The sequence below is a fragment of the Balaenoptera borealis genome, assembly GCF_965194805.1.
Source record: "Balaenoptera borealis genome assembly, chromosome: X".
NCBI classification, from domain to species: domain Eukaryota; kingdom Metazoa; phylum Chordata; class Mammalia; order Artiodactyla; family Balaenopteridae; genus Balaenoptera; species Balaenoptera borealis.
In genome coordinates, this window is record NC_138881.1 from 64,403,578 (window position 1) to 64,691,935 (window position 288,358).

At 38.2% G+C, this 288,358-nt stretch overlaps 6 protein-coding genes and 4 pseudogenes across 11 annotated transcripts in view; 7 read left to right on the forward strand and 3 right to left on the reverse strand.

Annotated features, from left to right (window-relative positions):
* Nucleotides 1–6,110: 6,110 nt before the first annotated feature.
* On the reverse strand, nt 6,111–55,745 carry MAGT1 (magnesium transporter 1). Its single transcript, XM_082377446.1, has 10 exons — nt 55,578–55,745; nt 39,169–39,338; nt 36,519–36,636; nt 22,188–22,328; nt 21,503–21,643; nt 20,901–20,990; nt 20,127–20,190; nt 11,876–11,950; nt 9,402–9,492; nt 6,111–8,122 (listed from the first exon to the last, which is right to left on the reverse strand). The coding sequence occupies exons 1-10, from the start codon at nt 55,677–55,679 to the stop codon at nt 8,107–8,109; spliced, it is 1,008 nt and encodes a 335-aa protein (XP_082233572.1). The 5' UTR covers nt 55,680–55,745; the 3' UTR covers nt 6,111–8,106.
* LOC309620708 (general transcription factor IIE subunit 2 pseudogene) lies at nt 31,434–36,510 on the forward strand (annotated as a pseudogene). Its single transcript has one exon. The product of its transcript is annotated as a general transcription factor IIE subunit 2 pseudogene (transcript).
* Nucleotides 55,746–60,741: 4,996 nt separating the features above from the next.
* Nucleotides 60,742–65,182, forward strand: COX7B (cytochrome c oxidase subunit 7B). Its single transcript, XM_082377579.1, has 3 exons — nt 60,742–61,126; nt 63,572–63,696; nt 64,992–65,182. Exons 1-3 carry the CDS (start codon nt 60,757–60,759, stop codon nt 65,067–65,069), a joined length of 573 nt encoding a protein of 190 aa, XP_082233705.1. The 5' UTR covers nt 60,742–60,756; the 3' UTR covers nt 65,070–65,182.
* A 7,205-nt stretch (nt 65,183–72,387) lies between these two features.
* ATP7A (ATPase copper transporting alpha) lies at nt 72,388–237,752 on the forward strand. Of its 2 annotated transcripts, XM_082377007.1 has the most exons (23): nt 72,389–72,636; nt 145,102–145,242; nt 167,435–167,924; nt 168,456–169,181; nt 174,745–174,951; nt 184,700–184,863; nt 189,614–189,775; nt 191,580–191,656; nt 191,852–192,077; nt 194,443–194,676; nt 195,827–195,918; nt 197,670–197,797; nt 203,308–203,462; nt 203,677–203,811; nt 206,161–206,355; nt 207,922–208,104; nt 209,800–210,016; nt 214,225–214,371; nt 215,588–215,730; nt 216,969–217,172; nt 217,682–217,799; nt 219,219–219,321; nt 219,681–237,752. In XM_082377007.1, the coding sequence occupies exons 2-23, from the start codon at nt 145,123–145,125 to the stop codon at nt 219,955–219,957; spliced, it is 4,503 nt and encodes a 1,500-aa protein (XP_082233133.1). In that variant the 5' UTR covers nt 72,389–72,636; nt 145,102–145,122; the 3' UTR covers nt 219,958–237,752. The 2 variants fall into 2 exon arrangements, with proteins under 2 accessions (XP_082233134.1, XP_082233133.1); XM_082377008.1 differs by lacking the exon at nt 145,102–145,242 and having other exon boundaries at nt 72,388–72,636.
* Nucleotides 75,490–75,978, forward strand: LOC309620769 (10 kDa heat shock protein, mitochondrial pseudogene; annotated as a pseudogene). Its single transcript has one exon. The product of its transcript is annotated as a 10 kDa heat shock protein, mitochondrial pseudogene (transcript).
* LOC309620662 (myb/SANT-like DNA-binding domain-containing protein 3 pseudogene) lies at nt 103,639–109,356 on the forward strand (annotated as a pseudogene). Its single transcript has one exon. The product of its transcript is annotated as a myb/SANT-like DNA-binding domain-containing protein 3 pseudogene (transcript).
* Nucleotides 237,753–238,777: 1,025 nt separating the features above from the next.
* Nucleotides 238,778–254,558, forward strand: LOC309620551 (toll-like receptor 13). The gene is given in 3 exon segments (XM_082377220.1): nt 238,778–246,453; nt 246,457–246,504; nt 246,508–254,558. Coding segments are annotated over 3 exon segments (1,977 nt in total). The 5' UTR covers nt 238,778–245,046; the 3' UTR covers nt 247,030–254,558.
* Nucleotides 254,559–254,699: 141 nt separating this feature from the next.
* On the reverse strand, nt 254,700–261,137 carry LOC309620716 (guided entry of tail-anchored proteins factor 1 pseudogene; annotated as a pseudogene). Its single transcript has one exon. The product of its transcript is annotated as a guided entry of tail-anchored proteins factor 1 pseudogene (transcript).
* A 4,819-nt stretch (nt 261,138–265,956) lies between these two features.
* On the forward strand, nt 265,957–286,177 carry PGK1 (phosphoglycerate kinase 1). The gene is made up of 11 exons (XM_082377344.1): nt 265,957–266,133; nt 271,979–272,029; nt 274,633–274,788; nt 274,903–275,047; nt 278,395–278,498; nt 279,141–279,260; nt 282,245–282,359; nt 282,612–282,791; nt 284,760–284,937; nt 285,216–285,314; nt 285,689–286,177. The coding sequence occupies exons 1-11, from the start codon at nt 266,069–266,071 to the stop codon at nt 285,727–285,729; spliced, it is 1,254 nt and encodes a 417-aa protein (XP_082233470.1). The 5' UTR covers nt 265,957–266,068; the 3' UTR covers nt 285,730–286,177.
* Nucleotides 286,178–286,342: 165 nt separating this feature from the next.
* The window catches only part of TAF9B (TATA-box binding protein associated factor 9b), a 16,248-nt gene continuing 14,232 nt past the window's right edge, over nt 286,343–288,358 (reverse strand). The window contains exon 8 of the mRNA XM_082377517.1: nt 286,343–288,358. This exon is cut by the window's right edge and continues 1,113 nt beyond it. The gene's annotated coding sequence lies outside the window, so the exon portion shown is untranslated.

A 288,358-nucleotide genomic window follows, 5' to 3' on the forward strand; every position in this document is an offset into this window, starting at 1 on the left:
TTTTTTTCCCTGCTTCTCCAATTGGATAATTGTAATCAACTCATCTTCATGCTCCCTATTCATTTCTTCTGTCTGCTCAAATATGTTTTTTGAAGCCCTCTAGTAAATTTTTTTCACTAATGTATCTTTCAGATCAAGAATTTCTATTTTTTTATATCTTTTTTCTCCCCATGAGTAATGTGTTTTACTTTTTTCCAGCTTTATTGAGATATAATTGACAGATAACATTGTGTAAGTTTAAGGTGCACAACATGATGATTTCATACACATATATATTGTGAAATGTTTACCACAATAGGGTTACTTAACACATCCTTTACCCACATAATTACCATTCTGTTGTTATTCTCTTTCTTTATTGATATCCTCTGTTTGGCGATACATAGTTTACCTCGTTTCCTTTATTTTTTGGATATGATTTCCTTTAGCTCTCTGAACATATATTAAATAGCTGATTTAAAATCTTTTTCTAGTAAGTCCAATGTCTGGGCTTCCTGAGGTATAGTTTCTGTTAATTTCTATTTTTCCACTGTGAATGGGTGATATTTTCTTATTCCTTCATGTGCTGCATCATTTTTTGTTGAAAACTGGACATTTTGAATATTATAATGTGGTAACTCTGGAAATCATATTCTCCTACTTTCCCATTAGTTGTTGTTTCTGCATGTTTTAGGTTATAGTTTTTGCTTAGTGAATTTCCTAAACTATTTGTGTAAAGACTGTGTTCTTTGTCATATGTCGACATTGAAGTCTCTGTTTCACTAGCTGAGTAGTCATCTAGTGATATGAGAGTGATTTCCTTAAACACCTGGAGGCAAAAAAACCAAAACAAAAACCCCTTTCGATCTTTGCAGATTGGCCCTGTCTTGGTACAGTCCTTCAACACTTAGCCAGTCTGTTTACAACTCTGCCTTAGCTTTCACTTCCTGCTTGCACTGAGCATAAAGATTAGTCAGAGGTAAAAGCTTAGAGTACTATTAAGTCTATTCTGAGCATGCATCCTGTTATGGGTATATAAAGCTTTTGTTTCCCAAAGTAAGTCTCTTCTCAGTTTTTGCTCCTAGACTTTTGACACATCTATTGATTGCCACAACAGCAATGTTTTGCCTCAGGCAGCAGTGGCTTTGTCTTTTAACATTTTTGAGGATAGCTGCTTTTCTGTCCTGAATGATTTCTGAGCTGGGCAAAACTAAGGCAAGCCTCTTGTGTCATTTCTTAGGGAACCCACAGACAGGTCAAAACAGACAAACACAATTTCTTGGAAACAAGGTCTGCTCTGCTCTCTTTGGGACCAGCTACCCAAACTGGGAACACAGAATGCCATCTTCAAAACTCTGCCACACCAACATGGGGGGACAGGGCGAGGCTAAAACACCACAAAGTTCTCCTACCATGCTTAAGTTTCCTTTTTCTTAAGGAAACTTTTTCTGATTTAGTATTCACTTGGTTGTTTCAAACCTTTGCCTATTTTCCAGAGTTACAACAGAGTTGATTCTGGCAGTCTTTACATATCTTTTTCAGTGTTTCTGTGGAGGGATGGGCTCTCTGAACTGTTTACTCTGTCATTTTTCTATCTTAGCTATTTTTTTGTTTGTTTTGTTTTGTTTTTTGATTGTTATGCAACATTTTATTTTTAATTAATTTTTAGTAGACTATAGTTGATTTACAGTGTTGTGTTAGTTTCTGCTGTACAGCAAAGTGAATCAGTTATACATATATCCACTCTTTTTTAGATTCTATTCCCATATAGGTCATTACAGAGTATTGAGTAGAGTTCCCTGTGCTATACAGTAGGTTCTTATTAGTTATCTATTTTATATATAGTAGTGTGTATATGTCAATCCCAATCTCCCAATTTATCCCTCCCCTCCCCCTTTTCCCCTTGGTAACTGTAAGTTTGTCTTCTACATCTGTGATTCTATTTCTGATTTGTAAATAGGTTCATTTGTACCTTTTATTTGATTCCACATATAAGTGATATCATGCGATATTAGTCTTTCTCTGACTTACTTCACTCAGTATGACAGTCTCTAGGTCCATCCATGTCACTGTAAATGCCATTATTTCGTCCTTTTTTATGACTGAGTAATATTTATCTTAGCTATTTTTGGCCCTTCGCATTTCCATATAAATTTCAACCTTCACACACACACAAAAATATGCTATAATTTTTATTGGAGTTGATATGAAAATTGAGAGCTTTACAACATTAAATTGTATTTTTATTTTTTTTTTGAGAAAGTTTAGCATATTTCATTTTTGATGTTACTTAGTGTTATAATTGTAAGAAGTAACTTGTAAAGGGTTATTATTGTTCAAAGTTCAGACACATTTCAACTGAAAGAATTCTTTTCCTTAAAAGTTTTAAAAAATTTTTTAAGAATTTTTATTGGAGTATAGCTGAACATTGAATTTTAAAATCTGTGAACAGGGTATATCCCTTATTTGTGTTCTTTATTCATTTATTTTAGCCATGCCACGTGGCATGTGGGATCTGGGTTCCCTGACCAGGGATCAAACATGTGCCCCCTGCAGTGGAAGTGCGGAGTCTTAACCACTGGACTGCCAGGGAGGTCCCTATTTGTGTTCTTTAATTTCTCTCAACAATGTTTTGTAGTTTCCAGTCAATAGGTCTTGCACATCTTTTATTACATTTATTCCTGATACTATCTTAATTTGAATTAACATTTGATAGAACTAGCTAGTCACTATCAGGGAATTCCATCTTCCTTTCTTCTGCTAAGCTGTTTGAACTTGAATCTGTCAATAATATGTATGATACTAGAGCAAAGTGGTTGTACTGATATTTTAGTATTTTGTATATTATCAAAATATTGGTATTTTATTAAAATCTGAGATAAAATTGTCATAGTCATCTACATGTCCTCAGATGTTGTTACACCTGTAAAAGGACCAGGAACTAGGATTAAGGATCCCTTGTATGTCTGGCTTGAGTCTTTCCAAATAGAATGAATAAGGAAGAAAATCTTGATTAAAAGAGGTGAGGAGGGGTCAGACTTGTGAGAATGAATTTGACCTTTGAGGGAAAGAAAGAGAGGTAAGAGGAGGAAATCTAACCATGGAGGAAGAGAAGTAGTTGGGTTTCAGGGGTCCTGGAAACCTGCCTCCATCTTTTTTCTTTTTCACCTCAAATTTCCCTACTATCTTCTCTCTTTTGCTTTCTTTCTTTCTTTCTTTTTTTAAAGTTTTTGGCTGTGTTGGGTCTTCGTTGCTGCACACAGGCTTTCTCTAGTTGCGGCCAGCTGGGGCTACTCTTTGTTGCGGTGTATGGGCTCGTCATTGCAGTGTCTTCTCTTTTGTGTAGCACAGGCTCTAGGCGCACGGGCTTCAGTAGTTGCAGCAAGCAGGCTCAGTAGTTCTGGTGCACGAGCTCTAGAGCGCAGGCTCAGTAGTTGTGGTGCACAGGCTTAGTTGCTCCGTGGCATGTGGGATCTTCCCGGGCCAGGGATTGAACCCGTGTCCCCTGCATTGGCAGGCGAATTCTTAACCACTGCGCCACAGGGAAGTCCCTATCTTCTCTTTCTGTTTCCATAAAGTTTCTCTACCTCAATTCTAAGAAGACTATGGAAGACCTTTGGAATTAGACGAAGGCCCAAATTGGTTCTAAGGGATATATAAATGACTAAGAAATAAGAGAAAAGATGTTCAGAGTTACTAATAACTTGAGAATTGGTCATTAAAATGAGATACCTTAGAAGACTTCGTAAAACAGGCAGAGGGATAAGAATGCTAAGAATATTTTTAAAGTAGTGCATTTTTGTTCATTTAGAAATTGTCACATACCATGTAACTCTTTGGGTATGATTTGGGATGTAAATGACTCTGACTTGAGATTCTTTTAAAAGTACTAAAATGATACTATACTGATCAGAGTAATTTGGCATTTCAGTACTTAAAAAATGTATCTTGTGAACTAATCAATCATCCTTTAAAATTTCAATTCCTATCACAGAAACCTCTCCCTTCCCCTCCCACCCAACCTCAAGAAAGTGATCAAACCCTTCTCTGTATCCATGATATAAAACATATTTTCCCACTAGGATTGCATTTGTTTACATGTTTGTTTCCACCACAAGACTGCAACTTGAGAGTAAAGACTTTTTTTCTTTATTCAGTGAAAATTTACTGAGTGTGTACTATGCATGCATTTTAGAAAAGGAGCATACAGAGATGAGTAAGACAATGTCTCTGTTCCCAAGGAATTTACAGTTTATGGGAGGGACAGGGCAATTACAAGATAGGATAACAGAGATGCACCGAAGAAGAGAGGAAGGGTATAAAACCCAAACTGGGAGGTCAGGAAAGCTTCCGGGAAGCTATAATGTTCGAGCTGTGTTTGGAGGGAGAGAAAATATTGCATTTATTTTATTTGAAGATCATAAAAAGAACTTCAGATCCAAAGTTCTCTAGGTACAACTGCTAGCCACAGAGCCACAGACAGGCATTATAAACTGGAAGGTTCAGACCAAATGCATCATTTCTGAGTCTGGGTATTTGGTGGAGCCAACACATCTTAGTTTGTTTGTTTTTTTTCAGCTGGAAGTCATTATTTATAAAGCACTTATAGGAATATACTCATCACTGATTCTGAAGGCAGGGTTTATCTGCATGTTCTTAAATTGTCACCCAAAGAGCCTGAAGACCATACTCCAACATTCCCACCATGAGTCATACTCTATTCAGCTATAATCTTTTCAGGACAATGATCAAATACAAAGTGGTGTCAGTAAGGATATGCTAATATGGGGTTGGTGCCAAGGCAATAGTTATTTGTCTTAATTTTGAGTTGTGGTAAAATATACATAAAATATACTTTCTTTACCATTTTTAAACGTATAGTTCAGTACTGTTAAGTTCATTCACACTGTTGTGCAACCAACCTCCAGAATTCTTTTCATCTTGCAAAACTGAAACTCTAATTATAAGCAACAACTCCTCATTCCCCCTTCCCTAAGTCCCTGCAATCTAGATATCAGGAAGCAATCAAGACAGACTAACTATGGTTTCCATTTCTCCAGGGAGTAATTTGTATCCTGAAGTGAAACCTAATCCATAGGAAATTTGCAGCTAAATAGGAAACCTGTAGGAATTTCCTTGGAATAACCTTCAGTAAATTGCTTCACCTCTCTAGGGCAGGTTTTCTTTAGCAGTCAAAACGAAGGGAGTGACTAAATGGTATCTAAGGTCCCTTTGGTTTTGACTTTCTATAATATTAGCATACTATTACAGTTGTTCATCTCATCCTTGCTCAAAATTGGGCAGAACCCACTTAAATCAAGATCTGATATTAACATAATTGTTTCAAGTGTATTCTTTCTAAAAAAATATTTCAATGCATATTACTAAACAATTTTCAGCTATAATGGCTTCCACAAGCATTTCGTAGCTTCTTCAGAAATCTGACTACAAAACACCCTGCATTTCAATTGATCTAATTCAACACCAAACCTGAATATCATAAATGATATCCATTCAAAATTGAAATACATCTTTAATATTTTACATCATAGAACAGTAGTGCTGAAAGGAACACTGAGGTGGTTTAATCCAATGCAATCACATTAGAATAAAGAAACAGGTCCAGAGAGGTTCACTGATTTGCCTATGGTCACATAGCTAGACAGAAACAAAGTAAGGACTAAAAGCTGTTTAAAAGCCAGATTTCTTTACTTCCTGTCCAGTGTTTCTACTCCATATTTGTAACTGTACTGCTGCCCAGTCTTATATAACTTGATAATCTGTCTGGGTAACTGTTTCAAATTAATTAGTGCCAAAAGGGAATTACCTAGTCACAGCATTCACTGACTAGGGCAAAATGTAATGAACCATTGAAAACAGTCATTCATTTACTTATCTTGGTTGTTTTGACTAATCTAATGGGTGACAGCATTAATGAAGGATAAATGTATGGAATCCTGGAAGAATGTGTCTCAGTCCAGAAATACCTAAGTAAATTGGCCTATCAAATTCACTGTCATTAGGACAATAAGAAATTTAACTATAATTTCAAAATGGTATGTCCTAATATTACAATTCTAGTTTAGTGTTTTAAATTCACCTCTCCTTAGTTGTTAACCAGAAACTCAGAATTTAGATTGTAAAAGTTTATTGATATGATCAAAAAGCAAACAGCCAGACATTTGGTTATCTTTGCCACTACAATGTGTCATTTTAAATAGTATTTTAAATGCATAACAAATAATATTTAAACCATTACTAGAAAAGTTGATTAAGAGTCTACTTAAGGCACTTCAGATGAAAGCTAATTTCAACATTTCCACAAAAGTAACACTATTCTAAGTGTAGTAAATCTGCTCTCTACAGATTTTAGCCAGAATGCAACTTCTCTCCTTAAAGAAGAAGAAGAATGTGCTCTTAAGAGACAAAACAAATACAGAAAAACTGTCATTCTTTCAATGTTCGTTGCAAATTATCTGGAGCTATACATTTTACATGGCAGTAATATTCCCCTGGTTAGTATGTACAAATCAGGGTATATTCACACAAGTCTCATAAGAATCACAGCATAAAGTTACTTGGCCTGAGAGAAGTACAAGAACAGCAGATAAGGAATCCAGAATCATACAATTTACAGTGGAGCAACAAAAACAGGCTCCACTAGAGAGTAAATATCCCCTCACCCACCAAATCTACTAACAAAAACAAAAACAAAACCCCCACATACAACATGTCTTCTTAGGCAATTATATCCATCTCTTTCTTCAAACCTCTATTATATAAGACTTCCAGACCACGTGGGAGAGATATTAGATGGTAAATAGTAGCAGGCAGTCACAGTATTATTTTAATGTAATAATACTTCTAAGATTTCTTAAAATTTTTTTTTCATTATCAGAATTCTCATATTTCCATTAATAGTGGCATTTCTGGATACTCTTTATAGCTATGGGGGAGGTTATAGCTAGATCTAATGATAACCATCAACTTTCATTCTTCACAGAAATTTGGTTAGCACATACAGTTATTTTCACTGACAGAAAAAAAGATAAAACTCAAAACTTCTTCAAACGATTACTTTGTTCTCCACTTAAAGTGAGAAAATGAAGGCTAAAATAATAGCAAAAAACAGAACAGCTTTCAAGAAACATTTACTTTCTATTCACAGGCAACAGCTTAATATTTCATGATTTTATTTTCCCAATCTAGGGGAGTCCTTTTCCTAAACACAAGGGTTAATGAAATATGTTGCAACTGTAATACAGATATCAACTTAACCAGATGAACCTAGCTTTTTCTCTTAGGTACAAATGAAATAAGTGATGAGCTCTAATTTGCAGAAACGTTTTAGACCATTTTAAATTTACACTGATTTTAGCACTAAGCTACATTTTTATTAGAAAGGGGCCCACCTTAAATAAAGGAAAACTAGGGAGACAGAATGAGCCTGAAATCTTTCCAAATACAGGTAGTTAATACCACACTCATGCAGAAATCATAATCCTGCATTTAGAGATACTTCTTAATGTCTACAGCTACCAAGAAGCATAGTTTGCACTGCATTTCAGGAGGAAAGATGGAGGAGGACTGGCTAGTCTTTTTTTCTAAAGTCTAGACATGTACTCTGAAGAATGGTGTTCCATTTTCAGAAGACACATAGCACATATGATTTCTCTGCCCAAAAGGAAAGATGTGCAAAGTATACACATCCATGCAAAGATGGAAAAGTTAAGAATGGATTCTTGATGTTGTTATCAGAACTGCCCCCCACACATTTGGATAAGATAATAAAAAATCAGATGGTCAAAAGTTAACTAAAGCAGTTTTGAACCTTGTTGTAACTAAAATGAAGTAGTAGTTTAAAATTTTTTTTAAAATATTTAATTCCACAAAGTTTACTGGGAAGGGAAGGTTAAGAGGAGAATCATATCCAAATACTTCATGATTTTGATGGAAAATTGCTTCTTAAGGCACTATACATCTTCTTTGGTTAAATGATTAACTATTTTAATCACTTGAAAAAAAGAGGTAATACAAAATACACAAATTGCATTCTTCTCTTCACACACACGTTTTTCATTTTTCAATTTCCATTACTCCAGTGTCTACATATCTCTGGAATCCTTTTCAACTCATCAGAAAGCTGAAACAAAAATATATACCAATCTATTAGTCTGTGAAAGAAAAGTAGTCTTTACTTCTAATAAATATCTTGATTTTTTCAGATCAAAGAACGTTTGGGTACATGTATAATAAACTTTGAGTATCAATCACAAAAAGTGAGAAACACTGAGATATTGAGGTAGTCTTAGGAGAAAAGGAAATAGAAATAACTTTGAGTTAAAATATCTCCTGGAGACACCAATTAATAACTGAATCAACCACGGTGATCAAATAAGTAACAGAAGTCCCAGCTTCTGGGGAGCAGAAGATTACCCTTGCATCCCAGCTAGTATTCTATAGGGGATAAATTATTTTAAAATATACATACACAGAAGAATAAAAGTATAAAGCTGGAGGATTATAAGTCCAGGATCAAAGTTCTAGTAGGTTTTGGTCTTAAAATTAAATAAGTTTGCAGAAAATGCAAAAGATTAAGTTGTTCACTAATCAAAATGCATTTAGGAATGTTACAATATAATGAACTGATCAGGGAGTGTTTCAAAATTACCTACTAAAAACTTGTGTTAAAAATACGAAGAATGAATGTGTCTCAAAAATATCACTTGATATATTTCACCTTTAGTGTTCATAGTCGGTTATACAACAGGACAATGTTGTATTAAAAGAATAGGAATTATAGTAAATGGCACTCAGACTATAAAACTAACTCACAACATTCCCCATTGTGTACTGGTACATTTATTTTGGCTAGTAACAGAATAAAACCAAGAACTTATAACCAGGAGAATAATGTCTTCCCTGAGCCTTAGAGATCTCTATGAACATTTCAAGCCAATTAGACCTTCTTAAACACTCTTTCTTATTATACACTCTACAAACTGGATTCTAATCAAATATTCTGTTTATGCCAGCTAAAGAGCCTGAAAAGTAGAGTGAGAAGTTTTAAAAAACATTAGAAAAATAATTCTGTCCTCAAAAACACGTAAAGTATGCAGACAAGGAACTGTATGAGTAGATAGGGTATAAAATGTTCTAATCATTATGTGTTTGATAGATTTCTAGGTTAAATTAGGTGAAGTCAGAATAACCCTGAATGATGTTCCTGAGAAATTACAGGCTATTGTTCATTATATCATAATTATTTTAATTTCTATAAGCAACATACCTAAATTAAAGCCTACCTCTTTGCTTTAGAAGCTAGAGTAATTTGGCGATACAGTCAAAAAAATTATAAAGCAACATCAACTCTAATGATTGTAAGTATAGATAATCACTATATAAATGAAAAATAATCATACCTATATGGATATCCATGATATTTAGATCTGAAAATAGAGAGCATCCAACTGAAGAATAATACAACGAGTCCAATACCAGCCACACACATTACTGCAGAAAAATAAAAGGAGAGTAAAATGAGCATGTTAAGCATAATAAAGAGCAAGAGCATAACTTGTAGGCTATACTTCCAAGAGTAAAAAGCAAGGGCTTTAATTTACTGGTAAATCTAAACTGTACAACAAATTTCATCCCCATTCTTATATCTTCAGCAGTCTGCCTTCTCCTTTAATTTGCTCCATTACAATATAATAGAATAGTTCCATTTACATACTTGTGTAATTTAATTGTATGAAATAATGAATTTCATTAAAGCCATCACAGTCAAGAATTTAGTGTTAAATACACTGTTTTATGACTGACAAGAAAATAACTCACTCACTTATTAAACTTCTTTTAAATCCTTAGTATGGCCTTATTTATTATTGAGAAATATTCACTTAAAGACATCTGGCAATATCATTGTGAAAGCCTTACTTGAAAGTATTTTATTCATTCACCAGTAACTACACTGCTTGTATGAGGAACTCCTTCAACATGGATTCCTCATTTGAATTATGAGGGGAAAAAACCCGCCCAGATTCCTAGCCCTAAATTCATAGCTCTCTCCATTAATCCCACATGCTCTGGTTTAGCATAGTAGTTACCAACCTTAACTCTAGATGCTGACCCTACAATGCTCAAGTATGATTCACATAACATGAGGCTCTTTGAGTCCCTGGACTAAGACTGGCTAAGAAGCATAGAGGGAGGGGTGTGGGAAAGCATGTGTGCTACAGCAATGGAAGCTCCAGGGAAACTGGAGCTCCATATTTATTGGCCGATACTAAAAACAACTTTTAGTTTTGTTATACTTAGAGAATAACTTTTTCCTTTAAAAATTTTCACACAATATGATTAGGGGCCAAAATGTAAATGTTAAACATATTTTTTCTGAGTATTAACACATGCTCTTTGGAGAAGTCTTTTTTTTTCCCTAATCAAATGCACACATACATGTATATATACAGTTTCACTCTGAATATATATTTGTATTCTACTTTTTTCACGTATCTAAGAGTGCTTCAGGTAGTTCTTGGTACATAATAGGTGCTAAAGAAATATTTATTATTACTATTTGTGACTATTTCATTAAGTTAGAATCTTAGAAGTAGATCAAATTGTGACTATTTTAATATATGTCACCAAAATGTTTTACAATTTAAATTCATGCCAGCAGTGTAGTACCCAGATGGCCTTTCCCCAATAATGAATACTGAAATAGGCAATTTTTCAAAAGTCAGGAATGAAAGGATGTATATTGACTGGATGAAAAATTGTTACATTAGTTCTATTTTTCTAATATGTAAAAATTCATTTCAATTCAGCAAAATACGTATCTCCCAAATTTAAAATCCAATGTCATCACCTTTTTTCTAGAAGTAAATAGATTTATTAACCTAGGTTAATTTTGATGACATTTAACTCTTTAACCATAAAAAGAAAACTCTTAGACTGATTTCATGTTAAGTAAAGTAAATTACATTGTTTACATTTCTTGGTAACAAATATCAGTGTGTGAATATTCTAATATATAAAAAGTCTATGCAAACCAGTAGGAAAAGGAATAAGACTCTAATACGTAAATGGTAAAAGACAAAAAGACATTTTACAGAAGGGAAAGCACAAACAGCTAATAAACATCTAAGAAAATATTCAACTATACTAATAACCAAAGAAGTACAAAATAATATATTTCCCCCTTATCTGATTAACAAATATACACATACACATTTTTAATGAGGTTATCTAATGTTGATAAAGTTACAGTGAAACAAGCATTCTGAAATACAACTGGTAGGAATCTAAATTATTAAAACATTTGGGGAAAGAATTTGGCATCATCAGCTTAAAACATCAAGATAATTGAAAATACTCATACATAGGACCACACAGTCATTCTACTTTAAGGAATTACTATGAAAGAGGATAAAGTTTAATATGCACCATAATAGTCACTAAATAAGTATTATAATGAAAGTTAGGAAAAAAGTAAACACTTAACAAAATCAGAATGGTTAAGTAAATTACAGTATAGACTATAAATTAAAAATTATGTATGGGAAAGTATTAGTGAAATATTTTAACTCTGGTTAAAAAGGGGTGGTATAAGATTCAAAGTATTATACATACAGTTGAAAAGATGTTTTTACAAATGGAAGGAACTTATATTACGTTAAAATTATTAGCTTTTCAATGGTGGAATAATGGGTAACTCTCCTCCGAAATGTTTCATTCTCCTATTTTCCCCCACATTTTCTACAATGAGCACATATTACTTTTATAATAGTAAATAAGTAAAATAATATAACTAAGAGGGGAAGTGATTAAAAGGACATTCTTTTTTCTGTATTAAAGGCAGAATTGCTACATTTTGGCATATGATATGACTTACTCTTTCGCTTTCCAATATCCATGTCAGATGTAGCAGCTTCACATAAAAGCACCATCCCCAAGGTAACCCCACCATCTTAGAAAAATTGTTTAAGGAGAAATTCACACAGACAAAAATGACATACAACTTTAATATTCCTAGAATAATATAGAATGAATAAATATATAAACCTTCTATTCTCAATTACAAAAAATTATAACTACGCAATCTGGTGTCTACATAGTATGACAATTATTTACTATGAAGATATAATAAAAAAATTAAGGTTAGAAAATTACTTTATTTGAACAAATAAAAACTGATATTTTAAACAAATGTCTGATATTTGTTTTTAAATACTGTCTGATATCAGTATTTAAAACTGATATTTAAACTCATAGGTGAAATATGAGTTTTCCTCTAAAACTGTACTTTGAAATAAACTTCTGGAACATTCTTCCAACTATTGTGCCAATCTCATACACATTTTAAAAAATTAAATAGCCATTTTGAATATTTCAACCACCCTCCAAAAAAGAACACACTTGAAATGTACACCATTTAAAGAATAGCAACTAATTTTTATTTGAAAAATAACTTACCAAAATTTTCCAGAATTTCAACAATTAACCTTTAAAGCACAAATTACTACTAAACTACCTAAATTGTCCTATTCTAATAAAAAGAGAAAATCCTGCGAGCCATAACCTCACTTTTATTCAGCTTAATATAGAAGCTATATAAATACAAAATAGACTTACTCGTGCAAAAGGTAACACATGGCATGGAAGAACAGTAAAATAAGAAAAATCACATTTTGAAACAAATAGAATGTGTTCTAGTAGAAAAGAGAGATTCACCCTGCAGTTTGGTGAATACAAACAGCAGTTTAAAATGCTCATATTAATTATGCATATACATATGCACATTGTATGCTACCTCATGTGGGTATAATTAAACAGAAAGGGACATAAACTCATTCATGTTTTTTGTTGCTTAGCCAAGTTGTCTTCTCCAGCGATTATTTTTTTTCTTACGAGGGTTCTTTGTATGCATGTAAGCATAAAGACTGATCATTTCTATAGGCTTTGGCTATAGGTACTCTGATTAATGGTTGAGACTTTTGTTTTTGGAATGGTTTGTTTCTGTATCATGGTCTATGAGCTTTCCATCTTACAGTATACCACCAAGGTCCAGCTATCAAGAGCTATGATGCACTTCCATATGTATTGTTTCATTTCATTTATAGACTCTTTAAACTTTTACTATTATACTTTTACTGCCTGTTATAGGGAGGCACTATTAGTTGGAGTCACAAAGTTAGAGGAAATACAGACCATTCCTTGGACAAGTTTACACTCTAGTGGGGGGATACAAACAATAAATAATAAATAATTACATAATCATGATGACATGTTACCCTGAGAGAACTAAATAGAAAATAGAGGAGGTGGTATTCCATAACATACAGGAACTAGGCTATTAAACGAGCTACTAGGGGGACTTCCCTGCTGGTGCAGTGGTTAAGAATCTGCCTGCCAATGCAGGGGACACAGGTTTGATCCCTGGTCTGGGAAGATCCCACATGCCGTGGAGCAACTAAGCCTGTGCTCCACAACTACTGAGCCTGCGCTCTAGAGCTCACGCACCACAACTACTGAAGCCCGTGCGCCCTAGAGCCCACGTGCCACAACTACTGAGCCTGTATGCTGCAACTAGTGAGCCCGTGTGCCGCAACTACTGAAACCCGCGCAATCTAGGGCCTGCGTGCCGCAACTACTGAGCCCATGTGCTGCAACTACTGAAGCCCACACACTTAGAGCCCATGCTCCGCAACCAGAGAAGCCACAACGAGAAGCCCCTGCACCGCAATGAAGAGTAGCCTCCGCTCGCCGCAACTAGAGAAAGCCTGCGTGCAGCAACAAAGACCCAACACAGCCAAAAATAAATTGAAAAAAATTAAATTAAAAAAATTAAATAAAAGAAATAAACGAGCTAGTAGGTTTGGGGTTCAAGATGGCGGAGTAGGAGGATGTGAGCTCACCTCCCCCAACAAACATATCAAAAATACATCTAAATGTGGAATAATTCTCATGGAAACATAACTGGACACTGGCAGAAGAAATCCTATACAAGCAAAACTGAAAGGAAGATCTCCATTTAACCGGGTAGGTCAGGAAAAAAAAGGCGTCGGGTCAGGACCTACCCCTCCTGGAGGGATCTGTAAGGAAGAGAAGGTCCACATGGGCGGATCCTCACCCTGGGGAGCGAGCAGGTCATGTCACAATCTGGGCATCCCAGTCTTTGCCTGCTAGGAAATCTGCTGGGACAGACAAAAGGGCTAGAGAAGCTTAGACTCTACTTGCAAGGAGCACACGAGTGATGGCTTGCTAACCATCAGGGCAGAGTGAGCCCTGCACTGATGTCTGTCACCACACCACAGTCCCAACCTGAAGGGGTGGACACCCTGGCTGTGCTCACTCCACCCTACAGCCTGGCGCGAGATCTGGGCAAAGACTTGGTCTATCTACGCAGAGACAGACCAGGTTGCCTAGGGTGGTACCACAAGAACATGCAGCAGCTAAGTGCTGAAATCTCAGGAAGACAGGCCCTGGGAGAGGACTCATCTAGCTATGCAAAGACTGCCTGGAGGGCCTGGGGTGTGGTCCAGCTGTACACAGTTGTTCCTATTGCAGTGGCACCTAGGCTCTGCCAACTCCACACCCTAGCTTAGCCCTAGATCTGGGGCAGACAGGTCCTGGGAGAAGACTGCCACAGAGGCAGCCCAGATCTCTCATGGCAGTGCAGCCACCTCAATTCCTGCAGCCACAATGCTCCAACCCCCACAGCCTTGAACTAGATCTGGGACAAACACAACAAAGGGACGCAATCTTGTACTGCTTCGGAGCGGAACTGTGGATAGCTACACAGGCAGCACATAAGTCCTCTGTGACTGCATAGGCCTCACTTGCTTCAGCAATCACCTTTGTTGGGGCAGGGCATGGATTCAAGGGCAATGGAGCCTGATTGAACCCGACCCTCAGGGCTTCTATTCCAAGAACTGGGGAGCAGACCCTGCCCCTAACAGGGTAGGGACAGCCATGGAGCAGAAAGGAAGCCCACCTCATATCCTGCACAGTCTCTAGATAGTCCAACACCAACCACAACCCCCATCAAGGGGATAATGACCAGCACACTCTGAGGAAAGATGTGGCTGGCATCCACACCAAAACCACCCTCGCAGCAAAAACGTTGGACACACACAGTCTATACCGGGATGCTCCCACTTAAAAACACCCCTTTAAGACCACAGTAGATAACTGTTTCTCCTGAAATCATAGAGACAGAGAATGTTAAGTAAAATGAAAAGGCAGAGGAACTACTCCCAATTAAAGAACAAGAGAAATCCCCAGAGAAAACAAATAATGAAACAGAGCTCACCAGTCTACTAGACCCCAAGTTCAAAAAGGTGGTAATAAAAATAACTGAATTAAGAAAGATTATCGATAGAAATGCAGATCATTATAACAAGGAACTAGATAAAGAAAGGATTCTAAAGGCAGCAAGAGAAAAACAGTCAGTTACAAGGGAACCCCCATAAGGCTATCAGCTGATTTCTCTGCAGAAACTTTTCAGGCCAGAAGGGAGTGGCATGATACACTCAAAGTCCTGTAAGGGAAAAACCTGAAATCAGGAGAGCCAGCAAGATTATCATTTAGAATAGAAGGAGAGAGAAAGAATTTCTCAGACAAGCAAAAACTAAAAGAATTCAGCAATACTAAACCTACCCTAAAAGAAATATTGAAGTGTCTTCTCTAAATAGAAAAGAAGCAAGGATCTATAGGAAAGGGAAAACCACAACAGTAAAGGCAAATACATAAAAGGGTTTAAGATCACTTAAATAAACCAGTACATAGATTTAAAAAACAATTTAAAAAATTTTAAAAGTGACTGTAACTACAGTAAACAGTAAAAGGTTAAGCATGAAGATGTAAAACAGGACATCAAAATCACAAAATGTGGGGGAGGGGAGTATATGCATATAATTGAATATATATATATATATAGCGTAGGCCGAAAGGTTCGTTTTTCCATAAGATGGCTCTAGTAGCACTTAGTTGTCTTTAACTTCATTTGAAACAATTTTGTTAGACTGTATGTGACAGCTGTCATATCAGCGTGCATTTAAAAAAAACTTATCAAAATTGGTGAATTTTTGTGTAACCATTTTAATATTGAAGATGGGGGGAAATAGCAACATTTTCAGCATATTATGCTTTATTATTTCAAGAAAGGTAAAAACGCAACTGAAATGCAAAAAACGGTTTGTGCAGTGTATGGAGAAGGTGCTGTGACTGATCGAACACGTCAAAAGTGGTTTGCGGGGCTTCCCTGGTGGCGCAGTGGTTAAGAATCCGCCTGCCAAAGCAGGGGACACAGGTTTGAGCCCTGGTCCAGGAAGATCCCACATGCCATGGAGCAACTAAGCCTGTGTACCACAACCACTGAGCCTGCACTCTACAGCCCACAAGCCACAACTACTGAGCCCGTGCGCCCTAGAGCCCGTGCTCTGCAACAAGAGAAGCCACCTCAATGAGAAGTACGCGCAGCGCAATGAAGAGGAGCCCTCACTCGCTGCAACTACAGAAAGCCCGCGTGCAGCAACGAACACCCAATGCAGCCAAAAATAAAATAAATAAATTTATAAAAACAAAAAAAGTGGTTTGCAAAGTTTCGTGCTGGAGATTTATCGCTGGATGATGTGCCACGGTCGGGTAGACCAGTTGAAGTTGATAGCAATCAAATCGAGACATTAAGTGAGAACAATCAACGTTATACCACGTGGGAGATAGCTGACATACTCAAAATATCCAAAACAAGTGCTGAAAATCATTTGCACCAGCTTGGTTATATGAATCGCTTTGATGTTCGGGTTCCACATAAGTTAAGCAAAAAAAAACCTTCTTGACCGTATTTCCACATGTGATCCTCTACTGAAAAGTAACGAAAATGTTCCGTCTTTAAAACATATTGTTACAGGCAATGAAAAGTGGATACTGTACAACAATGTGGAACAGAAGAGATCGTGGGTCAAGCGAAATGATCCACCACCAACCACACCAAAGACCAGTCTTCATCCAAAGAAGGTGATGTTGTGTATATGGTGGGATTGGAAGGGAGTCCTCTATTATGAGCTCCTTCCGGAAAACCAAACAATTAATTCCAACAAGTACTGCTCTCAATTAGACCAACTGAAAGCGGAACTTGATGAAAAGCGTCCAGAATTAGTCAACAGAAAACGCATAATCTTCCATCAGGATAACGCTAAACCGCATGTTTCTTTGATGACCAGGCAAAAACTGTTACAACTTGGCTGGGAAGTTCTGATTCATCCGCCCTATTCACCAGACGTTGCACCTTCGGATTTCCATTTATTTCGGTCTTTACAAAATTCTCTTAATGGAAAAAATTTCAATTCCCTGGAAGACTGTAAAAGGCACCTGGAACAGTTCTTTGCTCAAAAAGATAAAAAGTTTTGGGAGGATGGAATTATGAAGTTGCCTGAAAAATGGCAGAAAGTAGTGGAACAAAAGGGTGAAGACGTTGTTCAATAAAGTTCTTGGTGAAAATGAAAAATGTGTCCTTTATTTTTACTTAAAAACCGAAGGTACTTTTTGGCCAACCCAATATATATGAATCTATGTACGAAACAGAAACAGACTCATAGACATAGAAAACAAACTTATGATTATGAAAGGGGAGAGGGAGGGAGGGACAAATTAGGGTTATGGGATTAACAAACACAAACTACTATACATAAAATAGATAAGCGACAAGGATTTACTGTATAGCACAGGGAATTATATTCAATATCTTGTAATAACCTATAATGGAATATAATCTGAAAAAAAACTGAATCAGTATGTTGTACACCTGAAACTAACACAAATATTGTAAATCAACTATACTTCAATAAAAAAATAAAAGAGCCAGTAGAAGAAAGTACATTATATGTGATGAAGGCAAAGATATTTGTATAAAATGAACCATAAGTATAGAATTGTGGAAAAATGTTTGTTACTTTGATTATTATTGTCCAAGCTATACTTAAACAATTTCTTTGCCGACTGAATTAGCAGTTTAAAAAAATAATACATAACGATGGTTAGGACTTGCCAGGGAAAGCAGGGCACGTATATATTTCTGGCAGCAAACCTCCCTACCCACCCGCCTTTTTTTTTTGGCCGCACTGAGTGCTATGTGGGATCTTAGTTCCCTGACCAGGGATTGAACCCGCACCCCCTGCAGTGGACGCACAGAATCTTAATCACTGGACCGCCAGGGAAGTCCCTCCTACCCTTAAATTTAAGCAAAAGCCTTTTGGAAGACAATTTGGACAAAACACGAAGAGCAACAGACAGGTTTACACACTTTGTTTCATACTTCTGGAAATTCAGAGATATGCCAATTACTATTTTTTTTTTTTTTGGCTGTGCCACGTGTCTTGCAGGATCTTATTTCCCTGACCAGGGATCGAACCTGGGCCCCCAGCAGTGAAAGCCTGGAATCCTAACCACTGGACCACCAGGGAATGCTGTCAATTATTTTTATACCCAAGAAAACATTCTTTCCAATATTCACCAATAGGAGAATAATTGAATTATGATATATCCATTATAAAGACATTGATAATGATGACTATTTTTCCTTTTCCTTGCCAATATTTTCTTATTGCTCTGTAATTCTCATGCACTTTTATAACTTTGAAGGCCATATACAATTTATTAAATGCTTATAATACATTAAAAAACCAAACTGTGTGTGAAGTATGTCTGTAACTATAAAAAATGGAACTCCTCTTAGTCATCTAGATGATGGGATGACAAGGTAGGGCAAATGACATTACCATCAAGTCACTGCGCAGATTCTCTAACAGCCTGGGCTACAACTGATTCCAATATATCAATGTAAGGACCCCTTGGCTGAGAAGCACAACTCGAGGAACATTACATTTATTCACCTTGTTGATTTGCTCCGCAGAGTCACTGTTTATGCATTCAGGTGGGTAAACTATGATCAGTAATACTAAGAAATGCAGACTGCTACCTATCTGATATCACTGTTACCTATTCTTGCAGCTTACAGAGACATCAATTTTCAGATGTGAGAAAGTAAAAATCTGCCCTGCCATCCGAGAGGATGGACCAACACACATATAAAGTAGCTGCACAGTTTACAGGAAATAATATTTCTCCCTAGGACATGCTGCAGCTGTAAAATGTCAAAATAAACCCTGTCTTTGAGTAACTACAGCTTTCATACTCAACGAGGAACCTTGTTCTCTAAAATCGTAGACTGATTCAAATTATATCAGTAAGAAGGAAACATTCCATTCTTGACTGGAGGATCTAAGTTACTCAATTTACAAGTACAATTTCTAAGTAGCCTCAATTTACAACCAAAGTACAGAGCTTTAAAAAAGGAGTTTCTGGGTTTCCCTGGTGGTGCAGTGGTTAAGAATCCACCTGCCAATGCAGGGGACACGGGTTCGAGCCCTGGTCTGGGAAGATCCCACATGCTGCAGAGCAACTAAGACTGCAAGCCACAACTACTGAGCCCATGTGCCACAACTACTGAAGCCCACACGCCTAGAGCCTGTGCCCTGCAACAAGAGAAGCCACTGCAACGAGAAGCCCACACACTGCAACAAAGAGTAGCCCAGCTTGCCACAACTAGAGAAAGCCTGCATGCAGCAACGAAGGCCCAACGCAGACAAAAATAAATTAATTAATTTAATTTAAAAAAAAAGGAGTTTCTGAAGAGAAATTCCCAAATTTATCTGAACGGTGTAGTTTCCAGGAAACAGAACCCTGGGTCCACTTCACAGTCCAGACCTGATTCTGATCCCTTTACACTTAGCCTGGCTTTGCTTTGAGCTCATCAAAACATTGCTTCATTTACATTTCATCTAAGCTCCACCTTTCCTTAAATCCTATAACAACTCTATCTTTCCTTAGGTAAGATATCCCATGGTCCCTCTGATTTGTAGTCTCCTTCGTAGCAATGATCCAATAAACTTGGCTTTATCAGACTTGCAGGTTTGTCCCTGGTGGTCTTTAGCTGATCAGGCTAAGACAGATGACACAGTAATATGATTCCAAAGATATTATGACTTGCACTAATAAGAGAGCAGCCTCAACCAAATGCTGTAGAATGTGAGAAAACAGACAAATTAAAATGTGGCACCAAGAACTTATTGTAAAGAGGATACTAAACAGAAGAACAATGTGTGTTTCAGCTACAAACTGGGCTTGACTGCTTCCATGGATATAATTCTGGGGGAAAAAAGGACAAAATTTAATCTTTAAATATACATTAAATTTTGGTGATTTAATCCTAAAATTGACTACTTTCAAACACTATGAAATTAATAATTCACCTGATGTATATAAGCATTGGATCTGTGGATTAATAATTCACCTGATGTATGTAAGCATTGGATCTGTGAATTAATAATTCACCTGATGTATATAAGCATTCATCAGTAAAAAGTTTGATTAAAATGAAAGCTATTTCTGTGTTATTTATTATTTATTTGTACTTATTCACTGTACTTATACTATGTTTTCAACAACAGAATATATGAGAAAACTAGTTTTTCAGTGTAGAAGACCATGAGGTACAGTAAAATAAACTCCATGAAAACAGGGACTACGTTTTTCTTATCACTATACCTAGTAATACCTAGTACAGTGCCTAGAAAGGATAGATGCTCAAGTACTTGATCGTCTATTATTCTATTTAGTTGAAGGCTAACTTTCATTCTTAGCCAGCTTACTCAAAAGAACTACCAAATGGGATAAGGAACTTCCCACTTTTAAGAGTACTGCACAGCTTTTTAGCAATTGAACCTCATTAATACAAAGAGATTGAAAAGTCAAAACTAAATCTAGTTCCTTCATACACTGGCACTGATCTCACAGGATAATAATAACTAAGGTTAACTTTGGTATAAGATGAAAAGAAATCCTGGACTTTCCCTTACCACATGTCCTGTGTGGGGATTCTTATGAGCATATGGTGGTCCTCTTATATGGTTCCACATTTGACCAGATGTCATAGCAAGCACAAAACACTAGGAAACAAAAAGTAATGAAATACTCATATAACATGGTGTAGCTGTTCCCACCTTGATTAGACTCAAAGGTGTATGAAAAGTGCACCCTCTCAAGTAATATATGAAATAAATTTTTCAGATAAATGATAAAAGATAAAAGGCTTATATTTCATCACAAGGATCACAAGAATCAATAATATTTACTTTGAAAGGAAAACACTGTTTTAAAATTATAAATAAACTGATACAAGTTTAAAATTGAATATTGAAAAGCGTTTTAGAAGAATATTTTCAAAAGAATTGGGGATTTTCATAGGGGTGACAGTCTTTCAGGTTGAATAAAAACTGGCTACAATGAGTTCCTTCAAGCTCTGGCCATCCTAATGAGATAATGGAGGAAACAAACTGATTTTAAGGTATAAAATAAAAATATATAAAATCTTTTCCCACAGGTAAGAAATAAACAAAATGCCACCTAACAATGTAATATTAGTTTTATTCAAGCAATTTTTCTTCTAAAATTCACTTACCAGAGCCGCAAAAGCCCATCCAGTTTTATTAAAGAGAAATTCCATATTGCTTCTTCGAAGATACACAAGTCCACCAATAACAGCCAAAAGCAATCCCAACATAAGGGGACCAGCATAATTTGGGGGTCTAATTACTCTAATCTAATGGAAAGGAGAGAAAAACACTTTAAAGTATGAAATTTATCCATTAATTATACAGTTCAAAATACTTTGAAATGAAAGCAATCAAAATTAGTGTGGTCATTTTCAAGAAAAATTACACTTTTTCTTTTCATCCTAATGAAAACAGTCTACAGTGTACCCTAAAATGGGATGGATACAATATTCTCTTTAACCACAACATAACATCTTTTATTTATCTATTTATTTATTTTTGCTTTTTGAAAGACTTTTTCACAACATAACATCTTTTAGATTAAGAAGAATTCGCCAAGTACAACTAGATAGTCCATGGACTTAACAAGGACAAAAGAGTGGTTTCCATGCTGAACTGACTACGTAATAGAGGATGTTTTGTAATGTCAATCTTTCATCAGGATGATTCTGTTAAATGCTACTTATGAAGGAACTGACAAACTATCACTACCTCAGTGATATGGGGACAAAACCAATTAGGACCTCCCAGAAAGATTCAAAGTGGATAATGACAAAGTAACTTTCTACTGTACAAAGCAAGGAAACTTACATTGACATCAGTTCTGTCAGCAATCCACCGGGCAATCTGCTCAGCTGAAAATCCACGCACCTGCAACTCATATGTATCACCCCGTTTGGGTTTCCCTTTTGCAGGAAAGTTGATGAAAGTTGGAGCTGAATTCATGTTTAGCTGAATAAAAAGTATGGTATGAAAATATAAATTACCAAGAAAATAATCTTAACAGCAAATACTATCTTGAAATTTAGGCATTTTACAAAGATGAGGAAGCCCAGGTTTAGGTAGGTTAAGTGATTCGCCTAAGGAAAGTGATAAGTGATGGAGACAGGATTCAAACCGAAGGCTGCTTGTGACCTTAACTAGTACACTTTACTTACCAAATATAAATTCCTAGCTAAGAAACCAACATTTTACTCCTATAGAATGGAAAATTTCCCATACCACAATCACTTTAATCTGTTCAGAGATTATGCAAAACATAATACATTTATGAGAACTAAACTTGTCTCATGTAGCTTAGGTAAGCTCCAAATAGAGCACATTCTCTATTTTTTTTTGGCCGTGACATGTGGCACGTGGGGCCTGAGTTCCCTGACCAGGGATGAAACTTGCACCCCCTGCAGTGGAAGTGCAGTGTCTTAACCACTGGACCACCAGGGAAGTCCCCTAGAGCACATTCTCAATTTGGAGGAAACAAAATCAGGATAAGAGAGTGCTCTATTGTAGTGAAAACCAATAAGAAATGGTAACCAATATGAGAAATAGTCAATTCTAAAAGGTTCATAAATGTTTAGTGATAAGCATCACATTTCTCTGTTCTCTGTCATGAGACCATGGTACTCTTAAAAAGATAACACTGGAATTGCTAAGGTAAAGAACCTATGACCTACTCATCCGCATTATATCTTTCCTGACGTGATATAACTATACTTGTGAAAATAAAAAGTCTAAGTCCAGGGAAAAGATGTTGACCAACAGATGCAAGCATTCAGGTCCCCTCAGCAGGTAACCCTTTAATGGAGATTGGCTTGTATAAAACAATTATAACTTACGACATCAACCAATAAAATAACCCACTCCCTTGCTTTGATTCTATACTTATTACAGTAACCCTTCTAACAGTAATAGTTTTAGATATTCTCATAAGGGGAGAGGGTATACTGATAGTGGACATGATTATTTTGGTCTCCTTGGAAGTAAAATATGGTGAATTGGTGAATTAAAAGATTAGGTCTTTGGTTACCAATGTCCATGGATTTTTATGGTTTGGTGAGTATACACAAAGTCTGAAGAGCTAGATAAATTCTGGCTACACTGTTAAAAATTCAATTTGAGTCTGCAAAACTTAAGAACCACACCCTGGATAGTGTTCACGCCACCAAACTGCTGCCCAAACTTTAGGCCAAACTCTTCACTATTTGTTTAGCTATACAGCAGTTCCCACTTGTCTGCAGTTTCACTTTCCAGAGTTTCAGTTACCCATGGGCAACTGCAGTCTGAAAATACTAAATGGAAAATTCCAGAAATAAACAATTCAAAAATTTTTAATTGCAGACATTCTGAGCAGTGTGATGAAATCTCTCGCCATACCACCCAGGATGTGAATCATCCCTTTGTTCAGCATATCCCACCCATTAGTCACTTAGTGTTGGTTATCAGATCAACTGTCGTGGTACCACAATGTTTATGTTCAAGTAACCCTTATTTTACTTAATAATGGCCCCCATAGAGGGAACTTTCCGCAACATAATAAAGGCCATATATGACAAACCCACAGCCAACATCGTCCTCAATGGTGAAAAACTGAAACCATTGCCACTAAGATCAGGAACAAGACAAGGTTGCCCACTCTCACCACTATTATTCAACATAGTTTTGGAAGTTTTAGCCACAGCAATCAGAGAAGAAAAAGAAATAAAAGGAATCCAAATCGGAAAAGAAGAAGTAAAGCTGTCACTGTTTGCAGATGACATGATACTATACATAGAGAATCCTAAAGATGCTACCAGAAAACTACTAGAGCTAATCAATGAATTTGGTAAAGTAGCAGGATACAAAATTAATGCACAGAAATCTCTTGCATTCCTATACACTAATGATGAAAAATCTGAAAGTGAAATTAAGAAAACACTCCCGTTTACCATTGCAACAAAAAGAATAAAATACCAGAAATAAACCTACCTAAGGAGACAAAAGACCTGTATGCAGAAAATTATAAGACACTGATGAAAGAAATTAAAGATGATACAAATAGATGGAGAGATACACCATGTTCTTGGATTAGAAGAACCAACATTATGAAAATGACTCTACTACCCAAAGCAATCTACAGATTCAATGCAATCCCTATCAAACTACCACTGGCATTTTTCACAGAACTAGAGCAAAAAATTTCACAATTTGTATGGAAACACAAAAGACCCCGAATAGCCAAAGCAATCTTGAGAATGAAAAATGGAGCTGGAGGAATCAGGCTCCCTGACTTCAGACTATACTACAAAGCTACAGTAATCAAGACAGTATGGTACTGGCACAGAAACAGAAATATAGATCAATGGAACAGGATAGAAAGCCCAGAGATAAACCCACGCACATATGGTCACCTTATCTTTGATAAAGGAGGCAAGCATATACAGTGGAGAAAAGACAGTCTCTTCAATAAGTGGTGCTGGGAAAACTGGACAGCTACATGGAAAAGTACGAAATTAGAACACTCCCTAACACCATACACAAAAATAAACTCAAAATGGATTAAAGACCTAAATGTAAGGCCAGACACTATCAAACTCTTAGAGGAAAACATAGGCAGAACACTCTATGACATAAATCACAGCAAGATCCTTTTTGACCCAGCTCCTAGAGAAATGGAAATAAAAACAAAAATAAACAAATGGGACTTAATGAAACTTCAAAGCTTTTGCAAAGCAAAGGAAACCATAAACAAGACCAAAAGACAACCCGCAGAATGGGAGAAAATATTTGCAAATGAAGCAACTGACAAAGGATTAATCTCCAAAATTTACAAGCAGCTCATGCAGCTCAATAACAAAAAAACAAACAACCCAATCCAAAAATGGGCAGAAGACCTAAATAGACATTTCTCTAAAGAAGATATACAGATTGCCAACAAACACATGAAAGAATGGTCAACATCATTAATCATTAGAGAAATGCAAATCAAAACTACAATGAGATATCATCTCACACTGGTCAGAATGGCCATCATCAAAAAATCTAGAAACAATAAACGCTGGAGAGGGTGTGGAGAAAAGCGAACACTCTTGCACTGTTGGTGGGAATGTAAATTGATACAGCCACTATGGAGAACAGTATGGAGGTTCCTTAAAAAATTAAAAATAGAACTACCATACGACTCAGCAGTCCCACTACTGGGCATATACCCTGAGAAAACCATAATTCAAAAAGAGTCATGGAGCTTCCCTGGTGGCGCAGTGGTTGAGAATCTGCCTGCCAATGCAGGGGACATGGGTTCGAGCCCTGGTCTGGGAGGATCCCACATGCCACAGAGCAACTAAGCCCGTGCGCCACAACTACTGAGCCTGCGCGTCTGGAGCCTGTGCTCCGCAACAAGAGAGGCCGCGATAGTGAGAGGCCCACGCACCGCAATGAAGAGTGGCCCCCGCTTGCCACAACTAGAGAAAGCCCTCGCACAGAAATGAAGACCCAACACAGCCAAAAATAAATAAATTAATTAATTAATTAATTAAAAAAAAAAAAATTCATGTACCAAAATATTCATTGCAGCTCTATTTACAATAGCCAGGACATGGAAGCAACCTAAGTGTCCATCATCGGATGAATGGATAAAGAAGATGTGGCACATATATACAATGGAATATTACTCAGCCATAAAAAGAAATGAAATGGAGTTATCTGTAGTGAGGTGGATGGAATTAGAGTCTGTCATACAGAGTGAAGTAAGTCAGAAAGAGAAAAATAAATATGCTAACACATATATTTGGAATATAAGGAAAAAAAAAAAGGTCATGAAGAACCTAGGGGCAAGACGGGAATAAAGACACAGATCTACTAGAGAATGGACTTGAGGATATGGGGAGGGGGAAGGGTAAGCTGTGACAAAGTGAGAGAGTGGCATGGACATATATACACTACCAAACATAAAATAGCTAGCTAGTGGGAAGCAGCCGCATAGCACAGGGAGATCAGCTCTGAGCTTTGTGACCACCTAGAGGGGTGGGATAGGGAGGGTGGGAGGGAGGGAGACGCAAGAGGGAAGAGATATGGGAACATATGTATATGTATAACTGATTCACTTTGTTATAAAGCAGAAACTAACACACCATTGTAAAGCAACTATACTCCAATAAAGATGTTAAAAAAAAATAATAATGGCCCCGAAACACAAGAGTAGTGATGCTGGCAATTCAGATATCCCAAAGAGAAGCTGTAAAGTGCTTCATTGAAGTGAAAAGGTGAAAGTTCTCAACTTAATAAGGAAAGAAAAAAAATCATATGCTGAGGTTGCTAAGACCTATGGTAAGAGTGAATCTTCATGAAATTGTGAAGAAGGAAAATGAATTCATGCTGACTTTGCTGTTCCACCTCAACTGCAAAAATTACAGCCACAGTAAGTGATAAGCGCTTAATTAAGATAAAAAAGATAAATTTGTACAACAAAATATTTTGAGAGAGAGAGACCACATTCACATAAATTTATTACAGTATACTGTTTTAATTCTTCCATTTTATTATTATTGTTGCTAATCTCTAACTGTACTAATTTATAAATTAAACTTTATCATAGGTATGTATGTATGTATGCATGTATAAGAAAAAATACAGTTACATATAGGGTTTGGTACTGTCTGCAGTTTCAGTGTCTTAGAATGTATCCCCTGTGGATAGAGGGGACTACTGTACCTCCTTTGGATTTAAAATATACATATGCGTCTAAAAGAACTAGGTAATATATGAAATCCATTTCCCCTACGAAATTAAAAATAAAAAATTACAGGGTTATGAGGACCAACTCCAGTCCACTCTGGCAGCCACTATTACCATTTCTAGACCTTTCTGAATTTATTCATATACATGTGTATGTGCCAACAGAAAACATATAATATTGCTTTGTGTGTGCCTTATTTTAACACAAATGGTATCACATTAACTGTAATATTCTGCAATTTGCTTTTTATTATTCAACCATCTTTGACAGATCTATCCATGACAGTGTGTATATATATATATCGACCTCACTCTCACAGTTTATTAAGTAATTATGCTATTGTTGGTATTTTAGTTCTTTTTTTCCCTTTTTTCCCAATTAAAAATGATGTTGCAATGAACAGCCATGTACATATCTCCCTGTATACATCTAAGAGTGTTTCTCTAGAAATGGAATAATTAGTTCATAGGGCAGAAACATCTTAAATTAAAATGGATAGAGCCAACTCGCATTCAGAAGTGGCTGTACCAATTTACACTCCTACCCAGACACATAGGAAGGTATCTGTTTCCCCACATTCTTGCCAAAAGCTGATCTAATGGATGAACATTGTGTATCACCATTAATGTAATTTGTATTTCCATGATTACTAGTATAACATCTTTATACCAAATCAGCTCTGTAAAAATATCTTGCAGGCTACAGACACAATCAACAGAGTGAAAAAGCAATCAATGGAATGGGAGAAATATCTACAAATCATATGTCTGATAAGGGGCTAATATCCAGAATACATAAAGAACTCCTACAACTAAAAAACAAACAAACTGATTAAAAACTGGGCAAAGGATATGGATAGACATTTCTCAAAAAAGATATACAAATTGCCAACAAGCACATGAAAAGATGTTCTACATCACTAATCATTAAAGAATTACAAGTCAAAACCACAATGAGACACCATCTCACACTCATTAGGATAACTACTATCAAAAAATCAAAAATAATGCAAAATGGTACAGCCGCTAAGGAAAACAATATGGAAGCTACTAAAAAAAACAATAAATGGAACTACCATATGATCTAGGAATTCTACTTCTGGGTATAAATCTAAAACAACTGAAAGCAGGGTCTTGAAGAGATATTTGTATACCTATGTTGATAGCAGCATTATTCACAATAGCCAAAAGGTGGAAGCAACCCAAGTGTCCATCAACAGATGAATGGATAAATAAAATGTGGTATATGCATACAGTGCAACATTATTCAGCCTTAAGAAGCAAGGAAATTTTGATGCATGCTACAACATGGATAAACTTTGAGGACATTATCGTAAGTGAAATAAGCCAGTCACAAAAAGACAAATACTTTATGATTCCACTTATATGAGGTACCGACAGTAGTCAAATTCATAGAGACAAAGTAGAATGATAGTTGCCAGGGGCTGGAGGAAGAGGGAAAAGGAATTATTTAATGTGTAAAGAGTTTCAGTTTTACGAGGTGAAAAGAGTTCTGGAGGTTGGTTGTACAACAACCTGAATGTACTGAACACTACTGAACCACATTTAAGAATGGTTAAGATAGTACATTTCATGTTATGCCTATTTTCTCACAATTAAAAAATTTTTTAAAATCTTGTAGGCTTTGAAAATCCTTAGATGTTAAAGAGCCAAAACAAGATGTACTGTTTTTGGTAGGTACCACTTTTCATCTATGCTTAGCTTTTGTGTACTGTGGCATATGACATTGTTCTTTGGAGAAAGGTTTGAATTTCTTCCACAGATGGACACACTGCCATCCTTATACCACTAACTCTAAATATAGCTCTAAAATGGACATTGATATTAAAAGGTATTTGACGTAGAAGAAAATTGGTTTTGTATTTTTACAAATCACTAACAGAAATTCTTTATGTGTATCTTGTTAAAATAAATGGAATTACAACTTTTAATTTCCAAAACAGTCCTTGCTTTAATAGTAGAGAATGAGAAAGCAGTTTCTTAAACTCTAGAAATTGTTTCCTTTGGTCTAAAAAGGCCTAAATGCACTAATCTTTTAGGCTATAGCATGTTTTATGAATATACTGATTTTGATTTATGGAGCTGTGTGAGACTAGAATATGACCAGCATGATGACACACTGTAAAATGGAACATTAATCCATCCGTTTGACATTTACTGAACATCTATTATGTGCTTAGCACTAATAGCTACAGGATGTTGGCTCTGCCCATAAGTAAGTATATTCTAAGAGGGACTGTCAAACAACTCTAGGGTTAATTCTACTATAAGATAGACTCTGGATATATATATGTATAATAGAAATATAAGGAAAGTATTGTGACAATACAAGAAAAGGGTTGACTCACATTTGAGGATTTGAAAAGGCTTCAGGGGAATATCTGAAATGAGGCTTAAAGGGTAAACAGAACTTTGAAAGTGGAGAGAAAGGGAGCAAGGGAGAAAAGATACTTTATGTTGTAGGAAACGATCAACAATGTTGAAATAAAACAACAATGACATAACATAATTATGGGAAAGGTGGTTATGTGTTTGGAGTAAAGAGGGCATGAAGTGAGGAGGACTAAGGAATTTTGGCTTTAGTCTATATGCCACTATTTCCAAAAGTGTGTTCCATAGAATATAACTAAAATGCTCCATTAAGTGGTCCAATAATTGGGGAAATTCTGCATATTACAGCGCACTATTAGAATGGAAGGAATAACATATTTCAGCATGTTGAAGTCTATGAGAAGTCCTGTGTTGGAAAATAGTTTCTCATATTTATGCATGTCTTGTGAGCAGAGGCACTGACTGCCTTTGTTCTGGATGATCTTCTCAAGGATGTTTGTGCAGCCTTAGAAGATAGTAACAGAGTCTCCCTCCAAAGCAAAGGGCATGCATGCTTACTAGCCTTTATAGAAGATTTGGGTTCCCAAAGCTTCGAGTTCCTCTTCCATAATGCAACCCACTCGTTTTCCTTGCATTGTCCTATGGGAAGTGGGGCTTAGGGAACCAGTGCAATGAAGTGTTGATACTTTGGATTTTGTTGTTGTGAGTAATAAAGTCCTTTAACTCCAACCCAGGAGTGTCATGTCATCTGTGAGCATCTATGAAACTGTGGCAGGGTCACTTGTTAGCTTGCAAGTAGAATAAAACCTCAAGACCCTTCATAGTTCTTGATACCCTGAAGTAAAAAATAAAATTTAGGGCTTCCCTGGTGGCGCAGTGGTTGAGACTCTGCCTGCCAATGCAGGGGACACGGGCTCGAGCCCTGGTCTGGAAAGATCCCACATGCCGCGGAGCAACTAGGCCCGTGAGCCACAACTACTGAGCCTGCGCGTCTGGAGCCTGTGCTCCGCAACAAGAAGAGGCCGCGATAGTGAGAGGCCCGCACACCGCAATGAAGAGTGGCCCCCGCTTGCCGCAACTAGAGAAAGCCCTCGCACAGAAACGAAGACCCAACACAGCCATAAATAATAAAATAAATAAATAAATAAATAAATAGCATTCCCTTTAAACAAAAAAAAAATCTAGGTAATAAAATAAAGTCTAACCTAAAAAAAATAAAAAAATAAAATTTAATTTTGTTTAAACTAAGGTTTCTCAAATTTTTTTTTCCCCCAAGTATTCTTATTAATACCCTCTAGAAAAAAACCTCTAGGAACTGTTACAGCAGGCAATATGGAGAGAGTATTATATGGATGGTAAGTTCAAATGAAAGAAGATGAAGGCCTTGGAAGTAAAGGATGATGGATGTTGTAGAAAAAGAGGAATGACAAAGAAGTGTCACCAATGATACAGAACCCAAGAGGACCGGGTTTGAGTGGAAGTGGGAGAGACAGGAGTTTCATTTGGGACATAATGAATTTTTGGATTGGGAAGTCATTCATGTAAAGGTGTACAACAAGAAGTTATACCCAAATCTTTCATGTTTTATACAATTGTTGAGTAAAATATGTCCAAATATATGAGTTAGACAGATTTATAAACAGACAAAACTCAATCTATGTCCTTGAATCTACTGATTACATCTATGTCCCCTTATACGCAAAGGGGAAAGAACTAGTACAGGGCTTCCCTGGTGGCGCAGTGGTTAAGAATCTGCCTGCCAAGGCAGGGGACACGGGTTCGAGCCCTGGTCCGGGAAGATCCCACATGCCGCGGAGCAACTGGGCCCGTGAGCCACAACTACTGAGTCTGCGCGTCTGGAGCCTGTGCTCGGCAACAAGAGAGGCCATGATAGTGAGAGGCCCACGCACCGTGATGAAGAGTGGCCCCCACTCGCCGCAACTGGAGAAAGCCCTCGCACAGAAACGAAGACCCAACACGCCAAAAAAATTAAAAAAAAAAAAAAAAAAAAAGCTGAACAAACTGAAAAGCAGGCAACTCTTCTGGAATTCCCTAAGAGAAAGGAAGACACAGGGCAAACGACTGCCCCCAAGATTGGAGAGACAGACAGGCAAATACAGGGAGTCACGGCTTATCTGAGCAGAGACCAACAAGTGGAAACCGCCTCAGGAACACTGCCAGAGTAGGAAAACCTGATCTGTAACTGACAAATTACTGGAGGCTCAGTGTGGACAACTCTGAGAGTTAAAAACTCCAAAGGCACACAGTTATGGGGGAGGGGGGTAAAAATATTGTGAGATTTACCTCCAGGAGCTTGACTAGGTTCCCACAGTAAATACTGGAGGAAAATCCCCTCATGCTACTGTCAGGGTGAGGGGAAAAGAAAACATTTTGAAATATCCCAGAGAACTCTGCTCTTCTTAACAAGGTCTGTCCTCAGAGGAAACTAGTTAACCACAGCCTAACCTGCTGGGGTATTATCAGAGCCTAACTGACCTGGAAGAAGGGAAATACCGAACTCTAGTTCACTCCAGCCATCCTGTCCTCTAAGAGGGGAGGAAAAAAACTGAGAAACTCTTGTGGAGCTCACAGTCCAGAGGCATATGCTCATTAAAAGACTGAGATCTAATTATAGGACTATAAAACATCCCTCTCCCCTCACACCACATTACTAAAGGCCACTTTACAGCAGTTTCTTTCATCTAGTACATCTAGTGTCTGGCTATGAAGAAAAAAATTACAAGGGATACCAAAAGTGAAAAAAACACAATTTGAAGAAACAGAGCAAGTATCAGAACCAGACTTGGAAGGGATGTTGGAATTATCTTACCAGGAATTTTAAACAAAACTGACTAATATACTAATATCTCTAATGGATAAAGTAGACAACATGCAAAAACAGATGGTTAATGTAAGCAGAGAGATGGAAATCCTAAAAAGAACCAAAAAGAAATGTCGGAGATGAAAACCACTGTAACAGAAATGAAGAATGCCTTTGATGGACTTAGTACACTGGACATGTCTGAGGAATCTCTGAGCTAGAAGATCTATCAATAGAATCCTCAAAAACTGAAAAGCAAAGAGAACAAAGACAAAAAAAAAAGAAACTAAAACAGAACAGAATATCCAAGGACTGTGGGCCAATTACAAAAGGTGTAATATACACATAATGGGAATACCAGAAGAAAGAGAAAGGAATAGAATAAATATTTAATGACTGAGAATAACCCAAAGTAACGTCAGACTCCAAATCACAGATCCAGGAAGCTCTAAGAACATGAAGCAGGATAAATGCCAATAAAACTATGCCCAGGCATATAATTTAACTCAAAGAAACCAAAGATAAAAAAAACTCTGAAAGAAGTCAGAGGAATCTCTCTTCCTCTTACCCATAGAGGAAGAGAGATAAGAATTACACCCAACTTTTCTTCAGAAACCGTGCAAACAAGAAGAGAGCGGAGTGAAATATTTAAAGTGCTGAGGGGAAAAAACAACACCAACTTAGAGAATCCTGTACCCTGTGAAATTATTCTTCAAAAGTGAAGGAGAAATAAAGACTTTTTCAGACAAAGAAAAACTGAGGGAATCCCAGGCAGGACATGTTAAAAGAAGTTCTTTAGAGAGAAGGAAAATAAGGTAGGTTGGAAACTTGGATCTACATATATTAAGGGAGGGACTGAAGAGGGAATAAGTGAAGGTAAAATAAAAACTTTTGTTTTTCTTATTCTTAATTAATCTAACACATAACAGTTTGTTCAAAATAACACCAGCAATATATTCAATTGTGTGTGTGTATGTGCCTATATATAAGTGAAATGAATGACAGAAATGATACAAGGGATGGAAGGGGGGGATTAGGATTATTTTGTTATTATAAGGTATTCTCACTACCCATGAAGTGGTATAGTGTTATTTGAAAGTGGGCTTTGATTAGCTGTAAATGTATATTGCCAACTCTAGGGCAACAACTAAGAAAAGCAAAAAAAAAAAAAGTATAACTAATATACTAAAAAAGGAGAGAAAAATGGAATCATATAAAATGATCAATTAAAGCCACAAAAGGCAGAAAAAGATTGGAAGACAAAAATAGGAACAAAGGGCAAAAAACAGAAAACAGTAATGAATATGGCAGATGGTAATCCAACTATATCAATAATCAACTTGAATATCAATGGTCTAAATGCACCAATTAAAAGACAGAAATTGTTAGAGTGGTTCAAAAAACAAGACCCAAGTATATGTTGTCTTCAAGAAACCCACATTAAATAGACACACATATAGATTAAAAGTAAACAGATGGAGGAAATATACCATGCTGTATCTTCTGAGTCATCATCATCAAAGAATAAGAAAGCAAAGCTAGAACATGGAGGATCATCAAGCTCTAAACAAAATTCTGATCATAGCAATGGATCATTTAACTCGAAAGTTCTATCAGGACGCTCTGGATATAAGTTTGGCATTCTTGCTAAGATTGTGAATTACATGAAGACATGGCATCAGCAATGAGATACACATCCTCTTACTTTAGAAGAAATTTTGAATGAAACACAACATTTAGATATTGGACTCAAGCAGAAACAACGGCTAATGACTGAGGCAATAGTCAGTAATCCCAAAACTGAAGTAACAGATAGAAAGTATGCCTTCAAGCCCAAGTACAACTTGGAAGATAAGAAGGTCCTACTTAGGCTCTTAAATAAGCATGACCAGCGAGGCTTAGGAGGAATTATTTTAGAAGACATTGAGGAAGGACTGCCCAATTCCCAGAAAGCCGTTAAGGCTTTAGGGGACCAGATACCATTTGTAAACCTTCCTGATAAGAAGAAAATTCTTTTCTTCAATGATAAGAGCTGTCAGTTTTCTGTGGATGAAAAGTTTCAGAAACTGTGAAGGAGTGTCACCGTGGATTCAATGGAGGAGGAGAAAACTGAAGAGTATCTAAAGTGACAGGGTATTTCTTCCATGCAGGAATCTGGACCAAAGAAAGTGGCCCCTATTCAGAGAAGGAAAAAGCCTGCTTCACAGAAAAAGCGATGGTTTAAGACTCACAGTGAGCACTTGGCCTGGGTGCTGAAGGACTACTCTGACATCGCTCCTGGCAAGTAGTGAACAGTTTTGTCTGAGAGCAAAGAGTTACAAAGTCAAGATCTTCCTTGTTGATGCTGGGATCCGAAGACTGACTGTCTTCCCATTCTAGTTCTTAGGACTGAGGAGAGGAGCAGTTCAGTTTACAGAACTAGTGCAAATTACCAAACTCGAAGCTTATTTTCATTAATGTGCTAATGAGAAATGTGATGTCCCCTGTTAACCTCCTGTTACTTCTTGGGGGAAAGGCGGTCAGCATGGCATGCAGGTGTCTTTGCTGTTTATCTCTACTTCTAAGTGGTTCCTGGTTCCATTTTCCCTCTTTTATTACCTTAGAACAAGTTTGCTGATAGTCTTGAATGCAATATTTGTTTATTCCAAAAGAACATATTTATAATAAAGTCATTGTAGAAGGAAAAAAAAAGTAAATAGATGGAGGAAATATACGATGCTAACAGTAATCAAAAGAAAGCAAGAGTAGTTATATCCATTTCAGATAGAGCAGACTTCAAAACAAGGAAAGTTATTAGGGATAAAAAGGGCATTACATGATGATAAAGGGGTCAATTCTCCAAGAAGACATACAATCCTTAACATGTATGTGACTAACAACACAGTGTCAAACTATGTGAGGCAAAAACTAATAGAATTGCAAGAAGAAATAGATAAATCTACTATCATAGTTGGAGACTTCAACACCCAATGGACAGATCCAGCAGGCAAAAAATCAGTAAGGACATAGTTGAACTCAATAACACCATCTAAACAACTGGATATAATTGACATCTATAGACTACTACTTCATCCAAAACAACAGAATTTGCCAAGAAAGACCATATTCTGGGCCATAAAACACACCATAACAAATTTAAAGAACAGAAATCACACAATGTCTGCCCTCAGACCACAATGGAATTAAACTGGACACCAATAACAGAAAGATAACTGGAAAATTCCAAAATACATGGAAACTAAACAGCACAATTCTAATTAACACATGGGTCAAAGAAGAAATCTCAAGAAAAATTAAAAAGTATTTTGAAATAAATGAAAATGGAAACAGAACTTATCCAAATCTGTGGGATACAGCAAAAGCAATGGTTACAGGGAGATTTATAACACTGAATGCATATACGGGAAAAAAAGAAAGATCTAAACTCAATAATTTAAGTTTCCATCTTAGGAAACCAACAAAAGAGCAAATTAAATCCAAAGTTAAATGAAGAGAAATAATAAAAATTAGAGAAGAAAGTAATGAAACTGAAAGTAGAAAAGCAATAGAGAAAAATCAATGAAACCAAAAGCTTGCTCTTTGAAAAGATCAGTAAAATCAATAAGCCTCTAGGCCAAGCTAACTAAGAAAAAAGAGAGAAGACACAAATTACTAATATCAGAAATGAAAGAGGGGGGACTTCCCTGGTGGCACAGTGGCTAAGAATCTGCCTGCCAATGCAGGGGACACGGGTTCGAGCCCTGGTCCGGGAAGATCCCACATGCCACAGAGCAACTAAGCCCGTGCGCCACAACTACTCTAGAGCCCGTGAGCCACAACTACTGAAGCCCGTGTGCTTAGAGCCCATGCTCCGCAATAAAAGAAGCCATTGCAATGAGAAGCCCACGCACCGCAATGAAGAGTAGCCCCTGCTCGCCGCAGCTACAGAAAGCCCGCACGCAGCAACGAAGACCCAATGCAGCCAGAAATAAATAAATAAATAAATTTATTTTAAAAAAAAAGTGGTAATTTTTTATTATATTTTACCACAATAAAAAATACATAAAAGTTACTTGATTTCTACCCAATTTCCATATTCTAATAGGCTAGTATTGACCACTATATTTCACGTTTAGCTTAAGTTTAGCTTTTATCTCATTAACTACTCTAGATCTTAGGTAAGACAAATCTTATTTAACTTCTTGCAGCCATTGAAAAAAAGGTATTCCATATTATCCATATTTTATCTATTCCTATTTAATAGAATAAACCAAATAGCTTACCATCTGAAATACATCAGAGCCTTCATCAAAATCCACCATAGCAAAAAATATCCTGTTGGTAAATGCACTGGAATATCGCCAGGAGTTTGCCAGGATCTGGAATTCTTCATCAGCTTGCCTGGATGCAATCGGATTTGTGAAGATAACATATAAAACATTTTTTAAAGCAATCTAATGCAAGTCAGGCTCTGCTGACAGGGTTAGGACAAACCTTGGAAAACACTGCCACTGTTTTGGCATAAGAGAAGCCTTATACCAAGTGTTGGGGATTTCACCATGAAGTAGTGATTACCTGACTCTGCTTCATACTTTGTGCCTACTCCTTATCTCAAAGCTCCTGCAACATTCGCTGGAAAAAAGTCTAACTAGATTGTTTCTACACCAATTTTTAATACCCTAAATTACTTCTAAGAGTTCAAAGACTAGGTTGAAGTACTTCCCAGAGAAATTAGACTATAATATTAATCTATTTAAGAAATCTAAAGTACAAAGTGCTACTTAGTAAAAATACAGTCTGATGAATTATTACAGTGAAAGAGAAGAATCTAAGGAATTGAGATTAATTGAAACCTCAGGCCATATTTTACTTTTCCCTGATCTCCCATATGATTTCAGTTTCTAAGATCTGACAATTTTTCATTTCTGATTATCTTTTAACTCTATCCTTCCCCATTTATTTTCATTGTTATCATCTAAAGTCAGATCCTTAATATCTGACATAGAACATTAAAACCCTAACTCTACTTTCTCCTCCTCCAATCCTTCTTATATTGCAATATATATCAGTCTTCCTAAATGACTACTTTCTTGATATTCCTCCTCATATCAGAAACCATTGTTGCTTTTCTATTACCTTCAGAACAGTCTCCAAGCTCTTTCACTGGTTTTTCAAAGTTCTTTATCATCTATTTCCAAATAATGCATCTAGCTTTTACATAGCCTTACTACTACTCAACCTCAAACAGGATCTCTTAATTCCAGCACTTTACGCCTATCTCTGTACCCTTGCACACATGATTGCTTCTAATCAGAATATCCTACTGCTATGTAAATCTGATCCATCTGTCTAGCCCTAGTACAAATCCTATCTTCTCCATTAGGCCAACCCTAACCACTCCTCTTATATGTCCTTCCTGAAATTTTATAGCATTTATTATGCACACAATTCATTTGGTACTTAATCATAAATTGTCTTATATTGCCAGCTAAATTTTCATATGTGGAACTGATTTCCCTAGCCAGATGATAAGGATAGCACATCTTTCTTACACTTTTCATCCTGATAGCACCAAATATATAGTATTACACACATCGCTGTTGCTTAATTTTAATTATTTGAATGAGTTTAGGAAAATGTGCTAATTTACAATTTGGTCTTGTAAAAAGTAAGACACTATTAAAAACTTTAGTTATTAAGAACTCCATTAATTTGCATTTAATACAGAATTATGAAGGACTTTGTTCATTCCCTGACATTTTTGTATACTCATGATTGCTAGTGAGTAAACTGACTGAATTATAGAGTAATTCCAGAGTTTAAGTTTATTCACAGTTAATACCTACTATTCTTTTTCCTTCTTCTACTTAATTTTAATTTATATTCAGCATAACAGCCATCCCTAAAAAAAAAAAAAAAAAAAAAAGCACTCTGGTACCAAATCTCTTGACTATCTCCTACCTCTGGGGAGAAAATCCTTTAAGAGTTAGAAAGGCTTGGGGTAGCATAACACACTATTCTGAAAGAAGGCTGTCTATTCCTTCACATGTGCTCAGGCTATCAGAATTTGGAAAGCCTCCAAAATTTTACTAAATTAGTTTTTCACAGGGTAACTTTGTCATTTCATTTAAAGTGAATTCCCAAATCACAATACTGATCTAAAAATATAAGTAAATAAACAACAAAAAGCAAAAGCAATTTTATTTTTTAGTATCCACTATTTTTAATTATCTATAGTGCTTTTGTTTAAAGAAATGTCTTTTTTCTTAAGATCATTCAGAAATAGTAAAATAAAATCAACAAACCACTGTTTGATGAAATTTTAAGTGAGATTAGTCTCGATTTCTAAGGTTTAAAATTACTATAAAATAATCTAGAAAAAAGAAACACCTCTAAATCATGCATCTTTGTTTTCTAAAAAGTTCTCTTGTAATTCCAAATTTTGGATGTAGCCACCATTATTGCATTAATAAATATCTATAGCTTTGGGTAGACCAGTTAACATATTGGAACCTGTTTCTTCCAAAAATGAGAGAATATTTGCTTTATGTACCTTCTGGGGTTGTTGTGATAAAACAAGAGTATGAAGTTGAAAGCACACACAAATAATAAAACACTACATCAATGCTATTGACACGCATTTATATAAGTTGATACCAATTTAAAAGATGATTGTTAGATTTTTTTATGTTATTTCTAGGATGGTTACCATGAAACTTTATCCTTGCTCTTTGTCCCTCCCCCACTAATATGGACCATCAAGAAAAGACTATAAAAGAGTAGTACTATTATGTGTTACTACAGACACTCTAAGTAACGTATATACATTAATTGTTTATGTACCCACTGAACTAATTTTATTCTTCTGGGGTTGAGAAATGGTTAAAATCTTATGAGTTATTTAATTTTTAAAGTGTAGTTGAAAGTTCATACTTGCACACGACACATTGTCTATGAAGTTGGAGAGCAGTGAACATGACAATAACGGAGTAGTTTCTCGGTGGGGCTTTAACAAGGCGACGGAACTTGTCTCCATTCATTCTTATTACAGGCCTTTTATTGGTCCATTCCATCAGTTGACTAACCTTTTCAGATAGCACCATCTAAAAAAAAGACAAAGACAGCATGCCATTAATACTCTCAACTTGGCATTTAAAATTTCTTTTAACTAGACAACTTACTTAAAACCACGACTAATAAGCAGAGGTACATAAAAAATGTGAAAGAACTAAAAATTAAATTTAGTACTTGTGCCTGATGATAATTATTCTTAAAATTACATTATTTCATGATGAGATTTAAATGTATATTGCAATACTACATTTTTTATGTGAATTACTTATTTATAACCTAATAAATAAAATAAGATAAAATCAAAAAACCTTTCATTTGCTAAAGATTCCAAAGAAAGTGGGAAAAGCCACTCTACCTGATTTTAAGGTTTATTATATAGCTACATAAAAGGATAGATACATAGATCAATGGAACAGGAACAAAAGCCAGAAATAGACCTACACAAGTACAGCCAACTGATATTTCACAAAGGTGCAAAATCAACTCAGTACAGAAAGGACGGCCTTTTCAATAAATGGTGCTGAAGCAACTGGACATCCATAGTCAAAAATATGAACCTCAAACTAAACTTCACACCTTATACAAAAATTAATTAAAGGGGCTTCCCTGGTGGCACAGTGGTTAAGAATCTGCCTGCCAAGGCAGGGGACACGGGTTCGAGCCCTGGTCCGGGAAGATCGCACATGCCGCGGAGCAACTAAGCCCATGTGCCACAACTACTAAGCCTGCACTCTAGAGCCCGTGAGCCACAACTACTGAGCCTGCCTGCCACAACTACTGAAGCCCTTGTGCCTAAAGCCCGTGCTCCGCAACAAGAGAAAGCCACCACAATGAGAAGCCAGCGCACCACAACGAAGAGTAGCCCCTGTTCGCCATAACTAGAGAAAAAGCCTGCACGCAGCAACAAAGACCCAACAGAGCCAAAAATACATGGATAAAATAAATAAATAAATTTATTTTTAAAATTAATTAGGGCTTCCCTGGTGGCGCAGTGGTTGAGAATCTGCCTGCCAATGCAGGGGACACGGGTTCGAGCCCTGGTCTGGGAAGATCCCACATGCCGCAGAGCGACTAGGCCCGTGAGCCACAGCTACTGAGCCTGCGCGTCTGGAGCCTGTGCTCCGCAACAAGAGAGGCCGCGATAGTGAGAGGCCCGCGCACCGCGATGAAGAGTGGCCCCCGCTTGCCGCAACTAGAGAAAGCCCTCGCACAGAAACGAAGACCCAACACAGCCAAAAATAAATAAATTAATTTAAAAAAAGTTCCTTGTTTATTTTTAAAAAATTAATTAAAAATGGATCACATACCTAAATGTAAAAATGAAAACTATTTAAAAATTAGGAAAAAAATATGGGAGAAAATGTTCAGGATCAAGGGATAGGCAAAGAGTTCTTAGACCTGACACCAAAAGCACGATTCATAAAAAAGAAAAAAAAAAGGTAAACTGGACCTCATCAAAATTAAAAACCTTTGCTCTGTGAAAGACCCTGTTATAAGGATGTGAAGACAAGCTACAGAGTGGGAGAAAATATTTACAAACCACACATCTAAAAAGGATTAGTGGCTAGAATATATTTTTTAAAACTATCAAAACTCAACAGTAAAACAAACAAAATAGGCAAGACATGAAGAGATTTCATCGAAGATGATCTACCGATGACAAAGAAACACACAAAATGATGTTCAACATCATCAGCCGTTACAGAAATGCAAATTAAAAGCACAATGAGCTATCACTACATACCCGTTACTAAAATAAAATATAGCAACAATACCAAATTCTGGCGAGGATGTAGAGAAACTGGGTCTCTCATACATTTTTGGTGGGAATGTACTATGGTACAGTCACTCTGGAAAACAGTTTGGCAGTTTCTTTAAAAAATTAAGCAAGTACACCATTGTAAAGCAATTATACTCCAACAAAGATGTTAAAAAAAATTAAGCAAGTAAAATATACACTAACCATACAATCCAGCAACTGCATTCCCAAACATTTACCTCGGAGAAATGAAAATTTACGTCTACACAAAGAAAGAGCTACATTTTGTTTGTTTCTTTTTAAAAGCCAGTCATCATGAGGCAATGGAAGAGAAGCATGGTTAGTCAATAAGAATTTCAGTTTGAAATAAACGCAATCATATTCACTTATCCTTCCCCTCACCTCTACCCTTACGTTCAAACTTTGCAAGAGTAGTAAGAAGATTGGAAAAGATAAAAAAAGAAGTGCAGAAGAATCCCAATGCAGAGTTAATGCTAATTTATGGTTTTGTTCTTCTTTACAGGGATATGTTTGTAAAGGGCTGGGAAATCATGGAGTGGTTCACTATTCAGAAGCATTCGACCAATTACATTTCCCATTACTTACACTGAAGTTTGGGCAGGGCACTGGCATTCAAACTTTAAAAATAGTTCCTTCTCATTAAACTCAATCATCAAAGAACAGATGTTAGGATGTGCCTTTTCAGTTGGGAAGTGGATCAGGAACCTAATAGAAAGATAGCACTCTTTGAAAGATAGCTGTCAGTAATGCAAATGAGTTGCCTCAGACTTAGGCTAAGAAAAATAATCCCTGGAACCAATAAGAATAGCTTCTGTGGCTTTAGTCATCCCAAAAAAATTCTCAAAGAATGCGCGTCTAGTGGGTTTAGTGGGTTGTAATTGAATGACCCTAAATGGTTTTCCTAGGTGGTCAAGGACCCAGGACACAAGCATATTAATCCCCCCACCCCTGCTAGATGTTTCACAACACTTTTTACCTGTGTTATAGCACTTATTCTAAGACAATTTGATATCTGTTTCCTTCTCTAGATTATTAGCTACTAGAGAGCAGACACACATAGTACTTTACCACATAGTAGGCATTCAGTTAGTGTGTACTAAATTTCTATTTAACAGAACCCAGCTGGGAATGGACTCACTTGCATCATTAACATATAAGGAAAAAAAGATGATTGCACACATAAACACTTAATAGAAATGGGATTTTTTTTTAATTTCAGGAAGGCAACAATAACATGGATTCTAAAAATGCATGATTTACCTTTAAAGCATGCCTGAATTCAGGCAATACTGAAAAAAAATTTACTTCCTGAGTACACTTCTATGAACAATAGAGAAAGATGGCATAAAAAAATAGTTTTGTAGCAGATACAAAGTAATTCCAGTAAGAGCCACAAAATGAATATGCCACACATGGAAAAATGAATATAGTCTCTAATAAGCCCACAGAGAAATATATACACTCGCAGAAGACTGGTATAACAAATAATTAACAAGACTTGTGGAACAATGAATGATACTAAGGAAACAGGTTGTTAGGGGAGGGATAAATTAGGAATTTGGGATTAACATATACACAGTACTATATATAAAATAGATAACCAACAAGGACCTACTGTATAGCACAGGGAACTATACTCAATATTTTATAATAACCTACAAGGGAAAAGAATCTGAAAAAGAATATATATGTGTATAACTGAATCACTGTGCTGTACATCTAAAACTAACACAACATTGTAAATCAACTATACTTCAATTAAAAAAAAAAGGAAACAGGTTGGTGGTAAAGGCAGTGGAAGAGAGTGAACTAGAAGGTAGATAGGACAAGGAACAAGCGGTAGAGGCTAGTTCATCTTTAGCAGTAGAATTAGTTACCAACAATTGTCAAGAATAGGGAATATTTGATTTAAAATAAGGCTGCATAAATTAAACTCAGTTTTTCCAAAAAATGAATTCTTATTATTTGATACAGCCTTAATGATCCTCTTGGCTAAGAGAACAATATTAGTTCACAGAAAATATGCACTCTATATTCTAAAGCAGTCATTAATTTTGTTATATTTTCAAATTAAATTTGACAGTTACCAGCAAATTCAAACATAATTTGCCTATTTTATTCACCATGGCTACAGATACTATTTTGGGCTATTTTAGGGAAAAAAATGTAAAGCAGTAACAGGTATAGTTTCATATAGTCTATCTCCATTCAATCACATAGATATATGATCATTCCAATAAAACAAATGTTATGTGCTTTGAATTAGTGATAAACATGTGAAGTCTTCTTAAACAAAGTCTTGAATAGGTCTATGTAAAAAATGTATTATATCCCTCTTCTTGTTTATTAACAGACTGGAAAGACCAGATTTCTGGCTATACAATCCCCAAATAACTTATCAAGTAGAAGAAATTAGTTCAAAGGAATTACAAATTCTCTTTAAAGCTCTTATAAACGGGATTATTACCTCAAAAGACTGCTTATTACCGAGTCAATTAATTAGGTTACTTTCTCAGTTCATTTTTTTTTTAATGAACTAGTTTTAAACTTTTACAATAAAAGTACATGAACATAGCTTGAGACATGATAATTAGAAGCTATAATCCTTATTCACAATGACCCAATCTTTTAACATTTTAATATATCTTAAAGTAAGCCTATCTTGATTTTATGGAGAAAATAGCAGTTACTATTTGGAATGCTTAGTACATATGTGTCAGGCAGCAACTTCTCTCCTTATAGAATAAGTATTTAATTCAATCCTCAGAGCAACACTATGAGGTTAAGTACTCTATTTTTAGTTCATTTAAATGTTGAGTAAACAGGATCAGAGAGGTTAAGCAACTTGGCCAAAGTGCCATAGTAAGACACAGAGCTAGGATTCAAACAGATCATTCTAAACCAAGGTTTCTCAGCAGCAGGGTTACTGACATCTTGGGCCAGATAATTCTTTTGTGGGGAGCTGTCCTGCACATTGCATGTTGAGCAGCATCCCTGACCTCTACCTATTAGATGCCAGTAGCATCACCAGCTGCCAATAACCAAAAATGTCTCCAGACATTGCCAGATAACCCTTGGGAAGTAAAATTCCCCACTCCCTCTTGAGAACCACTGTTGTAAACTGAAAAGGATTTTCACAGTCCGATTTAAGCTTTTATTATCTTATTATGTATTCAAAACTATTTTTATTAATTACCGATCAGAACACAATGTAAAAGAAAGATTTGGTGATAAAGTAAATCAAAACTTCCCAGAGCAAGCCCTTAGCATAATGGATAATAAACTTACTAGGCCCATGTTTCTCAAAGTGTGGCTAGTATAAAGGAGCCTGTTAAAAGTGCAGACTTCTAGGTTTCATCCTCCAATAAATTTGATTCAGTAGATCTACATAAGCCCTACTCAAAGGATGCTGATTAGCAGGTTAGCTGATATAAAAGACCAAGCAGCATGCCTGAGTGAGCCACATACTGTCTCCAATATCCAAAACTGTCCAACAGGGTGCTGGGTTTCCTGTTTGGTTTGGTGGGCCAAAGAGACAGCCGTTTTTCCATGACCACAACAGGAATTGAGTATTATAAATCCACTCACTTAGTCCCAAGGAACTTTGCTTGGTGAGCAGGCCCTTGAATTTTGTCGGGTTTATCAGCTACTGCTCCTGGCTACCTCTGTAGTATGAGAGCACCACCAACAAGGTCATTGAGACTGAGGCTTTTACTTGCCAACAAGGCATCATCCATATAGTGAAAGCTTTAAACATGGAAGGGTAGAGGAACTTATGCTAAATCCTGACTCACCAACTGGTAGCAAATGGCAGGGGAGCTTAGGTACCCCTAGAGAATACTATAAACATATATAGGAGGCCTTGCTACCTGAAAATGAACTGACCTTGATCCTCAAATATCAGTAAGATGGCACAGAAGGTGTTAGTGATGTCTAAGACTACATACCACCTGTCATCAGTCTGTGTAATGGATTCAGTTGCAGTCGCAATGTCTGGAACAGCCTGGGCTATGGGAGCAACAATTGAAACCAGTTGGTAATAATCTGCTATAAGGCTTCAGTTCTTGTTAGTCATTTTTCACTGGCCACTGAGGGCTGTTGTTGTGAGATAATGCATCACTTACCACCTCTGATGCCTTTAAGTCTTTAATCAAGGCTGTGATTTCCCTTTCTCTTCCTGGGGGGTTCTTTAGCTTCTGGTGGATTCCAAGAATACAGAATTTTAACATGTACCCAAAGTGATGCTTTTTTAAAAATTTATTTATTTTATTTATTTATTTTTGGCTGCATTGGGTCTTTGTTGCTGCACGCAGGCTTTCTCTAGTTGCGGTGAGCGGGGGCCACATGCATGGGCTTCTCATTGCGGTGGCTTCTCTTGCTGCAGAGCATGGGTTCTAGGTGCGTGGACTTCAGTAGTTGTGGTGTGTGGGCTCAGTAGTTGTGGCTCACAGGCTCTAGAGCGCAGGCTCAGTAGTTGTGGCACACAGGCTTAGTTGCTCCACGGCATGTGGGATCTTCCCGGATCAGGGATCAAACCCGTGTCCCCTGCATTGGTAGGTGGATTCTTAACCACTGTGCCACCAGGGGAGTTCCCCAAGTGATTCTTTATACACTGAAGTTTGAGTACTACTGCTCTACATTTTAATTCTTATGGGTAAGGACCACGTGTCATATAATTTCTATGCAATTACACAGGGAAATTAAATAAACATTAAGCAATTCAAATTATACACAACAGGAAAAAATACACCATTCCTAAAAATAAACCACCACCTGATCTTCCTGAAATGGTTGAAGAATGTGATATATTCTAGATAACTCAAATATAACACCTTATCTAGGAATAAACCTACCTAAGGAGACAAAAGACCTGTAAGCAGAAAATTATAAGACACTGATGAAAGAAATTAAAGATGACACAAATAGATGGAGAGATACACCATGTTCTTGGATTAGAAGAATCAACATTGTGAAAATGACTCTACTACCCAAAGCAATCTACAGATTCAATGCAATCCCTATCAAACTACCACTGGCATTTTTCACAGAACTAGAGCAAAAAATTTCACAATTTGTATGGAAACACAAAAGACCCTGAATAGCCAAAGCAATCTTGAGAAAGAAAAACAGAGCTGGAGGAATCAGGCTCCCTGACTTCAGACTATACTACAAAGCTACAGTAATCAAGACAGTATGGTACTGGCACAGAAACAGAAATATAGATCAATGGAACAGGATAGAAAGCCCAGAGATAAACCCACACACATATGGTCACCTTATCTTTGATAAAAGAGGCAAGAATATACAGTGGAGAAAAGACAGCCTCTTCAATAAGTGGTGCTGGGAAAACTGGACAGCTACATGGAAAAGTATGAAATTAGAACACTCCCTGACACCATGCACAAAAATAAACTCAAAATGGATTAAAGACCTAAATGTAAGGCCAGACACTATCAAACTCTTAGAGGAAAACATAGGCAGAACACTCTATGACATAAATCACAGCAAGATCCTTTTTGACCCAGCTCCTAGAGAAATGAAAATAAAAACAAAAATAAACAAATGGGACTTAATGAAACTTAAAAGCTTTTGCACAGCAAAGGAAACCATAAACAAGACCAAAAGACAACCCGCAGAATGGGAGAAAATATTTGCAAATGAAGCAACTGACAAAGGATTAATCTCCAAAATTTACAAGCAGCTCATGCAGCTCAATATCAAAAAAACAAACAACCCAATCCAAAAATGGGCAGAAGACCTAAATAGACATTTCTCTAAAGAAGATACACAGATTGCCAACAAACACATGAAAGAATGCTCAACATCATTAATCATTAGAGAAATGCAACTCAAAACTACAATGAGATATCATCTCACACCAGTCAGAATGGTCATCGTCAAAAAATCTACAAACAATAAATGCTGGAGAGGGTGTGGAGAAAAGGGAACCCTCTTGCACTGTTGGTGGGAATGTAAATTGATACAGCCACTATGGAGAACAGTATGGAGGTTCCTTAAAAAACTAAAAATAGAACTACCATATGACCCAGCAGTCCCACTACTGGGCATATACCCTGAGAAAACCATAATTCAAAAAGAGTCATGCACCACAATGTTCACTGCAGCACTATTTACAATAGCCAGGACATGGAAGCAACCTAAGTGTCCATCAACAGATGAATGGATAAAGAAGATGTGGCACATATATACAATGGAATATTACTCAGCCATAAAACGAAACGAAATTGAGTTATTTGTACTGAGGTGGATGGACCTAGAGTCTGTCATACAGAGTGAAGTAAGTCAGAAAGAGAAAAACAAATACAGTATGCTAACACATATATATGGAATCTAAGGAAAAAAAGAAAAGGTCATGAAGAACCTAGGGGCAAGACGGGAATAAAGACACAGACCTACTAGAGAATGGACTTGAGGATATGGGGAGGGGGAAGGGTAAGCTGTGACCAAGTGAGAGAGTGGCATGGACATATATACACTATCAAACGTAAAATAGATAGCTAGTGGGAAGCAGCCGCATAGCACAGGGAGATCAGCTCTGTGCTTTGTGACCACCTAGAGGGGTGGGATAGGGAGGGTAGGAGGGAGGGAGACGCAAGAGGGAAGAGATATGGGAATATATGTATATGTATAACTGATTCACTTTGTTATAAAGCAGAAACTAACACACCATTGTAAAGCAATTATACGCCAATAAAGATGTTAAAAAATATATATATATAACACCTTAATAATTCCTAGACACTTCTTTCACTAGTCCTCTTTTGTCTCTTCTGTTATATGATTTTATAAAGGAATTTCTCTTTTCTTCACATTTGAGTTAAAAGTTTTCTTGATCGGAGTAAATCGCTAGTACTGAAGAACCTTCTTCCTTAGGATGCCTCTCATCTGTTGTCAAGAGCCCATTGTTTGGGTACTGAAAGCTATGCCTCAGAAATAAAAATTTTGTTTCTCTATAGGCTCTACACTAAAAGTCCCACTATTCACTCTGTAAATATTCCTTTACCTTCCAAAGTCATAACCTTCAAAAGTAAAGGATTAAAATATCACCTGTGACCTTCAGGTCCTTCTATTTACTATTTAATACTTTAAAGTTATTAGTAAGAAAGATATTTTCCAAGGACTATAGTACATAAAGGTAAGAGGTTTATCAAGTGAGCTCAGCAACTCAAAAAAGTAATTGATTTGGAAACAACTCCTATTGCAAATACTTTTTCCACTAACAGTTTTAAAAAACATTTGAGAAAATATATCCATCCAGTTTTTAAATTTGCACTGGATATATTTATTTAAAACAAAATATAAGTTTACTATGAAAAAACATTAAATGTATAAGCAAAGACTTTCACAATCAATTGATATCTCCCCTACTTGGAGTACATTACTCTACTTTCAACTATTTAAATAAAACAAAAAGAAGAGTAATAATATTCACAATTAAAATATAATACTTACCAACAAAGTTAAGTAAGCTTAAAGTCTTTCTCTTCTCTTGAAACATTTAAATTAGTATGGCCACAAAATAATTCCACTAACAGGAAGTCAATTAATATCTCTAATTCTGTTAGTAATAATCAAGTACGATGAAAATTTTAGAACTACAAGGGATTAAAAGGACCAAGAAAGTGCAGTAACACAGCACTGCACTAATTTAATTTTATTCTACTTGCTTGCATAATATGTATCCCAATTAGCTCTAGCAAAATAGATTAAGCCTTAACAACTACAAATTCTCCTATTATCACTAAATATCACTCAGCAAAGAGAGCATATAGCAGTGGTCCCCAACCTTTTCGGCACCGGGGACTGGTTTCATGGAAGATAGTTTTTCCATGGACGGGGGGGCGGGGGGATGGTTTCGGGATGATTTAAGTGCATTACATTTATTGTGCACTTTATTTCTATTATTATTACATTGCAATATATAATGAAATAATTATACAGCTCACCATAATGCAGAATCAGTGGGAGCCCTGAGCTTGTTTTCCCTTGCCACTCACTGATAGGGTTTTGATATGAGTTTGCAAGCAATTGATTTATTATGGTCTCTGTACAGTCAAACCTCTCTGCTAATGATAATCTGTATTTGTAGAGCATCGACGCCTCAGCTCCACCTCAGATCATCAGGCATTAGATTCTCATAAGGAGCGCACAACCTAGATCCCTTGCATGCGCGGTTCACAGTAGGGTTCGCACTGCTATGAGAACCTAATGCCCCCGCTGATCTGACGCTCGCCCGCCCGGCCGCCTGCCGCTCAGCCCCTGCTGTGAGTCCCGGTTCCTAACAGGCCACGGACCGGTACCAGTCTGTGGCCCGGGGGTTGGGGACCCCTGGCATATAGGAATCCACTATAATTTAAAGCTAAATTCTGATGCTGCCATTAAGATTACTTTTGAATTTCAGAAGTAATAAAGTTAAGCATCACCAGTCTGAATTCCTCTAAAATGCACCTCCCTTTCCCCCAAAACTTATTTCATTATATCTGTGTTCTAGACCATCAGGGTTTATTCATAAAAATTCTTGATATTTTTAGCTTCCTTAATAATCCACTAGCCTACAAATGTTAGTTTAAAATATTCCTGGTTAAGGAATAAATTTTCAACTCCATCCTTAAATTACAAGTGAGACTGAACAGACCTGGAAACATAATTGGCAGATAATGACTGAAGGAGAAAGACAGTGAACAGAGAAGAGAGTATTTGTAATCCTTAAATGCTATCTGCTCCATTCTCAGTTCACGTACTTCTTGGACAGGGCTAAAATATACCACTGTCCCCTCTCCTTGATGTTTATTTTTGGAGTATGTCTCAATTTGTTTGTTTTGCAATGCTACTGAGCCTTTGGTTCTTGGTAATAAGGTATTTTCTAAGTAATTGCTGGGGTTTTGTGCATGTGATACTTTCATGCATCACTTCTCAAAGCAATGTCAAAGAATACAGAAGTTTTTCCAATAATTGCCTGCCTTGTCAAAATATGCAGATAATTTTATTTTCTGAATAATCTTCATGAAAACAATACAAAAAGATCAATTGAAAAATATTTTATACTGCAGAGGAACACAATCTTATTTTCTATCAATAATATTCATCTAATGTCTTCTACATACCAGGTACTGCATTAGGCACTTTACAGCCCTCATCTCCTTTAATTCTCACAATACAAAAAAAAAATAGGCATCTTCCCATTCTACTGATAAGGAAAATGAGACTCAGAGTAACTTGCTAAAGATCACTTGGGTTGCATTAACATACATGATCTTTAAAATTTTACACAATTTTTTGAAAACTGAGAAAACGGGAGGAAAACTATCTGCCACCCTAGCATTATTAAGACCATTTTTTAATGTTTCAGTATGCTTTGTGCATTCACTCTTTTCCAGGGAATTCCCTGGCAGTCTGGTGGTTTGGACTCATGGCTTTCACTCACAGGGCCCAGGTTCGATCCCTGGTCGGGGAACTAAGATCCCACAAGCCACGCAGTGTGGCCAAAAAAAAGAAAAAAAAAGACACTCTTTTCCATATTCCATATTATTTTTCTATTATAGATTCCCAGAAGTAGATCAAGAAATATGGATAGTTTTTTACAAGTGAAGAATTGTCAATTATTTTTTTTAAATATTTATTTATTTATTTATTTATTTTCGCTGCACTGTGTCTTAGTTGCAGCATGCAGGATCTTCCTTGCATCATGTGGGATCTTTAGTTGTGGCATGCGGACTCTTAGTTGTGGCATGCATGCGGGATCTAGTTCCCCGACCAGGGATCGAACTCAGGCCCCCTCCATTGGGAGCTCAGAGTCTTACCCACTGGACCACCAGGGAAGTCTTGAAATATGGATAATTTTGTCAAAGACCATGCTTTTTCATTTTTATCATGCTGCCTCCCTAAAATGACACCAGTTGCAAGAATAAGCAACTTTCTTTCTACCAGAGGGGGAAATAATTCACCATAAAAATAAAATAAGTCACTGAAAAATAAGCCTTTGTGGCCTAGCAGAGAGCATACGCTTTGGAGTCAGACAAGGGGTAGAATCCCAGCTCAGCCTCTACAGCTGTGCTTCTTTAAGCAAACCCCCAACGTCTCTCTTGCTCAGTGTCAGTTTCCTCACCTTTCAAAAAGGGCTAATACTCTGCAGGGTTATTGTGAGGATTAGAGATAATGCATGTAAACCATAGTGCATGACATGTAGAAGGCATTGAATAAATATTAGAGAATAAGTCAATGTCCCAGTGAAAACACTGTTACGAGTGTAAGTAATCCGATAAGTAGGGTAGCATTCCATTTAACAACAGACAACTATGAAGAACTTGAGTGATTTTTAATTATATTCATTTAGGAGAGGTGTCTTTTTTTGTTGTTCTCTATTTTTTTTAATAAATTTATTTATTTTTGGCTGCATTGGGTCTTCATTGCTGCACACAGGCTTTCTCTAGTTGTGGCGAGCAGGGGCTACTCTCCGTTGTGGTGCTTGGGCTTCTCATTTCAGTGGTTTCTCTTGTTGTAGAGCACGGGCTCTAGGCACGCAGGCTCTGTAGTTGCGGCTCTCAGGCTCTAGAGCTCAGGCTCAGTAGTTGTGGTGCACGGGCTTAGTTGCTCCACGGCACGTGGGATCTTCCCGGACCAGGGCTCAAACCTGTGTCCCCTGCATTGGCAGGCAGATTCTTAACCACTGTGCCTCCAGGGAAGCCCTCTATTTTTTTTTAATTTAAGTGTAGTTGATTTACAATGTTGTGCTAATTACTGCTGTACAGCAAAGTGACTCAGTTATACAGGAGAGGTGTCTTTTTAAACAGAATACTTAGATTATAAGATCATACATTATCCTACCATTTAAAGCCAAATCTACTATGGTGGATAGACCTGGGATTTTTTTAAAATAATGTTTTCAAAAATTGACAAAAAAAGTAAGCGTTTTGCAACAGAACGCCTATATTTTTAAACTGTCTCTAAGTAGTATCACAGTAATCTCATTATTAAAAAGTCCAAAACATGCTCAGTTACAGGGGAAAGGTATAAAAACGAAACAAACTTTACCAGCCTATACTTATTCCTTGTTTACTGATGAGAAAATCCAATTTTAGATTGTGAAACCTAAACAAACTTGCAAGTGAAAGAACAGATTCCTGACTTTATATGCACACAGTTAATTAATTAATTAATTAGATGTTTGACAGATATTGCTAGGTGTGAAAAAAAATAATTTAAAAGTGTCTGTATTCATAACCAATATTTTATAATAACTATAAATGGAGTATAATCTTTAAAAATGGTGAATCACCATGTTGTACACTTGAAACTCATATAATATTGTAAATCAACTATACCTCAATTAAACAAAAGTGTCTGTATTCAAGATGCTCACAGTCTAATGGGAAAGACTGGTATATAAACAATGACAATACAGTGTGCTGAATTCATCTCAATTCAGCTGGGGGAACCAGGAAAACCTTAGTTGAGAAGGAAGGTAATGTTTGAGCTAAGACTTGAAGAGCAGGAACCCTCAAGTGAATAAGGAGTGGGGTGAGGGAGAAGAAGGGAGATACTCCAGCAAGTATAGATACTTGCAAGAGAGTATAGAAAGATCAAGGCAGGAATTCCCTGGCAGTCCAGTGGTTAGGACTCGGCACTCTCACTGCCGGGGCAAGGGTTCAATCCCTGGTGGGAGAACTAAGATCCCACAAGCCATGCGGCCAGTAGAGGGAGGAGCTTGAATTGAGATGAGCCTGGAAAAAGCAGACCAGGGACAGACTACAGAAGTCCTTTTATACTTTGCAAAATAGGTTATTTTAAATTTTCGGTTTTCAGTTTTTTACCTTAGCATCTCTGGCAACACTATGAAGGATGAGTTCAAGGATGACCAGTTAGGCACTTACGGCAAGAGATTTGCAAGAGTGATAAGGGTCTTGAACAGTGGCATGATGGGAAGGGAGTTAGAATCTGATTCCTTAAAAAAAATTTTTTATTGAGATAAAATTCACGTAACATAAAATCCACCATGTTAACAATTTTAAAGTACATAAAACATCATTAATCATTAGAGAAATACAAATCAAAACTACAATGAGATATCATCTCACACTGGTCAGAATGGCCATCATCAAAAAATCTACAAACAATAATTGCTAGAGAGGGTGTGGAGAAAAGGGAACCCTCTTGCACTGTTGGTGGGAATGTAAATTGATACAGCCACTGTGCAGAACAGTATGGAGGTTCCTTAAAAAATTAAAAATAGAACTACCATATGACCCAGCAATCCCACTACTGGGCATATACCCTGAGAAAATCATAATTCAGAAAGAGACATATACCACAAAGTTCACTGCAGCGCTATTTACCATAGCCAGGACATGGAAGCAACCTAAGTGTCCATCAACAGATGAATGGATAAAGAAGATGTGGCACATATATACAATGGAATATTACTCAGCCATAAAACGAAACGAAATTGAGTTATTTGTAGTGAGGTGGATGGACCTACCGTCTGTCATACAGAGTGAAGTAAGTCAGAAAGAGAAAAACAAATACTGTATACTAACACATATATATAGAATCTAAAAAAAAAAAAAAGGTCATGAAGAACCTAGGGGCAAGACGGGAACAAAGACACAGACCTCCTAGAGAATGGACTTGAGGACACAGGGAGGGGGAAGGGTAAGCTGGGACAAAGTGAGAGGGTGGCATGGACATATATACACTATCAAACGTAAAATAGATAGCTAGTGGGAAACAGCCACATAGCACAGGGAGATCAGCTCGGTGCTTTGTGACCACCTAGAGGGGTGGGATAGGGAGGGTGGGAGGGAGGGAGATGCAAGAGGGAAGAGATACGGGGACATATGTATATGTATAACTGATTCACTTTGTTATAAAGCAGAAACTAACACACCATTGTAAAGCAATTATACTCCAATAAAGATGTTTAAAAGATAAAAATAAAAAATAAAGTACATAATTCATTGCTGATTCCTTTTGAAAGTAATCTATCCCCTGCTAGGCTCTTCTGCTTCTAGTTTAGTGAGAGGTTAAATGAATAAATAATTTAATTGGTAGAAATACTAGTTTTTAACATTTTTCACGTTTTATTAAAAAACAGTAAGTGGTGGTTGTAGAAATTTAGACAATACCAACATATAAGGTAAAAAGTTACAGTGTTCCCCTAATGAACAATCCCAACTACCCAGAGATATCCACTGTTGTATATCCTTACAAAGGTTTCTCTCTATATATACATACACATATATATATTTTAACATAAAAGGCCTCTAGAATATAAAACTATGTATTGCTCTACATCTTGTTTTCCACGTAAAAATGGCTTGGAACCCTCCTAAAAAAGCACATAGATTTCTAGTTCCAGTGTATGAGCCTGCTCATTTCACCATTACTTTGAAAATTGTATATTTTTAATTTTACTTTTTGCCAATCTATTAAGTAACTCGTTTTAATATGCTAGCTTATTTTTTTTCTTATGGAATAGTACACATATTCAAAAACAGAGAAGGTAGGTTCTCTTAAATTCAGCTCAAGTTGACAAGCATCAGAGATGTTTAAATGGCATTTTAAAAGTGCCTGTACAGGTATTGTGTACTAGAAGGAGGCACAGAATGTACAGGAAATAGCATAAGACTGACTGACCTAGGATTTCAGTCCTTGTTCTGCAAGAGTTAACTGTGTAAATTTAGGACTTGGGTTTCCTCATTTACAGAATTAGAGAGCATAAAGAATTGCTAGTAATCTGTAAAGCTCTAAGAGCATACGGCTCTACACATGTTTCAAAACAACAATGTTAAAATTCCTCAGCTTGGATTGCTTAATGGTGAGTAAAGAATACTGTATCTCCTCCACTTGCCGAAGTCAGTAAATTCCACGAGGAGGAATCTTAGTTTTGTTCACTTATATACACTAAGCTCCTCACAACAGCGCCTGGCGCGCTTGATATTTGGTAAATCATTGAAAATGGTTTAAGAGCTTCACTCTGGTAACTTGCTTTGAATCAATTATTTGGACAATGAAATAAATTTGGCATAGCTCCGCTCTTCTGTTTACTCCTCTCATTCCTCAAGTGAAAATGCTACAAAATATATAGTTCTCACACGTCTAAAAGGGAGTTACATCTACTGACAGAAGAAAGACTCAGATAATCTACCCCTTGGATCTAAAGTCGAACTTCCCGCCACCACCTGATGGGGCCCATACTCAAAAGAAGTGTCAAAACTCGTAGCTATGTACACCCACAGGCCTATAGAAACCAGCTTGTCACCTACCCCACCCCACTCTCAGACTCTACAATCCCAGAAGACAAGGTTATTACAGTTTCTTCTCTCGCGAACCCCACAATTCCCCAAACGGCGGAATTGGAGCCACCAAAGATACAGAATCGGCGGGGAAAAGGGATCGGGAAGGACAAAACAGACCCTCTCAAGCCCCACTCGTTGGGAGAAGCCCGTGTTGCTGGAAACAGCGTCCTCACCTCCTTCTTTCTCTGGGCACAGGCTGAGGGAACCCCGTAAACGAGCAGCAGTGCCACCGCCACGGTCGCAGAGACACACCAAAGCCACCAACGCGCTGCCATGTTCGCTTCTCTCCTTCCTAGAAGGGAAACTTTCCTGGGGCTGGGTCTGAGGGTTGGGCGTGAGAACAGTCAAACCAGCCCCCTCGCGCCTCCTCATTGGTCCAGCTCAGCCCTGCCCGTAGTCCCCTCACATTACGTCAGGGCGCTGTACAGCCAGACGCCCGCTAAAAGACGGTTCACTTCTAATTGGTCTCTGTTAGCCAATAGAAAAATGACAATCTGGAGGTTTTACATTGGTCCGCTAAGGATGAGGGGCCGCCCCTTTCATTAAACGTAAAGATGGCGGGCTTAGCGGCCCTTCAAATACGCGTGCGCAGTTGTGAAGCATTGCGGGCTTTCAGCGTCCAAGATGGCTTAAGGTTGTTACAACAGAAACTTTTTCCTGGAGACTCTTTAGAACTCTTTGAACACCTCTTTCGTGTAATATTCTAGAAAAATTGGACCTAGCCACGTGATTGATAGGAGCTATCCAAGTCCCTTATTTGGCCTCCAAAGTATTTCAAATTTAAAAAAAAAAGAAAGTTCGGGCTTCCCTGGTGGCACAGTGGTTAAGAAACCGCCTGCCAATGCAGGGAACACGGGTTCGAGCCCTGGCCGGGGAAGATCCCACATGCCGTGGAGCAACTAAGCCCGTGTGCCACAAGTACTGAGCCTGAGCTCTAGAGCCCGCAAGCCACAGCTACTGAGCCCACATGCCACAACTACTGAAGCCTGCGCACTTAGAGCCCGTGCCCTGCAACAAGAGAAGCCAGGACAATGAGAAGCCCGCGCACCGCAGCGAAGAGCAGCCCCGGCTCACCGCAACTAGCGAAAGCCCGCACACAGCAAGGAAGACCCAACACAGCCAAAAAAAAAAAAAAAAAGTAAAAGCAGGAAAGCAAAAACAATGTTACTGAGGGATATTTTTAAAAGTGAATGAACAAGAGCTTGTTGAATACCTTGTGTGTCCCAGGAACTGTGGCACATGTGCTGAACACAGCGGACATCAAAAGTTATATTCTAAAGTGTTTATTCATGGCAAACCTTTAGGTTTATTAGGTAGGCACCAACAAGGACTTAAATTTCTGTTATAGAGAGCAAATGTTTTTTTTTACTTGTCATTCTTTTGTTTGAGGGATGGACGCAACACTAAGGTTGTAAGAAAGCACTTCTGTCTTTTTAAAGTTTTTGTGTCATAATCGGTTTTCTTAAATATCCAATTCCCTTATCTAATAAATAATAAAAATCCTACATAGCAGAACTTTCCACTTATTTGTCCCGGTTCTGTTTATCATTGTGGATTGTAAAACTGGGATAATAGAGAAGAATAATATACTCAAGAGGAAAAACACCAACAAAACCAATTGCATGTAATTTGGATTTATTTTGATGCTGTGGAATATCATATGACCATTCTTTTAGGCCCTGCTGGGAAACACACAGAGAAGAAAATAATTTCATTAAGTTGGAGAGACAAAGAGATGGGTATGGAAGGGAAAATAGCTGGTTCTGAAGAGATGTGATCTAGAGATATGTAAAAAATTAAAACGTTTACAGACACTCATAGTAAGAAAAATTTTTTAAAAATACACTGAGACATGCCATATGATTCCATTTATATGACATTCTAGAAGGGTAGAGAACAGATCAGTGACTATCAGGGGCTGGAGGTGGGGAGAGGGACTGACTACAAAGGGGCCACACAAGGAGATATTTTGTGAGGATACAGCCTTTCTCTCCTTAATTATTGGGGTGGTTACACACTGTTTGCATTTGTCAAAACTCAGAAGACTACACTAAAAAAGAGTGAATTTTACTGCATGTAAATTTAACAAATAAAAAATTGAGGTAAGTTTTTTAAGTACACAAAAATCTCACCTATCATTTTGGCAAAAATTCAATACATGATGTCATTGAGTCTGTGGGGAAACAGGCACCCTCATACATTGCTGGTGGGAATGAAAAATGGAGGATAACTTAATATCTAATGCATTTATCCTTTGATTCAGCAATCCCACTTCTAGGAATCTACTCCAATAATAAGAAAGTATACGCTCACAAACTTATTCATTTCAGCACTATTTGTAATTGAAATATTCTCAAAACCACCTAAATGTTCAAATATAGGAGAATGATTGAATATACTATGGTACATAAATACCATGGAGTATTTCACAGCTGTAAAGAAAAGGAATGAGGAAGAGCTCTGTAAATGATATGGATTTTCAAGATCTATTGTTAAAGTGAAAAAACCAAGTGCAAAAGTACATACATATTATGCTACATTTGTGTAAAATAGAAGAGGAAATAAGAAAATATATACGTTTGCCCATTTTGCAAAAGGAAACACAGAAAGCTTAAATCAGAAACTAATGAAATTGGTTACCTACAGGAGGTGGAGGAAATGGAGTAGAAAAGTTATGAGAGGGAATGACACTTCTCTAAGTACACCAAGTTGTATAGTTTTGACTTTTGGAATAATGTTAATATTTTTAAAATAAAATATAAAAGCAAATCATGTGGTTTTGTAAGATGAAAAAAGTTCTGGAGATGGATGGTGGTGATAGTTGTACAACAATGTGAATGTACTTAATACCACTGAACTATACACTTTAAAATGGTTAAAATGGTAAATTTTATGTTATGTATACTTTACCACAATTTAAAAAACAAGTTAAACATTTAAAAATCACATCAGTAAGAATGGGTTAAAAAACTGAAATTGAATACAAACCAAGAAAAGGGAGCACAACTCTATTTCAAATGAAAAACAACCACACTAAAAAAAAATAACTAATCTGAAAAATTTATGAACACACTACCTTGATTACGTACCATTAGTCTAAAGAAGAAAACAGAACTACAAGCAAATCTTAAACCCTACTAGGTAGATTTGTTTTTCATGGTGATATGAACAAAGCAATTCTGAAAATGTATTGTGTATAATGTAATATGTAAAAACACTCATGTTGAGAGCCAGGATTCTCACTGTGTAAGAAGGGAGATACAAATATGAAATGAGGGAAAGTAAAAAAGAACTTTTGGGGGTTGGACTGGAATTGGAAGTATTTGTATAAATTTATCATTCATGATATATATTCCTAGCTCTATTCACATGAAGGACTAGAAGCAATGACACTCCAATATCAATGAGCAAACCTAGTGCCAAATCTGGGTTGCTAAATGCCATCCCTGAAAGAAATTAGGGCTCCTTAGGAAAATGGTTGATTCCAGTGCTGGGGCAGGGAAAGTACAAGATGAGCCTTGTGTCAGAAAATAAAGATGTACTCAAAAAAAATGTTGGCGACGTCAAAAAAAGACATATAAGCCAGCTTGAAGGGAATCCTACTGACCACATCTGAGACTATTGAGCATTAAAATAAATCATGATAGCAATGGATTATAACCTATGGAATCCATGGATCCACACTGATAATGAACAAATAAATAGGGAGAAGATAAAGCTCCTCTTTATAGTAGAACACTCAGTATTAAATATGGAAGGAATGACAGAGTTAGAAAATCACCATTTTGCAACTTTCATACTAATAATTCTTTTAGGCAAAAATCATCAATGGATACAAAAACTAGTGGGTGGAAGTTTGATAAAGAACAGGATATATACATAGTCTGAATGTATTCCTCATGTTACTTATTAATGACAAAGGGAAAAACAGTAACTTTATAACTATAGGAACTTGGAGGTCACCCTTTTGACCAAATGATTAAAGTTGGCATTATCAATAATGGGACAAGCTAATATTATAGGCTTCCTGATAAGATGCCCTAAGAAGACACATCTGTCATGTAGTATTCCTGTCAGAAGTGCATTAACTGAATCTAATTACGAGAAAACATCAAGCACACAAAATTTGAGGGAACTTTTACAAAATAACTGGCCTGTACTCTTCAAATATATTACAGAGCACAGACCTGTGGAGTCAGAAGGTCCGTTACCAGTTGTCACTTACAATTGCCTAATCTTGATTCTGCACCTCACTTCCTTCATATGTAAGCTTGAGAGTATAAAGTTTACCTTAGTAAGAAAAAAATTAGTGCCATGAAAGACAAAGAAAGGCCGAGGAACTGTTCGATTTTATAGGAGACTAAAGACATAACTTATTTGTAATGAGGTGGATGGACCTAGAGTCTGTCATACAGAGTGAAGTAAGTCTGAAAGAGAAAAACAAATACCGTATGCTAACACATATATATGGAATCTAAGGAAAAAAAGAAAAGGTCATGAAGAACCTAGGGGCAAGACAGGAATAAAGACACAGACCTACTAGAGAATGGACTTGAGGATATGGGGAGGGGAAGGGTAAGCTGTGACAAAGTGAGAGAGTGGCATGGACATATATACACTACCAAATGTAAAACCGATAGCTAGTACGAAGCAGTCGCATAGCACAGGGAGATCAGCTCCGTGCTTTGTGACCACCTAGAGGGGTGGGATAGGGAGGGTGGGAGGGAGGGAGACGCAAGAGGGAAGAGATATGGGAACATATGTATATGTATAACTGATTCACTTTGTTATAAAGCAGAAACTAACACACCATTGTAAAGCAATTATACTTCAATAAAGATGTTTAAAAAAAAAGCACATGACGTATGCAAGTTATTCTTAAATGGTTCAGAAAAAAAGAGATGCATTTATATATACATCTTTTATGTACATGTATTTAATCACACACACAAAGAAAACATGTGGCAAAATATTACCAAGTGGTGTACCTTGGTAATGGGTGTACAGGAATTCTCCCTCCCCCAATATTTTATTATGAAAATATCCAAATATACAGACAAAGTGAAAGAATTGTACTCTGAACACACACCGCCAAGATTCTACAATCAACAATTTGTTAAATTTGCTTTATCACATATTTATCTACATATTAAGAATTCTTTTTACTGTTCTTGCAAGTTTCCTCATAACTTGAAATCATTTCAAAATTAAAAGTTAAACGAATTAGTAGGTAGTAATAGGAAAAAAATTAAAGAAATGAAGGAAGTTTGGAGGGAACAGAAAGTACTGGTAGTGTGGAGCGAGATAACAAGCTCAAGCCTCTAAAACACTATCTTGAAGTTGGTGCCTTTGATGTCTCAGTCTGAGATCAATGTCTCAGCTCTCCTCTATAGAGCCCTAAACCTGGCTTCGAGGCCAGGGATCCTCTCATTGTTCCGTAAATATCCAGATATGTCATTTACAAAGTGTAAAACTTCGTTTCCCACAAGGCTTTTATCCTTCCGTGCTGTAAAGAGGACAAATCCTATAGGTTTTTTACAGGTCTCGCGAGATTCATCAAATCTCTTTAAAGAGCTCAGCAGGAAGCCATTTTGTTTCTCAGGGCTCTTTGCAAGGGTACTAGAGGTGAAATTGCAAGAAGTCAGCAACTGCAGTTGCCGCCGTTCTGTCTTCAGCTTCACGATGTTTCCCTTGGCCAAAAACGCACTAAGTCGTCTCGGAGGTGAGCAAAAATTGTGAGCAGATCTTTTCTAACTGCCTTTATCCATTTGTCCTCGTGGTCTTTTGTGCCCCTTCCTTCCATGTGCATCTCGACATTATTATTCTAAATGCTCGGTCTCCCACCTCACCCCAAGTAATTGGGAAAATGTCCTTAGCATTAGCCTAATCGCTCAGCGTTTCTGTTTGGGTTCCCAGCTCTCTTTCTGTTTCTGGAGTCATAACCCAGCTCTGCTTTTTTTTTATATTATTCGGTAGCCTACAATTTCAAGGGAGACACTTGGTGAACACTTCCTGTTCCTTAAGTAATTCCGTAAATTTTAGCTTTGGGGATACGTTTACCCGCAAATGGAAGAGCCTCTTCTCCAATTCTTGGTTTCATTGCAGGGAGACAACCTAAATGGTAGCACTGCAGCTTTTATGTTATTTGTGGATTATTAACTAAATAATTGTGGTCATTTTTTTCTTACCTAAAAGTTAAGCGGGTACGGGGAAATTTTGAGACCAGCATTATGTACTGAGAATGCACTAGATTGGAGAGATAAAAGTCATTTCCGTACTTGATTTGCACTGAAGGTGACCTTGAGTAACGTGAGCAGTTTTACAATGAAAGTGACCTTAAACAACTACCATTTAGCTTCTTTAGCCATCTTTTTATTTTCTGTTTATGGAGTCATTAGAAGTATTACTAGATTGTGTTCTAAACACTCAAGCACCTTTGACAATAACCAAAAAATAGTTGCCTGATTGGTTTTTCATATTCCAAAAGCCACGTCTATTATCTCTTTCACTTTGCGCAAATGATTTAACCTCTCTCAACTTCATTTTCCTCCTTTGTAAAATAGGGGCTTAGTAAATAATACCTACCTCGTAGAGTTGTTGAGGATTATATGAGATTACCAATAGGTGGTAACTGAACCATTTCTTGTCACAGAGAAGAGGTCTAAAGAAATCCACTTGGGTGACCTGAGTGTTGAGGTCATGAGGTGTTCCAGAATTGCTTGCTTGGTAATCTTATTTTCTTTGCTTTTTGAGCAGGTAGGGCCTTGTACCTCAGGAAAGGGGTTTGGGGGTTGTTATTTTCAATGTGGAATTCACATGCTCACTTTTTAACTGCTCTAGAGCAGATTATATTGGGAAATGTTTGTAAATTTGCTCATCCCAAGTGTGACTAAAGGTGAAAAAAAACTAAGGCACTTAAGCGAAGAAACCATTAAATGGTCAAATAACTATGCTGAAATAACCTATTGTATCACATAACCCATTATATTCATAAGTGCTAGTGAATGGGCAACACTGCTGTTTCTTTAATACGTTTTTCATTACATACCTTTTGAGGCTCTAAAACAATAAGGACCTGCTACTTAGATTGGAGAGGAAGAAAAAAGCAGCTGGAAATATGCATTTTCCAGTCTTGGCTCTTTCCCAAGCCCCCCAAGTACCTCCAGAGGCAGTTTGAAAATTCTTTCTACTAAAATAGCAGTAATAGCAAAGTTTTCATGTTGTCATTCTGCTCAGCAACTTTTACCTCTACCAAAAAAGTGGCCCTCCATGAACCTTTCTAGTTTTACCTCCTGTTACTAATTTATATACCTTGTCCTTCAAACGTAATTTGTTTTCTAGTACACTGGGTTTTTGTCTCTGCTTTTTTCAGATTCGCCTTTCCCGTGCCTACATAACCAAATCCTACCTGCGATTCAAAGTGCTTAGCTAACATTCTGCTTCCTTGTATTATAATGGTTTGTGTCTTTGTATCTAATAGCCTCCCCTAGAGTGGAAGTTACCCAAGAACAGGGTCTGTGTCTTACACATTTCCATATACCCCATTTCTTTTAGCATGGTGCTATATTCATTAGTCACTTTTTAAAAAAATCAAGATTACTCTAGTTTTTGGAGGTTTTGGGGTAATTTTAAGGTCATAAACATTTAGCGTGCTTTAATCATTTTGAGTTTATTTACCCCTTTATGTTGTAAGTTGTTGAGCACTGCTGAGTAAACTTTAGTGAAAATCAAAGTCATAAATACTCAAATTAATGAAGTAGGAGCTAAGTTCAGAGGTTATACAAATACCAATTTGTCGTGGATGTTACTGACATCACTTTTTCTTGGTTTTTCCCCTCAACATTTTATTGTGAAAAGTTCCAGACATCGAAAAGTTGGAAGAATTGTATAATGAATACCCACATACCCACCACATAGATTCTACAACTAACATTTTGCTGTATTTGTTATATCACATATTTATCCATCTGTCAATTTTATTTGTGAAGCATTTCAAAGTATGCTACTTTGCTTTTAGCTGCAATATGTTTTAACATTTTATTATACTGCATAATACTGTAGAGTTAACTTCCTTGGCTTTTTTGAGTGGCAATATCAATTACACATGTTCTCTTTTCCTGATAATTGATAGATATGCTCCTGTATTCTTTTTTTTCCCCCCTTAAAGTTCGAAGCATTCCGCAAACAATGTCAAGGCAGAGCCACCAGAAGCGGACACCTGATTTCCATGACAAATATGGTAATGCTGTATTAGCTAGTGGAGCCACTTTCTGTGTTGCTGTATGGGCATATGTAAGTACTGTTGATTGATAACCTCTGTTTTAGATGTTTTTTATTCCCATTTATCTCATGTATTCAAAATGTTTTCACACAGTATACATTTCTAGTTAGGAGGGGCTTTAGAGATTTTCTAACGTAATTACCCACCTAGTGCAGGAATTTCTTCCTCAACGTTGAGCATTCATCCATCATCTGTTCTTAACATTTCCAATAACAAGTTGCTTAGTGGATCAAAAGGCAGTCTTTTCCATATTGTGTAGCTGGTTGAAAAGATCTTATGTTGAGTTAAAATCTGCCTCCTTCATATTTTACCCATCATTTCATTGCAATACAGAAATTCTGATCACATTTCCATGTATCAGCTGTTAGATATTAGAAGATTCCTATCATGTCTGCTGGATCTTCTCTTTCATATTAAACATTCTTAGTTCTGTTGATCATTTTTTTGTTATATGATTTCCAGGGTTTTCACCATCTTGGTCACCTTTCTTTGCTTAATCAACCTTTCTTCTATATCCTACCCTCAGAACTGAGGACAGCATTTCTGATGGATGACATATAAAGTGACCTGCTTTTAATATTTTAGTTTTTTACATCTTCATTTTCCAATCTACTTACCAGTCACTGTACTTGCTGGTTAAAAGTAGGAGTCTTGAAGTTATAATAAATATATAAGCTGATTTTAAAAGATATGAAACAACCCTTGCCTTAATAATCAAAGACTTTATTAATAGGCCTTTTTCATTCTTGTTTTGACCTTCCTGAAATCAGATATATTATTAAAATAAGTGTGTGTACTTAATTGGAAGAGTAAACAGATGTTGAACAAATGTGTGATCGGGGGCACTTTTGGAAGTGAAGTGCTACTTGATGAAGGGATATTACAAAAGTCCTCTTTGGCAGTATTTAGGTAGTCATGGTTGAGTGCAACAATGTTTTTGAGGATGTAGTATAGAAATGTGATATACAAGTTTGAATTAATTAAATGAAATTTAAAATTTAGTTGCTGAGTCATACTAGCTACATCTTAGTTGCTCAATAGCTGTATGTAACTAGTGGCTAACTGTATTAGACAGTGCAGATATAGAACATTTCCTTCATCTATGGAAGTTCTACTGAACAGCACTGCTCTAGAGAATTAGGATAGCAATTAGGTTTGGCCTACCTGGAGGGCACTGTATCCCAGGTGACTTTCTGTGTGTTTTTAACCTATAGTGCAGAATACCTTTGCCACTTTAGGAAATACTCTCCAAGGGAGAGTGGGCTCTGGTTTAAACATATAACTGACAGCATTTTAATTCTTACAGACAGCAACACAAATTGGAATAGAATGGAACCTGTCCCCTGTTGGCAGAGTCACCCCAAAGGAATGGAGAGAACAGTGATCATCCCAGCTGGTTTAATACTGAATTGTTTCAAAATCAACTCATAATTGATGCCAAGTAAAAGCATTAAAATATGGCGTGATTGAAGAAATAAAGTACATTTGAAAACCTCATTGTAGGTTTGTTTGTTTCTTTTGTAAATGAAACCAAGCTTGATCACTTTTTATTTATTTAACCTTTGTGTTAATATTAAAGTCAAAACACTGTACAACTTCTTGAAAAGCTTTTCTCTATTAGGTAGTGTGAAAGGAAAGTTTGGCTGTCACCTAGGAGTCAACTTTATGATAGGCTGAAATTACAGTTTCTGAATAACTGATCACAGAGTTATTTTAGGTCATCTTTGAGTTTAAAATTTGGTGTCCATATCTTGGTTATACCTACTACTTTCAGCCTCTCATATATGTTTGTATTTGGAATTTGCATTAAGTCCTTTGTACTCCTGCCAAGAGAACTTAGGGTGTCACCAGACCCATAGGAAGAGTGGTCCTATCAAATGAACTCCTAGGATGTCTGAAGACTAGCTAGCTCCTTGGCTCCCTTGGTACATTTATCTTAGAGCTCTATATTTTTCAGCATATTTATTTGAGATGTTTATGAGGTTATTAAAGAAAGGATATGTTTTACTTATCTAACTACTAGTGACCTCTGCTGTTGGCTTTCTGTAACTCTACCAGTTTTTGGATTAGTGGATTATCCTGAATTCAGTATGACATTGGATTTTATGTGTAAGATATTAACTGAAGAAAACACAGTATCTACACCATGTGCTTCTTTATTTCCTCGGCCAAAGGCTCTGAAGTAAGCCTCAAGTAGTGGCTTGTTAATAGTGCTCAAGCAGAAAATGAAATTTCAGTTGAGTAACCTATCTATATTGGCTAAATTAGAGATTTCTAAAATTCACTTACTTGATACTGTAGGTTATCAGGTAAGTGGCTTTTAGGAATCTCCAAATTTTCCTGATGTAGATAAGGATTTATACTTAACCAACCATTTGAAGAATGTTTACTCAATAGGTGAAATACTAGAAGAATTGCTCTTACGGCAGTATGTCCTGTTTTCTCATTAATGTACCAAAGCCAGTAATTTCATGACTTTTTAAAGTAGGAATAAGGATTTGAATGTCATTGCAACACAAGTAGGTTGCAAGATTAGTAACTACATAGTAGTGACACTATTTGGTAAAATTTGAACACTTTATATCATATTTAGAATGTTAAAAGAGGACTAAAGTATTCAAATGCACGTAACCCTCCAACATGATTAAGCAAAATAAACAAGTCTTTAAGGAAGTTTCAACCTTCTGTTTTTGTTCCTGAGTTGGCACTGAGAATTTCTAATGACTGTAGGTAATTTTCAGTATGATTTATACCACTTCTGTCAGATAAGTAATAATTGTCAGCTATTCTGATAGGCAAAATAAATACTATGACTTTTTTTAAAAATAAATTTATTTTTGGGCTGTTTTGGGTCTTTGTTGCTGCACGTGGGCTTTCTCTAGTTGCGGCGAGCGGGAGCTACTCTTCGTTGCAGTGTGCGGGCTTATTGCGGTGGCTACTCTTGTTGCGGAGCACAGGCTCTAGGCATGAGGGCTTCAGTAGTTGTGGCACATGGGCTCAATAGTTGTGGCTCGCAGGCTCTAGAGCAGAGGCTCAGTAGCTGTGGCGCACAGGCTTAGTTGCTCCGCGGCATGTGGGATCTTCCCGGACCAGGGCTTGAACCCGTGTCCCCTGCGTTGGCAGGCGGATTTGTAACCACTGCTCCGCCAGGGAAGTCCTAGTATGACATTTTAAAATGTCTCTTTGTCAGCATACGTGTTGCCTTGTGTGATAAAATCTGGTGGTGGTAGTCGGCATCTTTGAAAATACTTACAAAACTTAGTTTTATGATTAATCTTGTCCTGATGAGTAGTTATAAAGCTACCACAGCCACTACCAGAAATGAAGCTGTGGTTTAAGTTGAAGTTATTTTGTGTCATCACAATATTCTGACCTTGCAGTTTGCTTAGTGTACTCAAAGTTTTCATCCTGTGTGAAGGTTGTCAAATTAGTTTCCCTGTAAAAATCTGTATGTTTGAAGAATTTAGATAAGTGACTTAATTTAGAAGCATTGCCAATCCTTCAAATGTTATTTATTGGGGGAGTTATGAAGTATTTTTTAAAAAGGGTGAATGTCGTAAGTGCCATTCTTATTTGACTCAAACTATTTTAGTGCATGTGTTCTGTTCTTTTAAATTCATTAAACTTACTTAGAACTAGGTATCATGGTAGTTGTAGAGGCACAGATGTTGTGTTCTCACCCTCCTGACTATTAACTTTATTGGTGATATTAATAAGCATTTGGGGGGTACCTACTATCTGCTCAATGCCAGGAAACCTGATGTACTTCTTGAAGATATTCCCTTCTATTTGAAAGCTCAGTTTAATATAGTAGTAATTTAAAAAGTGTTGGTATGCTCATGCATTGATACGGGAGATTAGGGATGATTCATTTAGAGATACGAAGTGGTTTTTTTAATTATCCAGGTTCTGTTTTTTTAAAAATATTTATTTATTTATTTGGTTGCACCGGGTCTTAGTTGTGGCAGGCGGGCTAGTTAGTTGTGGCTCACAGGCTCCTTAGTTGTGGCCGGTGGGCTCCTTAGTTGCAGCACACGGGCTCCTTAGTTGTGGCATGCGAACTCTTAGTTGCAGCATGCATGTGGGATCTAGTTCCCTGACCAGGGATTGAACCCAGGCCTCCTCCATTGGGAGCTCAGTCTTATCCACTCCACCACCAGGGAGGTCCCTGAAGTGTTTTCTTTTTTTTTTTTTTTACGTATTTATTGGAGTATAATTGCTTTACATTGTTGTGTTAGTTTCTGCTGTACAGCAAAGTGAATCAGCTATATGTATACATATATCCCCATATCTCCTCCCTCTTGGATCTCCCTCCCACCCTCCCTATCCCACCGAGCTGATCTCCTGTGTGATGCGGCTGCTTCCCCCTAGCTAGCTATTTTACATTTGGTAGTGTATGTATGTTAATGCCACCCTCTCACCCTGAAGTGTTTTAAAGTGAGGGAAAGGCCCAGTGACTAAGAATTTAGAGGATCTTGCTGCTCATAATGATAAACTTTACCTAAAAACTAGAGAGCCTAGTAGATTTGATACTCTTCTGATAAAACTTTATTTCTGGTTTCTGCCTTTCAGTGAATTTCTTTGAAAGCTTAACACAGTGTTAATGTTGAAGTTAGAAACCAACTTGCTAATAATTGGAAGCCCACTTAAACCCATCTTAATTTCATGTGATGTGAGTTAAGATTTTAAATTTGGGGCTGAATTTATATCTTAATAGTTAAGGCTATGCACATTGATTGACAACTACAGTTGAATGTCCAGGAAGGTAAGGAGTCCTGAAGTGAATTTTTTTTTAAATTTATTTTTGGCTCTGTTGGGTCTGCGTCTCTGTGCGAGGGCTTTCTCCAGTTGCGGCAAGCGGGGGCCACTCTTAATCGCGGTGCGCGGGCCTCTCACTATCGCGGCCTCTCTTGTTGCGGAGCACCGGCTCCAGACGCGCAGGCTCAGTAATTGTGGCTCATGGGCCCAGTTGCTCCACGGCATGTGGGATCCTCCCAGCCCAGGGCTCGAACCCGTGTCCCCTGCATTAGCAGGCAGACTCTCAACCACTGCGCCACCAGGGAAGCCCCCGAAGTGAATTTTTATGTGGATGGGTGTAAAGGGGCAAAGAATAATTCTTTCTGAAATACTTAATTGTAGGCCTAAAATTTAAATCTATGGGCAATTTTAAGTGTTGCCTGTCAAGGCTTATTAGGGATTTCAAACAGGTAGGATGAAAATTATTAAACATATAAATACACATACTGTGTGCCACTTTTCTAAGCCTTTTACAGTTTTACAATATTTGCACTTTGCTTACTGAGTTCTGCAATGGTATTTGACTTGATACTCTTTATGGTAACTGGGTTGAAATGGTTCCAGTTGAAAATATAAATAATCCTATGATTATTTTCCCCCTACATCTTACGACAGATATTTAATGAAAGGAAGTATGAAAAGACCACATCTTACTTCAAAATTAGTGAGATGGAGCCCCTCCCTCTTACTGTTAATGTTTACAGTTTTAAAAATTCTAGGATTTTGTTGCTTTTTAAAATGACAAATTGGAACAGGAATAAAAAATACATTTTTTTCTGAAATGCTTTCTGTACTGCTTATTTATTGCATTGTATTGCTACATTTTAGGCATCTCAATTCTGTCTAAACTCAGGGTGATAGATACTTTAATATTCTTTGCATCCTTGGAATCCTGTAAGTTTTTAAGATCATGGGCAAATGAATAAATAAATGGGGAAGTATTTGAGAGCTTTAAATGGCGATGTGAAGGTAGTGTGAGGTGAGATCCCTGCCCCAACTCAAATACACTCATACATAAAGATTATGAATTTAAAAGCATGAATTAAAAAAAAATTGAGATCATTATTTTGGGGGGGATAGCTTTCCATTTATTTGTATCTTCAATTTCTTTCATCAGTGTCTTGTAGTTTTCAGTGTACACGGTATTTCACCTCCTTAGTTAAGTTTATTCCTAAGTGTTTTATTTTTAAAAAATTTATTTTTATTTTTGAATTTTTGAATTTTATTTTATTTTTTCATATAGCAGGTTCTTACTAGTTATCTATTTTATACATATTAGTGTAAATATGTCAATCCCAATCTCCCAATTCATCCCACCACCACCCCCCCACCACTTTCCCCCCTTGGTGTCCATACGTTTGTTCTCTACATCTGTGTCTCTATTTCTGCCCTGCAAACCAGTTCATCTGTACAATTTTTCTAGGTCTAAGTGTTTTATTTTTTTCATGTGATGCATTTATTTTTTTCATGCTATTGTAAATGGGATTTTTAATTAATTTCCTTTTCAGACAGTTCATTGTTAATATGTAGAAATGCAACTGGTTTTTATATGTTGATTTTTTATCCTGCAACTGTACTGAATTAGGGTGCCAAAAATACACAATGGGGAATGGATAGTCTCTTTAACAAATGATGTTGGAAAACTAGGTAGCCACATACAAAAGAATGAAATTGGGCCTTTATCTTACAGCACACACAAAAATCAACTCAAAATGGATTAAAGACTTAAATGTAAGACTCGAAACTATAAAACTCCTAGAAGAAAACATAGGGGAAAAACTTAATGACATTGGTCTTGACAATGATTTCATGGATATGACACCAAAAGCATACGTAACAAAAGCAAAAATAAACAAGTGGGACTACATCAAACTAAAAGGTTTCCACACACCAAAGGAAACAACAGAGTGAAAAGGCAATCTAAGGAATAGGAGAAAATATTTGCAAACTATATATCTTATAAGGGGTTATGCTCCCCAAAATATAAAGAATTCCCACAACTCCACAGTAAAAGTAATAACTCAATTTAAAAATGGGCTAAGGGGGCTTCCCTGGTGGCACAGTGGTTAGGAATCCACCTGCCAATGTAGGGGACACGGGTTCGAGCCCTCGTCCGGGGAGATCCCACATGCAGCGGAGCAACTAAGCCCATGTGCCACAACTACTGAGCCCGCGCGCCTAGAGCCTGTGCTCCGCAACAAGAGAAGCCACCGCAGTGAGAAGCCTGCGCACCTCAACAAAGAGTAGCCCCCGCTCACTGCAACTAGGGAAAGCCCGCGCACAGCAACAAAGACCCAATGCAGCCAAAAATAAATAAATAAAAAAAAATGGGCTAAGGACTTGATTAGACATTTCTTAAAGATATACAAATGGCAAACATATATGAAAAGATAATCACTAATCATCAGGTAAAAGCAAATCAAAACCACAATATCACCTCAAACATGTTAGAATGGTTATGAACAACAACAACAAAAAAGCAAGTGTTGGCAAAGATGTGGAGAAATTGGTACTCTTGTACACTGTTGGTGCAGCTGCTAAGGAAAACAGTATGGAAGTTCTTCAAAAAATTAAAAATAGAACTACCATATGATTCAGCAATCCCACTTCTGGGTACTTATCCAAAAGAACTGAAGAGACATTAGCACTCCCATGATCACTGCAGCACTATTCATAACAGCCGGGGTGTGGAAAGCACCTAAATGTCCATCAACAGACAAATGGCTAACGAATGCGTATATACATACAGTGCAATGTTATTCAGCCTAAAAAAGAAGGAAATCCTGCAGTATGTGGCAACATAGATGAACTTTTAGAACATTATGCTAACTGAAATAAGCTAGTCATAGAATGACATATACTTCATGGTTCCACTTAGATGAGGTATCTAAAATAGTCAAACTCATAGAAGCAGAGAATAGAATGGTGGTTGCCAGGGGGGCAGAGGGTAGGGGGAAATGGGGAGTTGCTAACCAATGGGTATAAGGTTTCAGTTATGCAAGATGAATAAGTTCTAGACATCTGCTGTACAATCTGCCAGGGAATAAAGTAGCTTTTCCTTGAATGCTAACAATCATGTAAGTTCACTAGTTTCCTCAAAAGGAAATGGTGTGCTCTGCTTCCGTTTCTGGTTTTGCTCCAGTGTTTGGGTTTTCTCCGTGGCCGCCTAAGACGAACCAATTCTTCGGGAAAGCAAAACCCAAGGCTCCGCCGCCCAGCTTGACTGACTGCATTGGTACGGTGGACAGCAGGGCAGAATCCACTGACAAGATTTGTCGGCTGGATGCTGAGCTGGGACAGACCCCTCAGTGTCCCCCGCATCTGTTTTGCAGAAAAGCTTTAGCCTCCTGGGCCTTCCAAGTTTACCTAAGTGTGGTATTCTCACTCAGAACCTAATGTCACTCCTCCAAGCCTCAGCCACCGATTTGTTTTTAAACTTTTGATGCACATCTGTTCACCTTTCTGTTGGAGAAACACGGAAGTGAAGCAAAGCGAATTCCATTTTGCGCGAATGAGCGCGGTTTCCCACGACCTCACCGGAGAGCGCGCAGAGATCATTTTTCAATTGAGGGATGAGGGTAAATTCATCTGGAGTCAGGCTACACAGTCTAACAGGAGCACGTTAATGTCATGCTGTGAGAGGCTGAACTATCCAGAAGAAGATTTATAAGTAGGTCTAAGGTACTTCTTGGCTTCAGGTTAGGAAACTGCAGATTTTGGTGGGGGTTTTTTTGTTTTGTCTTTGGTGAGCGGGAAAGAGGGCTCTCTGCAGTGCCAAAAAGGAAGACTTTCGCTGGCGGCTGTGTATCAGGCCAGGCGCAGAAGGGAGCGGGAGAAGCTTGACTCTAGTCTGGGCGTTTCCCCTTTCACGTGACGCGTCCTCCACCGCCTCGCCGGCTGCTTCCGGCCGGGGCATCACCCGGAAGTGGGGGGGGGAAGGTGGGGTAAAAGCGGCGGCCGGGCAGCTCGGGGAAGAAGCGGAGGGAGGAGTTGGCGACACCGCGGCCGTCGCGGTCGCCGCCGCCGTCGCCGCCATCGCCGCCGCGGCTACTGTGACTTCTCCTGGTGTGTGAGATCGGAGCCTACGCGCCTGGATTTGTCGCCGCCACCGGCTGCGTAGCTCCGGAGGTTTAACCATAGGACAGAAAAAACAGGTAAGTCCTATGTCGGCTTCCCGTCGTCCCCTTCTACAGGAGGGGTGTTCTGTACTGTCAGTCTGTACTACCGAGTGTGGCGAGAAGGTGATTTTAATCTGGGGGAGTTTCCAAACTCTCACCGCTTCACAACCAAGGTATTCACTACACTCTTGTTTTACCTCCTCTAACAAGGGATAGAGGAGGGAAGATTGGGTCCTGACCCCTGTCGCTTTCTTGTCCCCTCCTGAGGAAGTGTCCTGACCATCCATAGCCCATGTTACCTAATTAATTGAAGGTACAAGAAGGTCTGTGCCCGGTTTTGGAAGTCACATGGACTGATCACCATTATTAATGAAATAATGTAAAGAAATTAGATATTTTGCTTCTTGTCTCGCTCTGGGAGCATGAAGTAAACTGAGAGAGCACTCTTGTTTCCATTTCATTTTGTTTATTCTGACCCCTTCCCAGTAAAGTTACTCTCCATCCTTGTTGCACCCTGTGGCATCTTTGTCTTTGACACTTTTTGTTGTAGACGTTGAAGTTATTTCTCCTAAGCACCGGCAACTCTTTCATCGTTTCGCAGGTTAATATTATTCAGCATCTGGTTTTTGTTTTAATTACATCCTCTTCATCTACAGTGGTATGACTTTGTATTGAGACTTAAGATGTGCAGAACATTGAATTAGGTGATATTGAGTTGTGGGGGGCGGTAAGGTGTATACACAAGAAATAAGATGAAGTCCCTAGCCTCAAGAGAGTTTGCATTCAAGTTGAGTTCAGTTATGAAGACAATGGATTCTAGCAGCCCCACTTACTGAATAACTACATTGCTTATCTCATCCTTTTTAAAGGATATTTTGAACTGAGATTTTATTTTTTAATCTTTCAAACTTTCTTGTTTCTACAGTCATGACATGAGAGGGTTTTTTCCTTTTTGTACTGAAGGGTCTCACAATGTAGTTCCGGAAAGACAGATACACCCTTTTAATCTCAGTAATGTATATTAGAAACAGAAAGTGTTATGAGAGTGTAGGGAAGGGAGCTTTTGAGCTGGGCCTTGAAAAATGGATAGGATTTAGCTTTGCAGGAATGGAGGTGGGGGACGACAGCCCAGGTACATGAAATAATGTGAGCAAAGGCTTGGGGGGCTGGAAAGATGCGTCCAGCAATACATTGTACATCAACATCTTTAACACAGCCACATCTTCCAAAATGTCACTGTTTAAAAGGAAAAAATATAGAATTCAAAACTGGTAAGCTTACAACCATATCCGACTACCCTCCAGCCAATAAAAAAGCTTATATATAGGAAGAAAACCCATGAAGTGACAAAAGCAGTGTTAATGTGTGAGATTTAATTCTGATGTAAACTCAAATGTAAAAGAGAAAAAGTAAAGCTTGCTATATTTTAATTCTGATTGAGTGTCGTGTCTTAAATATAATTTGGAATCTTTTTAAAAAAATTGCTGGGAATGAATAACAACACTGTCTGAAGTCAGAAGGCGTTCCAGTTTTTCCCCAAGGAATTTCTGTATTTCCTTGTCTCCTCCAAAATGATTTCTCTACTGGCCTTCTTAACCTGATAGAAACTATTTTTTTATAATCATAGTCTTAGAAAGATCTTGATTCTTGACCTTTAGGTAGCGTTAGATTAAACACTAATTCCTCCAAAGGATAGGTTAACAGCCCTGGTCTCTAATGCAGAAGGTTGTTTTTCTTTGAAAAATGCATGCAGAAGTGGTAAAATTTGTTTGAAAATGAGAGTGAGAGAGCAAGCAAAAATAACCCTAACTAACATACCACAACCTTTACTTCTTGGAGGGATCTAAGGCAACACATTCCTTTTTATAAATTCCTCGTTATAACTGCTTTTATCTACATATTTAAAAATGCTTGGCAAACTTTAATCAAGACTTTTGACATCCCAATGAGTGAAAATAATTTTCTTTCGCCAGTTGGGAAAGTAAATTGTGAGGAGAGGTTTGTCTGACATGATACAGGCACTGACATAAATGAGAATAATATTTGGGAGTTTTGTCTCAAAATTCCTTCTACTTATCTTTGTTAAAGGGAAGTTCAGCTTTTAAAGGTTTTACAGTTTTGTTTTTAAACAGAAATCTTTCTTAGGACATAAATCACAGTGAGGGTGGGGGGTGGGAGAGGCAGGCGACAGTTGGCCTATTTCAGTTCAGTCTATTGTCCCAGCAACCATGTGTTTCATTTATAAATCACAGTATTCAGGTTGATTTCACGTGATATAACTTGCTTACTTACTTGCTGAGATAGTATAGCAGAAATAGTGTCACAATACTTTTAGAATGTGTTCCATTACAGTGAAAGGGTAGGATGTTTCTGGTTTCATAAATATGTTTCTAGTTTCTCCAGCACTATTAGAAAATTATTTCCTGGGACTTCCCTGGTGGTGCAGTGATTAAGAATCTGCCTGCCAATGCAGGGGACACAGGTTCGAGCCCTGGTCCGGGAAGATCCCACATGCCAAGGAGCAACTAAACCCGTGAGCCACAACTACTGAGCCTGTGCTCTAGAGCCCGTGAGCCACAACTACTGAGCCCACGTGCCACAACTACTGAAGCCTGTGCGCCTAAGCCTGTGTTCCGCAACAAGAGAAGCCACCGCAATGAGAAGCCGGCGCACCACAATGAAGAGTAGCCCCTGCTCGCTGCAACTAGAGAAAGCCGGCATGCAGCAACGAAAACCGAATGCAGCCAAAAATAAATTAAAAACAAAAAAGGAAAAAAGAAAATTGATTTCCTCATCTTTGTGGGCTCATATTTGTGTGGGATATTGGTAGATTACATCAATTTTCACAGATACTTCTATCCTTGAAGGAAATGAGGATAAAATGAGCCAATTAGAGTACGAAGTGCGGCAAACCGAGTCATGGCAGGACAGGCATTTAGAAAGTTTCTTCCCCTCTTTGACCGAGTATTAGTTGAAAGAAGTGCACCCGAAGTTGTAACCAAAGGAGGCATTATGCTTCCAGAAAAATCGCAAGGAAAAGTATTGCAAGCAGTGGTAGTAGCTGTTGGATCAGGCTCTAAAGGAAAGGGTGGAGAGATTCAACCAGTTAGTGTGAAAGTTGGAGATAAAGTTCTTCTCCCAGAATATGGAGGCACCAAAGTAGTTCTAGATGACAAGGATTATTTCTTATTTAGAGATGGTGACATTCTTGGAAAATATGTCGACTAAAATAAGTCACTATTGAAATGGCATCACGTGAAGCTGCCCGTTCCCCCAATGGCATCACGTGAAGCTGCCACTGAAGTTCTGAAATCTTTCATCCTGTAAATAATTTCCGTGTTTCTTTTATAATAAAGTAATGATAAAAAAAAATGAGCCAATTAGCTGTGCTTTGGCCTGTGTTTTCCATCTATATTTATAATTATATAGCTATGGCTGAAGGATTAATTTTTTTTTACCTATTTTTACTTTATAATTCTCTAGTGTAGAAGTCCACTTTTCCAGACCTATAATCAGGAGAACATTTTAACAATTTACTAATTGGAATAAATGGGTTATTCCACATCTTAGGGAAATTGTTTTAGGCTGACCATTTACCTTAGTTGATTTTGTTTGTAAAAAAGTTCAAGTGTTTTGTTTTATGCTCTAGTAATTGTTCCTGATCTGCTTGTGCATTTGATGTCACAACCAAAGCAGATAGGGAACGAATAATACTGGAATTACTTCCTTCCCCTACTCCCACCTGAGTTTGCAGAACACTGTATATTTCTTGTAATTTTGGAGAAATGGTTTCTGATCTCTTGAACATTCACCTGAAGCGTGCTACCCGCCACTCAGGAGAGGAGGGCATTAAAAGGGCTTCTGTTAAGACCTGAAACAGTGTCAACAGAGGTTGAAGAACAGAGAGGAAGAATTCCACAGCAGAGAGCCCACTGAACAAAATTCTCAGGACTACTTAGGATAAATTTGTAGCTGATCTCTGGGGTCATGAGGATACTTAAGAGGGAAGAGGGGAGGGGCAAGATAGGGGTATGAGATTAAGAGCTACAAACTACTATGTATGAAATAAATAAGCTACAAGGATATTTTGTACAACTCAAGGAATATAGCCAATATTTCATAATAACTATAAGGGAATATAACCTTTAAAAATTGTAACACCTGAAACCTATATAATATTGTAAATCAACTATACCTCAATTAAAAAAAAGATTGCTTAAGGGTTTGTCCACTGTGTTTATTATAAAACTAACCCGTGAATTCCTGTTTCTTAACTTTAGGGCAAATGGTAAGTCATGGGATTTTGAATCTTACTTTTTTTGGAGGGGGGTTGCACATAAGTAAAGGAGACTGGAACTGTTCCTTTGTCTGGTATGAAAAAAATAAATCTGGTACTTTGTCTATTGTTTGCAGTTCGGTAAGTGTTGACATATTCTTTCATAGGGCCAAATTTTATTCCTAGACCTAGCAAGTGGCTAAACTGAGATTTAAAGCCAGTCAGTCTGGCTTCAGAACCTATGCTCTTATCTAACATAAAGGAAGTGTATTTTTTAAAAAAATACCTAGACATTTGAGCAAAATTAGGTCTATTGGAATTAAGTTCCTTGTTTGTCCTAAAGAGGGAAACACTCATTTATTTTATTTGAAAGTATGAAAGAGCAAATTGATTTGATGATTAAAAATTAAAGTATCATTACCTCAAAATTTCCTTGGTACTTTCAAATGAAGTTCAAAAGTAAAGACCATAGTTTTGTTTTTAGCTAATTACATTTTTTAACGATAAGCTAAATGACCTAATACTTAAAATGGTATTAGTCTTATTTGTATTCTCAGAGTCTTCCAGGAAAAGAAATGGACTATGTGTTTTTTTCATCTTTACAATAAACACATCTTTGAACTTGGCCAGACTTCGATATTTATAACATGCTTAGAACTTAAACTGTACTAAGAGAACATATAATGAAAGTTAATAAGCAAGCATAAATTGGGACATTGCTGGTTACATTTTCTGGATTATTGGATATTATTCTCTTGATATTTTGAAGGCATAACGTCACCATTGTATTGTGATCTACTGTTTTGGGGAGGCAGTATAATATAGGGTTAAGAGTGGGGCCTCAGGCCCACACTGCCTGGGTTAGAACCCCAGCTCCTCTGTTTACTGCTTATATGACCCTGAGCTGGTCTCTTTCCTTTTGTGCCTCAGTTCCTTCAGATTTCCAAAATGGCAGCAATAACGGTGGGATTTCAATGAATTAATACATGTAAAGCCCTAAGAGCAGTGTGTACTATGTAGTGATTCACAATTTTTAAAGGTTATACTCCATTTATGGTTATTATAAAGTATTGGCTATATTCCTTGAGTTGTACAATATATCCTTGTAGCTTATTTATTTCATACATAGTAGTTTGTAGCTCTTAATCCCCTACCTCTGTGTTGCCCCTCCCCACTTCCCTCTCCCCACTGGTAACCACTAGTTTGTTCTCTATATCTGTGAGTCTGTTTCTGTTTTGTTATATTCACTAGTTTGTTGTAGTTTTTAGATTCCACATATAAGTGATATAATACAGTATTTGTCTTTCTCTGTCTGACTATTTCACCAAGCATAATACCCTCCAAGTCCATCCATGTTGTTGCAAATGACAAAATTTCATTCTTTTGTATGGCTGAGTAATGTTCCATTGTGTGTGTGTGTGTGTGTGTGTGTGTGTGTGTGTGTGTGTACACCACATCTTTATCCATTCCTCTGTTGATGGACACTTAGGTTGCTACCATATCTTGGCAATTGTAAATAATGGTGCTGTGAACTTTGGGGTGCATATATCTTTTCGAATGTATTTTTGTTCTTAGTAGATATATACCCAGTAATGGAAGTGCTGGGTCATATGGTAGTTCTATTTTTAGTTTTTTGAGCTGCCTCGATAACGTTTTCCACAGTGTATTCAGCTTTTTAAAATTGCGGCATATGTATTGGTGATTAAAAGCACAGACTCTAGACTATGCTTGGGTTCAAATTTTGATTGTGTCCCTTAATAGCTGTGTGACCCTGGGAACGTTTCTTTCCCTCTCTGTGTCTCAATTTCATTATCTGTAAAATGGAGTTAATAATAGTACATATCCCATTGGGTTGTGAAGATTAAAATAGTAAAAAATATTAGGTATTATTATATATTAATATTTACTGACATAGAAAAATGTTCATTATAGTGTTGTTGATCAATAATCAATAAACATTCTATAATAGGAAGAGAGTTTTATTTGATCCAAACTGAGGGCTATAGCCCAGAGACAGCCTCTCAGATGACTCTGAGGAACTGCTCCAGAGAAGCATCGTTTTCAGCATGGTTTTATATCTTGTCAGAATAAAGAACATCAAACAAATCAGGGATACATTCCTTCAAGGTTTCAAAAAAAAAAACCCAAAAACCCAGAACAGATCAGCATGTACACAACTAGTCAGTATGGCATTGGCACCTGGAAAGGAGGCTTATCATTGAATGAGTACCAGCATTGACGTCCAGGAAGGGAAGCATTTAATCTTTATTTTTAACATGGACATTCTTTACTTCCGGTCAGTGTGCTCTTTTCTTTAATAATCAAAGCAGATGTACAGTGTATGTTTGATAGGCCACAAACAGGCTGTTTTAGTTAACATAAAATTCAAGTTAAATCATATATAAGCCAGAATGACTTCCCCATACCTCGATATGTGGACATTTCTTTCATCAGTGTTGAATGAAAAGGAGCATGTTATAAAACAGAATAGCATATCATTTTTATTTCAAATGTGTGCTTATACATACATACACACACATAACCTCCTAAACTTACACGTACACACACGTATACATCCCTACCTCAAAATTTTAACATTAGTTGTTTCTTGTTGGTGGACTGATTTATTGTTTATTTTTATATTTGCTTGTCTATATTTTCTCTTTTTATCCAGTTGATATTTATTTCTTATTTTTTTAAAAAAAATTATTTATTTTGGCTGCGCCTGGTCTTAGTTGTGACATGTGGACTCTTAGTTGTGGCATGCGGACTTCTTAGTTGAGGCATGCAGACTCTTAGTTGTGGCATGCAAACTCTTAGGTGTGGCATGCATGCAGCATCTAGTTCCCTGACCAGGGATCGAACCCAGGCCCCCTGCATTGTGAATGCGGAGTCTTACCCACTGGACCACCAGGGAAGTCCCTTCCTTATATTTTAAAGGAAGGAAAAAGACACAATTAAAGCATCTCTTCTGTGAAGTCTTCACTGAACTCCCTTCCTTCATCTCTGAGCCCCTTGAAAGCAGAGCCCATGTCATATTCATTCACCTTTGTATCCCCAGCTGGGCCTAGCACAGAACCTAAAAATATACTGGTCACTTAGCAATGTTTGTAAGGTTGAGAGGAGATGGAATTATGTGACAAGCACTTTACATATGTTATCTGATATACTCCTTTTAACAGTCCCATGAGTAAGAGTTATCTGTATTTTTCTGATGAGGAAACTGAGCCTCAGAGAGATCAAACAATTTGCTGGAGGTCACAGAGCTAATAAATAACAGAATTTGGATTCAAGTCCAAGTCTGTCTGATGCCAAAGATGTATGTCCAGCCTAATGAATATACCTGTTGTCTTCAAAAAATCTATTTATATATATATATATATATATATATATATATATATATATATATATATATATATATTTGGCTGCATCGGGTCTTAGTTGCGGCGTGCGGGCTCTTTGTTGCAGTGCACAGGCTTCTCTCTAGTTGTGCATGGGTTCCAGAACACGTGGGCTCTGTTGTTGTGGCACACGGGCTCTCTAGTTGTGGCGCGTGGGCTTAGTTGCCCCGTGGCATGTGGGATCTTAGTTCCCCGACCAGGGATTGAACCTGCGTCCCCTGCATTGGAAGGCGGATTCTTAACCACTGGACCACCAGGGGAGTCCCTCCAATGAAATAATTTTTGAAAGATTTCTTTGTAAACAGAAATGTGCTATATGAATGTAAAGTTATGTTATTCTTATTTCCTGCTATAATCCTACCTGCACCCTCGATTCTGACTTGGAAAACCTGCTTTCCTGCTCCCATGTAAGACTTTTTCCTCTATTCAACTGGTGCTTTAGTTCTCCATATATGTCTTTGTATATTGCCCAAGTTCTACCCACTTTTTAGGAACTTGGCTTATAATTATGATATGAAGCTTTTCGGATTAATCCAGCCGTTTCCATCAAACTCATTATTGTGTGTGCATGTTGAAGAGACTGATTTGCGAGTATCTAGCCAGGTATTTGTTTCGCACCAAAGTATGGCAGTATCATCTTTGAACATAGATACTTATACTTTTCCTAATTTGATCTGTTCATCTTTCTCTGTGCTGTGTTCAACTTTAATGTCCCACATTCATAGCCATACCTTTTTCAAAAGGAGGTGTTGTCAGAATTAGTTTTTAGCTGAAAGATGTTAGTAAGTTCAGTCTGTGTCTTATGTATATGTGTGTTTGTGCACATGAACCCTTGATCAGAAGTAGAAAAAAAGGGCAGGTAAGGCAAGAGAAGGAGTGCTTTAATAATTTATTTCAAAGACCCAACAGAATACACTAAACCAAAATTTAAGATTTAGTTATAGCTTGACTCCCCATGGGTTTTTAAGAATTAAGAAGGTGAACCCCCTTTAAATTATTAACTAACTGAAGGGAAGCATCCACTTTGTGAAAACTGCATGTTTAAAATGGGGAAAAAATAGCTCTTTGTAGTAAAGAATATTTTTTTACTCTACCAGAACCAACTTTCTAAAGATTTCAGCCTATTTTATTTTATTTTTTGAACATAAAGCACTCAATTAATTATTATTATTTACAAAATTTTTATTTTATATTGGAGTAGAGTTGATTAAAAATGTTGTGTTAGTTTCAGGTGTACAACAAAGTGATTCAGTTATACATATACATGTATCTATTCTTTTTCAAATTCTTTTCCTATTTAGGTTATTACATAGTATTAAGCAGAGTTCCCTGTGCTGTACAGTAGGTCCTTGTTGGTTATCTATTTTTAATATAGCAGCGTGTACATGTCAGTCCCAAACTCCCAATCTATCCCATCCCTCAACCCTTCCCCCCGGTAGCCATAAGTTCATTCTCTAAGTCTGTGAGTCTGTTTCTGTTTTGTAAATCAGTTCATTTGTATCATTTCTTTTTAGATTCTGCATGTAAGCAATATCATACGATATTTCTCTTTCTCTGACTTCACTCAGTATGACAATCTCTAGGTCCATCCATGTTGCTGCAAATGGCATTATTTCATTCTTATTATGTGTACCACATCTTCTTTATCCATTGCTCTGTCGATGGACATTTAGGTTGTTTCCATGTCTAGGCTATTGTAAACAGCACTGCAAAGAACATTGGTGTGCATGTATCCTTTTGAACCATGTTTTTCTTCAGATATATGCCCAGGAGTGGGATTGCAGGATCATATGGTAGCTCTATTTTTAGTTTTTTAAGGAAACTCCGTACTGTTCTCCATAGTGGCTGTACCAATTTACATTCACACCAACAATGTAGGAGGGTTCCCTTTTCTCCACACCCTCTCCAGCATTTATTGTTTGTAGACTTTTTGATGATGGCCGTTCTGACTGGTGTGAAGTGATACCTCATTTTAGTTTTGATTTGCATTTCTCTAATAATAATTAGCGATGTTGAACATCTTTTCCTGTGCCTCTTCGCCATCCGTATGTCTTTTTTGGAGAAAAGTCTATGTAGGTCTTCTGCCCATTTTTTGATTGGATTGTTTGTTTTTTTGATATTGAGCTTCCTGAGCTGTTTGTAAATTTTGGAGATTAATCCCTTTTCTGCAGCATCATTTGCAAATATTTTGGCCTATTCTGTGGGTTGTCTTTTTTCTTTTTTAAAATATTTATTTATTTATTTGGCTGCATCGGGTCTTAGTTGTGGCATACGAGATCTCCATTTCGACATGCGGGATCTTTTGTTACGGTGTGTGGGCTCTTCATTAGGTGCACGGGCTTCTCTCTAGTTGTGGCCTGCAGGCTCCAGAGTGCACGGGATCAGTAGTTGTGGCACGTGGGCTCTCTAGTTGTGGTGTGTGGGCTCTGTAGTTGTGGTGCACGGGCTCCAGAGCACCTGGGCTCTCTAGTTGTGGTGCACGGGCTCTAGAGCATGCGGGCTCAGTAGTTGTGGCATGTGGGTTTAGTTGCCCCACGGCATGTGGGATCTTAGTTCACTGACCAGGGATCAAACCCACATCCCCTGCATTGGAAGGCAGATTCTTAACCACTGGACCACCAGGGAAGTCCCTGTGGGTTGTCTTTTCATTTTGTTTATGGTTTCCTTTGCTGTGCAAAAGCTTTTGAGTTTAAGTCCCATTTGTTTACTTTTGTTTTTATTTCCCTTACTCTAGGCGATGGATCGAAAAAGATATTGCTGCGATATATGTCAAAGAGTATTCTGCCTATGTTTTCCTCTAAGAGCTTTATGGTATCTGGTCTTATATTTAGGTCTTTAATCCATTTTGAGTTTATCTTTTTGTATGGTGTTAGGGAGTGTTCTAATTTCATTCTTTTACATGTAGCTGTCCAGTTTTCCCAGCACCACTTATTGAAGAGACTGTATTTTCTCCACTGTATAGTCATTGCCTCCTTTGTCATAGATTAGGTGACCATAGGTGCGTGGGTTTACATCTGGGCTTTCTATCCTGTTCCATTGATCTATATTTCTGTTTTTGTGCCAGTACCATAATGTTTTGATGACTGAAGATTTGTAGTGTAGTCTGAAGTCAAGAAGCCTTATTCCTCCAGCTCTGTTTTTCTTTCTCATGATTGCTTTGGCTATTCGGGGTTTTTGTGTCTCCATATAAATTTAAGATTTTTTTGTTCTATTTCTGTGAAAAATGCCATTGGTAATTTGATAGGGATTGCATTGAATCTGTAGATTGCCTCGGGTAGTATAGTCATTTTGATAATATTGATTCTTCGTATCCAAGAACATGGTATATCTTTTCATCTCTTTGTGTCATCTTCGATTTCTTTCATCAGCATCTTATAGTTTTGGGGGTATAGGTCTTTTGTCTCCTTAGGTAGGTTTATTCCTAGGTATTTTATTCTTTTTGATGCAATGGTAAATGGGATTATTTCTTGAATTTCTCAGCCTATTTTAGAGTCTTTGTTTTGTGAGATGACAAAGTTCATCCTAGTGCTTCCTAACAAAGCACAGAATCACAGAACTAAGGAATGAATTCTGAAAAAAAAATCTTCTTGACAATCGTAATGAATTTGCACTTCAAATTCTAAAAATAGTAACTATTGTTGATGGCTATTTGTCTTGATTTCTGTTCAACAACTGTACATTGAGTTTAAAATAACATTTTTTCTCAGCAATTCAGTGGATTTGATATAGCCATCAGTATTAGGGCTTCTGCTTGTGATAACAAAGCACTTGAAAATTGCCAATTAAAAACTCTTAAGGATGTGAAGTGATGTAGGCCTTCTCTGAATTTGTTCTCATTCATCTATATAAAAATACCTGGCTAAACAATTGTCCTTGACAATTTTGAATTGCTAGTTCCTTTTTATAAACTGAACTCCCATACATTTCCAGTACATAATTTTTCATCCTTATCTATTCTGATAGTGATTCAACTTTGAACAAGAGGAGCGTTATCATATTTTCACCTTTGTTAACCAAAGTCTGTAAAACAGGACATTAAAGGAATTGAGAAGTTGGGTGTGGGTGGGGATATAGATCTGGGCTATCTTTATGGAGTATTTGATTACTTCATGCTGAAAATTGTTCTTTAGACCTTGATTTGATAAAAAGAAAATTCATGAGAAATATGGACGTTAGGAAAAGTCAAAATATTCTGAAAAATGGATGTGTATTTTTTTTTAGGTTTTAGTTATACCACATGAATGTTTCAACTATAAAAATTAAGACAAAATACTTTTTCTATCAACATGTTAGCTGCTTTAAAAAAAAAAGTACTGGCACAATTGATTATATTCTTACCTGATGATAGGGGAGATATCTTTGCTTAATCAGCAAAGTGGGTCACCAAGCTATACCACATATGCTGAGTATTACAGTATCCTCCAACATGAGTTGAATGCTGGCGTGTATGGGGTTGGTGGTATAAATCTACTTGGTACCTTTTTGGTTTGGCTGATTAAATAGTGTTAATGAAGACAGAGTTATAGACTTCATCTCTGTGGGAGGCATTTGTCCTTTGGAGTCATTAGCTATACCTCTAACTCTGCTGAACAGTTTTCTGAATGCAGTCTGTTAGTTAAGAGGGAGGGTAGTCCAGAGAAAAAATATCTCAGTAAAAAACCATCATCAATGGATAAAGCAGCTGTGGTATATATATACAATGGAACATTACTCAGCCATAAAAAAGAATGAAATTTTGCCATTTGCAAAAACATGGATGGACTTGGAGGGCATTATACTAAGTGAAATACGTCAGAGAAAGACAGTTACTGTATGATATCACTTATATGTGGAATCTAAAAAATACAACAAACTAGTAAATATAAAAATACAGAAACAGACTCACAGACATAGAGAACAAACTAGTGGTTACCAGTGAGTGAGAGGGGCAATATAAGGGTGGGGGAGTGGGAGGTACAAACTATTGGGTGTAAGATCTGCTCAATGATGTATTGTACAACATGAGGAATATAGCCAATATTTTGTAATAACTGTAATTGGAAAGTAACCTTTAAAATTTGTATAAAAATTAAAAAATTAAAAAATATATATTTTGGTTAAAACCAAAAAAACAAAAACCCCATTATCAATGCCAAAGCCCTTGTTCTGCTTATAGAAGAGTCTATAACATCCAGGCTTTCAAAGACATCATACATATTTTCATTGTATCACTTAACAGTGGAGGCTGCACTTAGAAACTTATTCCTTTGGATTTCTGGAATATTCTACTCATAATATCTCTCCGGTTTCAACTCTAGATCCCTTTTTGCCTTTATCTCCAGACTCTTTTGTCTCAAAACTTTTCGGTCTCAGAGAACCAAAGGAAAACCTTGGCTCACTATATACATTTGTAGAAAGTAATAGAGCTTTTTTTTTTTTCCATCTCTGTAAAGTGATCTTAACAAATGCCTCTAGAGTTATAGATTTTTGGTTTTGGAATTAAAACGTAACAACTTTGGGGGGTTTAATAGGATCTTCTATATTGAGTAGAGGAGTTTTAGGTGAGCCTCTGGGAATCCCATGAAATTGCCTCCAAGTGCAACCCATGGTCTTTTGTGATCTATAGTACCTTTTATTGATCATCGTTGAGAAATGAGGCATTTTGCAGAAGTTAATTTTCCAGATAGCTGAAGTCTACCCTTTAAATATCATTATAAAAGTAATACATGGGGTTAAACATGGTCAGCTGACTGCACATGTTTAGCTCTTGTCCTTCTCACACTCCACTAATATGTCAGTAAACAACTTTTAAAAGGCTTAAACCTGCAAGGACAAATAGAACAGGAGAGGGACATCAGCACAGGTGTGGTTTGAACACATCATTGGAAGGTAGGAAGCAGAGGAAGGGGGGGCCCTGCCTGCAGAAGGATACCAATGAGAAGTGAGTTCTTTTATCACACAGTACTCATGAGAGGCTTAGAACTTGAAGGTAAGTGGTTTTTCCTAAAAGGTAAGCAGGTGATCCAGGGCTAAAAATAAGGGAAATGTTTTAAAAACTGACAGAATGGGGTTGGACCCCTCAGGTATCTTCCATTTTCTGCTGCAGTAAGGTGATCCACCTGCCTGCCCCCCACCCCCACCTGCCCTGGCTGGTAGGAGACCAGGAGGAGAGTCTCTGGACTAAGTGAACCTGAAAGGCTCTGAGCTCTCAGATGATGGGCAGAGTGGAGGACACTGAAACACAGGGCTGAGAACAGGGTGATTGAGTGGAAGGCTGCAGACTGAATGGTCAGCCCCTTCCCCTCACCTTGCTCCAAACATAGTGTCCTGGTATATGCTTCCCAGGCAGGAGATTGGAGAATTCTTCTCTTGAAAAACAAATGACCCTAGAGAAAAGAATTCCAGACACTAACATGTCAGTGTTCTACAGTGAAAAAGACAGCTAGCTGCTAAAAGCATGGGCTCTAGAACTAGACTTCTTGAGTTTGAATTCAGGCTTAGCTACTTACTAGCTACGTGACCTTGCTAAAGTTACTTAACCTATTTGTGCCTCTGTGTTCCCATCTGTAAGATGGGGGTAATTGTAGTGTTTACCTCAAGGTTGTTGTAAGGGTTAAATTAGTTAATACATGCAAAGTACTACTCATAGTAACCACTCAATAAATGTTAGCTGCAGAAAGAGGTGGTACCCAGGGACTTCTCTAGCTGCCAAAGGTAGTTCTAGAATTTAGATGATATCCCATGGTGACCAGTGCCCTTTTTTACTTAGGGTGGAAGATGGGTTTGGAACAGAGGCTTTAACCCCACAGAAGGTACCTTACCCTAGTCTCTCTCCCTCATCCCCAACTCTTTCTTTTAGGAACACTTTTGAGCTATAAGGCTGGCTCAGCATTGAGCTCTTCTAATTCATTTATTCGGTAAATGTTTATTGGGTGCCTGCTCTATGCCAAGGACTGTTCAAGCTGCTGGAGCGACAGCAGTGAAGTAGGTCGATAATAATAGTAGCATTTACTGAGTGCTTATTGTGTGCTAGGTTTTGCTAAGTGCTTTATATAAAGTCATTTAATTCTCATAACGACCCTATGAAACAGATGCTATTACTATCCCTCTCTTACAGATAAGGAAACTGAGGCAGAGAGCTTCAGTAATATGCCCGAGGTCACACAGCTAGGAAGCCGCAGAGATTGGAATCATATCCAGTCAGTCTGGCTCTCGAGTCTGTCTTTTTAACCGTTATGCCTCCCTACTCTCATGGAGCTTACATTTTGGAAGGAGAAGACACTAAATAAGTAAACAGAGAAAATAGATATCAAATAGCAATAAGTGGTAATGATGAAATATAAAACAAGAAGATTGTGATCCAGAGGGACTGGCAGAGGGTAGCTTTTGACGAAGTGGTCTATGTTTATGAGCATCAGATGAGATAAGTTACAGTTCTCTAAGAATTGATTACTTAGAGTATTGCTGTCTCTGCAGATTTGCAAAATGCTCTTGCCATGATTTGATTCCTAATGCTACTTACACATTTTAATATTGCTAATAAAAAACAATAGCAGTTCATGTGCACTGATGGCTTACTGTGCATGGGACTATACTAAGCAATTTGCATAGATTGCCTCATTTTAACCTCATAGTAATGTTATAATTATTCTTATTTTCAGCCATGGAAAACTGAAGCTTAAAGAGAAAAAGTGACAGGCCCAGGGCTTAAAATGTGGCAAGTAGCAGAGCTAGGATTAAAACTAAGGTAGCCTGATTCCAGAGCTATTGTTCTTAAATACTTACCATTTTATAGTTGAAGTGATATGTCCAAGGTAACTCTTTTTTATAAACAAGAATAGCTAAGTTTTATAGAGATTCAAAATACTATTCTAAGCATTACTGGGTCTTCACAATAACAAAGAGGCTTATGCATATTTTGGAGCTTTGAGATAGGATAAGTAACGCATTTTGAGTGAATGAGCTTCTAGTGCTATATGATTTTATCACCCCCAAATTGAAAATTTTATTCACATGAATTAATATGCATGTTATTTCAGCACAAAGCCAGAGCCAGGGTTTGACACCAAGCCATTTGACTTGAGGTGTAGAGGTGTTACCCACTCTACTGCAAGGTAAAAGATAGCATATAGCTTATCTTGCTTCAATGTACGTTGGGAAATCAATCTAGTGAAATTACATTTAACAATCCCCACGGAATGTTTGTTAAATTATTTGTAATTTCCTAAAACTTTTATATATCTCAAAATAAAAGCTGAATAGAGAGAGTTTTTCTTCATGGATTTGGAAACAGTGTAAGGGAATGGTCTGGAGTGAGAGCTCTCGGATCAGATTGTCTGGTGGTTTTCTCTCATCTTCACTCCTTGATTTACTGACTCAAACATGAACTTGAACAGGCAACTTTGCCCTCTAAGCCTCAGTTCCCTTAATTGTGAAAGAAGCATAGTATAGTTTCTTCCTTATAAGTATGAAGACTAAATGAGACAACCTTTCTGTAAAATGCTGGGCAATGTCCCTTTTGGCTGGCTACCTCTCATCTTGGAAATGGACCCTCATTCATCATCCATGGGTCCAAAGTGAAGCTTTGGCTCCATTACCTTGGTTTCACTGCTGCCAAACAGTGTCTGTGAGCTTTAGAACAGAGACTTTCCTGACATATTGTTGCTCGATGGCAGTTTTTTCTTTTTATTATGGTAAAATTATATAACAAAACTTACCATTTTTAAGTGTACAGTTTGGTGACATTAAGTACATTCACACTGTTATGCAACCAACCATCACCACCATCCATCTCTGGAACTTTTTTTATCTTCCCAAGCTAAAACTCTGTACGCATTAAACAGAATTGATGGCAATTTTTATTTGTTCTCAGCTTTATGTCCGAGGCTGCTAGTTAGGAGAAATGTTACTCTATAGAAGGAAAGACATAAACAAAGAAATGTGATTAAAAATCTGTATTATCCCCAAAGCATAATCCATAAATGAAAAAATGGATACATGGACTTTATTAAAATCAAAAACTTTTGTTCTGTGAAGCAAAATGAAAAGTCAAGTCACAGACTGGGATAAAATATTTGCAAAAAATTATATCCAGAATAAAATTTTAAAACCCTTAAATATCAACAATGAGAAAATAAACAATCCAATGGGCAAAAGATCTGAATAGACACTTCACCTAGAAGATACACAAATAGCAAATAAAGGAAATGCAAATTAGGCAGATGCAAATTAAAACCATTAGAGAAATGCAAATTAAAACCACAGTGGTGATTGTAACCAATGTACCAATCTGATTCAGGATGTTGATAGTGGGGGAGGTTGTATGTGGGGGCGAAAGGAGTAAATGGGAAATCTCTGTACTTTTCATTCAGTTTTGCTCTGAATCTAAAAATGCTCTGAGAAGTAAAGTAAAAAAAAAAAAATCACAATGAGATACTATGATGCACCTATTAGAATGTCAAAACAAAAAACCGGCAATACCAAATGTTAGCAAGACAGAGCAACTGGAACTTTCATGCATTGCTGGTGGGAATGAAAAATGGTATAGCCACTTTGGAAGACAGTTTGTTAGTTTCCTACAAAATTAAACATATTTTTACCATATTACTCAGCAATCTTCTAGGTATCTATCCAAGAGAAATAAAACTTATGTTCGTACAAAAACCTGTTACATGAATATTTATAGCAGCATTATTCAGCGTTAATCACCCCAAATTGGAAACAACCCAGTTATTTCAACTGATGGATAAACAGACTGTTGTATATCCACACTGTGGAATATTACTTTATGACAAAAAAAGGAACTACCTGTTGATTCATGCAATAACATAGGTGAATCTTAAAATGCATTTAGCTAAGTGAAAGAAGCCAGACTTAAAAAGGCTACATAATGTATGATTCCATTTATATGACAATCTGAAAAAGCAAAACTATAGGAAGGGAAGGAGATCAGTGGGTGCCAGGGTTTGGACGTGTAGGGAAGTTTTAGTTTATAAAGGAGCAGCACGAGGGAAGTTTGGAAGTAATGGGATGGTTCTCTCTCCCTCCCACCCCCGCCCTTTCTTGCCAGCTCTCACCAAATTAATAGACATGCTGTTGGTTAGTGTTAATATTTGTTCTGATCTGTCAGCTCTCACAGGCAGAAATAAAGGGAACGAATTATCCTTTTAAGACCTATATTATCAACTTGGTAGCATATAAAGTGCAATTCAATTAATGAAAGTAAATGTAACTTTATTAACTCTCGTATCATGTGGAAAGTCATAGGAATGCCCTTTTCAGTTAAAAATGGGGAATCATATATTAACAAAACAAAACAAACAAAAAAGCCTTTTCACTTTACTGGAATTTGCTGGTCATACCAGAAAAAGTTTTACTACTGCTAGGTCATTCAGTAGACAGTTTGTGCAAGTTAATGATAAATTTTGGGAGCATAATCTCTACTTGAACTTCTTGGACTCTTACAGAAAAGCATTTATCTTGCACTCTAGGCAGCTGAAGATGGAAGGTGCTAACAAGAGATAAGTACTTTTCTTTCAAAAGTATCCTGAAATTTTAAATGTTATAGAGAACAAGATTTTAACATACATTTTCAGAAGGCTCATTCAGTTTTAGTGCCTCTTTTTCTAATAAACTTAAATCTTCTCATAAACATCAGGTATCATATGACCCTTGTGAAACAGCTTGCTAGAACTAGACGTATCCCAGGATTCTAACAGGATTGGATTAACCAAAGTGGAATTTGAACTTTTTTGAGGAATATACATAGGCAGCAAGCTGAATTGTCTAATTCCTAGGATTTATGTGTTTGATCCCACATGGGTTGCCAGTCACTCTCTTTCAGTAAACAACATATTCACTGTAGAAAACTTCATAAAGTATAGCAAAACATCATAACACTGTCAGAATTAATACTCTCCAAGATAACTTTATATAGTCTTCCAAACTTTTTCCTATGCAAACATACACACTTTCGTCTGTCTGTGTCTCCTTCGAAAACAACAAAAAAAGACTTATTCAGTATATTATTGACTGTCTTTGTATGTCAGAAAATTTAAATTTCATAGCTGTATAGTATTCCATTGAATACATGGGTCATCATTTATTTTACCAATCCTCATTTTTTGAGTGATTTAACTTGTATCCACTCTTTTTGTGATGAATATTCTTGTGTTTATATCTTTGATTGTCTCTCCATTTATTTCCTTACAATATATTCCTGAAAGCAGTACTGCCAGGTCAGGGAGTGGTAGTTGTTTTAAGCTTGTTTTTTTATAGCAAAAGTAATATATATGTTCATAGTAATAAAAAGTCACAAGGTACAAAAATTACAATGCTCAGAATCCCAGCCCCTCCTCAGAGAAAGTATTAGCACTTTCTTGTGTATTCTTCTAGAAATTTTCAGTGCATTTTCAAGCCTATGTAATACCTATCTCTTTTTTTTTTCTCTTTACACGCATGGGATTATACTATACATATACTATTTTGCACCTTGCAATTTTCATTGAACATATCTTGTACATCTTGTATGAAGAAATATAGACATACCTCATTTTATAAAATGGTTGTATGATGTTTCATTGTGTGGATATGCTGTGGTTTATTTAATTAGTTCCTTTTTGATTAGCATTTAGGTTGTTTTCAGTTCTGTGCTATAATAAACAGTGCTTCAATGAATATCCTTGTATATGTATCTTTATGAGCCTGTCTTCTAGATAAAATTCCTAGAAGTGGAATTGCTAGATCAAAGGGCCTGTACATTCTAAATTTTGGTAAATAGTGCCAAACTGCCCTCCAGAAAAGTTGTACACATTTATACTTTCACTAACAGCATATAAAAGTGTTTAGTACTTTTAGAGACTTTTGATATATACTACCAAATTGTCCTCCAGAAAAATATCATTTCATGCTTCCACTAGCAGTGTAGGAGTGTCAGTCTAACCACACTTACAACAGATACGGTTAAGATTCTTTTTAAGCTTTGTCAGTCTGTTATGTGATTGCCCTTTTATGTTTATGTCCTGTGACTAGTGAGACTTTTTTGACCATTTCTATTTCTTTGTGAGTTGCCTGTTTATTTCCATTGTGCATTTTTCTTTTGGGTGTTCACCTTTTTATTACAGATATGGAAGAGGCCTTTGCCTGTCATATATATTGCTAGTCCTCTTTTACCGTTTTTTAAATCTTTTATCAGTTTGTATTCTTTCCCTATACAGAAGCTTTTGATTTTTTATGTATCATGCTTAGAAAGGCCTTCTCTATCCCAAAATTATACTCACTATTGCTTATGCTTTCTTCCGGTACCTTTTGTACTTTATATATATATATTTTTTAAATTAATTAATTAGTTTCATTTTTGGCTGCATTGGGTCTTCGTTGCTGTGCGTGGGCCTTCTCTAGCTGTGGTGAACAGGCGCCACTCATCGTTGCGGAGCACAGGCTCTAGGCGTGCAGGCTTCAATAGTTGTGGCACGCGGGCTCAGTAGTTGTGGCTCGTGGGCTCCAGGGCACAGGCTCAGTAGTTACAGTGCACGGGCTCAGCTGCTCCGCGGCATGTGGGATCTTCCCGGACCAGAGATTGAACCTGTGTCCCCTGCACTGGCAGGCGATTCTTAACCACTGTGCCACCAGGGAAGTCCCCATACTTTATATTTAAATCCTTAATTCATATAGAATTTGTTTTAGTTTAAGTATATTATACAGGGAACTAACTTTTTTTTTTTTTTCAAAATGAGTAACTGGTTGTCCCAAAGCCATTTGTTAAGTGAACCACTGTCTCCTCACCTACTTGAAATGCTGTCACTATTTTATGTATAGTGATATAGAGAGTTGTGTATATATAGACACCCTCCTTATCACTCTTTCAAAATTTGTGTGTCCTCAAATATTTATTTTTTCACGTGAACCTTAGGATCATTGTGTCAGGTTCTCCCTACCTCAAAATTCCACTGACTCTATTAAATTTATAGACTAATTTGGGTAGAATTAACCTCTTTTAACAATATCTTCCTACACATTTCTTATTAAGTTTATTACTGCGTATTTAAAATATTTTTTTTCAGGGAGGTGTAGTGTGCTATATGAATGGGATGTTTTACCATTCTATTTTCTAGTTGATTATTGTCAGTGTATAAGCAATTGATTTTGATATATTTAACTGCCAGTCTTATTAAACTCACTAATATCTGTCTGTAGTAACTCAACCTTAATAAACTCTGTAGTTAGAGTGGAATTTCAGGAAAGCAAACATATCACCTAATACACATAAATTTTCTATAAAACGTATAAATTTATATAAACATCTCTGCTTATTTTACTTGCTTTTTTCATTAGATCCAAATAACAACTCTATGATATAGGTTAAGTAGCTATTCATTCCCATATTATTTAGGACTGTGTTTATCAATGTATATAGTCTCTGTCTTTACTGCATTAGAATCTTCAGAGGTATTTGTTAAAAATGCAGATTCTTTGATATCATTTCTCTCCTAATGAATAAGATCTTTGGGTGTAGAGCTTGCAAATCCAGAATTTAAAAATTCTTCCCTAGATAATTCTTAAGTACATTGAAGTTTGGGAACCATTGGAGCAAAAACTGTGGCTCTGAGAGCAATTAAATGACTTTCCCAAGTTCATGTAGGTAATTTTTTCTTGGCCACAGGTTTCCTGACTCCAGGTCTAGTGTTCACCACATGTCTGTGTGTTCTGTCTGTGTGATTCCTAAAATAATAATAAAGTTTTCATTTGTATCCTTATGATATAATTCAGGAATAAGTTATTTTCACTTCTTTCCAGTTGTGTTAAAAGTTCTGTTGACTGGACATGAGAACTTAGCATCACATGCTCTCTAAACTAAATATAAAATATCTTTATATTAGATACCTTAAAGGTTATGAGACTATTAGAATAAATTACTATATTCCTTTGCTTATTAATTAAGTATATTGCACTAAGAGAATTTGTTTCTCTGGGAACAATGTCAACCTATAAGTCTCAGGATGGAAATGATGTGACAGGGTAGAGATCCAGGTCTTTCAGCCTTTTGAGTAGAAAGAATGGTCAGAAAAGTGATTTATCAGTTTTACCATTTTTAGGCAGGTTGAAATGACTGTAATGTTTTAATTATCAAGGCAGTATAACCTCTAAAGTTATTTTGCCCAAGACAGATTTATTGGTGTTATATGTTGTTGTTGAGCCTAAAAAAAGAAAGAGATTCTCTCAAAATCAAACTACCATATTATCTCCTAATGTCGAAATTTTCATTTAATATGCAACCCTCTGTAACTGCTCATTCATAGGGTTTTATAAGTAATTTATATAAATCACAGAGCCATATGGAAGCGGAAGTGTAATTTGCCAAATTATCTCAGTAGGTCAACAATGAAATGATAAGTTGTGAGTCACTAGGATATGTTATCTTCAATGAAACTTCAAAAACTGGGCAGATTCTTCTCTCTCCAGTGATTACAGTACAACACTGCCTTCACATGAGTGATTTTATTTGCTGACCTTTATTAAGACTTCTATTAAGATGCTATATTGTTATATTTCTAAGGCTACAAATTATATTTTTTCAAAAGAACAGATATAGATTTAATTCTGACATTTACTGTCCATCAAGAGGTGTGATTTAAAATAACTTTACAGGTATAGTAAGATGGACTGCAGTTAAGAGTCTTTTTTTCTTAAAGGTTTATTGAGATATCATTGACATTCAACATTGTATAAGTTTAAAGTAGACAGCATAATGAGCTGACTTACATATATTGCAAAATGATTACTACAATAAGTTTAATTAACATCCATCACCTCTTATAGATACCAGAAAAAAAGAAAAAAAAATTTTTTTCCTTGTGATGAGAACTTTTAGGATTTACTCTTAGCAACTTTCAAATATATCATACAGCAGTGTTAACTATAGTCATCATATTATACATTGCATCCCTAGTACTTATTTATCTTATAACTGGAAGTTGTACATTTTGACCACCTTCATTCAATTTCCCTACCCCTTACCCCCTGCCTCTGGTAACCACAACTCTTATCTCTTTTTCTGAGTTTATTTATTTATTTTTTTTAGATTCCACGTACGGTATTTGTCTTCCTCTGTCTGACTTATTTCACTTAGCATAATGCCCCCAAGGTCCATTCATGTTGTCACAAATGACAGGATTTCCTTCCTTTTTATGGCTGAATAGTATTCCATTTGTGTGTGTGTGTGTGTGTGTGTGTGTGTGTGTGTGTGTGTGTGTGTGTGTGTGTGTATACACATCTCACATTTTCTTTATCCATTTATCTGTTGATAGACACTTAGGTTGTTTCCATGACTTGGCTATTATAAATAATGCTGCAATGAACATGGAAGTGCAGATCGCTCTTTGACATAGTGATTTCATTTCCTCTGGGTATATACCCAGAAGTGGAATTGCTAGATCATATGGTAATTCTATTTTTAATTTTTTGAGGAACTTCCATACTGTTTTCCATAGTGGCTGTACCAGTTTACATTCTCACCAGCAATGCACAAGGGTTCCCTTTTCTCTATGTCCTCGCCAAGATTTATTATCTCTTGTCTTTTTGATGACAAGTTATACTCTTGTAACCTCAAGATATGTTGATGGGTAGTTCCAACCCCTATATGTTCATATATGTTAAAGCTTTTATCCTTTAGATTTTGCATTTCAATCATAGACATATTTGTCAAAAAAGATGAAGTAATCACTTATACTTGCATGTACTGATAAGAAAATAGTTTTGATTTATAAATCCCAGAAGACATGGGTTTTTTCTTCCCACATCCTCTAGTTTAACGCCTGTGTAGAGTAAAAATTAAGTAAATGCTGAGTGAATCAGCTTTATTATAAAAGCATAAATATTAGCTATTAAAATTTGTCAGCATGTTTCAAGAACTTTCAAAGTGCTTTTTTTTTCCTTTAGAATATCCTCCCACCCACACACAAACACAGAAAAGTGGTCAAATAATCATTACACAAGAGAAGAAAAATGAGTGGTTAAGAAATGTATGAAAATATCATCAACCTCATTTAATAATCTAAGAAACACATAACGCATAAAATATTTTTATCTGCCATATTGCTAAACATTAAAAAGAATACTTGGTTATACAATTATCTGTTTGAGTCCTTGCTTTCGATTCTTTTGGTTATATACCTAGAAGTAGAATTGCTGGATCATACGGTAATTCTATGTTTAACTTTTTGGGGAACTGCCAAACTTTTCCACAGTGAGTGCACCATTTTACATTCCTACCAACAAGTGTTCCAATTTCTCCACATCTTCACCAATGCTTGTTATTTTTTGTGTTTTATTTATTTATTTATTTATTTATTTATATTATAGTCATCCTCAATAGATATGATGTGGTATCTCCTTGGGGTTTTGATTTACATTTCCCTAATGGCTAGTGATGTTGAAATCTTTTCATGTATTTGGTGGCCCTTTATCTTCTTTGGAAAAATGTTCAAGTCCTTTGCCCATTTTTCAACTAGATTTTTTGTTGTTGAGTTGTACCATTTGTTTATATATTCTGGATATTCAGTCTCTTATCAGGTAAATATTTTGTAAATATTTCTCTCATTCTGTGGGTTGTCTTTTCACTCTCTTGATAGTGTCCTTTGATGTATAAAAGTTTTTCATTTTGATGAAGTACAGTTTACCTATTTTTCCTTTTGTTATTTGTGCTCTTGCTGTCATATCCAAGAAATCATTGCCAAATCCAATGTCATGGAACTTTTCTACTGTGTTTTCTCTTAAGAGATTTATAGTTTTCACTCTTAAGTTTAGGTCTTTCAATCCATCTTTAGTTAATTTTAGTGTATGATGTAAGTGACTTTATTCTTATGCATGTAGATATCCAGTTTTCCCAGCACATTTGTTGAAGAGACTGTCCTTTCTCCATTGAGTGGTCTTGACACCCTTGTTGGAGATCATTTGACCTTATATGGGAGGGTTTATTTCTGGGCTTCTATTCTATTCCATTGGTCTATATGTCCATCTTTATGCCAGTACCACACTGTTTGTTTTTTAATTTTTTAATTTAATTTTATTTATTTTTTTATACAGCAGGTTCTTATTGATTATCCATTTTATACATATTAGTGTATATATGTCAATCCCAATCTCCCAATTCATCACACTACCACCACCACCCCCAACTTGCTGCTTTCCCCCATTGGTGTCCGTACGTTTGTTCTCTACATCTGTGTTGCAATTTCTGCCCTGCAAACCGGTTCATCTGTACCATCTTTCTAGGTTCCACATATATGCGTTAATATATGATATTTGTTTTTCTCTTTCTGACTTACTTCAGTGTGTATGACAGTCTCTAGATTCATCCACGTCTCTACAAATGATCCAATTTCGTTCCTTTTTATGGCTGAGTAATATTCCCTTGTATATATGTACCACATCTTCTTTATCCGTTCGTCTGTCGATGGGCATTTAGGTTGCTTCCATGACCTGGCTATTGTAAATAGTGCTGCAATGAACATTGGGGTGCATGTGTCTTTTTGAATTATGGTTTTCTCTGGGTATATGCCCAGTAGTGGGATTGCTGGGTCATATGGTAATTCTATTTTTAGTTTTTTAAGGAACCTCCATACTGTTCTCCATAGTGGCTATATCAATTTACATTCCCACCAACAGTGCAAGAGGGTTCCCTTTTCTCCACAGCCTCTCCAGCATTTGTTGTTTGTAGATTTTCTGATGATGCCCATTCTAACTGGTGTGAGGTGATACCTCATTGTAGTTTTCATTTGCATTTCTCTAATAATTAGTGATATTGAGCAGCTTTTCATGTGCTTCTTGGCCATCTGTATGTCTTCTTTGGAGAAATGTCTATTTAGGTCTTCTGCCCATTTTTGTATTGGGTTGTTTGTTTTTTTAATATTGAGCTGCATGAGCTGTTTATATATTTTGGAGATTAATCCTTTGTCGGTTGATTCATTTGCAAATATTTTCTCCCACGCTGAGGGTTGTCTTTTCATCCTGTTTGTAGTTTCCTTTGCTTTGTGAAAGCTTTGAAGTTTCATTAGGTCCCATTTGTTTATTTCTGTTTTTATTTCCATTACTCTAGGAGGTGGATCAAAAAAGATCTTGCTGTGATTTATGTCAAAGAGTGTTCTTCCTATGTTTTCCTCTAAGAGTTTTATAGTGTCCGGTCTTACATTTAGGTCTCTAATCCATTTTGAGTTTATTTTTGTGTATGCTGTTAGGGAGTGTTCTAATTTCATTCTTTTACATGTAGGTGTCCAGTTTTCCCAGCACCACTTATTGAAGAGCCTGTCTTTTCTCTACTGTATATCCTTGCCTCCTTTGTCATAGATTAGTTGACCATAGGTGTGTGGGTTTATCTCTGGGCTTTCTATCCTGTTCCATTGATCTATATTTCTGGTTTTCTGCCAGTACCATATTGTCTAGATTACTGTAGCTTTGTCGTATCATCTGAAGTCAGGGAGTCTGATTCCTCCAGCTCCGTTTTTTTCCCGCAAGACTGCTTTGGCTATTCAGGGTCTTTTGTGTTTCCATACAAATTTTAAGATTTTTTGTTCTAGTTCTGCAAAAAATGCCACTGATAATTTGATAGGGATTGCATTGAATCTGTAGATTGCTTTGGGTAGTATAGTCATTTTCACAATATTGATTCTTCCAATCCAATAACATGGTATATCTCTCCATCGGTTTGTATCATCTTTAATTACTTTCATCAGTGTCTTATAGTTTTCTGCATACAGGTCTTTTGTCTCCCTAGGTAGGTTTATTCCTAGGTATTTTATTCTTTGTGTTGCAGTGGTAAATGGGAGTGTTTCCTTAATTTCTCTCTCAGATTTTTCATCATTAGTGTATAGGAATGCAAGAGATTTCTGTGCATTAATTTTGTATCCTGCAACTTTACCAAATTCATTGATTAGCTCTAGTAGTTTTCTGGTGGCATCCTTAGGATTATCTGTGTATAGTATCATGTCATTTGCAAACAGTGACAGTTTTACTTCTTCTTTTCCAATTTATATTCCTTTTATTTCTTTTTCTTCTTTGATTGCTGTGGCTAGGACTTCCAAAACTATGTTGAATAATAGTGGTGAGAGTGGACATCCTTGTCTTTTTCCTGATCTTAGAGGAAATGCTTTCAGTTTTTCACCATTGAGAATGATGTTTGCTGTGGGTTTGTCATATATGGCCTTTATTATGTTGAGGTAGGTTCCCTCTATGCCCACTTTCTGGAGAGTTTTTATCCTAAATGGGTGTTGAATTTTGTCAAAAGCTTTTTCTGCATCTGTTGAGATGATCATATGGTTTTTCTTCTTCAGTTTGTTAATATGGTGTATCACATTGACTGATTTGCATATATTGAAGAATCCTTGCATCCCTGAGATAAATCCCACTTGATCATGGTGTATGATCCTTTTAATGTGTTGTTGGATTCTGTTTGCTAGTATTTTGTTGAGAATTTTTTGCATCTATATTCATCAGTGATACTGGTCTGTAGTTTTCTTTTTTTGTAGTACCTTTGTCTGATTTTGGTATCAGGCTGATGGTGGCCTCATAGAATGTGTTTGGGAGTGTTCCTTCCTCTGCAATTTTTTGGAAGAGTTTGAGAACGATAGGTGTTAGCTCTTCTCTAAATGTTTGATAGAATTCACCTGTGAAGCCATCTGGTCCTGGACTTTTGTTTGTTGGAAGATTTTTAATCACAGTTTCAATTTCATTACTTGTGATTGGTCTGTTCATATTTTCTATTTCTTCCTGGTTCAGTCTTGGAAGGTTATACCTTTCTAAGAATTTGTCCATTTCTTCCAGGTTGTCCATTATATTGGCATAGAGTTGCTTGTAGTAGTCTCTTAGGATGCTTTGTATTTCTGTGCTGTCTGTTGTAACTTCTCCTTTTTCAGTTCTAATTTTATTGATATGAGTCCTCTCACTCTTTTTCTTGATGAATCTGGCTAATGGTCTATCAATTTTGTTTATCTCCTCAAAGAACGAGCTTTTAGTTTTATTGATCTTTGCTATTGTTTCTTTGTTTCTATTTCATTTATTTCTGCTCTGATCTTTATGATTCCTTTCCTTCTGGTAACTTTGGGTTTTGTTTGTTCTTCTTTCTCTAGTTCCTTTAGGTGTAAGGTTAGATTGTTTATTTGAGATTTTTCTTGTTTCTTGAGGTAGGCTTGTAAAGCTATAAACTTCCCTCTTAGAACTGCTTTTGCTGCATCCCATAGGTTTTGGATCATCGTGTTTTCATTGTCATTTGTCCCTAGGTATTTTTTGATTTCCTCTTTGATTTCTTCAGTGATCTCTTGGTTGCTTAGTAACGTATTGTTTAGCCTCCATGTGTTTGTGTTTTTTTACGTTTTTTCCCGTGTAATTGATTTCTAATCTCATAGCATTGTGGTTGGAAATGTTCCTTGATATGATTTCAGTTTTCTTAAATTTCCTGAGCTTGATTTGTGACCCAAGATGTGATCTATCCTGGAGAATGTTCCGTCCGCACTTGAGAAGAAATGGTAATCTGCTGTTTTTGGATGGAATGTCCTATAAATATCAATTAAATCTATCTGGTCTATTGTGTCATTTAAATCTTGTGTTTCCTTATTAATTTTCTGTCTTGATGATCTGTCCATTGGTGTAAGTGAGGTGTTAAAGTCCCCCACTATTACTGTGGTAATGTTGATTTCCTGTGTTATAGCTGTTAGCAGTTGTCTTATGTATTGAGGTGCTCCTATGTTGGGTGCCTATATGTTTATAACTGTTATATCTTCTTCTTGGATTGATACCTTGAATATTATGTAGTGTCCTTCCTTGTCTCTTGTAACATTCTTTATTTTAAAGTCTATTTTATCTGATATGAGTATTGCTACTCCAGCCTTCTTTTGATTTCCATTTGCATGGAATATCTTTTTCATCGCCTCACTTTCAGTCTTTATGTGTCCCTAGGTCTCTTGTAGACAGCATATATATGGGTCTTGTTTTTGTATCCCTTCAGCGAGCCTGTGTCTTTTGATTGGAGCATTTATTCCATTCACGTTTAAGGTAATTATCAATATGTATGTTCCCATTACCATTTCCTTAATTGTTTTGGGTTTGTTTTTGTAGGTCCTTTTCTTCTCTTGTGTTTCCCACTTAGAGAAGTTCCTTTAGCATTTGTTGTGGAGCTGGTTTGGTGGTGCTGAATTCTCTTAGCTTTTGCTTGTCTGTAAAGCTTTTGATTTCTCCATCGAATCTGAATGAGATCCTTGCTGGGTAGAGTAATCTTGGTTGTAGGTCTTCCCTTTCATCACTTTAAATATGTCATGCCACTCCCTTCTGGCTTGTAGAGTTTCTGCTGAGAAATCAGCTGTTAACCTTATGGGAGTTCTCTTGTATGTTATTGGTCGTTTTTCCATTGCTGCTTTCAATAATTTTTCTTTGTCTTTAATTTTTGCCAGTCTGATAACTATGTGTCTCGGTGTGTTTCTCCTTGGGTTTTTCCTGTATGGGACTCTCTGCGCTTCCTGGACTTGGGTGGCTATTTCCTTTTCCTTTCCCATGTTAGGAAAGTTTATGACTATAATCTCTTCAAATATTTCCTTGCGTCCTTTCTCTCTCTCTTCTCCTTCTGGGACTCCTATAATGCAAATGTTGTTGCATTTAATGTTGTCCCAGAGGTCTCTTAGGCTATCTTCATTTCATTCTTTTTTCTTTATTCTGTTCTGTGGCAGTGAATTCCACCATTCTGCCTTCCAGGTCACTTACTGTTCTTCTTCCTCAGTTATTCTGCTCTTGATTCCTTCTAGTGTATTTTTCACTTCCATTATTGTATTGTTCATCTCTGTTTGTTTGTTCCTTAATTCTTCTAGGTCTTTGTTAAACATTTATTGCATCTTCTCGATCTTTGCCTCCATTCTTTTTCGGAGGTCCTGGATCATCTTCACTATCATTATTCTGAATTCTTTTTCTGGAAGGTTGCCTATCTCCACTTCATTTAGTTGTTTTTCTGGGCTTTTATCTTGTTCCTTCATCTGGTACATAGCCCTCTGCGTTTTCATCTTGTATATCTTTCTGTGAATGTGGTTCTTGTTCCACAGGCTGCAGGATTGTAGTTCTTTTTGCTTCCGCTCACTGCATTGTTTTGATTACTGTAGCACTGTAATATTTTTTGAAACTGGGAATTATGAGATTTCTAATTTTTTTCTTTTTCCAGATTGTTTTGGCTACTTAGGTTCCCTTGAGATTCCATATAAATTTTAGGATGAGTTTTTCTATTTCTGTAAAAATACCTTTGGGTTTTTATAGGGATTGCATTGAATCTGTAGATTGTCTTGGATAGTATTGGCATCTTAACAATATTATGTCTTCCAGTCTGTGAACACAGGATGTCTTTCTATTTTTTGGTATCTTCTTTAATTTCTTTTAACAATGTTTTGTAGTTTTTGGTATACCAGTCTTTCATCTTGTTGGTTAAGTTTATTCATAAGTATTTTATTCTTTTTAATGCCATTATAAATGGAATTGTTAATTTTCTTTTCATATTGTTTGTTGTCAGTGTAGAGAAGCACACTGATTTTTGCGTGTTGATTTTGTACCCTGGAACATTGCTGAATTCTTTAATTTTTTTTTAATATTTGTTATTTATTTATTTGGGTGTACTGCGTCTTAGCTGCGGCACGCAGGATCCTTGCCGCCACATGCGAGATCTTTGCTGCGGCATGCAGGATCTTTTAGTTGTGGCATGCGGGATCTCTAGTTGCGGCATGCAGGATCCCCAGCTGTGGCATGAGCGATCTTCAATTGTGGCATGCAGGCTCCTAGTTGCAGCATGTGGGCTCCTAGTCACGGCATGCGAGATCCGGTTCCCTGACCAGGGATCGAACATGGGCCCCCTGCATTGGGAGTGTGGAGTTCCAACCAGTGCACCACCAGGCAAGTCGCTGCTGAATTCTTTATTAACTCTAACTTTTTTTTTTTTTTGGTGTGGGGTCTTTAGGGATATAAGATCATGTCATCTGTGAACAGAGATCATTTTGCTTTTCCTTTTCCAATTTGGATGCCTTTTTTTCTTTTTCCTGCCTAATTACTCTGGCTAGGATTTCTAGTGCTATGTGAAACAGAAGTGGCAAGGGTCAGCATCCTTGTCTTATTCCTGTCCTTAGAGAAAAAGCTTTCCAGTGTTTTACCATTTAAGTATGATGTTAGTTGTGGAGTTTTCACAAATACCCTTTATCAGATTGAAGTAGTTTCCTTCAGTTTTCCATTTTCTGAGATTTTTTTTTTATCATGAAAGTGTGTTGAACATATCAAATGCTTCTTCTGCATCCATTGAGATACTTGTGTTTGTTGTCCTTTATTCTAATACCATGGTATATATCATTGATTGATTTTTGTATGTTGAACCAACCTTGCATTCGCATGATAAATTCTACTTGGTTATGGTGTATAATCCTTTTCACATGTTGCTGGATTTGGATTACGAGCATTTTTCTGAGGATTTTTCTGTCTGCATTCTTGCAGATATTGGTCTGTAGTTTTCATTACTTGTGGTACCTTTATCTTATTTTTGTGTCACGCTAGCATTAGCTCATAGACTGAGTTAGGAAGTTCCCTCTTCTCCTATTTTCTGAAAGCGTTTTTGAAAGATGTGTATTATTTCTTCCTTAAGTGTTTGGTAGACTTTACTAGTGAAGCTGTGGTGGGCCTGGAGTTTTTTTGTGGAAAGTTTTGTTTTGTTTTTACTGCAATTTTGATTCCTTTAATAGATTAGGACATTTAAGGCTGTTTTTTTCTTCTTGGATGAGCTTGTGTCTTTCAATGAAGTGGTCCATTTCATTTAAATGTTGAGTTCATTGACGTAAAGTTGTTTACACTACTCCCTTATTGTCCTTCTAATGTCTGTAGAATCTGTAATGTCACCTCTCCTGTTCCTGATAACGGTAATTTGTGTTGTCTCTCTTATTTTTCCTTATAAGTCTGGAAAGAGAATCATCAATTTTACTGATATTCTCAAAGCCAGCATTTACTTCTATTTGTTTTCTCTGTTGTTTTCCTGCTTTTTCTTTTATTGATTTTTGTAGTCATCTTTATTATTTCTTTTCTTCTGCTTACTTTGGGTTTAATTGCTCTTCTTTTTCTAGATTTTGGAGGTGGTACCTGAGGTCATTGATTTGAGACATTTCTTCTTTTCTCATATAAACATTTAGTACCATAAAATTTCCCCTAACTACTACTTTAGTGTCATACTACAAATTCTGCTATGTCACATTTTAATTCTGTTCAAAATAGTTTTTAATTTCCTTTTTGATTTTGTCTTTGACCCATAGGTTATTTAGAAGTGTGCAGTTGGCTTCCAAATAATTGTGGGTTTTCCAGAGATCTTTCTGTTTTTTTATTTCTAATATAATTCCATTGTGGCCAGAGAACATACTTTATTTGACTTGCATCCTTTTGAATTTAGTGAAACTTATTCTGTAACTCAGAATTTGGTCTATCTTACTTAAGGTTGTATCTGCACTTGAGAAGAAAGTGTAATTCTGCTGATGTTAGGTGGACTATTTTGTGCTTGTCAATCTAGTGAAATTGGTTGGTAGTGTTGATCAAATCTACTCTGTCCTTGCTGGTTTTCTGCCTACTTTTTTTATCAATCATTTAGAGAGGGGTATTGAGATGTCTGACTATCCTTGCAGGTTTTTCTATTTCTCCTTGCAGTTCTTTCACTTTTTGCTTTATGAATTTTGAAGCTCTGTCATTAACTACATAAACATTTAGAATTATTATGTCTTCTTCATTAATTGGCCCCTTTATCGTTATGAAATACCTTTCTTTATCTCTGCTTTATAGTCTTTGCTCTGAAATATACTTATGTATTAATATAGTCTCTTAGCTTTCTTTTGAATAGAGTTAGCATGGTATGTCAATTCGTCTCATTAATTGTGATGATAATTTGTATTGTTTCTTTAAAAGATTTATTTACTATAAGGTTAATTAAGGAGTCTTTTATACTTACTTATTGCTAATTGGCAAGTATTTTGTAGGGTGGTACTTTGCAATAATGTAAGTGTCCTCTTTCTCATCAAGCTTTTTTTCACTAGCATTAGCATTTATGAATGATTTCTTCCTCAATCAGTTATTACCGTGATTGAGGTAATAATGGTTCTAAATGGTGATTTTCTAACTTCATTATTTTGTCTATGTCTCTTGGCATTCTGAGAGGTAGAGCTTTCCTTTCTGAAGTGTTTGTAAACATATTGAATTAAAATATGTGTCACCACTAACACAAAATGTAGGAGAAGTGTGGTACACAGAATGATAGCCCCACAGAGATGTCTATGTCTGAATCCCTGAAACCTCTGACTTCCTTACAAGGAAAAAAGGACTTTGCAGATGCGATAGAGTTGATCTTGAGGTGGAAGCATCCAGGATTATCTGGTTGGGTCCAATACTATCACAAAAGTCCTTGTAAAGTAAAAGCATGTCAGGAGAGTCAGAGAATGAGATGTGCAGGTAGAAGCAGAGGTCAGAGTTGTACAGTTGGGGGCTGGATTCAAGGAATGTAGGCAGCTGAAAAATCAGAGAGGTGGCTTCTCCCCAGAGCCTCCAGATAGGATACAGCCTGCCAATACCTTGATCCTTTGTTTTCCCTTAGCTACAAGGTGATATCCTTTAGTTCCTATTATTTCCTGTATGTTGGAAGTTAGCTCTAAAGGCTTGATTAGATACATGTTAAATATTTTTGTTGAAAATGTTTCATAGATGGTGCATAATATTCATGATACTAATTTTTTTAAAAAAATTTATTGGAGTATATTGATTTACAATGTTCTGTTAGTTTCAGGCGTACAGCAGAGTGAATCAGTTATATATGTACATATATCCACTCTTTTTTAGATTCTTTTCCCATATAACCCATTACAGAGTATTGAGTAGAGTTCCTTGTGCTCTCCAGTAGGTCCTTATTAGCTAGCTATTTTATATATAGTAGTGTGTATATGTCAATCCCAATCTCCCAATTTATCCCTCCCCCCACTTACCCCCTGGTAATCATAAGTTTGTTTTCTACATCTGTAACTCTGTTTCTGTTTTGTAGATAAGTTCATTTGTACCCTTTTTTTTAGATTCCACATATAAGCAATATCATATGATAATCGTCTTTCTCTGTCTGATTTACTTCACTCAGTATGACAATCTCTAGGTCCATCCATGTTGCTGCAGATGGCATTATCATAATACTAATACTGATCACTGAGTCAAGGTGGACTTTGCTCCCTTCACCCCACTTCACCCAGTGAGACCTATTTTGGGTTACTGACCTCCAGAATTGTAAGATAATACATTTGCATTTGTGGCAATTTGTTATAGCAGCAATAGGAAGCTGATAAAAGGGAGATGTTAAATGGAGTTAATATGTTTTAAAAGTTTTTCCACTATCCAGGCAGAGATAAAAGTTCTAATTTAAGGTAGACTGTAATAAATAAAGAAGACATGTTGTAATCTCTAGGGTACTAAAAGAGTGATGTTTTAAAAACTATAACAAGCTGTTACAAGGGAGAAGGGGAATAATGAAAGGTATTTGATAAATGCAAAATAAAGCAAGGAAGGAGAAAAAGCCTCAAAGAATACTTGGGCCAAATAGGAAAACATCGAGAAGATAGGCATAAACCCCAAAATATTAGTAATTTTATTAAATGTAAATGCACCCAATATTACAGTTCAGAGCAGAGCTTGTAAGAAGGATTAAAAAAATCAGCTAGGGCTTCCCTGGTGACACAGTGGTTAAGAATCTACCTGCCAATGCAGGGGACCTGGGTTCGAGCCCTGGTCGGGGAAGATCCCACATGCCATGGAGCAAGTAAGGCCGTGCACCACAACTACTGAGCTTGTGCTCTAGAGCCCGCGAGCCACAACTACTGAGCCTGTGGCCACAACTACTGAAGCCCATGCGCCTAGAGTCCATGCTCCACAACAAGAGAAGCCACCTCAATGAGAAGCCCGCACACTGCAATGAAGAGTAGCCCCCGCTCACCGCAACTAGAGAAAGCCCGTGCTCAGCAATGAAGACCCAATGAAGCCAAAAATAAAAAATAATAATAAATAAAATAAATTAATTAAAAAACAACTAAATGCTATTCCCAGATATAACATACAACTATATGTCATTCATAGAAAAGTTGAAAATAAATGTATGAAAAATATTTTATGCAAATACTTCCAAAAGATAACTGGTGTGGCCATACTACTGGAGAGGAGAATACTTTATAATAATGAAACGATTAATTCAACAGATAGACATAATATTCCTAACTTTTTATGTAGGTAATTGTATAGCCTAAAAATGTATGAGACAAAAAATGGCAGAACTGACCAGCCGGGGGTGCGCTGCCGCCGCCCGGTGCTCCGGAGCCCGCGGCCCTCCCGGCCGCCCAGCCTGCGAGAGGAGCCGAGGCCGCCCGCACTCGCATCTCGCCGGCCCCTCCCCCGATCGCCGTGGCCGCTGCGCTGCCGCTGCAGGATAGCTAACAGCCAGGAGAAACGTAGTGGAAAATGCAAAACAACGAAATCATAAAACCTGCCAAATACTTCTCAGAATTGGAAAAGAGCATCCTGCTGGCTTTAGTAGAAAAGTACAAGTATGTGCTGGAGTGTAAGAAAAGCGACGCGTGAACTATTGCCCTCAAGCAGGCGCTCGCCCATGAATACAACTCGCAGCCCAGCGTGTCGCTGCGGGATTTCAAACAGCTGAAGAAGTGCTGGGAGAACATCAAGGCTCGGACCGAAAAGATTATGGCTCATGAAAGGAGAGAGAAAGTGAAACGGAGCGTCAGCCCCCTTCTGAGTACCCACGTCCTGGGGAAGGAGAAGATCGTCAACATGCTGCCCGAGCAGCTGTACTTCCTGCAAAGCCCTCCCGAGGAGGAGCCCGAGTACCATGCTGATGCCGCCACCCAAGAATCATTTGCTGTTTCAAATAGAGAACTGTGCGATGATGAGAAAGAGTTCATACATTTCCCAGTATGTGAGGGGACCTCTCAACCTGAACCCTCGTGTTCAGCTGTCAGAATAACAGCCAATAAAAACTACAGGAGCAAAACCTCTCAGGAAGCTGCTTTAAAAATGTTGCATGAGGAAGAACACCATCAACAAATGTCCATCTTACAACTGCAGCTGATACAGATGAATGAGGTGCATGTGGCCAAAATCCAGCAGCTAGAGCGAGAGTGTGAGATGGCAGAGGAGGAACACAGGATAAAAATGGAAGTTCTCAATAAAAAGAAGATGTATTGGGAAAGAAAACTGCAAACTTTTACTAAGGAATGGCCTGTTTCCTCATTTAACCGGCCCTTTCCCAATTCACCCTAAGACGTTGGGATGTGGCTCCCTTGTAATTAATCTGTGTTGGCAAAGAACGTCTGGAACACGAACTTTCGGTCGGTAGCCTGTCACAGAGCTACAACTAGGAAGATGAGAGTGGTAGTAGTCACTTATTTAAGAATACATTCAGGTAAACAGCTGCACCCTACGTACCCCTGAAGTGGCAAAGAAGCTGTTAGAGTCTTCTGAAAATTATCACTATGAGTGCTATCATTCTGAATGTAATGTCTCTTAATTAGAATTCATACAAGAACCATGTGTGAGTATTGTATTTTTTTAATCAAATGCAAGTGTGACTATAAAGGAGTGTGGCTGGGTTTTGTGGGTTTTTTTTTTTTTTTTAAATAGACGTCAGACCTTGTCTATCCAAATGAATGCCCTCCCATTGAAAGTGGCTGTCCTGGGAGGACACACGTTTCTCCAGTGGTGATGCTGTTACTCAGAATTTGCTAGAGGTCTTTCGGAGCCTCCACAAGAGCTATAGCACATTTTTCATTTTTTCAATGTCATCTTTGGAGCGTGGATATTCTGTTTTTAAACGGCCGAACATAATGGAAGGCTGTTTTTTAATGTGGCTCATAGGCTGCCTTTTAAAGCCTTCCTTTCCCCAAAGAGGAGTTCCAAATAATGTCTCCAGCAGGTGTAGCTTTGTTGGAACTAAGGATGTGACTACTTTGAGGGAGAAACGTTCGTTTAGAGCTCTACATTCTGTCATGCTTGTTTTATTAAAAGACAAGACTTGTGATTTTATAGTCACACTGTGTATGTTTTACACAGTGTGTAAAGGTGCTGCCCGCCTCCACTGTGCTACAGTTTTTGGCTTCCTGCTGTAGTATCCTACCGACTTTGTACTACTGAGTAAATGGTTGCCCTTGTTTTTAATCTTTAGCCGCCTAAGGAAAGGCCCTGCCCTCGCCATGCTCCTGGTGCTAGCTGATAGTGATGCTACATAGTCTGCAGAGTATGCAGTTAGTATTGAGCTTTTTCAGAATCCATTACCAATATATTTGGAAACGTGGATTGATAAATGGATATTTTGACTGAGCTGTGATATAACTTCTCCTGTAGCCTAGTGAGAAAAACAGTCTTGTGAGTTGGGCATAACAGTAGCTGGAAGAAGCAAAGTGACAGTTAAGTGCCAAGGCAGGTCAGCAATTTCTGAGAAGGAAAGTTCAAGGCCATGTGGTGGGGAAGGAGCAGTATGTGTGACAGAGGCTATATAGGGAGTGCAGGACGAGGAGTCACGGCTTGAATTCTGAGCTCGGCTCTGTCTCAAGTGCTATGTGACCTTAAGTTACTCCATTTAGTCTTTGGCCCTGGTGTTTCCTGTCTATAAAACAGGAGAGTTGGTCTAGATGATGGTTAGAATCTGCTACAACTCCTTGACTGTGATGTGATCTGCACAGTCTTGGATGAGCACTGCTAACATCATAGTTGTCCGGAGGGCGTGGGTCAACAGGGAGAGTTTACTGCAGTGGCTAAGCTTCCTTCCTTTCATAATTTTGGAATTTGGGTCCCAGGGTCTGTAAGTTCAGTAAAGTACATGTATACTAATACATGCACTGCATAAAACTTAAGTGGATATCAATTTATTTTATACACTGATCATATTTTAAATATCTTAGAGGAACTGGTTATTTGAAGGAACCCTGTGAAGACTAGTCTTCTTTCAAAGGAAGGATGCTTTTGTAAGGATTTGTGTTCTTAATTTAGTTTTTACCAAATGGACCCTTTAGAGAAGCAGCATCTGGAAAAAGTCCCAAGCTTAACCGATTTATGGGAGACAGATTAGGGCAGGGAGTGGCAGGTCCTCAACACAGATGATGTGAACTGAGAAAAGTTTGCCTTTGCTTCACCTACTGAGCCATCTGGAAATCTTAATATGCAGATTCTGGTGGGGGGGCCTGAGACTGTGCATTTCTCACAAGCTCCCAAGTTATGCCAGGTCTGCCTGTCTGGCCACCACAGTTCTGTGTAGCAAGGTTTTAGAGGACCCTGTGAAGCTTTTACCTATTCTCAAAAAAAAAAACAAAAAAACAAAAAACAACCCATTGGGTTAGGTACATTTTTGTGTACAGCTTTGTGCCGGATATTATTCCTCTCCCAGAATTACCACCTAATCACACAAATAACAATGTAGAACAACACAAAAAATGCTCACACACATAATGGAACTATAAAAGCATCGAACTAGGGGCTTCCCTGGTGGCGCAGTGGTTGAGAATCTGCCTGCCAATGCAGGGGACACGGGTTCGAGCCCTGGTCTGGGAAGATCCCACATGCCGCGGAGCGACTAGGCCCGTGAGCCACAATTGCTGAGCCTGCGCGTCTGGAGCCTGTGCTCCGCAACGGGAGAGGCTGCGATAGTGAGAGGCCCGCGCACCGCGATGAAGAGTGGCCCCCGCTTGCCGCAACTAGAGAAAGCCCACGCACAGAAACGAAGACCCAACACAGCCAAAAATAAATAAATAAATAAAAATAGAAAAAAAAAAAGCATCGAACTAATTCCTAACTGAACAAATAAAGGATAATTAAACCAGCAGGCTAAAGCACTTTGTTCTACTGTTAATGGTATTTATGAGTTTATAACAGTTTTCAACCTTGAGTATGCATTAGAAACAGTATTTTATAAAAAATTAGTCCCGCTGGGTCCCACTCCCAGGAGATTCTCATTCAGTTTACCTGGGTTGAGGCCTGGTCCTCTATATTTTTTGGAAGCTTTACAGGGGGTGATGATACCCAATTGGGGTTGAGAACCACTGGTGTAGAGTTCACAAATGTGTCTCATTTGGTCCTTAGTCCTGTGAAGTCCTGCAGAAGTGAGGAAATGATGCTCAGAGAAGAACCACCTGCACCAGGCTGAAAGCTAGTGAACAGCAAAGCAGAACCTCAGTCCTAGGTCTCTAGACTCGAAAACAAATAGCCCCACCTGCCTCCCCCCACCCCATCCCTCAAAGCTATATCGTGGATTTGCTTTATCCTGAGAGCCAGATCACATCTACAGGATACTTGTAATGCTTCCACTCATGAACAGGTACATCCCAATTCATTCCACTTTTGAGTAGTTCCTTACCTGAGGTGGAAATGCAATAATCATTTCTTGCTAGGTGCTGTAGAGAATTGACTGATAAATACTAAGACACAGTTCACCATCCCCTGACCTGCCAAATCATGGACACAGCCCAGTAGGGGATGTAAGGCTTGTACACAGCTATCATGTACTTGATCAGGCACGTCTTCTAGAGCATTTGAAGCTCAGCAGAGAGTGAAGAAACTTGAAGGAAAGCCTGGAGGAGGTGGCATTTGAGCTAAATCTTTAGAGTTGGTATTTTGGTAGGTGCAGATTCAGAAAGGAGAGGAACTTCACTAGATGCAAGGTCCTGTTGAAGATTCAAGACGGTGAGACACATAATTGGGAGGACATGGGGGAATTTCCGAATTGGGCAGTAACATGATCAAAACTGCGCTCCAGGAGGAAGATGAGAAGATGGAATTGAGTTTAGAGAAGACTGGAGTCCAGGAGATGAGGTAGGAGGGTTTGGTTAGGATGAGATGATAGGAGGACCTAGTAAGAAACGAGGGAGACCAACGTGAAGGGCGTTGCCAAAGTGGAATCAGTCAGGCTTGGCAGCACATTGCTTTTGTTGGAGGGGTTGGGTAAAGTTTTAAAGCTAGATGCCGGAAAGAATGATGCTGATTGAAATAACGGATGCATTTCTGGCTGACGTATCCTAGGAGAGGCCTAGACATGAACTAGTGCAGTTGCTCCCACCCACTCAGCCTCAGACACCAGCACCTCCTCCCATCTCCTCTTTGGCTGTCACCTCTTTGCTCTGACTTCTGCCTCTTCAGCCTCCTGTGCTGCCTCTTGCACCTGTTCATCTGACGTTTTAACCCCTCCCTGCTGGGTCCTTGTCCCCCGACTCAATTTGGTGCTCCCTCTGCCATCAGTACCTCCATTGCAGCTGGTGGTGCATCAGTCACCATCTCTTATAATGGCTTCACACTTGAAAGAGCAAGAAAGATTATAGTTGACACTTAACAACCTGGGGGCTAGGGGTGCCCACCACCCCCAGCTGTGGAAAATCCCCTTATAACTTTACAGTCAGCCCTCTGTATCTGCAGTTCTGCATCTGGGGATTCAATCAACTGCGGATGGTGTGCTGTAGTACCCATTTATTGAAAAAAAAATCTGAGTATAAGTGGACCAGCACAGTTGAAACCCATGTTGTTCAAGGGTCAACTGGATTTCCCTTTTTATTTTTTTAAATATTTATTTATTTAATTTATTTTGGCTGCACTGTGCCAGGTCTTAATTGCAAATTGCTACATGCGGGATCTTATTTTTTTATTTTTTAATTTTTTTTACTTGTGGCACACGGGCTTCCTAGTTGCAGCATGCATGTGGGATCTAGTTCCCCGACAAGGGATCGAAGCCAGACCCCCTGCATTAGGAGCGCGGAATCTTACCCACTGGACCACCAGGAAAGTCCCTCAACTGGATTTCTTTATCTTGAGCTTCAATTCTTTTCTAGCTGGCATCCACAGATTTCAGGGTATTTTTTAAGTGTCCCATGTGTAAAGGTACACTGGCTGAGAGGGGATGTTAATTCCCGTGTATCCCTATTAGAGCCTGTTTCCAAAAATCAAACATAGAATCCTACCTTATTATGCATTAAAAATTAGCAAATATTTTAGGAACTTTTCAGGGAGAATCTTAAAATGCATTGGCTTTTTTTTTTTTTAAGAAGAAAGAGAACAGAAGAAGAGAGGTATGGTGGGGCAGTGCATTTGAGTTGTCAACAGCTTCTGCAGTGTCAGGTCAATTACATCAGCACTTGGTCTGGACCAGGGGAAAGGAATGGTTTTGCCTCCTGGGAATGTCAGAAGGACCTGATAATTATATTTGGCAAAGCCAAGAAGAGTGGCTCTGTAATGTCATTGCTAAGAATTACCCTTTTAATAGTATCTCTGGATGTCTGAGCTGTTCAAATGGAATGACACTTCTTTTCTGCTGTGGCTTTCCTTTCTGTTGGGCTGCTTCCCAGCTGGTCCTCTTGTTCTTCCTTGCCCTTTTCTCTTCTATCTTCTGCCTTCCCAGCCCTGTTTCTCCAACCCCTCCTTCTGCACCTACAGCAGTTCCCACTGTCCCCCCTTTTACAGTTGGAGTCATGTGAGAATGTGTGTAAGGGAGATACTTGCCCAAAACCAGCATATTCAACATGTGGTATCAACAAGGTGAAGTGTAGCCTTGGACTAGACAAAATATCGACCATCTGCTTCCTTGCTGCATCCGCTACTTTTGTGTTGGTGGGACTCAGAAGTCACAGAAAAGGTCACCAGTGATTCATGTCTGCAACAAACTCTTTTCTAATTGTGCCATATATTATGCCCTTCAATACAACTTACTAATCTCTGCCTCAGTTTTTCCATCTGTGAAAGTGGTGTAATACTTATCTACCTCCCTTGAATGTTGTAAAGATTAGTCTATGTTAGTAAAGCACTTTTGAAATAAAGAGTGATGTAAAGCATTTAAAAAAAATGGCAGAACTAAAAGGGGAAATAGGTCCATAATTATAGTTGGAGATTTTAATACACCTCTCTCAATAACTGATATAACAGCCTTTCCACAAGGAAAACTCGAGGTCCAAGTGGCTTCTCTGGTGAATTTTTCCAGTTAGTAAAGAGCTAACACCAATCTAACACCAATCTTTTCTAGAGAACTGAAAAATAATACTTTCCAACTCTTTTTATGGAATAAGTGTAACCTTTATAACAAAATCTGACAAGAACATTACATGTAAGGAAAATCTCTTTCAATAAATGGTAGCAGATCAATTCAGTATCCATATGGGGGAAAATGAGCCTTGACTACTACCTCATACTGTATACAAAATGTAGTTCCAGGTGGATCATAGACGTAACTTTAAAAGATAAAATAATGACTCTAGAACAGCACTGTCCAATAGAAATAAAATGTGAGTTACACATGTAATTTAAATTATTCTAATAGCCACAATAAAAAAAGGAAATGGGAAATTAATTTTAATTATATATTTTATTTAACTTAATATATTCAAGTTATTGTCTTTTTAAAAATTTATTTATTTAAATTTATTTATTTTTGGCTGCATTAGGTCTTCGTTGCTGCATGTGGGCTTTCTAGTTGTGGCGAGCGGGGGCTACTCTTCGTCGCGGTGCACGGGCTTCTCATTGCGGTGGCTTCTTTTGCTGCAGAGCACGGGCTCTAGGCACACGGGCTTCAGTAGTCGTGGCACGCAGGCTCAGTAGTTGTGGCTCGCAGGCTCTAGAGCGCAGGCTCAGTAGTTGTGGCACACGGGCTTAGTTGCTCCGTGGCATGTGGAATCTTCCCGGACCAGGGCTCGAACCAGTGTCCCCTGCATTGGCAGGTGGATTCTTAACCACTGCACCACCAGGGAAGTACAGTGATACTAATATTGATCACTGAGCTAAGGTGGACTTGCTCCTTTGAGTTTTCATTTAGCAGTCAAGGGAAAAGTAAAGAATATCTGGAAAATATCTTAGAATGTTAGTAGTTTCCCACCATTTTTGGTCTTCTGACCAAGAAGAAATCACTTTCCCCCTTTCAGCTTTCTTATCTCGCAGGAGAATTCAGAGTTGGTTTGTCTGTCCATCCAGTCAACTGACCATCCACCCAACAACAAAAAAATGTTTATTGAACAACTGCTTTGGGTATCTCTCTCTTTGGGTGTCTCTCCTTCCAATCTGGTTTTCTCCCCAGTTCATATTTGGAATATTTGAAATAGATTATTTTCATCTAAGTAAGAGGGAAAAAAGTTGAGGCACATGTTTATGCTGTAGCCTTATCTGCCACTCGTTGGAGTCCTTATGGAGAAGCAAAAAAGTGATTATCTTTGGATCAGTGTTTGGGTAAGTATATGTGATTTTGGCTCATGCCGTTAATCTCTGAGTTTTTATTGTATAGTAATAATACTTACTATGTAACTATAAGTAGCACTTATATAACAATAACTAGTACTAGGTTGCTGTTTATGTACATTTGCCTAGTTTAAAATAGGCATAATTTCCTATTTAAATTTTCCTGAGATTTCATGCAGTTTCATTGGTCCTAAATGTACTACAAATTATTTTATTCTTGTGTGAGAGACATTTATATAAATGCCTAGGTGAGTTGAGGACAAGTATTTGAATAAGTAACTTCACTGCACGGCATGCAGGATCTTGAACCTGTGCCCCCTGCAGTGGAAGCTCAGAGTCTTAACCACTAGACTGCCAGGGAAGTCCCTGAATAAATAACTTTTAATGATAGAGTTCAGTTCCTCTGCTATTACTTTCCAAAGTAGATAGAACAAACAAGTTGTTCAGGGCGATAGAGTAATATGTTCCTAGAGTTTAGATATTGCCCACATCATCTTTACTGGTCAGTCTACTTTGTTATAGTAATTGTGGCTAGTATTGCTTCATTATTATTTGGCTATTCATTTATAGTGCTGAAAGCACAATATTGTACCCTTTAGTATACTCTACCCCTTTAGTATACTCTTGCTAGCTGTAGGAAAAAATTTAGAGAAATGTGCTTAAATCTGAAAGCTAAGTTTCCCAAGAACTGATGTAAATGAAATTCACAACATTTCCTCTTTTGTATCCACTCTAAAAATAAGCACATGTTGAGCCAAGAACACTTACTAGTGACCATTTGTTACATCTTTTTTTTTTTTTTTTTTGGCGGTGCCGCGCAGCTTTCAGGATCTCAGTTCCCCGACCAGGGATTGAACCCAGCCCACGCCAGTGAAAAAGCACTGTGTCCTAACCACTGGACCGCCAGGGAATTCCTACATCTTCTTATCCTGATCTCTTTGAACTCATTCCAAGTTCTTGTGCTAACCTATTAAACTAATCATACCTAAAATAGAGCTGAAAACATACACTGTTTCACGTTTAAAGTATATATTGTAACAAGTTCTTGCCATGAAATCCGAATATAGAAGAAATTGTCTAGAAAAATTGTAAGAATACATTGTAAATGAAATAAAGTAACAGTGAAATGGCTAATAACGGAAGGTTATGGCTTTCCATCTCTCATATTTTAGCTTTAATTCACTAATTCTTTATTGAAATTTCTGAGATGTAAAAAAGTGTGTTACCACTTCACACCCGTTAGGATAGCTATTATTTTTTAAAAAACAGAAAATAATAACAAGTGTTGGTGAGGATGTAGAGAAATTGAAACCCCTGTGCATTGTTGGTAGGAATGAAAAATGGTACAGTTGCTATGGAAAACAGTATGGTGATTCCTAAAAAAATTAAATATGGAATTTCCAAATGATCCAGCAATTCCAAGTCTAAGTATATACCCAAAAGAATTAAAAGCAGGGACTTAAACAGATATTTGTATAACAGTGGTTATAACAGCATTATTCACAGTAGCACAAAGATACAAGCGACCCAAAGGTGTATTAGAAGATGAGTAGATAAACAAAATATGGTATATACATACAATGCAGTATTATTCAGCCTTAAGAAGGAATAACATTCCGGGCTTCCCTGATGGTGCACTGGTTAAGAATCCACCTGCCAAGGCAGGAGACACGGGTTTGAGCCCTGGTCTGGGAAGATCCCACATGCTGTGGAGCAACTAAACCTGTGCACCACAACTACTGAGTCTGTGCTCTAGATCCCTCGAGCCACAACTACTGAGCCCACGTGCCACAACTCCTAAAGCCTGCGTGCCTAGAGCCCATGCTCCACAACAAGAGAAGCCTGCGCACCACAGCAAAGAGTAGCCCCGACTCGCCACAACTAGAGAAAACCCGCATGCAGCAACGAAGACCCAACTCAGCCAATAAATAAATAAATAAATAAATTTTAAAAAGAAAAAACAAATAAAAGGCCATATACACATGTGTGCATACACACACACGGGGACACACACTTCTTTTTTTTTTTTTAAAAAAAAGAAGGAATAACATTCTGACATGTGATACAACATGGGTAAACCTTTAAGATATTATGCTAAGTGAAATACACCAGACAAAAAAGGACAAATGATCCTACTTATATGAGGAACCTAGAGTAGTCAAATTCGTAGAGTCAGAAAGTAGAATGGTGGTTACTAGGGGGTGGGTAGAGGTGAAATGGGTAATTGGTGTTTAATGAGTATAGTTTCAGTTTAGGAAGATGAGCAAGTTCTGGAGATGGATGGTGGTGATGGTTGCACAACAGTGTGAATGTACTTAATGTTACTAAACTGTACACTTTAAAAATGGTTAAAACGGCCCTGGCTCATATCTGGCTCCAGCCCTCTAATTCTAAAGGAATTAGAAAAAGGAGAACAAACAAAGCCCAAAGTCAGCAGAAGGAAGCAAATAATAAAGATGAGAGTGGAAATAAATAAAATAAAGACCAAAGAAACAACAAAAGATCAGTGAAACCAAGAACAAAGCTGGAGGTACCATACTCCCTGACTTCAGACAATACTACAAAGCTACAGTAATCCAAACAGTATGGTACTGGCACAAAACAGACAAGCAGATCAATGGAACAGAATAGAGAGCCCAGAAATAAATCCAATTATATGGTCAGTTAATCTATGGCAAAGGAGGCAAGAATATACAATGGGGAAAAGATAGTTTCTTCAGTAAATGGTGTTGGGAAAACTGGACAGCTACATACAGGAGAATGAAACTCGAACATTTCCTCACACCATATACAAAAATAAACTCAAAATGGATTAAAGACCTAAATGTAAGATCTAAAACCATAAAACTCCTAAAAGAAAGTATAGGCAGTATTCTCTTTGACATTGGTCTTATCAATAGTTTTTGTATCTATCTTCTCAGGCAAGGGAAACAGAAGCACAAATTTTAAAATGGGAGCTAATCAAACTTAAAAGTTTTTGTACAGAGAAGGAAACCATCAACAAAATGAAGAGACAGCCTTGAATGGGAGAAGACATTTGCAAACAATATGTCTGATAAGGGGTCAAATCCAAAATATATAAATAACTCATACAAATCAATATTTTAAAAAATCAATTCAATTAAAAAATGGGCAGAGGACTTGAATAGTCATTTTTCCCAAAGAAGACATACAGATGGCCAACAGACATATGAAAAGATGCTCAGCATCACTAACCATCAGGGAAATGCATATCAAAACCACAGTGAGATATCACCTCACACCTGTCATAATGGCTTTCATCAAAAAGACAAGAAATAACAAGTATTGGCTAAGATGTGGAGAAAAGGGAACCCTCATGCACTGCTGGTGGAAATGTAAATTGGTACAGCCACTATGGAAAACAATATAAAAGTTCCTCAGAACATTAAAAACAGGACTACCATGTGATTCAGCAGTGCCACTTCTAGGTGTTTATCCAAAGAAAATGAAAACACCAATATTAAAAGATATATATATATATATATATGGACCTGGGTATTATGCTTAGTGAAATAACTCAGAGAGAAAGACAAATATTGTATATTTTTACTTATATGTGGAATCCAAAAAATAAAGCACATGAACAAATAGAACAGAAACAGATGCACAGATATAGAGAACAAACTAGTGTTTACCAGAGGGGAAAAGGGTGGGAGGAGGGGCAAAATAGCTGAAGGGGATTAAGAGGTACAAACTACTAGCTATAAAATAAATAGGTTACAAAGATGTAATGCACAGCACAGGGAACATAGTCAATATTTTATGACAATTTTTTATGGAATATATTCTATGAAAATACTGAATTACTATGTTGTATACCTGAAGCTAATGTAATACTGTAAGTCAACTATACTTTAATTAAAAAAATAGTTAAAATGATCAATTTTATGTTATGTGTATTTTACACACACACACACCCACACACACACAAACTTTTACAAAGTATCTGCCTTTCTCAGGAAATAATAATTTTCCTAAGCCCATGAATACTTTTAGAGGAAGAAGAAATGTCATATAAAACTATGTGAGGAAAATCATCTCTGACTTCCACTGAGGATTCTGAATGGAAACAACTTAAAAAAATAGCATAACTATTGGACATAGCCATTGTAATAGGCCATTGCAACATTTCATGGCTTTATAGGACAAACAGGAAATTCAATGAAGGGAAGAAAATTCTTTAAAGTGTAAATTTCAGTGATGTCCTTGTTAGGGATACACAGTCTCAATCCAACTATTTGTAAAAGTTGACTTGGGCTTTCCTGGTGGCTCAGTGGTTGAGAATCTGCCTGCCAATGCAGGGGACACGGGTTCGAACCCTGGTCTGGGAAGATCCCACATGCCGTGGAGCAACTAGGCCCGTGAGCCACAGCTACTGAGCCTGCGCGTCTGGAGCCTGTGCTCCGCAACAAGAGAGGCCGCGATAGTGAGAGGCCCGCGCACCGCGATGAAGAGTGGCCCCCTCTTGCCACAACTAGAGAAAGCCCTCGCACAGAAACGAAGACCCAACACAGCCACAAATAAATAAATAATAAAAAAATTAAAAAAAAATACCCTCACAGCTTTAAAAAAAAAAAAAAGTTGGCTTATGACAGGTTTTAGTCAAGGCTGAAAATGTAAATTATCAGGGCCCTTTAAAACAAAATGAAATCAGGTATTTTTTCCTCTTTGTTCTGTGGTATGTTCTAGAGTCTTCCTTTGCAGAAGATGGAAACATGGTAGAAACTCTCCTGAACCATCCAGTGGTTGGTCAGTTGAAGAAAGGAGCCATAATAACTATATGTAGCCTATTCATTTTGTAAAAACCGAGAACATATATTCATTCATTCTCCAATATTTATATGTAGGGCCAAGGCCTTTTCCTTGTATATGGGTCCTTTGAAATTCCTCCTTTTCTTTCTTGTATAAACCACATCCATATTGTTTCATTCCAGGTTTCCAGATTTCCAATTTCTAGTTTGCTTTCATGAAAGTAGAGAATAGAATTTTTAGATCTTTATGATTTCTCTCCCCCCATTCTGTTAAAGTTGCTTATGTGCAGCTATTTCAGCAGTTTACTGCTCACCTTTATTGAATCTTTCTAAAGCATTCACCTTTGTTTTCACAGAAATAGTAACTCTCTTTTATACTCATGTTTCATAAGTTTACATAATATTTAATTAAATCACACGATTAAAAGAAGTTCAGTGGGCATAAACAGGCTTGGGAGCAAACACAGATGAAACTAAGTATGTCAACACACTACTGGTGGGACAAAGAGTGCACTTAAGCATGCTGTGGGCATCTGAATATTTGGGTGATAGAATGGAGACCATTAGTTAACCCATTGGTGGAGGGTTTAGAGAACTTTTTGCAGAGTGAAAATTTGCTTTTTCTTACTTAATGTATCCTGAACATTTTCCCCATGAGTAAATGGAGATCTACATCATTGTTTTTAATGGCCACATGGTATTTATTATACATGTATTATGCTGAGTTTTTGCTTGCAAACAACATAAAGCAGTTCAACTCACTTAACCAGACAAGGAATTTATTGGTAGGCTATGAAGATTGTTTATAGAGTCAACAGGAAAGATGGTCAGCCAGGCTTGGAAAAATGGGCAGGAACCCAGGGAGGCTAAAACAGCCAAGGTCACACCCCCCACGTATAGTCTGGTGAGGACCTCTCCAGTGGCACCGGATTTCTCAGGACTTTTGCCACCACCACTGCTGGCATCTTGACTCTGTTGCTGAAGCTGCTGCGAATTCTCTTGAACTCTCACTGTGTATTTGTGTCATTCTCAGAATTCAAAACCCTGGGCAGAGGTATCTGCCCAGCCAGATCTAGAATCACTTAGCAGCATCTCAGCTTGAAGGATGAAGGGAAAGGGAATACCTCCTCCTTCCACTTTGGCTTCAGTAGTGGGGGTGGGTCCTACTGCCTATTACCAAGACGCTTACTCACAGCAGGGGATTTCCTTAACCCAAGCTGTGTGTTTGGATGCTGGGTAGCCAAAAAATATGACAACTATCTGTAAAAGTGTGGATCTACTGGAGTTTATTTAACCAGTGCCCTACTGTAAAAAATGTAGGTTGTTTCCTGTTTTGTTGTTTTAAGCTATGTGGTAATAGACACATTTTACTAATCTAGTAGGTGGAAAACGTATTTTAGTCGTTTTAATTTGTAACTTTAAATGTAAATTTTTATATGTTTATTGGAATTTTGGATTTCTTATTTTGTCAATTGTCTGACATATATATTACATATACTTTTTTGAGATATAATTTACATGTCATAAAATTCAGTATAATTTTACGTCATTCAGGGTTTTTAGTGTATTCGCAGACTTGTGCAACCATTACTACTATCTAATTCCAGAGCGTCTCATCACCCCAGAAGGAAACTCCATATGCATATATATTTTTGTAATTTGCTTACATGGGTTTTTTATGGCACATGACATTTTAAAAATGCATAAAAATTAAATTTCAAGATCTTTTCCTTTACCGTTTCTGCTTTTGGCTTAGGCTTAGAAAGGCCTTCTCCACCCCAAGTTTTGTTGTTGCTGTTGTTGTTAATTATCCACTTTTATAGCATTAAACGTTTTTTTTTTACATTTCAGTCTTTAACTCATTTAGAATTAATTTTGGAGTAAGATGGGATTTAAACGTCTTTACCTCACATGGTTAGCACGTTATGGCAACACCACTTATTTATTTCCCCACTGATTTGAAATACTTCCCTTATTATATACTAAATTCTTTTTTTTTAAACATCTTTATTGGAGTATAATTGCTTTACAATGGTGTGTTAGTTTCTGCTTTATAACAAAGTGAATCAGCTATATGTACACATATATCCCCATATCTCCTCCCTCTTGCGTCTCCCTCCCACCCTCCCTATCCCACCCCTCTAGGTGGTCACAAAGCACCGAGCTGATCTCCCTGTGCTATGCAACTAAATTCTTATATATACATATATGTCTGTTTCTGGGACTTTCTGTTCCATTACAAAGGATCTGTCTATTCTGACATTAGTAATATTGTACACATGAAACTTATATAATGTTATAAACCAATTTAAAAAAATAAAATAAAACTTTTAAAGACATTTTAACGTCTGGTAGGGTAATTAGCATCATTATCCTTTTTAGTGATGGTTTTTATAAAATTAGTGACATACTTGAAAAGTTTAGTCAAACTGAATCGTCATTTTCAGCCTCATCAAACCTTTATCATTTATTTTATAGTTTATTTGTTCTTAATCAGTTATAGCGAATATAAAATAAGTGCTTTTTCAACTTAATCTATGTAGTGGTTAAGCACTGTCAGTTGTTTTTAGTTTTCATAGGATTTAATGTTTTTTCATCAGTGGTTTGGGGCTCTATTTTGTCTTAGAACTAAAATTGTAAGGTGGATTTTTCCTTATGAAGAGAGCTATAGCATTACAAGTGGTCCATGATTTACCTACAGATTTTGTCGGACAAGCTTGAAACAGATGATTGTTTCAATGGGGAGAAAAATAGCTTTCCAACTACCAAACAATCAGAATCTAAGATAGACTACTGCACCAAGACCATATTTAACCCATAATATGGTTGAAAAGTAGCTCACACGTTTTAATGTCAAATAGTTGAATCCTACTTCCCTCTACTTTCCAGGGATAAAAATGGCCTTGTCTGAGGCAAGAAAAGTTTCACCCATACTAAAAATAGGTTTTTTTCTCTAGTCTATTATTGACAAGGCAGCAAATGTTCAGTCCCTGGTGGAAAAGCAGCTAGTAACTTGAGGTTTATTTCTCAGTTTCTGAGTAACTTGTCCCCTCGCCTGTGTTCATTGCCGGGTAATGATAGTTTTCAAGCATTTTCCTCACCCTACCCCCACCTCTGGCTGGTTTTCTTTTATACGTTTTGCAAACATTGCCCTATTAAGTCAATCCCTTTGAGGCTATTGTTAGCTCTAGACTTCAGCTTGAATTGGCTGTATGAGCAGAGGTAAATCTGAGTGTTAGCTTCCTTAATTTTAAAAGGAGGCAACTACCGTATTTATATTGCAGGATTGTTGTGAAATTATGTATACGAAATGCTATAGGAATCTGAAATATCTGTAGTTATCGCAAGGACAGCTCTTTTGTAAGAGGCGGTGATTAGTCAAGGAGTCACAAAAATGGCCAGCAAAGCACATTGCCTTTTCCTAGAGTGTTCTGGTCTTTTTTGACCTTACTAATATGTCTGAAGTACTGACTCCTAATCTTTTGGGAGTGGTCAAATGAAAAGAACAATTATGTTTTGAAACATACACTAGTCTACTCCAGCTGTTTCATCTGGAATCTTAGTCTTCTGTTTGTATAGTGACAGTTGTGTGATGAAAGAGGTTAGACACTCAGTATTTTGAAAACAAGTTAAGGAATAAGATCAGTGTTCATTTTAAAGGTTCACACAATTTAAACGAGATGTTTTATATAAAATAATAAAGAAGCTAATGCTTTCCCCTTTTGTTTTCAATTCAGAGGTGGTAGATTTTAAATAAAAGCAAATGGGTAGGAAAAAAACTAAAAAATTTAAAACTTTTTAAAAATTAAATTGATTTGGAAATATATATACTCTGAAGGCAACTAGTTCAGTGTTTGCATAGCTAGAAATTATTAATTTGCTTAACAAAACAGGGGTGTTTTTATAGCCCTGGTGTAATAGACTGGGTGATTTTTGTCTGTTTATATGTTAGAGTTTATCATTGGTCTCACTTATTGAATTATTTCAATTTTGGTAACTTGTCTCTTAATTTCTGCACACTCTCTATATATTTTTCTTCTTTATTTCCCCCTAAAGTGGACTGTGTTTCTTAAAAATCTTTTTTCCTCCATCTTTATCGAGGTATAATTGACAAATAGAAATTGTATATATTTAAGTTGTAAAACGTGATATTTTGATATACATATACATTGTGATATGATTACTGCAATCAAACCCATGAACATATCCATCACCTTACATAGTTACCATTTTTTGTTGCTGTTGAGGACAATTAACATCTCTTTTAGCAAGTTTTAAGTAAACAATTATTAACTGTAGTCATCATGCGTACATTAGATTTCCAGAGTTTATTCATCCTGCATAATTGAAACTCTGTACCCTTTAACCAACATTTCCCCATTTCCCCCACTCCCCAGGCCCTGATAACCACCCTTCTAGTCTCTAAGAGTTCAACTTTAGATTCCACATATAAGTGAGATCATGCAGTTTTTGTCTTTCCATGTCTGGTTTATTTCACTTAGCATAATGTCCTCCAGGTTCATTCGTTTATTTTCCTTTTAAAAATTCTTACAGTGAAATAACTAAGGTCTACAAAGAGTATAGGGAACCCTATAACATATGTGTGCATCCACTACTCAGCCTAAGAAATTAAACATTACATATATAGTTGAAGTTTCCCTTTGTGTTCCAGTTGCATCCCTTCCTTCCTCCTCAAACTCCTGAATTTGGAGTTTATTATTCCCATGCATATTTTTATATTTTAATTAACACTACTATATATGTGTGCATACAAAAAAAACATATGGTATTGTTTTACATTTTTAGACTTTTGTATCCTTCTGAAACTTTTTATGTCCTCAACTATGTTTGTGAGATTTATCCATGTTGCTACCTGTAGCCCTAGTTTGGAGTTTCTCAACCTCTGTTTTGTTGACATTTGGGGCTGTATATTCTTTGTTGCGAGGAACTTTCTTGTCCATTATACGATGTTTAGTGATATCCCAGTAGCACTTTCCGCTCCACCCCCCACCCCAGTTGTGATAACCAAAAATGTCTCCAGACATTGCCCTATGTCCCTTTAATGGTGAAATCTCCCCTCCTCCCAGTAAGAACCACAACTTTATTTATTTTTTAAAATTTTTTAAAATTTTATTTTATTTTCTTATACAGCAGGTTCTTATTAGTTGTCTATTTTATACATATTAGTGTATATATGTCAACCCCAATTCATCCCACCGCTATCACCCCCCCCCCCCGCCACGTTCCCCCCATGGTGTCCATATGTTTGTTCTCTACATCTCTGTCTCTATTTCTGCCCTGCAAACTGGTTCATCTGTACCATTTTTCTAGATTCCACATATATGAGTTAATATACGATATTTGCTTTTCTCTTTCTGACTTACTTCACTCTGTATGACCGTCTCTAGATCCATCCATGTCTCTACAAATGACCCAATTTTGTTCCTTTATATGGTTGAGTAATATTCCATTGTATATATGTACCACATCTTCTTTATCCATTCGTCTGTCGATGGGCATTTAGGTTGCTTCCATGACCTGGCTATTGTAAATAGTGCTGCAGTGAACACTGGGGTGCATGTGTCTTTTTGAATTATGGTTTTCTCTGGGTATATGCCCAGTAGTGGGATTGCTGGGTCATATGGTAATTCTATTTTTAGTTTTTTAAGGAACCTCCATACTGTTCTCCATAGTGCCTGTATCAATTTACATTCCCACCAACAGTGCAAGGGGGTTCCCTTTTCTCCACACCCTCTCCAGCATTTGTTGTTTGTAGATTTTCTGATGATGCCCATTCTAACTGGTGTGAGGTGATACCTCATTGTAGTTTTGATTTGCATTTCTCTAATAATTAGTGATGTTGAGCAGCTTTTCATGTGCTTCTTGGCCATCTGTATGTCTTCTTTGGAGAAATGTCTATTTAGGTCTTCTGCCCATGTTTTGATTGGGTTGTTTGTTTTTTTAATATTGAACTGCATGAGCTGTTTATATATTTTGGAGATTGATCCTTTGTCCGTTGATTCATTTGCAAATATTTTCTCCCATACTGAGGGTTGTCTTTTCGTCTTGTTTATGGTTTCCTTTGCTGTGCAAAAGCTTTTAATTTTAATTAGGTCCCATTTGTTTATTTTTGTTTTTATTTCCATTACTCTAGGAGGTGGATCAAAAAAGATCTTGCTGTGATTTATGTCAAAGAGTGTTCTTCCTATGTTTTCCTCTAAGAGTTTTATAGTGTCCGGTCTTACATTTAGGTCTCGAATCCATTTTGAGTTTATTTTTGTGTATGGTGTCAGGGAGTGTTCTAATTTCATTCTTTTACATGTAGCTGTCCAGTTTTCCCAGCACCATTTATTGAAAAGACTGTCTTTTCTCCATTGTATATCCTTGCCTCCTTTGTCATAGATTAGTTGAGCATAGGTGCGTAGGTTTATCTCTGGGCTTTCTATCCTGTTCCATTGATCCATATTTCTGTTTTTGTGCTAATACCTAATGTCTTGGTTACTGTAGCTTTTGTTATATCGTCTGAAGTCAGGGAGTCTGATTCCTCCAGCTCCGTTTTTTTCCTCTCAAGACTGCTTTGGCTATTCGGGGTCTTTTGTGTCTCGATACAAATTTTCAGATTTTTTGTTCTAGTTCTGTAAAAAATGCCATTGGTAATTTGATAGGGATTGCATTGAATCTGTAGATTGCTTTGGGTAGTATAGTCATTTTCACAATATTGATTCTTCCAATCCAAGAACATGGTATATCTCTCCATCTGTTTGTGTCATCTTTGATTTCTTTCATCAGTTTTCTTATAGTTTTCTGCATACAGGTGTTTTACCTCCTTAGATAGGTTTATTCCTAGGTATTTTATTCTTTTTGTTGCAGTGGTGGATGGGATTGCTTCCTTAATTTCTCTTTCTAATCTTTAGTTGTTAGTGTATAGGAATGCAAGAGATTTCTGTGCATTAATTTTGTATCCTGCAACTTTACCAAATTCATTGATTAGCTCTAATAATTTTCTGGTAGCATCTTTAGGATTCTCTATGTATAGTATCATGTCATCTGCAAACAGTGACAGTTTTACTTCTTCTTTTCCAATTTATATTCCTTTTATTTCTTTTTCTTCTCTGATTGCCGTGGCTAGGACTTCCGAAACTATGTTGAATAATAGTGGCAAGAGTGGACACCCTTGTCTTGTTCCTGATCTTAGAGGAAAGGGTTTCGGTTTTTCACCATTGAGAATGATGTTTGCTGTGGGTTTGTCATATATGGCCTTTATTATGTTGAGGTAGGTTCCCTCTATGCCCACTTTCTGGAGAGTTTTTATCCTAAATGGGTGTTGAATTTTGTCAAAAGCTTTTTCTGCATCTATTGAGATGATCATATGGTTTTTATTCTTCAATTTGTTAATATGGTGTATCACATTGGTCGATTTGCATATATTGAAGAATCCTAGCATCCTTGGGATAGATCCCACTTGGTCATGGTGTATGATCCTTTTAATGTGTTGTTGGATTCTGTTTGCTAGTATTTTGTTGAGGATTTTTGCATCTATATTCATCAGTGATATTGGTCTATAATTTTCTTCTTTTGTAGTATCTTTGTCTGGGTTTGGTATCAGGGTGATGGTGGCCTCATAGAATGAGATTGGGAGTGTTCCTTCCTCTGCAATTTTTTGGAAGAGTTTGAGAAGGATGGGTGTTAGCTCTTCTCTAAATGTTTGAAGGAATTCACCTGTGTAGCTATCTGGTCCTGGACTTCTGTTTGTTGGAAGATTTTTAATCACAGTTTCAATTTCATTACTTGTGATTGGTCTGTTCATATTTTCTCTTTCTTCCTGGTTCAGTCTTGGAAGGTTATACCTTTCTAAGAATTTGTCCGTTTCTTCCAGGTTGTCCATTTTTTTAAAATTAATTAATTAATTTATTTTTGGCTGTGTTGGGTCTTCGTTTCTGTGCCAGGGCTTTCTCCACTTGCGGCGAGCGGGGGCCACTCTTCATCGCGGTGCGCGGGCCTCTCACCGTCGCGGCCTCTCCCGTTGTGGAGCACAGGCTCCAGAAGCACAGGCTCAGTAGTTGTGGCTCACGGGCTTAGTTGCTCCGTGGCATGTGGGATCTTCCCAGACCAGGGCTCGAACCCGTGTCCCCTGCATTGGCAGGCAGATTCTTAACCACTGCGCCACCAGGGAAGCCCAGGTTGTCCATTTTTTTGGCATAGAGTTGCTTGTAGTAGTCTCTTAGGATGCTTTGTATTTCTGCGGTGTTTGTTGTAACTTCTCCTGTTTCATTTCTAATTTTATTGATTTGAGTCCTCTCCCTCTATTTCTTGAAGAGTCTGGCTATAGGTTTATCAGTTTTGTTTATCTTCTCAAAGAGCCATCTTTTAGTTTTATTGATCTTTGCTATTGTTTTGTTTCTATTTCATTTATTTCTGCTCTGATCTTTATGATTTCTTTCCTTCTACTAACTTTGGGTTTTGCTTGTTCTTCTTTCTCTAGTTCCTTTAGGTGTAAGGTTAGATTGTTTATTTGAGATTTTTCTTGTTTCTTGAGGTAGGCTTGTATTGCTATAAACTTCCCTCTTAGAACTGCTTTTGCTGCATCCCATAGGTTTTGGATTGTCGTGTGTTCATTGTCATTTGTCTCTGGGTATTTTTTGATTTCCTCTTTGATTTCTTCAGTGATCTCTTGGTTATTTAGTAACATATTGTTTAGCCTCCATGTGTTTGTGTTTTTTACATTTTTTCCCTGTAATGGATTTCTAATCTTATAGCATTGTGTTTGGAAAAGATGCTTGATATGATTTCAGTTTTCTTAAATTTACTGAGGCCTGATCTGTGACCCAAGATGTGATCAATCCTGGAGAATGTTCCGTGTGCACGTGAGAAGAAACTGTAATCTGTTGTTTTTGGATGGAATGCCCTATAAATATCAATTAAATCTATCTGGTCTATTGTGTCATTTAAATCTTGTGTTTCCTTATTAATTTTCTGTCTGGATGATCTGTCCATTGGTGTAAGTGAGGTGTTAAAGTTCCCCACTATTAGTGTGTTACTGTCAATTTCCTCTTTTTTGGCTGTTAGCAGTTGCCTTATGTATTGAGGTGCTCCTATGTTGGGTGCATATATATTTATAATTGTTATATCTTCTTCTTGGATTGATCCCTTGATCATTATGTAGTGTCCTTCCTTGTCTCTTGTAACATTCTCTATTTTAAAGTCTATTTTATCTGATATGAGTATTGCTACTCCAGCTTTCTTTTGATTTCCATTTGCATGGAATATCTTTTTCCATCCCCTCACTTTCAGTCTGTATGTGTCCCTAGGTCTGAAGTGGGTCTCTTGTGGACAGCATATATATGGGTCTTGTTTTTGTATCCATTCAGCGAGCCTGTGTCTTTTGGCTGGAGCATTTATTCCATTCACATTTATGGTAATTATTGATATGTATGTTCCTATTACCATTTTCTTAATTGTTATGGGTTTTGTTTTGTAGGTCCTTTTCTTCTCTTTTGTTTCCCACTTAGAGAAGTTCCCTTAGCATTGGTTGTAGAGCTGGTTTTGTGGTGTTGAATTCTCTTAGCTTTTGCTTGTCTGTAAAGCTTTTGATTTCTCCATCGAATCTGAATGAGATCCTTGCTGGGTAGAGTAATCTTGATTGTAGATTCTCCCTTTTCATCACTTTAAATATATCATGGCACTCCCTTCTGGCTTGTAGAGTTTCTGCTGAGAAATCAGCTGTTAACCTTATGGGATTCCCTTGTATGTTATTTGTCGTTTTTTTCTTGTTGCTTTCAATAATTTTTCTTTGTCTTTAATTTTTGTCAGTTTGATTACTGTGTGTCTCAGCGTGTTTCTCCTTGGGTTTATCCTGCCTGGTACTCTCTGTGCTTCCTGGACTTGGGTGGCTATTTCCTTTCCCGTGTTAGGAAAGTTTTTGACTATAATCTCTTCAAATATTTTCTCTGGTCCTTTCTCTCTCTCTTCTTTTCTGGGACCCCTATAATGCGAATGTTGTTGCGTTTAATGTTGTCCCAGAGGTCTCTTAGGCTGTCTTCATTTCTTTTCATTCTTTTGTCTTTATTCTCTTCTGTGGCAGTGAATTCCACCATTCTGTCTTCCAGGTCACTTATCCGTTCTTCTGCCTCAGTTATTCTGCTATTGATTCCTTCTAGTGTAGTTTTCATTTCAGTTATTGTATTGTTCATCTCTGTTTGTTCTTTAATTCTTCTAGATCTTTGTTAAACATGTCTTGCATCTTCTTGATCTTTGCCTCCATTCTTTTTACGAGGTCCTGGATCATCTTCACTATCATTATCCTGAATTCTTTTTCTGGAAGGTTGCCTATCTCCACTTCATTTAGTTGTTTTTCTGGGGTTTTATCTTGTTCCTTCATCTGGTACATAGCCCTCTGCCTTTTCGTTTTGTCTATCTTTCTGTGAATGTGGTTCTTGTTCCACAGGCTGCAGGACTGTAGTTCTTCTTGCCTCTGCTGTCTGCCTTCTGGTGGATGAGTCTATCTGAGAGGCTTGTGCAAGCTTCCTGATGGGAGAGACTGGTGATAGGTAGAGCTGGATGTTGCTCTGGTGGGCAGAGCTCGGTAAAACTTTAATCTGCTTGTCTGCTGATGAGTGGGGCTAGCTAGGTTCCCTCCCTGTTGGTTGTTTGGCCTGAGGCGACCCAACCCTGGAGCCTACCCAGCTCTTTGGTGGGACTAATGACAGACTCTGGGAGGGCTCACGCCAAGGAGTACTTCCCAGAACTTTTGCTGCCAGTGTCCTTGTCCCCACGGTGAGCCACAGCCACCCCCTGCCTCTGCAGGAGACCCTCCAACACTAGCATGTAGGTCTGGTTCAGTCTCCTATAGGGTCACTGCTCCTTCCCCTGGGTCCCAATGTGCACACTACTTTGTGTGTGCCCTCCGAGAATGGAGTCTCTGTTTCCCCCAGTCCTGTCAAAGTCCTGCAATCAAATCCTGCTAGCGTTCAAAGTCTGATTCTCTAGGAATTCCTTCTCCTGTAGCCCGACCCCCAGGTTAGGAAGCCTGATGTGGGGCTCAGAACCTTTACTCCAGTGGGCAGACTTCTGTGGTATGTGTTCTCCAGTTTGTGAGTCACCCACCCAGCAGTTATGGGATTTGATTTTATTGTGATTGTGCCCCTCCTACCATCTCATTGTGGCTTCTCCTTTGTCTTTGGATGTGGGGTATCCTTTTTGGTGAGTTCCAATGTCTTCCTGTCGATGATTGTTCAGTTAGTTGTGATTCTGGTGCTCTCGCAAGAGGGAGTGAGTGCATGTCCTTCTACTCCACCATCTTGAACCAGTCCTCCGAGAACCACTATTTTAGTTCATTCATTTTAACTACTGCATCATGCTCCATGATGTATATATCACCACTTATTTTTTATTTTCCAGTTGATAGACATTTAGATTATTTCCAAAGTGTTGGGTTTTTCTTGTTGTTGTTGTTTTGGTTTTTTTTGCAATGGGCATTTTTGTTCATGTGCCCTTGTACACATGTGAGATTTTCTCTAGGGTAATATGCCTAGGAGTGAAAATGTTGAGTTCTAATATATGCATATCTTCAACTCTGCCAGATATTACCGAACGGTTTCCATAATGGTTGTACTAATTTATGTTCTCACCAGCTGAATACGGGAGATCCTGTTGCTCCACATTCTCATTAACACTTGGTATTGTCAGATTTTGAAATTTTTGTTTACCTGATGGGAGTAAATGATATTCATTGTGGTTTTAATTTGCATTTTCTTGATTACTGTAGTGATCAAAAATTATCCATGTAGAACTGTATCTAAAAAAAGAATTAAATTTTACCATATAATTTATTAAGAATCCAGAAACCTTTCTCAAATTATGAGGCCTCATTATTTTAGGGTGATTTAAAAATAATGTTTGAGGGCTTCCCTGTGGCACTGATTGAGAATCTGCCTGCCAATGCAGAGAACGTGGGTTCGATCCCTGCTCCGGGAAGATCCCACGTGCCATGGAGCAACTAAGCCCGTGCGCCACAACTACTGAGCCTGCGCTCTAGAGCCTGTGAGCCACAACTGCTGAGCCTGCGTGCCGCAACTACTGAAGCCTGAGCGCCTAGAGCCTGTGCTCTGCTACAACAGAAGTCACCGCAATGAGAAGCCTGCGCACCGCAACGAAGAGTAGCCTCCACTCGCCACCACTAGAGAGAGCCTGCGTGCAGCAACAAAGACCCAACACAGCCAAAAATCAATAAATAAAATAAATAAATTTAAAATACTAATAAAAAATAAAAAATAAAAATAATGTTTGAGCTTCTTTGATCAGCTTTAAGTAGTGGTTTTGTGCAGTCAGACTTCATATGTGTCATGTTTGTTTGTACTCAACTTCTGCAGTTTCTGTTTCCAAATCAGAGATGATGATCTAGTCATAATACTGTTCTTCCTCTTAGAAAATGTTATTACTGATGGTGATTACCATCTGTGTTTAGGGAGTGGCTCAAAATACTTTAATAACTGGAAGTTATTTCCCTCAGTGTTGTTGGATGCTCTTTTTCTCAGAGTCACCTCATTGCTAATAGCTGCATGCCAGATTTGTTTCTTTGATATTGTCATCTCCCATAAAGATACATTTTTTTCCACACCGTATGAAATTATTTACACTCTTAGTCTGTTTTCTGAGTCATTTTGCTAAATGCAGTGGGAGGTTACAAAAACTGTTCTTGACTTTGTACCTATCTTTGAGACATTTAAAATTCAAAAGATGGTTATACATATATTATAAAATCAATTAGAGTTGTGTATGTTATATTTTATCTATAAAATATATATATATATAATATATATAAAATAGAGTAGTATGAGGGGAATGGAATTTCTCTGAGGTTTTGAGTGTAAGGTCCAATTTAAGTATAGTTTTGAAGAAAAAATACAGGCGAATTATGAGGGCAGAAGAAATACATATTATTCATAGTTGATTTGACATGCTTAAATTAGGATGTAGTGGGAAAAGTGGCTGTATCAATGTAATTTTCATTCATGCTCAGAATTTCTTTCCTCCCTAATACATATTTCCAGGGTGAATTATCCACTCACTTTAAAAGTGCCTTTCTGCTTAACTAGTCTCTTTCAGTTCCTCAGTAAGCCTGAGAGATGCTCCAATACTTTGGTCTGGAGCATACCCCATAATAAAATTGTATTTCAATTTTACATTCCTAACTAACCAGGTAAACTAGCCTTCATCTGTTGAGTGTATTGTATTCTAAAAGTTTGTTACCAATTCTGTTTTTTGAACTTGACAGTTTCTTATAAAACAATTTAGTCAGTTTTGGTAATGTACCTGAGTCAACCCTCAAAAGCCCCATTTTGACCCATAACATATTTGAGCCATATAGGTACTAAGTCTGAATGTTCTGACCTTGAGGCAGGCAGCCATGTGCTACAAGAGGAAAGAGGAAGCAACTCCTTTTTTAGGCACAGGGCTAACAGTAGACAAAATATTGATAGGATCTGTTTGTTTTAGACATTATCGACTTCCCTTTTCATACTCATTACTGCTTCCCAGTGACCCTCTCCCTAGTTGGAGTCCCTAATGCCTTCATGCTTGCCTTAAGTACCCTGCCTTGGACTTTTCACCTGGGCCCCTGAGTTCTTTACATCCCAAGGATCCTTTGCTCACAATTACCTGCCTTTTCTGTCCCATTTGGGCTCTGTTCTATTGTAGTAACTGATCATACCTAGATATTAGGAGGTGTAATGCCAGCTATCAGCCCCTTAACCTATCAAAGAGGAGTTTGTATTTTAAAAAGAGGATACAATGTCTATTAAGACAACTGACCTAGATTCTTCAAAAAGTTACTTGGGGGAAAAGAGATAAAGGAGAGAGGCTGTTCTAGATTAAATGAGACAAAAGAGACACAACCAAATGCAGAGTGTGAACCTTGTCTGGATCCTGATTTGGAAAAAAATAAAAGCTGTAAGGGATATTCTTGGGACATTTAGGACAATTTAAATAGAGAATTTGTATTAAAGGATGTACAATGATTAATTTTCTTAGCTGTGATCATAGTATTGTGGTTTTACAGGAGTCCTTATTGTTTGGCTATGCATGCTGAAGTATTATGATCTCTAAAACTTAAAAGTAGTTTAGGAAAAATAGAGCAAATATAGCAAAATGTTAACAATTGTTGAATTCATGCAGAGGATATACAGATAGATGTTCATTGTATTATTTAACCTTTTATGTGTGGTTGAAAATTTTCATAGTAAAGATTTGGAAAACAGGGAAGCTGTTCATTAGTATAATATTCTTTAGATTGTAAAATTTCATGCAATGGAGAATTCAGGCAACAGGGAGAACTTCATTTTTACTACTTCTTCCCTATTCCACTTATCATTCATTCAAAGATTCAGATATTGTCCTATTGACAGCAGCTGCTCTGGCTAGAGGAAGGAAGAGTTTCTCAGGGCAACGACAGCTTATTTTTACATATAGATTGTAAGTCATAGATGACCAGAATGTGAAAATCTTTGGCAGTGTGGTTCATTAGAGATCATTATTTTTTTTGACTTTGAATAAAGGCTGTTTCAAGTCATTAAAAACAAAAGTTAGACAAAATGTATTCTTTTATATTGAATATATATTGTAAGTCTCTCTATGTAAAAATAGACAGTAATTTAATACTGATTTCATAAGAATAATCAGTGGACATAACTGAATTGTTAAGTGTTGCATTTGGAATAACTTTATCTCTAACTTTAAAAGTAAATAACAAAAATAAACTAATAATTATGAGTCTATTTCAGATCAAATCACACTATAAGTTACAGTTGTTCCATAATTAATGCCAGTTGAAGTTAAGACTGAGACTGATGCACCTAGGGATGAATTTTTCTTTCAACTTTTCTAAGATTTTTACATTTTAAAAATGGATATGGAAAACAGTATGGAGGTTCTTGAAAGAAATTAAAAAACAGAACTATCATGTGATCCAGCAATTCCACTTCTGGGTATTTGTCCAAGGGAAATGAAATCACTATCTCAAAGATATTTGCACCCCTGTATTCATTGCAGCATTATTTACAATAGCCAAGACATGGAAATAACCAATGTCCATCGATGAATAAATAGATAAAGAAAGTGTGATATACATATACACATTCTTCAGCCATAAAAATGAAGGAAATTCTGCCACTTATGACAACATGGATGGACCTTGAGGGCATTATGCTAAGTGAAATAAGTCAGACAGAGACAGACAAATACTGTATGAGCTCACTTATACGTGGAATCTGAAAAAACCTGAACTCATAGACACAGAGAACAGATTGATGGGTTGGTTACCAGAGGTGGGGGGTAGGGAGTGGGCAAAATGGATGAAGGTCGTTAAAAACTATAAACTTCCAGTTATAAGGTAAATAATTCCTGAGGATATAATGTACAGCATGGTGACTATAATTAACAATATTGTATATTTGAAGGCTGCTAAGAGAGTAGATCTTAAAAGTTCTCATCACAGGAAAAAAAAATGTAACTATGTATAGTGATGGATGTTAACTAAACTTATGGTGGTAATTTTGCAATATATACATATATCAAATCATTATATTGTACACCTAAAACTAATACAATATTATATGTCAATTATATCTCAATAAAATGGCAGTTTCATGTGATTCAAACTAATTATCAATGAAAAAAACAAAGATTCCTGCCTTCATGGAATTTTCATTTTAGTGGGAAGTGTATTGCAGTGTAACAAATTATTCCAAAATTTAGTGGCTTAAAACAACCGACAGGGCTTCCCTGGTGGCGCAGTGGTTGAGAATCCGCCTGCCAATGCAGGGGACACGGGTTCGAGCCCTGGTCTGGGAGGATCCCACATGCCGCGGAGCAACTGGGCCCGTGTGCCACAACTACTGAGCCTGCTTGCCACAACTACTGAAGCCCATGCGCCTGGAGCCCGAGCTCCGCAACAAGAGGAGCCACTGCAATGAGAAGCCCCATCTCCACAACTAGAGAAAGCCCGTGCGCAGCAACGAAGACCCAATGCAGCCAAAAATAAATAAATAAATAAATAATTAAAAAAAAAAAAACAAAAAACAACCGACAATTATTATCTCACAGTTTCTGTGGGTCATGAATTTGGGAGTGGTTTAGCTGGGTGGTTCTGGCTCAAGGTCTGTTGTGAGGTTGTAAGTCTACATGTCAGCTGAGGCTGCAGGCATCTAAAGACAACTGAGTCTGAAGGATCAGCTTTCAAGGCAGTTAACTCACCTGGTTATTGGTAGGAGGCCTTATGTCTTTGCTGGTTATTGACAGGAGGCCTCAATTTCTCACCATGTGAACCTCTCCAAGAGGCTGCTTGAGTATCCTCATGCCATGGCGGGTAGCTTCCCCTAGATGGGGTGATTCAAGAGAGAGGATAAGGAGGAAGCCACAGTGACTTTTTTCCCCTCCTGCAATGCCTTTTATGGCCAATCTTGGAAGTCACACTTTGTCATTTCCACTGTTGACTTGGAAGCAAGTCACTGAGTCCAGGCCACACTCAAAGAAAAAGGAGTTAAATTCCACCTCTTGAAGGAAGGAGTAGCAAAGAATTTGTGAACATATTTTAAAACCACCACAGGAAGACAGGTAATATGCAATAAACATAGTAAGTAAATTATGGAGTTTATTAGAAGGTTATAAGTTCTATGAAAATAAGAAAAAAATAGAGCAAAGGTAAGGGGAATCAGAGTATGTGTGTGTGGAAGGGGTGTGTGATGCAATTTTCAACAGGGTGGTCATTGTAAGACTCATAAGGAAGGTTAGATTTGAGTAGACTTGAAAGAGATGAGGAAGTTAGCTAAGCAGATATCTAAGAGAAGAAAGTCCTAAATCAAGGGAATAGCTAACCCAAAGGCCCTGGGGTGGGGGTAAAATGAGGTGAGAGAAAAGAATGTTAGCCATATTTTATTAGTAGGGTATTTTCAGTTGGGGAGGTGGGAAAGTTGAGGAAGGATAATTTCTTTTTTTTTAACTTAAAGTTTTTTGTTGTTTTTTGGTTTTTAAGTTTTTATTTTATATTGGAGCATAGTTGATTAACAATTTTGTATTAGTTTCAGGTGTACAGCTAAGTGATTGAGTTATACATATACATGTATCTATTCTTTTTCAAACTCTTTTCCCATTTAGGTTATTACAGTGTTTTGAGCAGAGTTCCCTGTGCTATACAGTAGGTACTTCTTGGTTATCTATTTTATTTATTTATTTTTAATTAATTAATTAATTTATTTATTTTTTTATTTTATAAGATTTTTATTTTGAAATAGTTCAAGATTCACAAGAAGTTTCAACAATAGTATAAAGAATTCCCAGGTACCCTTTGCCCAGCTTCCCCCAATGATAATATCTTACATAATACATAGAACATGTAAAACCAGGACACTGACATCTATATAATATTATTAACTTAGGTACAGACCTCATTTGGATTTTATCAGTTTTTACATGCTCTCTCCTTAAATTATGTATTTGGGGGGAGCGGATAGTACTATGAAATTTTATCCCAAGTGCAGATCCAAGTAACTATCACCATAATCAGGGTACAGACTGTCCCATCACTACAAAGAGACCTTCTCATGTTATCTTTTGTTGTGTTGAAAGTCAGCTTTTGTTTTATGAACATTTCAAACCTGGATATGAAGAATATTTCTATTTCTTTTTTTTTTTCACACACACACACTGTATTTTATTTTTACAAGAGATGAATAGACTGACACCAAGCACTGTACATGGATGACCACAACAAAAGCAACAATGATTGCAATTACCAAACACGAAACACACTCATACTATGTCATAATATTGACATTCAGTCCAGAAATCCTCCACTGTAACAGCTCCTTTACTTTGCAGTGAAAATTGATTTGTATATTCTTTGCCTCTGAGTCCTTGTGGGATTTTTTTTTTTTAATTCAGACAGAAAGTCACAAAAATTATACTCATCCTCATCAGTTCACTCAGTCCCATGTAATTAATTTTTTTTTCATCTTGATCTTTTGTTAGCACTTTTATGAGTTCATCAGTTTTTCATTAGAGTTCTGAAAATGCTTATTCATTCAGTTCAGCAGTACAGTCAGTTACCAGAAACCTGTACTTGTCAGAGTCTTTTCCATGAATTTCTTGAAGATGAAACCCTTTTATAGGAACATATTTGCAAAAGCATCAGAGTACACCCAGAACTGTCTGTAAATGACAAAAGACTTAACAATGACCACAGTTAAAGATTTGATGAAAGTTCATAATAATGCAGTTGACAAGAAAATTAGTTATTTCTAAGATATACATTTTAAAGTAGTAACTAGGATTATGACTTATAACATTATACCAGAACATATAAGATTTTTAGAAATTTCATGTAATGTCTAAAACATTTATATTGACATATTTCCATACAAATAACCCAATGAAAGTTTAGTATTAGTTGTTTTGTTTGTTTGTTTTTTTATACTGCAGTTTCTTATTAGGCATCAATTTTACACACATCAGTGTTATACATGTCAATCCCAATCGCCCAATTCAGCACACCACCATCCCCACCCCACCGCAGTTTTCCCCCCTTGGTGTCCATATGTCCGTTCTCTACATCTGTGTCTCAACTTCTGCCCTGCAAACCAGCTCATCTGTACCATTTTTCTAGGTTCCACATACATGCGTTAATATACGATATTTGTTTTTCTCTTTCTGACTTACTTCACTCTGTATGACAGTCTCTAGATCCATCCACATCTCAACAAATGACTCAATTTCGTTCCTTTTTATGGCTGAGTAATATTCCATTGTATATATGTACCACATCTTCTTTATCCATTCGTCTGTTGATGGGCATTTAGGTTGCTTCCATGACCTGGCTATTGTAAATAGTGCTGCAATGAACATTCGGGTGCATGTGTCTTTTTGAATTACGGTTTTCTCAGGGTATATGCCCAGTAGTGGGATTGCTGGGTCATATGGTAAGTCTATTTTTAGTTTTTTAAGGAACCTCCATATTGTTCTCCATAGTGGCTGTATCAATTTACATTCCCACCAACAGTGAAAGAGGTTTCCCTTTTCTCCACACCCTCTCCAGCATTTGTTGTTTGTAGATTTTCTGATGATGCCTATTCTAACTGGTGTGAGGTGATACCTCATTGTAGTTTTGATTTGCATTTCTCTAATAATTAGTGATGTTGAGCACATTTTCATGTGCTTCGTGGCCGTCTGTATGTCTTCTTTGGAGAAATGTCTATTTAGGTCTTCTGCCCATTTTTGGATTGGGGTGTTTGTTTCTTTAATATTGAGCTGAATGAGCTGTTTATATATTTTGGAGATTAATCCTTTATCCGTTGATTCGTTTGCAAATATTTTCTCCCATACTGAGGGTTGTCTTTTTGTCTTGTTTATGGTTTCCTTTGCTGTGCAAAAGCTTTGAAGTTTCATTAGGTCCCATTTGTTTATTTTTGTTTTTATTTCCATTACTCTAGGAGGTGGATCAAAAAAGATCTTGCTGTGATTTATGTCAAAGAGTGTTCTTCCTATGTTTTCCTCTAAGAGTTTTATAGTGTCCAGTCTTACATTTAGGTCTCGAATCCATTTTGAGTTTATTTTTGTGTATGGTGTTAGGGAGTATTCTAATTTCATTCTTTTCCATGTAGCTGTCCAGTTTTCCCAGCACCACTTATTGAAGAGACTGTCTTTTCTCCATTGTATATCCTTGCCTCCTTTGTCATAGATTAGTTGGCCATAGGTGCGTGGGTTTATCTCTGGGCTTTCTATCCTGTTCCATTGATCTATATTTCTGTTTTTGTGCCAGTACCATATTGTCTTCATTACTGTAGCTTTGTAGTATAGTCTGAAGTCAGGAAGTCTGATTCCTCCAGCTCCGTTTTTTTCCCTCAAGACTGCTTTGGCTATTCGGGGTCTTTTGTGTCTCCATACAAATTTTAAGATGATTTGTTCTAGCTCCGTAAAAAATGCCATTGGTAATTTGATAGGGATTGCATTGAATCTGTAGATTGCTTTGGGTAGTAGAGTCATTTTCACAATGTTGATTCTTCCAATCCAAGAACATGGTATATCTCTCCATCTGTTGGTATCATCTTGAATTTCTTTCATCAGTGTCTTATAGTTTTCTGCATACAGGTCTTTTGTCTCCCTAGGTAGGTTTATTCCTAGGTATTTTATTCTTTTTGTTGCAATGGTAAATGGGAGTGTTTCCATAATTTCTGTTTCAGATTTTTCATCATTAGTGTATAGGAATGCAAGAGATTTCTGTGCATTAATTTTCTATCCTGCAACTTTACCATATTCATTAATTAGCTCTAGCAGTTTTCTGGTGGCAGTTTTAGGATTCTCTATGTATAGTATCATGTCATCCGCAAACAGTGACAGTTTTACTTCTTCTTTTCCAATTTGTATTCCTTTTATTTCTTTTTCTTCTCTGATTGCCGTGGCTAGGACTTCCAGAACTATGTTGAATAATAGTGGTGAGAGTGGACATCCTTGTCTCGTTCCTGATCTTAGAGGAAATGCTTTCAGTTTTTCACCATTGAGAATGATGTTTGCTGTGGGTTTGTCATATATGGCCTTTATTATGTTGAGGTAGGTTCCCTCTATGCCCACTTTCTGGAGAGTTTTTATCCTAAATGGGTGTTGAATTTTGTCAAAAGCTTTTTCTGCATCTATTGAGATGATCATATGGTTTTTCTTCTTCAATTTGTTAATATGGTGTATCACATTGATTGATTTGCGTATATTGAAGAATCCTTGCATCCCTGGGATAAATCCCACTTGATCGTGGTGTATGATCCTTTTAATGTGTTGTTGGATTCTGTTTGCTAGTATTTTGTTGAGGATTTTTGCATCTATATTCATCAGTTATATTGGTCTGTAATTTCTTTTTTTGCAGTATCTTTGTCTGGTTTTGGTATCAGGGTGATGGTGGCCTCATAGAATGAGTTTGGGAGTGTTCCTTCTTCTGCAATTTTTTGGAAGAGTTTGAGAAGGATAGGTGTTAGCTCTTCTCTAAATGTTTGATAGAATTCACCTGTGAAGCCATCTGGTCCTGGACTTTTGTTTGTTGGAAGATTTTTAATCACAGTTTCAATTTCATTACTTGTGATTGGTCTGTTCATATTTTCTGTTTCTTCCTGGTTCAGTCTTGGAAGGTTATACCTTTCTAAGAATTTGTCCATTTCTTCCAGGCTGTCCATTTTATTGGCATAAAGTTGCTTGTAGTAGTCTCTTAGGATGCTTTGTATTTCTGCGGTGTCTGTTGTAACTTCTCCTTTTTCATTTCTGATTTTATTGATTTGAGTCCTCTCCCCCTTTTTCTTGATGAGTCTGGCTAATGGCTTATCAATTTTGTTTATCTTCTCAAAGAACCAGCTTTTAGTTTTATTGATCTTTGCTATTGTTTTCTTTGTTTCTATTTCATTTATTTCTGCTCTGATCTTTATGATTTCTTTCCTTCTGCTAACTTTGGGTTTTGTTTGTTCTTCTTGTTCTTCTTTCTCTAGTTTCTTTAGGTGTAAGGTTAGATTGTTTACTTGAGATTTTTCTTGTTTCTTGAGGTAGGCTTGTATAGCTATAAACTTCCCTCTTAGAACTGCTTTTGCTGCATCCCATAGGTTTTCAGTCATCGTGTTTTCATTGTCATTTGTCTCTAGGTATTTTTTGATTTCCTCTTTGATTTCTTCAGTGATCTCTTGGTTATTTCGTAATGTATTGTTTAGCCTCCATGTATTTGTCTTTTTTACGTTTTTTTCCCTGTAATTCATTTCTAATCTCATAGCATTGTGGTCAGAAAAGATGCTTGATATGATTTCAATTTTCTTAAATTTACTGAGGCTTGATTTGTGACCCAAGATGTGATCTATCCTGGAGAATGTTCCGTGTGCACTTGAGAAGAACGTGTAATCTGCTGTTTTTGGATGGAATGTCCTATAAATATCAATTAAATCTATCTGGTCTATTGTGTCATTTAAAGCTTCTGTTTCCTTATTTATTTTCATTTTGGATGATCTGTCCATTGGTGTAAGTGAGGTGTGAAAGTCCCCCACTATTATTGTGTTACTGTCAATTTCCTCTTTTATAGCTGTTAGCAGTTGCCTTATGTATTGAGGTGCTCCTATGTTGGGTGCATATATATTTATAATTGTTATATCTTCTTCTTGGATTGATCCCTTGATCATTATGTAGTGTCCTTCCTTGTCTCTTGTAACATTGTTTATTTTAAAGTCTATTTTATCTGATATGAGTATAGCTGCTCCAGCTTTCTTTTGATTTCCATTTGCATGGAATATCTTTTTCCATCCCCTCACTTTCAGTCTGTATGTGTCCCTAGGTCTAAAGTGGGTCTCTTGTAGACAGCATATATATGGGTCTTGTTTTTGTATCCATTCAGCAAGCCTGTGTCTTTTGGTTGGAGCATTTAATCCATTCACCTTTAAGGTAATTATTGATATGTATGTTCCTATGACCATTTTCTTAATTGTTTTGGGTTTGTTTTTGTAGGTCCTTTTCTTCTCTTGTGTTTCCCACTTAGAGAAGTTCCTTTAGCATTTGGTGTAGAGCTGGTTTGGTGGTGCTGAATTCTCTTAGCTTTTGCTTGTCTGTAAAGCTTTTGATTTCTCCATCAAATCTAAGTGAGATCCTTGCCGGGTAGAGTAATCTTTGTTGTAGGTTCTTCCCTTTCATCACTTCAAGTATATCATGCCACTCCCTTCTGCCTTGCAGAGTTTCTGCTGAGAAATCAGCTGTTAACCTTATGGGCGTTCCCTTGTATGTTATTTGTCGTTTTTCCCTTGCTGCTTTCAATAATTTTTCTTTGTCTTTAATTTTTGCCACTTTGATTACTATATGTCTCGGCGTGTTTCTCCTTGGGTTTATCCTGTATGGGACTCTCTGCACTTCCTGGACTTGGGTGGCTATTTCCTTTCCCATGTTAGGGAAGTTTTCGACTATAATCTCTTCAGATATTTTCTCTGGTCCTTTCTCTCTCTCTTCTCCTTCTGGGACCCCTATAATGCGAATGTTGTTGCGATTAATGTTGTCCCAGAGGTCTCTTAAGCTGTCTTCATTTCTTTTCATTCTTTTTTCTTTAGTCTGTTCCGCAGCAGTGAATTCCACCATTCTGTCTTCCAAGTCACTTATCCGTTCTTCTGCTTCAGTTATTCTGCTATTGATTCCTTCTAGTGTAGTTTTCATTTCAGTTATTGTATTGGTCATCTCTGTTTGTTTGTTCTTTAATTCTTCTAGTTCTTTATTAAACATTTCTTGCATCTTCTCGATCTTTGCCTCCATTCTTTTTCCGAGGTCCTGGATCATCTTCACTATCATTATTCTGAATTCTTTTTCTGGATGGTTGCCTATCTCCACTTCATTTAGTTGTTTTTCTGGGTTTTTTTCTTGTTCCTTCATCTGCTATATAGCCCTCTCCCTTTTCATCTTGTCTGTCTTTCTGTAAATGTGGTTTTTGTTCCACAGGCTGCAGGATTGTAGTTTTTCTTGCTTCTGCTATCTGCCCTCTGGTGGTTGAGGCTATCTAAGAGGCTTGATGGGAGGCTCTGATGGTGGGTAGAGCTGACTGTTGCTGTGGTGGTCAGAGCTCCGCAAAACTTTAATCTACTTGACTGTTGATGGGTGGGGCTGGGTTCCCTCCCTGTTGGTTGTTTTGCCTGAGGCAACCCAACACTGGAGGGTACCTGGGCTCTTTGGTGGGGCTAATGGCAGACTCTGGGAGGGCTCACGCCAAGGAGTACTTCCCAGAACCTCCGCTGCCAGTGTCCTTGTCCCCACAGTGAAATATAGCCAGCCCCCGCCTCTGCAGGAGACCCTCCAACACTAGCAGGTAGGTCTGGTTCAGTCTCCCCCAGGGTCACTGCTCCTTCCCCCGGGTCCTGATGCGCACACTATTCCGTGTGCACCCTCCAAGAGTGGGGTCTCTATTTCCCCTAGTCCTGTTGAAGTGCTGCAATCAATTCCCACTAGGCTTCAAAGTCTGATTCTCTATGAATTCCTCCTCCCGTTGCCGGAACCCCAGGTTGGGAAGCCTGATGTGGGGCTCAGAACCTTCACTCCAGTGGGTGGACTTCTCTGGTATAAGTGTTCGCCAGTCTGTGAGTCACCCACCCAACAGTTATGGGATTTGATTTTACTCTGATTGCGCCCCTCCTACCGTCTCACTGTGGCTTCTCCTCTGTCCTTGGACGTGGGGTATCCTCCTTGGTGAAATCCAGTGTCTTCCTGTCGATGATTGTCCATCAGCCAGTTGTGATTCTGGTGCTCTCGCAGGAGGGAGTGAGAGCACGTCCTTCTACTCCGCCATCTTGGTTAATCCCTTGGTTATCTATTTTAAATATAGCATTGTGTACATGTCAGTCCCAAACTTCCAATCTATCCCTCCCCCCCACCCTTCCCTCCTGGTAACCATAAGTTCGTTCTCTAAGTCTGTGAGTCTATTTCTGTTTTGTAAATAAGTTCATTTGTATCATTTTTTTTAGATTCCACATATAAGCGATATCATGCGATATTTATCTTTCTCTGTTTGACTTACTTCACTTAGTATGATAATCTCTAGGTCTATCCATGTTGCTGCAAATGGCATTATTTCATTCTTTTTTATGGCTGAGTAGTATTCCATTGTATATATGTACTACATCTTCTTTATCCATTCCTCTGTTGATGGACATTTAAGTTGTTTCCATGCCTTGGCTATTGTAAACAGTGCTGCAGTGAACATTGGAGTGCATGTCAGAGGAAGGATTATTTCCATGGCTGAAATTAACAAGTTCATTGTTTCTAATAGGAATGTAAAGAAGAAATCAAAATGGATCCAAGTATGAGTGTGAATTCTGTCACCATCTCTGTTGAGGGGATGACATGTAGTTCCTGTGTTTGGACCATTGAACAGCACATTGGAAAACTGAACGGTGTACATCACATTAAAGTAAGTTACTCCTTGGAAATCAGTGAAGTCAAATGCTGTTGACTGGAATTCTTCTGGGAAATTACTTCTAACACTGAGACAGATGCAGACACACTGACACGTATGACATAAAGACTATCACACTTCTAACCTTGAAGCTGAATAAGTTTTCTTCAGCCCATTAACTTATTTTTTTGTTAAAAAAATAAGAAATAATACATTTTTAAAATTTAAAAACATCTGAAGATGGAATCTGGACGTTATGTTTGTATATTTATCAATATATATTTTATAAGTATATAGATGCTGACATACTTTTTATTACTCTTAATCTCATGTTGATCTAAAATATATGTTCTCAGAGAAAGGATTGTGAGGTTTCTTTCTCTTTTATAGCATGACAGTTACTATGTTTAGTAATAATGTAGTCTTCTCTAAGAGCATGCATACAAAGTGTAACTAATTTTCTAAACATTTTCACTTCAATGTTATTTAATCAATAAATCATTTTATTTAAAAGAATACATTACAATTAATTACATTAAGTGACATTACCAAACAATTTTAGACTGGTTAGCTCTAGAACAAGGAATGAAAGAAACACTGTTAGCCATTATGTGTCTGTGTATTTTCTCTTCACATTTCTTAAATCACAAATAAAAAATAACAAGATACTGCAGTGAAAATACAATTAGTTTCTCTCAAATAAATTAAAAGTGTGCATGGTCTGGGGAAAACTGAAGCCCAGCTCACCGGCTTACAAAGGGGGTGTGATGTAAAACTGGTGCCTCCACCCACATCACTCCCCTCTTCGATTCTGTTCTTCCCCAGAGCCCTAAGCTTCCCATACACCCTAGGTTACTGCTGAGGAGTGAGCTGACACCATCCTGTATGAGTGAGGCCTGGCATGATGCGCTCAGGTTTAGGGCAAGAGGAAGGCCGGAGGTGAAACCGGAAGATGGGGAACTAAAGATGCGCACCCACTGCCTCTGCTCTCTGAGTATTCAACCACATCACCCTCCCTCCAAAAGGAAGCTAATGTGACACAGTGACTCTGGAAGGAACCTAGCGGTATGTTGGAGTGCAACAGACCAAATGGTTTCTACAGCTGAATCAATCCAGCCAGAGAACATGAAGGGAGAGAGAAGGGAGGGCACAGTTGTCCCTCTAGGTCTGGAGACTTCGGGTCACCCAGGATGCAGTCCCCTTTAAGAAAACTGCCTTCCAGAGCCAGGCCCCTAAGTTGGCAAATCCTGAAATGAAAGAGCGAGGTATCACCTCCTGTTAGAGCCCTATGCTGCTGCTCCAAGCATTGGGTTTGCAGATATAAGAGGGGATAACCCGAAGCTGATGGCCTGCGTAACTAAAGGATGAAACTAGATGGGCTAGGCACGGGCATGCTGAACATTTATCTAATTCCTCCCTGAGAGCTGTCCAGGCCTAGGAGCTGCCCTGAGCACTCGCCTTTGCTGAGCTTAGACCTAGGGCAAGGGGAGGGCAGAAAAATGGAGAGTAAAATAAAAATATAAAGAGCAGAAAACCCAAAGCATGGCCCAAGGGAACCTTTCTGCAGGGATAGGTTTCTCAGGGCCTGCATTTTCTCCTGATTCATAAAAACTCTGAGCTTTTATCAAAGAGGATAGAAACTCTCTGTTGGGGAGGGAGGACAACAGGAGATCAGGGAGATCCTGCTGGCTATCCTGGGGCAAAGCAGGGGGAAAGGGAGCCTCTCCATTTCCCGGAGACAAACTGCCAGAAAAGACTGTGTAGAAGCCTCCCTGGGCAGAGCCCAGGACTGAGAAAGGTGGTAGGGATTTGAGTTCACTTCAATTTTTAATTGCCAAAATAAAATTGACTTTTGCTAGACTACCTTAACACATTCCTGCTATAATTCGTCTCAGAATCCTACTTAGTGGAAAAGAGTGGTTTATTTTTATATTCTAATTTTCCTGCAATGAACATTAATTGTTAATATAATTGTTATAAATAAATAAGAAAACCTAAACTTTGTTTAGCGCCTTCTAAACACAAAAGCCAAAAGTACCAAAGTCAACACAAGACTACCCCAAAGGGAACAAAATGATACTGTGCCCCCTCATATCCTGTAAAAAATGTATTTGAATGTTTCCTGTGCTCATTTTTTTGACATAGACATAGTATGTTAAAGCTGCAAGGGGTCTTAGATATGACTTAAGTCGTCTAACCCCCTCATTATACAGATCAATAGATTGAAGCCCAGATAAGGAAGTGACCTGTGCTAAGTTACACAGCTACCTAATACCAAAAAAAACTAGAACTCAAGTTCCATGATTCCTGGGCCAGTATGTTTTGTGGTCATACAATGTCTACAGATGCAGTTTAATTTGTATATGGTTCTCAAGCTTGTGATCTCCAATTTATTCTCTCACATAACTTCTAAAAATAAAGGAACCTGGTATTTTCATCATAAAGGTGCCTCCTACCACCAAATTGCTGTTTTAGCTCTGTATCACTAGTCTCTATAAATTCTCTTCAGAATAGTTCTAGTATTTTTAGTATGAGACACATTGAATTATATTTTGTCACTACCTTTTTAATCTTTTTATTTCCGTGTTCGTAAAAATGTCTTTGATTTTAAAGCCTTTGGGGTTAAAAAAATATGTTTTGATTAAGTCCAGCTTTCTCAGCCTCAGCACTATTGACATTTTGGGCTGGATAATTCTTTGTTTTGGGGGGCTGTTCTGTGCTTTGTAGGATGTTTAGCAGCATCCCTGGCCTCTACCCACCTGGCCTCTACCCACCAGATGCCAGTAGCCTCTCCTCCCACTTGTGACAACCAAAAATGTCTCCAGACGTTGCCAGTGTCCCCTAGGGGCGAAATTGCCTTCAGTTGAGGATCACTTCTGTAGTCCCTTTTCAGAGAACCTACTGTACACCCTTTGTCTGTTCAGTTAATATTTGATGACGGTAAATTGATTTATCAAACAGGCTCATGTGCCCCTTTCTCTTCATACTAGCCTCTTATAGTTCTTTTTTTGCCAGTTACAGGTATAGTGAACAGTGGTTCTCAAACCATACCATGAGAATCACCTGGAGGGCTTGTAAAACATAAATTGCTGGTTCCACGCCCAGAGTTTCTGCTTTAGTTGATCTGAATGGGGCCTGAGAATTTGCATGCCTAATAAGTACCCAGGTAACTCTAAAGGTGCTGGTCCTGGGACCACAGTTTAAGAACCATTATATTGCATGAGCTATACTTACACTGAAGATTATTTGTCATTTATCTGAAATTTAAATTTAACTGGGTCTGTCCTGTATTTTTATTTGCTAAATCTGGTAACCCTTCTTTGAAATCATCCTTCCCCTTTACTTTTACTTTCTGTTCCTGTAAGTTTTCCTTTTTAAAAACTGCCATGTAAATGGAATCATATGTTATATAGCCTTTTGAGTTTGGCTTCTTTCACTTAGCATTATGCATTTGAGATTTGTCCATGTTCTTGCATGTATCACTGGTTCTTTCCTTTTTATTGCTGAGGAGTATTCCATTGTGTGGATGTACCAAAGTTTGTTTACCCATTCACCTGTTGAGAGACATTGGATTGTTTGTACTTTCTTTTGTGATTATGAAAAGCAGTGCTCTGAATGTTCACATCCAAGTCTTTGTGTGGACATAAGTTTTAATTTCTCTTGGGCAAATTCCTAGGATTGGATTTGTTCCATCATATGGTAAGTGTATGTTTAACTTTTTGAGACACTGACAATTGATTTACCACAGTGGCTGTACTATTCTGTCTTCCCATCAGCAATGTTTGAGGATTCCACTTTTCTCACATTCTCTCCAACACTTTGTATTAACAGTCTTTTTAGTTATAGACATTCTAAGTCTTTTTAGTTATAGACCTTCTAGTGGGTATGTAGTGGTATCTCACTAATTCTCATTCCCTTAATAGCTAATGATATTGAGCATCTTTTCATGTGTTTGTTAGGCATTTGTATACCTTCTTTGGTAAAGTGTCTGTCAAACCTTTTGTGAAATTTTTAGCTGGCTGTTTTGTTTTCTTATTATTCAATTTTGATTGTTTTCTATGTATTCTGAATTGTCTTCTCTTAGGTATGTGTTTTGCAAATAATTTTTCCAGTCTGTGGCTTGTCTTTTTAATCTCTTAAAAGTATCTTTCCCAGAGCAGCAGTTTTTACTTTTGATGAATTCCACTTTACCTACTTTTTTTCCTTTATGGAGCATGCTTTTGGTGTCATATCTAAGAAATCTTGGCCTCACCCAGGATCACAAAGATTTTTCTCCTATGTCATCTAAAAGTTTTTTCATTTTAGGTTTTGCATTTAGATCTATTATCCATTTTGAATTAATGTGAATACATTATGAGGTATGGGTTGAGGTTAATTTTTTTTTAATATGGATGTCCAGTTTTCCAGGCAGCTCTATTTGTTGAAAAGTTTATTCTTTCTCCATTGAATTGCCTTTACACCTTTGTTGAAAATCAGTTTACCATATATTTATGGGTATATTTCTGTATGCTCTGTTCTATTCCATTGATCTGTGTGTCTGTCCTTTGGCCAATAAATACCACAGAGTCTTGATTATTGTAGCTTTATAATAAATCTTTTTTTTTTTGGCGCAGAGAAAGATTTATTGCAGTGCCAAGCAAGGAGAATGGGTGGCTCATGATTGAAAAACCTCCTTAAGTCCCCAATGGTTTTCAGGGAGAAGTTTTTAATAGGCAAAATTTGGGGTGAGGGCTGCAGGGTGTGTGACTTTCTCCTGATTGGTGGGTGGTGAGGTAATAGGGTGGTGCTCCAGGAATCTCGTGTTCAGCCTGAAGTTACCATCCTCCACCTGGGTGGAGGCCTTAGTTCCTGGTCTCAGGACTTAATGAAGCTCAGGTTCTTTACGTCTTGTCACAGAAAGATTTCAGTGAGAGATAAAGTGATAGGTAAGAAGTGGATTTACTTAGAGAGATACACATTCCATAGACAGAATGTGGTCTGTCTCAAAAGGTGAGAGCAGCCTATAATAAATCTTAAAATCAGGTAGTGTAATTTCTCAACTTTGTTCTTTTTCAAAATTGTTTTGGCTGTTCTATTTTCTTTCCGTTTACATATGAATTTTAGAATCAGTATATAGGTTTCTACAAAAATATCTGCTTGGATTTTGATTGCGATTGTATTGATTCTGTAGATCCATTTGGATAGAATTAACATCTTAATATTGCGTATTCAAACCTGTGCACATGCTATATCTCTCTATTTAGGTATTCCTTGATTTCTTTTATCAGGGATCTATAATTTTCAGTCTACAGATCCTGCATATATTTTGTTAGACTTATATTCACGTATTTTCTGTTTTTAGATGATGTTTAAATGGTACTATTTTTTAAAATTTCAATTTCAGTTGTTCATTACAAACATACAAAAATGCAGTTGGTTTTTGTATGTTGATTTTGTATCCTGAACTTTGCTAAACTGACATTAAATCTATTAGCTTTTTTGGTAGATTCTTTGGGATTTTCTACATAAGCAGTTATGTCATCAGGGCATAAAAATAGTTTTATTTCTTCCTTTCTAGTCTGTATGTCTTTTATTTCTTTTCTGTCTAGAACCTCCATTACAATTTGGAATAGGAGTGGGAACAGTGAACATCTATGTCTTGTTCCTGATCGTAGGGGGAAAACATTCAGTCCTTCACCATTAAGTATTGTGTTAGTATAGGGTTTTTGTAGATGCCCTGTATCAGGTTAAGGAAATTCCTTTATCTTCCTGGTTTTCTGAGAGCTTTTATTTGTAATCATGAATAGATGTTGCATTTTTTCAAGTGCTTTTTCTGCATCTAGATATGATCATATTATTTTTCTTCTTTAAGGCTGTTAATATGGTGAATTACATTGATTGATTTTCAACTGTTATACTAGCCACGCATTCTCAGGATAAGCCCCACTTGGTCAAAGAATACTTTTAATGAAAACTTTCAAACATACACAAAAGTGAAGACCTAGTACAAGGAACCTCCCTGTACCTGTCACCCTTGCTACTTATTTTCATGACATTCTCATCATTTGAATTTGATAATGTATTTTGCTGATGCTTTTAAGAGTTGATCTGGACCTTCCTGCCTGTTGTACTTTGTTAAGGTAGAGGTCCCTGACTAGTGGATTGGAATTTCCTAGTATATTTCCATGCCATTTCCAAGCCTTTTTGCTGCCCCCTGCCCACTGTTTTCCTTGTCACTCTTCAGGATTCTCAGCACTGTTTGGAGCACAGTTAATTTCAGCACTCTTTCCCATGCTTCATTAAGTTTGGTTCCCCACCTGTTCTCTCCTATTTCTCTGCAACTTGTATCTAAGGGCCCAAAGAAATTAACAATATCTCCTTGCCGAAGGTTTGGGGATTTCTACTATAATGATGGTAATATATGGATGCTTTTTCTTAAGTATTTTACTGTGAATTGCTGACTCTTCAGCATGTTTATTTTCACTGCCAGGGCTTAATGAGTTAATGTGTAATTTTAACTGGCTTTTGTCTTCATTTGTATAATGTACTTATTATTTTAATATATTTAAGTTTTCAGCATCATTAAAACAACTTTATATTGGCAGTGGCTCTATAATATTTACCATAAGTTTTCTGTAATCTTGCTTTTATACAATATTCATTATAGTGATGATGGAAAGTTAATGCAACTTTGGAATTTGATCAGCTTGCATCAGTCCTAAAATGCTTTTCTTTTGACTAGTTCATATCCACATGCAAAAGATAAATTTTAGACACACTGCCCAGAGTAGATGTTAATATTCTAAAGGGAGCTTTGTCTAACTGGACATCAGATTTAGTACAGGGTTTAAGATTAGGAATCTGATGGATTCTTTCTAATAATGAGAAGCTCATTATATATTTTAAGTGCATTAATCATTAAATTTGAACCAGAATATTTTTTTAACTTTTTATTTTATATTGGAGTATAGTTGATTAACAACGTTATGTTAGTTTCAGGTGTGTAGCAAAGTGATTCAGTTATACATATACATGTATCTATTCTTTTTCAAATTCTTTAGGTTGTTACATAATATTAAGCAGAGTTCCCTGGGCTATACAGTAGGTCCTTGTGGGTTATCCATTTAAAATATAGCAGTGTGTACATGTCAATCCCAAACTCCCTAACTATGCATCCCCCCCACCCTTACCCGCTGGTAACCATAAGTTCCATTCTCTCAGTCTGTAAGTCTGTTTCTGTTTTAAGGAAAAAAATTTTTAATTTTTTAAAATAAAAAATAAAAAAAATTTATTAAGAAAAAAATTTTTAATTTTTTAAAATAAAAAATAAGGAAAAAATTATTAAGAAAAAATTTATTAAGAAAAAAAATTTTTTAAGTAAAAAAAAAAAACCAAAATAACTGGCGGACCAAACCCTAGGACAAATGGTGAAAGCAAAGCTATACAGACAAAATCTCACCCAGAAGCATACACATATACACTCACAAAAAGAGGAAAAGGGGAAAAATTAATATATCCTGCTCCCAAAGTCCACCTCCTGAATTTGGGATGATTCGTTGTCTATTCAGGTATTCAACAGCTGCAAGTACATCAGGTTGTTTGTGGAGCTTTAATCCGCTGCTTCTGAGGCTGCTGGGAGAAATTTCCCTGTCTCTTCTTTGTTCGTACAGCTCCCGGGGTTCAGCTTTGGATTTGGCCCCGCCTCTGCGTGTAGGTCGCCTGAGGGTGTCTGTTCCCCGCCCAGACAGAACCGGGTTAAGGGAGCAGCTGATTAGGGGGCTCTGGGTCACTCAGGCGGGGGGGGGGGAGGGAGGGGTACGGATGCGGGGCAAGCCTGCGGCGGCAGAGGCCAGCGTGACGTTGCAGCAGCCTGAGGCGCGCCGTGCGTTCTCCCGGGGAAGTTATCCCTGGATCATGGGACCCTGGCAGTGGCGGGCTGCACGGGCTCCCGGGAGGGGTGGTGTGGATAGTGAGCTGTGCTCGCACACAGGCTTCTTGGTGGCGGCAGCAGCAGCCTCAGCGTCTCATGCCCGTCTCTGGGGTCTGCGCTGATAGCCGCGGCTCGCGCCCGTCTCTGGAGCTCCTTTAAGCGGCGCTCCCAACCCCCTCTCCTTGCGCACCGTGAAACAAAGAGGCAAGAAAAAGTCTCCTGCCTCTTCGGCAGCTGCAGACTTTTTCCCGGACTCCCTCCCCGCTAGCTGTGGTGCGCTAACCCCTTCAGGCTGTGTTCACGCCGCCAACCCCAGTCCTCTCCCTGAGATCTGACCGAAGCCCGAGCCTCAGCTCCCAGCCCCGCCCGCCCCAGCAGGTGAGCAGACAAGCCTCTCGGGCTGGTGAGTGCTGGTCGGCACCGCTCCTCTGTGCGGGAATCTCTCCGCTTTGCCCTCCGCACCCCTGTGGCTGCGCTCTCCTCCGTGGCTCCGAAGCTTACCCCCTCTGCCACCCGCAGTCTTTGCCCGCGAAGGGGCTTCTTAGTGTGTGGAAACCTTTCCTCCTTCACAGCTCCCTCCCACTGGTGCAGGTCCCGTCCCTATTCTTTTGTCTCTGTTATTTCTTTTTTCTTTTGCCCTACCCAAATACGTGGGGAGTTTCTTGCCTTTTGGGAGGTCTGACGTCTTCTGCCAGCGTTCAGTGGGTGTTTTGTAGGAGCAGTTCCACGTGTAGATGTATTTCTAATGTATCTGTGGGAAGGAAGGTGATCTCCGCGTCTTACTCTTCCGCCATCTTGCCCAGACGCCCCCCTGTTTCTGTTTTGTCAATAAGTTCATTTTTATCAGTTTTTTTTAGATTCCACAGACAAGTGATATTATACAATGTTTCTCTTTCTCTGTCTGACTTACTTTACTCAGTATGACAATCTCTAGGTCCATCCATGTTGCTGCAAATGGCACTATTTCATTCATTTTAATAGCTGAGTAATATTCCATTGTATATATGTACCACATCTTCTTTTTCCATTCCTCTGTCAATGGACGTTTAGGTTGCTTCCATGTCTTGTCCATTGTAAACAGTGCTGCAATGAACATTGGGGTGCATGTATCCTTTCAGACCATGTTTTTCTCCAGATATATGCCCAGGAGTGGGATTGCTGGATCATATGGTAGCTCTATTTTTAGTATTTTTAAAGAATCTCCATACTGTTCTCCATAGTGGCTGTACCAATTTACATTCCCACCAACAGTGTAAGAGGGTTCCTTTCTCTCCACACCCTCTCCAGCATTTACTGTTTGTGGATTTTTTGATGATAGCCATTCTGACTGGTGTAAGGTGGTATTTCATTGTAGTTTTGATTTGCATTTCTCTAATAATTAGCGATATTGAATATCTTTTCATGTGCCTCTTGGCCATCTTGTATGTTGTCTTTGGAGAGATGTCTGTTTAGGTCTTCTGCCCATTTTTTGATTGGGTTGCGTTTCTGTACACTAACAACGAAAGATCCGAAAGAGAAATTCAAGAAACACTCCCATTTACCATTGTAATAAAAAGAATAAAACACCTAGGGATAAACCTACCTAGGGGGACAAAAGACCTGTATGCAGAAAACTATAAGACACTGATGAAAGAAATTAAAGATGATACCAACAGATGGAGAGATATACCATGTTCTTGGATCAGAAAAATCAATATTGTGAAAATGACTGTACTACCCAAAGCAATCTACAGATTCAATGCAATTGCTATCAAATTACCAATGGCATTTTTTACAGAACTAGAACAAAAAATCTTAAAATTTGTATGGAGACACAAAAGACCCCAAAGAGCCAAAGCAATCTTGAGAAAGAAAAACGGAGCCAGAGGAATCAGGCTCCCTGACTTCAGACTATATTACAAAGCCACAGTCATCAAAACAGCATGGTACTGGCACAAAAATAGAAATATAGATCAAAGGAACAGGGTAGAAAGCCCAGAAATAAACCCACACACTTATGGTCAATTAATCTATGACAAAGGAGGCAAGACCATGCAATGTGGAGGAAAGACAGTCTCTTCAATAAATGGTGCTGGCAAAACTGGGCAGCTACATGTAAAAAAATGAAATTAGAACATTCTTTAACACTATACACAAAAATAAGCTCAAGATGGATATAGACCTAAATATGAGACCAGACACTATAAAACTCTTAGAGGAAAACATAGGCTGAACCCTCTCTGACATAAATCACAGCAATATCTTTTTTGATCTGTCTCCAAGAGTAATGGAAATAAAAACAGAAATAAACAAATGGGACCTAATTAAACTCAAAAGCTTTTGCACAGCAAAGGAAACCATAAACAAAACGAAAAGACAGCCCACAGAATGGGAGAAAATATTTGCAAATGATGTGACCGACAAGGGATTAATTTCCAGAATTTACAAACAGCTCATACGGCTTAATTTCATGGAACCAGAATACTTTGTGCATCTCCAGATCAAATACTTTTGATCTGTCTTTTAATCTTAATCTAAACATTAATCTTTTACCCGTTTATTCTTCAGAGATTTCAAAATGGGTTTTAGCTTTTCTGTGAACTACAGGATTCATGCTTTCTTGTCCTTACAGTATTCTTTTTTATTATTTTTGGCTGTGCCGTGCGGCATGTGGGATCTTAGTTCCCCGACCAGGGATTGAACCCGTGCCCCCTGCCTTGGAAGCGTGGAGTCTTAACCACTGGACCCCCAGGGAAGTCCCCTCCTTATGGTATTCTCGTCTGTGATTCAGACGTCTCATGAGATCTTGAGCAGATTGGCTTCAGTTTGTCTTGTTTTTATTACAAAAAGTTGGCTAATTGGCACATAGTGATTCCTTATGAAGTTTGATACAAAATTTTACCACATGTGAAGTGTGGTGCCAATATGTGGGCAATTCTTTTCTATATCTGAAACTCTTGGTGATTTTTTGCATGTCTGAGTTTCATATTCATCTTGTCCAGAGAGGACAAAGTAAACTATGTATCCATTTTACATGTATGGGAGGGAGGAAAGCAGTGTTTCTCATTTGCTTACTAAACTACACACTCTGGTCAGTTAAGACTATGTTGATGGTTGTGGCAGGAAAAGCTTTCTTTACACAGTGTAATATGCCTTCTGCTAAGTTTTCTGTCCTGTAGGCATCCATGTGAATTCTTGGATATGAATTTTTCCCTTTCACATTCTCCAAAAGTAGGATTTTCCTTTGTATTCACCATCTACCTTGGCATAACTACACTTTAGAGGCTTCCTCATTGTCTCCTCCCCTCCTCCCCCCAAGGATGCTCCTGTCTTTAATTTGCTTTGGGGAGAGAGCCAAGTTGGAAAAGCTGAGAGATGACGGGTAACTTTTATTAACTATACTGCAGGTTTTCTCAAATGTGTTTATATTCAAAATACATTTATAAAAACATTTTGTAATTTTTTTCACTAATTGTAACTGTCCGAAAATCAAATGGATGTTTTTGCAATTTGCTAATTAGAAAAGAGGATGGCAAAGTAGCTCTGCAACCTGCAGTCCCAAAACTTTAAAAATGAATAATTTAATTTCAGTGAATAATAAATATGGCACTTCCACTTGATTTATCCTCAAAGAAACCAATTAAACTTCCTCCACTTGATCTAACATGGCTGGTGCTGAAGGCCAGAATAGAAGCTAAATCTTACGAATTAAGTGTCTGTGCTGATTGAAGTAAAGCTGTTTTAACCATCCAGAAACTAATTCACATAGTTTCTCCAAGTGATTTAGGTTCTTATTGTCTACTGACAACTAATGCATTTTCCAAAACCCCCAACTCTCTGACAAACTATTTTTGATTATTAATTTTTTGCCAGCATATCTATGTATAACTAAAGGACTAGATTCTGTTTTGACATTTGCAAGTACATTCCTGTATAAATTTTCCCCAAAGACTGTTGCACCCCACTCGTATGTAAGGCTGCTGTGTTTACCGCATCTTCCCAGAATTTACCACTGCTTAATATGACCTATTTAAGGTCAGAAAAATGCAATTAAATTGGATTAAGTTGTAAAGGAAAAGTAGCAGAAATATAATATGAAAGCACTTTGTGTTATCAACAGTGATTTATATGGATCCCAGTGACAGATACTTAAGGCTATACTTTCCAGGGCACAGTCATAATTTGTTTGCTGAAAATAAAAGGAAACACACTTCTTCTGCCTTTTCCAGCTCTGCCTCTCCTTCTTTAGTCAAAAGCCCACATGATATAGAGTATACTAGTGATCTTTCCTCTTTTCTCGTTCCTTTAAAAAATATTTTACTGAGTGTTGTCTTCTAGGCCCAGAGACAGATTTATGGTGATGTTAATGAAGCTTAGGTTTCAGAGCCCCTTACTGGCATTGACCAGTTCTGAGACCCTGGAAGGAGTCTTAGCAATGTGTTTACATGGTTATCTGTTTTTGCAAAAGTAAAATATTTTAACCACAATCCTTTAATTAAGTCCACAAAAGGTGGATTCACCTCTTTCTAGGCACCATATAGAAAATTGTCCTTGGGACTTCCCTGGCAGTCCAGTGGTTAGGACTCTGAGCTTCCACTGCAGGGGGCCACAGGTTCAATCCCTGGTCAGGGAACTAGGATCCCTCATGCCCTGCGGTGTGGCCAAAAAGAAAAAAAAAAAAAAAGAAAATTGTCCTTGTCCAAATATAATTTATAGTCATAATGCAGCCTAACATGTTAATACATAAATATTGATCACTTTTCAAGGACTGTTAAGGTTTGAAATTTCTGGATCATAGTTTGTGAGATTATAATTACGACCAATGTGCAGTCAGTTTAGAAACCAGATTTGAATAGGACATTGTTTCGACTAAGTCAAGGAGCTCTTGTAGTATTTGGAATAAAACTCTGATATGAAGTAATGTAATTGTGATGTTAAATTGAGTGGGGTTGCTTTATTTAAAAAATGTTACAGCGGAACAGATTAGAGCTTTAACAGAATTCAAGGAAAGTGAATAGTCAAGAAGTCTCTAATTTTGGAAAAGTAGAACGAATATGATTATATATCTTTGCAGCTTCAGCATTTAAATACATTTTGAGAATTGTGTCTTAAATTGTGAAGTTTATAAATGAGTGTAATACTCTTGTTCTGCCAATGTCAAGACTGTAGACTTTAAAGGGATTAACCTGAAGGTTTATTTAATCACCCCAGTGGTCTGTTCAGGGGAAAAATAAAATGGGCAGATAATGTGAAGGTCTTTCTTTGGGATTGTCTGGCCTTTTGAAAGTGGTAATGTAAAATAAACTTAATTAGGTATAAGTACTGAATGGCTCTAAAGGTTAATGCCTTATTAACAAATTACTTTGTCCTTGAAATTTAACTGCATTTTGAGTGCTTTTTCCCTTTACTCAGTTAAAGGCTGCAGTCCATTTTCCTAATACAGACTATCCTTTAAAAAAATGACCACCTAGGGAATTCCCTGGTGGTCCAGTGGTTAGGACTTGGCACTTTCACTGCAGAGGGCCAGGGTTCAATCCCTGGTCAGGGAACTAAGATCCCACAAGCCGCACAACGTCGCCAAAAAACCCCTTAAAAGTAACTTTAAAAAAAAAATTATTGGAAAAATAACATGTCCAGAGTAAAATCCCCTTCCCAAAAGAAACCAGTTATCAGTTTAGTATGTATGGATTCTTCCAGAAATAGACTCTGAATATAAAATGATTTACATGTATATATCTATATGTGTGTGTTTATACAGTTGACCCTTGAACAACACGGGTTTGAACTGCACAGGTCCACTTATACATGGATTTTTTTCAAAAAATATGAACTGTGGTACTACATGATCAATGGTTGGTTGAATCCGAGGGTGTGGAACTGAGGATACAGAGGGCCAACTGTAAAGTTATACACGGATTTTCAACAGCCTCAGGGGTGGGGCGCCCCTAATCCCCCCAATTGCTTGTTGTTTAAGGGTCAACTGTATATATGTGTGTGTTTGTGTATGTGTGTGTGTGTATCCCCTTTTTATATAAATGGAAGCATACTATATACATACTGTTCTATACTTTGCTTTTTTCACTTAGCAAATACATCTTAGATACTGTTCCCTATCAGCATATAGAAATCAATCTTTTTATTTCTATTTGGAACTTTCTCCCCCTAACTTTTGCTATGGCAAATGATGATAGTACACTGAACATTTCTTTTTTCAAACACCGTGTTAGAGTGATACAGGCATTTTGCCTTATATAAATTCTTAGGTAATACTCATCCATCCATGAAGATGCAGAATCAGTTATTCAAAGAGGCTTAGGTTTCTGATTTAGTTGAACTTTATCCCAAGGATCAAAGAAATGTCAAATCCAAGGTAAAAACTAGCAGTGGAGGAATGATGTAAAGAGGGACTTTCACTATTTCCTTTCTTTGTATTTAAATTGTTATAGTGAATAATCATGCATTGGTTGTATAATTTTAAAAATTGTTTTTAATATTTATTTATTTTGGCTGCGCCAGGTCTTAGTTGCAGCACGTGGGATTTTTAGTTGCGGCATGCATGCGGGATCTAGTTCCCTGACCAGGGATCAAACCTGGACCCCCTGCATTGGGAGCGAGGAGTCTTACCCACTGGACCACTGGGGAAGTCCCAGCTGTATAATTTTTGAAGCAAAATAAAATTATATTAGCAATGAAAATTCTGACAAAGCACTCAGTTTACAGAAAAACAATGCTACAACTTAAACTAACAAACTCTCCACATCTTTTTCATTTTAAAGCATTTGGCTTTTAAATTTTTAGATTGGTTTTGGGCTATTTTCTTAGTCTCTAAGAATTGTCTTTTGCTAGTTCATACATTGATTTAATAATTTTAAGTGGTAACCTTTATTTAGGTTGGTCAAATAGGATAAATATTAATAGAACTTGATGGCTTACTCTTATCATACTTTAATTTTCAGTATGCTATATTGAAGCATCAAAGTAGTGTTAATATATATACATTATTTTTTCAACAAACAATAATAGAATTTGTATTCAGACATATGTAATATAAATAAGATTCCTATTATGTATTTTATATAGTTTTTAGTTGTCAAAAATATATTGTGGGAGGAGAATCAAACATATTAGAAAGTCAAGATTATTGACAAATCATTTTACTTTTCTGACTTTAGTCTGAAAAATGACAGAATCCTTTCAAGCTCTCAAAAACCTCTGAATCACTCTATGTTGAGTTGTTATGAAAATGTTAGAAAGTGGGCTTTAAACCCTTTGAAGACTCCCCCACTGGCTGAGTAGCATGCTAATCTGAATTTATGATGACATATAAATTAATTCCTGGGAGGATTAAAAGGAATTTCAGTGTGCTGAAACTTTAGCAAAGGACCTTTCCCAAAGTGGCTTTTGAAAATGGGGAAATGTTAGAATGTAGTAATTGTCAAATCCTGCTAAAAACCCAAAGAAATATATTCTCTAAATTATTTTTTATTTAAACTGATATGGGAGTAGATATGAAATGTGTGGGGGAAAAGTAAACAAAGAACTAAAATTTGGTTCACACACTAGAAATATTTCATACTTTTCAGGTGTTTTTACATACGTCACACATTGCTCAAATCACAGGCTTAGAATTTTAGTTTTTCAAGGAAATTGAAGATCATCTAGCCTCACCATTTATAGATGGAAAGAACATGGACTTTGGAGTTAAATCGACCTACGTTTGAATCCTAGCTCTTTCGTTTTCTTGCTGGGTTTCTTGGGCAATTTGTTCGATTTCCTAGCCTTCAGATAGGAAATTGGATCACTTTTTATAATCTGTAATTATAAAATTATACAGAAAACACATTCAGATAAAGTATACGGTGCTTGACTTGCAAGGTTTAGACATTTCAGTAGACAAAGAACTCCATTAAAATAATGGATCTGTACAATTCCTATGGACAATTAGCCCCCTTTACACCACTGTTAATGCTACTGAGGCCACAGAGTACGTTTGATTTGTTCTCTTCAACTCCTACCTTCATCTAAATATAGTGAACAGTCCTCCATCTTGCGTCCTTCATAGGAGCCACATTCATAACTTGTAGACTGTTAGATGTTTATTTTCAGAGGAACTATTGATAAAATAGAAAAATAGTTTCTCTGGGAAAACAACAACAACAACATTGATTCCTAACGAAAGATTCTGAGAAAGAGAAGCCGTTGAAACTTTCGAGCACTGTGGGGAATAGGCGAAGGTGGTTTACATTGGTGGGGATCATGTGAAAGGAGAGTGGCACAGACCCAGAATCAGACAGACTGCTGCCAGCAATTTCTGGCTCTACGGAGTCTGTGCCTGCTTTTGCTCACCATTGGATCCCTAGCAAGCTAGCACGGTGCTGGGAACATAATAGGTACTCAGTAAATATTTGTTAAATAAATAAATGCTATTTTAGCTTCCTGCCCAAGGATTTGGCATCCAGAACAGTATTGTGATAATCACTATGTGAATTTCCTCTTAAAAGAAACAAAGGTGCTGCCTGTTTTTGTTTCCTTTGAGACCTTAGGCTTGAAAAGTCTCTTTGATATCTAACATTCAGAGGAAAAGTTGAGTGCTGTTATCCCAAAGGGGAACATTTTTGTGCTAGGTGTGGTCGATCCAGCTTTAAAACACACAAATGGAAGCTACTAAATAAGGAAGTGTTTTCTGGTTTGCAGCATGAAAACAACAGGATAATACAACTTTTTTGTGTAGTATTTTATATACATAGTTTCCTTATTTTTTAATGTCTTTTATAAATAGAAGTCAGGCTATAGCAGTAGAAAGTATAGCAAACCATGTAGTGACAAAGTGATTTTTGCTTTAAAAATCAGCTTTAAGAACAGTTTCTCATAGCTAATGGGAAGCAGCCACATAGCACAGGGAGATCAGCTCCGTGCTTTGTGAGCACCTAGAGGGGTGGGGTAGGGAGGGTGGGAGGGAGACGCAAGAGGGAGGAGACATGAGGATGTGTGTATATGTATAGCTGATTCACTGTGTTATACAGCAGAAACTAACACACCATTGTGGAGCAATTATACTCCAATAAAGATGTTAAAAAAAAAAAAGAACTGTTTCTCATTGCCTGTGTTGGTAAATTGAAATTGTGAGGGGGGGATAAGCTCAAAGCCAGGTCTTGTTTAAAAGATACCAGATACAATGTATTTAAACCTAAAGGGAAAAAAATCCCCTTCCCTTTTTTAAAAGTTTGGCACTTTATCAGAAAAAGTATAGTAGTACATAGAGCAGTACTGTCCAATGGAATATTCTGTAATGATGAAAATGTTCTGTATCTACTCTGTCCCATATGGCAGCTACATTGGCCACTGAACGCTAGAAATGTGGCTAATGCAATTGAGGAACTGAATTTTTAATCTCTTAATTTTTTTGTTTTTAAAATTATGCCAAAAAATTGACTTCTTTTTGGTGTATAGTTCTATCAGTTTTGTTTGTTTGTTTTTAGGTTTGGTGAATTTTAACACATGTATAGATTCTTTTAACTACCCCCACAGCCAGGACAGCACAGTTCCATCACTCACGTCACTCCAAAATGATTCTTCACTAAATGCAAATATAACTGTGTCATTCCCCTGCTTAACTTTTCCATGGCTCTCTATTACCTACAGGATAAATTACAGACTATTATTGGCATACAAGAGGCCCCATAATAAAGCAGTTGCCTAATTCTGCAGCCTGTCATCTTTCTCTACTTTTGTGTTTCCATTTGTGATAAATTCCCTGCTTCATGTATCCTTGCTGATTTCTGTTTTTCCTTTAACATTCAGGTATTATCTCCTCTAAGAAGCCTTTTTTGACACATATTCCCAGGGATGAATGGGTGTCCGTTTTCTCTATCCTCTGTTCTAGTATTGCTCCCTGTGACTGTGTCATGATCAGCTTTGTATCATGAGAATCTCAGTTCCTGGCACATATAATAAGTGCTTGATAGGGACTTCCCTGGTGGCGCAGCGGTTAAGAATCTGCCTGCCAGTGCAGGGGACTTGGGTTCGATCCCTGGTCCGGGAAGATCCCACATGCTGCAGAGCAACTAAGCCCATGCTCCACAACTACTGAGCCTGTGCCCTAGAGCCCGCGAGCCACAACTACTGAGCCTGCGTGCCACAACTACTGAAACCCTCGCACCTAGAGCCTGTGCTCCACAACAAGAGAAGCCACTGCAGTGAGAAGCCCATGCACCGCAACAAAGAGTAGCCCCCGCTCGCCGCAACTAGAGAAAGCCTGCGCGCAGCAACGAAGACCCAATGCAGCCAAAAATAAATAAATAAATAAATGCTTGATAAATATTAATTGTTCAGTGTTTACTTTTATATGACTTGCTGCTGCAAAGAACTACTTTCCTGTCTATTTACTCATATGATCCTTATAACAAACCTGGAAGAAAATAGGGCACATTTCTTCATTTTTCAGATGGTAGAACTAATGAGTGTGGTTGACTAATAAGTGGAGAATTGACACGGGAACTCAAACCTTCTGACTCCCAATCCAGTTTTGTGTGTGTGTGTGTGACTACTTCATAAATCTTTGTAACCTGTTAGCAAAAGAGATGCAGGGTAAGATGTCCCGGTAGTAGTTAAATTTATATACAGTTGCTGAGCTTCAAGAATACAATCACTGTTTTTATAATCAAATCAGGCAGAACAATAAAGATGTTCTTATTTTGAACAAAAATAATACTAGACTGTAGTGACTTAGAGGGTTATAGAAATATTTGCTTCAAAACCCTATGAATGTTGACAGCATGTTTATACCTTATCTGCCAACAAAGTTGTCTTAATTGAACATTTTAAAACTTTAAACTTCATATCAAATTTGTTTTCTGTAGCTGATCCTGTTTCCTATATTAACTTTTGAATTGGTAGAGTGTGGAGTGTTGGAATAATTTGTGAAAGGAGATGGAAGAAAGAGTAGTTTGTTCTCTGTTATGAAATTCTAGGGTGCATTTTGTTTATGCACGTTCCAAATGCCTGATCAGTACCTGAGTCACGTATACCTACATAGAGCTTTACCATTTCTGTAGGTACACAAGACATTTTGTGTTTCTTTCCAAAGAGAATAGTAAAGATGAGAACTATTAGAGAACCTCCATTTGAATTATTTGTTTCATTCTTTTTTTTTAATATGCTTTTTATTCTTCAATTTGTTAATATGGTGTATCACATTGACTGATTTGCGTATATTGAAGAATCCTTGCATCCCTGGGATAAATCCCACTTGATCGTGGTGTATGATCCTTTTAATGTGTTGTTGGATTCTGTTTGCTAGTAATTTGTTGAGGATGTTCGCATCTATATTCATCAGTGATATTGGTCTGTAATTTTCTTTTTTTGTAGTGTCTTTTTCTGGTTTTGGTGTCAGGGTGATGGTGGCCTCATAGAATGAGTTTGGGAGTGTTCCTTCCTCTGCAACTTTTTGGAAGAGTTTGAGAAGGATGGGTGTTAGCTCTTCTCTAAATGTTTGATAGAATTCACCTGTGTAGTTATCTGGTCCTGGACTTTTGTTTGTTGGAAGATTTTTAATCACAGTTTCAATTTCATTACTTGTGATTGGTCTGTTCATGTTTTCTCTTTCTTCCTGGTTCAGTCTTGGAAGGTTATACCTTTCTAAGAATTTGTCCATTTTTTCCAGGTTGTCCATTTTATTGGCATAGAGTTGCTTGTAGTAGTCTCTTAGGATGCTTTGTATTTCTGCGGTGTCTGTTGTAACTTCTCCTTTTTCATTTCTAATTTTATTGATTTGAGTCCTCTCCCTCTTTTTCTTGATGAGTCTGGCTAATGGTTTATCAATTTTGTTTATCTTCTCAAAGAGCCATCTTTTAGTTTTATTGATCTTTGCTCTTGTTTTCTTTGTTTCTATTTCATTTATTTCCACTCTGATCTTTATGATTTCTTTCCTTCTGCTAACTTTGGGTTTTGTTTGTTCTTCTTTCTCTAGTTTCTTTAGGTGTAAGGTTAGATTGTTTATTTGAGATTTTTCATGTTTCTTTAGGTAGGCTTGTATAGCTATAAACTTCCCTCTTAGAACTGCTTTTGCTGCATCCCATAGGTTTTGGGTCATGGTGTTTTCATTGTCATTTGTCTCTAGGTATTTTTTGATTTCCTCTTTGATTTCTTCAGTGATCGCTTGGTTATTTAGTAACGTATTGTTTAGCCTCCATGTGTTTGTGTTTTTTACGTTTTTTTCCCTGTAATTGACTTCTAAACTCATAGCGTTGTGGTCAGAAAAGATGCTTGATATGATTTCAATTTTCTTAAATTTACTGAGGCTTGATTTGTGACCCAAGATGTGATCTATCCTGGAGAATGTTCCGTGTGCACTTGAGAAGAAAGTGTAATCTGCTGTTTTTGGATGGAATGTCCTATAAATATCAATTAAATCTATCTGGTCTATTGTGTCATTTAAATCTTGTGTTTCCTTATTAATTTTCTGTTTGGATGATCTGTCCATTGGTGTAAGTGAGGTGTTAAAGTCCCCCACTATTATTGTGTCACTGTTGATTTCCTCTTTTATAGCTGTTAGCAGTTGCCTTATGTATTGAGCTGTTCCTATGTTGGGTGCATATCTATTTATAATTGTTATATCTTCTTCTTGGATTGATCCCTTGATCATTATGTAGTGTCCTTCTTTGTCTCTTGTAACATTCTCTATTTTAAAGTCTATTTTATTTGATATGAGTATTGCTACTCCAGCTTTCTTTTGATTTCCATTTGCATGGAATATCTTTTTCCATCCCCTCACTTTCAGTCTGTATGTGTCCCTAGGTCTGAAGTGGGCCTCTTGTAGACAGCATATATATGGGTCTTGTTTTTGTATCCATTCAGCAAGCCTGTGTCTTTTGGTGGGAGCATTTAATCCATTCACGTTTAAGGTAGTTATCAATATGTATGTTCCTATGACCATTTTCTTAATCGTTTTGGGTTTGTTTTTGTAGGTCCTTTTCTTCTCTTGTGTTTCCCACTTAGAGAAGTTCCTTTAGCATTTGTTGTAGAGCTGGTTTGGTAGTGCTGAATTCTCTTAGGTTTTGCTTGTCTGTAAAGCTTTTGATTTCTCCATCGAATCTGAATGAGATCCTTGTTGGGTAGAGTAATCTTGGTTGTAGGTTTTTCCCTTCATCACTTCAAGTATATCATGCCACTCCCTTCTGGCTTGTAGAGTTTCTGCTGAGAAATCAGCTGTTAACCTTATGGGAGTTCCCTTGTATGTTATTTGTTGTTTTCCTCTTGCTGCTTTCAAAAATTTTTCTTTGTCTTTAATTTTTGCCACTTTGATTACTATGTGTCTCGGAGTGTTTCTCTTTGGGTTTATCCTGTATGGGACTCTCTGTGCTTCCTGGACTTGGGTGGCTCTTTCCTTTCCCATGTTAGGAATGTTTTTGACTATAATCTCTTAAAATATTTTCTTGGGTCCTTTCTCTCTCTCTTCTCCTTCTGGGACCCCTATAATGCAAATGTTGTTGTGTTTAATGTTGTCCCAGAGGTCTCTTAGGCTGTCTTCATTTCTTTTCATTCTCTTTTCTTTATTCTGTTCTGCAGCAGTGAATTCCACCATTCTGTCTTCCAGGTCACTTATCCATTCTTCTGCCTCAGTTATTCTGCTATTGATTCCTTCTAGTGTATTTTTCATTTCAGTTATTGTATTGTTCATCTCTGTTTGTCTGTTCTTTAATTCTTCTAGGTCTTTGTTAAACATTTCTTGCATCTTCTCGACCTTTGCCTCCATTCTTTTTCAAGGTCCTGGGTCATCTTCACTATCATTATTCTGAATTCTTTTTCTAGAAGGTTGCCTATGTCCACTTCATTTAGTTGTTTTTCTGGGGTTTTATCTTGTTCCTTCATCTGGTATATAGCCCTCTGCCTTTTCATCGTGTCTATCTATTTGTTTCATTCTTTCTTTTTTAATTAATTAGTTAATTTAATTTTTATTTTTGGCTGTGTTGGGTTTTCGTTTCTGTGCCAGTGCTTTCTCTAGTTGCGGCAAGTGGGGGCCACTCTTCATCATGGTGCGCGGGCCTCTCACTATCGCGGCCTCTCTTGTTGCAGAGCACAGGCTCCTGACGCGCAGGCTCAGTAGTTGTGGCTCTCGGGCCTAGTTGCTCCGTGGCATGTGAGATCTTTCCCAGACCAGGGCTCGAACCCGTGTCCCCTGCATTGGCAGGCAGATTCTCAACCACTGTGCCACCAGGGAAACCTCTTCTTTCATTCTTGACGGTGGTGAGATGATTTATATTTTTAAGTTCCATGTCGTGTAATTTAATTAAACTGACTTCTGAAATTTCCTTCCGAAAGGTTTCACTGGAAGAAAAAAATGCAACCATTATTTATGACCCTAAACTGCAGACTCCAAAGACCCTACAGGAAGCCATTGATGACATGGGCTTTGATGCTGTTCTACACAATCCTAAGCCTCTCCCTGTTTTAACTGAGACCGTGTTTCTGACTGCTGCTGCTTCACTGGCTCCGCCATGGGAGCATATCCAAAGCACATTGCTCAAGACGAAGGGCGTGACAGACATTAAAATTTCCCCTCAGCAGAGAGCTGCAGTGGTGATAATAATCCCTTCTATAGTGAATGCCAGTCAGATAGTAGAGCTGGTTCCGGCTCTCAGTTTAGATACAGGAACTCTGGAGAAAAAGTCAGGAATCTGCGAAGATTTCAGTATGGCTCAAGCAGGCGAAGTCATGCTGAAGATGAAGGTGGAAGGGATGACCTGCCATTCATGTACTAGCACCATTGAAGGAAAAATTGGGAAACTGCAAGGTGTTCAGCGAATTAAAGGTAGTATGCCTGATGTTATTTGTTTGATTGCTTTGCAAGGCTTAGTTTTCTGTTTTGGCCTTTTTAACTTTTGCATTTTTCTTAAGCATGGGTTTTGAATCTGTGGGACTAGAATGTTACTGCTTCACTGAAGTCTGAGGTACAGTATATTCCCAGCATTAATGTTAGTAAAGTTAATGGTTATGAATAAAAGTTATGTGAATCTTGAACTAGCATAAAAGGCAGCCAGGGTGGTGATTCATGAAGTTCAGGGTTCTTAACGCAACATGCCTAGGATCCTCTTGACCTCTAATATGTTTCTATTCAGGCATGCAGAAACTTGGAGACCACAAATGTAGTGGTCACATCTTTTACTTTTTTTCTGGTCCATGTCATTAACATTTTCTGAAAAGAACAGAATTATTTTAAGAAAGGATAATGACAACAATGAGAGAAACAATTATGTATGGTATTGATTTGGTCTACAGAATGTTTTCTGAAGTGGTCCAGGAATAACTGAACTAAATAATTATTTTCCTTTTTATTAACTAGTTTCCCTGGACAATCAAGAAGCTACTGTTGTTTATCAACCTCACCTTATCACAGCAGAGGAAATAAAAAAGCAGATTGAAGCTGTGGGCTTTCCAGCATTCATCAAAAAACAGCCCAAGTACCTCAAATTGGGAGCTATTGATATAGAACGTCTAAAGAACACACCAGTCAAATCCTCAGAAGGATCACAGCAAAGGAGTCCATCATATACCAATAATTCAACAGTCATTTTCATCATAGATGGCATGCACTGTAAATCATGTGTGTCAAATATTGAAAGTGCTTTATCTACACTCCAATATGTAAGCAGTGTAGTCGTTTCTTTAGAGAACAGATCTGCCACAGTAAAGTACAATGCAAGTTTAGTCACTCCAGAAACTCTGAGAAAAGCAATAGAGGCCATATCACCAGGGCAATATAGAGTTAGTAGTACAAGTGAAATTGAGAGTACCTCAAACTCTCCCTCCAGCTCATCTCTTCAACAGAGTCCTTTGAACATAGTTAGCCAGCCTCTGACTCAAGAGACCGTGATAAACATTGATGGCATGACTTGTAATTCTTGTGTGCAGTCTATTGAGGGTGTCATATCAAAAAAGGCAGGTGTAAAATCCATACGAGTATCACTTGCAAATGGCAAAGGGACTGTTGAGTATGATCCTTTACTAACCTCTCCAGAAACCTTGAGAGAAGCAATAGAAGACATGGGATTTGATGCTTCCTTGTCAGGTAATATCATTTTTTTCTTTGATTCCTTTAATGTTCTTTTATTAACACTTTGCTGGTTCTTTTGGCTTTTATCAATGAGAAATGAGTAATAGGCACTGCTATTCCACTTTTTGGAAATAAGACATATGGAGGTAGTCAGCAGTGTATACAAAGATGCATAAGGATGTTTGCCTAATTATTTATAATATTTAAAAACTAGAAACATTAAATAAAGCATGATACCTCCATATGATGAAATGCTAAGAAGCCATAAAAAATTATGGTATTGAGGATACTTCATGCCACGGGAAAGTGTCAGATATTTTGTTAACTGAAAAAAAAAGCAAGCAAAAAAGCTGTATGTTCAGTATGATCAAAATTTTATAAACACATGTATAAGGATTTATACCATGTATACATTATTTATGTATATGAATGAATAAAATTCCTGGTAGGACATGAACTAAATTTTAACAGTAGTTATTTGTGAGTGTAGTTATTTGTGAGTGGTAGGATAAAGGTGATATTTTGTTTTCAGTTTGCTTTCTTATGTATTTTAAGTTTCTTGTGTGTGTGTGACAGGGATGTATGTACATACGTTTGTTTGTATGTATTTTTGTATATATAATATGGGAGAAGCAAATGTTACTTTAAAAAGAAAAAAGTAGAAATAAATAATATAATTTTAACTGTAGTTTTGAATTTAGGCATTCAAATGAGCCTGACTCTAGAACTGGCCCAAAGTCTTCCTGTTTCCTGGCAGCACTTACCTTGAACTAAAACCAAAAACGTATATCCAATGGGATTTGCCCATGTGAACTTGTTTTAAACTAGAATTGAACCTTGCCTTGAATTAAACTGGAAATTCCCTAAATGAAATTTCTTGCTGTAAATAACAATGGAAAAGTTGAATAACTAATTTCTAGACAATGTCATTAACCTTTGCTCTTCTGATCAGAATGAAAGATATCAAATAGCAGTGTTCTCTTTTCAAGCTCACTAAAACTGAGAAGCATAAAAAATTAGTCACATGCTCAAATTATTATGGTAGATAAGTGTCAGTGGAAAAGGACCCAGAGATATAAACATTCTTAATTTTCATGTTCATGACAAATGGTAGAAATTATAGAACTGTCACTTCTTAAAGTCAAGATGTAGTTCACATACCATAAAATTCACCCTTTTAAAGTACACAATCCAGTACTTATTTGTATATTCACAGAAATTTGCAGCCATTACCATTATGTAATTTTAGAACATTTTTATCAGCCTCCCAAAGAAACCCCATACTGGTTAGCAGTCACTCCCCATTTCCCCTTCACCTCCCCCTGGCCCAGCCCCTTTTATCTACTGTTCTGTTTTCTGGCTTTATGAATTTGACAACTCTAAGTACCATATAAGTGGAGTCAGAATATTTGTCCCTTTGTATTTAATGTCTTTCACTTAGCATAATGTTTTCAAGATAACAAACGTTCATCCATGTTTGTGATATGTATCACTACTTCATTCCTTTTTATTGCTGAGTAGTATACCATTGTATGCGTATACCTCATTTTGTCTCTCCATTCATCAGTTGATGGAGATTTGGGTTGTTTCCACTCCTTGGCTATCATGAATAATGTTGTGATGAGCTGTTACAAGTTTTTGCATGCATATATGTTTTTATTTCTCCTGGGTATATACTAGGAGTGGAATTTCTAGGTCATATGGTGAATATGTTTAACTTTCTCAGTAACTGCCAAGCTGTTTTCCAAAATGGCTGTACCATTTTATATTCTCACTTAGAAGTCTCACTTTGATAAAGAAGATCTCAAAAGACCAAAATTCTTGTGCCTTAAAAAAGATACACACACACACGCACGAATACGCGCGCACGCTGGAATACTACTCAGCCATAAAAAATGAAATAATGTCATTTTCAGCAACATGGATGGACCTAGAGATTATCATACTAAGTGAAGTGAGTCAAAGACAAATATCATATGATATCACTTATATGTGGAATCTAAAAAAAATGATTCAAATGAACTTATTTACAAAACAAACAGACTCACAGACATAGAAAACAAACTTATGGCTACCAAAGGGGAAAGGGGGAGAGAGATAAATTAGGAATTTGGGATTAACAGATACACACTACTGTATATAAAATAGATAAACAACAAGGACCTGTATAGCACAGGGAACTATATTCAATATCTTGTAATACCCTATAATGGAAAAGAATCTGAAAAAGATGATATATATCTGAAAAAGAATATATATATCTGGCTGATAACAAATGACTGCATGGTGTGTTTCTGCTAGAGATCAGAGTTTAAGATTCCACCAGAATTGTGGCTACCCATTTTCTGAATGCCAGTGTCAGTGCTGATCCAGGCTTCACAGTCTGCCACTCTGACCTGTTCCTAGAGGTACAGGGATCAGTGCATTTCGCCTTCATGTCATACCAGTCCTGAGTGCGCCATAAATGTTAAAGGAGGTAGTGAGAAAAATGGGAGGTGTTTTTTATCATGACCATCAATCTCATCATTCTCTCTCTCTTTTTTTTTTTAAAGGAATTCCTTTATTTTTATTATTTATTTATTTATTTTTGGCTGTGTTGGGTCTTCGTTTCTGTGCAAGGGCTTTCTCTAGTTGAGGCGAGCGGGGGCCACTCTTCATCGCGGTGTGCGGGCCTCTCACTATCTCGGCCTCTCTTGTTGCGGAGCACAGGCTCCAGACGCGCAGGCTCAGTAGTTGTGGCTCACGGGCCTAGTTGCTCCGCGGCATGTGGGATCTTCCCAGACCAGGGCTCGAACCCGTGTCCCCTGCATTGGCAGGCAGATTCTCAACCACTGTGCCACCAGGGAAGCCCGTCATCATTGTCTTAAAAAGACATAGTATATGAAGTTGTCTTCACTAACCAATTAAAGCAAACACAATACTCAAATTCCTTTTCCTTTTTTGTAACTTTTTTATCTTTAATTTCAAGCTTACAGAAAAGCTACAAGAATAGTACAAAGAATTCCTGTTTACCAATTTTACTCAGATTCCACAGTTGTTAATATTTTGCCACATTTGTTTTATCATTCTCTTTCTCTGTTGACAGACAGAGAGGCGTATATTCAAACACACATTACCCACACACGTATATACCTTTTTCTCAATCATTTGAGAGTAAGTTGCAGACATGATGTTTATAATTGTTTTTAAGCCATTTTCTAATTATGTATTTATTCTTCATATTACTTTAGACTGAACCTGCCGGTTTTGAGGATCAGATTGGAAACCCTTTCTTGAAATTTTTGGAATCTTTTCTGATTGTTGCCTCAAGTGCAGGAGAGTCAGCCTTCCTTTTGAATTCATTTAAGCATAAGCAGTGTGGCTACAGCTTATAGAAAAGCTAATTTAAAGAAACTAGCCATTTAATTCATTGTGGCTTTTTAACACCTGTACTGCCTCTGTGGAAGTTGGAAGGTTTTGCTCTTCTTGCCACACTCACTGGGGTAAAGGTCACAATTTTATGAATCTTTGTTGAGAAGTCATGCCAATGTAGCTAAAAGGGATCACCTCGGGGCTTCCCTGGTGGCTCAGTGGTTAAGAATCCGCCTGCCAATGCAGGGGACACGGGTTCGAGCCCTGGTCCGGGAAGATCTCACATGCCGCGGAGCAACTAAGCCCGTGGGCCACAACTACTGAGCCTGCGCTCTAGAGCCCGTGAGCCACAACCACAGCAAGAGAAGCCACCGCAATGAGAAGCCCACGCACAGCAATGAAGATTAGCCCCCTCTTGCTGCAACTAGAGAAAGCCCACGCACAGCAACAAAGACCCAATGCAGCCAAAAAAACAAAAAAAAAAAGGATCACCTCTATGACTTATTTTAATTTAATACTGTACTTCTAGAGTGTGAAAATTGTAGATCGTATTTAGGTTACTTCTGGTACCTGAAAGAACTAAATTACTCTGGAACAAGACTTTAAGTAATTGGTAGTATAAACTTTTTTTTTCATTGTCCAAGTTCAAAATTAAGTCTTGATAGTAATTATGAGAGAATGAATAAGCTCCTGGCTAGATTAAAATAATGTTTTTTTTCAAAGCCAAAGCTATTTCCTTTGGGCAAATGAGCCTCCTTTTTGAATTTTTGGTACTATTTGGTAAATTTTGTCCTCTTTGTTCTAAATAATGCTCTCGTTATCTGAATGAATATCGTTTTCTGAACTGATCCACTTAAGACCAGAGACTGACGAATTTCGGAATTGGGAGAATCTTGTCCTTTGCTATTCAGAGTGTCCTTTGCCATTCAGAGTGTCCTTTGCCCTACTCAGACTGACAGTACTGCCGTCACCTGGAAGCTTGTTGGAAAAGTAGAGTCTCAGGCCCCACCCTAAATGTACTGAATCAGAACCTGCATTTTAACAAGATCTCCCAGGTGATGGTATGTGTGTTAAAATTTAAGAGCCATTATTATAACTGATTTGAGAAGTCTAGATCATTATTCATTAGGGAAATGGTAAGCCTTTTGTTAAAGTTTCTTCAAAAGATGCCCTTCTTCAGCACCCTAAAAACCAACTCTGCTATGCAAGCTTTCCTCTTTGGGCTAGCCAAACAGACCTGAACCAGTTTTTTGCCCAAGGGGAAGAAATAACAAGTTAGGTTAGTGGAAATTTCCACATCACTTCTTTTCCTCCTGATCTGTGCAGGAGAGTACAAACTCTAGCTTTTTTGCATGTATTGATACATGGATGTGCAAAAGGGAATACTTTCTCCCTTCTTGGGAGGTGATTAATACTGCAGTGGATAAAGTAAAACAGAATAGCAACTTTTCTGAGACTGCAGGGGAACTTCTGGGATGACAGAAGCTTTCCACTGTTTCACAGTCCATAAACATTCTACGGAAGGAGTCTCTGAACACTCCTTTGTGAAAAATGAAGATTACTGCTGACTTACTCCTTGCCTCTTCTTCCATTGTCCACAAAGGCATTTTAATTTTAAAAATGCGATATATTGGTGTTAAAAGTTCAAACATACAGAAGTGTCTGTAGAGGAAATTTGTTCATCTGTCTGTTATTCTGTTCCTGCTTTAACCCCATTCCCCAGAAGGAGCCACCATTAATAGTTTGGTATGTACCCTTCTAGGCTTTCTTTTGCAGGTTCTCATATATACACTCTAACAATTTTTAAATGACATTATACTTCAATGCTGTTTTGCCGACTGCTTTGGTTCCACTTACTATATCACGAATTGCTTTACTGCCAGTATGTAAATCGTTAACATAATGATAAAAATTCATGATAAAAATAAGAGCTATCTATTAATAAACCATTGTCTACTCGGGTTTGGGGTAGAGATAATGGCTTGAAGATATTGATGTAAAGTTTTGTTTATTCAGTTAGTTCAGATTTTCCCGAGAATTGGGATGGGCAGTGTTGAACTTGGAAGTCACTTCCTAGAAAGTGTAGAGATAACATTGCACTAGGCTCTAGGTCCATGACAGTTTTAAAGGAGTGGATTGGCAGTGCCAGGAGGTGTGGATTGTGATGAGTGACAAGGATGCAGCTGGCGAATACCTCAAATGAAAAGAATCTTTTCCTGTCCACCAGATACAAATGAGCCACTGGTAGTAATAGCTCAGTCCTCATCGGAAATGCCACTTTTGACCTCAACTAATGAATTTCATACCAAAATGATGACACCAATTCATGACAAAGAGGAGGCAAAGACTTCATCTAAATGTTACATACAGGTCACTGGTATGACTTGTGCTTCCTGTGTAGCAAACATTGAACGGAATTTAAGACGAGAAGAAGGTAAGACACTCTTAAAGCCTGTTATTTTATGTACTAGTTTGAGGACTCTGTCCTTTTTGTCCTCTTATGTGTTTTGTAACCATGTTTATGACTCTTGCCAAGGCCTCATAAAGACTATCAGTGATTTGCAGGACAACCTTGACTTCCTGACAACAGTTTTTGTTAGTGTTTTGTTCCCTTAGATATAGTTCCTGTCTTGTTTACCTCATGGCCACCTTTTAATATCAATGAAGTTTGTAGTCAAATAGCAGAAGGAAATACATAAGATTACTATTCTTTATAGACCTTGGCTGCAATGGATGTTAAGAAACATGAATTTTCTGATAAAGCTATGCTTAAAACTAACAACAACTACAATCCATAACTTTCAATATTACTATACCCAGGCCAAGCACTGGACCAAAGCCAAGTTTGTTTAGAATTGTTCTCTTCCAATAATTTGATCACTGATCTTTGCTTGCAGTAAAAGTGTCCAAAAGTTACTTAATATTGTGTACAAGTTGTCATTTTAGGTTACAAATTCTTAAAATAGCTATAATATATATATATTTTTTAAATTTTTGAATTTTATTTTATTTTTTATACAGCAGGTTCTTATTAGTTATCCATTTTATACATATTAGTGTATATATGTCAATCCCAATCTCTCAATTCATCACACCACCACCCCCTCACCACTTTCCGCCCTTGGTGGTCCATACGTTGTTCTCTACATCTGTGTCTCAACTTCTGCCCTGCAAACTGGTTCATCTGTACCATTTTTCTAGGTTCCACGTATATGCATTAATATACGATATTTGTTTTTCTCTTTCTGACTTACTTCACTGTGTATGACAGTCTCTAGATCCATCCACGTCTCTACAGATGACCCGATTTCATTCCTTTTTATGACTGAGTAATATTCCCTTGTATATATGTACCACATCTTCTTTATCCATCTGTCTGTCGATGGGCATTTAGGTTGCTTCCATGACCTGGCTATTGTAAATAGTGCTGCAATGAACATTGGGGTGCATGTGTCTTTTTGAATTATGGTTTTCTCTGGGTATATGCCCAGTAGTGGGATTGCTGGGTCATATGGTAATTCTATTTTTAGTTTTTTAAGGAACCTCCATACTGTTATCCATAGTGGCTTTATCAATTTACATTCCCACCAACAGTGCAAGAGGGTTCCCTTTTCTCCACACCCTCTCCAGCATTTATTGTTTGTAGATTTTTTGATGATGGCCATTCTGACTGGTGTGAGGTGATATCTCATTGTAGTTTTGATTTGCATTTCTCTAATGATTAGTGATGTTGAACATCCTTTCATGTTGTTTGTTGGCCATCTGTATGTCTTCTTTGGAGAAATGTCTATTTAGGTCTTCTGCCCATTTTTGGATTGGATTGTTTGTTTTTCTTGATATTGAGCTGCATGAGCTGCTTGTACATTTCGGAGATTAATCCTTTGTCACTTGCTTTGTTTGCAAATACTTCCTCCCATTCTGAGGGTTGTGTTTTTGTCTTATTTGTAGTTTCCTTTGATTTGCAAAAGCTTTTAACTTTCATTCGGTCCCATTTGTTTATTTTTGTTTTTATTTCCATTACTCTAAGAGGTGGATCAAAAAAGATCTTGCTGCGATTTATGTCAAAGAGTGTTCTTCCTATGTTTTCCTCTAAGAGTTTTATAGTGTCCAGTCTTACATTTAGGTCTCTAATCCATTTTGAGTTTATTTTTGTGTATGGTGTTAGGGAGTGTTCTAAGTTCATTCTTTTACATGTAGCTGTCCAGTTTTCCCAGCATCAATTATTGAAGAGACTGTCTTTTCTCCACTGTATATCCTTGCCTCCTTTGTCATAGATTAGTTAACGATAGGTGTATGGGTTTATCTCTGGGCTTTCTATCCTGTTCCATTGATCTATATTTCTGTTTTTGTGCCAGTACCATATTCTCTTGATTACTGTCCCTTTATAGTATAGTCTGAAGTCAAGGAGCCTGATTCCTCCAGCTCCGTTTTTTCCCCTCAAGACTACTTTGGCTACACAGGGTCTTTTGTGTCTCCGTACAAATTTTAAGATTTTTTGTTCTAGTTCTGTAAAAAAATGCCATTGGTAATTTGATAGGGATTGCATTGAATCTGTAGATTGCTTTGGGTAGTATAGTCATTTTCACAATATTGATTCTTCCAATCCAAGAACATGGTGTATCTGTCCATCTGTTTGTATCATCTTTAGTTTCTTTCATCAGTGTCTTATAGTTTTCTGCATACAGGTCTTTTGTCTCCCTGGGTAAGTTTATTCCTAGGTATTTTATTCTTTTTCTTGCAATGGTAAATGGGAGTGTTTCCTTAATTTCTCTTTCTGATCTTTTGTTGTTAGTGTATAGGAATGCAAAAGATTTCTGTGCATTAATTTTGTATCCTGCAACTTTACCAAATTCATTGATTAGCTCTAGTAGTTTTCTGGTGGCATCTTTAGGATTCTCTATGTATAGTATCATGTCATTTGCAAACAGTGACAGTTTTACTTCTTCTTTTCCGATTTGGATTCCTTTTATTTCTTTTTCTTCTCTGATTGCCATGGCTAGGACTTCCAAAACTGTGTTGAAAAACAGTGGCAAGAGTGGACATCCTTGTCTTCTTCCTGATCTTAGAGGAAATGGTTTCAGTTTTTTACCATTGAGAATGATGTTTGCTGTGGGTTCGTTCTATATGGCCTTTATTATGTTGAAGTAGGTTCCCTCTATGCCCACTTTCTGTGAGAGTTTTTATCCTAAATGGGTGTTGAATTTTGTCAAAAGCTTTTTCTGCATCTGTTGAGATGATCATATGGTTTTTTTTTTAATTATTATTTATTTATTTATTTGTTTCTTTATTTATTTTTGGCTGTGTTGGGTCTTCGTTTCTGCGCGAGGGCTTCCTCTAGCTGCAGCAAGTGGGGGCCACTATTCATCGCGGTGCGCGGGCCTCACTATCGTGGCCTTTCGTTGCGGAGGCTCCAGACGCGCAGGCTCAGTAGTTGTGGCTCACAGGCCCAGTTGCTCTGCGGCATGCGGGATCCTCCCAGACCAGGGCTCAAACCCGTGTCCCCTGCATTAGCAGGCAGATTCTCAACCACTGCGCCACCAGGGAAGCCCAGATCATATGGTTTTTATTCTTCAATTTGTTAATATGGTGTATCACATTGATTGATTTGCATATATTGAAGAATCCTTGCATCCCTGAGATAAATCCCACTTGATCATGGTGTGTGATCCTTTTAATGTGTTGTTGGATTCTGTTTGCTAGTATTTTGTTGAGGATTTTTGCATGTATATTCATGAGTGATATTGGTCTGTAATTTTCTTTTTTTTGTAGTATCTTTGTCTGATTTTGGTATCAGGGTGATGGTGGCCTCATAGAATGAGTTTGGGAGTGTTCCTTCCTCTGCACATTTTTGGAAGAGTTTGAGAAGGATGGGTGTTAGCTCTTCTCTAAATGTTTGATAGAATTCACCTGTGTAGCCATCTGGTCCTGGACTTTTGTTTGTTGGAAGATTTTTAATCACAGTTTCAACTTCCTTACTTGTGATTGGTCTGTTCATATTTTCTATTTCTTCCTGGTTCAGTCTTGGAAGGTTATACCTTTCTAACAATTTGTCCATTTCTTCCAGGTCGTCCATTTTATTGGCATAGAGTTGCTTGTAGTAGTCTCTCAGGATGCTTTGTATTTCCGTGGTGTCTGTTGTAACTTTTCCTTTTTCGTTTCTAATTTTATTGACTTGAGTCCTCTCCCTCTTTTCTTGATGACTCTGGCTAATGGTTTATCAATTTGGTTTATCTTTTCAGAGAGCCAGCTTTTAGTTTTATTGATCTTTGCTATTGTTTTCTTTGTTTCTATTTCATTTATTTCTGCTCTGATCTTTATGATTCCTTTCCTTCTGGTAACTTTGGGTTTTGTTTGTTCTTCTTTCCCTAGTTCCTTTAGGTGTAAGGTTAGATTGTTTAGTTGATATTTTTCTTGTTTCTTGAGGTAGGCTTGTATAGCTATAAACATCCCTCTTAGAACTGCTTTTGCTGCATCCCATAGGTTTTGGGTCATCGTGTTTTCATTGTCATTTGTCTCTAGGTATTTTTTGGTTTCCTCTTTGATTTCTTCAGTGATCTCTTTGTTAGTAACGTATTGTTTAGCCTCCATGTGTTTGTATTTTTTACGTTTTTTTCCCTGTAATTCAATTTTTTTTAAAGGATGTATACTATTATAGTAATTATCTTGAGGAACTGGGATCTTGAATGCCTTTTTTTTTTAAATTGTAGGTGAATATTTAATTTTATTTATTTATTTATTTTTGGCTGTGTTGGGTCTTCGTTTCTGTGCGAGGGCTTTCTCTAGTGGCGGCAAGCGGGGGCCACTCTTCATCGCCGTGCGCGGGCCTCTCACTATCGTGGCCTCTCCTGTTGCGGAGCACAGGCTCCAGAAGCGCAGGCTCAGTAATTGTGGCTCACGGGCCTAGTTGCTCTGCGGCATGTGGGATCTTCCCAAACCAGGGCTTGAACCGTGTCCCCTGCATTGGCAGGCAGATTCTCAACCACTGCACCACCAGGGAAGCCCTCCTGTAATTCATTTCTAATCTTATAGTGTTGCGGTCAGAAAACATGCTTGATATGATTTCAATTTTCTTAAATTTACTGAGGCTTGATTTGTGACCCAAGATGTGATCAGTCGTGCAGAATGTTCCATGTGCACTTGAGAAGAAAGTGTAATCTGCTGTTTTTGGATGGAATGTCCTATAAATATCAATTAAATCTATCTGGTCTATTGTGTCATTTAAAGTTTCTGTTTCCTTATTAATTTTTTGTTTGGATGATCTGTCCATTGGTGTAAGTGAGGTGTTAACGTTCCCCACTATTAGTGTGTTACTGTCGATTTCCTCTTTTATAGCTGTTAGCAGTTGCCTTATGTATTGAGGTGCTCCTATGTTGGGTGCATATATATATTTATAATTGTTATATCTTCTTCTTGGATTCATCCCTTGATCATTATGTAGTGTCCTTCCTTGTCTCTTGTAACATTTCTTTACTTTAAAGTGTATTTTATCTGACATGAGTATAGCTACTCCAGCTTTCTTTTGATTTCCATTTGCATGGAATATCTTTTTCCATCCCCTCACTTTCAGTCTGTGTGTGTCCCTAGGTCTGATGTGGGTCTCTTGTAGACAGCATATATATGGGTCTTGTTTTTGTATCCATTCAGCAAGCCTGTGTCTTTTGGTGGGAGCATTTAATCCATTCACGTTTAAAGTAATTATCAATATGTATGTTCCTATGACCATTTTCTTAATCGTTTTGGGTTTGTTTTTGTAGGTCCTTTTCTTCTCTTGTGTTTCCCACTTAGAGAAGTTCCTTTAGCATTTGTTGTGGAGCTGGTTTGGTGGTGCTGAATTCTCTTAGCTTTTGCTTGTCTGTAAAGCTTTTGATTTCTCCATCGAATCTGAATGAGATCCTTGTTGGGTAGAGTAATCTTGGTTGTAGGTTTTTCCCTTTCATCACTTTAAGTATATCATGGCACTCCCTTCTGGCTTGTAGAGTTTCTGCTGAGAAATCAGCTGTTAACCTTATGGGAGTTCCCTTGTATGTTATTTGTTGTTTTCCTCTTGCTGCTTTCAATAATTTTTCTTTGTCTTTAATTTTTGCCACTTTGATTACTATGTGTCTCGGAGTGTTTCTCTTTGGGTTTATCCTGTATGGGACTCTCTGCACTTCCTGGACTTGGGTGGCTCTTTCCTTTCCCATGTTAGGAATGTTTTTGACTATAATCTCTTAAAATATTTTCTTGGGTCCTTTCTCTCTCTCTTCTCCTTCTGGGACCCCTATAATGCAAATGTTGTTGTGTTTAATGTTGTCCCAGAGGTCTCTTAGGCTGTCTTCATTTCTTTTCATTCTCTTTTCTTTATTCTGTTCTGCAGCAGTGAATTCCACCATTCTGTCTTCCAGGTCACTTATCCATTCTTCTGCCTCAGTTATTCTGCTATTGATTCCTTCTAGTGTATTTTTCATTTCAATTATTGTATTGTTCATCTCTGTTTGTTTGTTCTTTAATTCTTCTAGGTGTTTTTTCTTTAATTCCTCTAGGTGTTTGTTAAACATTTCTTGCGTCTTCTCGATCTGTGCCTGCATTCTTTTTCCAAAATCCTGGATCATCTTCACTGTCATTATTCTGAATTCTTTTTTTGGAAGGTTGCCTATGTCCACTTCATTTAGTTGTTTTTCTGGGGTTTTTTCTTGTTTTTTCATCTGGTACATAGTCCTCTGCCTTTTCATCTTGTCTATCTTTCTGTGAATGTGGTTTTTGTTCCGCAGGCTGCAGGATTGTAGTTCTTCTTGCTTCTGTTGTCTGCCCTCTGGTGGATGAGGCTATCTAAGAGGCTTGAGCAAGTTTCCTGACGGGAGGGAGTGGTGGTGGGTAGAGCTGGGTGTTGCTCTGGAGGGCAGAGCTGGGTAAAACTTTAATCTGCTTGTCTGCTGATGGGTGGGGCTGCGTTCCCTCCCTGTTGCTTGTTTGGCCTGAGGCGACCCAACCCTCGAGCCTACCTGGCTGTTTGGTCGGAGTAATGGCAGACTCTGGGAGGGCTCACGCCAAGCAATACTTCCCACAACTTCTGCTGCCAGTGTCCTTCTCCTCACGGTGAGACACAGTCACCCCCCGCCTCTGCAGGAGACCCTTCAACAGTAGCAGATAGGTCTGGTTAAGTCTCCTATGGGGTCACTGCTACTTCCCCTGGGTCCCGATGTGCCCACTACTTTGTGTGTGCCCTCCAAGAGTGGAGTCTCTGTTTCCCCCAGTCCTGTCAAAGTCCTGCAATCTAATCCTGCTAGCCTTCAAAGTCTGATTCTCTAGGAATTCCTCCTCCCGTTGCTGGACCCCCAGGTTGGGAAGCCTGACGTGGGGCTCAGAACCTTCACTCCAGTGGGTGGACTTCTGTGGTATAAGTATTCTCCAGTTTGTGAATCACCCACCCAGCAGTTATGGGATTTGATTTTACTATGATTGCACCCCTCCTACCGTCTCATTGTGACTTCCCCCTTGTCTTTGGATGTGGGGTATCTCTTTGGTGAGTTCCCGTGTCTTCCTGTCGATGATTGTTCAGCGGTTAGTTGTGATTCTGGTGCTCCCGCAAGAGGGAGTGAGAGCACGTCCTTCTAGTCCACCATCTTCAAGCCATTCTACAATAAATTTGTTTATTCAGTCACACTCAGATGTTTTAGCTTATAATTTTGCACTCACATTAATGGACTTCGCAGTATGCATAGTAGATTTGTTAACCATAGAGATATGTGAGTATGTTTAATGAGCCTGAAGTCATAGGTTTGGTACTCAAGCAGTCTTCGCCCAAGATAATCTTATTGATACATGCTGTTAGTCAGAAGGGCTGAATAAATATGATTATTATAAGCTTATCCCCACTATTGGGGAAATAACTCAAAGTATATATAGTAATAATGCAATTCTGTAGCCAGTAGAATCACCTTAAATGTAAAGGCCAGAACATTATTGTAACAAAATGTATGTTATACACTAGAGCCATCTTCAGTTTAATATTATCTTATTCGCAATCTGTCATTTCTGTATCCTTCATTTCAGCCTCCATTATATCTAATTAGAATGCAGTCAGGGCTAAATTACACTTTGAGTGATTAAAAAAGAAAAAGAGGGGGCTTCCCTGGTGACGCAGTGGTTGAGAATCTGCCTGCCAATGCAGGGGACACGGGTTCGAGCCCTGATCTGGGAAGATCCCACATGCCGCAGAGCAACTACGCCCATGAGCCACAACTGCTGAGCCTGCGCGTCTGGAGCCTGTGCTCCGCAACAAGTGAGGCCGCGACAGTTTGAGGCCCGCGCACCGCGATGAAGAGTGGCCCCTGCTCGCCGCAACTAGAGAAAGCCCTCGCACAGAAACGAAGACCCAACACAGCCAAAAATAAATAAATAAATTAATTAGTTTAAAAAAAAAAAGAACAGGTGGGAGGTTGCAAGCAAATGAAAGCAAAAAGAAGTTTTCAAGGGGCCTGTTTAATTTTAGAACAAACTCTTTTGGGGCAGTTCAGAAATAGCCTTTCTCATGAGACAAGCAATGCCTGTTACAAATTACAGTTACAGATCTTTTTTCTTTTTTAATCCATTAAGCTGATACTTCCAGTTACCTTCTACTACCCCTTTACTTCCTCCTAACCCAATTAGGCATACCATTGCCCTAGCTGGGGTCACTACATTCACTTTTGTTTTTTTAATTAAGTGGCACTGGTCTTCCCTCAGTTTCATCTGCATTATATTTTAAAAAATGAATTGATAGAGTTCTAATTATATTTTGAAGTAAGAATTTTAAAAATTGTCCATAATTTATATAAGTATGAAACATGTTTTTGAAACTTGAAAAACCAGATTTTCTCTTTCTCTTTGGCTGTAGATTACATTCAACTGAAGCAAGATTTTTTTCCTACTTTCTCTATACCCTTCTCTTATTACTGATACTTTCCTGTGATCTTATCTTCTGAATTATTTGGTACCCACAAAACCCTGTGTGTAACCATTATTTTTTCCAAAGAAAAGAATAGTATTTTATTTTATTTTTTTAACCACTTTTATACAGAAAACTTAGATTATATTAGATACTTTGTCTTCTTATTAAAAACTATTATTAAATTAATATGTGGATTTTTTTCTTTTTGTTAAAACCCAGAGCTAACCTATGGACTGTTGATCCCTATTCCCTGTCAGGTAGCCACCAAGTGCTGCTGATTCCTAGAAAGAACTGCTGTTTCTGCTTCACGTTATTAATTTTCTTCCTGGCAGTGACAGCAATAGCTGGCCTAGAGAAGTGGGATGGTTGTTAACAAAATGCTTATAGCAGAGAACAGCATGACTGCCATAAATTGAACTTCTTTGTTAAGTTGTGTGGCACTTTTTTTTTCTTAGGAATAAGAGCATTTTAGATTAGTGTGTGTCAGACAATAAAACTTGAGAAAGAAATTACTGTTATTTGGCAATATTGTAATGTGTATGTTGGTATATTCTTGGGTTCTTTGCTACAACTGCAGTCATTTCCTAAGTACACGAGTTCCTTTCTCTAGGACTCTGTCTTATGAGTTTCTAAAAATACTTTATATTTACATGATAAGGTCTCAGTCGATTACAATTTATGGGCATTATTTGGATCCCAATTCAAGCAAAGAAACAAACAGTGTTAAACAGTTGTAAGACAGTTGTGGAAATGTGAACATTGCCTGGATATTTGATGATATTGAGGAATTATTTTAGGTTTGATAATGGTATTATGGTTCTTTTTTAAAGAAAAGTGTCTTATCTTTTAGTGATATGTATTTAAATATTTACATATGATACGATATCTGGGATTTGCTTCAAAATAATCAGGGTAAAGGGCAGGGAGTGAGTGGGTAGGAATATATATGAAACAAGAGCAGCCCAGTGTTATTGATAATTATTGAAGCTGAGAGATGGGTACATCAAGTTTATTATGTTGTTTTCTTTTTTGTGTGTGTGTGTGTGTGTGTGTGTATGTATTTGAACATTTCCATACTAAAAAGTTTTTAAAAATGAGGCCTTCTTTTCAAATAGTTTTATTTGATTGGGGTTCAAGACTGTATAAAAGTTAAGAAATAAATTTCTCCAGATTCACTTCATCCTTTCACAGTTAAATGAAAAAAAAACTATTATAAGATTATTATTTTTATGATAAATGTTATCTGAATTGTTTTTCTTTTCAATATTCCTAGGAATATATTCTGTACTTGTGGCTCTGATGGCTGGGAAGGCAGAAGTAAGATATAACCCTGCTGTCATACAACCCCCGATGATAGCCGAGTTAATCCGAGAGCTTGGATTTGGAGCCTCTGTGATGGAAAATGCTGATGAAGGGGATGGTGTTTTGGAACTTGTTGTAAGTAAGACATTTTGTGTGGTTAATAGAATTTGCAGGAAAAACTTGGCAAGAATTCAGAAAAGAGTTTGAAAGATAATTAAAATGTTGGGACAATAAAACATCAAATGAAAATTAAGGAAACTGGAAAGATATGACAACGGTGGCCTTCAAGCATAGAATGTAAAAGATAATCATCTCTATTAAGAACCAATAAACAAGAATTGAGTTTGAATGAATAAATGAAAATCAACTTTTAAAATATAGTATGATTCCTACCTAGTAGCACGTAAAAGAATAAATTCTAGATGCATTAAAGACAAATTTTATAAATAAAGTCATAAAACCAGGTATAAGGCATATTCGTTTAAAATGACATTTTCTCCAACTCAGCCAATCAAGTTTTACTTGTATAACTTAAATAATTATAACAAAAAATTTAACCCTGTACCAAATAACTTCCAGCTCAAACAAAAATTTGAATGTAAAAAATAAAACCATGAAATTACTAGAAGAAATATTTGGAGCTTTTTTCAATATTCTATTTTAAAAATTTCAGACATCAGGAAAGTCAAAAGAATTGTACAGTTGAACATTCTTATACACACTGCATAGATTCTACAATTAACATTTTACTGTATTTGTTTTATCATACATCAGTCCATCAGTCCATTGTGGAAATAATTTTAAACTCACAAAGAAATTGCAAAAATAGTACAGAGGATTTCCCTGTAGCCTCTACCTAGCTTTTCCCAGTGATAACATCCAATCTATCATTTAAAAAATAATATTAGAGTAGGAAGAGTCTTTCTAAATATCATACAAAATCCATAAAAGACAAGGTTGATAACTTCAGGTACATAAAAATTTCTTCTTGGGAGAAAAACACCATAAACAAAGTCAAAAGGCAAGTAAAATAATTGTAATTTATATCATAAATGAAGGTTAATTTCCTTAATATATGAAGAACTGTTGTAGATCAATAAGAGCCATCAACCCAAAAGAAAGATGGTAAAGGATATGACCTGACAGTTCACAGAAAACCCAAAACAATACCTCCTTAAATGAAAAAATGTTCGATGTCACTTTTAATAAGAGTAAAGCAAATTAAAACTGCACTGAAATGCCATTTTCCATCTGTGAGATTGGTAAAGATAAAAAGCAATTTTCTTAACGCTGTGTTTGATCTCTCATATATTGCTGGTGGAATGTCAATTGAGACAAGGACTCAACAGAAGAATTTGGCAATAGCTATCAAAAGTAAAATTGCACATAGCCTTTGCCTCAGAAGCTCCGCTTGTAGGAAATTATCCAGCAGACATATTTGGATATGTATGAAATGATATGTGTGCAAAGATGTTCATTATAGTATTTTTATAATAGCAAAAGATAGGAAACAAACTAAATGTCAGTCATTGGAGACTGATACATACGTCCATACCATGGGATACTAAGCAACTATTAAAAAGAATGGGTTGGTTTGTACTTTTTAAAGACTTCTAAAAATTAATAGCTTTATCGAAATATAATTTACATACCATAAAACTCACCCTTTTTAAAGTGTACAATTCAGTGGTTTTTAGTATATTCTCAGAGTTGTACAGCTAATCACCACTATCAAATTTCAAAACATTTTCATTACCCCAAAAAAGAAACCCCATACCTATTAGCAGTCAGTCCTCATTCTTGATATTAATCATTTGAGTCTTCTTTTTTTTTTTTTTTCCTTCATCACTCCAGCCAAAAGTTTGTCAATTTTGTCAATCTTTTCAAGTAATCAACTTTTGGTTTTGTTGATTTTCTCTATTCTCTCTTTTGTTAATTTTCACTCTAATCTTTGTTATTTCCTTCCATCTGTTTGCTTTAGGTTTAATTTGTTTTACTTTTTCTAGTGTCTTAAGGTAGAAAGTTAGGTTATTTATTTGAGATCTTTCTTATTTTAAAATATTGGCACTTATAAATTTCCCTATAGGCACTGATTTCATTTCAATTATTGTACTTTTCAACTCCAAACTTCCATTGGGCCTTTCTAATAATCTGTCTTTATTGATACTCTCTGTTAGGTGGGGTATTAGTCTCATACTTTCCTTTAATTCTTTAGACATCATTTCCTTTAGTTCAGTGAATATATTTAAAATAGCTGATTCAAGATCTTTGCCTAGTAAATCCAATGTCTGGGCTTCGTCAGGGAAAGTTTTTTTCCTGTGTATAGGCCATACTTTCTTGTTTCATTGTATGTCTGAAAGTTTTTTGTTGAAAATATAATGTAGTAACTCTGGAAATAAGATTCTTCCCCTCTCATCAGGGTTTGTTATTTGTTGCTGTTTGTCATTGTTATTGTTTGTTCAGTGACTTCTGAACTAATTCTATAAAGTCTATGTTCTTTGTTGTGTGTGGCCACTGAAATCTCTGTTTAGTTAGTTCAGTTGTCAGCTAATGATCAGACAGTGATTGCCTTAAATATCTGGAACCGATAAGTCTCCCAGTCTTTGCTAAAGAGCTCTTTGTAAATGTTGGGGCATGCCTTGAACACTCAGCCATGCAGTTGTCAGTTTTGCCTTAGCCTTCGACTCCTGCTTCTATGGAGCCTAAAGGTCAGCCTGAGGTGAGAAGTTAGGGCCTTTTCAGTTCTTTTCTGAACATACACACAGCCCTGGACATGTGCATAACCCTATGCATGTGCATGGCCTTCTAGATTCCTAGGAATATGTTGGAGTGCTTATGGACATCTTGCTTCCTGGCTTTCCTTTTTAGGCTTTTTTTGTTAGTCTGTTGTTCGCCCCAACTGTTATCCATTGGCTCAGGCAGCCACAAGGTTAAATAATTTCCTCTAATTGTTTCTGACAAATTCTCCTGGGGAAAAGGCTTTTTGTATTCACTGAGATCATCAGGACAAACAGACATCTTTGCAAGTGGGATATTTCAGAGAACCATCAGACAGGCCAAATAATGACAGTTCTCTGGGAATGAGGCTTTGAAGGTACTCCAGTCCTTTTCTGTCCTCTCTGGTAGCTCCCCTGATGCTGTTTTTCACCATGATTGTGGCCTATCGGTCTTCATGGCTACCCCAGAGCTGGAGGAGAGGGGATGGGAATATGGCAAACTGTAATGCCATATAGCTTGCTGTTTTATTGGAATTCATCTGATTTTCTTGAATAAATGCTTCCTACATTGCTGTAAGCTTTTGTTTAATTTTCATATTTCTTTTTTAATCAGTTTTTAAAATTGAGGTGTAGATGATTTACAATATTAGTTTCAGGTGTACAGCAGAGTGATTCAAAATTCTTACAGATTATACTCCATTTAAAGTTATTGTAAAATATTGGCTATATATCCTGTGCTGTACAGTATATCCTCATAGCTTATTTATTTTGTACATAGTAGTTTGTACCTTTTAATCCCTACCCCTATCTTGCCCCAACCCCTTTCCCTTTCCCCATTTGTAACCACTAGCTTGTTCTCTATGTGTAGGTTTCTGTTTATTATATTCATTTGCTTGTTTTATTGTTTAGATTCCACATATAGATGATAAGATACAGTATTTATCTTTCTCTGTCTGACTTATTTCACTAAGCATAATACCCTCCAAGTCTATCCATGTTGTTGCAAATGGCAAAATTTCATTCTTTTTTTTATGGCTGAGTAGTTTTCCATCGTGTGTGTGTGTGTGTGTGTGTGTGTGTGTGTGTCTTTGTGTGTGTGTGTGTATCACATCTACTTTATCCATTCATCTATTGATGGAACTTAGGTTGCTTCCATATCTTGGCTATTATAAATAATGCTGCTATGAACATTGAGGTACATGCATCTTTTTTAATTAGTGTTTTTGCTTTCTTTGGGTATATACACAGGAGTGGAATTGCTGGGTCATATGGTAGTTCTATTTTCAGTTTTTTGAGGAAAATCCATACCGTTTTCTATAGTGGCTGCAGCAATTTACATTCCCACCAACAGTGTACAAGGGTTCCCTTTTTTCCAACTTTTCTGAAAAAGGTGGTTCCAACAACTTTTGCCAGTTTTCTCACTGCTTTTGTGGAGGAGAGAATTTTCAGAAATCCTCACTCCACTATTAATGATATTCTTTTGGTGGATATTCTTGAATAAGTACTTTGTAATTTGTTGTGTACTCTTTTTAGTTACTTCCCGTAATCTTTCAGTGGTTGGTTTTTGAAACTTTTGTCCAGTTTTATCATTGCTCTTTGGGGAAATGATTTGTTGAGCTCCTCACACAGTCATTCCAGAAGTCCTGCCCCTCCATTTTAGAATTTAATACCCAACTAAAGTATAACCTCAATCAAGACATAGGGCAAAATACATTTTTGGACAAAGGTAGAACACTTTTGTTATCCATTAACCTTCACTAGAAGTAATACTAAAGGATATATATATATATATATATATATATATATATATATATATATATACACACACATACATACTTATATACTTTAGCAGGGTGAAAAAAATCTAGAGGGAAGCAAGGCATTGAATACAAGAAGCAATGATAGTTGTCAAGTCCTCTATCACTGAGTAATAACAGGAAGAGGGAGACTTAATGAGATCCTTAATGTTGCAGCTGGGACCATATCTTTGTTCAATGTGATATAAAAACAGTGATCTAATGATCATAATCTAAAGCATATGAATAGTGCAGATAAGATCTTGTGTGTTAATTCCTTGTTACAAGAGTTCTTTTAGTTTAAAGTAATAACTCACATTTAATGGAGGAAAAAAGTATATTTATGAATAACAAAGCCTTTGTCTTTAACAGGTGAGAGGAATGACATGTGCCTCCTGTGTACATAAAATAGAGTCTACCCTCACAAAACATGGAGGGATCTTCTACTGCTCTGTGGCCCTGGCAACCAACAAAGCACATATTAAATATGATCCAGAAATTATTGGTCCCAGAGATATTATTCATACAATTGAAGTAAGTGCCAAGACTTTGCATTTCTGTGTTCTTACCTATCTAGTCAGCACTCCCTTGAATCACTTCTGGTTTGTATCAGATAGAGATGATGAGAAAAATCTGATTCCTTTGTTTACCTCTATAGACAACGTCTGTCTCAAAATTTAATGTAAGTGTGTCTGCCTTTTTGTTTTGTTTTGTTTTGTTTTGGTCTTCGTCAGGAAGAATTAGGTAAAGGCACATTGGCACTATTAATCAGGAGCAGACTTAAGGCAGAACCACAGATCATTTAAAAATATTTAGAAAATGTAAGCAAAGTACAATTTGTTATGAGTAAAATTCATGTTAATCACTAAGAAAGTGAAGCATCCTGCTAGATGCTGTGTTGTTTGTTAGGTCAAAGCAAATGATATCATAGTTAAAGTAAGAAATTTAAAAGACCAAATCTTTTTCTCTGTGACAAATTCATCCTGCAGTCTTCAGTAAATCTTAAGTGGTAATACATGTGAAAGTGCTTTAGAAGTTTCACTGTGGTCTAGCATTGGTGTTCTAATGATCTAAAAAGCATATTAATCATTCAGGTAAGATCCTGTTAATGTAGATAATAATACCATTAACATCTTTGTGAAGCTGGCATTATTGAGTATCTACTATGTGCCAGTTACCAAAATTGCAAAGCTTCAACTCTTGATGTAATTCTCACAACAGTGCTGTCATCTTCACTTTGGAGGTGAGGAAACTCAGGTTATGAGATAAGTTACTTCCCCAAAGTCACATAGGTAGTAAGTGTCATAGCTGGGATTTGAGCCTAATCTTTCTGACTCCAATGCTCATGCTTGCTCTTTTCACTGTGTTATACTGCCAAGAAATGTAAGATGGCAGCATTTTCCCTAGCAGTTCAAAATATAGTGTATGTTACTGTGTATGTTCATATGAGTCTTACTTAGGTGTAATTTTCTTTCTGTACTTTATTTTATTGTGGAAAATTTTTATTTGTGTTCTTTTTTCTGGTACAACAAGAGTAAAGACTGCATATGCAAACCCTTGAATAATATATTTAGTATGGTGCTAGCTTTTGTGGCCTATTATTCAGTTTTCTGTACTTTCAGGGGATGGATGGATCAATGACTTGATAGATGTCCAAGCTAAAATTAAAAATAAAGTGATTAATATACATCAGTACTAGTAGATGCTTGTCTAAGTGTACGATTTATGATTTTACTGCTGAATTCTCTTTTTTTTATTGGAGTATAGTTGCTTTACAATGTTGTGTTAGTTTCTGCTGTACAGCGAAGTGAATCAGTTATACATATATCCACTCTTTTTTAGATTTTATTCCCATATAGGTCATTACAGAGTATTGAGTAGAGTTCCCTGTGCTATACAGTAGGTTCTTATTAGTTATCTACTTTATACATAGTAGTGTATATATCTCAATTCTGTCTTTATTAGGTCATCATACACTCTGTCGCCCTGACCAAGTAATAGATTCTGCTTTTTTCCAAAATTACTTATTGGAGGCTTTAGTTGACTTCTTGATATAAGAACCTCTACTGAGGACAACTGCACTTGAGTTAAATCAGTAGTTTGAGAACAGTAGGATAGACATTAACTAGAGTTGAGAAAATACTCATTTCTTTGATGAAAGATTAGAAACAAAGGTAATTAAGAGAAGGAAGCACATCTTCATCTTTATATTCCCCAGAATGACTTGCACTTAGTAATTGAATTGAGTTGTTCTTAATGACAATACCACAGCTTAGAATTTCTGTAGGTAATATTTATACATTCAGTGAAGTAATTGTTTTCTCATGAATTTCCTTAGAGCTTAGGTTTTGAAGCTTCTTTGGTCAAGAAGGACCGGTCAGCAAGCCACCTAGACCATAAACGAGAGATAAGACAGTAAGTACTTTTGGAATGTCAGTGAAAAACAGATTTTGATTCCTCTTTACAAATTTAACAAACTGTTAGCATGTCAGTTTTTTCAATATCATCCTTACAGTGGGTGGGAATTGGTCACAAGTTATATTTCCTTATAGTACATAGAATCTTTAACCATTACCTATTTACTCAAATGATTTTTCTTTTCTATATTAGATGGCGACGGGCCTTTCTTGTGAGCCTGTTTTTCTGTATTCCTGTAATGGGGCTGATGATATATATGATGGTTATGGACCACCACCTTGCAACTCTTCACCATAATCAGAACATGAGCCAAGAAGAAATGATTAGCATTCATTCTTCTATGTTCCTGGAGCGCCAGATCCTGCCAGGATTGTCCATTATGAATTTGCTATCTTTTTTATTGTGTGTACCTGTACAGGCAAGTGAAATGTTAGCAAGTATATTTGTTAATAATGAAAAATAGCCAAAATGTGGCAGGTGAGGCTATTTTCAATTGTACAACAAATATTGGCCAGAAGTACGATCATTTTATGCTGGATGCTTTACAAAAATAATCTTAAACTGAGTGGTTAAAGTAGATAATAAATTCCATTTTAACCCCGAAGGATACTGTTTAATGACAAAGCAGAGAATAACAGTTCAATTCATCTTCAGTTGTGAATTTGGTATTCATATCTGCTACTGTATGTAACTTTATATTTAAAGTTATTATAATAATAAAATGTTATACTTTATTTTATTTTTATTGTCTTTTTTTAACTTTTTATTTTATATTGGAGTACAACTGATTAACAATGTTGTGTTAGTTTCAGGTGTACAACAAAGTGATTCAGTTATACATATGCATGTAGGAAGTCTGGGATTGACATGTACATGCTGCTATATTTAAAATGGATAATAGCCAACAAGGACCTACTGTATAGCACAGGGAACTGCACAATAAAGTGTAGCCGATAAACAATGTTGTGGTAGTTTCAGGTGCACAGCAAAGCAACTCAGCCGTACATATACATGTATCCATTCTCCCCCAGATTCCCCTTCCATCCAGGCTGCCACATAACATTGTCTGCTCAATATTCTGTAAGAATCTAAGTTGGAAAAAAATTTGATAAAATGTTATATTTTATTTCTTTATATTTATATTTTATATTAAATACATTAAAATTATCTTTATATTAATTATATTAAATATATTATAAATATATTTTATTTTGATATATTTATTATTAATTTATTCTATAAAATAATCATAATAGTTATATTATTTCTCCATAGCACTTAAGTTCATTACTCTCTGTATGTTTTCTTCTTTTTTTAATTTTATTTCTTTTTTTTATACAGCAGGTTCTTATTAGTTATCCATTTTATACATATTAGTGTATATATGTCAATCCCGATCTCCCAATTCATCATCCTCCCCCTCCCGCGCTTTCCCCCTTGGTGTCCATACGTTTGTTCTCTACATCTGTGTCTGCATTTCTGCCTTGCAAACCGGTTCATCTGTACCATTTTTCTAGATTCCACATATATGCATTAATATACGATATTTGTTTTTCTTTTTATGACTTACTTCACTCTGTATGACAGTCTCTAGGTCCATCCACATCTCTACAAATGATCCAATTTCATTCTTTTTTATGGCTGAGTAATATTCCATTGTATATATGTACCACATCTTCTTTACCCATTCTTCTGTCGATGGCCATTTAGGTTGCTTCCATGACCTGGCTATTGTAAATAGTGCTGCAATGAACATTGGGGTGCATGTGTCTTTTTGAATTATGGTTTTCTCTGGGTATATGCCCAGTAGTGGGATTGCTGGGTCATATGGTAATTCTGTTTTTAGTTTTTTGAGGAACCTCAATACTGTTCTCCATAGTGGCTGTATCAATTTACATTCCCACCAACAGTGCAAGAGGGTTCCCTTTTCTCCACAGCCTCTCCAGCATTTATTGTTTGTAGATTTTTTGATGATGGCTATTCTGACCACTGTGAGGTGATACCTCACTGTAGTTTTGATTTGCATTTCTCAAATAATTAGTGATGTTGAGCATCTTTTCATGTGTTTCTTGGCCATCTGTATGTCTTCTTTGGACTTTTCAACTCTTTTGAGATAAACTTTTACTGTGGAACACTTCCATCTAATAGATCTATTCCTTTTTCTGATCCTTATAAAAAGCAATAATGATTTTTAAAACATCTTAGTATGTTTCTCTATACTAATGAACAATAAGCTTTTCAGTTATGTTTCCTAACGAAAACAGTGGACAGATCCAATGGCTTGTGATAGGTTGAATTTGAAAAGAGGGAGGTGAGTTTTATATAAAAAATCATTGTCAAAAGAATGTAATTCTTTTCCTAGTTCTTGTTTTTGCTGGCTTCAAAAAGAAGAATCCAAGAACCACTTGACTTTCTTTATATTATGAAATATCCATTGGATCATAGCAGAGAGCTGCCAAGGGCTTGTATGACAATTTGAATCCACACACACACACACACACACACACACACACGTATCTGCTAAAATACAAGCACTATTGTTTCAGCTTAAAAAAAATCTCTCCTTAGGGGAATTCTCCATGGCTCAGGTTCGATCCCTGGTTGGGGAACTAAGATCCTGCAGGCCGCATGGTGCAGCCAAAAAAAATAATCTCTCCTTAGTTGTTTATGGATTAAATAAAAGCCAAAGGAAATTAACATTGATACTATATCTTAGTTATTGAGGTATATATGTGAATTTCAGCTTTTTTTTAAAAGCACTAATCACTGTTTCTATATTACAGTTTTTTGGAGGCTGGCACTTCTACATTCAGGCCTACAAAGCACTGAAGCATAAAACTGCAAATATGGACGTACTGATTGTGCTGGCAACTACCATTGCATTTGCTTATTCTTTGGTTATTCTTCTGGTTGCAATGTATGAGAGAGCCAGAGTGAACCCTGTTACTTTCTTTGACACACCTCCTATGCTATTTGTGTTTATTGCACTAGGCCGGTGGCTGGAACATGTAGCAAAGGTAAAGTAAGAAAGGGTGACATTTATTAAAATCTTGGGTGGGTAAATGACCATAATATTTTCTAGACCAATTATTGGAAATATACATTGATTTATGTAGTTAACGATGTACTAAAAGAAGTATTTTTGTTTTGGCAGTATTTTAGGTTAAATATTCCTTTAGAAGATTTACCAAATTTATGGAATTAATACTGTAGATAATACAGTGTGTCCACGTTTATTTTAAGAGACATTTAAGAGTACTTATTTTACTTATATCACATTATTAATGGAAAAACTGATGCGACCACAGATTTAAAATAATGATGGAAAAATATTCACCCACAATCCCATGGTATAACGGAAATCACTTTCTAATCCTGTTCCACGTACGTTTATATTTCACAGAGTGGCAAACATGGTATCCATACCACTTTGTGCCCTTAACACTTTAAAGTTTTTTCCCCATTTTTGCAGTCTAGATAATTACTCAGTGTTTCTGAATAATATTCTCTCAAATCAATGTGCTATAATTTACTAAACCATTCTGGTTTTGTTCTCAGTTAGATTGTTTCCAGAGTTTAATTTTAGGTAATCCTGCATTAAACATATTCATGTTTAATAGTTATTTCTACTGAATTACTATCTTAGGATAAATTACAAAGGATATGATTAAAGGGCATAAATCTTTCTATGGCTCATGCTACTAATCTTAACAATTTTTGCCATAAAGGGTATGTTAGTGAAGTAGTTTTACTACAACTTCATCAGCACTGACTCCTATCTAAAGTTTTGCTAAGTTAGTAGGCATTAAATGGTATCATAGAGTTGCTTTAGTTTGCATTTCTTCCAGTAATAGCAGAGATAAACATTTTTCTATACAGCAGGTATTATATTTCTTCTTAAATGAATTGCCTATTTATGTCCTTTGCTCATGTACCTATTGGGTTCTGATGTTTTTCTTATTAATTTACATTATTTATTTATAAATTATATCTAATAATACATTTTATATTTTGTGTACTTCATATTTTCAAAGTGAAACATTTTCTGACTTGAACTAATTAACATTCCTAAAGCTGTCTTTTAAGTAAATGTTAAAGATTATGCCTTTATTTTACATAAGACTTTTTCTTCCTTAGCATTGTTAACATATGTGTTTTAATTTATAGGGCAAAACATCAGAGGCTCTTGCCAAACTAATTTCACTACAAGCTACAGAAGCAACTATTGTAACTCTCGACTCCGATAATATCGTCTTGAGGTATTTACCTTCATTATTCTTCCTTCTCTTTTTTAACTTCTTAGGAAAAATATCAAATATACACAGAAGTAGAGAGAAAGGTATAATGAACTCACATAATCTATCTCCCAGATTTAACAGTTATTCACATTTTGCCACACTTTACTTCATCTATACAATCTATTTTTCTTTCTGTTGTTGCAGTAGAATTTTAAAGTAAATCCCAGTTATATGGTTTTACTGCAGATATTCCTGTTGTATTTCTAAAAAAGGACATAGTCTTATATAATTATAATACCCATATTGCATCTAACAAAATGAACAATTATTCTTTAATGTGATCTAATACACTGTCCATATTAACATTTCTCCTGTTGTCTCCAAACTGTTTTAAGTTTCTTTGTTTGAAATGGAATTCAGAAAAGGTCCATGTGTCACTGCATTTGACTGATATGTTTGTTTGTTTGTTTGTTTTAAGTTTTGAGTTTTTTTTTTTTTTTTGGCTGTGTTGGGTCTTTGTTGCTGCGTGTGGGCTGTCTCTGGTTTCAGTGAGCGGGGGCTACTCTTCGCTGCAGTGCACGGGCTTCTCATGGTGGTGGCTTCTCTTGATGCGGAGCATGGGCTCTAGGTGCACAGGCTTCAGTAGTTGTGGTGCATGGGCTCGGTAGTTGTGGCTCGCGGGCTCTAGAGCGCAGGCTCAGTAGTTGTGGCGCACGGGCTTAGTTGCTCCACAGCATGTGCACTCTTCCTGGACCAGGGATCAAACCTGTGTCCCCTGCATTGTCAGGCAGATTCTTAACCACTGCGCCACCAGGGAAGCCCCTGTTTGTTTGTTTTTTGATTTTTTAATTGAGTTATAGTTGATGTACAAAAGTATATAAGTTACAAGTGTACAGTGTAGTGATTCACAATTTTTAAAGGTTATACTCCATTTATAGTTATCATAAAATATTGGCTATATTCCCCATGTTGTACAATATATCCTTGTCGCTTATTTATTTTATACATAGTAGTTTGTACCTCTTAATCCCCTACCCTATATCGTTCTTCACGCTTCCCTTTCCCCACTAGTAACCACTAGTTATTTCTCTACATCTGTGAGTCTGCTTCTTTTTTGTTGTACTCACTAGTTTGTTGTATTTTTTAGATTGCACATATAAGTGACATCATACAGTATTTGTCTTTCTCCTGACATGTTTGTTTTAATGTAGAACATCTCCTCTCTCCAATTCTCCCTCCCTTGTTCCTCCCTGCTCCTCCCTCTCCATGCATTTGACTTGGTAAAGAAACATCTATCAGTTGTCCTTTAGAAAATCCCACAGTCCAAATTTGTCTCTGTTTCCGTCTGGAATCATTTAACTTGTTCTGTAACTCCTATATTACCTGTAAACTGGAAGTTAGAGCTAAAGACTTGATTAGATTTCATTTTTTTTGTATTTCTCATTCCTTTCCTCATAAAATTATTTTGGCAGATATACACAATAAATTAGTTGTTTTGTTCAATAAAACCCATTACATTATTTCTAAAGCTTTCATTTATTAGTTCAATGACTATTCAACAAATATTTAGAGTGCTACTTTGTGCTAGGTACTGAGCTATTCCCCAACAGTGAAAAAGACTGACACTGTAGTTCCTAACTTAAATGTTGGTTCTAACTTCCATTGGTAGCAATTATGGGGCCACAAGCTTGATGTCAACTAAAAAGCTTGCATGGAAAGATCAGGGGGAGAAGCATACTGTCATGGTGCTTTTTATTTTAACTCATATCCAGTGAAGAGCAAGTGGATGTGGAACTTGTACAACGTGGAGACATCATTAAAGTGGTTCCAGGAGGCAAATTTCCAGTGGATGGGCGTGTTATTGAAGGGCATTCTATGGTAGATGAGTCCCTCATCACAGGTATGTTCTTTCAGAGGATCATGACATGAAAGTGAAGTGAATCCAAAGTGTTAATTAAAAATAGGCATGAAAGAAGTCCAAAAGATGGCGTACTAGGAGGATGCAGAATTCGCATCTCCTCACAACTAGGGCACCTACCAGGCACCAGTGGGGGACCACGGACACCTAAGGGGATGGGAGGAACCCCCAGCCACCGGGTAGGATGTGGGGCATGGGGGGAGTGAAGGGGGAGGAGAAGTGGAGGCAGGATGGGACTGGTGCCCCTGAGAGGCAGGAATCCCACGCCCGAAGGAGGAAATTAGGGAACCACTGGGAGGACAGACGATCAAAAGGGAGCATGGCCAGGCTTCCCCTGCCCACTTGGGTCCTGGAACCTGCTGAGATCCCGGGCCTGATCCTCTGCCCACCTAGGCCCCCTCCGGCCGTGCAGGTCCTGAGGGAGTGGGAGGGAAGAGGGAGCAAAAGTAAAGTCCGGACCTCTGGGACTGGCACCACTGAGGGGCGGCTGGGGGAGGGGAGGCATTCCTACACCCAGCGGGATCCACCCACAGTTAGGGGTCCATCAGGAACAGGGGAGACCCGGGGGGAGGCGGTGGGGGAGGGGCGAGAAGGAACGGAAGGGAAGGGGGCCAGTGCTTTCCCTGTCCACTTAGGCAGCGGGGTGCCTGTTGGGATCCCAGGCCTAATCCTCTGCCCTTGGAGCCTCCCTCCTGCCACACAGAGCCCAAGCCTCGCCCCACACCCCCACCCAGGGCCCTACCTCTATACTCGGAGACCCCCTCCAATGAGCTGGGCCTAAACCCCACCCACACACCCTCACTCAGGGCCCTACCTCCAAACTCCGGAAATCCACACTCCAGAGGCCCTCATTTCTACGTGCTGCCTCTCCCCTTTGGTGCAGGTCCTAAGCAGAGGCCCCGCCCCACGCTTGAACATCTCCCCGCCTAGGCCCCACCCCACACTCAAACAGCACTTCCCCACCCGCCTAGGTCCCGCACCACCCTAAATCCCGCCCCTGCCTAAGTTCCACCCCCCCTAAACTCCGCCCCCATAGCCAAGTCTTTTTTTTTTTGATTAAAAAATGTTTGTGGGGGTCATACATTATAATAAAAGTATAAAAATACATATTTAAAGGTATGTTCTATTTAATTATTAAGAAAATTAAGTTGGTTTAATTTACAGAATTTGGAACTTCTCTTCTAAATGAAAAATACAAATCTCCTTTTCATAATTTCTTGCTACAATTAGTTAATCTGCGAGACCACATTCTGCCTGGTGTGATCCAAGCACATTATTGCCTTTTAATCATCTTGGTGTCTCCTCAGTCCATTACGCTTTTAAAAAAGTATTTCATGATGATATAAGTCGGAGAAACATGGTCACAAGGGCTGGTGGATGTGTGTAGGGCCTTGGAGTCAGAGAGACCTGGGTTTGAACCTCTTTCTCTGCCATTTCAAAGATCAATAAAACTGAAAGCTGGTTCTTTGAGAAGATAAACAAAATTGATAAAGCATTAGCCAGACTCATCAAGAAAAAGAAGGAGAAGACTCAAATCAACAGAATTAGAAATGAAAAAGGAGAAGTAACAACTGATACTGCAGAAATACAGTGGATCATGAGAGATTACCACAAGCAACTCTATGCCAATAAAATGGGCAACCTGGAAGAAATGGACACATTCTTAAAAAAGCAAAACCTTCTGACACTGAACCAGGAAGAAATAGAAAATATAAACAGACCCATCACAAGCACTGAAATTGAAACTATGATTAAAAATCTTCCAACAAACAAAAGCCCAGGGCCAGATGGCTTCACAGGTGAATTCTATCAAGCATTTAGGGAAGAGCTAATACCTATCCTTCTCAAACTCTTCCGAAATACAACAGAGGGAGGAAGACTCCCAAACTCATTCTATGAGGCCACTGTCACCCTGATACCAAAACCAGACAAAGATGGCACAAAAAAAACTACAGCCCAATATCTCTGATGAACATAGATGCAAAAATCCTCAACAAAATACTAGCAAACAGAATCCAACTGCACATTAAAAGGATCATACGCCGTGATCAAGTGGGGTTTATCCCAGGAATGCAAGGATTCTTCAATATATGCAAATCAATCAATGTGATACACCATATTAACAAATTGGAGGAGGAAAACCATATGATCATCTCAATAGATGCAGAAAAAACTTTTGACAAGATTCAACACCCGTGTATGATAAAAACTCTCCAGAAAGTAGGCATAGAGGGAACCTACCTCAACATAATGAAGGCCATATATGACAAACCCACAGCCAACATCATTCTCAGCCATGAAAAACTGAAACCATTACCTCTAAGATAGGAACAAGAAAAGGGTGCCCACTCTCACCACTGTTATTCAACATAGTTCTGGAAGTTTTAGCCGTGGCAATCAGGGAAGAAAAAGAAATAAAAGGAATCCAAATTGGAAAAGAAGAAGTAAAACTGTCACTGTTTGCTGATGACATGATACTCTACATAGAGAACCCTAAAGATGCTACCAGAAGACTACTAGAGCTAATCAATGAATTTGGTAGAGTAGCATGATACAAAATTAATGCACAGAAATCTCTTGCATTCCTATACACGAATGATGAAAAATCTGAAAGAGAAATTAAGGAAACACTCCCATTTACCATTGCAACAAAAATAATAAAATACCAGGAATAAACCTACCTAAGGAGACAAAAGACCTGTATACAGAAAACTATAAGACACTGACGAAAGAAATTAAAGATGATACAAACAGATGGAGAGATATACACTATGTTCTTGGATAGGAAGAATCAACATTGTGAAAATGACTATACTACCCAAAGCAATCTACAGATTCAGTGCAATCCTTATCAAACTACCAATGGAATTTTTCACAGAACTAGAACAAAAAATTGCACAATTTGTATAGAAACGCAAAAGACCCTGAATAGCCAAAACAATCTTGAGAAAGAAAAACGGAGCTGGAGGAATCAGGCTCCCAGACTTCAGACTATGCTACAAAGCTACAGGAATCAAGACAGTTTGGTACTGGCACAAAAACAGAAATATAGATCAATGGAACAGGATAGAAAGCCCAGAGATAAACCCACACACATATGGTCACCTTATCTTTGATAAAGGAGGCAAGAATATACAATGGAGAAAGGACAGCCTCTTCAATAAATGGTGCTGAGAAAACTGGACAGCTACATGTAAAAGAATGAAATTAGAACATTCCGTAACACCATACACAAAAATAAACTGAAAATGGATTAAAGACCTAAATGTAAGGCCAGACACTATAAAACTCTTAGAGGAAAACATAGGCAGAACACTCTGTCACATAAATCACATCAAGATCCTTTTTGACCCACCTCCTAGAGAAATGGAAATAAAAACAAAAATAAACAAATGGGATCTAATGAAACTTGCTTTTGCACAGCAAAGGAAACCATAAGCAAGTCGAAAAGACAATCCTCAGAATGGAAGAAAATATTTGCAACGATGCAACCGACAAAGAATTAATCTCCAAAATATACAAGCAGCTCAATAACAAAAAAACAAAGAACCCAATCCAAAAATGGGCAGAAGACCTAAATAAACATTTCTCTAAAGAAGATATACAGATTGCCAACAAACACATGAAAGGATGCTCAACATCCCTAATCATTAGAGAATTGCTGATCAAAACTACAATGAGGTATCACCTATCACCAGTCAGAATGGCCATCATCAAAAAATCTAGAAACAATAAATGCTGGAGAGGGTGTGGAGAAAAGGGAACCCTCTTGCACTGTTGGTGGGAATGTAAATTGATACAGCCACTATGGAGAACTGTATGGAGGTTCCTTGAAAACCTAAAAATAGAACTACCATATGACCCAGCAATCCCACTACTGGGCATATACCCTCAGAAAACCGTAATTCAAAAAGTCATGTACCATAATGTTCATTGCAGCACTATTTACAATAGCCAGGACATGGAAGCAACCTAAGTGTCCATTGTTGGATGAATGGATAAAGAAGATGTGGCACATATATACAATGGAATATTACTCAGCCATAAAAAGAAACAAAATTGAGTTATTTGTAGTGAGGTGGATGGATCTAGAGTTTGTCATACAGAGTGAAGTAAGTCAGAAAGTGCAAAACAAATACCATATGCTAACACATATATATGGAATCTAAAAAAAAAAAAGTTCTGATGAACATTAGGTCCTATGAACCTAGGGGCAGGACAGGAAGAAAGACACAGACATAGAGAATGGATTTGAGGACACGGGGAGAGGGAAGAGTAAGCTGGGACGAAGTGAGAGAATAGCATTGACATATATACACTATCAAATGTAAAATAGCTAGTGGGAAGCAGCTGCATGACACAGGGAGATCAACTCAGTGCTTTGCGAACACGTAGATGGGTGGGATAAGGAAGGTGGGAGGGAGATGCAAGAGGGAGGGAATATGGGGATATACGTATGCTTATAGCTGATTCATTTTGTTATACAGCAGAAACTAACACAACACTGTAAAGCAATTATACTCCAATAAAGATGTTAAAAAAAATAGACATGAAAGGTGAAGAGCTTTTTGTAGAAACTATGGACCAAGTAAATAATGAGTGAAGAGAATATGAGTTTTTTTAAGAATGTATTAAATCAATTTCTGCAGATTTTCTTTGTGGTTTTAGTTATGCTACTGAAGGCTCTTTTCACTGAGGATTGTTAATTACTAGAATGTATAACCAGAGGAAGTTGTCACATTCTGCTGTAGAGCCCAATAGACTTTGTCAAATTTTCCTGAGCAAATACCTATTGTCTTCCTGCCCTAAAGACCGGTCTAGTCTGAGCTGGGATAGGACCCCAGGTTTTCCACATCAGGGTCATCTCTAAAGAGAATAAGCCTGGAGTAGTTTTAGAGATCTTAGGTAACTAAGGCCAATCCAGAGCAGAACCAAAATAACACCTTTCCTACCTCAGTCCTTACAATAGTGCCAAAAGAGGCTCAGTTTATGAACTGTGTGGAAATAATTTAGGATTCTGTGTTTCTCAGTAGGGGTGCTATTGCTAGTTTGGATGGGACAGTTCTTAGTTCTGACTGACTATCCTACACATTATGGTACATTTAGTATCCCTGACCCTGACCTACCTAATTGGAGTAGCAGTACCCCATGCTCCACCTGTAGTTATTACAAGCAAGAACTCTCTCCTACATTTATAAATGCTCCTTGGAAACAGGTTGAGAACCAATGATCTAAGACTAGGGTGGAGGTCCAAAAGTACCTGCCAATAAGAGTTAACACATTAGGTTTTTCCAGTTTAAGATATATATCCCTGGGTTTGGCCCAGAACTGACATAAGGAAAAAGAGAGGGCAACCTTCACCTAGGCGTTTGTCCAGATTCTATTTCAGGAAGGAAGAATCTCATTTCTAGATATTGACATTGACAGATAACTGTATATTTCAAGATAGTATTTATTTATGCTCCCTAAATGTATCTTTACTCCTTATATAGGGGAGGCAATGCCTGTGGCTAAGAAGTCTGGCAGCACAGTGATTGCTGGTTCCATTAACCAGAATGGGTCACTCCTTATCCGTGCAACCCATGTTGGAGCAGACACAACCCTTTCTCAAATTGTCAGACTTGTAGAGGAGGCACAAACATCAAAGGTAAATTAACTCCCTAGGAGAAACAAAGTATTTTCATGAAAGCCCACTCAGTATAAATCTTGATCTAGTTTTTATGTGTTCCTTTGATTAATTCTAGCTGTATTAATATGGAGTTTATTAAAATATTTGTGCTCAGTACTAAATATGCTCTATATTCATTATCAAAAAAGGAGACTTTGATATACATATCATTATTATTATTTTTTAATTCTAGGCTCCTATCCAGCAGTTTGCAGACAAACTCAGTGGCTACTTTGTTCCTTTTATTGTCATTGTTTCCATTGCTACCCTTTTGGTTTGGATTATAATTGGATTTCTGAATTTTGAAATCGTGGAAACCTACTTTCCTGTGAGTGACTTATAACACCTTTTTTTCATATGTAAAACAGTGTGTGAATCTTTTTTTTTTTTTAAATTAATTAATTAATTAATTTTTATTTTTTTTGGCTGTGTTGGGTCTTCGTTTCTGTGCGAGGGCTTTCTCTAGTTGTGGCAAGCGGGGGCAGCTCTTCATCGCGGTGCGCGGGCCTCTCACTATCGTGGCCTCTCTTGTTGCGGAGCACAGGGTCCAGATGCGCAGGCTCAGTAGTTGTGGCCCATGGGCCTAGTTGCTCCACGGCATGTGGGATCTTCCCAGACCAGGGCTCGAACCCGTGTCCCCTGCATTAGCAGGCAGATTCTCAACCACTGCGCCACCAGGGAAGCCCGTGAATCTTTTGCATAAGTAATTAATTGGAAAATAACTAATAATTACTGGTATCTTTAACAGACTGGAGTGAGAGGGTGATAAGAATAACATTTGCATTTCTGTAAATATAAAAGAAAACATAAAAGGTTTTTTTCATTATGACTTGTGATTTTCCAAAAGCAAGTACAGGCATACCTCGTTTTATTGCACTTTGCTTTATCGTGCTTTGCAGATATTGTGTTTTTTACAAATTGAAGGTTTGTGGCAACCCTGCGTCGAGCATGTCTATCGACGCCATTTTTCCAACAGCATTATTTTTTAATTAAGGTATGTACATGTTTCTTGAGACATACTGATGTTGCACATTTAGTAGACTACGGTATAGTGTAAACATAACTTTTACATTCATTAGGAAACCAAAGAATTCTTGTGACTCACTTTATTTCGGTGGTCTGGAACTGAACCCACAATATCTCCGAGGTATGCCTATAGTGACCTTTCACATTTTATACTTAGTCTGAGTCCCAGCATGATTTTGCTTTCACAAAGAACAATGGATATATTGAGGAAAATCTTGGGATCTCAGCTCTGCCACATACCATCAGTGTGATCTTAGGTCAACTTAATTTCTCTTTGAGCTTTGGTTTCCTCACCTCTCAAGTGAGATTTTAATAATGCTCATCCAACATAACTTGCAGTTGTAAAAGTTAGATAAGATGATATATATTAGACATACTTTGTAATTTATTAAATGCTTTATAAATATAAGATAATATTAGTGTCTGCTTCTCTCTAGTTCTATGATGTTCTCTAACGTATGGTGTCATAAAGCGGTAAAGTAGACCTGGACTGTAACTCATGTTAGAGATAAAACCTTTAAGTCACTGAATTTCTCTTATCTTCAGTTTTGTCATCTGTAATATAGTGATAATAATACCTAAATTTCAGGATTGGAATTAGTGTAGGTGAAAACATACACTTATGACATATATGAAAGCATAAGCTTAGATGTCTATGAAAATCCCTTCCAACTCTGTCTCCCTCTATATATATAACTCTTAGATGATCACTTAGTTTAAGTATTTGAGAACTTAGTAAGAACATAGCACTGTAAAACCATTATTACTAAGAAAGTCTTACTTTGTTGTGTTTCTTTCTTTTAAAAATGCCATGCTGTACACTGTTTCATGCTGTTTGTCCCTTCAATTAAAGAACAGGTAGAATCATAACATCTATGTATCTATTCCACAATATGGTCATTAGTATAATATTAAAAAGTTTCTTTAAATGATTCATATTGGTTGAGTACTCATTGAACAAGAGGATTTCTGGGAAGTATTTTGGAACGTGTCTCCTTCAGGAATTTTTCTCATGAATTCAGGGAGTCTTAGGAGATTTCTCCTAATACTATCGATCATACTTACCACAGAAGCAAATACTCAATGTCACTAAGAGCTATACTACCAGATATACTCAGTTCACGTTGTTTTGTCCAAAAGAACTTTATTGAAATGTGGTGAAGCAACCTTTGCAAACTGGGTGATTTTTTTCATTGTCTTTAAAGAATAGTGTGAAAGACAGCTTTATGGTGTTAGTATACAGAAGTACAGAATTATTTTTGTTCAGGATCAAATATGTTGAGAATTAGGTCCTATGTTTGCAGCTATTTTTGAAAGTCCCTAATAAAAACACTTATTCTCTCAATATGGGGGGGGGAGTTGACTTTTATTATGTTCCTTATATTCACTCCATAGTTTGTAACTCTGGAATCAGCAAGATTGAAATCTTGATTTTAGGACTGTAATTTGTTTACCAGTTATGTCAACAATATCTTATATTCATAAAAGAAAAAAAGTGTTTTCTTACTAATAGCTAAAACATATGTTGGTAACTAAGCAAGATTATGTGTGACTCCAAAATTGTGGTTTTATTTAAGTAGAGTTAAGCTTTGTTCCTTTTGTTTTATTCAGCTCTGAATCAGTAATCAAAATTCATGCCTTTCTTCTCAAGGGCTACAACAGAAGTATCTCCCGAACAGAAACAATAATACGCTTTGCTTTCCAAGCCTCAATCACAGTTCTGTGCATTGCATGCCCCTGTTCACTGGGATTGGCCACTCCAACTGCCGTGATGGTGGGTACAGGAGTAGGCGCTCAAAATGGCATACTAATCAAAGGTGGTGAGCCATTGGAGATGGCTCATAAGGTAAGATACTCCCCAGAACTAAGAGTTGTCTCATTCAAACTGGCAATAGCACCCATATTGAAAAATAGAGTCTTAAATTATTTCTACATAGTCCGTAAGCTGAGCCTCTTCTGACACTATCGTGAGGGTTGAGGCAGGAAAGGTGTCAGTTTGGTTCTGCTCTGGATTGGCCTTAGTTATATGAGACCTCTCAAACTACTCCAGACCTACTCTCTTTAGAGTAGACCCTGGTGTGGAAAACCTGGAGTCCTATCCCAGCTCAGATTAGACTGGTCTTTAGGGCAGGAAGACACCATAGATATTTGCTCAGGCAATTTGCCCAAGTCTATCAGGCTTCTAACCTGTTTGTGTGTGACTCCATGTTTGTGCTGTTCGCGATTAGATAGGGCTTGCTGTTCCTCTGCCTTTGCTGCCACCAGCTGACAGTTTGCAACTATGACTTCAGGAATATAATCCTGTCCCTGATCTCTCTCCTATTAGAATTTCCATCACAATCTCAATCAAGGCTATTTGACTTAAACTAAAACCATGTTCCTTCTAGTATGTTCTTATTATGAGGATATAAACTATAAAGAGATGCATGTAGTAAACACAGAACACAGCTTAGATTTGGAGCCTCATCTAGCCAGTGAATACAGGCTACTAATTTTTATAGTAATTTTAAATTTTGATATGATTTCAAACTTAAATAAAAGTTGCAAGAATAGTATAAAGAACTCCCGTATACCCTTTACTGCAGGTATGAAGCCCCTTTCCTAAGAACAAGGACAATCTCTTACATAACCACAGTACAAAGATCAAAATCAAGAAGTTGATATTGATATAATACTCTTGTTTAATCTGTTGTCCATATTCCAGTTTCCTCAGCTGACTCCATAATCCTTTATAGCTGTTTTTAATTTCGTCCGGAATCATGCTTTGTATTTAGTTGTCATATCTCTTTTCATCTCAGTTCCTCAAGCTATTCATTTCTCAAGGGTCGTTATCCGAGTTTACTGTGAGGTGGCTGTTCTTTAGTTCCAGACTCTTCCTTTTTCCTACCTGGTCTGAGTTTCCCTCGTTGGTTCCCTGAGCTGTCTCTTCGCAGGCCAAGCTTCTCATCTAGACCCAATAAAGTCAAAGCAACCCAGAAGGTCTTATCTGGTGCACACTTCAACTTAATTACTTACTTATAATCATTTGCCTACTGCCCAGATTTCCCCTACAGATCTGTTCATTAGTACTGAAAGCCTTTCTCTTTCCCTAGAAGAACTAGAGACATCTCTTAATTACCTATTAACAGTCAACTCTTAACAAGTAGTTCTAGTTATTTAACATATGTCCACAGTACGTTGAACATTTGCAAGGGAGGGCTATTAGGTGTAACTAAGGATATTTCTTCCCTTTTTCTCCCTTCTTTTTATTCTCCCAAAGACAGTTTATTTAGTCCAATTAAATCAAAGGTCAGCTTATTAAGAAACAAGATAGTAATGTGTTTGTCAAAGTAAACCTTTTTCTCATTTCTGGAAAGCTGATATTAAGAATTATCAAACCATATAGGTGCATTGTATTTTGATTTTCTTACAGGTAAAGGTAGTGGTATTTGATAAAACTGGAACCATTACCCATGGAACCCCAGTAGTGAATCAAGTAAAGGTTCTAGTGGAAAGTAACAGAATGTCACGCAATAAGATCCTGGCCATTGTGGGAACTGCTGAAAGTAACAGTGAACACCCTCTAGGAGCAGCCATAACCAAATACTGCAAGCAGGTACAATTTTTCCCTTGTTTATTCATGATTTACATATACAGTTGGTATTAAGCTAGAGAGACTCGTGTTTTCTCATTTTATTTTGTATGTCTTAATTGCTTCATGCAGGAAAGTATAAAGATGAAAACAAAAATTAACTATAACCCTACCACACAGATAACCCCAGTTAACTGAAAAATTAATATAGAAGTAATACATATTTATGGTAGGAAAATTGAGATAATTCAGCGTTACATAACAAAAAAGGAAAGCCTCATTCCCTGCCCCCTTCCATAATTCCTCTCTCCAAAGTTTAACAAGTATTAACCTGTTAACAGTCTTTTTAAATAACAGCTTTATTGAGGTAAAATTCACATACCATAAAGTTCACCCTTGTAAAGTTACAATTCAATAATTTTTAGTATATTCACAAAAGTGTGCATCTGTTAACCATTTTTAGTTCATATACCAGCATTTATTATTTTTTAAACTTTACATAGAAAGGTGATACAATGACCAATCTTTGGTACCTTTTAAAAAGATTTTATTAAATGATTTTTCCATATCAGGACATATAGATCTGCCTCATTGTTTTTAATGACTATATTGTATTCTATTGTATGATTGGTTTTTTGGCTCTTACAATGTACAGTTAACATCCTTGTCAGCTTTTGCACATTTATCTCTAATATTCAATGCCTATCAATGCAACTGCTAGATCAAAGGATACATGCAGTTAAATTCTGATGAATATTACCAATGCTCAAATGACAGATATTATCAACACCCACACAAAAAGGTGTACCAGTTCATATTTTCACAAGAAGTTGAATGCCCATTTCCCTACATTCTCACCAACATTTTATTTTTTCCAATTCAATAAGTAAAAATATTTATTCATTGATGGTTTACTTTGCATTTTTTTAATTATGAATAAGGTTGAGCATCTTTTCACATGTGTATTGGCCATTTGAATTTCTTTTTCTATACCCTGTTTGCTTGTATCCTTTGCCTATTTTTTCATAAGATTGTTTACCTTTTTCTCATTGATTTGTATAAGTTCTTTGTAAATTATCTCACAGAGTCTTTCAGTTAGAACGTGGCAGTTTCACCATTGGTGTTGCCATTTCTTTATTTGTTCTTTCCTTTTTACCTATTACTGACCTGGCTTCTTTACACCCAAATCAAATAACAGAGAGGATGAAGATATAAAGAGACAGGAAACAGTGATGGTCACCAGAATTCTTTGGCTCACTAAGGACACACAATCATACTAGAGAGACCCTCTGGTAACTGAAGGCCCTGTTCCTTGTTACCCTTTTCCCTGTACCTAATAGAAAATCTGACTTGAAAATAGAATTAAATATGTAACTTGTAGATCTCTACTGGAAAGGACAGAGAATATTGATAAACCTTCCACATTTTCTTTCCCGAAAGTTGGTATAAATCTTATAAAGTGGGATTTAAAATAAGTATTGTGAGGTTCTCTTCTAACTTTGAACATTATACGCAATGCTCTGTTCCTTCGTCCTTATCAAAACCCACTGTCAAATAGGCTATGATAAGTGACAGTTTTATTCTAAACATTCAGAATTAACCAGGCATGTAGATTGTGTCTAAACATTTAGAATTAACCAGCAGTAATCTTTGATCTTGCTAATGAGGACCTTGGATTATTAGAACAGCAGAGGAAATCCTTCTGTTTCTATCTGTTAGGAGCTGGACACTGAAACCTTGGGTACCTGCATAGATTTCCAGGTTGTGCCAGGCTGTGGTATTAGCTGTAAAGTCACCAATATCGAAGGCTTGCTACACAAGGATAACTGGAAGATAGAGGAAAATAATATTAAAAATGCATCCCTGGTTCAAATAGATACAAGTAATGAACAGTCATCAACTTCATCTTCCATGATTATTGATGCCCAGCTCTCAAGTAAGCTAATTTTCTTTGTAGTACCAATTATGGGACAGTTATTAACAGATGTCTAACTTTATAATCTGAACTGTTATATAAGAAACAAGATTGGTGTCATGGTTTCATTTTCGTAAATCAGTTTCACTGTAGGCCTTCTAATTATTTTACTCAGTTACTCAAGAACATTTTTCAGTTGTGCTCCTTGATTACAGTAGAGGGTGATAAAGTCTAGCCTTAGCTGATCTTCCATCTTTTAGTTCAGCTGTCTTTCTTTTATTTCTCACCACAGCTGCTCCAAACCTTTTGTATCCTTCACAACCTCCTATGGCCTTCCCCCTAGTTCCCTAAGTAAATTGTCCGGCTTATTTTTCACACAGAAATTTAAGGTTCTCAGACATGTGTTCTTTCAGGTTTTTTTGCTCAGAATGTTTCCTTTTTCAGGGAAAGAAGTATCCCTCATCTTGCGTAATGAATCCCCTCATCTTTGCCCTAGATCCCACCCTCTTTTGATTCCTCAGGGACCTCATGCTCTGTTATGTCCCCTTGCTTCTTTTTTTCCCAACGCTCTATCGTAGCTCCTTCTCCTAAACATATAAACATTTCTTCCATCAAAATCACTGTATTCCCATCTAGATTTTATCCTACCTGTCTTTCTTTTCCTTAATATCCAAGCTTCTAGAAAGAGTAGTCTAGGCTGGCTGAATTCACTTCTTCACTGCACAGTTTGGCTTCTGCCCCATCCATACTAGTGAAACTGTTTTAAGTCCACTGGTGATCTCATTTAGTCCCCTCTCCAGTGGTCACTTTTCAGTCTTCATTGCTGTATGACCTCGCTAAGGCATTTGACAATGTTGACCATTTCTTCTTTCCTAAAATGTTTTTCTCCCTTGATTCCATGACCCTGCTTTCTCTAGATTCTCCTCTCACCTACCTGGCTGTTCTTTCTAATCCTCTTCTGATTCCTCTTTTCTCCTGCTCTCACATGTTGGGTGTCCTCAGAGTTTTGTTCTTTGTCTTTTGCTCATTTTACATACTCTCTCTGTACAGTCTTTTTTTAAAAATTTTATTTATTTTTTGGCTGTGTTGGGTCTTCGTTGCTGCGCACTGGCTTTCTCTAGTTGCGGCAACTGGGGGCTACTCTTTGTTGTGGTACACAGGCTTCTCATTGCGGTGGCTTCTCTTTGCTGTGGAACATGGGCTCTAGGCATGTGAGCTTCAGTAGTTGTGGCACGTGGGCTCAGTAGTTGTGACTCGCGGGCTCCAGAGCACAGGCTCAGTAGTTGTGGCGCACAGGCTTAGTTGCTCTGTGGCATGTGGGATCTTCCCGGACCAGGGCTCAAACCCGTGTCCCCTGCATTGGCAGGCGGATTCCCAACCACTGCGCCACCAGGGAAGTCCTCTCTGTACAGTCTTGTTCATGCTTATCACTTAATTCTACCACCTGTAGGTTTCCACTGCCCCTCTAAAATCCATATCTGCAGCCAAGGCCAGTTTCCCGAGTTTCCTGTTGGTCTATCCATCTGACCAAAAACATGCTATACATACCTAAGTGTGCCAGGACCCCCCTACCCATCTGTGCTTGAGTAATTTTTCTAACATGCAAACCTGAGTATATCACTTTCTGACTAATACCTTTTATTGCAGTGGTTTATAACCTATTTTTGAATCACGAACCTTTGGAGGAAGGTGGTAAAAGCTATGCCCACCACTCAGAAAATTTCTGTTTTGGACGTTTGTATGTATCCAAAAGCCCCTCCATGGAAATCTGTTAAGGACCCTGGTGGCTTGGACCAGTGTGATAACAGTAGAGGCCGTTAAGAAGTGGTCAAATTCTGGACATATCTTTTTTTTTTGGCTGCATGACATGTCTTGTGGGATTTTAGTCCCCAACTGGGGATCGAACCCGTGCTCCCTGCAACAGAAGCTTGGAGTCCTAACCACTGGACCACCAGGGAATTCCCCTGGATGTGAGCTGGCTGACAGATCTCACAGATTAGAAATGGGGAATTAGGCCAAAGTTTGTGGCCTAAGCAATTTAGAAGGATGGAGTTACCATTTAAACAAGATGGAGAAGATCACAGGAGGGGCAGTATTGAGGAAAAGTGATCAAGAGTTCAGTTTTTGACATGTTAAAGTTTGAGTGCCTGTTAGGTATTCAAGTGGAGATGTCGTATAAATGGAACTATCAAGGAGGCAGGTGGCTGCACAAGTCTGGAGTTCCAAGGAAACAAACTGGGTTGGAGATGTAGACTTGGGAGTCATCCACTTATAGATCTGTGCTGGCCAATATGGTAGCCACTAGTTACATGTGACTATTTAAATTTAAATTAATTAAAATTTAATTTAATTTAAAATTCAGCCCTTCAGCCATACTAGTCACATTTCAGTGCTTAATAGCCACATGTTGTTAGTGGCTACTGTATTAAACAGAGCAGATGTACAACATTTCCATCATCACAGAAAGTTCTGTTGGACAGCGCTGATATAGATGGTATTTAAAGCCATGAGACTGGATAAAATCATCAAGGAGTTGAGAATTCCCTGGTCGTCCAGTGGTTAGGACTTGGCGCTTTCACTGCCATGGGCCTGGGTTTGATCCCTGGTCGGGGAACTAAGATACCACAAGCGGCGAGGTGTGGCCAAAAAAAAAAAAAAAAATCATCAAGGAGTAAGAGTAGATAGAGGGGGAATGAGATTAAACCTGAAGAGGTTTAAGGACTGAGCCCTGCAACACTACAAATTAAGAGGTCAGTGAGATGAGGAAGGATCAGCAAAGAAGACAGAAGAAGTGGTGAGTGAGGAGGTAGCTCATAAGAATGTGGTGATCTAGAAGCCAAATGAAGAAAGTATTTCAAGGCGGGAATGATCAACTGTGTTAAAATGCTGCTAATAGGGCAAGTAAGATGAGGACGAAGAATTACCCATTAGATTTATTAAAGATCACTGGTGTACTGTATGAACAATTCTTTGGAGTAACAGAGACAAAAGCTCTATTTGAGTGGGTTCACAAGAGAATGGGAAGGTATGAATTGGAGGGCAGCCGATAGAGAACACTTTTGAGAAGTTTTGCTATGAACAGAAGCAGAGAAATGGAGTAGTAGCTAGAGAGGTAAATGAGATCAAGAGAGGGTTGTTTCATTTTCTTTTTTTAAAGATAGGACTATGTACTGCAGAAATAGAAAATATGATTATGCAGGAGAGAGAGGGGAGAATTGTTGGAGAGACGTTCTAAAATAGGCAAAGGGGGACTTCCCTGGTGGTCCAGTGGTTAAGACTCTGCACTCCCGATGCAGGGGGCCTGGGCTCGATCCCTGGTCAGGGAACTAGATCCCGCATGCCGCAACTAAAAGCCCTCATGCCGCAACTAAATATCCTGCGTGCTGCAACTAAAGATTCTGCGTGCTGCAACGAAGATCCTGTGTGCTGCAACTAAGACCCAGAACAGCCAAATAAATAAATAAATAAATATAAAATAGGCAAAGGAGGGGGATCTAGTATGCAAGTGGAGAAGTTGCCCTTAAATAGGAGTAGGGGCTGTTTATAATAACAGAAGAGAGGCTAGATCAGTATGTACACAGGCACAGGCAGTTGGGTAGATGTGGCAATAAGAGCTTGTGGAAGTTCTCTTCTGATTGCTTTTATTTTCTTCCTGAAGTAGGAAGCAGAGTCATCATCTGGTATGAGAATGGGAGAAGAGAAGGTATAAAGTAGCCATCTAGAAGGAATGGAGAATGAATGGACTAGGGAAATGTAGTAGAATAGCCAGGCATCACTAAGGGCCCACTTAAAGTTAGTGGTCATACATTTAAAATGAGACATCAGTATGGTTGTGTGTTCTTGTCCAACACTGATGGTTGTACTGATGCACAATAAATATTTTTAATTTAATTCAGTTGCTATGGAAGATCATAAGGAAGGGTCACATGGAAAGCGTCACCAAGAAAGTAACGTTTGAACTGGCTCTTAAAGAATATATATGATGCAGTTTGGTATTTGAAGAGGAGGGATGAGGACCTCCAGGTGGCCCTCACTCCTCATGTGCAAAGACCCAGAGGCATGGAAGAGCAGAGTATGTTCCTTGAACATCTGGAAATCACTGTTGTAGGCTGTTTTCTACCAAAAAACCAATGTAGTGACTGTGCAAAATTAGAGAGGAAGACTGTCCCTAAAGGGTTGTTATAAATATTAAACAAGTTCACTAAATGTCATTTCTGTACTTTCTTCAGATGCTCTTAATGCTCAGCAGTACAAAGTTCTTATTGGTAACCGGGAGTGGATGATTAGAAATGGTCTTGTCATTAATAACGATGTAAATGATTCCATGACTGAACATGAGAGAAAAGGTCGGACTGCTGTATTGGTAGCAGTTGATGGTAAGGTTTTCCTTAAGTACACTATGACTCAGTGTCATGATTTCACTTGTTTTCTGTGTATTTTTGAGAGACATCTGAACTATGAGTGTTATTCAAAAGCAGCCTGAATGCAAAGTAAAAATGTCAGCAATACATAATTGTTACTGATTAATTTAAAATTCTATTGCATTTGCCTGGCTTTGTTATTTTCCTCCGTGGCCTATGGTTTTAAAAAAAGCTAATCAAGGATTTGTTTTAAAACCTAAAAATAACATTATAGCAAAGTAAAAGAATATTTATAATCTCATCATCTAAACACAATGTCAGTTTTAATTGATATTTCTGGATATATATTCATACACATCACACAGAATTACAATATTAGTACATATACTGTTTATAAATGGGTGCATTTTATTGTATGTAAATTTTACCTCAAAGTTGAATAAAAATTTAAAATTCCTTGTACATATACTGTTTTATTTTATCTTATTTTATTTAATGGTAAATATTTCCAATCATATTTTAATGTGGCACCATTTATCATACTTATACACTATGACTAACTTAATCATTCCCCTGTTGGAAATTTAAGCTACTTCTAATATTTTATTATTGTAAGTAACACCACAGTAAACATCTTTGAGGTTTTAGGTATTTCGTTAAATTATTTCTTAGGGTACATTTCTAGCTGTGAGATTAATTAGTCAACATTTATAATCCTTGCTAAGTATGAAGGCAGTATCTTACTATGGCCTTTTTAGGCCCAGGAAGAAGCAGAAAATACCATTTATTTTTGTTTTTAAAATAGCTACTTGTAGTGATTTTTTTCCCAGTATAAAATGCCAGTTTTGTTTCCATCCACCCCTTCACCTTAAAAAGGGTGAAGTATGAGTTTTCAGTTTCATTTGCCTTTAAATTAGCTAAAGTGTTTGGGGCTATTGGCCAATACTTCTCTAAAGAAAGAAAATAAGTATCCAGTAAAGTCTCTTCAGTTTCCTATCATTACCTTCATTAGTAAGCCCTACCTCACTCTGTGAAATTTTCACAACCAAGTATGGAGGCTTGTTGCAGGGTTTGTGGTATAAAGTCTATGTGGTCTTGGAGATATTTTGAGTTAAGCTAAGTCGTGAACAACTTCACTTAACAAAATTCATTTCTTTCTGAAATTTTAAGTCAGAATATTATTCTGCTTTTACCATATTCCAAATTCTATCTTCTGGTGCTCCTATATTAGATGAGCTGTGCGGCTTGATAGCTATCGCTGATACAGTGAAGCCTGAAGCAGAATTGGCAGTCCATATTCTGAAATCTATGGGCTTAGAAGTAGTTCTGATGACTGGAGACAACAGTAAAACAGCTAGATCTATTGCTTCTCAGGTAATGCGTTTACTTAGTTGTTGGGGTGGGAGTATGTGGTAACTTCTCATTCTTCACATACATTTCCTTTCTTGCCTTCAGCTGCTAAAGAAGTCATATTACCTATTATTTTCATTATCCCCGAGTAGCCATATCTGGTTCCTTAAAGAAAAATTGGCATACTATGCAGGAAGGACTTTGGGTTTTGTCTGGAACTGTTATAAGTAAAAAGCTATTTGCTGAGTTCATGGGATGCTTGAGTGACATTGTACACAGTTTCTGTTGATGCTTCCTTTGAAATGTTGCTGATAGTCTCCACCGGTGCTGCCAGCCTAAGCCAGGCTCTCATCCTCTCATGCCTAAAGTACAGCAGTAGCTCCACGCACGTTCCTCTCTAGTCCATCCTGGATACCACTGATAGAACCATCTTCCATAGCATTCTTCTGCTACTCACCCCCACATTTGCCTTCCCTCTAAAACTTTTCTCATGTTAGTCTTTTCTATTTTGGAATGCCTTCTCCCCTTTTCTATTAAATAATAAAGATAATATATAAATACATTCTTGTATAAAAAATACAGAAGGCTATAAAGTAAAACGTTTAAGTCACCATTTTCCCAAGCCTCCCTGTCCAGCCCTACCCCCTTACACTTTTTCATATGCTTATATGTTCATATACAGATGTATAGTTCTGGTATTTTGAACATAAATTGGATCATTTTTGTACAAATTGTTCAGCAGTTTGCTTTCTTTCAGATAACAATATATATGCCTTGGAGCTTTGTCCATGTCTGAACATATAAAGTTATTTCATTCTTTCTACATCATTGCATTGAATTCCATAGTATGGATGCGTCATAATGTACTTAACTATTCCTCTAATAAAAAAAATAATTTATGTGGTTTTGAAAATTTTGTTTTACAAATAAGGCAGTAATATACATCCTTGGACATACTTCTTTTTATACATGTACAGGTATGTCCAAAATATAGCTAGGGGTGGAATTGCTGAACCAAATGACATGCACACTTTGATAGATGCTGCCAAATACCCTCCAAAAAGACAGTACCAACTTACACACCCACCAACAGTGCATAAGAGAGCTCATTTCCCCATATCCTTACTATCCCTGGATATTATTAGTCTCTTACAATTTGGACATTTGGTAGGTGGAAACTGATGGCTCATCATTGCCGAGTTATATTTCAGGTACTCAGTAATATTTCTTGAAATGAATGGAGTTTATTTTTGCCCACGTAGGTTGGCATTACTAAGGTGTTTGCTGAAGTTCTACCTTCCCACAAGGTTGCTAAGGTGAAGCAACTTCAAGAGGAGGGGAACCGGGTAGCAATGGTAGGAGATGGAATCAATGACTCCCCAGCGCTGGCGATGGCTAATGTTGGAATTGCCATTGGCACAGGCACAGATGTAGCCATTGAAGCAGCCGATGTGGTTTTGATACGGGTAAGTCCTATGGTCTGACCTTTGAGGAGTGTGAGACTGCTCTACATGGTCAGGGTTAGTGTCGTATATTGAACACAATGATTGTGCCCTTTGAATTCCCATGCTCCTAGCCATTGAGACTGGGAGAGTTCAAGATGGCAGTATGAGAAGACTTAGTAATTACTTCCAGACTTTCTCATTTCAGCGAAGCAAATGAGAATGACAAGCTTCTAAAGTGAAGCATTAGATTTGGGAATATACTTATCATACTCTTATCTTCAACAAATACTTGCTGAGGTTATTTTAGTGGGATTTAGTCCCTGTACCAGCATACAACCCTAAAAGTATTTTTAGAACCCTGAGAAAAATCCCTTCCAAGACAGCCTCAAATTTTTAGCAATATCTCAGATTTGTAGTTAATTCACATATTACCGTAAGGTACACATCATCTTCGGTATACACAGTATCAAATACAAGTTACTGGTCAAGTTACAGTCTCTTGCTAATATCACAAATATTTCTGTTCTCAGAATGATCTTCTGGATGTAGTGGCAAGTATTGATTTATCAAGGAAGACAGTCAAGAGGATTCGGATAAATTTTGTCTTTGCTCTAATTTATAATCTGATTGGAATTCCCATAGCTGCTGGTATGTGACAATTAACTTGTATTGCTTTTTTCATGAAGTCGTTAGAGGCCTACCATATTGGAAGTTTTAGTCTTCTTATTATTAGTTTTGAGCTCAGTTTTGTATGTAGCCTGCTGGTATGGTGAGAGGTAATTTTAAAATCAATAATTTAAATTTTCAGCATGTTCATTATGGCCTAGAATGTATAAGCCTTCTGATAGGTTTATTTTATTTTTTTACCTTATTTTTACCTTCAACTTTGTATTTGAAATTTTCAAATGTACATAAACAAGGAGAAAAATGATACAATAAAACAATATACCCTTCACCAAAATTCACCAGTTAATAATATTTTGCCACATTGCTTCACCTCTTTCTCCATATACTCTCACACACATATGTACTTATTTGCTTACTCATTTAGTTTTTGCTGAAGAGAATAAATTTACCTTTAATCTCACTACCCGAACACAACTACTGCTGGTATTTTAGTATACGTCTTTCTGGTCTTTTTTTACTCTGTATTGGTTTTTGTCTTGTTTCATTGTTGTAATTATAGCATGCAGAGAATTTTCTTAATGTTCTAATAGCCAACAGTTTTTTTTAAAGTTTGGGAACCAGATGTGAGAAAGACAGAGAGAGAAATTGAACAAAGGAATACGACCAAGAAAAAGCAGTTTAGAATTATTTAATAAGCATCCGATCATCCCTATTACTTAGGGGCTTGGTAGATGTTAGTATTAGTAATAACATAAGAAAAATAGTTATCACTTTCTTCTTGTTCTCTCTGGTTTGAGAGCCAAAGAAGGACATGAGATAACATGAGAACAATTACAAAGCTGTTTATCAACAGGGACACACAGATGGAGAGGACAAAGAGTAAAAGAACAAAATCCAGAGAGATTAATTCATGGAACAAGTTATTTTTTAAAAATTATACAAGTAATATATGGTCACTGTATAAAAAGTAGAAAAAATACAGATAAGCACATAAAAAATTACAAGTACAGTAAGTCTATCTCATCCCCATCATATGAACAAATTTTTAAATGTCTGTCAAAACCAAGTGTGGATGAGTTTGTAGAATATGAACTCTCATACACTATTGGAGGGTTTGTGATCTGGTACAGCCACTTTGGAGAGCAACTGAGAAATATCTACCTAAAGTTGAAGGTGTGCCTATGTTATAACCTAGCTGTTTCACCTCTAGGTATATACCCTAGGGAAATTCTCAAACACGTGCACAGGGCGGCATGTACAAGAATGTTCACAGCAACACTCTATTAGTGAAAAATTGGCAACGACATAAATCTCTACCAACAGGAGGATAAATTGCTGAATAAATATCAAAGAAGGAAATGATTTGTATATATGTATTAGGAACACAGTGGTAATCTGTTTAGTACTGTTTGGTCTAACTAATCCAAACTTGTTTTCTAGGAGTTTTTATGCCCATTGGTTTGGTTTTGCAGCCCTGGATGGGATCTGCTGCAATGGCTGCTTCATCTGTTTCAGTAGTACTTTCTTCACTCCTCCTTAAACTGTAAGTATGATGGCTCGCTCACGCTTGTCTTTTATATTCCTTTTATCACCCACAGTCAGTCTTGCTAGGTTTTATTCTTGTATTGATCAATGATAAGCCCAAACTGTTCTTAATAATAAATGTTAACTACGTAAATTATCACCTTATGTAGTATATACAGAGCAACCACAAGCACTGAGTGGGGTAAAATCTAGTACACTGGCTCTCAGAAGTAGGATTTCTGATCATGTGACCTCACACAACTCCTTTTGACCACCTTTATACATTTCAAACCAGGCTAATCTCTTCATTTTTGAATGTAACAAGCAGCTAGTTCGCATTTGAGTATTTCAAACTAGTGTACTTTTGCATCTTTTCAGTTACAGGAAACCAACTTATGAGAATTATGAACTACATGCCCGAGGCCAGATGGGACAGAAAAGTCCTTCAGAAATAAGTGTTCATGTTGGAATAGATGATACCTCAAGAAATTCTCCTAAACTGGGTTTGCTGGACCGGATTGTTAATTACAGCAGAGCCTCCATAAACTCACTGCTGTCTGATAAACGATCACTGAACAGTGTTGGTACCAGTGAACCTGACAAGCACTCACTCCTGGTGGGAGACTGCAGGGAAGATGATGACAGTGCATTGTAACAGGCCACAGAGAGTGCTGCTAGATGATGTTGTTCTGCACTGACACAGCATTCATGGTCACCTTAGCTTTTTAAAATATTGCAGGGCTTTATGTTGGTCTCATGCTCTTATGTTAGGGAATCTATTTGAATTGCATTTGTCTAATGGCAAAAATATCTTTTTCAGGGCCTCAGCTTGGAACCTAGCTTTATTGAAAATGAATTTCTAGTATTTTTTGTTTTCACTAGCAACAGATAAGGTAGACCAGGGAGATTTACAAGTCCTACAACTGAAGATTGCTGAATTGCTGCTAAAGTCATAGATAATTTTTATTTGACCAAAAAAAAAAAGTTCAAGAAAAGATCATTGAAAATTTGAAGATTTGAGCGCATAATCTTGAGGAGATTCTCGAGCCCTCCTCCCTGCCAGATCGGGGAGCAACGGCTTTCAAAGCACTGTATAAAGAATCCTGTTTTAGAAGCAAAATAGTAGAAACTGTTTAAAAATAGACAGGTCTATTTATTACAGGCTTTCTTTCCCCCTTCTTCTCCCTGCATCTTTGTCTTTGCCATCGCTTTCTTAGATGCCCCAATGTGTTTTCTTTTATTATGTTCTTTCAAGTGAGCTAAGTGTAGGTGGTTTCTCATTGACAAAAATAACTGACAACTTTTCCAGTAACTTGTTTGTTTCTTTATCTTGTAGCTCAAAAGACCTTCAGGGCCTATATGGTTCCCTGCTTCCCACCCTTCCATTGTTGTAAAAAATATATCAGATTCCTCCTTCAGTGACTCCCTAGCTCTGTGCAGGCTTTCAGTTCACTCCTGCTGGGTTCAGCTATAAGTTGTTCTTAGTATCGTCTATCAGCCTCAGTTCAGAAACTTAAGATTTTGAGCCACTTCTACAATTGATTTTTTCCCAAAGATTGACACTACCATGTTTAACATGTACCGGTCATATAAAATTAACCTGGATTCACTAAATTTGTCCTTTTCTGGAGAGAATGCAAGACATTAGCTGATATTTATAATTTAATAGATTTTAATTGTCTTTTATTGTTTTAGATAATCTCTCAAAATGACTTTAAAATAATGCTATTACACAAAGCCGCTTTTACCAAAAAATACAGTAAATTGTAATACAGACATGAGAATTTCCCTAGGTTATGATACCTTTTAGCTAAATCTATATTTTTCTCTAGTTTAAAACATTTGCACTTGCTAGTTAGTGTGGTTGGCAAATTCACGGGCTTGTTCTCATCAACATATAAATTTAGAAATCCCCCTGTGAGTGCCTGGGAGTTAATACACTGGTCAGAGATCTGGTACTTGTATCACTATTTAAATTAACTTGTTAACTGCAAGGTGGATTTCAGATGCAGAATATGTAAGTGAAGAGAACTCATACATAAATTCCTAACATCTATTCCCATTGTCATATGTAAAGCTGCTAGCACAATTCCTAGCACATAGGATTTGTGCTCAGTAAATGTTAGTTCTTATTTCCCCTTGAGGTCAGTGATAAATATCAAAAATTGCTTTTACAGAGCAGAGTCTAAAATCAGGTGGGAGTGGGGGATGGGGTTCTTCCCTCCTTTCCAACTTCCTTTTTCTCTTGTTCTTTCATACACACTCAAAAAAGTTTACAACATAACTCCATGTTGACTTTTCAGATTTGGAAAAGATCTCATTTTTATCTCAGCTATCTTAAAGACAGAACTGAAACTTGATGAAGGTGCTATTAATCTAGAAAAGCAAACCAATTTTAATGAAATATGAATGAGTTTGTAGGTCTAGGCTCTTTTTTAGATCAATGCCTGTGCCATCTTCCATGCTTTCAATTTGAATTTTAATATTTGTTTTTTATTTTAATTCCAATGGCCCGTCATACCACAACTTGTTTCTTCTAGAAGAAATAGCTAATACGACAAAGGTATAATATAGACTTTTGAAAAAGAAGCACCTTTCTCTGTCTCTCTCTCTCCCTCCCTCTCTTCCTCCCCCTCCCCCTTCCCCTCACTTTCACTCTTCTATCTCTCTGAAGCACTTGAACATAGCCAGTTACTACTTTTATTATTCTGTGTGTGTTAGAGTTGTCCACTTGGCCTCACATGCCAAGGGATCCACATGTCATAGGGCAATGAGAAGAGCAGCCTATATAATCTGGGAAAAATCAAGGATGTAATTTCAGCCCTTAGTACAGGAACAGAAAACATGCTGTTTATAAAGAATCCTGCTTTAAATATCTATAGCCATCTTTGAATTCTCTACCACAAGTCTCTTGCAATTCTGAACTCCCATTAGCTTCATAGAGCAGCTGTAGTCACCGGAGAGAGACATATGGAGGGGATCAAAAACATTGCTTTCAGTTAGTAACTAGCTTTAAATAATTAGTTACTAGTGAGAACAAATTTTATAAATGTGTGCGTATGCATCTGTGTTTATTCATATCATACATATATACATATATTACCCATATAGAAGGAAAATGGATTTATATTTGAATTTGATATTAGAATATTTGAAGTTCTTTATCTGTTGTTCCTTTGTCACTCTTTTGTATTCACTCAGCAACCATGCCCTCAGTCTGAAGATAACAAGGATGTTTTGATATCCAGTGCTGGTTCAGACTCAACTAAGGGGCACCTTTTATCTTAAATATCCAAAGATGCCTTTTAAATTTCAACGGTTAAAACATAACTGTTTAGTGTTGTAGTCTAAAGAAGTATGGTTGTCAGTTGTGAAAATAGAAATGTTATTTTTCGTAGTTTAGTATCAGCGTTTTAGATGTTAGATTTGATGCCTTGTGAACAAATAATTTTATATTGTGCTTCAACTTTTTAAAAGTTATTCTTTTATTGGATGTATTCTTTGTTCAAAATGCTTAAATAGCATTGTAGGCAAGATGTTTCCAAACATTTAAGTGTGCGTATCTTTTATGTACACAGCTGAAAATCCAGAATGTATGTTCTTAGAGAATTTTTTCCACTACTTATGGATCTTGCTTTAAAATTATTTTTCTTAATATTTATTTTACTCTATTTTGTTATTTTCTTTGGCTGAGGCATCTGGTTACTGGTTGTTTTAATAAGAATAAAAACATTCCTGGAATCACTCCTTTTGGATATTTTTGTTTCTTACTTTTCTCTATTTTAAAAATATTATTTTGCCAAATATAAAAAATGCAGATTCGTGCCAAATTATTAGCTATTTTTACACTAACTTTCTGTAGTCCTTCTGAAAGTTTATCTGGTATGAGTAACCAGATAAAGCACAAAAGCATGAATTCTTGTTCTTCAATTAAAAGAGCTTTTCTAATGGCACTGATAGTAAATGCCTTTTGTAGCCAAAACCAGGCGTCTCAAACTTATGCTTTTAGTTAAAGAAATGTTTAACTAACCATTGTTGAACATTGATTGTTTGATACCCAAAACAGCAGTGGACGATGTTGTGCAATAATCATCTACTATAGTCAAGATATTCAGTAGTTTGTTTTTCCATAAGCATGTAATTGATCATATATCTGCCAAGGATGTGCCTTCAACTTTATAATTATAGTATTGTAAAAAAAAATGATTTTTTTTTGTCAGTGTCTCTTTTGTTAAATCATCCAACTCCTCTACCAGCAGTTCCAAACTACCCTGTGTTTTTAGGTGTTGTGTTCTGTTTTTGTTTTTTTTTTTAAATCAAGGGTGGGGCAGGATTGGAGGCAGCACCACACATTCACTAAGAGTGGGAGGGAAGAAATCTATTTTCCTTCAGACTTCACCTGCTGGATCTTTTAGTGCAGATGAGAAAGGAATATAATTGTCCTCCTTTCCTTTATAGTCTATAATACGTTCTTTATAGATTGTCTACCCCAAATGAGCTAAATGGAGACAAGAGCTTTTCTTGCCTTTGGGGAGCCCTATACAGTGTGTATGAGGATCCCACCCAAAATGCATCCCCATACCAAACGCTGCTTCAAGTTAAGGAAAGGGTTTTAAACCTATTTGTAAGGAAAAATGAAGTTTTACTTCCCTCCCAAACTTTGGGATTATTCAGGGTATTGAAATAGGATTAGAAATGGAAATATAAGAGTAAAATCACTGAGGTACCCACTTAGCTGGCCAGCCTCCCTTTCCTATTGGCGCCTTGACTACCCTCTGAGAAGGACGTGCAGTGATAGTGACATCCAGGTGAGGTTTCAAAACCTTCCAGACAAAAACTAAACAAAAAGCCAGAAACCTTCCAGTTGGGGAAGGCTTTAATAAAGGCCCTGCTAAGATTCATATAGAGGTGAGAGAGGTGAGGCTGCCTCTTTCACAAATTTCACCTCGGGCCAGCCAGCCCTACTTGCTTAACAGCTTCATTTTCATAGATGTGACCACTAGTTGTGGAAATGAGTTATGAGTAAGGTATGAAAGGCAAGGCTCTTGAGGACAAGGTTTAAGTGAAATTGCTAGTATAAATAGGATCTCATGCAATTTAAGAAGTTTGAAAACTTCCATGCAGGCAGTTCTCTCTCTGGAGAAGTTTGAAATAGGCTGAGTCGTCTTTGGCATATTGTACCTGCTGTCCTCGAATGGCCCCCAGCTTTTCATTGTCAGCGCCCTTCCCCCAGCCCCCAGGCCTGTCTATAAACTGAAGTGCTGCCATTACTTCAACATTACTTGCTTCACCCTCACCCAATCAAAACTTCAATTTCTTCATTGCAGTTATTATCACCACGTAATAAAAAAAAACGGAGATTAATCCATCCTAAAGTACCAGTGACCTTTAGATATAGCCAGAAGTATTAGCAATTACTTGAAAAGATTATTTTTTAAATCCAAATAACTTTATAACTATTGAAATGAAAAACAACAGGCCATGTGGAAGAGGTTATTTGGTAGAGCCCAGGATCAGCCCTCCTAAGCTCTTCCTTCTTGCAGCTTTTTACCTTCCACTGTCGCATCCACCATTTCTTTAAAAGCACCGCATCTGCATCTCCGCAGTGATGGAAAGAGCATTGATTTTGGAGCCCACCAGACCTATCTGCAAAATTCCAGTTCTGCCACATACCAGCTGGGTGACTATATTAGTTTCCTATTGCTGCTGTAACAGATTACAACAAACTTCGTATCCTTTTTTTAAATTTAATTTTTATTTTATATTGGAGTATAGTTGGTTTACAGTGTTGTGTTAGTTTCAGGTGTATAGTAAAGTGATTCAGTTACACATATACATGTATCCATTCCTTTTAAGATTCTTTTCCATTGTAAGTTATTACAAAGTATTAAGTATATTTTCCTGTGCTATACAGTAGGGCCTTGTTGGTTATCTGTTTTATATGTAGTAATGTGTATATGTTAATCTCATATTCCTGACTTATACCTCCCCTGCCCTTTCCTCTTTGGTGACCATAAATTTGTTTTCTATGTCTGTGGGTCTGTTTCTGTTTTGTAAATAAGTTCATTTGTATCATTTTTTAAGATTCCACATATAAGTGATATCATATGATACTTGTCCTTCTCTGTCTGGTTTACTTCACTCAGTATGATAATCTCTAGGCCCATCGATGTTGCTGCAAATGGCATTATTTCATTCTTTTTTTTTTATCAGTATGTAAGTATCGGGCTGATAAAAACAACTTAAGATTTTAAAGAATTTTTCAGTTGTTTGCATATGTACATATACACGTAGATGTTTGCATATTATATATACACACACATACATTATATGTTATATATTGGTTTAAACTCCAGTTAATATAAACTCCTTCTGGCTATGCTAGCTAATTCTTTTTTTTTTTGAATTTTTGAATTTTATTTATTTTTTATACAGCAGGTTCTTATTAGTTATCCATTTTATACATATTAGTGTATATATGTCAATCCCGATCTCCCACTTCATCACACCACCACCACCACCCCCCCGCCACCACTTTCCCCCCTTGGTGTCCAAACGTTTGTTCTCTACATCTGACCACAGTGCTCAGACACAGCTAGGATCTAGATGAAGAGGAAGCGCACCAGTTCCAGTGAGGAAAACGGGGAAGAGAGGGCTCCCTACCAATCCATATGTGCAATTCCAGGCACTTTGGCTGGAGTTGCTGCCAACACAGGGCTGGAACCAGCTGAGCAGCCCCAAGAGCTCCCAGGGAACAAAGAAATCTGGAGGAGCTTGTGATGGGAAAAAGGTGAAATCTTGTCACTGAAAACCTGTTTGTTTTGCAACACATGCCAAGCAGGATTTGAAACTCCCTCAGTTCCTGAAAAAAGAAAAAAGAGATGAGATCCAAAGAGGAAGAAAATGTTTTCTGCTTTTGGTCAAATGTCCTAAGATTTCAGCAATTATCTTGAGGTTTTGAAGATTCCCAAGAGAGAAGTTTTTTTATTTTAGAGAAATCGACTACAGAAAGATGAGCAGCAGGAACATGTACCAAGAGCTTCTCACAGGTATGTTGTTTTCTTTGACCCTTGACTGCAACCCAGCAATATACAAGGAATTATGGGAAGAAATCCTTTCCCAGAATTGTAGCAAGAGATAGATGGCATTATTAGAGACTGAGGGCTCAAGAAAATAATGTTTTCTTCAAAGTAATTCATTCACAAATTCCACCATAGACAGTGGTATTATTACGTGGAGGTGGCATAGCATTTCTTTTCGTATCACCCAACAAGCCTTATTCCCTACTGCTTACACCTTTCCACCTGTACCCAGTGACCTAAGAGGCTCTAAGAATTTGGGATCTGAAGAAATATCTGCACCCCCATGTTCATTGCAGCACTATTCACAATAGCCAAGATCTAGAAATAACCTAAGTGTCCAACAGCAGATGAATGGATAAAGAAAATGTGGTATGTATATGCATGGAATAAAACTCAGCCATAAATATTAGGGAGATCTTGCAACAACATGGATAGACATTGAGGGCATTATGCTAAGTGGAATAAAGACAGAGACAGACAAGTACTGTATGAGCTCGCTTATATGTGGAATCTAAAAAAAACAAACTCATAGAAACAGAGATCAGATTTGTGGTTGCCAGAGGCAGGGGGTGGGGGGAGAGGAATTGGGTGAAGGTGGTCAAAAGGTACAAACTTCCAGTTATAAGTTCTGGGGATCTAATGTACAGCATGGTGACTATAGCTAAAAGTACTGTTTTGTATATTTGAAAGTTGCTAAGAGAGAGGTCTGAACAGTTCTCATCACAAGGAAAAAAAAATTTGTAACTATGTGAGGTGATGGATGTTAGCTAAATTTATTGTGGTAATCATTTTGCAGCATAGACAAATATCACATCATTGTGTTGTACACCTTAATCTTACACAATGTTATATGTCAATTATATCACAATAAAGCTGGAAAAAGAAAAGAATTTGGGATCCCCAAGTACATCCTAAATTAGGTGCTGCTATAACTGCTGGGCAGAATATGCTGTGCAAAGTATCATAGTGCTTTAAAACTGCACTTCTGCTCTCAGTCTAATAAATTCTGTAAGATAACATATGCAAGTTTAGAGCTAATTTTCATTTTGACCACCGCAGTGATTCTTTTTTTTTTTTTAAAGCATTTATTGTATGTTTGTTTCCATTTCTTTATAGCAGATTGGATATTTTTTTTAATTAAAAAAATTTTTTTTTGGCTGCATTGGATATTTGTTGCTGCGCGCAGGCTTTCTCCAGTTGTGGCGAGTGGGGGCTACTCTTCATTGCGGAGCACAGGTTCTAGGTGCACGGGCTTCAGTAGTTGTGACACGCAGGCTCAGTAGTTGTGACGCACGGGCTTAGCTGCTCCGCGGCATATGGGATCTTCCCGGACCAGGGCTCGAACCCGTGTCCCCTACATTGGCAGGCGGATTCTTAACCACTGTGCCACCAGGGAAGCCCCGCAGTGATTCTTTTTTTTTTTTAGCATCTTTATTGGCGTATAATTGCTTTATAACATTGTGTTAGTTTCTGCTGTACAACAAAGTGAATCAGCTCTATGTATACATATATCCCCATATCCCCTCCCTCTTGAGCCTCTCTCCCACCCTCCCTATCCCACCCCTCTAGGTGGTCACAAAGCACCGAGCTGATCTCCCTGTGCTATGCATCAGCTTCCCACTAGCCATCTATTTTACATTTGGTAGTGTATATATGTCAATGCTACTCTCTCACTCTGTCCCCACTTCCCCTCGCCCTGCAGTGATTCTTGACTGGGTTTCACCACACCTCAGAAGTACCAAGAGTAAGCAGTTAGGAGGAAGGAGGGGAATCCTAGATAGCACTCTGAGCCCCCATTACCCACAGTCCCTGCAGTAGCACTTGGGGAGCAGACGTCAAGATCTCTGTTTGCATCACCTGTGCTGAGGTGGTAACAGCACTGGATTGGAGGTCAAGAGTCCTGGATTTGTTTTATTTATTTATTTATTGAAGTATAGTTGATTTACATCGTTGTGTTAGTTTCTGGTGTGCAGCAAAGTGAGTCAGTTATACATGTATATATATATATATCCTTTTTAATATTCTTTTCCATTATAGGTTATTACAAGATATTGAATATAGTTCCCTGTGCTATACAGTAGAACCTTGTTGTTTATCTATTTTATATATAGTAGTTTGTATCTGCTAATCCCAAACTCCTAATTAATCCCTCCCCCCTTCCCCTTTGATCACCCTAAGGTTGTTTTCTATGTCAGTGAGTCTCTTTCTGTTTTGTAAATTAGTTCATTTGTATCATTTTTTTAGATTCCACATATAAGTGATATCATATGATATTTGTCTTTCTCTGTCTGACTTACTTCACTTAGTATGATAATCTCTAGGTCCATCCATGTTGCTGCAAATGGCATTATTTCATTCTTTTTTATGGCTGACTAGTATTTCATTGTATATGTATATATATATCACATCTTCTCTATCCATTCATCTGTTGATGGACATTTAGGTTGTTTCCATGTCTTGGCTATTGTGAATAGTGCTACTATGAACATTGGGGTGCATGTATATTTTTGAATTAGAGTTTTCTCCAGATATATGCCCAGGAGTGGGATTGCAGGATCATATGGTAATTCTAGTTTCTTAAGGAACCTCCATACTGTTCTCCATAGTGGCTGCACCAATTTACATTCCCACCAACAGTGTAGGAGGGTTCTCTTTTCTCCACACCAAGAGGCCTGGATTTGAATCTCAATCATACATAACCATTTACTAGCTGAGTGCAAAGTCATGCTACTTGTCTGGGCTTCCTTCCTCTTCTGTAAAACTTCACAGAGAATTATGTGACAGGATGGTAAATTGGAAAGTGCTAAGTAATTCCAAGGTGTCTTTTCTGGGCATCAAGCCCAAAGACCCCTCAGACTAGAGCATGCACTGTGGATCACCTCCTCTCTCATCTCCCCTATCCTCAGCTGAATTTTCAAATAATAGCACTGTCAAGAAACTTCCAAGAGTAGAAATAAAAGCATCCACTCTTCCCAATTTCACAGAGAAAGCATAGAATATTAACAAAATAATAGTAATAACAAGCTATGAACACTTTAATTTGTGGGAAACTTTCAACCAAGACTGTTAAAGTGCCTTTTTGCAGATGATGTGGAGTGTTATTTGAAGGAGTGTCATACTCTTAGGTTCTGTGTGAGTCATGAAACTGTGTTTTCTAAAAACCCTCACCAGGACTTTCTCCACATGTTAGAGGGAAAGGTCCTTTAGTCCCTACCCCCTTATACAAGCTTAGGAATGTCTCTGAAGGACACGGTGGTAAAACACAATGTGGTCATCAGCCTTGGAAAAGAACCTCAAGGGTCCTCCTAAGGCATGATAACCCTTGTAAATGTGACAAGATTTGTCTTCTGTTCTCAGAGTTACACGTATCTCCTGCTGGGAAATGTCTTGATTTGGGCGCTGACGTATTTGCACTGAGACTCAGGTCCCCAAGTTGCACTCTGTATTAGGTGGGCCCCCACGAGACAGTGGCGTCCAAGAATGCTGTTCCCTGCTGGGCCAGCCCTGCCTTTCAGGGTCCAGGAGTCGTTGGGGGGAAATTTTATATTACGAAGCAGGTGGCTTGAGGTGTGTGCATGTGTGTCACTCTCTGCTTAGCCTAGGAGACCTTGGCAGGGTTGTGAGCTGATTGTTTCTGCAGTGATACACAGGGTAAGTAGAGATTGACTTGATAACTGAGGGTTGGGGCTGGTTCCATTTTCCTCAGCAGTTATTTGGTGCAGGGGTAAACTGAGGAAGAGGCCATGGGAATTTTTTGACATAGAGGCCAAACTCAGATAAGCAGGCAATGACAGTTGTTCACAGAGTGTGGTCCCTGGACCAGTAACATCAACACCACCCGGGAACTTGGGAAAAATTCAAATTCTTGGGCCCCTCTGCAGACCAAATGAATCTAAAACTCTGGCGGTGGGGCCCAGCAATCTATGTTTTGAAATGCCTTTCAGATGATTCAGACTCATGTTCAAACTTGAGAACTACTGGATTAAGGGCTTCTCACTCTGGCTGCACACCTGAGGCATTTGTTTAAAATACAGATTCTGGAGTGGGGCCCAGGAAATCCCTGTTTTTAATCCCTATGTGATACTGTTGCTCAGGCAGGATTGAGAACCACAAGTGCATTCTATCCTTAGGAACAAGTTTCTCGGACTGTGCTGAGTTTTTGTCATGGGCCTTCCAGTCCGTTGTCTGGACTATAGGTTGTAGTTTTAGGATTAGATGGCATTTTCTGGCTCAGGGCCTGTCTCTGTGATGGAATCAAGGCCTAGGCAGAGAGTGATGCCTGTGTTTCTTGGTAGGGAAGCTAGAGTGCCTCTGCCTATTGGTCCCCTCTCTCCTCCCTTAAAGGTCTAGAAGAAGCAGTTTGCCCTATAGAGTTCCTGTATAGAGGCCTGGAAGAAGAGGCTCTGCAGAAAATAGTGACCCGGGACAGTGGTTGCCAAAATACAGCTACTGTAGTCCATGAATATTCTGCATTTCAAACTAGACATCTCTAGCCCCTTCAGTTCTTTCATCATCTCCCCATTACTCCCAGCTCCCCTAGTCACATACTCTTATGACCTCAGATCAGGCACTTCTTTTGCTTTCATTTCTCCATTTTAGAAAGTGGGACTAATACCTGTCATCATCCAAAGTGTGAAGGGGGCAGGCAGGGCTGAGAGAAGGACCAATGAGCTAAACTACCCACATTTGACAATGTATTAAGTGCACAAGACAATGAAACCACCTCCATTACACAGTGAAATTTTTGTGGGGAAATGTCTGTACTCATCATACTTATTTTAAAACTGGTTTAAAAGTAGTTTGAAAGTTTTCAGAGGCAAAAATTATTTCATTCATGTAAATATTGAATCCTGGAGCAGCAGTGAGATAATATGAACTTCTGTTTGCAGTTAAGTCAGTCCATTATTTTACATCTTCTCTTGGCTTCCTGTCATAATAGGGGTATATAGAAACAGGGTTATGTTTACATACATGTGGGAGAAAGTATGTTGGACACAGGCAAATGTGGTTACATTAATTGAGGGTCTATGTGCTAAACATTTTACTTATATCACCGTATTTAATCCTTTCAATAATCTTGTGAGATTCTTACTGCCTTTTACAGAAAAGACTGAGCTTATATGATCGGACTTCCCAAAGGAGACACAATGTCAGGCAGGATTTAAACTCAGGTATGTCTGATTTGAGGGAGCTTTTGTTCTTTTACAGTCACCAGACTTGCTGTCATTAACCTAAGCTTCATCGTAATGCTGTTGTTTAAGAAGCCAGCCAGGCTGCAGTGACCTCTTACTGATAGGTTTAGATGCAGGGGAGGTATACGATTTGTTCCAGATGATTCACTGAGCTAAGACTAAAATCTAAGTTTTCTGACCGTCTGCCAAACCGGAAAGTGCATCTTATGTCCGAAAGATAAGCAGTCCCTTCTTGCTACCTCAATGCCAACACTGACCAAGAAATCAAGAAAGGAGCTAGGATGTCCCTATTACTCTCTGGGTTCTGAAATAGGGTCCTGACATTTCAGATTGACAAAAGAAGGCCCTTGGAGATTCGCCCAAAAGGCAAGCATGATATGGGGGTCACATTATCAGATATATATCACATATAACCAGATTTGGGAGGTCAGCCTTCCTTTGGGCTATACTTTGGCCCAGACTTTTTAAAGCTTCAGCTCTGGATTTCAAAATATTATATATATATATATATATATATATATATATATATATATATATATATATATATACACACACACACACACACACACACACACAAAGTGAAGGGGGGAGAAAGGAGCAATCATAAATATAATTATTTTATTTATTGAAAAAACATTTGTATGGCTCTTACTCTGTGCCAGGTGCTGGTACTTGCCATATATTAACTCATTTAATCTTTAACAACTTTATGCTGAAGGTACAATTATTATCCTAATTTTACAGGTGAAGACATTGAGACTCTGAGAAATTAAATATTTGCCCAAGTCCAGAAAGTCAAGCAGCAGAGTCAAGAGTTAAACCTTGGCAGTCTGGTTCCACACTTTATACTCTCAATCACTATACTGTGCTGCCTCTCAAGGCTACAAGCAGAATTCTAAAACCATAGACTCAGAGTTGGAAAGGCCATTAAAGGATTTTCAGTCCAACCTTCCAACCAATACAGGAACTCCCCTCTCTGCACTCCTTGCCCTGCTTGAACATTTTCAGTGTCTGGAGCTTAGTATCTCAAAGGTCCAATGGACCATCTCTGACTGTTGAGAAGTTTATCTTTAAAGTGAGCTGAGGAAGAAGATCAGCTCACTGAAAGTTGGCTGAGCCCACAGTACGTTTAAACCACTCTATTTTGTATATACAAAGATAAGGAAGATATGGTCCCTGTCCCTTACAGATTCTTAAGAGGGACAAACATGCATACAATGGCAGAATGTGGTACATGTTATACCACGTGCTATTTTATATATATATGTATATATACACACATATATAGAATAGAATAGAATACAAATAAAATAAATATAAAGATGAGCTGCAGGAGTACAGAAGAAGGTGAAACCAATTCCAAGGATGGGAGTTAGGGAAGGCATCATAGAGTTGGTAAGAACTAAGCTCTGTCTTGAGTCTTGGGTAAGATTTCAACAAGCCCAGCTGAGGCAGAAGGGCAGGAGAGAAACGTCAAATAAGCACAGAAATGCTTTCTTATGGCTGCTGTTCAGATAGCTGACGACAGTCATGTGATGCTCTGAGTCTGCCTACTTCCTGTTCCCTCAGCTATTTACCTTATCATTTAGTGTTTAAGAGCTTGGGCACTGGGTTTGGATCCTAGTTCTGTCACTCATTACCAGGGCCACATTATGACTTTCATGGGCCCTAGGTGCCTTTACCTTGTGGGCCCCTTCCATTAAAGAAAAAACCTACAGAAAATTAGACTTTCCAACTCTTGGTATAAAGACAAATAATATTATATATTAAAACATTTCCTTCAACCTGAAAGTTCATTTTTTTCATCTGATTTTAAAAAGACAATAAAACATTTTTATGGACCCCTGAACGTATTTTGAGCCCTAGACACTATATCTACTGGGCCTAATTGATAAGTCAGCCCTGTTCATTATAATCTTGGGATGCATACTTAAATTCTCAGAGACTCAGATTCCTCATCCACAAAATGGGAATAATGATATAACACCTATATCACAAGTTTGTGATAAGGATTAAGTGAGATCTTGCATGACAAAAATTAGCACACAATAAATGGCACTAATAAATATTAGCTATACATATGTAGGGTGACCATATAATTTATCATTCAAACCGGAGTACTTTTTTTTTTTTTGGCTGCTCTAGGTCTTCATTGCTGCGCGCAGGCTTTCTCTAGTTGCGGCGAGCAGGGGCTACTCTTCGTTGCAGTGCCCGGGCTTTCCATTGCGGTGGCTTCTCTTGTTGTGGAGCACGGGCTCTAGGGCGCGCAGGCTCAGTAACTGTGGCGCACGGGCTTAGTTGCTCCACAGCATGTGGGATCTTCCCGGACCAGGGATTGAACCCGTGTCCCCTGCATTGGCAGGCAGATTCTTAACCACTGTGCCACCAGGGAAGCCCCCCAGAATACTTTTGAGAGTGGAAGGGGGTAATAATTGGATGGGATGACAACAATAGGCATAAACTGAGACATAATGGTCACTATATATATATATATATATATATGTATATGTATATATATATATGTATGCGTATATATACACATATATATATGAATGACCTGCTTTTCTGATCCTTCACCATGATAGTCACCCTCCTGTAGATACCCATCGCATTTTGTCAATGGCTCATTTTAAATATGGTGAACAGGGACTTCCCTGGTGGCTCAGTGGTTAAGAATCCGCCTGCCAACGCAGGGGACACGGGTTTGATCCCTGGTCTGGGAAGATCCCACATGCCGCAGAGCAGCTAAGCCCGTGTGCCACAACTACTGAGACTGCACTCTACAGCCTGCGAGCCACAACTACTGAGTCTGCGTGCCACAACTACTGAAGCCCGTGCACCTAGAGCCTGTGCTCCGCAATACGAGGAGCCACCGCAATGAGAAGCCCGCGCACTTCAACCAAGAGTAGCCCCCGCTCGCTGCAACTAGAGAAAGCCCGTGTGCAGCAAGACCCTACGCAGCCAAAAATAAAATTAATTAATTTTTTAAAAAATATGGTGAACAGGAAAGTGCTAGGTATGGTTTGACCAGGGGAACACTATTTCATTCATTTAATCCAAGATTGTATTAACTACTTGAGCAGCTCTGTAACATGGTTGGTCTGTTGAACAAAATCTTTAGCTTGTTATAATTTCTTAAAGATTACCAGTAGCAATTTTTTTCAAAATTATGTCTATAAAGTCTTTATCTTAGAATGTTACTGATCTGGGCTTGGAAACTTCCAATTCCTATAACATTTTGTTTATTCCTATACTGGGTGTTTACTTCTGTGTAGTATAACTTAACTTGTGTATGTGAATCCACCTCTGTAAATTATTGCTCAAGGGCAGGGACCATGACCTATACATCTTGTCTTGAGCATCACCTTGCATAGTAGCTGAAACAAAGTAGGTACTCAACAAATGTGTAGGAAATGCATTAACACATGAATGCATGAATTTAAAACAGCTATACATTCTTTTACCAATACCTCAACTATCTTGGCATTCAGCTCCCTCTTAGTCATATTTATTCTATCCTCTCCAACTTGAAAATGTTGATTGCTGTTGTTTTGACTTGGAAGCTATAAATAAAATATAATTCAGTAGTCTGGGTTTCTCTTTGTTATATTATGTATGTTATATTCAGGGTGACCAGATGTTGCAACCTGTACAGCTCAATTAACGCCTGTTATGTTTAATGACACTTTCACTCTCAAAAGTGTCCTGATTCGCTTGATAAATTATGTGTAGTCATCTTTCTTATGTCATCTTCCTTCTTCTTTCTGTTCAGAGTATAACCTAAGAATCCCTCAGGTTGTCCTGTTGTTCCCAGTATGTCTTATCTTATAGGCATGTGTCATTTTTACATTTATCCTAGCTAGGTACTGTCTGCTACAGCTTCTCTTCACTTCTAGAAAAGCCAAAAGGAAGAAGTTTAAATTGCAGAGAATAAGGCTGGAAGATCAGGACTACAAGGAACCACTAAACAAATACCTGTATAAACTACTGAGAGGGTTGTGGACCCTCCTTCCCTGGACCTTGACAGATCAGCTCAGCATTCGTCTGTTGTGTATTATGCATGCAGAGGCCTGCTTGATGGCATTTGGAAGTCCCTTCCAGCTCTGAGATTCTCTAACTACTTTTTAAAGCTAGATTAGCAGTAAAGGTCAGTGACCTATATCTGGGGCTAGGATCAGCATATGATCCCTGGATGGATTAAGGCACAGGGCAAGAAAATCTCTGTTAGGAAAGGAGCAGATGGGTGGCAGTCTAGACACCTCTTAGTGGAATTTCTGGGTCCATCTTTCTCAAGCTGGGTTCCCAGCCTCATCCACAGAAGTCAAGGGCAGTAGTAGCCTGGGCCCTATGCTGCCTGAGTCATGCTTCTACTCCTCACTTTCCCACTTAGGAGCAGCTGGCTTAGGTTCTGGGATGGGAGAGGCCAGGGTGCCCAAAGGCCCATCTGCTCTGAAAGCTCCCTAATGACTGGCAACGAAGTAAACAGCAGTTTTCTGAATCAGCCTCTTGCAAAGCTTTGTTATTTAAGGTCAAACTTTTCCAGTATTAGTGAGTTACCGTTCCCCTCCCCAACCCCCATGCTACCCCCACTTTCATTTCCAGCTCCACCCAGCACTGGTTCCTGTTGCCCAAGTAAAGCCTCGGTGAACTACAGAGTAGCTTTCAGTCCCCTCTTGGGTTTTGCTGAAATGGCCCAGGAATTCAGAAATGGTTCTCGCCCCCCTGCAGGGTCAAGATGATCTCTGTAGCCCCCTCAGCAACACAGAACATTTCTTCCTCTGCCCCTCTCCATTGGGTTCCATGGCCCCTCATTTCAATTCTGCTTCCCCTGAGGAGGAACTCCAGCCAGTGGGTAACCTATCAAGAGGCTGTGAGCTGACCAGGAGCCTGGTGGCTCAGTGCTCAGCAACAAGCTTTTGGCCTGAGTTACAGTGGGTATTAGGCCATTGATTGAACTCTAGCTTACAGATGAGGAAACTGAGACTGAAACAAGTGTATAACTTGAGCATAGCTGGTAAGTGACAGAGCTGGGACTTGAAGCCAGGTTTTGCAGATTTCAAAGCTGAGCCTACTTCTGGTCAGGTCAGCCTAAGAGCTTCCCACCTCTTTTCCTTACTTCCCAGGAATGGGATGGGTTGAGAAGATCAGGTGCTCCCTGTAAGATTTTTTAATGGTTTTAGAGAATGCGAAGGCTTCAGGCTTCTTAGGGTCCAGGCAATATGCAATCAATTAGCAATCCCTCCTGCTGAGAGATGCAATGGAAATCAACTTGCATTAGGCCTGTGTAAACTGTTAAAATTAGGTCTTCTTGTGGTACAGTCTTGGCACGGAGTCAAAACACAAATCCAACTTCAATAGCTTTTTCTTAAAGAGAATCTTTTCTGCAGATTTTCTTAAAGGGGCAGTACATGGGTTTACACAGCATGTCAAACAGTGAGGCTTGATAAAATCCCTCTTCTCTTGTCCATCTCCACAGCCACAGTTCAAATCTCTGTCTCTTTCTGCCTCCCCCTTCACACTCTTTCTTTCTCACTCTGTGTTGCTCTCTCCACTTCTTCCTTTTCAACACACATAAAAACTTGTTCTCTTTGCCTTCAGGCTTCTGGGACGTGTAATGCCCTGGGACGTCTAATCTGTCTCTTGCTCTGGATGTTTTTCTCCCGCAGGGAGAATCCCCACCCTTAACGCTAGTGAATTCTGAATTCTGGTCTCCTTCTTGTTAAAGCTGTGTGATGCAGAAATGATCATTAGGTTATGCAAATTCTGAAAAACTGATGATATTATCAATGAACATGATGTTCTTAATATTTCAGAACAAACTTAAAACACTTAGGCTTGTCTTTTATGGTCTTCTTGTATCTGAGATATCAAAAAAGCCTAAATTGGGCTTCCCTGGTGGTGCAGTGGTTAAGAATCTGCCTGCCAGTGCAGGGGACACGGGTTCGAGCCCTGGTCTGGGAAGATCCCACATGCCGCGGAGCAACTAAGCCTGTGAGCCACAACTACTGAGCCTGCACATCTGGAGCCTGTGCTCCGCAACGGGAGAGGCCGCGACAGTGAGAGGCCCGCGCACCGCGATGAAGAGTGGCCCCCACTCGCCGCAACTGGAGAAAGCCCTCGCACAGAAACGAAGACCCAACACAGCCAAAAATAAAATAAATTAAAAAAAAAATTTTTTTTAAAAAGCCTAAATTCCTGCTTATCAAGAATTGACATTTATTGAGCACCTGTGACATGCCAGGCCCTGTGCTAGGCAGTTTCATCCATGTTATCGTATGTAAACTTAGCCACGTGTGGTGTGGATTTTTAACTCTCACTTTATAAATTTTCCAAAACTAAGGTTCTCAGGGGTTAAGTCCAATGTTACACAGAGCAAAGGTTGAAATCTGATTCTGAAACCCATATCCTTTCCACTGTATCAAATTACCTCTTATAGCTGAAGTGAGATATAAACAATAATAATAACAGTTACTTTATGCCTAAAAATATTTGAGGCTGCTTCTTAATACTACTCGGTAATTATTAAACATAATTTTGCCATTGAATTAAAAACAATTTAATGATAGCCAAGTTTGGTGTTCTCTACACCATAAACTATAAAGTAAAAAGCTAGTACAATTTTTATTATAAATGTTTGACTAATCTACAGATATACTGTCTTTTTAACCCCCCCCCCCCAAAAAATCCTTAAGCTTTCCCTTTTGGAAAAAGTTTGCTAAACCTTTTGGTCAATGGAGATTTTGCTGAGAATATGATTGGGTCAACATTAAATATATGAGTCATGTGGCAATGATATTGTTAAGAGAGAATTATCCCTTTGTTTCCTTTTACTGTTTTTTTAGAATTAATTAATTAATTATTTTTTGGCTGTGTGGGGTCTTCGTTGCTGTGTGCAGGCTTTCTCTAGTTGCGGTGAGGGTGGTGGCCACTCTTTTGCAGTGCGTGGGCTTCTCACTGTGGTGGCTTCTCTTGTTGGAGCACAGGCTCTAGGCACATGAGCTTCAGTAGTTGTGGCATGTGGGCTCAGTAGTTGTGGTTCACAGGCTCTAGAGCACAGGATCAGTAGTTATGGCACACAGGGTCAGTTGCTCTGCGGCATGTGGGATCTTCCCAGACCAGGGATCGAACCCACGTCCCCTGCATTGGCAGGTGGATTCTTAACCATTGCGCCACCAGGGAAGCCCCCCTTTTACTGTTCTTTTTTTTTTTTTTAAATTTGGACACAAAGGCAGACAGACATTTGCGTTTTTTTTTTTAATTAATAGCTACTCTATTTATTTATTTATTTATTTGTTTGGTTTTTTTTAGCTGTGTTGGGTCTTCGTTTCGTGCGAGGGCTTTCTCTAGTTGTGGCAAGCGGGGGCCACTCTTCATCGCGGTGCGCGGGCCTCTCACTATCGCGGCCCCTCCCGTTGCGGGGCACACGCTCCAGACGCGCAGGCTCAGCAGCTGTGGCTCACGGGCCCAGTTGCTCCGCGGCATGTGGGATCCTCGCAGACCAGGGCTCGAACCCGTGTCCCCTGCATTGGCAGGCAGACTCCCAACCACTGCGCCACCAGGGAAGCCCCCCTTTTACTGTTCTTATCCTAAAGAAATCCCTGTATAACTGTTTGTGGGATAGCCATCCAACTAGCAAAATAACATCCTTTCTAGTGGGATTTTCATTGTCCTTTCTGCCAGCTGTGGGACTAGAACCTACATGGACAACCTGGCGGAAGATAAAAGCAACTTGATATCAGGAAACTTGGGTTCTTCTCATGGCTTTTCTTTTGACAAGTCACTTCACCTCTCTAAACATATTATTTTTTAAGGATTTATACTGAGTCATGAGAGAGATGGGCTAGTCTTTCGCACAAATGGTTTGGCAAGTTAATTCAGTGTATGTGAAATTCTTTCATATCGCTTGTCTTTCTTAGTCAAAAAGGCTGAGTTTAAAAGTGAATTAACATTTATCTCTGAGAAATGAAAACATATGCCCACACAAAAACTTGTACATGAATATTCATAGCAACTTTATTCATAATAGTCAAAAAGTGGAAACAATCCAGGTGTCCATCAACTGATGAATGGATGAACCAACTCTGGAATACTATGGAATACATACCATGGAATACTACTCAAATAAAAAGGAACAAACTAATAATATACACAACAATCTGGATGAATCTTTAGGGAATTATGCAGAGTGAAAAAAACCAACTTAAAAGGTCATATACTATATGTTTCCAACTGTATAAGGTTCTTGAAGTGACAAAGAGGCAGAGAACAGATTAGCAGTTATTTGTGGTGATAGAATTGTTCTGTATCTTGACTGCAGTAGTGGATATACAAACATACATAGGTGATAAAATTTTATAGAGCTAAATATACCACACATAAGTACAAGTAAAACTGGGGAAATCTGAACAAGATTGGTGGATTGTATCAATGTCAATATCCTGGTTGTAATGCTGTACCATAGTTTTGCAAGAGGTTACCACTGGGGGAAACTGGGCAAAATGTATAAGACATCTCTCTGTATATTTCCTACAACTGCATGTGAATCTACATTTATCTCAAAATAGAAAGTTTACTTTAAAAACAAAGTAAGTAAATAAGGTTTCCTTTTGTCCATTAAAATGCCCTAAACTGAAATGAAGTGTTGAGGCTTAAGAGAAAGAAATTCCAAAGGGTTTAGAATCTTCTGGGTGCTAATTTTAGGCGCAGTCTTTTCTGTGCAAATACAGCAGCAGCTGCCTTGAAAAGTCTTTGTTGAGCAGTTTTCTGAATGGCTCCTTTGATCCTGTCAGTTTCTGCAGTGGGCGTATCATGGGTAGACTTGCAAGTTGGTTGACTTGGCTCCAGGGTGGAGAGAACCACAGCTCCTCCTTTACTGTGTGGGTACCCCACTTCGAGTTCTATGGGCTGGCTTGACAGGGTCCAGTCCAAAAAATCAGCTGCATCCTTGTGGGAAGAGGGAAGGGGTAAATCTGGCTGTCAAGCACCAATGCATAGCAAAGGACACAGAAATGTTGACTTAAGAGTATATAGTGCTCGAACCCATGTCCCCTGCAGAAGCCCGTGCACCGCAACAAAGAGTAGCCCCCGCTCACTGCAACTAAAGAAAGCCTGTGTGCAGCAACGATGACCCAACACAGCCAAAAAATTAAAAAAAAAAGAGTATATAGTGGACAGAGGAGGATCAGGAATGGAATCTGGCAGCTAAGGTAGAAAACACTCAACTTCTTGTTTTTCCCTAAAAATGAGCTAGCTTATATGTTCTGTATTTGTCAATAATTTTTTCCCTTTTCTTCTTGCATAGTTTGCTCCTTAACTAGGGGGAAGCCAGGTTCCAGGTGTTTTGAGAAGTGGAGCTTTAGAATTTCTATAGCAGCTTTGTGCTAGATTGCATCCATACATTTAATTTTGTGCTAGTTATTTTTAAATCATTGTTTTGGAGGAAAAAATATTAAGGAACCTGGAATCAGATGCTCAGCTTTCAGATGCTTTTGGTATAGCAAGCTTTGCTACAAGAAAGTAAAGCTTTAGGCTAGGGGCTCTCTAAACAAGGGTGAACTAATGACAAAGTTATAAACTAGTCAAAGTTGTCTTTCACAACTCCTGCCTTCACCCTTTGTGTACTCTTTTTTCCCCTCGTTGGGACTCCTTCCTTCCTTGCCCCATACCCAACTGTCCAGTATCCTCATAGCCTCTCCTTACAGACATTTTAGAGATTTTCTGTCTGGAAGGACACAGGAGAAGCTGATAACAAAGGAGGAGGGCTGAGGAATTGGGGTGAGGAGACTTACATTTTTACTGTGCATCATTTTGTGCTGTTTGAATTTTAAATATCTGCATGTACCACCTATTGGAAAAAAATTTTTTAACTTTTTTCAGTAAAGAATTTGCTATCTAGGCAGTCCATGGCATATAATATTTTGGGAAAAGATGGTCTGGGTTGAAGTGATGTAGATCTAACCTTATTTGCTTATAAAAGTTTTCGAAATAAGTGTTTATGTTCTAAACTGAAAGCCTGATGCCAATTTTTTAAAAAAATTAAAATGATTACAAATATCATTTTTAATCAAATGCTAAATGCTGTGCTTTAGACTAACCTTTACAAATATGGTAAAAATACATCCTGAAATTTTAAAGCTAGTTCCAATGAAAAATATTCTAACCCAATGTAAGACTAGCATGTCTTGACTTTTGGTTCATAAAATATGGTCAGCATAGATATATTTTTCTAATATAAAAATTAAGTAGAGCAGCACAGTGACAATATCATAAACTTGTATTACATAGTATACAGACATCTAGTTTACTGTAGAAATTTCTTTTTTAATTGAAGTATAGTTGAATTACAATGTTGTCTTAGTTTCAGGTATACAGCAAAGTGATTCAGTTTATATATATATATATTTTCAGATTCCTTTCTATTATAAGATATTATGAGATGTTGAATATAGTTCCCTGTGCTACACAGTAGGACCTTTGATGTTTATCTATTTTATATAAAGTAGTGTGTATTTGTTAATCCCAAGCTCCTAATTTATGTCTCCCCCTCCTTCCCCTTTGGTAACCGTATGTCTGTTTTCTATGTCTAGGGTCTGTTTCTGTAAATAAGTTCATTTGTACTCTTTTTCTTAGATTCCACATATAAGCGATATCATATGACATTTGTCTTTCTGTATCTGACTTACTTCATTCAGTATGACAATCTGTAGGTCTATCCATGTTGCTGCAAATGGCATTATTTTGTTCTTTTTTATGGCTGAGTCATTATCACATCTTCTTTACCCATTGATCTCTTTATGGACACTTAGGTTGCTTCCATGTCCTGGCTATTGTACATAGTACTGCTATGAACATTGGGGAGCATGTATCTTTAGTCTACTATAGAAAGTTCTTATTTCTTCACTATCCTTGCCTCATTTTGAATGCCACAGCCAGAAGAGTTTGGCTCTCTGCCCTGTTCCAGTACTTCGAAAAGTTCAGTGTGACAGGCCTAAACTCAAGCTGCAAAAACCAGTGCTGTTTGGGTCTTTGCACAGATTCTTTCCTATTCACTTTCTTGACTGTCTACTCTCTGCTCTCATCTCCCTGGCATGCTGAACCTAGTTCCACAACTGCTTCTAGAAGCCCTTCATTTTGGTTACCTTTAAGTACTTCTCTTCTTCTATGGTTTATAGGCCCCAGCTCCCTGCTCTGGTATTGGCTCTGAATGCTCCTTTGATTGCAGTAACACCAGCAGTTTCAGGTAAAAGAAACCTCCTCCACTAGCCCTGCCCCCATGGAACCTTTACCAACAAAGCTTGTCCCTTTCTGTACTTTGTCAGGGTGGGCAATTTGGATGTTTGGAGCTTTACAGTTTCCCTTCATTTAAAATTTCCTGGGACAAACAGGGATAGATTTTAGGGGTCATGTTGGTAACCCTTGTCATCTGTGAGAGCATTCATCTGGCAATGCCATCTTGTTCAACCCAGTTTCCTTGAGTCACCCCACACTTATGCAAGACATATTTACTTATGCTACTACTTTTTCTTCCTTTTCTGCTCCTCCTCTTTGCCCTTCTCCTTCTTTTTTTTAAATTTTATTTATTTATTTATTCATTTATGGTTGTGTTGGGCCCTCGTTTCTGTGCGAGGGCTCTCCCCAGTTGCGGCAAGCAGGGGCCACTCTTCATCGCGGTGCGCGGGCCTCTCACTATCGCGGCCTCTTCTTGTTGCGGAGCACAGGCTCCAGACGCGCAGGCTCAGCAGTTGTGGCGCACGGGCCCAGTTGCTCCGCGGCATGTGGGATCTTCCCAGACCAGGGCTCGAACCCATGTCCCCTGCATTGGCAGGCAGACTCTCAACCACTGTGCCACCAGGGAAGCCCTCCTTCTTTTCATATTTACTTTTGCCATGAAATCTCTCATCCTTTGATCCATTTCCTTCCTGTTCCCTAACAAAGTTAAAATGCCTTAAAGCATTGGCCTCCTAGCACTGAATCAATCTACTCATCTCAGTCCTAATACCAGCGGGCTGACTTAAAATTGAAACTATCATCAGATCATTGTTTTTTTCATTTTCTCTGTCATTGACATGAATATAAAGTGTAAGTATAAACTTAGGACACCGCCTTTTGTGGAATATTCTAGAATTTATACACCAAATTAGCATTCTTCAAAGTGATCACTGAGATAGAGTTGTTACAAGTATCCCTGTGATGTAATCATTGTTACAAATGTTTGGGGGCTGCTCTTTTGGAATTAAGGGGCGACAGAAGGTAGTGGAAAGAACATGAGGTTCTGAGATGATATAGCCTTTGCTTTGTTTTGTTTTGTTTTTTCTTTGCCACATATTGTGTGTTTCTATTTATATGAAATGTCCAGAATAAGCATATCCATAGAGAGAGAAAATAGATTAGTGGTTGTCAGAGCCTACATAAAAGCAAGAATGGAGAGTGATTGCTAATGTGTGCAGGGTTTTTTTGAGGGGGGGATGGTGAAGACAATTTTCTGGAATTGGATAGTGATGATTGCACAAATTTGCAGCTATATTAAAAACCACTTCATTATACACTTTAAAAGAATAAAGTTTATGGTATATAAAATATACTTTAATTAAGCTGCTATTAAAAATGTATGTAAACTTACATCTAATTTCCACATAAATAAGATATAGCCTTTTCTTTGAATTGCTAATCTGCCTCACATTAGCTGTACAATATTTGTGTCTCTGAGCTTCCAGTTCCCCATGTATACAGTGGGGTTGAGACTATTTATCTTGCTGAGTTTTGTAGTGAGTCATTCATGCCTATGAAAATGCTGGACACATAGTAAGTGCTTGATATTTTCACACTTCTGTACTTACTGCCAGTTTATCATCTGTGCAAGAAAGTTGTTGCCCCTGTACACTCTCCCTTAGTTGATGGCTCTATTTCCCCCTCTCTCTTTGTGTTCTGGTCAAACTCAACTATATTCTTCCTTAAAAAATTAGGAGTATGAGGGAAGTTTTCTGACTTGATATATATTGAAACTTATAGCAAATAAAATAATTAATTGAAAATCTATAGATGTCATCCCATTAACAAAAAAAAATCTATCATCACTATGATTTAATATAGGGAGGTTGTGACCAATACTATGAGACCAACATAAAAAAATGCATAGGAAATGTATGAATTTGAAAAAGAGATATATAACTTCCATTACCTACAGAGAACATAATCATTAACAGATAAACCTAATAGAATAAACAGTCATATTTTTAAAACTATTATGAGTTCAGAAAGCTTTCTATGCTTATGATCAACAAGAACACAAAAAATTAAAAACTTATGGCACCCTTGCTATACTTAACTAGAAAATTAGGAAAAAATAAGATATTTCTCAATATCTCAATAATAAAATCTAAAAGTTTCTAGGACATACCCTAACACAGAAACACAAAATTTTACAGAGAATATTTTAAAACTTTTTAAAAATATAAAGGAGGTTTTGACTAAATGAAGATATACCATGTCTATATTTGGTGTCGCCTCCTCCGAAATTTACCTGTATTAGAGGCTTTGGTTTTTTGGAAAAATGCCATTAATGCAGGGGGCATAAAGCGCCTTGCCAGATGTACCAGGCTTTTGTCCCTTGACCTGAGCCAAAGCAATAATCTTGTTCATCTCAATGACAGTGAGTTTGATGCTATGCCCAGCCTCCAAAGGTTGAATCTAAACATGTGTCAACTTTCCTTTCTCAGCAACAGGACCTGGGGTGCCCTCCAGAACTTGAGAGCCCTAGACCTGAGCCACAATAAGTTTAAAAGATTTCCAGATTTTGCATTTTCACCCTTGAGGTACCTACAATCTCTCTTTCTCTCTAGACATCCCATCACAGAACTCAATAATATGGCCTTCTATGGGCTGTATTCATTGAAGGAGCTCAACTTGGCTGGGTGCTGGATAGTAGAAATTGACAAATACTCCTTTGCTCAATTTCCAAATTTAGAGAGTTTAGACCTTGGATACAACAATATTCGGACACTGAAATGCAGAACATTTCAGTTTCTGAAGAAGCTCCAAGTTCTCATTCTCTCCCAGAACCGCCTGAAAGACATAGAGGAGAATGCATTTTCTGACCTCAATTACCTCTATAAACTTGACTTGGCATACAATATCTTGTCAAGTTTTCAAGCAGGCCTTTTCTTGGGCCTGGAAAATCTAGAAGTTTTGAATCTCAGTTTTAATAAAATTAGTTATGAAACCACTAGGACCTTGCCATTTCCTCCATTTATGAACCTCAAGTCTGTGAAACAACTCAACCTAGAAGGACAAATACATGGAATTCAGGTTGTTCCAACCAACTTCTTCCAAGGGCTGAATGGCCTGCAGGAGTTACTCCTAGGGAAAAATCCCATGGTATTCCTAGACGACCTTCAGTTTGACTCCCTGATTAATCTCACAAAGTTGGATATCTCAGGAACAAAATCTGGAGACCGAAGTCTCAGTTTAAATATTTCCTTATTCCAAAAACTCAAAAGACTAAAAATGCTGCGCCTAGAAAACAACTTAGTGTCATTGACTCCTGGCATGTTCTCTGGCTTAGAAAGCCTTCAGGTCTTCTCTTTAAGATTCAACAACCTAAGAGTCATTAATCAAAGTCATCTGGAGAATCTGAAATCTCTGAAGTACTTTGATCTCTATGGGAACAAACTTCAGTGCAGCTGTGACAATGCATGGTTCAAGAATTGGTCAATAAACACAGCAAATGTCCATATCCCCTACCTCCGGAGCTATACTTGTCAGCAGCCAAATATCCAGAGTTTGTTGATAGATTTTGATGATTCTATGTGTAATTTTGACCTAGGAAAAGTTTGCTTCTTCTGCTCCTTCAGTCTGGTCCTCACAACCATGGTCTCCTCTTAGTTCATTGCCAAGATGACTCCATCTCTATGGTATGGGCTCTACATATTTTGAGCCTGGTACCTGGCCAAGTGGCATAGGACAGAGAAGGAGTTCATCTATGATGCCTTTGTCTCTTTCACTGCCACTGATGAGCAGTGGGTATATGAAGAGCTTGTTCCAGCCCTAGAAGAAGGTGGCCAGCCCACTTTTAAGCTCTGTCTTCACCACCAGGACTTTGAACCAGACATAGACACCTTTGATAACATCCAGAATGCCATCAACACCAGCCAGAAAACTTTGTGTGTGGTCAGTAACCACTACCTGCACAGAGAATGGTGCCAGCTTGAAGTACAGCTGGCCAGCATCAAGATGTTCTATGAGCACGAGGATGTCATCATCTTGATCTTCCTGGAAGAGATCCCAAACTATAAGTTATCCAGCTACCACCGACTCAGGAAACTTGTGAATAGGCAGACATTTATCACCTGGCCAGACAGTGCCCAAGAGAGGCCATTCTTCTGGGCTCGTATTAGAAATGCATTGGGCAACAAATCTGTGGAGAAAGACAACGCACAGCTAATTGTGGCCCAGTGACTAGAAGTCTTTGTGACCTCAAATCCAATGTTGCCCAAGGTGTGTATCGACTAAGAGTGTGACTGAACGTACCTGCTCTGCGGGGAGAAGGTTGCTCATGACCGTTATTTGGTTAATGTCCATCAGGCAACTGGAAGAGTGAAGGGAGCTGCCTGAGGAAGCTTCAGGAACAGTGTTAGGGGATGTAATCCCGCTCTTAGGGGATTAGATATCTGGAAAGTAGGGCCCTCATATGTGCTTGAGAACATTGCTCAGCTAGTTTATCCAAATCAGTTCCTGTCAAGATAGATTGAACTATACTCCTTCTAAGAACCTATAACAACATAAACACCACACACAGGGTTTAATAAAAGCAAAAAAAAAAAAAAAAGTTAGGATTCTGGTGTATTCTCCTTTAGGGCATGAAATTCCAAAGGCCGGCTTCTGTTTAAGTCAGAGCCCAAGCGTTAGGAGAGTCCTAGTTTGGATCCATTGATTTACTCAATGGGAAGCAGCCTTGATGATCTAGCAGTGCAATGATGACTGCAGGAACTATCACCTAGCTGTGATAAAACAGACTTCATAGAGCAGTTTCTGGCAGCCATTCTTTGGGTTGTAGCCCCAATGGCTTCATGCTTCAAGCACCAGACACAGACCAGTGTCCTGTAGCAGGCAATATCTGTAGGGAGCAACACCCAGCATAGGGGCCATGGCTCTGGTAGTAGGCAAAAGTGCTACAGATTCCTGTAGGAAGGAATTTCTTACAGGAAAAGTGCTATAAATTCCTGGAGCAAGAGGGGCCATAGGGATCTAGAGGAGATCAGCCTATAGTGGGATTAGTAGGGTACCAACACTGCCCTTTTCTGACTGTCTCTCCATGAGGACTTGGTCTTTGCCCTTTATCCCTAAGACTCTGGGAAGAGTTTGTTGAGGAAGAAAGACCCTGATGGGCAGAATCTTTAGCAGCTCAGGTAGTCAAACGTCTACCTCAGTGGGCCCTTGCCAGGTCTCTCTGTACTACATACAAATGACTCCCCTGTGTGAAGAGAGGTCGGCATGTTTGGGACAGGACTTTTGTTAAACTGTTAGGGAAAAATCCAAGGGCATTTGTGTGGGAAATTGTGAGTCATCAGCTGGATGTTTGTGGGTTAAATATTATATTGTTGCAGGAAAAGTTTACAACTGCCTCATGGGACATGCAAGAAATATGACATTACTTAATTTTCTTTAAATCAAATGATATCTGATTTTGAGGCCCTGTTCTGCTAGATTGTTAAAAAATTCTATCTTAGTCATTATGGGTTCCCCACCCTCACCCACTAACCCCTCATGTTCTTGCATAAAGCAAAAAAAGAAAAAGTTGGTGGAGGACTTTTGTAGAAAAGAAGTGCTCAGGAGTGAAAAACAGCTCTTTTTTTTGCATCCTGAAAAAAATGGGGGGCAATTTCTCCAGTCTTTGGTCCACATTACCACTTGTATGCCCATCGTCCAAGCTGGATCCCTGGAGTCTGAGGACTCTGCTGCCTCTGGGCTATGCTTGGCACTGCATCTTTTGCTGAAAATTGGACATAGCCATTCACCTCCCTGGAGATGAAATGGGTCTTGGATCCCAGCACTCAAGGAAACAGCAAGTAGACCTCTGTTCTTTTCCTGGTCCTAAGTAAACTTCACCTCTCTGGGTGCTTCAGTCACCATTCTGTGCCCTGCTCTCTCCCCATCACACACACACACACACACACACACACACACACACACACACACATACACACACACACACACACTAGCATGATTCAATAAACTAAAAGACAGGAAGACAACTTCCTGTCTTCAGACAACTTCAACAGGCATAGGAGTGTGTTCCCTTTGGATGGGGGGGAGCTATATTTCTCTTATTCTTCCTGATTCTTCCACAGCAGGAAAAATAAAACAAAAACATCTCTATACATTATTCTGCCATGAAATTAATAAGTGAAAATGACTAGCAGACTAAGATCATTGGGCAGCATGCCAATCAATGGCTGTATAGGATTCTTTGAAATTACAGTGTGTGATAGGAGGGGCACAATACCATGAAGAGGGTGATGGCTGTAGCCTAGTAGGAAAGTACACATTGGTGCATGTGTGTGTAGTCCTTCTTGGAAGGAAAGGTGGATAATTAATAACTTGAACTCGTTTCATTTTTGAAATGATGAGGCAATCATGCTGGAACAGAGACTACATTTTATACACATATTCCAGGAAACCAGATGAACAGCAGTGTTCACCTATGTACTTGGGACCAGCTACATAATTGCAGGGCCTAATGTAAAATGAAAATGCAGGGCCACTTGTCCAAAAGTTATTCAGAATTTCAAGACAGTGATGGCAGAGCACTAAACCAAGTACAGGGACCTTCTGAGTGTGGAGCCCTGTGTGACTGCACTGGTCACATGCCCATGAAGCTGGTCCTGCTTGTGACTATCAGCCAGGTGAATAGGATTTTCTCCTCACAACTTAAATCTCCAAATAGGAAAACAGTGGGTATTTTCCCACAGAACATATTATTTAATCCAGTAAAGGGATGATTATTTCCTTGAACGAAACTGTCTCGCCAGTCTTTGAGGTCATCTTAAAAAAGAAGTGGAATTGTCTTTTGTATTTAAAAAAAATACCATCACACCACCACAGATAAAATGGTGCCATTGTCACTCTTGTTGTTTTAGTCTTGGAAGGGATTGGGGCAGTAACTCAAGGCATACCCATTATACAAAGGTTTGCATTATGTTTTTACATGTATCAAGTATTTACTTAGCTGGGATACAGGGAAATTCATTTCCTAGACCAAATTACTAAAACTATAGGCACTTTAAAATGAAGCCATTGGAGCTGTAATTATATAAAAAAGATATTTGGAAATGATTATGTAGTTAATTTCTCTATCATCAATCAATCTGCAGTAACAAGTGGTTTAAATTGGAACAGAAAAAAATTTACATGAGAAAAAGAGAAATGTTCCTGCCAGTAAAGCTAAAAATATATTAAGCTTAATTTGTTAGAAAGATCTGAATTTTTTTTCCCTACAGATACTGAAAAAAGGGATAGAAATCTCTCTGTTTAGAATTATTTATATGGGCCTACTTGGATGATTTTTCAAAATTTATTTAATTAATTTATTTTATTTTTGGCTGCGTTGGGTCTTCGTTGCTGCCCGCGGGCTTTCTCTGGTTGCGGCGAGCGGGGGCTACTCTTCGTTGCGGTGTGCGGGCTTCTCATTGCGGTGGCTTCTCTTGTTGCAGAGCATGGGCTCTAGGTGCACAGGCTTCAGTAGTTGTGGCACGCAGGCTTAGTTGCTCTGTGGCATGTGGGATCTTCCCGGACCAGGGCTCGAACTCATGTCCCCTGCATTGGCAGGTGGATTCTTAACCACTGTGCCACCAGGGAAGCCCCTACCTGGATGATTTTTAAGCTCATCTTCCAAACCAGAGTTTCAGTGCCAGCTCTGTATTTATGAGAAAGGGATAATGTCTCCACCTATTGAATATATGTTTCCTTGCAACCACACATTTGCCCTTAATAATAGGATTAGTGATTGAGTTTAAGAGGCAGAGCCAAAATTATTCCTTGGCACACACAGTGTGGTCCAGAGATCAGGAGCATGAGCATCACCTGGGAGCTTGTCAGAAATGCAGACTCTCAGGCCCAACCCAGAGTCTGCGTGTTAACTGAACCAGAATCTGCATGTTAACAAGATCTCCAGAGGATTCTTATACACATTATAGCTTGAAAGGCACTGGGTTAAGCAATTACTTACATTGAGGAAGCTCTGGGAAGGTTCTCCTATCTTCAAATATTAACTCCTCTTAGGTTACACAGTGATCAAAATGTAATCATTAAATATTCTTTGGATTTCTCTTCTTGTAATATTTCTCAAAAGAATAACAGTAACAATACTATAATTTTACATGTGTGTTGTTAATTACCGTTTCCAAAGCACTTTCATACCTGTGATCTCACTTGATAACTTTGTGATGGGTAGCCCATTAAACTAATGCACCCTAATCATTCTACCAGTAAATATGAAGGTAGGTCAACATTGTATTGCTTTTGCCTAAGACCATTAAAAAATCAAAGAATACTTTGGTGGTAATCATTTTGCAATATATAAATGTATCAAATCAACACATTGTACACCTTAAACTTACACAATGTTATGTCAGTTATATATCAATAAAGCTGGGAAAAAAACTGCAAGAATAATATATAGGTACAGTGAAATCCAACTAAATGAGTGCAAAATTGACGTAAGAGTTTTGAGATAAAAGATAATATAGTGAGGATATATTTCTAAGCGTGAAAATATAGAAGGGTTCATAGAATCCCAGAAAGAATCTTCATCATTGGGTAGATTTAATTATTATGTCTAAAATAACATTCATTCTAATTGTTGAAGTGAAAAGAAGTGGCTCTGGAAGCTACATATGTGTTCATTTAAAACAGGAAACAACTTGAGTTAGAATTAGCCTAAGAAAATGCAGATATACAATGCAAAAATGAGAATAGAGGATCTATTAACTTGGGAACTATAAAAACAGGTTTGTAGATATATCTGGACACTGACTGCTGTAAAGGTTTGTCTGCAGATTAAGAAGGTGACATTGACCCAATAATGTCACTTACTACAATCATCTTTGATTTTATTATATTGTACCTCTAGGAGGAATTTAAGCCTGTTATAGGTGGCCTATTGCATCCTAAAACATTTAGGAGGAACTGAGATAAAGCTATTGTGGATTATGGTGGCTCTAAGTCCAGTCCTAACAATTTTGTAGTTTCCAAATAAAGTTCTCAATGGAATCTTTCTAAATTGAAAATCATTAAATAAAGTGACACCGACAGGGGTTCTAACTGGGGGAACTGTTTCCCAAGATGAGAAATGTTAAGCATCTAGTGAAAAGCTAAAACTTTTAGGGTCACTGCCACAGGTGATACGTGACTGCAAACACAGCTTAAGGTGTAGTCCCTGGCTTAATGGAGTTTACGATCTAATTAGGAGATAACATATATTTGTGTAACAGATAATTAAAATGCTAGTCGAATGAGTGATACAGACAGTAAATGTTAAATTAGAGAAAGATGGCCAGAAGCCCAGTAGCACTAAGATATGGCAATTAATATCAGATGACCAAGGTTTGAGGCTTGACTCGACCACTTAAGAACTGTAACCCTGTTACTTGACCGCTCTAAACCCCAGTTTTCCACTCTGTAAAATCAGGATAATTACGTTAGCTTTTTCTAGGCTGTGTTAAAGACTAAGTGAAATAATGTACAGATGGTCTTAGGAGGATGCCTGGCCCATAGATGTTAGCTAAGAAATTCACCTTCCTCATGACTGAAGGACCTGGGGCAGAAAGATCATTGGGTGTCTGAGGATGGGCTTACTGAAAAGGAGTAGCTAGAAACATAGAGGCCACCAGCTTTGTCCACTTCACCATTTGCTAAAGGTCATCCCTAAAGGGAGACCTGGGTTGTTTCCCTCAAAGGATACAGCTCAGCTTTGACGGTACTTCAAGCTTTGTAGAGTACTAAAAGACAGATCTCATTTCATTGCTTACCATCCCCTGAAATGCCCAACCTAATCTCTATAATCTAAACTACCTGTGGATGCCCAAGGCCCAAGCCAGCAGCTTTTTAGGGTTAGAAAGAAGATTGGCATCAGTGAGTTGCAGTGATGAAAGGAAAGGGGACCAGAGAGAATGTGAAGTAGCAGAACCGGTTTCCTTGCTAGCCCCTGCACAGTACTGCCACCTGGTGGTTATTTAATAAACCACAATATCTCTTCCACAGTCTTGTCCTGAAGTACAGCCTTAGTGTTAACGGAGAGAACGTAGTGATGCACTGTATTCGTTTCTGGTGACTACTGTAACAAATTACTACAAAGATGGTGACAACAGAAATTTATTCTCTCATAGTTCTGGAGGCCAGAAGTCCAAAATCAAGGTGTGGGCGAGGCCATGATCCCTCTAGAAGCTCTAGGGGAGAATCTGTTCTTTGCCTTTTCCAGCTTCTGTTGGTTGCTGGCCGCTGTTCCTGAGCTTGTGGCTGCATCACTCGAATCTCTGCCTGCCTCTTCACATGGTCTTCTCCTGTTCTGTGTGCCTGATCTTCCTTTGCCTCTCTCTTATAGGGACACTTGTAATGGCATTTAGGGCCCACTTGGAAAATCAAGGATTTTCTCCTCATTTTAAGATGCTTAATTCAATAGACATCGGCAAAGACTCTTGTCCAAATAGGGCAACATACACAAGTTCCAGGCATTTGATGTGAATATCTTTTGGGGACCATTTTTTGGCCTAACACATTTATTCTTTATTATCATTTATTATACATTGTTGGTAATGAATATATAAGATCAATTGGGACTTCCTTGGTGGCGCAGCAGTTAAGAATCCGCCTGCCAATGCAGGGGACACAGGTTCAAGCCCTGGTCCGGGAAGATCCCACATGCCGCATAGCAACTAAGCCCGTGGGCCACAACTACTGAGCCTGTGCTCTAGGGCCCGCGAGCCACAACTACTAAGCCCGCGTGCCACAGCTACTGAAACCCACGTGCCTAGAGCCCGTGCTCCGCAACAAGAGAAGCCCCCACTCGCCACAACTAGAGAAAGCCCGCGCGCAGCAACAAAGACCCAACGTTTCTTTGGTTTAATAAAAAAAAATTATTAAAAAAAAAAAAGATTGATCTGCTGGCCAGGGCAGGCCAAGAGGATAGCATGCAGGATATAGAGTTTTGAATTTGGGTGTGGGGATGAGATAAGGAGGGAAAAGTCTAGAGTGTCAACTTTTCTAGGGAAGGCCAGCTTGGGTGGGACAGCTCAGTGAGAGACCCTGGGTGGTTGGGAAGCAGCACAGAGGACTCTGGGCACATGGTGTGGAGGAGAGAGTACAGAAAGGGCAAGAAAGGGGTGGTGAGCTAAGATTTAACTTTTGTTTGTTTTTAATAAACTGAATGTGAGTGGTCCTAACCCTTAAAATCCTCTATATGTATAAGGAAATGGGCACTCTCAAACACTGCTGGTGAGACTGGTGGAGTTGGTAAAATACTTTTGGAGAACAATTCTACATATATATCATATACCTCCATCCAGTAATTCTAAGTCTAGAACTCTATTTTAAGGAAATTATCAGAATACAGGAAGATTTATGCACAAAGACATTCCTTATGTCCTTTTTTTTGTGGTGCTCTTGAGTGTTTGTAAACAACTCAAATGTCTACCTTTAGAAAGTAATAGTTGAGTGAATTATGGTTCATCTATAGGATGAAATATTTTATAGTCATAAAAGAGTATGTTTATGAAAAGTGTACCTTAACATGAAAAATGCTTTTATGTGAGATGTTAAGCAAAATAAGTAGGAATTATGAATACATACATACATACTTTACACAAATATTAATTCTAAATTGATTCAAGACTTTTAAAAATATGTATATGTGACCTCTTTATATGTATACATATTGAACTCTCAGAAATTGTGCATAAATATTTAGGTGGCATAACCACCTCTTAAAAAGCACAAACAGGGACTTTCCTGGTGGTACAGTGGTTGAGAATCCACCTGCCAATGCAGGGGACACGGGTTCAAGCCCTGGTCCGGGAAGATCCCACATGACGCGGAGCAACTAAGTCTGTGCGCCATGACTACTGAGCCTGCGCCCTAGAGCCCGCGAGCCACAACTTCTGAAGCCCGCACGCCTAGAGCCCGTGCTGCGCAACAAGAGAAGCCACCGCAGTGAGAAGCATGCACAATGCAACGAAGAGTAGCCCCCACTTGCTGCAACTAGAGAAAGCCCGCGTGGAGCAACAAAGACCCAATGCAGCCAAAAGTAAATAAATAAATAAAATAAATTTATTTATAAAAAAGCACAAACATCATTTATTTTTGTATTCATCTAGCTCAGTAAAATCTTGCCTCCTGAAGCTAAATATTTTTCCCTCTATGTTTATTTCAACTTTTGTTCCCAAGCAGTTAGGCTTAAAAATTTGTAGATATACACAGTGAGTCTGTGATACATGCTGAATTACTACAGGAACTGCAGCTATAAATTGAACAAATATGGGCGAATGGGCTTGGTCCTAAAGGATGTAAGACTTTGACAGAACCAAATAGAGTGGCAGCAATGCCACTGGTCTTGGAGCTCATGGTACTTGGATTTTAGCACTGATACAGAAGAGACTTCTTAACAGAACTTTTTTGTTCATCAATCTAAAGTATTTAAAATCAATTCATGGTGGAAATCTAATTAAAGGTCAATATAGAAAAATGTTCTTATACTGATATTTAAAAATATGGAGATACCTCAGAATAAGCAATAGTGATAGAGTTAACCAAGTACTTCCTGACATTAGACAAATACAAATATATATATATATATATATTTTTCCTTAATAAAGAAATTTATTAAGCTGCCCTCTCAGCACAGCCAGCAGCACGTCCGTCTCCTAATCTGAAGAAATTTATTGATATGGGAAAAGGCTTACATAATAAGAGGGGTAAAAAATTGTATGTGCCAGATAACCTTAACCATACAAAAATAAATAGAAAAAAAGACTGGAAAAAATATACCACAATGTTAAGAGGGGTTATCCATAGCTACTGAGTGTTTTAAAAAGTTTTTTCTTATATTTCTAATCATTCTACAATGACATGTACTAATTTTAACACCCAAAAGAAATTCTTTCAGAAGTGAAAGAATGGCCGATAGCAGGAAATGCTGCAGAGGGGCTAAGCATAGTGTGAATTGAAAAGGAGTCACAGAATTTGGGAACCAGAGGTGGTGTTTCAATAAACGGGGTATCAGACCCCAGGTATTGGGCTTGGATTACGGAGGGAGGCTTGGGTTGAATTGTAGCCCTGCTACTTCACATTTCGGTGACACTGGACACGTAAGTTCTCCAGACGTCAGTTCCTTTGCTGCAAGCCCTGCTACTCCAGTGGGAAATGCTACCAGGCGGTCTAGTGGAGTTATCCATCTACTCGGCACCACGGTCACAGGGACAGAGTAGTACGTCCAGATGAGTGTGACCATCAGGGCAGCTTGCAATATGTAGAAAGCAACACTTATAACCCATTTTATCTTGGCCAACTGAGCTGTCCGTGCTTTCACGTGAGTTTTGAGCTTATCAGTCATCTTGTTGATCTTTCTCTCCAGCCTGGCGTATCTGGCACTCGTCCATCATGTTGACGGTGGAGAGCTCCTGCTTCATACCCTGGATCTCTGCTCGCATCTGTGACTCCTGCTCCACGTCCTTCTGCAGCACCCTGGACATGAAGGAGGAGAAGGACGGGAGGAGTATCCTGAGTACATTGCACCTAAACACGAAGCTGAGCACCAGCAGCCAAGCCCAGCGGTCGGCCCCTGCCGCGCTCATCTCGGAGGCTCACGGCGGCGCCAGCTCAGCTAAAACAGCTCCACCTGGGACCAAGCTGACGGCCGCGCGTGCGCAGTGAGCCCAGCGCCCCGCAGAGGCGCGCCGCCGCGCCTGCGCACTGCCTGTTAATACTTAATAATAGTAATAATTATTACTTACATAATACTTAGATTTAGAACTCCCATACCCATTCCTGTCCCCATCTACCCCACTCTTTCCACTCTCATAGCTAACCATTTTATTAGTTTCTGATATATCCTTTCAGTGTTTATACAGATACAAGCAAAAATAAATATATATTTTCATTTCTCCCTTTTCTTATACAAAAGGTAGCATAGTACTGTACACTATTTTGCATCCGGCTTTCTTCACCTAAGTACATCCTGAAGATACAGAGCTTTCTCATTCTTTCTTACAACTTCATATAGTGTAACATTCAATTATATACTATAGTTTTAAAAATCTAATCCCTTATTGGTAGACGCAAGTTTTTTTCCTGTCTTTTGCTATTACAAACAATGAGAAAATGTACATACATTATCCATAAAGTGCAGATATGTCCTTATCGTGAATAAATTTGCAGAAATGAAACTGTTGGCTCAAAGGGTAAATTCATTAAATCTTCATTCCACTTAGAGTTTTAACTGCTGTATGGTGTGAGGAAGAGATGGAACTTTATCTTTTTCTATAGTATAGATAGCTGGTTGTGTCAACACTATTCATTTAAAAAATAAAGTCCATCCTTACCCCACTGATTTGATTTTGTACAAATTTTCTGTATGTATTTGGTTCTATGATGGACTTTCTCTTTTGTCCCATTGATCTGTCTACTCATGTTCCAGTGACTCGGTGTGTACTTTTTAAATTTTGCAACTTTAGCTCAGCATGGTTTTATTAAGGAGGGTGCAGGTACTATAAGAAAGAGACCCAAGATTGTACACAACTAGTTTAACAAGATAGAAGTTGGTTTCTCTTTTAGGTTAACAGAGTAGAGGTAAGTGGTCCAGGGCTGGTAAAGAAGCTCTGCCATGTCTGAGTCCAAGGTGGCTGCTTCATCTTCTGGCATCTCTTAGCCAGCAGGATGGGAAAAAGGGCCAAAGGAAAGTATGAACTTTCCCTTTCAGTGTCACAATGTGGAAATGGCTCACAATGATTTCCAGAACTTGGTCACTTGGCCACTCCAAGCCACAAGGGAGATGGGGAAATGTAGTCTCTTGCTGGATAGCCATCTACCTGGCTACAACTTAGGAGTTCTATTAGATAATAGGGGGAAATGGTATTTACTACAATGGTGGCCTGATGCAAAGGACTCCAATGTTGAAGGTAGTGGTGTTAGGGGAAGCCCTGACTGAAACTGCCCACCCTGGCCAGCACCACAGTAACCATTTGCATGAGTTATTTTATGACAGGAGGTCCTGGTAAGGAACACGGAACTAACAAGCCACCACCAACCGGAAGAATTCGGGAAAGGTCAAAAGGAGACGCCAGTCCATATGTCCTACCAACCTCCCAGAATCCTTCTCGCTGGAATCCATCTTGGCTGAGTGATGCATGCACCACCAGGAAGGACCCTGAGTCAGAACAATTGGCCAGAGACAATCCAGAAACTAATCCCATCACCATAAAACCTGAGACTGTGAGCCACATGGCAGAGCAGTCCTCCTGGGTTCCCTTACCCTGCTGCTCTCCGGCGGGCGCCCCTACCCAATAAAGTCCCTTGCATTGTCAGCACGTGCCTCCTCGGACAATTCATTTCCAAGTGTTAGACAAGAGCCCACTCTTGGGCCCTGGAAGGGGTCCCCCTCCCTGCAACAGTGAGGCACTGTAACCTGAAGAATGGCATAAACTCTTCCCTCCAGGGGACTAATGCAAAGGTGTCTAGGGTTCATATAGGCTTTACCTTCCTGCCCTCGCAATTTTGGTGTTTTTTTCCCTCAGAATCATATTTATTGTTTGTTAGACCTCCTCTCTCTCTGTCTCTCTCTCTGTATGTGTTCTCATGTGTGTGTGGGTTTTTTTTTTTCCTTTTACTTGTTCTTTTCTCATTGCTTTACTCACATGTCCTTGGAGATATCAATCTTTTTCTGAGGCAACTCTTGGGGCTTGTTAATGAATTAATTGGCAAAAAGAGGCCTCCCAGAGAACAAAAACAGGAACCTGTTTATACCTCTGAACTTCCTACATCCCTTTCCTTGTTATCCCACTTGAATGTGATAAAGAATGGATAGCTTAAGTGGCCCAAATAAGTGACCCTTTTACATTTGCCGAAGATGAAGTTTGCATATGAAATGAGATCTGGGTTATAGAGACTGCTAAGCTAAAGGATAGGGATAAAGCCAAAAAGAAAAGATCCTAAAGCCTTAGGGAGACCATATTAACTAAACTGGAATACTTTAGAGAGTGAAAGGAGGCACTAAAGCAATTCAGTATATATGAAATATTTACCTACTGATCAACAAATTGGCTTTATTATATTGGTAGGCTATAAAACAGTTCTGTTAAAAACTAATTTAAAAAATAAAATTCTTGGGCTTCCCTGGTGGCGCAGTGGTTAAGAATCTGCCTGCCAATGCAGGGGACACGGGTTCGAGCCCTGGTCTGGGAAGATCCCACATGCCGCGGAGCAACTAAGCCCGTGAGCCACAACTACTGAGCTTGCGCGTCTGGAGCTTGTGCTCCGCAACGGGAGAGACCGCGACAGTGAGAGGCCCGCGCACCGCGATGAAGAGAGGCCCCCGCTCTCCGCAACTGGAGAAAGCCCTCGCACAGAAACGAAGACCCAACACAGCCAAAGATAAATAAATAAATAAATAAATAAATTTATTTAAAAAAAATAAATAAATAAAATAAAATTCTTTCTAAAAATAAAAACAACATATACCACTGTACATTAAAGCAAAAAACACTTACTTATGTTGATTATCTGAACATTAAAAAATAACACAAGCAGAATTTTTTTGGTATATACTCACATCCTTTAATCAGTTTCTTAGCCACACCTGTCTCTAACACCACGTTACCAATATTTTTCTGAAAACATATTTTTTCCAATATGGTCGTGATGTTTTAAATTTTTTCATAAAATTGCCTGCAATTTGTTTCACAGTTGCATTTTATGGTTAATAAATTTGAAAATGCAAACATCTTCAATTGATTCTTCTCATCACAATGTTTTTAACTGAGAAAACACCCTCTACAGGAGAAGAAAAAAATTCTACTAAATGGAAAACATTCTCAATACTAATATTTTTATTAGAAAGTATATATACTTCAGCTCAAATATATTCACAGGTTCTGTCTTTTTGCCTCCATTCAGAGTACCTCTCCTTGACTAATGTTTTTATAAGACAAAATCTTGTCCATTAAGTTATCTCTACTTTTAATTCCTTTGACTGTTTTGACAAATTTAGATACTGCAAAATTTTAGGATGTCTCAACTTCATTCCATTCTGGAGCAGAATATCAAGTTACCTAATTAAAAATAGAATCCCCATCAAAAGATTTTCTCTACAAGTTGAGATATCTCTAAGAACAGTTTGATATAATTTCAAAATCAAATGTTGTACACCATGAAGGCTTCTCATTCTCCAGTCTTCCTTGACTCTTTCTATAAGTGTATGTATTAGCTCTTGGTGTCATAGGTTGGTATATTAGTTTTCTATTGCTGTGTAACAAATTTAACAGTTTAAAGCAACACCCATTTATTATCTCACAGTTTCTGTAAGTCAGGAGCCTGGGCTCATATTGGCTGGGTAATCTGCTCAAAGTCTCACCAGACTACAATCTAGATGTTGGCCAGGGTGGCAGTCTCATCAGAGGTTCAACTAAGGAAAGATCCACTTTTCTCAGAATGTTGGCAGACTTCACCTCCTTACAGTTGTAGGACTGAGGTTCTTGTTTTCTTGCTAGCTATTTACCAACAGCTGCTCTCAGCTCCTAGAGGCCACCCATAGTTCCTTTCCATGTGACCCTCTCCATAGTCCCTTTCACAATATGGCAGTTTACTTCAAAGCCAGCAAGGGAGTCTCTCTAGTGCATGCCAGCAAGAGGGAGTCTTATATCTACATTGTAATCTAATCATAGGAGTGACATGCCATCATCTTCAGCATATTCCATCAGTTAGAAGCAAGTCGCAGGCCCCACTCACTCAAGGGGAGAGGATTATACAAAGATGTGAATACTGGAAGGTGAAGATCATGGGAGTCATCTTAGAATTCTTCCCAAGGTTCCCTGGGAAACAGACTCTGAGTTTGAGATTTGTGTGCAGGTGGATTATTGGGGGCTGCTTTTGGGAACAACACCTGTAAAGGAGTAAGGAAATCAGGATTGGATAGAGAGGGAGAAGCTGCAAAGAGGTCGCAACCAATCTCACAGACTGAGATGGTCCTTCAGAAATGTCCTGAAATGAAGCAAAGAAACTAGGCCTTTGTGACCTTCATTGAGCAATCACTGCATGTGGGCTGCCCCTGAGAAGGGGGCATGACCTTAGGCAAGGCAGCTCCCTTCAACACAGGACAATTTCTGAGGAGGTACTCAGTTGTGAGCAGTCGGCAACCAATATTCCCAGCAGCTAGGAATGAGTGCCTTAGTTCTGAAGAGGGGGTTCTGAGTGAAATGTCACATCGCCATTACACTTGGTTAACCATAAAATCTCCTTAATTAGTACATATATTTCCCAACTACTGTGAATAAAATTTAGTTGAATTTATAACAACAAGAGTGTTCTAAGGGTTCGGAACTGTATTGGCAGGTGAGTCAATGAGGGAGGGGCTACTCAGAAAAAAGTGGTGGTTTTTTTTTTTTAAATTTTTTATTTATTTATTTATTTTTAGCTGTGTTGGGTCTTCGTTTCTGTGCGAGGGCTTTCTCTAGTTGTGGCAAGTGGGGGCCACCCTTCATTGCGGTGCGCGGGCCTTTCAGTGTCGCGGCCTCTCTTGTTGCGGAGCACGGGCTCCAGACGCGCAGGCTCAGCAGCTGTGGCTCACGGGCCTAGTCGCTCCGCGGCATGTGGGATCCTCCCAGCCCAGGGCTCGAACCCGTGTCCCCTGCATTGGCAGGCAGATTCTCAACCACTGCACCACCAGGAAAGCCCCAAAAGTGGTGGTTTTGATATATAATGTCAAGGGTGGGTGAAGGGGATAGAATTTGGTGGATGAGAGCTCTTTCATGTCTTTAAATAGCATGCAAAATATCATGCGGGTCCAGGCTAAGACATTAAATCCCCAAAGCCAAACATATATTTCAGTAAAATATAATAGAATAAGAGCAAAAGCAGGTTGAACTTTATTTTTTTTCGAAAATTTAATTCCACTGCTGCTTTCCGAAATTTTTTTTTAATGAATTAATTTATTTTTGGCTGCATTGGGTCTTCATTGCTGCGTGCGGGCTTTCTGTAGTTGTGGCGAGTGGGGGCTACTCTTCGTTGCAGTGCGCAGGCTTCTCATTGCAGTGGCTTCTCTTGTTGTGGAGCACGGGCTCTAGGTGCGCGGGCTCAGTAGTTGTGGCTCGCGGGATCTAGAGCACAGGCTCAGTAGTTGTAGTGCACGGGCTTAGTTCCTCCGCAGCATGTGGGTGGGATCTTCCCAGACCAGGGATTGAACCCGTGTCCCCTGCATTGGCGGGCGGATTCTTAACCACTGTGCCACCAGGGAAGCCCCTGAATTTTTAAAATATTTATTTATTTATTATTTATTTATTTTGACTGCACATGGTCTTAGTTGTGGCATGCGGGATCTTTAGTTATGGCATGCAGACTTCTTTAGTTGTGGCATGCGAACTCTTAGTTGCAGCATGCATGCGGGATCTAGTTCCCCGACCAGGGATCGAACCCGGGTCCCCTGCATTGGGAGCGCAGAGTCTTACCCACTGGACAACCAGGGAAGTCCCAGGATGAACTTTAATAGGGGAAAAAAAATCTAAAGTCCTCTCTCTAAGTTTAGAAATTACCTGTATAAATGAAGCAAAGGGTTGCCATGTCCAAAAAGCAGTTCATGTGAAAAGTATCTGAGACGTTTAATTTACCACAGCTTTAGCTCTATGGCATGACTGAGAAAAATGATAATGCAACCTTGAGTTAATAGAAGTCTACATTATTGTAAATAACAGTTCTAGTGTACCCTGTGCTAATCAGACCTCATCTGTGCCCAGTTGAAGGCAAAGTATTTTATAACACACATGTAGAAAAGTGCATGAATCACAACTATACAGCTCAATGAATTTTCACAAGGTGAACATACCCATATAACTGCTAGAGTGACCAACTGTTCCAACTTCCCTAGGGGTGTCCTGGTTTTAGCACTGGAAGACTTGCATCTTGGGAAACCCCTCTGTTCTGGACAAACTAGATGGTTGGTTACCCTAACCCATCCAGATTAAGACACAGAACATTATCAGCACCCTACAAGCCCTCATATGGATCGTCAGTCACTACCCACTCCTCCTCCCCAAAGGAAACCACTATCCTGACTTCTAACACCATAGATTATTTTGAGGTGCTGTATTTTAATATGAGCACTACAAACTAAAGGGTAGAGGTTAAAACCTCATAGCTCATGGGCTGAATCTAGCTGGTAGATGTTCTGTTTGAGTTATGCAATATTGGCCTGTAGAGCTTTTCCTTTTTTTCCACTTATTTTGTTTGGGGGCCAGTGCTATGAGTTTTAATACAGGTATAGATTCATGCAACCCCTATCACACTCAGAATGCAGAATAGTTCAATTGCCACAAAAATCTTCCTCATGCATCTCCTTTGTAGTCACATATTCCACCAGCTCCTAGTCCTGGGCAACCAATGATCTGATCTCCATGCCTCTAGCTTTGCCTTTTCCAGACTGTCATACATTTGGAATCTTACACACCATGAAACTCATGAGTGTGCCTTATTTCATTCAGCATGATACCCTTGAGGTTCATGCAAGTTGCTGCTTGTATTAATAGTTCATTCCTTTGTATTGCTGACCAGTATTTCAATGTATGAACATACTTCAGTTTGCTTATCCATTCAAGGACTTCTGCATTGTTTTCAGTTCTGAGCAATTATGAATTGTGCTGCTATAAACATGTATGTACAGGTTTTTGTGTGAACATCATAAATCTTCATTTCTCTAGGGTGAATACCTGGGTGGGGGATTGCTGGGTCATATGCTAGGTATAGGTTTAATTTTATAGGAAACTGCCAAGCTGTTTTCCAGAGTGGCTGTACCATTTTGCACTTCTACCAGCAATGTAGGAGAGTTCCAGTGCAGAGTTCTGCATCCTTGTTAACAGTTGGTATTATTATTATTATATTTATTTTAGCCATCTTAATAGATATAAAGTTGCATCTCATTGTGGGTTTTTTAAAAAATGTTTTTAATTTAATTAATTTATTTTTGGCCACGTTGGGTCTTTGTTGCTGTGCACGGACTTTCTTCTAGTTGCGGCGAGCGGGGGCTGCTCTTTGTGTGGTGCGCGGGCTCCTCATTGCGGTGGCTTGTCTTGTTGTGGAGCACGGGTTCTAGGCCCACGGGCTTCAGTAGTTGTGGTGTGTGGGTTCAGTAGTTGTGGAACGTGGGCTCTAGAGTGCAGGCTCAGTAGTTGTGGCACATGGGCTTAGTTGCTCTATGGCATGTGGGATCTTCCCGGACCAGGGCTCGAACCCGTGTCCCCTGTATTGGCAGGTGGATTCTTAACCACTGCGCCACCAGGGAAGCCCCTCATAGTGGTTTTAATTTGCATTTCCCAAATATCAAATGGTATTAAACATTTTATCATGTGCTTATTTGTCACCTGTATATTCTCTTTAGGGAAGTGTCTAAGTCCTGTGACCATTTTTTAAAAATTGAGTTTGTTTTCTTACCATTGAGTTTTGAGAGTTCTTTATATATCATGAATACAAGGTAACAGTGACTGCAACAAATGGCTTCTCATAGCTCTTAGGATAAAAATCACATCTTCATCATGGTTATAAGCCCACAGGATCTGGTCTCTCCTTACCTTGCCTCACTGGTATAATTTTAGACCTCTCTTCCTTCCACTCTATTTTCCAGCAACACTGGACTTTTTATATTGTCTCAGGCTCTTTCCCATTTTAGGATCTTTGCATCTCTGATGCTGCTTCAGATCTGTAGTGGATAAAGCTTTCTGATCTTTTTGAGCTTCCATGTTCTCATCTGTAAAATAGAGATAATAAGAGTACCTACTTCAAAGCTTTTGTGAGTCATAAATGAGTCATGCACGTTCAGTCCTTAGCACAGTGTCTGGCATACAGCAAGCACTCAATAATTGGGAAGTATTACTAAATTCAGTGTGTCAGATTGTATGCTTGTTTTGCTTTCTTTGCTGACACCCTTGGTTGCTATTCTATCTTACCCAAAAGGAATTGCTTCCCACTACCACAGTAGCCCAGGCGGAGTGAAATAAGCACTAAATATATGCAGAGCTGATCACCGGGAGGCCAGAAGGCCCATCTGGGCCTCAAATGCAGACTCAGTTGGAAGTAACTCCATGAAGATTTCCCAAATATACATTGACAGGATTAAAAGAAACCAATGCTTATCTCATAACTTTGAACTAGTGTCTCAATACCAATGCACTATGAATTAATATTTCCTACATCTTACCTGGACCTTGAGTGCCATGTGGGAAATTTTTGTTTCTGACTCAAATTACTTCATTCCAGCCAACTCTGTAAGCATGTTGGACCCGAGTGCCTAGTTCTGAGCAATGGCTGTCTGTACTATACTATAGTTAAGTAAGTGTATGGACTCTACATCTTAACTGCCTAGGTTTGAATCCACCATTTACAAGATCTGAAACCCTAAGCAAGTCACTAAACCTCCTTGTACATGAGTTAATTCATCTGTAAAATGAGGATTGCGAGTTTTGTGAGCAATGTGAGTTAAAATATGAAAAATGCTCTAAGCGTTTGCCATTAGCTTCAAGTCGTAACCAAACAATTACATTGTACTTATTACAAAAAAGGTGAGGGGGGGGGGAACAGGGGGAACCAGGGCCTTTCCCAACTCCTAAGAGGTCTCAATTCTTAAAGGCTCCTTAGCAGTCTTACAGAAAATTCCATTTGGGGGAGCCAGGAAAACAGAAATTTTCCAAAAGGAGCTGCCACTTGCATCTATCCGGATACGGCTGCGGGCAATTCCATGGGGTGCGTGCGGGGTGGCGCTTTTCCCCAGGCTGTCGTGGGTTTGCGCGGCGCTGCAGCTGCTCTGGGCGCGGCCGTAGGGACCGAGACGGCGGCCTTGGACCTCAGACTCTCTCCACGTCCGCCCCTCGGCGCCAACCTCTCCCTTGCCCTCCACCTGCGGGCCCGGCGGCACCGCCTCCCGCCTCTGGTCACGAAGGTTCCCAGCGGCTCGCTGCGTGCCGGACGTGACAGACGGCAGCAGCACGTCCCGCCAGCGCCCTCGCAGACTGACAGCGCCTTGGAACAATAGCAGCACGCAGGCGCCTTCGGGCCGCGTCCTATAGCTGCCCGCGTGGCCGGCGAGCAGGGTGCGGCGGCCGGAAAGGGGCGGGGCGAGGTGGGAGGCGGGGCGACCGGGTCCGCTAGGCGCTCGGCATTTTCCACGCGTTCCGAGCGCGAGTCGGCTGCAGTCTCTGCCGCTGTCGCTGCACAGTCTCTTCCCTCGGCCTCTCGCTGCCGCTGAATTGCCAAGATGTCGCTCTCTAACAAGCTGACTCTGGACAAGATGGACGTGAAGGGGAAGCGGGTCATCATGAGGTAATCCTCGGGACTCTGCCGCAGCCTCTTCGGCCGGGGCCGACTTGCTTTCCCTCCTGCCCAAAGTGGCCTTTAGTCCTCGTCTCGGCCCCATGGGTCCTAGCCCTGCAGGACTGGGCTGCCCACCATTGTGGCTGAAGCTTTGCCCGGGTTTAACGGTTTCTAACCTCATTTTCCCCAACCCAAAAAGTGAGCCGAAGTTGCCCTTTGCGGGGGTGGATCCACCCAGGAAGGGCTCAGATTGCAGGGATCCATTTTGCTCTCTTCTCTTATTTCTGAAAGGCAGTTCTATCGCCTCCAGTTCCCGGTTGGCGAGGTGGGATGTGATGCTTAGCCTGCAGATCCCTAGACCCCCAGGGAAGGGACCTTGAAAGGTCATTTGGTTAGTTTCCCTTCTCCCACCACCGTAGACCATCCCAGACAAATCAGAAATGGCCCTGCACAAAAGGACATCTTTCCCAGAGAATGTTGATTTCGTTGTTCAGGAGTAGAGCCCACTAAAGCGTTGGGGGTGGGAGGGAGAGGTGGGGTGGGCGCACCGAAGGAGGCCCTGCAGGGCTTATGTAACAGGCCGCTGCCGCTCTACGTGTCTTTGGACTACAGGCCATGGGTTTTGCACCAGGATTGTGCCACATACTGGGTAATGCTAGAGAAGGGTGTGGCTGCTCATTCTTGCTGTTTTCTAACCTCACCCCCACAGGTGGCTAGAGAAGCAGGATATTAGAAGTGGCGAAGGCTCCCCATGCGCTTTGGGGTCTTTTACTCCAAACATGTGGATTCCTGGTCACTTACCAACATGGCTTTTCCCTTGTTTGCCAGAATTAACTAGTATAATGTGTGGAGCTTTTACATTTATCCTTTTTGTAACATGTACATTCGTGCATGCCAGGAGCTAAGTGCAGGAATTCAGTTAGGTATGTAACTGATGGACTTGACCTTGACAGGATCCAAGGGTGGTGCTTTTGTGGGGGCCATAAGGGCTTGCACTGATAGCGTTGTGTAGTCTTGTCCTTTTAGGGAAGTGGTTGATTGATGGGCAGGCATGTGCATGATGTGATCCAGCCCCTTTCCCAATTTGGGCTGGTTCAAGAGAGGGCAACTTTTGCGTATTAATGGATGCAGAAAGCAGTAGGGGATCTGCCTTTACCTAAGGCTTAAACGAAGGTATGCACTGTGAATTAGTGAACTGTATGGACACCCTAAAAGTTGATGTAGCTCTCCCCTTCCCTCTAATTTCATTATGGCCACTATTAGTTTGCAATTGGCCTTCTCTGCCCTGCTATGGAAATAATTAAAAGAACTCAATGGCTTATGGCCATGAAGAACACCTGGTGTCCCCCTTTTGCTAAATCACCTAGTCCTTTGCAATCTGGACAAAGTAGGAATCATAGCCATCCTAGTATTAGATAAGGGCCCTATCTACCCCTCAGGTGCTCTTAAGGAAGGGGGATAGACCCTATGAAAAACAGGACAAGTGGACATTGGCATGCAACTAGATCTTAGATTTTAGTGATTTCCTCCCGTCTCCACTGTGCTCAAGGCTGACCTTTCCAGATGCAGGCACCAGCTGAAAGACAAGAGGTGGGGCATCATCTTGGCTACCTTCCTACAATTGCAGTCTTGGGCTTTATCTCCTCTCTTCCCAGGGAAACTGGCTTGAGGAATTATCTGGGCTGGCTGGGAGTGAGACTAGAGGAGGTGCTTATCTTTTCTCCCTCTGGACCTAATACGAAATATGTTTCTGCCCAAGGTCTTAAAGTTTCATTTAACACAGATTAACCCTGAGCCTTGAAATGATTGGCTAGTCCTGTTTTGCTGATGGAAAATGACCTGTCCAAGGTCACTGAACTAGCAAGTTGGTGGTAGAGCCAGGACTAGAATTTGGGTCTCCTTGGCTACCAACCAGATTCTCTAAATTCTTGGACATAGTGAATAGGGACAGGTTAAAATAGAGCTTTGTCTGCTGAAGGTTGCAGTCAATAATTTTTCCCTGTAATCTGGATAGAACTTATTTGGCCTGAGAACAGGACGTTGCTTTTTTCTCAGATTATTAATGTAGCTCTAGAACAGAGGCAGCCATGCCTCGTCAGCTCAAATTTCTTTTTGTCTCAATTGCCTTTATGTGGTGCTTGCTGGCAGTGTTCCGGAAGTGGGGCCTCCGGAGTAGTGGCTGCTTCACTTGCCTCCTTTCTTTGTCTTGCAAAAGGGAGCTGTGATGTTTGTAGAGTCTTCGGGCCCCTGCTTTGAATTGCCAAGGGAAATTGACTGATTTGTTGAGGGAACTTCAGATAGCCGGAAATCTCTGACTGGCTAATTATCAGGTTCTACCTCAGTTTTTTAGGACTCCATTTGGCCCTTTGAGTAAATTTCCTGTTTAATTTTTGCAATGTCATTTCCTTTTTTCCTCTCATAGGTTGCCAGTCTTACTCCTTTGCCGACTTGTGAAGCGCTTCCCTTTTGCTTGCTCTCCCCCACCTCTCTCCCTCCTCCCATTTTTTTAAACCTCACTCTTTTTTCCCTAACCTGTTGTAACTTGTTAAGCAACAGCCTTGGTGTAGTGGAAGAAGAAACAGGGGGGGAAAAACTGAGAGCAGGGGAGAAAAAAGAAGTCTCTAAGGGAGCCATAATACCCCAATTTTGTAGTCAGAGGCAGTAAAGCGAGGGTGGGAATGGTTCCTCTGAGAACTTTTAATGGAACTGGGCCTGGACTCCTGCGATTTCAGGTGATAGTCTTGATATCTTTATTACAACTAAATTAATATTTTTAAGATTCATTTTGAAATAATTATATACATTCACAGGAGATTGCAAAGATAGTATAGAGAGGTCCTGTGTTCACCCAGTTTCCTTCATTGGATACATCTTACATAATTATAGTACAATATCAAGAGTAGGAAGGAAGTTGACATTGGAATAAAGTATATAGTTCTTTGCTGTTTTATCACATGTGTAGATTTGTGTAATTCCCACCACAATCAAGATACAAAACTAGTTTTGTTTGAGCACTGTCAAGATCTCCCTCATGCTACTCCTTTAGAGTCGTGGCCTCTCTCACTCCATTCCTAAACCTCTGGTAACTACTAATCTCTCCTCCATTTGTAAAATTTTGTTATTTCAAAAAGGTTATATAAGTGGAATCACACAGTATATAACCCTTTGGGATGGCATTTTTTCACCTAGCATAATGCCCTTGAGATTTATCCATGTTGCATGTATCAATAGTTCATTCCTTGTATCGCTGAGTAGTAGTCTATGCTATGGATGGTCCACAGTTTGAAGGACATCTGGGTTGTTTCCAGTTTGGAGTTATTTCAAATAAAGCTTCTGTGAATGTTGAACATTTGTTCACAAGTCTTGGTATGGACATATGCTGTCATTTCTTTTGGGTAAACACCTAGGAGTGGAATTGCTGGGTCATATGCTTAGCCTTTTGAGGAATTCCCAGACTGTTTTCCAAAGCAGCCGCATCATTTTACATTCCTACTGGCAGTATATGAGTGCTCAATGGCTCTGCATCCTCACTAGCGTTTGATGTCATTTTTTAATTTCAGCCATTATGATTGGTGTGTAGTGATATCTGACTTTGTGCCTGAGGCTAAGCTCGGGATTGTTTAAGGGAAGTGGAAAAGGAAGGGGTGCAGATTTTACACAGAACCAGTGGAATGTGTAGGTCAGAGCAGTTTCTGTGGTGGAGTCCTTAGACAGGAGAAGCTAAAAGCAGACCTGTTGTTGAGAGTCTAGGAGATGATGAGGGAAGATATTCCACAAGCAATGAGAAGAGAATACAAGTCCAATTCTCATCAGTAAGCTATGCCATGGCAGTGTGGATAGATGAGAGAGATTCTTGAATGTTTCCAAAGAACTTCCTCTCTGTCAGGGCTTGGGGGTAGGGAGCAGCACTGCAAGGGTGGCTTATGCTCAGCCCCTTGCCATTAGCCCTTTTGAATGTGGGCCTTCTGGGAGGCTGCAGGGGGTGGGAGAAAATGACTCTTGGTAATGGGATACTCTGTCCTCTTTGGAATGCACTTTAAGGCTGGCAGGGGCCTTGTTCAGGATATTTAAAGAAGATGCTTAGAATCAGAATCGAGTAGCCTGAAATTAAGTAGACTGTATTTCTTTCTTTAGAGGCATACTGCCTTTATTTTTTTAAGATTTTAATTAAAATGTTTGAATACAGAAGTAGTCCTTCAACTCACCTTTGGAAAAGCTGTTCTTCAGTGAACTAGAGTACAGACCTAGGGGACATAGGAAATTGGTGGTCTTCTTAGTAGGTCTAGGATTTTGTAATTGTCTACCAAGCCTCAGCCTTAGAGAGGAAGGCCTAGTGATGGAACTTTGTGGTCAAACATGGCAGCAGTCTTTTTAACTAGGTCATACCTTCACTGTAGTCCCTTAGTGCGTGTTGCTAGCTGTTTTTAGTAATGGTTGATCTGCCTTTTAGATCACAGAATCACGTTTTGGAGAAGCCTTAGCATGTATAATAATAGCTACCACTTTTATGGCACTTACTGTGTATCAGTTACTCTCCAAAGCACTTTCCAAATCGGTAACTCATTTAATTTTCACAATAACTGTGAAGTAGATAGTAGTATCATCCCCATTCTAGAGATGAGAAAAAAAATCACTTAAAAAGGATCTTGGCAGGCAAAACTTATACCTTACAAATAGCTATCGCACATCGTTTTCAGTCAGATTGAAGTAGCCTGAGGTTCTAAGGAGTTTGCAAGAAGGGGGAAGGAATGATCAGTTCTTAAAAATGGTAAAGCAGCAATCTGTTGGGTAAGAAAGGAGACTGCAGTAAATTGCTATCCACACCCCTCCCCCTCCCCCCGCCACCCTCGGGCCGTGTGCTGTGCCATGTGGCTTGTGGGATCCCGACCAGGGATTGAACCTGGCCCCCAGCAGTCCTAACCAGTGGATCCTAACCACTGGATCGCCAGGGAATTTCCTGCTTGTGCTATCTGGATCATTTCTTTCCTAATTGCCTGTTTGTCAGGTGGGCAGGGTCACATGTTCCATCCTCTCCTCTAAGCCTTTTATTTTCTTTAATTAAAAAAAATTTTTTTATTGAAGTATAGTTGATTTACAATGTTGTGTTAGTTTCAGGTGTACAGCAAAGTGTCCTCTCAGGCTTTTAGAAAGAGGCTATCTTCTTGTTATTGTCTGTGTTTTGCTTGAAGGATACTGTTTGAACTTGGTCCTGGATACTGGGTTTCTTTCTGGTCCCGAGGTCCCAGCCTTTCTCCCAAAAGAATGATATTCTCTTGACGTGTTTTATTGTTCCAATTAATTTTTTTCTTTTGAGTAATGTTTGCTTCCTTAGAACCCAGAAATACTATCAAAGGAATCAAAATCCATACGTGTTCCCTATAACCCCTCACTCCTCCAGCTGCCACTCTTATTAGATACTATCATGCTGGGCCCACATAGAAATCTTTTTAGATGGAACTGGCTTTAGCTTCCCTGGTCTTCAGGGCTAGTTCCTGTGATTTAAGTTGTTTTTTATTTTTTAAAATTTCTCTTTTAAAAAGTATGAGATACGTACCTAAAAGGGCACAAATCATAAGCTTCAAAGAGCAATCACTAAAGGAGCACATTCGTCACCCAGGTCAAGAAAGAGAACGTTACCAGAACCCCTGAAGCTCCCCCTGGTGTCCTATCCCAGTCACTACTCCCACCCTCCTCCCCATGGCTAATCACCATCTTCTGATACTGCTGATTATTTTTAAGGTGACTTTTGAACTTCCAACTTATTTAACTGGTTCACTAAAAGTCTCTCTCCTAATCTTTGGGGGAATGAAAAATTGATCATGGCTCTGAACCCAACACTTTGTTTCTTTTTCAGAGTGGACTTCAATGTTCCTATGAAGAACAACCAGATAACAAACAACCAGAGGTAATGTCCCTGCTAATCCTTGAGCTAGGTTTACGATGTACCTGGGTCTGAGTATATGGGATGAAATGGTTTTACTTCCTTATTGTAGAACTATGGCAACTTAAGCCATGTGATCTTGGCTTTCAACAACCCACCATCTGGTTTGCCTTCTTATGAGAATTTAGAGATTGAAAAAAATCATTTTAAGAAAGCGATTTTTTTCTCCCCCCATTTTTTTTAAATTTGAAGAATTTGGGATTATGCATTTTTAAAGAATATAAAGGTTTAAGGTTACTTGGCTTCCCTTGCAAAATGAAGAACTGTGCATGTAGTTTTACAAGCCCCTATTCTAGCTGGCCCCGATAAAATCAGTTTTCGAGAATTTTGATTTAAGGGAAAAGACTTCAGAAGTAATATTTTCAGTCGGTTTAGGCTGCTCCAAATGTCTTGGCTCCTAGATTCAGAAGCAGAAATTTTAAGTGATAGTATTGCTCTTGCTTTTGACTAGATTGTAAAAGAAGGTTTTTATTTTAAATTTTAAATGAAAGGTTTGAGCTGGAAAGGTACGTTCCAATGGTATAGACCAGCAGTGTCTAATAAAAATATAATATGAGCCACATGTAATTTAAGATTTTCTAGTGGCCACATTAAAAAAGTAAAGAAAAACAGGTGAACGTAATAATACATTTTATTTAATCCAGTAAGCCCCAAATAATCATTTTAGTTTGTAATCAATTAAAAATTAATCAAAGGAACATTTAACTTTTTTGGTATTATTTGAGATCCAGCACATACCAATCTGGACTAGCCACATTTCTAGTATTCAGGAGACACCTGTGGCTAATGGCTACCATATAGTACAGTGCAGGTATAGACCCAGAACACTTTCAGATATTGGCCCCAGAATAGAGCCTGGCATTTTGCCAAGCACATCCCTGCTGCACCATAGTGGAACGTCTTTGTACAAGGCACCTCTGACCCTTCTTGACTTTCATTATTTTCTGTAGCACACATAAAAGATTGGAAATATGCCTATCAAGGTATTTTATAAGTAAAAAACAGAGAAACAGGTCTGAGTAGATCTTTTCATTTTCAGAACTCCATGGAGTTGATTAACAAAATGAAGCATTAGAAATAATAGAACTTGGCCAATAAGGGATAGCCCTGAAGATTAATTTGGTTTCATCGGGCAAACGTTGTACCTGATGAAGGTTTCTTCTTTATTTGGTATAAATGAGTTTCTATATCTGCCAAGTAGCATAAGATATTTTAGAAACATAACTTGGCTTTTTATTATTCCATTCTCTGCTGAAATATCACCTTATCAGAGAGACTTTCCCTGGCCACCCTCTCTAAAATCCCCTTCACCACTATTCTCCAGTCATTCTTGTCCCCCTACCTTGATTTATTTTCTCCATAGTTCTTACCACTTCTATGAGAGCAGAGACTATTTTATTTACTATTGTATTCTCAGAATCTGATATAGTAGCTGCCACAAAAGAAGCATCCAATAAATATTTGTTGAATAAATAAATGATTTTCTTTGTTATCAATTTTAATTTCTTAAAGACTGCCAAGAATGGAAAGTTAGAATTGGGTTTGTAACAAAAATTTGAAGTGTTTAAAGGAGGTTTAATAAATGTTAGGTTAAACTATAATTTAGTAAATGCGATGCATTATGTAAACCACATTCTATATAATGTATTTATTTTTACCTACGTAAAAAAGTGACTTAGGATCTGTAACGGGTGCAGAAAAGTTACATGTTTTTCAGTTTTCCCCAAATTTCTTGTAATGGTTTCAAGATTTGGGAATTTTATATTTCTTCCACAGTCGAACACTTAGGATGTTTCAGGGGTCCCTAAGACCACCCACATATTTGGTGATTCACTGGAAGGACTCACAGGACTCAGCATATAGTTCTCACTGCTAAAGTTTATTACAGTGAAAGGATGCATGACAGGATCAGCAAAGGGAAAAGACACAGGCAGAATTTGGAGAAATCCATGCATGGGCTTCCATGCTTTCTCCCTCTCATGATGGGACACACCAAGCGTGCTCCTTTCTCCAGCAGTGAAAAATGCAATAATTGCGTACAATGTTTCTGTCCAGAGAAGCCCTTTAGAGACTCAGCTCCCAAGATTTTTACTGGCAGCTGATCACATAGGCACCCTCTGCCCAGCAACTACCAAAATTCCTCTTAGAGGGAAGCAAGTGTTGAGCGTAAATCACCTTGTTTGTACAGACAGTCTAGGGACTGTGAGCAGCCCTTGTCAGAGAACTGAGGGACCACTTCAAAAGCCAAGTTCCCAGATACCAGCTAAGGGCCAACCTTGCAAGCAGGTCCTTCTGAAGATAGCAGCTTCAGTCCTGCTATATTAACTCTTTTCTGCATAAGGGGCAAAACATGATGAGATTGTATAATCCTAGGGGGAGGGTTGACATCCTAATTAACTTCTTCCTCTGCACATGGACCTGAGGACCATCGCTGAGTTGTTGACAGTAGGTCTGAAGGAATTTGGAGAAGAAAGGGGGCTTTATGTTTTATGAGACCATGAATAGAATAGTTCCCACTAATTCTTAGGAGTAACCTTACTCTACCTGTTGTCTCTTTTTGGTTGCAGGATCAAGGCTGCCGTTCCAAGCATCAAATTCTGCTTGGACCATGGAGCCAAGTCAGTTGTTCTTATGAGCCACCTGGGCCGGCCTGATGGTGTCCCCATGCCTGACAAGTACTCCTTGCAGCCAGTTGCTGTAGAACTCAAATCTCTGCTGGGCAAGTACGTTTCAGGCTCTGGTGCTGGTGGACTCTGTGACAGATGTTGTCAAGCATGTTGTTATTGGTTCTTAACTTTCCGACTGCTCAAGTGTTTTCCATGTTGTGCTCTCCCCAGGGATGTTTTGTTCTTGAAGGACTGTGTGGGCCCAGAAGTGGAGAAAGCTTGTGCTGACCCAGCTGCTGGGTCTGTCATCCTGCTGGAGAACCTTCGCTTTCATGTGGAGGAAGAAGGGAAGGGAAAAGATGCTTCTGGGAACAAGGTAGGACCTGTGATTTTGACATTAGTGGAGGTGAGGAGGGCTGAGTGTATAAGAGACTGTGATTGAAGAGTAGAGGAAGCTCATGTTTATTTTGACAGCTTTTTATTGAAGTACAGCATACGATTAAAAATGCACAAATGCACAGCTTGATGAATTATCACAAAGTAAGCACACCTGTGTAACCAACACCTAGGTCAGAGAATAGGATATTGTCAGCATCCCAGAAGCCCTCCTCATCATGCTCAAGTAGTTTTGAAATACCTTGGAAAAATACGTGAACACCATTTGGGTGTACGAGGATTTGGTGAACATGCTGCTTCTAATTGTCCCTTTGTTACACACCTGGCCTGTGATACATGAAGATTGTTTTTTCTAATAGTATGTGATTATATCCTATCAAAGGGGGAGGCTGTGATTGCCAAGTGCTGAGAGCAGACATTCACAGGTGGTTGTTGGCTGGGGGCATGGCGGTGAGTATCCATGATACACCAGGTGTTCCTCCAGCAGAGCCAGTTTTAGATTTTTTGTTTGTCAAGGCTGGAACTGTTTTTCTAAGCAACAGGCCCTGGTGTGTTATGGAAGGACAATCTGTATTTTTATTTAGAAGGGGAATTAACTTAAAGCTTGAGCTTGGGACTTTTAACACACTAAATTAAATTTGATATCATTGGGATTTTCTTAGAAAAGAATCATGTGAGCAGAAAAAGTACTTTCCTAAGTCAAGTGGAAAGGGACTATTTGGGACATTTGATTGTAGTTGGGTAAATGATGGTCATGATGATACTGCCTTGGGTTTAAGACATTTTTCTTAAGAAGTGTAAAGCATCTTTGAATTTCTTCTTAAGGAAGTACAGATATCGTATTTTCAAAAAAAACCTAGGTCTCAGAAAGGCAGTCATTTGATTAAAGTTAGAGGTAGTGGTACCGTTGCTGGGCCTTACATAGAGCTCAGTCCATTAGATCAGCAAACTTTCTGTAAAGGGCCAGACAATAAATATTTCAGGCTTTGCGGACCATACGGTCAGCCACAACCTTATATGGTCTCTGTTGGAACTATTCAGCTCTGCCATTGTTGTGCAAAAGCAACCATAGGGAAAAAAACAAAAATTTTTTAAAAAGGCAACCATAGATAACCCATAAAATAGATTACTGTGACCGACAACCAGAATTCAAATATTAAATGATAAAGCTGGCTCTTTGAAGATGATTTGGAATTTGCCTATTGGTAGAAGGGAAGCTGAAAGCACCCTTTAAGTACTTTCCACTCTTAAGGTCTTTAGTATCTTGTGGAACAAGATGCTCTGAGGCTAGCGTCTCAACCTCCCGTTGTACTTCTGACATTTCTTAAGGTCATCGCAGTGCCTGCTTTCAAGCAGTTTCTTTTCTTAGCACTGCAGGCTCTGGTCTTGCCTTATCTTGCCTTTGGCATGGTCTTGCTACAGTAGTATGAGTCAAATGCTGACCTAAAATTTGGTGCCCTTTTAGACTGAAACTCAACCTGCTAGACGCTCGGGCTTAGAAATGGCAGGAGGCAACTGGCAAATTGAGGCAAAACCTTTTATTCAGGAAGTGATGAACCAACTATGCTAGTCTATGTCTTTTTTAGTTAGTTTACTTTACATTTAGTGTCCAGTGGCTTTCCATGCCTTGAAATTTCGGGAGCCAGCCATAAGTTCAAAGTGGATAAAAACAAAGCGAGGGCATGAAATTTTTCCTTTATCCAGTGTGCCTGCATTGGTTTTTTAGGAGCATTCTCTTCCTTCTAGTTATTGGCAGATCAAAAATGAGAAATGGGTTCTTCTTACTATTAATTTCTATAGTACCTTTTCCATGAAGAGCTTTCAATTTGTCTCATTTTTCCTCAAACAATTCTTCTTAAATAGAGGGGTTATCTTCCCTTTTTAATAGATGGGAAGATTTCAGGGGCAGAGAACAACTTGACAAAGGTTACACAGTAAATTAGCGTCAGACCTGGTCCTAGAACCCAGGTCTCCTGCCATTTGGGCAGTGTTTTCATTACTACACACATTGTCTTGCAGTCACCAGTGGCAGATGATATTCCACTGTAAAGAGATTATGGGGGCTCTACAGTCTTCAGTTTTAGCATTAGTGCCCCTGCATTCTTTGGTTCATTAGAGGAAAGCACCTGTTATCTGTGGCAGCCTCCTTCTTCTCAGTACATGGGAGAATGGGAGTGGACAGTGACTGAAAGAAACATCTGTTTTGTGCTCTTCTCTGCCATGTCCCTGTTATCTGGCTTCCTGTGCATCTTTGCTTTGTTTCCTACTTGAGACTCTGTTCATCTTGCCGCCCTGCTTTCTTTCCCCTATGGGAGCGTGGGGGGCGGGTATTATCCCTGGATAGTTAGCCGACATTCAAAGCCCTATGTTTTACTTCTACTTTTTGTTCCTCTTTCTTTTTTGTAGAAGTGTATTGTTTTATCAGATGCCTAACTTCCAGGGAAGGCTATATGAATTATCTCCTTTTGCTATTATATAAAATGTTTCTGAGGTCCTTTTCTGTTGTCATGTTTCCATCTGCCTTCTCTGTTCCAGCCTGCCCTTGTTGCTTTGATGAGGAATATATATGAGGGCCTTTTTCCCTTTGCAGAAAGGTCTTGGTAGCCAGCGGCTTGACTCAAGTATAATCCTAAATTTTACAAGGAGAATATGTGAAAATGAGGAAATGAGTCAAGATAAGGAGAGAGAAGGATAATTTGAGTCTTGTCCTAGGAGCTGGAGAGAGGCCAGTGGGATGTGATTACGGGTTAAGCTGTGGTTCAGGAATCTTAGGCTTGCAATTTGAGGGAAGGTGGAGGAGAGCAGAAACATGCAGAAATGACCAAAAGACCTGGAATATTAGGAAGAAAGAACAGATCCTGTTGCTAGTTTTAAAAACTGGGCTTCCCTGGTGGTGTAGTGGTTGAGAATCTGCATGCCAATGCAGGGGACATGGGTTCGAACATGGGTTCGAGTCTGGGAGGATCCCACATGCCGCAGAGCAACTGGGCCCGTGAACCACAACTACTGAGCCTGCGTGTCTGGAGCCTGTGCTCCGCGACAGTGAGAGGCCCGCGCACCGCGATGAGGAGTGGCCCCCGCTTGCCGCAACTAGAGAAAGCCCTCGCACAGAAAGGAAGACCCAACACAGCCAAAATAAATAAATAAATAAGTAAATAAAACAAAAACAACAACAAAAAAAACAAAAACCTACTATCCTACCAACTCAGGGTCTTTATAGATGTTGAAGAGGACTCTTGGTATGAAATGCTTTTACAGTTGTCTTTGGAGCCATCAACATTTCCTGTGTTGTTGTTTTTCCTTTTTTTTGTTTGTTTTTCTCTGCAGGTTAAAGCTGAGCCAGCCAAAATAGAAGCCTTTCGAGCTTCGCTTTCCAAGCTAGGGGATGTCTATGTCAATGATGCTTTTGGCACTGCTCACCGAGCCCACAGGTACTAAAAGTTTTTTGCTCATTGTCAAACTGGGAGCATTATTTCTCTGTTTACTTGAGCAGCCCAAGCTCTGGCTTGCTTTTGGATATTTCTGTATTATATTGTGATCTTTTTGGCTTCTATCTCTAATTGGAGCTACAAATTACACTGAGGTTCTTCTTGAGTATCTCCGATCTAAAGAGGAAATAAAAGCAAATGTTGAGAATTGTGGAGCTTTTTGTCGAGCTTCAGGAAGATGTTCCTCTGTCTCACTTTGGGATATTTCATGGAGAGCTCTCCCTTTGTGAATGCTGTGGGAGTGGAATCTTAGGCTGTCAGTAGGAAGCAAACTGAGGAATCCTTTCCTGTTGTCGTCACCTGGCTGATTATTTATTGTGGTTAAACCCTTGGCCTGAAGACTATTAATTGGGTATCTTAAATTCTACCTTAGGGCATTGCTTTTCACTTGTTCCCCTTGACCCTGCATTATTAGTCAAAAATCTTATCTTGTACCTAAGTGTTTTGTTGCAGTTTGGGCATGAAAACCGTGGTGGCCTGGCATCTCAAAAGTGAAAATATTTTCAGTGATAAGGAGATGGCCTCTAGAATTGGGAGAATTGCTAGGGGTTGACCTAACATTTGAATGTCTCTGTTCATTTCTAGCTCCATGGTGGGAGTAAATCTGCCAGAGAAGGCTGGAGGTTTTTTGATGAAGAAGGAGCTGAACTACTTTGCCAAGGCCTTGGAGAGCCCAGAGCGACCCTTCCTGGCCATCCTGGGCGGGTATGGAGAACTCTTCAAGATCATGCTTTAAGTAGTGTTTTTGCCTGGTAGTAGGCCATAACTTGGGTGGTTTATTGTCAGATAGCACAATCAAACTGGGTGACTGAGGAGAATTTAATAAAGGGACTGTCTACAAAGGTGTGGGTAGGGTTTAGGGAAACCCAGAAGGGACAGTACAGTAATCTGGGGCAACAGTCATCACCATCCTTAGGCCTGAAGGGAAAAAGGAAAGGGATGGTTACCAAAATCCAGAGAGGGTGGTTGCGTGGAGAGGTCCCTGTGATAGAAACCGTAGCCTTTGGTCAAGGGATGTAGGGATAGTCATCTAGCAGGGAAGGAGCCAGGGAAATAGATACTCTGATCTTTTAATGTCCTGCTGATGTACCCCCTCCTACCCACAATGGGCTGCAACCTAGCTGGGTGTCAGAGGGCAAGGGAACTCCTTGATGCAGTCCACTCAGGTCAGCCTCCTGGGACAGAGAACAGGGCTGGAAAGGATAGAAAGTGGCTCTGGAGGGAAGAATCGGAAAGATCCACCATTGCTCATCTAACGATTTTTGAAGCACTTCAGCCTCTCAGATATGAAAACCTCCTCATATGTGTTTAATATATCATTTGGAACTCATTTCTCCAGTTCACATACCTTTTTATATTTTCTCCTATGGGGAAAGGTACCCTGTGAATAGTGATATTCTACTGGCTTAGTTAAAAATACGAATTTCAGAAGTGCAACTCAAGAGGCTAGGAGGGTACATTTTAGGTGATAAAGTAGGGACAGAGACCTGGGACTGCTTGGGTAAGATCTTGTCACTTGGCATGGCTATCTAGATGGCAGCCTCTTTATGGCTAGATGCTCCTGACCCTTTTACGAGCAGGGCTTCTTTTTTCCATGGGAGTGAACACACTCAGCATTTCCCTATGAATGCTGACTCAGGAGTTGGGTGTCAATTTCAGATAGCATAGTTGCTCTCCAGGTTCATGAGCCCAGTTTCAGGGTCCTAAAAATAGTTAAGGTGGGTATAGGTTGTTATCTGTGTCCTGGAATCATTGCCCCTCTTGTGCACTGGTTTATAAAGGTCAGACTCTGATCTTTGCTTCTCTGGAGATTAGGAGTTGGGCTTTGTTCTCCAACCTTCCGTAGATCTGGAATATGGAAGTGAGTGCCACCTAGGGGTTTTGATTAGGTTTTGGACTCTGCCTAAAATAGCTATTTTGGGGAAGTTGATGTGGAGGGGTTTTTTTTGCCATCTTTCTTGCAATGTAGTCTCCTTAGAACATTAACAATTTAGGGGAAGATTTTACATTTTATTAAAAAACGTTGTGTTGGGAATTCCCTGGTGGTCCAGTGGTTAGGACTCAGTGCTTTCACTGCCGAGGGCCCTGGTTCAATCCCCGGGTTCAATCAAGAACCCACAAGCCGCATGGGGCAAAAAAGCCCCATTATTATGGAAACGCTCAAACATTACAGAAGTTGAAAGAATAGTATAATAACCCCCAGGTACCTCTCACCCTGCTCTAGTAATTATTGGCATTTTTGCCAATCCTGTTTCATCTGTCCTCTAATCCTTTTTTTTGTCAGGAGTATTTGAAAGCAAGCCTTAGGCATCATATAATTTCATTTCTCATACTTCTGTATGCATCTCATAACTGATGAGATTTCTTTTAAATAACCACCGTGTGTTATACCTAACAAAATTTAACAATTTTATTACTATCATCTAATACCCAGTCTGTATTCAGAAATTCTCCATCATTTCAGAAATGCCTTTTTACAGTCAGTTTGTTTGAATAAGGATCCAGATGAAGTCCATGCATTGCATTTGGTTGTTAGGTATATTTTATTCTATAATAGTTCCTTCTTCATTATTATTTTCATTCCATTGATTTGTTGAAGAAGCAGGGCATTTGATCTGTAGAACATCCCACATTCTTTAGAAGACGTTGAGTCTCGTTTCTCCCTCTTTCTCTGTCTCTCTCTCTCTTTCTGTGTGTGTCTGTTTCTGTATAAAACAGTTAATCCATTCTTACCCTTGGTGGTGACCAATCTTTACAAGTGAGATATCTATAGTCTCTTACCATCTATTCTCCCACATCGCTATTGTTTTGAACCTCCATTTCACAAATCCTAGCATAGGGCCTCTCACAGAGTAGGTATCATCTTGTTTATTGAATGAAGAGGTAGATAGGCCCAAGGTGATTGGTTCATTTAAGTGGGATTTAGATATATAAGAATATTTGTGGAAGGCAAGCTATTACTTATGTGAAGATTTTAAAGGTTGTGCCTCAAGTGAATGTTTTTCTTTTGTTTAGATATTTTTTTTCTCTCGGAGGTGAAAGGTACATCTGTGTTTATTATCTTATTTCCCTCTACTAGAATATAAGCTCCAAAGGGGTAGGGATCTTCTCTTTTGCCCAGTGATGTTTCTCAGAGACCTAGAACCTTGGCACAGAGTAAGTGCTCAATCAGTGTGTTGAATCAAGTGGTCCAATAGAATAACGAATGCCATAAAGCAAATGTTCCAGCAACTGAGCATGGACCTAAGAGTGTGAATATCTATTTTTGCTCAGTATATATTCATTTGGTATATAATCTGGTTCCTGCTCTAGGATTAGGACAGTTTTCAGGGAGCTCAGGGATCCCACAATTAGCAGTCTTTCTCAGGTACAATTAGCAATCTTGACCCTTTGATTTTTTGGGGGAGAGAAGGGGCAAAATAGATCTATCTGGAACTTGTGATTTCTTTAGATGATTGTAAGTCTTCTAAGCCCTTCTTCGCCAAGAGCTACACCTTAAAAGGATTTCTTAGTAATGGATTGGCTTTTTGGGTTGGAGAAACGTAGGGCAAAGTTAGCCAATACTTTTGTCACTCTGTGGGACATTTCTCTGTTCCTGTCTCTTAATATCAAAACTCAGGCTTTATGTAATATCAGTTCCTTAGTCCATTGTTTGTTCTTTGGGTGATGATTCTTGCTTTCCCTTCCAGAGCTAAAGTTGCAGACAAGATCCAGCTGATCAGTAATATGCTAGACAAAGTCAATGAAATGATTATTGGTGGTGGAATGGCCTTTACCTTCCTTAAGGTGCTCAACAACATGGAGGTAGGAAACCAATGCCAAGTGGATGTGAAATAGCTCTCCATGAGAAATAGCTGGTTATGTAAATTTAAAAAGGAAATTAGCTTCTGACATGAGCCCTAAAAACTCCCATTTTTATTTATTTTGCAAGTTGTTTTTCTTTCGTCTTTGAATTATTCCTTTGTATTGTGTTGTATTTTGTTCCTGTCTGCTTTGTGAGGTAATCACATTCTTAGTATAGAGGCTGATCTTCATCATCTTGACTTTCCTGTGTAGATTGGCACTTCTCTGTTTGACGAAGAGGGATCCAAGATCGTCAAAGACCTGATATCCAAAGCTGAGAAGAATGGCGTGAAGATTACCTTGCCTGTTGACTTTGTCACTGCTGATAAGTTTGATGAGAATGCCAAGACTGGCCAAGCCACTGTGGCCTCTGGCATACCTGCTGGCTGGATGGTGAGTCACTTGGGTGGTTGGTAGTATGAGTGAACAAATACATTTTGGTATCATTCATTCAACCAACCAATGGGAATTTTAAAAGAAGGGCTCCAAATGTTGAGTGAGACCCTCCTTCGGGGAGAATCCATGGGGAAAAGCAGTGGTATCAGATTGCTGCTAAGACTTTTCATTAGTAATGTGGGGGCAAAACTGTTTTCTCTTTCTTCATCTATTTAATGTTTATTAAGTACTTGACTGTGTGCTGGGGCTGATGCTGTGTACTTTCATGGTTTGGGCTGTTCTGCATTATGTTGCTACCTAGAAACCTGTATAAGAAATTTTTCTCATATGAAAACATTAAGATAGTACAAGTATAATTATTGCAAGCAGGGAAAAATTTATGTGTATATTAAAGACTTATTTAGCTGATTGTAATGTTCTCCATATTTTATCATTCTAATAGCTGTACAAAATTGTTAACGGTGACATACTAGTTTGCTTATCACTTTCCTTTTTTTTAAGAATAATTTAAGCTTACATATTTCTTATTTTTTTCTTTTAAGATTTCTTTATTTTTTTAATTTATTTTTGGCTGCGTCGGGTCTTAGCTGCAGCATGTGGCATCTTTCGTTGTGGCGCGTGGGCTTCTCTCTAGTTGTGGTGCTTGAGCTCCAGGGCACGTGGGCTCTGTAGTTGTGGCATGTGGGTTCTGTAGTTGTGGCACGTGGGTTCCATAGTTGTGGCACGTGGGTTCCAGAGCTTGTGGTCTCTGTAGTTTGCGGCATGCGGGCTGTAGTTGAGGCGTGCGAGCTCAGTAGTTGTGGCACATGGGCTTAGTTGCCCCGTGGCATGTGGGATCTTAGCTCTCTGACCAGGGATTGAACCCGCATCCCCTGCATTGTAAGGCGGATTCTTTACCACTGGACCACCAGGGAAGTCCCATCACTTTCCTTTTGATAGGCACGTGGGTTTTATTTAGTTCAGTGTTTCTCAAAGTGTGGTCTCAAGAACAGCAGCATCGGACTTGCCTGCTGGCACAGTGGTTAAGAATCCGCCTGCCAGTGCAGGGGACATGGGTTCGATCCCTGGTCCGGGAAGATCCCATATGCTGTGGAGCAACTAACCCTGTGCACCACAACTACTGAGCCTGCGTTCTAGAGCCTGGGAGCCACAACTACTGAGCCCGCCAGCCTAGAGCCCGTGCTCCACAACAAGAGAAGCCACGGCAATGAGAAAAGCCTGCGCACCGCAACGAAAAGTAGCCCCCGCTGGTGGCAACTAGAGAAAGCCCGCGCGCAGCAACAAAGAACCAAAGCAGCCAAAAATAAATTAAAAAAAGAACAGCAGTGTCAGCATCATTTTGAAACTCATTAAAAAATGCAGATTCCTGTCCCCTGCCCCTGACCTGCTGAAGCAGAAACTCTGGGGGTAAGGCCCAGAAATGTGTGCTCGAACAAGCCATCCTGGTGATTCTGATGCACAACCACGTTTGAGAACCACTGATCTAGTTTAGTGTTTTTCAACCTCGGCACTATTGACATCTCGGGTAGTTTTAGTTGTGGAGGGCTGTTGTTGCATTATAGGATGTTTAAGGCATCTTTGGCCACTAGATGCCAGAAGCAACCCCCTACCATCTCCAAATCATCACAATCAAAAATGTCTTGAGACATTGCCATATGTTCCCTAGGGAGGGACGGAATTGACCCTAGTTGAAAACCACTTATCTGGTTACACACAATCATAAAATAGTGTGGCTAAGAATGTTTTTATCAAATAACTTTTGAGGTTTTCCCTTAGACATGATCTTCCATAAAGGATATGAACAGATTTATAATTTTAAAGAATGAGGGGTATCTTTTGGTTCTAGAAGACACTCTGGTGTTCAGCCTTGAGTTCTGGTCTTGATGGAGGTATGGTATTTGCTCCTCTAAGTAGCTTTTATTGGTAGCTCATCCTTTCATCCTCTCTTTTAACTCTGCCCCTTAGGGCTTGGACTGTGGTCCTGAGAGCAGCAAGAAGTATGCTGAGGCTGTTGCTCGGGCTAAGCAGATTGTGTGGAATGGACCTGTGGGTGTATTTGAATGGGAAGCTTTTGCCCGAGGAACCAAAGCCCTCATGGATGAGGTGGTGAAAGCCACTTCCAGGGGCTGCATCACCATCATAGGTAAGGGGTCCTGTACAAAGCTATCGCCAATGTGAGCTGGCAGAATTCTGATCAGAGGAAAGTAGAGGGGAAATGGTTAACTTTTCCTAGGTTCCTTGGTGCCAGGTGAATCTTGAGAGCTAAATGGGTATGTAATTCATGGAGGAACCTCTAAATGAGTTGGACTTGGGGGGTTATTGGCTACCTTTTGAGCTCGAGAGCACATTGCCTTATAATTTTGGTGCCAATCTTTTTTCTTTTCTCTCCTTTCCCCTTTTTACTTGGCTTTCATTCAACAGGTGGTGGAGACACTGCTACTTGCTGTGCCAAATGGAACACAGAGGATAAAGTCAGCCATGTGAGCACCGGAGGTGGTGCCAGTTTAGAGCTCCTGGAAGGTGAGGTTCTTTAATGTTTTTTTGACTTATTTGGGGGAAGGATGGGGTTTATGCAGTGAGAGGTGAGTAGAATGGAGTGGAGACGGTAGATAGTGTTGTCATTAGCAGTCATTAGCTGGGCAGTACAAATGGAGGAGTTTCAAATAAAGCTCCTGGCTTCCATTTGAGGTGGGAAGGGCCAAATGGGAAGACTTATTCTCAAAGAGGTTATGCTCTAGTAGACCTGGGACCCAAAATGTAAAAGTTACCTAACTCCTGGCCATATACCCTAGAGAAGAGCTGATATGTTATTGGGAGGATAGAAGGGGACAGATCTGGCTTAGTGGATCCTATAGTAATGCTGACTGTGTGTGTGTGTGTTCTCTCAAAAACAGGTAAAGTCCTTCCTGGGGTGGAGGCTCTCAGCAGTGTTTAGTACTTTCCTGCCTTTTGGTTCCTGTGCATAGCCCCTAAGTCAACTTAGTGCTTTCTGCATCTCCACTTGGCATTAGCTAATATCTTCCCCTATGTCAAGATTCGGCTAGTGGCCAAGAGATGTAGCGCCAGGAACCCTTAAACAGTTGTACGGCATCTCAGCTCACCTTTACTGCACCCTGGCTTTGCCTACATTCTTCAAGATCCCATTTGAATTTCTTAGAGACTAAACCATTCTGCATTCTAGAGTGCATATATTTGTATTATGCCTGTTAAAAGAAAGTGAGCTGTGTTAGCTTAGTTCTCTTTATGAAGTAGCTTATTCTGATTAGCTTTGTCATTGTTTCACCACTCAGCATGGAAACAAAATGAAATTCCAGTTGTTGGTAAGGAGGGAGATGAAGTTGGTGATCTATTAAATAAATAATAAAAATATCCATTGAAACTGGGATTTTTTTCCTGTCATATTTTGTTAGGGTGAGAACAGAATCTTGAGGAAGGGATCAGATATCTACGTCCATGTTTCTAAGTAACATGCTTAAACTGTTAACTTCTTGATTTTCTAAAAAAGATCTCTATTAATTTCATACATGGGAAGATTTAGCTCTCTTATAGCCTCTGTTCCATATGTATGTCCCTTTCTTCATTCTCCCAGTATAGTTTTGTCATAATTTTAGATTTGATCAGTAGAGTCTACATTGTGATTATAAATATTATTCACAGCTGAGCTATGTCATATGCCATGATTATATTTACTTATGTATCTTTTAATTTTCTTTGGAGTTAAAAATAGTTTTAAAAACTAGTTTCTTTTTTTCTGTGTATCTATCACTGATTCATTCCCAACATATTCAAACAGATGAGACAGTTGGTTCATTTTTATTAGAGATGTCCCTCCTGCAGTCCTCTGTGTTCCTGTTCCAGTTTGTACTGGCTGCCCCCTACCTTGGCTGTACAGCTGTTGCCCTGGGGTTTCCTGTTTCCAGAGGAAATCCCTGTGGGGTAACTCTTGGGGATTCCTTTAACCTCCTGTGTTGAACCTTCCCTTTCCTGGATCTGTTTTCCCCCTCTTTCTTGGTTTACTTCTCCTTTTTGTGAAACACAAGACTCCACTAGCTTCCTGAGAAATTGAGAGCGTAGGAGGCAAAATTTTTTGTATGTCTGAAGATATCTTTATTCAACTCTTATATTTGCCTGTTTGGTTATATGTAGAATTTCAGCCTACATATCAGTTTCTCAGACTTAAAGCCTTTGATTCACTGTCATTGCTGAAAATCTAATGACATCCTACACTTGATCTTAGCCAAAAGGCCAAAGCGATTTCAATGACATTCTTATTCTTTTATTGTCCTTGTAGTTTTCCCTCCTTTCTCTTTCCTGTCATTTTAATGGGAGTTTCAGGAATGAGCAGAGGTAACCGGTGCAATTTCAAAAGGCTGTGTTTAACCGGAATTTTTCTGCTGGGCATTTTACATACTAGAGTATGTATTTCACCTTTATGGATAAAGAAGTAGTTAAACTATTGGACAGGATCACAGAGCCAGTAACAGCAGGGATTCAAGTCCAGGTTTGTCTTGACTCCAAAGGCTGGTGCTTTTTCAGTGTGCCTCACTCCCTGAAATGATTCTTCTAGACTAGGACTTTTTTGCTTAACTCTGGAGAGAACAGCAAAAGAAAATTTTGGTGGCTGCTTTAAACAAAACAAATTTTGAAGGCTTGATTTTTTTCTAAAAATTCATTTGTATTTAATACTGTCCCCATAGTTGTAGTTAATTTTAAAAAACACCATATTTCTGCACATCTCTAATGGCATGCTCTACCCTGGTTTGAGAAGCAGGAATTCTAGTACAATCTTTTTTGTAGGTGAGGCCCAGAGATGCTACACATTGATCCAGAGAATTAATGTCATAGCCGGGCCAGAACTTTAGCATACTGATGACTTTCTTCCCCTACTGATTACCTTTCCCTCAACATTTTATTATTTCAAATGTACAGAGGAATTGAAAGAATTGTAAACACCCATAAACCTAACACTTAGACTCTACAACTGCCATTCGTCCATCCATCAACCCCTGATTGTACCTTATGAGTAATTTCTACCAGACTCTGCTTCCAGGATCTTTTCCCCATTTATTTCAGTCATTAATCCAGAAAATGGGGAAACACAAATAGCCAAATATTTTGAGTACCTGCTATATGCTTAGGACATAATAGAGGCAGTATAAGATGACAGCACTTATCTCCTGAAGGAATTTACAACCTAGTCAAGGAAGAAAGTAACAAACAACTTATGCGTATATAAACTAGAATTGTACAAGTATGTGCTTCCTGATTTAATACAGAGTTATGAATTATTGATAAAACACTGCAAAGGTTTAGGCTTAAGTGTAGCAAATTCACTTTTAACCCCCAGACAACATATGTATGCCTGTATATAGAAAAAAAATTATAATCATATCATAAATGAGTTCAATCTTTTCTTTAGTTCAGTGTTTCCTGCTTCCTTTCTTTTCCTTTTTATGTCCAAAACTTCCCTCTAGTACATGATACAAAAGTCAAAAAGGGGTACAATGAGAAGACTCCTTCCTACCTTAGTCCCCTAGCTATCAGTTTCCCTTCTTAGAAGCAAT

Bases quoted from the DNA above. Each gene is read 5' to 3' on its own strand.
- MAGT1 (XM_082377446.1), bottom strand. From the start codon at position 55,679: ATGGCAGCGCGTTGGTGGCTTTGGTGTGTCTCTGCGACCGTGGCGGTG. The intron at 20,991-21,502 runs GTAAGTGAATTT...TTTGTTTCCTAG, and splicing joins GATGGGCTTTTGCGGCTCTG to TGTTTTGTGCTTGCTATGAC. The intron at 9,493-11,875 runs GTAAGTCATATC...ATTTTTCTGCAG, and splicing joins GGATATTGGAAAGCGAAAGA to TAATGTGTGTGGCTGGTATT.
- COX7B (XM_082377579.1), top strand. From the start codon at position 60,757: ATGTCTCAGTCTGAGATCAATGTCTCAGCTCTCCTCTATAGAGCCCTA. The intron at 61,127-63,571 runs GTGAGCAAAAAT...CCCCCCTTAAAG, and splicing joins CGCACTAAGTCGTCTCGGAG to TTCGAAGCATTCCGCAAACA. The intron at 63,697-64,991 runs GTAAGTACTGTT...TAATTCTTACAG, and splicing joins GTGTTGCTGTATGGGCATAT to ACAGCAACACAAATTGGAAT.
- ATP7A (XM_082377007.1), top strand. From the start codon at position 145,123: ATGGATCCAAGTATGAGTGTGAATTCTGTCACCATCTCTGTTGAGGGG. The intron at 145,243-167,434 runs GTAAGTTACTCC...TCCTTCCGAAAG, and splicing joins ACGGTGTACATCACATTAAA to GTTTCACTGGAAGAAAAAAA. The intron at 189,776-191,579 runs GTAAGTGCCAAG...GAATTTCCTTAG, and splicing joins ATATTATTCATACAATTGAA to AGCTTAGGTTTTGAAGCTTC.
- PGK1 (XM_082377344.1), top strand. From the start codon at position 266,069: ATGTCGCTCTCTAACAAGCTGACTCTGGACAAGATGGACGTGAAGGGG. The intron at 275,048-278,394 runs GTAGGACCTGTG...TTTTCTCTGCAG, and splicing joins AAGATGCTTCTGGGAACAAG to GTTAAAGCTGAGCCAGCCAA. The intron at 278,499-279,140 runs GTACTAAAAGTT...GTTCATTTCTAG, and splicing joins ACTGCTCACCGAGCCCACAG to CTCCATGGTGGGAGTAAATC.